The sequence below is a fragment of the Pistacia vera genome, unplaced genomic scaffold (assembly GCF_008641045.1).
Source record: "Pistacia vera cultivar Batoury unplaced genomic scaffold, PisVer_v2 Contig655, whole genome shotgun sequence".
Taxonomy (NCBI): Eukaryota; Viridiplantae; Streptophyta; class Magnoliopsida; order Sapindales; family Anacardiaceae; genus Pistacia; species Pistacia vera.
The window spans coordinates 246102-484396 of NW_022196507.1; the positions used below are offsets into that span (position 1 = coordinate 246102).

The 238295-nt window shown below is 35.9% G+C and overlaps 20 protein-coding genes, 1 long non-coding RNA gene, 6 other non-coding genes and 1 pseudogene across 32 annotated transcripts; 14 read left to right on the top strand and 14 right to left on the bottom strand.

Annotated features, from left to right (window-relative positions):
- Positions 1-4918: 4918 nt before the first annotated feature.
- On the top strand, positions 4919-5007 carry LOC116112003. Its single transcript, XR_004125155.1, has one exon. It is a non-coding gene; the product is annotated as a small nucleolar RNA Z159/U59 (small nucleolar RNA).
- A 154-nt stretch (positions 5008-5161) lies between these two features.
- LOC116112001 lies at positions 5162-5246 on the top strand. Its single transcript, XR_004125154.1, has one exon. It is a non-coding gene; the product is annotated as a small nucleolar RNA Z159/U59 (small nucleolar RNA).
- Positions 5247-6023: 777 nt separating this feature from the next.
- LOC116112005 lies at positions 6024-6106 on the bottom strand. The gene has a single exon (XR_004125157.1). It is a non-coding gene; the product is annotated as a small nucleolar RNA Z159/U59 (small nucleolar RNA).
- A 151-nt stretch (positions 6107-6257) lies between these two features.
- Positions 6258-6342, bottom strand: LOC116112000. Its single transcript, XR_004125153.1, has one exon. It is a non-coding gene; the product is annotated as a small nucleolar RNA Z159/U59 (small nucleolar RNA).
- Positions 6343-6496: 154 nt separating this feature from the next.
- LOC116112004 lies at positions 6497-6585 on the bottom strand. The gene has a single exon (XR_004125156.1). It is a non-coding gene; the product is annotated as a small nucleolar RNA Z159/U59 (small nucleolar RNA).
- A 12091-nt stretch (positions 6586-18676) lies between these two features.
- LOC116111951 (tropinone reductase homolog At2g29290-like) lies at positions 18677-20426 on the bottom strand. The gene is made up of 5 exons (XM_031398113.1): positions 20152-20426; positions 19569-19776; positions 19271-19487; positions 19089-19195; positions 18677-19000 (listed from the first exon to the last, which is right to left on the bottom strand). The coding sequence occupies exons 1-5, from the start codon at positions 20238-20240 to the stop codon at positions 18812-18814; spliced, it is 810 nt and encodes a 269-aa protein (XP_031253973.1). The 5' UTR covers positions 20241-20426; the 3' UTR covers positions 18677-18811.
- A 277-nt stretch (positions 20427-20703) lies between these two features.
- Positions 20704-22770, top strand: LOC116111954. Its single transcript, XR_004125152.1, has 3 exons — positions 20704-21031; positions 21110-21181; positions 22560-22770. It is a non-coding gene; the product is annotated as an uncharacterized LOC116111954 (long non-coding RNA).
- A 556-nt stretch (positions 22771-23326) lies between these two features.
- On the bottom strand, positions 23327-24876 carry LOC116111953 (annotated as a pseudogene).
- A 14267-nt stretch (positions 24877-39143) lies between these two features.
- LOC116111950 (senescence-associated protein 13-like) lies at positions 39144-40554 on the bottom strand. The gene is made up of 5 exons (XM_031398112.1): positions 40447-40554; positions 40017-40227; positions 39720-39936; positions 39531-39637; positions 39144-39443 (listed from the first exon to the last, which is right to left on the bottom strand). The coding sequence occupies exons 1-5, from the start codon at positions 40533-40535 to the stop codon at positions 39234-39236; spliced, it is 834 nt and encodes a 277-aa protein (XP_031253972.1). The 5' UTR covers positions 40536-40554; the 3' UTR covers positions 39144-39233.
- Positions 40555-42234: 1680 nt separating this feature from the next.
- On the bottom strand, positions 42235-42930 carry LOC116111994 (tropinone reductase homolog At2g29170-like). The gene is made up of 3 exons (XM_031398166.1): positions 42863-42930; positions 42549-42756; positions 42235-42459 (listed from the first exon to the last, which is right to left on the bottom strand). The coding sequence occupies exons 1-3, from the start codon at positions 42928-42930 to the stop codon at positions 42235-42237; spliced, it is 501 nt and encodes a 166-aa protein (XP_031254026.1).
- A 20483-nt stretch (positions 42931-63413) lies between these two features.
- Positions 63414-64666, top strand: LOC116111995 (zinc finger BED domain-containing protein RICESLEEPER 2-like). The gene is made up of 2 exons (XM_031398167.1): positions 63414-63996; positions 64074-64666. Exons 1-2 carry the CDS (start codon positions 63414-63416, stop codon positions 64664-64666), a joined length of 1176 nt encoding a protein of 391 aa, XP_031254027.1.
- Positions 64667-65801: 1135 nt separating this feature from the next.
- LOC116111996 lies at positions 65802-68456 on the top strand. The gene is made up of 6 exons (XM_031398169.1): positions 65802-66195; positions 66584-66988; positions 67180-67707; positions 67806-67851; positions 68091-68290; positions 68404-68456. Exons 1-6 carry the CDS (start codon positions 65802-65804, stop codon positions 68454-68456), a joined length of 1626 nt encoding a protein of 541 aa, XP_031254029.1.
- Positions 68457-69576: 1120 nt separating this feature from the next.
- On the top strand, positions 69577-70074 carry LOC116111997 (uncharacterized acetyltransferase At3g50280-like). The gene has a single exon (XM_031398170.1). The coding sequence runs from the start codon at positions 69577-69579 to the stop codon at positions 70072-70074; it is 498 nt and encodes a 165-aa protein (XP_031254030.1).
- Positions 70075-72686: 2612 nt separating this feature from the next.
- LOC116111998 lies at positions 72687-73999 on the bottom strand. Its single transcript, XM_031398171.1, has 3 exons — positions 73514-73999; positions 73223-73408; positions 72687-73146 (listed from the first exon to the last, which is right to left on the bottom strand). Exons 1-3 carry the CDS (start codon positions 73997-73999, stop codon positions 72856-72858), a joined length of 963 nt encoding a protein of 320 aa, XP_031254031.1. The 3' UTR covers positions 72687-72855.
- Positions 74000-76232: 2233 nt separating this feature from the next.
- LOC116111974 (uncharacterized WD repeat-containing protein alr3466-like) lies at positions 76233-80850 on the top strand. The gene is made up of 7 exons (XM_031398150.1): positions 76233-77797; positions 77877-77967; positions 78108-78265; positions 78360-78411; positions 78891-78976; positions 79085-79178; positions 79555-80850. Exons 1-7 carry the CDS (start codon positions 76631-76633, stop codon positions 80157-80159), a joined length of 2253 nt encoding a protein of 750 aa, XP_031254010.1. The 5' UTR covers positions 76233-76630; the 3' UTR covers positions 80160-80850.
- Positions 80851-91436: 10586 nt separating this feature from the next.
- On the top strand, positions 91437-92841 carry LOC116111959 (myb-related protein 308-like). Its single transcript, XM_031398130.1, has 2 exons — positions 91437-91803; positions 91940-92841. Exons 1-2 carry the CDS (start codon positions 91671-91673, stop codon positions 92656-92658), a joined length of 852 nt encoding a protein of 283 aa, XP_031253990.1. The 5' UTR covers positions 91437-91670; the 3' UTR covers positions 92659-92841.
- A 10952-nt stretch (positions 92842-103793) lies between these two features.
- LOC116111973 (pyridoxine/pyridoxamine 5'-phosphate oxidase 2-like) lies at positions 103794-105933 on the top strand. Of its 2 annotated transcripts, none has more exons than XM_031398148.1 (7): positions 103794-103951; positions 104026-104075; positions 104133-104208; positions 104299-104331; positions 104442-104537; positions 105465-105629; positions 105711-105933. In XM_031398148.1, the coding sequence occupies exons 1-7, from the start codon at positions 103862-103864 to the stop codon at positions 105810-105812; spliced, it is 612 nt and encodes a 203-aa protein (XP_031254008.1). In that variant the 5' UTR covers positions 103794-103861; the 3' UTR covers positions 105813-105933. The 2 variants fall into 2 exon arrangements, with proteins under 2 accessions (XP_031254008.1, XP_031254009.1); XM_031398149.1 differs by having other exon boundaries at positions 104151-104208.
- A 1878-nt stretch (positions 105934-107811) lies between these two features.
- LOC116111943 (laccase-6) lies at positions 107812-115973 on the bottom strand. 2 transcript variants are annotated; one of them, XM_031398104.1, is made up of 7 exons: positions 115812-115973; positions 114921-115071; positions 109775-109926; positions 109440-109684; positions 109230-109358; positions 108209-109150; positions 107812-108074 (listed from the first exon to the last, which is right to left on the bottom strand). In XM_031398104.1, exons 3-7 carry the CDS (start codon positions 109915-109917, stop codon positions 107944-107946), a joined length of 1590 nt encoding a protein of 529 aa, XP_031253964.1. In that variant the 5' UTR covers positions 109918-109926; positions 114921-115071; positions 115812-115973; the 3' UTR covers positions 107812-107943. The 2 variants fall into 2 exon arrangements, with proteins under 2 accessions (XP_031253964.1, XP_031253963.1); XM_031398103.1 differs by lacking the exons at positions 114921-115071; positions 115812-115973 and adding an exon at positions 110025-110170.
- Positions 115974-118276: 2303 nt separating this feature from the next.
- LOC116111999 (probable alkaline/neutral invertase F) lies at positions 118277-121462 on the bottom strand. The gene is made up of 4 exons (XM_031398172.1): positions 120803-121462; positions 119839-120276; positions 118811-119369; positions 118277-118569 (listed from the first exon to the last, which is right to left on the bottom strand). The coding sequence occupies exons 1-4, from the start codon at positions 121460-121462 to the stop codon at positions 118277-118279; spliced, it is 1950 nt and encodes a 649-aa protein (XP_031254032.1).
- Positions 121463-125248: 3786 nt separating this feature from the next.
- On the top strand, positions 125249-128825 carry LOC116111975 (protein KINESIN LIGHT CHAIN-RELATED 1-like). Its single transcript, XM_031398151.1, has 3 exons — positions 125249-125868; positions 126665-127573; positions 128231-128825. Exons 1-3 carry the CDS (start codon positions 125249-125251, stop codon positions 128463-128465), a joined length of 1764 nt encoding a protein of 587 aa, XP_031254011.1. The 3' UTR covers positions 128466-128825.
- Positions 128826-129635: 810 nt separating this feature from the next.
- On the top strand, positions 129636-130757 carry LOC116111976 (LOB domain-containing protein 1-like). Its single transcript, XM_031398152.1, has 2 exons — positions 129636-129922; positions 130185-130757. Exons 1-2 carry the CDS (start codon positions 129743-129745, stop codon positions 130521-130523), a joined length of 519 nt encoding a protein of 172 aa, XP_031254012.1. The 5' UTR covers positions 129636-129742; the 3' UTR covers positions 130524-130757.
- Positions 130758-139015: 8258 nt separating this feature from the next.
- LOC116111948 lies at positions 139016-155131 on the top strand. The gene is made up of 17 exons (XM_031398110.1): positions 139016-139423; positions 139994-142406; positions 142641-142714; positions 144077-144539; positions 145484-145712; positions 146932-147096; positions 147580-147852; positions 148007-148252; positions 148913-149299; positions 149410-150768; positions 150932-150988; positions 151259-151687; positions 152252-152475; positions 152947-153080; positions 153641-153904; positions 154004-154182; positions 154331-155131. Exons 1-17 carry the CDS (start codon positions 139030-139032, stop codon positions 154460-154462), a joined length of 7422 nt encoding a protein of 2473 aa, XP_031253970.1. The 5' UTR covers positions 139016-139029; the 3' UTR covers positions 154463-155131.
- A 1060-nt stretch (positions 155132-156191) lies between these two features.
- Positions 156192-160489, top strand: LOC116111957. 4 transcript variants are annotated; one of them, XM_031398125.1, is made up of 3 exons: positions 156192-156417; positions 158697-159660; positions 159753-160489. In XM_031398125.1, the coding sequence occupies exons 2-3, from the start codon at positions 158717-158719 to the stop codon at positions 160234-160236; spliced, it is 1428 nt and encodes a 475-aa protein (XP_031253985.1). In that variant the 5' UTR covers positions 156192-156417; positions 158697-158716; the 3' UTR covers positions 160237-160489. The 4 variants fall into 4 exon arrangements, with proteins under 4 accessions (XP_031253985.1, XP_031253984.1, XP_031253988.1 ...); XM_031398124.1 differs by lacking the exon at positions 156192-156417 and adding an exon at positions 157252-157477; XM_031398128.1 differs by lacking the exon at positions 156192-156417 and adding an exon at positions 157506-157679.
- Positions 160490-162210: 1721 nt separating this feature from the next.
- On the top strand, positions 162211-164605 carry LOC116111970. Its single transcript, XM_031398143.1, has 3 exons — positions 162211-162417; positions 163677-163759; positions 164340-164605. Exons 1-3 carry the CDS (start codon positions 162339-162341, stop codon positions 164373-164375), a joined length of 198 nt encoding a protein of 65 aa, XP_031254003.1. The 5' UTR covers positions 162211-162338; the 3' UTR covers positions 164376-164605.
- A 425-nt stretch (positions 164606-165030) lies between these two features.
- Positions 165031-166970, bottom strand: LOC116111969 (uncharacterized protein At4g00950-like). The gene is made up of 2 exons (XM_031398142.1): positions 166236-166970; positions 165031-165577 (listed from the first exon to the last, which is right to left on the bottom strand). Exons 1-2 carry the CDS (start codon positions 166854-166856, stop codon positions 165500-165502), a joined length of 699 nt encoding a protein of 232 aa, XP_031254002.1. The 5' UTR covers positions 166857-166970; the 3' UTR covers positions 165031-165499.
- A 5369-nt stretch (positions 166971-172339) lies between these two features.
- TRNAW-CCA lies at positions 172340-172411 on the bottom strand. Its single transcript has one exon. It is a non-coding gene; the product is annotated as a tRNA-Trp (tRNA).
- A 1078-nt stretch (positions 172412-173489) lies between these two features.
- On the bottom strand, positions 173490-178213 carry LOC116111958 (auxin response factor 9-like). Its single transcript, XM_031398129.1, has 14 exons — positions 177639-178213; positions 177184-177293; positions 176953-177048; positions 176787-176843; positions 176370-176522; positions 176194-176278; positions 175944-176034; positions 175682-175846; positions 175478-175591; positions 175321-175393; positions 175082-175229; positions 174383-174999; positions 174105-174292; positions 173490-174021 (listed from the first exon to the last, which is right to left on the bottom strand). The coding sequence occupies exons 1-14, from the start codon at positions 177691-177693 to the stop codon at positions 173871-173873; spliced, it is 2103 nt and encodes a 700-aa protein (XP_031253989.1). The 5' UTR covers positions 177694-178213; the 3' UTR covers positions 173490-173870.
- Positions 178214-195863: 17650 nt separating this feature from the next.
- LOC116111964 (exportin-2) lies at positions 195864-200646 on the bottom strand. Its single transcript, XM_031398135.1, has 2 exons — positions 197430-200646; positions 195864-196122 (listed from the first exon to the last, which is right to left on the bottom strand). Exon 1 carries the CDS (start codon positions 200343-200345, stop codon positions 197430-197432), a length of 2916 nt encoding a protein of 971 aa, XP_031253995.1. The 5' UTR covers positions 200346-200646; the 3' UTR covers positions 195864-196122.
- Between the last annotated feature and the right edge of the window lie 37649 nt (positions 200647-238295).

Here is a 238295-nt window from a genome sequence, read left to right on the forward strand (position 1 = left end):
TTGGCGTTTTACAATTGCATGTACAACGCAATGACTCACTGTTCGAAACTCATCCACTAAATATGTGGATTTTTCTGGTGACCACAATCATCCACTACGGTGTATTGGGTGCTGAGTGGAAGTTTAAACTTCAATATCAGAGTCACTCCCAAGCCTCCAACGCAATAGGCTTCATATCAGGTTCTCTTGCTTTCGCGGCATTAATCTCTGTCATCCCGCGCTCGAACGGATATATCATTTTCATTGCATGGGCTTTTGTTCTTGTAGTCTATAAAAATGCCAAAGCTATCAAGGATGCGTTTGATTGCGTTTACCAGAAGATTAATGGTATGGAGATGGAGCACCAAGAATTGCCTCGACTGCCAGTGTAAATGTAGCTGATTATTCACGAGGAGTTAAAGTTTTAAGAAATTCCATTGGTGGAGACTTGGAGCTTGTTTCTATTATTCATACACGGTGATAAAGATATAGTTACTTACATCACTATTACAAATTAAATGCTAGTCCTAGTTTAGTGTGGCTGCATGCTGTTAATTAAAAAAGAAAATTTATTGATTATATTATGACTTCATTATAACATGTTTTTTATGATATATATATTTTATAAGAAAGTTGAGAGCGATTGGTCGTTTTCAGAAGTCCCCTCCTTTTATCATTCACGTGATCTGAACCTAATGAGTGATTCCCAACTTTAGTCTTCTCATTCCCACGAAGGAAAAATAATTATAAAAGGATTATAACTAACCGTACCAATAGACTTTCGAGTCTTCTCGTCAAACCAAATTCATTACTCATTTATATCTTAAATTGCTTCCTGGATGGCCACTTTCTGTCTATATAACTATAAATCCACTGCACTCAGGCTTGTTCAGAGCATGACGGTGAACTCTATGGAAACAAACGATTCCAGGGATCATGAGCCTTTTTAATAGAAATTGTAATTAACCACTTTCCAACTTACTGTAAGATCGCTAGCCTGGCCTTCTTGTGCTGGTCCATTTATCCCGTCCACCACTAAAGCCCAGTTTAAACATCCATCCTTTTACTAAGCCCATAGAAGCAGGCCTAGTAAAGAAGAAAAGCACAGGGTGGTGAACATACTCCAGGCCTAATGCATATATATATATGGTTGAGATTAATGTATTAATGAGTATTTTAGATTTGGTAAGAATATACATCTCATAGATGTTGTTACCACATACTTGTACAGTATAATAAATACTAATATTTATATGAAACTCCTTGAAGGATTCATATTGCCTAAAGCAAAAATGGCAAATCCAAAAGGCATTGTATAGATTAAAACAATATAGAAGAACGTGGTACAATCACCTTAGTGAATACTTGAGGAGTGATATGTTAATAAATCCCACTATGCCTATGCAAGTTTATAAGGAAATTAATATCTAGTTTTGCCAATTGTGATAGTATGTGTAAGTGTCATGATTTTAATTGAACTCCTAAAGAACTCACAAAAGTAACTAGATGATTAAAAGAAGAATTAAAAATAAAAGATCTAAAGAAAGTAAAATATAGTCTCAGCCTGTAGATCGAACATTATTCAAATGGAATATTAACTCATTAGTCAGATTATATTAAAAAGATCCTGGAAAGTTTTAATATAGATGAGGTTGACCCCTTGAGTACCCCAATAATGGTTCGAACTATTAATCATGAAACAGATCTATCTCATCATAAGACGATGATGAAAGGATACTTGGTTTTGAAGTACAATATCTTCCTGCAATAGGTAATTTATTATCCTTAGCACAAATATATTAGACCAGACATAGTAATTGCAATCAATGTACTGATGTAGACAGAAAATATTTTTAAATGGCATAGCAAATATTGTGACACTCTAAAGAAAACTTTGGTTGCGACATTTTCTAATCACTTAGAAATCCTAGCACTTCGTGATGTTCGTCGAAAACCCATATAGTTATTGACATCAACATTTGAGAAGTTAGTACATATCATCAGTATGCGATGCCTCAAAAGCAATCAAGTTAANTAGCCCAATATCATTTTATTCAACTTTGGAAACTATCAATGTATGGCCCAACGCTTTGGCCCAACTCCATTGGCTGACCCAACTCCGATTGGCTTAATGTATTACACTCACGGCTCCGTGCCACGACCTAACTCCGGTTGGTCGCTTGACAGATCCTATCGCGTGGAAGATTTACTCCACGAGCTGGTCCAATCAATATGTTGGTTCACTCTATGAGTTTGAACACGCCACAAACTAGTTACTCTACGAGTCACATCACTTTGCGATATAGGCTGCTTTACGAGTTAGATCACTCTACACATTGGGCTCAACTATGATTTGAACTTCTCCACAAAGGTCAAGCTCGCTATTCAATGCTCATGTCCCACATGAATCCTAACATTCCATGGATTCGAAATCTTATGAGAGTTTAACACAGGAAAAGACTTCGAGTCTTATGTGAATTTTTCTAGACAACAACTTCCAAAGTCCAATACAGATTCTAACTCCTAAGGACTCCAAGTCCTACTAGAATTCTAATATCTTGGAATTACAAGTCCTGCATGGATTCTTCCTATTTTGAGCATTCCTAGTTCATGAAGCTATACTTTGAATTCTATAAGGACTAAGCATTCCTTGGCTCCCTATAAAAATAAAGCACAGTCCTATTGGAAATTCATTCAAAATCCACGATTCAGTTTCCACCGATTCAATCCGAAAAACTAGTATTCAATTGATACTCGATATACACATTATTTCCCCATCGTCCATGGTCCTAAAGCCAAGCTCTAACCACTCTATGACGATAGTCGTGCCTTAACTCCGCAAACACAATAAACCATCCCTTTTACCTTTTACGTTTTTTTTCCCTCACAACTTTGTTGACTTGAGCATTGGAGTGCCTATAGCCGACACCACACCAGTGTCCCCAGGTGCTTCACGTTCACTTTCTATGTCTTTCTGCAGGTCTAAGAAGTTGTCAGTAGCTCATTCCTCACACGATCAATTCCAAATGACTTATAGGGAGATTTTGCTGTCTACTCATGAGGTAACATTACAAATTTATACTACATAATTGTATTGTAATGTCAAATAATTGACTTCTCCTAAGCTTCAAGGAGAACATCTCCTTTCAGTGGTCATTTCAGTCTTTTTAATAGGATTAATATGTCCTATATCCTAAGAAATTTAGCTTCCAGAATTTAATTCAAGTAGTAGAAAGAAAATAGAACATTATCTTATCTTGTAAGGATAATTGATTTCCTTTCCAAAAGTCGCATATTTTGGATGCATGATATAATAATGCGTTTTGACATCTTATGTGTCTACTATATTGTGAATTTTAGGTTTACATTTTGTATTTAGAAACTTCTAGTTCTAAATCCATGTTTTAGAAATTTAAATTACGATATCTTATTGAAAAGCAAGTAAAGATATGGGGGATGAAAATAACATGTATAGAGAATGTAAGGAGTAAATAAAAATTGTCCTTTATTCCAATTCCATGCATTGCCCATTATTTCATTCTTCTATTCAATTGGTCAAAACTATATATAAAAATGTGCTTGTGCTAATCTCGCTTTCTACCCATCAACATATATGGCTATCATTAACATATTTTTGTTGTTCATCAATCCAATATTTATGTTAACAAAAACTCAAGTTCACTGTTGGTATTTAGAACTTCCAAGTTCTAAATCTTTATCTGGATTGATATTCAAAGCATTTAGAACTTCAAGTTCTAACGTAAGGTAAACTACAAATTTAATCTGAACTTTATATTCATGATATGAAACTTCAAGTCTATTTATATCTCTATTTTACAAACTTCAAGTTTGTAATTAGTATCTAAAACTTTAACTATGTGATATTTAAAACTTTAGTTCCAATATCATATTGATTTTTGGTCAAACTTTAGGTGTGTAATTAATATCCAGAACTTTGAGCTTTAAATATTTGTTATTTAAAACTTGTTCCAGTGACATTTAGGATTTCATGTTCATAAGTTTTTGCAATTTTGCCAACTTCAAGTTACAAATGAGATACAGTTAAAATTATAATTTAATGACAATACATGTATCAATTATTAAAATTAAACATATTTTCTGATGTGGAAAGTCCAATTAATATTGGAAACATACCCAACCTGTCGTATAGAAACATACCTAACCTATCGTGCTAATAATGTGTTGTAAATAAATTGCAAGTAATATAAAGGAATAGATCTAGAGTAAAGGGGCTAGAGCTTTATTTCTCTTGTTTCTCTAGTAACCCAAATCGAGTGAATTAGAGGGGCATGTGTTATAAGGCCTAAAAGATGGCAATTTGGTGGATGTCCACTATTTACAACAAATGAATGTAAGTCTCCTTCATTTATTTTTATGTCCTATAAATGAAATCATCAACAAGGGTATAGTTTAGGGTCATGATATAATATTAAAAATAAGAACATAATTATATTTTTATCAAAAATTTTGATATTATTTCCCCAATAATTTTCTAATTCCTAGTATTTATAACATGCTCAAACATTAAAATTTCCGAAAATGAAACTTCCCATAATTTTAAATTATATTTTTGTGTTTAAAAATTCTTTTCGATTTATCCAATTTGGGCTGATGAAGAGCCTTAATGGGCCAAAATTGTGAATGGAAGACAATTTCTTAATGAACTAGGTTGAGCCCAGCCCGAACATTCCTAAGCCCGATAATAAAACCCTAGGTAAAAAGATTCCTAGGGTTTTGTTCTGCATCTTATACTATAAAATCAATATAGTCTGCTTCAGATCTGAACCAACCCCATCAACTTTCAAACTCAGGTATGTTTCTTTCTTCTATTTGTTTCTTCGTCGTTTTGTTCCCAGATTTTGTTGTGTCTAGGGTTTCTTCCTTTATTGAATCTGTATTTGGTATTTCAGTTCGAAATGTCTCTGATGATGTTAGAATCATAAAAACTTTCGTTCTTCTGAGAATATATTCATGCGGAATAATTATGGAGACCTGAACTGAAGAGACATCTTCAATTCTTCTGGGTTTTGTTACCCTTTTTTTTTTTTTAATATAATTTCTAATAATAAAACAGTATACTTCATTTTTTAGGGTTCATGCTTTGTGATTTATTTAAGATTTTAAGTAATGTGTGTAAACAAGCATTGTAGATTTCTGAATTGTCTCTGAGGATGAATAAAATTATACTTTCATTCTTCCAAGATATTTCATGCGGAAAATTTATTGGAGACCTGAACTGAAGAGGCTTTTATTTTTATTTTTAGTTTGAAATTGTGAATGTAGTTTCTTTATACATTTTAAAGCTGATCTTTAAGACTATGTCCCCCGTTGTTTTCTTTGGCCAGAAAGGGGCAAATAAGTACTTCGTGTTGATAAAAGCAGAGATCTCTGATCTTCAAACAAATCCTAGATGTAGACCTAGCGAGAAAATAATACAGCAAAACTACAAATTGAAAGTTGAAATTTGCTAGTATTAGGATTAAATATAGTAAAGCAGTGGGAACACATTAACTACCATAGCAACATTCACAAATTAGATTAATAGTACATTCACCTCACTATTGGTTATCAAGATCAATTCTGAAATGGAAATGTGAAAAAAAGCCCATAATACTTATAATGTACTCATGCGTAAAGGTAACTTATTAAAGTTATCTTTCACACACAAAATTACAATGGAGTTAATATTAAACAACTCAACAGTTTCTTTTAACACCATGAAAACATGCAAAATAACTCATTGCAATCACAAGTGCAAATAGTTACCAGGGCAAAAAAATTGCAAAAAGCATTAAAAAAAAAAAGCCCCAACCAACATGAGCCAAATTCAAATTTCAACTATAAAAAAGAAAAATTGCAAATAACGGTCTACAAAATGGCTGCCAATTATTGTTATTTTTAATAATGGTCCCACTCATCCAACCAATTCAAGGAGGGAAAACACAACATAGAGAACAACAAGACATAAAACACCCAAAATCTACCAAAATGGTGACTAAAATGAGGACAAATCTACATAAAAATTCTCTTCAGCTTAGGTCTCCATAAATTTTTAGCATTTTATACTCAGGAGAACGAAAGTTTTCATTTAAACATCATAAGAGAAAAGATCTCCAATTTCTAATAACACATATGCACTTAACACAATTAAAAAAAAAAAAAAAAACGAAAACAATGGGTGACATAGTCTTAAAGATCAGCTTTAAAATGTACAAAGAAACTATAATCACAATTTCAAACTAAAAATAAAAATAAAAGCCTCTTCAGTTCAGGTCTCCAATAAATTTTCTGCATGAAATATCTTGGAAGAACGAAAGTATAATTTTATTCATCCTCAGAGACAATTCAGAAATCTACAATGCTTGTTTACACACATTACTTAAAATCTTAAATAAATCACAAAGCATGAACCCTAAAAAATGAAGTATACTGTTTTATTATTAGAAATTATTAAAAAAAAAAAAAAAGGGAAACAAAACCTAGAAGAATCGTAGATGTCTCTTCTGTTCAGGTCTCCATAATTATTCCGCATGAATATATTCTCAGAAGAGTGAAAGTTTTTATGATTCTAACATCATCAGAGACATTTCGAAATGAAATACCAAATACAGATTCAATAAAGGAAGAAACCCTAGACACAACAAAATCTGGGAACAAAACGACGAAGAAACAAATAGAAGAAAGAAGCATACCTGAGTTTGAAAGTTGATGGGGTTGGTTCAGATCTGAAGCAAACTATATCGATTTTATAGTATAAGATGCAGAACAAAACCCTAGGAATCTTTTTGCCTAGGGTTTTATTATTGGGCTTAGGAATGTTTCGGCTGGGCTCAACCTAGTTCATTAAGAAATTGTCTTTCATTCACAATTCTTGCCCATTAAGGCTCTTCATCATCTCAAATTGGATAAATCGAAAAGAATTTTTAAACACAAAAATATAATTTAAAATTATGGAAAGTTTCATTTTCTGAAATTTTAATGTTAGAGCATGTTATAAATACTAGGAATTAGAAAATTATTGGGGAAATAATATCAAAATTTTTTATAAAAATATAATTATGTTCTTATTTTTAATATTATATCATGACCCTAAACTATACTCTTGTTGATGATTTCATTTATAGGACATAAAAATAAATGAAGAAGACTTACATTCATTTGTTGTAAATAGTGGACATCCACCAAATTGCCATGTTTTAGGCCTCATAACACATGCCCCTCTAATTCACTCGATTTGGGTTACTAGAGAAACAAGAGAAATAAAGCTCTTGCCCCTTTACTCTAGATCTATTCCTTTATATTACTTGCAATTTAATTACAACATATTATTAGCGCGATAGGTTGGATATGTTTCCAATATTAATTGGATTTTCCACTTAGAAAATATGTTTAATTTCAATAATTGATGCATGTATTGTCATTAAATTATAATTTTAACTGTATCTCATTTGTAACTTGAAGTTGGCAAAATTACAAAAACTTATGAACATGAAATCCTGAATGTCACCGGAACAGGTTTTAAATATCAAATATTTAAAGCTCATAGTTCTGGATATGAATTACACACATGAAGTTTGACCAAAAATCAATACGATATTGGAACTAAGGTTTTAAATATCACATATTTAAAGTTTTAGATACTAATTACAAACTTGAAGTTTGTAAAATAGAGATATAAATAGACTTGAAGTTTCATATCANCTAGAAAAACCAAGTAAACCATAATTTTATTATAATAGGTGATCCTAAGGTTTGAACCTAAGAACTCAATGAATGAAACAAACCTCCTTGAACACCAATGGTGTTGGATGTACTTAATATTGCCTTGTTAAAAATCTTACTAGGGAAGTTGAATGGAACAAAACTTGGTCAAGGAAGAAAGAGAACAGTGCACATATGTTTAGTACAGTAGCTCTCTTTAATATTTTGCTTCCCCTAATCACTACTCCCCATAATAATAGCAAAATTAACTTGATTTCTTTTGAGGCATCGCATACTGATGTTATGTACTAACTTCTCAAAAGTTGATGTCGATAACCATATGGGTTTTCGACTAACATCATGAAGTGCTAGGATTTCTAAGTGATTAGAAAATGTCATAACCAAATTTCTTTGGAGTGTCACAATATTTGCTATGCCATTTAAAAATATTTTCTGTCTACATCAGTACATTGCTTGCAATTACTATGTCTGGTCTAATATATTTGTGCTAAGGATAATAAATCACATATTTAATGAAGATATTGCACTTCAAAACCAAGTATCCTTTCATCATCGTCTTATGATGAGATAGATCTGTTTCATGATTAATAGTCTGAACCATTATTGGGGTACTCAAGGGGTCAACCTCATCCATATTAAAACTTCCCAGGATCTTTTTAATATAATCTGACTGATGAGTCAATATTCCATTTGAACAATGTTCGATCTACAGGCTGAGACTATATTTTGCTTTCTTTAGATCTTTTATTTTTAATTCTTCTTTTAATCATCTAGTTACTTTTGTGATTTCTTTAGGAGTTCAATTAAAATCATGACACTGACACATACTACCACAATTGGCAAAACTAGATATTAATTTCCTTATGAACTTGCATAGGCACAGTGGGATTTATTAACACATCCCTCCTCAAGTATTCACTAAGGTGATTGTACCACATTCTTCTATATTGTTTTAATTTATACAAGGCCTTTTGGATTTGCCACTTTTGCTTTGGGCAATATGAATCCTTCAGAGAGTTTCATATAAATATTATTATTTATTATACTGTACAAGTATGTGGTAACAACATCTATGAGACATATATTCTTACCAAATCTAAAATACTCATTAATACATTAATCTCAACTATGTATATATATGCATTAGGCCTGGAGTATGTTCACCTCCCTGTGCTTTTCTTCTTTACTAGGCCTGCGTCTATGGGCTTAGTTAAGGGATGGATGTTTAAACTGGGCTTTATTGGTGGACGGGATAGATGGACCAGCACAAGAAGGCCAGGCTAGCGATCTTACAGTAAGTTGGAAAGTGGTTAATTACAATTTCTATTAAAAAGGCTCATGATCCCTGGAATCGTTTGTTTCCATAGAGTTCACCGTCATGCTCTGAACAACCCTAAGTGCAGTGGATTTATAGTTATATAGACAGAAAGTGGCCATCCAGGAAGCAATTTAAGATATAACTGAGTAATGAATTTGGTTTGACGAGAAGACTCGAAAGTATATTGGTAAGGTTAGTTATAATCCTTTTATAATTATTTTTCCTTCGTGGGAATGAGAAGACTAAAGTTGGGAATCACTCGTTAGGTTCAGATCATGTGAATGATAAAAGGAGGGGACTTCTGAAAACGACCAATCGCTCTCAACTTTCTTATAAAATATATATATCATAAAAAACATGTTATAATGAAGTCATAATATAATCAATAAATTTTCTTTTTTAATTAACAGCATGCAGCCACACTAAACTAGGACTGGCATTTAATTTGTAATAGTGATGTAAGTAACTATATCTTTATCACCGTGTATGAATAATAGAAACAAGCTCCAAGTCTCCACCAATGGAATTTCTTAAAACTTTAACTCCTCGTGAATAATCAGCTACATTTACACTGGCAGTCGAGGCAATTCTTGCTGCTTCATCTCCATACCATTAATCTTCTGGTTAACCCAATCAAACGCATCCTTGGTGGCTTTGGCCTTTTTATAGACTACAAGAACAAAAGCCCATGCAATGAAAATGATATATCCGTTCGAGCGCGGGTTGACAGAGATTAATGCCGCGAAAGCAAGAGAACCTGATATGAAGCCTATTGCGTTGGAGGCTTGAGAGTGACTCTGATATTGAAGTTTAAACTTCCACTCAGCAGCCAATACACCGTAGTGGATGATTGTGGTCACCAGAAAAATCCACATATTTAGTGGATGAGTTTCGAACAGTGAGTCATTGCGTTGTACATGCAGTTGTAAAACGCCAACTAGCAATGGAATGAGAGCAGCCAAGACACCATAGTTGGGCATTGAAGACAGGACATTTTGCACACTACAAAACCATAAAAATAAAAATAAAAAATAAAAATGATTAAATGAATTTGCTTCTTATAATATATTTAAGTATGATTATGCTCTTAGTGAAAAAAAAACCTTACTTGATAGTTCCTACATTGATCTGTGTGTAATTGCTGTGCCTGCAAAAGATAACAGATTTGCATCAAACATATGTATAAAATCTCGCAAAAACATCGAAAATAATCATTCTTGTAAATTTATTCAAAAGGTACGGTATATTATTTGCAGAAAACTCACTCCATCAAGTGATCGTAAAATTTTGTATCGTCGAAGTGTACTCGTTTTTCTGCTTAAAACCTTCTGCTCTTCTTTTTTTTTTTTTTTTCTCAGGAACAAAAAAGGGTCAGGCTGAATTAAGGATTCGTGAGAGGTGGAGTAAGGAAATATTGTAAATGTGTTGTTTTGATGAAAGAGTTGGGGTGCAAAAGAGAGATGAGGCGGAATAAATGTAAAGAATGCGCAAGATAATTAAACAGAATAGAAGGTTAAAGGATTTGAGGGTGTGGTAAGGAGATTGAAGGAGCTAGCTTGGAGGGGTTTTATACAGGTTTTACGAAAGGTTTTGTAAACCGACTTTGATTTCAACTTGTGTAGTGGTCCCATAAAGAAAGAAAGAGATACGGAGCTCCTATCAAAAAAATTCTTTCGGAAGGACTTGAGGGTGTAGTAAAGAGATTGAAGGAGCTACTTGTGGTGAAGGGGTTAAATAAAGCATAACGCCTATTTTGCCAGGGACCTTTTTGCAAAGATGGTTGACTATGGTTTGAAAAAATTTACAGGAAGCTTCATTCATATTTATAAATTATAAGGAAAAGGATACACCCAATTAGGGGCGAGCGTAGGTCCATTCACATTACCAGGATATACCCCAATCAGGGCTGAGTGTCCAAGTACCCAATACTGTTCACAGAAAATTATAAATATACCCTACTGTTCGCAAAAAAATAACAAATGTATCCTGTTAATATTACAGTGCACCCCCAAATGTCTACAAAAATTACATACACCCTATAGTCTTATTACAAAAACTGCAAATGTAACCTGTGCGGTACTAGAGGTTGAAAAGTGGCCCGACCCACCAAAAAAATTAATTTTTATTTTTATTTTCCCTTTGGTTACGAGCTTGATAGGTTTTTTTTTTTTTTAAAAATCAACCCGCCGAGCTATCAAGCCCAGCCAACTGGTTGGGGATACTTGAGCCCGACCCGCCATTAAGCCTAGCCGGGTTAGGGTTGACCTGTTTAATTAGACAGTTTTTTTTCACCTTTATGAGGTACACATAAATTACATAATATTAAGTTGTATACATAATATCAAGTGATCGTAAATTTTTTTTTTCTTCAATGATACTCCTTTTTTTGCTTAACAATTAAGGATTCGAGAGAGGTGGGTGGAGTAAAGAAGTATTTGAAATGTGTTGTTATGATGAAAGAGTTGAAGTGCAAAAGAGAGACGAAGCTGACTAAATGTGAAGAATGTGCAAGATAATTAAACAGAAGACAAGGTCAAAGGATTTGAGGGTGTGGTAAGTACATTGCAAGAGGTAGTTATGGAGGGTTATTTTGGAGACAAGTGACTAGCTAGGTCAAAAAAGAAACAAGTTACAAAATTTTGGATGCAAAGTTCAAAGCAAATTCCCAAGAAGCTGGCCCGCCCACCCCGGTACCATAAAAAACAGAAGAAGAAAATTCACAGGAAGCTTGACACAACACAATTCGGTTCCTACACTATTTCCTCATAGCATTTTACCAATCATGCAGGGGCTAGTGCTGTCCGAGTTACGTAAACCAGTTCACACAACACAATATGGAAACTTATTAAAATACCCTACTGTTCGCAATAAAATACAAATGAACCCTGTAAAACTTACGATGTGTAACCCCATTTGTTTATAAAACTTATTAGATACCCCAAATGTTTGCAAAACTTGCAAATACACCCTATAGTTTGTTTACAAAAATTACAAATGTAACATGTACGGTACATAGAAATTACATAATATTTTAAAGAGTTAACGACTTTCTCTTTTTCTCCCACCCAAGGTTTGGCCTAATGACATTTTTCCACCCAAAAAACTTCAAAATACAATTTTACTACCCACAATATATTTTCATTAGTAAATTTCATTGTTAAAAAGGGTATGATGGTCAAAAGTATGTTATAAGTCTCCGACAAGGTGACTAGGTCATGGGTCAACCAGTCTAATTGGTTGGAAAAATTAGTTGTTTTTCAATCTCCAATCTTAGTTACATTTCACTGTGGCCGGTAGTTTTTGTAAATTTTGTACTTTTAATATCAAAACATGCACATGCACGTTCACATTCTTCCATTGCCTTGTATAAGCCAGGGAGCTAATTTTGTCAAAAAATTTAATTTATGCTAATAACATATTTGACTAAAATAGTTTTTTGTTAATTATAAATAATTAATTAAGTATATGAAAATGGAAATTAATTTGATTAGATTGAAGAGCCGAATCAAGATATAAAATTAATTAAACGAGTAAATCACGTTTGAGATATATATTTTAGATCGAAGTTTTGAAGAGTAGGAAAGAGGTAGAAATTGTGAATTTATTTTATTTTATTACTTTATTTTTTTGGCAGCTATCATTAATGAAGTAATTGGAGTTGTCAACTTCATAAATCATACGAGCAAGTTTTTGTTTCATTAATGAATGAGTAAACGACATGTTCCCACCCAAGGTTTATTGAAATTCTAGAGTGGTACGCCTGGTTTCATAAATTCCAGATTCCGACCCTTAAATGGATACCGTTTCCTTTATTTTATCCGTTAAAGGCTAAAATTGTATTTTTCTCTCTTCCCTTCCCATTTCTTCTTCATCTCTGCCTCCACCTCCCATCTTCTTCTTTTTCCTTCATCTCAAAACGGTTGCCATTTCAGGCCCACCCGTCTGATTCTGGCGGAATCACCATCACCACCACCATCTAGCCATCACCATTCACTACCACCTTTCAACACCATTATGACCAAAATTCCCCGAAGTTCCCACCACCACCCACAACCTTTCCACTCATCCACCACCATCACAATCCCTCTAAACCCCAAAGCCCCACCGCCAAACAAGCACCGCCAAATCACTCACACATTCAGCGACAAAACCAACCCAAAAACCATCACTAGATCACTCATAAATCCAGCCACAAACCCATCCAAAAACCAACACCAAATCACTCGCAAATTCAGCCACAAACCCACACAAAAACCACCACCAAACAAATCACAAATTCAGCCGCAAACCCACCCAAAACCCACCACCAAATCACTCACAAATTCAGCCGCAAACCCACCCAAAATCCACCACCAAATCACTCACAAATTCAGCCTCAAAACCACCCAAAATCCAACATCAAATCACTCACAAACCCACCCAAAAACCACCACAAACTCAGCCACAAACCCACCTAAAAACCCAGATTGGAAACGCGGGAGTTCACTTGGGAGAGAGAAATGAAACTGAGGTTTTGTTGAGAGAGGAAGGAAAAAGCGGTAATCCAAATCTGGCCACAGTGTGATGGCCTTACGGCGGCCAAATCCAGCCGCCTCGGAGCTTATTCCGACAAGGGAGAAAAGGGAAGAACAAAGAGAGGAGGAGCAAGAAAAGAAGAAAAGAGAGGAGGAGAAGAAGAAGAAGAAGAAGAGGAAGAAAAAAAAGAATGGGTAGAAGAAAAAGAAGAGGCGGCTGTGGTGGTGGTTAGGGATGGGGTGGGTTTGGAATGGGCTGTGAAGAAGAGAAGGGGAGATGAAGAAGGAGAAGGTCCAAGGGTAATTTGGTAAAAGAATCATACGCCCCTATGTCGTCACTAACGACATCCATCTAATGGTGGGAATCTGGAATTTATAAAATCAGGGGTACCAACCGAGGATTTCACTGAACCTTGGGTGGGAACATGTTATTTACTCTTAATGAATTAATAATTATGGAGGCACTTGACTGACACGTGCTCAAATTTCAATTGAAACACAATGTTTATAAAGTCAAGTTTTTTGCCCGTTTATTGTTTGTTCTATATCGTGGTATTTCAATTTACAAAGTTTGTTAGGGCGAAATCATTTTTTAATTATATATAGTTTTACATTATGATTTTATTGTGCTGTGTCATTTTTTAGTCAAAATGTTTAACGTTTTAAAATGATGTTTTATAGATTGTTTTAAATAATTTGTCATTTCTTTTAAGTATAGTTCAACCATAATTGGAAGGGTTTATAGTTATCCAAATTTAGTATATAATTTATCAAATTAAAGTTCTATCTGTCTAGTTTCTAATGATTCAAATCATTCATCAATTGAATTTTGATTAAACAAGTTATAACTAATTTATTACTGTCTGTTCAGTGAAACCGAGAATCAGGAAAAATTGAATTATGTGTGATGATAAAATGAATGGTTCAATAATGGGTCTATAGTTATCCAAATTTATTGTATAATATATCAAATTAAAGCAATGTCTATCTTGTTTCCAAATATTCAAACTGGTCATCAATTATAATTTTATTGAGCAAGTTATGACAAATTTACTATTGATTGTTAAGTGAAAACAGAGAAACAGAAGAAACCGAAATGTATATGATAATAACATGAATGGTTCGACAGCAGGTCTACAGTTATCCAAATTTAGTGTATAATATATCAAATTAAAGACCATTCTATCTTGTTTCCACGTATTCAAACCTCTCATCAATTAGATTTTTTTTTTATTCAGCAAGTTATGACCACTTTACTACTGACTGTTTAGTGGAAACTGAGAAACAGGGAAAACTGAAATGCGTGTGATGATAAAATGAATGATTCGACAACGAGTCTACAGTTATCCAAATTTAGTGTATAATATGTCAAATTAAAGACTTGTTTGTCTAGTTTTCAAAGCTCTCGTCAATTCAGTTTTTTTTTTTTTTAGCAAATTATGACTAATTTACTATTGACTGTTCAGGAGAAATAAGAGAAACTGAAATGTGTGTCATGATAAAAATTAAACATTGTTGAGCATATTTTTTGAACAGGCGAAAGTAATTTAAATGGTGGATTTTTTTAAAGACAATAACAATGTTCAGAATATTACAATGGTTTTGAATAATACAAATCAATCGGCATATTACTATGGTTTGACAAATTTTTGAATAGGCAATAGTAATTTAAATAAGCATATTATTTCAATTAAACATTGTTAAGCATATTTTTTACATTGGCAAAAGTAATTTAAATGATGGATTTTTTAAAGATAATAACAATGATTCCAATTTTAAGATAATAATAATGCTTCGACATATTACAAATGGTTTACTAAACTTACATGATTCGGCATAAAACATTATCTAATATTTGTGAAACAAATAAAATTGGTATATTCAGCAACAACTTCTTTTCACGATATATGTATGTAACATAAAAAAATATCAACAAAAAGAGAGAACAAATACAATTAAAGGTACATATCAATATTTTATTTTCTTTTTTTATCACTAAAATTGAATTCATTTTCATGGCACAAATCCTCGCTTGTTCATCTTGAAATGGTCGAATGATACCAATCCTCGCAGGTTATAATCACTTAATTTTCTGAAACAGATGAAAATGAAGGTGGAGACAATAGTTAAAGGACAATTCCACTGAAAAATGAAAAAAAATTCTAAACTAAACAAAGAAATACAATTAAATATTATGCAACAACATCACAAAACTAAAAAAAAAAAAAAAAAAAAAAAAAAAAAAAAAAAAAAAAAAAAAAAAAAAAAACCAACTACAATTGAATATCAAACATCAATTGATATTTGTGAAACAAATGAAAATCACTCTCCCTCGTTGAAAGCATCAGATAAAACAAATATATCAATATTTGTTTTCTCTTTTATCACTGAAATTGAATTCGTTTTATAGCACAAATCCTCGTCTGTTCATCCTGAAATGATCCAATGATATCAATCCTTGCAGGTCATCATCAGTTAATAGATGAAAAAGAAAATGGAAAAGATGGAAAATTGATGATGTGGCTATGCCCTTCTTTGTATTTCTCTTATAAGTATATTATACTCAAAAGGCAGGGTAATGTTATTTGCAGAAAAATCACCTCATCAATTGGCCGTAAAAATTTTGTTTCTTGAGCCGTAATATGAAAAAGATTAATTAGTATACCAAAAAATTTCAAATGTATATAATGCTTGTTAGGGTAATTTTCAATCATATAAAGATTTTTAATTTTAAAAACATTAAATTTGGGATTTACGAAGAGTTTAGGTGGGACTTGAATAACACCACTGCCGCCTCAATCCAATATACTTCTAATTTAAATTACTTAAAAATAAAAACAAAAAGACAAACAATACAACAAATATTTATCTAAAATATTTACGCATCAGAGTTACATAATATTAAAATATCAACCCATCAACACCCAACTTTAGGTAGATAAAACAGTTCATATTTGTTGAAATGTACACACTTTTTGCTAATTGACGAAGAAAAGACAATCAAGAAGAAAGACAAGTAAGAAGAAAAGGCAAACAAGAAAATAAAAAAGAATTTAAGTTTTAAGCATATTTCTAGTTTAGGAATTTGTAATTGAGAATATTTTTTTTTTTCCTTTTCTATTGTAAGATAAATAAGGGAAATAGAATTGGTTTAGGAGAATGAAGTTAAATATGGGAGTTTTATTAGGAATATGAACATGAATCCTATTAGAAGTTGGATGTCTCATATACCACTTATAAATAGAAGGGTTAAAATCAATTCAAGGTTATGAGAGAGAATAAGAGAAAAAGAGAACGTGAGGATACAAACGGTTTTGATGTAAGGATACCATGGTATTGGGCAGGGGCGGATCCAGCCACTTTTTGGGTGGGCCATGAATTTTTTTTTTTAAATATTAATATGTATAACTTATATATTTTGGCCCACCCTAACAAAAATATTAATGGACAAAAATATTAATGTATAATTAATTTTTATTTTGGCAAACCTTAACAGAAATTTCTGGATCCGCTACTGGTATTAGGTAAATATCACAGGATATTAAACATCATAGGAACATGATGTTCGCTTATATAAATGTACGTGTGATGAACACTTGTATCGTACTCATAGAATTATAGTAGATTTCTCTCATTCATAGATGTAGGCAAGTTATGCCGAACCACGTAAAATATCGTGTGCTTTTGTGTGTTGTTATTGCTGTTCTTTATTTTATTTTTTTACTCCTCTGGTTTTTAACATGGTATCAGAGCAGACTCTAATTTTTAACGTGGTATCAAAGTTTATTTTCTTAAGGACCTACGGGAGAAGGGGCCTATATTAGATGAAGCGAAAATTGCAAGGTGATGGTCTGCAAGAATGTCGACGACAGGATCGACGAGAGAAAGCCATCGAGCCACTCCAACAAAGGGTGGACGCAGATGAGAACACTCCAACAAAGGGTGGAGGAAGAAGAGATGACTCCAACAAAAGGTAGAGGAAGAAAAATAGAAGTAAGGAGGAGTAAGAAGAACAAGCTTTGAAGTTCAATACCAAAAAAGTTCAAGCAAGAGTGTTGGAACGTCAACAGTTTTTGGTAATTGATGAAAAAAAGGCAAGCAAGAAGAAAATAAATTTAAGTTTTAGGCAAATTTCTAGTTTAGGAATTTGTAATTGAGAATAATTGTTTTTTTTTTTTTTTTTCCTATTATAAGATAAATAAAGGAAGTAGAATAGGTTTAGGAGAATAACGTTAAATATGAGAGTTCTATTAGGAATAGAAATATGAATCTCATTAAAAGTTGATGTCCTATATACCATCTATAAATAGGGGGGTTAGAGCTAATTCAATGTTATGAGAGAGGGAATAAGAGAAAGAGAGAATGTGAGGATATAAAGGGTTTTGATGTAAAGGTACCATGGGTATTGGGTGTTAAGTAAATACCATAAGGTATTAAACGCCATAGGAACAAGATGTCGACATAAAGGTACTAGGTTGATGGTGTGATAAACACTTATATTGTACTTATAGAATTATAGTGGATCTCTCTCATACGTGGATGTAGATAAATTATGTCGAATCATGTAAGATATCTTATGTCTTTGTGTGTTGTTGTTTATTTATTTTTTACTCTTCTAGTTTTTATCATGGTATCCGAGCCTATTTTGATTTTTAACAATATTCACAAGATCAGAACAAGCTAGGCAAAAAGATTGTTACTTATTTAATTGGGAAGAAGAAGTCATTGACCGTAGATCCTCCATCAGCACATATGACACCTTCTTCGGTTCCCCATTCCGTCCCATCAGAGTACTGCAATCCATTAAGGAACATCCAACAATATATTTCAAAACCTTCTACTTTTATAACCATATATATATATATATATATTATTAAATATAAAAGTAATTCTTTCTAGGGGAGTTCTTATAAACCAAGGTTTTAGGTGGGCTCCCTCCTCTCTTGAGCATAGTTTTTTTTAGAGTGAGTTCTACCAAACCACTTTATCAGTTACAAATTCATGAGTTGTCAAACAATTTAATCTCCTAAAATGCATTAGCTTCCATCTCTTGAGAATTAAAGAAATTTAGTTTCAAATTCTTTGTTTCACAGAATAACCCACCAAGTAGCCAATAACCCCATGCATAAAGAGTAATTTCAATTGTTATCTTCCCCGATATTACAAGGTTTTATTTAATCGAATATCATCAGAAGATGTACAATTCAGCACACCAAGCAACTTGGTGTGAATAGGCCTTTTAGGTGTTTCTTGTAAGTTATGCTCTGGGGAAGAAGAAGCCATTGACTGTAAATCCTCCATCCACACAAATAGTCTGTCCACTTATGTACGAGGCTGCAGGTAGGCTAAGGAACGCCACCAAAGATGACACCTCCTTTGGCTCCCCGATTCGTCCCATTGGAGTTCGCCATTTTACTTCCTCCAATAATTTCTCATCATTCAGAAGCTGCAAGAAGAATAAATTTCAAAACCATCTAGTCCTGTTCAAACAATTAACGATGATGTTCATAAGCATACAAAGTTCTTGCTCTTACAGGTTCAGCTAGGGGAGTTCTGATAAACCAAGGCGCCACAGAATTGGTCCTTATATTGTCTTTTGCCCATTCACAAGCCAAATTTTTGGCAAGCTGATTCATGGCTCCTGCAGATAATCAGTATAAATTATTATATCCATTTATAGAAGCTAGCAGTATGAATAACCAAATTATTGACATACCTTTTGTAGCAGCATATATGGATCCGACACTTACTGATACTACACCACAAACCGAAGACATGAAAATAATACTTGCTGATCCTGAAGCTTTCAGAAGAGGATGTGCAAGTTGAGACAAGTGGTAAGCGGACTCCAAATTGGTGGTCATGAGAAAAGAAAAGTCTTCAGCCTTGTACTCCTCAGTGGGTTTGGTCCTATTTGTCCCTGCATTGTTTATCTACAGAGGCACAATTAATTCAATAACTTTAAAATAATTTTGAGACTTTGAGTAAAACAAAATGGATGGTGATATACATACAAGGATGTTGAGTTTGCCGTAAAACAGAGAGGAGACTTGCTTCATTAACTTCTCCCGTTCAGGTCGAGATGATACATCACAGACTGAACCACTGACTTTGAAACCTTTCTTTTCCCATTCACTTAAGCATTCCTTAAGCTCTGCTTCATTCCTGGAGCATGTATGAACGATGGCACCTAGCTCTGCAAATTCCTCCACAACAGCATGCCTGATGACAATAGAAACAGAATGATCATTACCATGAATCAGATTATTTTCACTTGGAGTCTAAATTAACCCAAAACAGATTATGCTTTTGAGCATATAATTCTGTAAAGTTGGATGGTTGTGCACTCATCATGTTTTGATTAACATGATTACTCTATTTTTGCATGCATTAGCCTCGAGATCTGAAGTATAAATTAACGGCTAACTTTCTGCAGGGGCGCTATCGCATTTTTTAACTGTCATACCCATGTTCTTTTGAGAAACATGATGTCAACTGACTACCTATAATAACAAACCTTAATGAAAGTTCAACAACATAGAATAAGAGGCAAAGAGAAGAAAATTAAAAGAGACAAGGGAGTATATATATAAGGACCCGAGCCCTTTGGTTCCACCCGTGACGAGTGCAGTCATTCCCTGAAGACTCCATCTCTTGCACCCACCGCAATTATTTGCCTGAGTCATTCTCTTTAGCTTGCATTGCTATATTTCCGAATGAGGATTACTTATATACTATCTATAATCAATTCAGCAGTCAGCCAGAGCCACTGATTAGTGGCAGAATATGAAAATCCCAGTGAAAAAATTAAGCGTGGAAAATTACTGCAATTGAAGATAAATGAGAAAGCTAAAATGTGTGGCTATCTTTCAATAAAAGAAGATATGTCTGTTGTCACTCATCATGAAAACGATATCTCATATATACCACTTATGTGGCTGATAGAAATTCATAGCTTTTTAATACTCCCAAAACTAGGGCTGAAAAAAAAAAAAAAAAAAAGGGGAAACCAAACCAAACCGAGAAACTTCGGTTTCGGTTTCAAAAAATGGCTAAACCGGTTTATATCATTTTTTAAACCGGTTTTCCTATAATCCTATTAATATGATAATATTATTTTAATTTTTAAAAATCCTTATTATCTAAAATCCTAAATACCTAAATCTACTATTAGTTTGAAATCCTAACTTCACACTCGTGAGTCGACAATACTTCTCCTCTCCTCCTCTCAAACTCGCCGGCCGCCGCTGCCCTCTCCACTTTCCATTGTCTCCAAGACTCCAGTCACTTCCCTGTTGATTTCGCTCCCAAGTCCTTCTTCTTCTTCTTCTTCTTTTTCTTCTTCATTACTCGTCTCTCCTGCTCCCGTCCTCTCCTCTCAAACTCGTCGGCCGCCGCTGCCCTTTCCACTCTCCAAGACTCCAGTCACCGCCGCTTCCCTCTCGAGTCTCCAAAAACTGAAGATTTTGGTGGTCAGGTCAGTAGGAATAGGATTCTATATAGTCTCAATTATGTTTCTCAGGTTTTCTTACTTTTGACTTTCATTCTTAAATAGGGAAGGAGAAAGAGAAATGATGCTTCACCAAATGATGAATTGACAGACCTTGAGCACGGTGATGCAGTACTGGTAAAGAGTTTTTTGGCTATTTGTTACTTACGTGTCTACATCAATACTTGATGTAGGAGATAGGTAGCTCGGGCAATCCTTTAACAAATGTAATGATTAGTTGATTGCAGATAAGATAAATGTAAACTTGGATTGTAAATTGCGTTTGACAATTTATCATCATGTTCCTATGGGTTCTGCATGTTTGAAAAACTCTTGCAATCTTATTGATGGATATATCTATTGGTTAATGTCAGATAAAATGGAAGTAAATTTGAATGTTAGTATCTGCTATCTGGTCTTTGGTTATTTGTGTTCTGTCATGAATTTTTCCTTTAATGAGGCTCTTTATCATTCTGTTTTAGGTTATATATCTATCTAGTTGTTAGCTTTTTATGTGGCATAGGTGTAGGACATTTGAATAGCCAATTTTTTTGGGGGTAAACAACTTGATGAACGCCTAGAACTTCTAAGTATGGTATTCAAATAGATGGTGTTAGGAGTAGTTGGTATAAATATCAGCCCGATGTTGCTGATAAATTGTCTACGTTGCTCAAGAATTTGTGAAAACCATTTACAAGAAACAACTTGTTTCCTTTTTCTCTGGGAAATGATATATTTTTTTATCTTACTTGTAAGTGGCTGATTCCTGGTGTTTATTGTTGGAAGTAGAATTTAGTCATTGAGAATGTTGAAATTAGATAATCAAAAGCACACCACTAAAATGCTGTTACATCATAAATTTCCGCAGCTTAGCCCTTCTTGCTGATACTGTAATGCTTATAATGGTATAACCTACAACTAACCGCAAACTATAGCATTTTCCTTGAAAATACTGTGCAAAACAGATCACATTTATTTACTATGATTAATTGGGCCACTGCATTTTCTATTTATTGTCTTTATTGCTTTCTAAAAATGTAGCTTCTTCGCATCAAACTGCAACAAGAACGTTGGGAAAATGTATTAAGTGTTAGCCAAAAAACTCGATTCTGTCTCATAAGCTACACTAAAATAGCTAAGAAAGCCATTTTTCGCTTGAAGTTTCGTCTCATTTGCCTTTGTGTATTCATTTGTGTGTGTGAGAGAGCAAAAGTTAGGAGTGTCTGACTTGTGATTCTTAAAAAAATAATGTGCTACCGTCTGGAGCAGGTGCTTGGAACAGATGCTGGAGGCACAAAAGAAGGAATATAAACTAATTTCATATCTCCTCCCCATGCTTCACGATTATTTTTTCATTATAATGTTGCTAGGATATCATTTAATAATTGTTGCAATCAATCCTTTTGCATATTCTATTATGATATTTGGCCTTAATACATAATGCCAATCCATTTAAATTATTAGTTTTTGAAAGGTAATAGAGAGAGTAAATGTAAGTTTTGCATTTCTCTTGCAGGTGATTCCGTGATTGCACTTGGCCAATTAAAGAATGCTTAAGCCTTAAAGTGGAGGGGAGATGCCAGTTTACAACTTTCACTTGTTATTTCTTAATCACTTTTGTACTTGGCCATTAAAATTGAAAGGAACAGTTTATATTTTATGATAATGTAATTGGTTATTATTAGTTATTATGCTTGAATGAGAAGAATTCAGCAGCATTAATTGGTGATTAATTGGTCAAATTGTTGTGGATGTTTTGGTTTCTTGAAATTTTGTCATCCAAAAAAAGGAATTTTTTTTATCATTACATATCAAAAAAAGGCAAAAAAAAATTTATTAATAAAACTGGTTTGCAAACAGGTTAACCGGATTGCAATCTAAAAATCCGGATCGGTATGCAAACCGGTTTATGCCAAAATCCGGACCGGTTTCGATTTGCAATATGGCTTGAACCAAAAAATAGGTTCGGTTACAAAAAGCACATATCTGATTTGGTTAACCGGTTTTTTGCAGTCCTACCCAAAACTTGGTGCCAGAATTAAGAACTAGAGAAATTTAAATACATTATTCTTTGTTCACAGATTAACCACCAGGTGGCCAATTACCTCATACATATAGTAGTTCAATTATTGATTTGCCCGACAATTCAAGGCTATATTTAATATAACAACGTACAATAGAGATGTCAACACATCCAAGCAATTTCTTGGGAATTTGCCTTTTTATCTGTTTCTTATTCGTTATGTCGGGGGGAAGGAGAAGCCATTGACCGTCATTCCTCCATCAACACAAATAGTTTGGCCAGTTATGTATGAGGCCGCAGGTAGGCAGAGGAATGCAACTAAAGAAGACACCTCTTTTGGCTCCCCGGTGCGTCCCATTGGAGCTCTAGAATTTACTTCCTTCAAATATTCCTCATTACTCAGATACTGTCAGCAAACAAAGAGAATCAATATCAAAATAAATTATTCTATAACTAGTTTCTTGTCAGATAGAACAATATTGATGATGATGCCATCTCTAAATTGTTTGAGGAATTCTTACAGGTTCAGTTAGGGGAGTTCTAATAAACCAAGGCGCCACAGAATTAGTCCTTATGTTGTCTCTTGCCCATTCACACGCTAAATTTTTCGCAAGTTGATTCATGGCTCCTGTAAGTAATTTAACAATATGATACTGTGTCAATAAATCCACTTATTCTTGTATTACAGTATATTGAATGTTTTTGAGTAGTAAACTACATGCCTTTTGTAACTGCATAGATGGATCCAAAGTTTACTGATACCACACCAGCAACCGAAGACATTAAGATAATACTTCCTGAACCTGAAGCTTTCAGAAGAGGATGTGCTAGTTGGGATAAGTGATAAACAGACTCCAAATTGGTAGCCATGATGAATGAGAAATCTTCAGCATTGTACTCTTGAGTCGGCTTGTATATACTTGTCCCAACATTGTTTATCTACAGTCGCAGAATTAATATTATCAAACTGAATAAATCAAGTGAAAAGCACACAGCATACATTCTACATATTTTAGAAAGCAGAATGGATGGTGGCATACATACAAGGATGTCAAGTTTGCCATTAAACAGAGAAGAGACTTCTTTCATTAGAGTCTCTCGTTCTGAACGAGATGACACATCACAAACTGAACCACTGACTTTAAAACCTTTAGTTTCCCAACCACGTATGCATTCCTTAAGCTCATCTTCATTTCTAGCACATGTATACACAGTGGCACCTAGCTCTGCAAATTCCTCCACAATAGCTTGTCTGACAGCAATACAAAATGAAAAACAAATGAATCTCTAATCTGAGCTCTCTTAAGATTTTAAAGATTTTACAATACATGTATTTTAGTGAGTAGTATGAAGGTTAGTTAAAGAAACACAGTGATCATTGGCTCATAGAGAAGGTTCTCTTGATATATAATTTATTTCTACACATCAGTACTTAATTTCAATCTCAGAGTGTTAATCCTATCTACAAATTACAAATACAAAGAGTAAGTGAAGAGAAGAAAATTGAAAGAGAGAAAGAGTAAGAACCCGAGTCCTTTAGTTCCACCAGTGACAAGTGCAGTCATGCCCTGAAGAGTCCATCTATTGCGCATGCCCAAGCTCCCTCCCTCGGCCATATTTTTCTCTAAGTGTGAGCTCTTCTTAGGAATCGTTTGGAAAGCGAAGTTATCTATATTTATGCAACGAAAATATAAACTCTAACGCTAACTATTGAATATAATAATAACAAATAGTAAAGCATAAATAAATAGTCAAAATTAAACGCAAAATAAAAAATACCAGGAATTAACGAGGTTCGGTATTGAACAAAACTTGCAAACTAAAGAGTCCTTAAAGAAAGAACACTAAACAAAAGAAGTATAATAGAATTACAACTTCGGATGCCTAATAACAATGATTTGGGTCCTTATATATAAGCTTCAAAAGTTTCTCACTTTTCAATCCTAATCAATGTGGGACAAATTAACTTTTTTTTGACCTATTATATATAAGTCTCCAAACCTTTCTCTATTATTATTCTACCCCCAATTTTGCTAAAAGCCATTTTTCAACCATGTTTATATCATTGGTTCGTTTGGAAAGTGATGTGCTGCCGGCCTCAGCCATACTTTTCTCTAAGTGTGAGCTCTTCTTGGGAATCGATGTTATCTATATTGATGATTATGTCGTTGGTTAGTTAATTATTGGTTCGTTGGGAAAGTGACGTTATCTATATTGATGATTATATCATCGGTGAAACCGTGAAAACGAGACCGCAATTCCTTTAGTCTACCAACTCTACGATATTGAACAAATATAATTTTTAATATTCTCTTTAATGTTCGGTATTTAGGTCTAAGATCGACAAAAATATGACTTTGATATAATAATAAAGTGAGTTTGGATAAAAGTCATCGTAAAAAATTAGCTTAATGAAGGAAAGAGTCTAACTATATATATACATCATAATAATCCATTAATTTGATGATTTAAGACAAATATAACTCTTTATAAGCTAATCTGTTTGTTTACTATTTTTTGAGTTTATAAGCTGGACTTATAAGTCAAAAGAAATAAATTAGGGGAAAGATACTCTTTTTTTTTTTTTGCTTATAAGTAGAGTGTTTATAAACTAATTTGACTAAGTATATTACCATATTATCCCTTTATAATTTTAAAATTTTATCCTATATCCTTACTTTTAAATAATGTAATACCATTTTTAGTCATTTTAATAATAAATACAGCTTATAAACCATATTTTATTATACGCGTCAACTACTTATAAATATTTTAATCAAACACGTAACTGCTTCAATTTCAAATGCTTATAAACCATTATAAGCATTAACTTTATAAGTTAATTTTCATAAATTCAGACAAATATTAACAAGATTCATTCGCCCCACATATATTTAAGTTGTCATCAAAACCTAAGCTCACTTGACTCCAACAGCTGGGCTGCAAGCTGGGTTCACAACTACAGGCCACAGATAGACACCCTATTTTAACTTTGTTTCAAATATATTAATGGTTAGTTTTCGATTGTGATTTTGTGTTAAAAATCTTAATTTGAAATAAAAAATTTTATCTAAAAAAGAGTTGGAAAAAATAAAAATGAAAGAAAATGTATAACTTTTTATTAAACCAGTGGAGTCTATAGTATTTTCTTATCCCATCATTTTCACTTCCATTTTGGATTAAAATTCTTAAGAAAGGTAAGAACAGTTAATTTTTTTAACATGCCTGGGAGATTGTAGGGGATGATATTTTTGGAGCTGTCACGGATTTCTTTGTCCAAGGCCGAATGTTAAAAGATGTTAACGCCACTATTATTATTCTGGTGCCTAAAATGGAAGTGCCCATGACAGTAGGTGATTTTAGACCCATCTCTTGCTGTAATGTCCTTTATGAATGCATTTCAAAAATTCTGGCTAACAGGATTATGGATGCTTGGGAGATATCGTGGATGATACTCAATCAGCTTTTGTGCCCGGGAGAAAGATCAATGACAATGTGCAGGTGGTATAACAAGAGCTTTATGTAAGAGTGCCTCTGTTTGTGTTAACTGGTGGGATGAGATGGGATCTGGTGGTTTCCTCGTAGTAGTTTCTGCTATCTTTGTTGGAGGGTGGGAAATCATGCTGTTTGGTTTTTGGCAGTCGCTAGAGGGGGAGCTTGGTCTTGATAAGCAGTTTAGTTTGGTTTTGTGTATATGTATCCAGACCTTTACTGTTTTCTCTTATGGTGTGGGAGATTTGCACATTTATGTAGGTAGCTTTGGGTTTCTCTCCACTCTTGGTTGTCTGGGCAACAAGTTGGAAAAGCTGCTGGTCTGTGTTTCCTCTCCTGTGTGTATCATTGGATTGCATGTTCCAAGTGCAGATTTTGAAGAATCTTGTTTAACAGGAAGTGTTTGTTCTTTACTGTGAGTTTGGACTGTCTACAATTCTGTTTGGAATCACAAGTCGTGTGTTTCTTGGGCAGCAGGTTGGTTTTTAATTGGGATCTATCAATTTTCATCTTTTCACAATCTTTAACGGCTAGATTTCCCATTCAGTTTTGTTACTTCTTATAAGCAATATGCATGCGTCACCAGAGTACTGATTTTCTCTAATTATAAAATGCATCGGCTACCTTTGCCCACAAACTTAATGACTGCCAGGCTAGCGATCTTACAGTACGTAGGAAATTGCTTAGTTACAATTTCTATTGAAAAGGTTCATAATCCCTGAAATCATTTGTTTCCATAGAGTTCACCGTGGGACGAATCAACAACTTCATGCTCTGAACAACCCTAAGTGCAGTGGATTTATAGTTATATAGAAAGAAGGTGGCCATCCAGGAAGCAATTTAAGATATAAAAGAGTAATGAATTTGGTTTGAGGAGAAGACTCGAAAGTCTATTTGTCCTTTTATAATTATTTTTCCTTCGTGTGAATGAGAAGACTAAAGTTGGGAATCAGTCATCATCTTTCTTTCATTGTCATTTTTTTAAGTGGCAGGGATTGAAGATTAAGCAAACGAGAAGGCTAAAATTGGGAATCACTCATTAGATTCAGATCTTGTTAATGATAAAAGCAAAGGACTTCTGAAAACGATTGCTAATAGGTTCATGAATCAGACGTTAACCGGCTCATAACTTGATGACCAATCCCTCTCATCTTTATTCTCCATTGAAACAACACCAGCTACCCTTCTGTGAAACCCCTTTTTTTTAATCCTAATATATATTACATATTCTTTTTTATTTTATTTTATGGAAGGGGATTTCTATTAGTTTTTAAAAGTTTTATTGGGAGTTAAATTGCAAGAAAAGGAAGCTGCTGGGTTTGCATGTAACAAGGGACAAAATCTGGAGGTTTTTGAAGGAAAAGCTAATGTGGCAGAGGTTTAGCGGGATTATCTATAATCTCGGGGCAGAAGCATAATTCTAGAAAGATTAAAAATATATATAAAAACAAAAAAAGGCGGGGGCTGATTTTTGCCCGGATGAAGGGAGAAGGAGCCTGTGAGAGAAGAAAGAAGAAAGAAAAGAAGAGAGAGAAGAAAAAGAGAAGAGAAAAGAAAAAAAAAAGGGGGGTTTGGTCGAAGAGAAAGAAAGAAGAAGAAAGGTGAGAAGGAAAAAAAGTAAGATAGAGAGAGTGGGTATGTGCCGATTAAGAGAGTTGAAGAACATTAGTTCCAATTAAATTTTCATCCGTGGGTAACATGCATGTAGTCTTCTCTCTAATTTTAATTACATTTCTCCAAATTTGAGATTCGGAAGCTGTTATGCCTGGGAAGACAAGCGCTGACATGGAAAGACAAGCGCTGACATGGAAAGTCACGTGATAAAGAGTGACCTGCTCCCGTCAGAGCAATATGTGCACGTCAGGCCTGCCAAACGATATGGAGCTCTCACGTGTCCATTTCCCTGCAATAAATCGTGTGAAATCAGCTTGGAAAGAGGGCAATGGGACGTAAAGCCGGATTATGTCTTGACAATCACACCAACCCATGGATTTAATGATGATTACACGCCTTCAGTTTGATATAAAAAGAAGAAGACCCCTTCATTAAGGGGATTCAGCCATTTTTACACTAAAAAACTCTCTCTTTGTACACCTTGATTTTACTTTTCATAATCATTTGTAAGTCAGTCCGCTGTTGTGACCTGACCCACATTACTAATACAAATCAGTGGACGTAGGACTTGCTACCTTAGCATCCGAACCACTTTAAAAAGCTTTTATTGCATTCATTCCACATTTTTCGTTTCATAATCACGTGTCTCTTGACCAATCCACGTTACACACGTGACGATTAGTTGGTGTTGAAATCACACATCAACATAAGCTAATTTCCTTGATTTTGTTTCAATAGGGGGAAAAGAAGGTAACTTTGAGGAGATCACACTAATTTGAGTTGAGCTTGGACTTGTAAGTGGCAAAAACTAAAACTTTCTTCAAAATTCCAGCTTGCATGTGTTTGATTGAGATGATCATTTTAATGGGTTTGACAGCTTGTGTTGAATTAAGGTGTTAATTGTTGAGTTTGGCTTAAAAAAAAAAAAAAAGTGATGAAAGTTACATGCATGAAGTTATATTGCTTTTGAATGTGTTTTATCAAGAATTGCATGTTATATTTTAGTTTATTGGTTTGAAATTCATGGAAGTTGTCTTTAAATTCAATGCTCGGCATTGTTTTTATATGAGCGGAAAATGCATGAAAGAATTCTTTATAAAAAAAATTGAGTTTCAAAGCTTGCATGTCACCTTAAGCTTACTGTTTTTCAATTACTTGAAAAATCATGTTGAATTGAATAATTGGAAATGTTGTTCATTCAGTAAAGATGAGTTGTTTGTTATTGTTTGAAAAGATTTTTAGATGTCTTTACTGTGATATAAGTCCTTATGTGATGAACTGTTAAAATCTTATTTCAAGTATTTATGGAACCTGTATGTTGCTGTTGGAAGTGTCCTGATATTGATGAAGTTGATTCAAAGGTTTTATCAAAATGTCTTATTAGTTAAATGCAAGCCGTGTATTTTCAATTGGGTGTTAATTAATGATAAAAGGTTATAAACAATTTATTAATTGCTTTGTTTGATATTCGGTCAAATAGCTTAAAGAGAATGCATTGAATATTTCCATTAACATATTATTCTCTTTTCTAAAAGTTGTTTGAATGTTAATGTAAAATAGTGAGGTAATGTTTTTATTAGATTTTCTTCATATGAGACAAAGTTCTAAATTTCATTTGCTTTAAAGAAATTGCCTTACAATAATTAATTAGCAGGATGAACGTGTGAGAGTGGACTGGGAATCATGATCTAAAAATATTTGTAAAGTTGGGATGCTTTGAAAGTTTAAGAACATATGGGGTTCAATAGAAAGCTGAATAATCTGATAATTTTCTACAAGTTCAAGCAGTCAAGTATTACGGCTATAGAAAATTGATATTCTTTTTCTGTTTTGCATTGAGTCTGAAGCATTAAATGCAAGCCAGTACTTTTCATGCCTTGAGACTCACATGAGTGCAAACCCTAATTAATAATTACATGTTACAATTTTGTCAGGGTTTAAGTGTTAAGCTTAAGAGTATTGTGGGTGTATTTTAACTTTGATGCATCGAGTTTTGTGGAAATGCGTGTCACATGAATTGTAGATTTATTTAATAATTGCGTAAAGTTTCTTTTGACTCCCTCATGTTTATTTCATTACTTGTCTTTACTTACATTTTAGCCTAGAATACACTACCATAAATTATTTCATAATGTTTTAATAATTTTATAAAGGCCTATGTTTTGAAGAAATATAATGTATTAGGTTAAGAATAAGTATAGTAATGGCTTACAAACCACCCTGCAAAGTACCCGTTCCCCCGAGATACATATTTTTGGCTCTGCCCGAGCGATGCAGGATTCTGCTGGGTATGACAGTTTTAGATTTTGGCTCTGCGCATGCGTATGACAGATTTTATTGGCTCTGCCTGGGTGTTAAGTGGTCTGCCAGGTATGACAATTTTAGTGGCTCTACCCGCACGATGATAGATCTTGTCGGGTATGACAGGTACATCCCTTGCTCTGCCTATGTGCGGGATGCCCACCAGGTAAGACAGATTTCCCTGAGGTACTAGTTGTGGTGAGAGTTTTCTATTATTAATATCATAATCAGTTTTAGAATGTTCAAAATCACATTCAGTTTTTAGTATCAGCTATGAGCGATAGTCTTAATATGTGTTTTCAAAATATTAAGAGAGCTTTTAGTATTAGCCACAGTTTCAGAATAAGATATCAACTTATAGTTTTCAGTATCAGTAAAAGCTACAGTATTTAGTTTAAAGTTTAGTTATCAGCATAAAGTTTACAGTATTCCAAAATTAGTTAGCGGTGCATAGTTTTAGAAAAATCAATTTCAATTTTATATCATCACAATAGTTATAAATTTAGTTACCAGACTTGTTTTTGTGAATCATGAGCGTTCATTGAATGATGGTTTGGATGTTTGCAGCATGACTAGTAGAGTTATTATTTTTAGAATCATATGCATTCTTGAGTGATGACATAGATGGTTACAACATGACTTATAGGAAACATTGTTCCCAAAAGTATAAGCATTTATAGCTATGATTTAAGTTTCCAGAAAAAGAATTTTAAGCATTCAATGATGAACTATAATTCAGAATTTGTTTTCAGCTTAAATGATGAGATTACAGTACTTAGAACAATTAGAAATGAGTTATACATGCATAAATGAATGATTTAGTTACTTCCATAACACGTTCATATAATCATGTTGTTTTCAGGATTTCATAAGAACTATTGCGTGCCATGACTATTGTTTGAAGAATGTTTTGTAAACTCTCCCCAATCTCCCACTTACTAAGTATTTCAGCTCACCCATTTTTAGACCATTTTCCCTAGGTTCACAGGAAGGGTTGTGTTGAGGAGTGATTCTTCTCGAGGTTGGGTCCACACATTATCGACTCATCATGTGTGTAAAAATGTCATGCTTGTTCCCGTTACAGAATTATGTTTTATCCCTATGTTTATCTCCTGTGTTGATTATAAAGGATATGAAGGTCTAATACCATTCGTTTTTGGATTTTATGAACGTACGAGTTAGCTTTCAGATTTTTAAATGTATGTATATATATCTTATGTGTTTATGCTTTCTAAATGAATCCAAGCGAATGTTTTTTATGAAAAGCATATTTAAAATACAGGTTTTTAGATTCCCACACGACACGTCTCAGCTGCCCGAGTCTCATAGGTGCGCCTGGAGCTTATGGGATAGGGAGGGTCGTGTCACAATTAATTTGAGAATTTGAGTGCTTAATGGTGTTATGTATGGAGTAATTAAACTCATTCATAGTTCTAATCCCCCAGTGTTGCCAAAAAGGTTTTTATGATATATATATTTTATACGAAAGTTTCTTATTATAGAGTGTGTATATATATATATATATATATATAAGTTTGCTAAATTTTACAATATAATCAATAAATCTTCTTTTTTATGATCAGAACCAGACTCCACGAACCATTTGAATGGCGCCATCTCTCTTTTTTATCTCAAGAGTTTTCGTGGAGGTACTTCTGCCCTCATTTAAAGTACAATTGTTTTACTAGGACTAGCGTAGCATTTAATTTGTGATACCGTGTATGCATATTAGAAACAAGCTAGCTCCAAGTCTCCACCAATGGAATTTGTTCAAACTTTAACTCCTCGTGACATAATCAGCTACATTTACACTGGCGATTCTTTCTGCATACTCCATCTCCAAACCACTGCTCTTCTGGTAAACCCGATCAAACGCATCCTTGATAGCTATGGCATTTTTATACACTACAAATATTGGAACAAAGGCCCATGCAATGAAAACAATACATCCGTTCGAGTGTGGGATGACAGAGATTAATGCCGCTGAAGCAAGAGAACCTGATATGGAGCCTATTGCACTGCAGACATGAGAGAGAGTACTATGATATTGAAGTTTAAACTTCAAATCAGCAGAAAATACAAAGTAGTGGATGATTGCGGCCACCAGAAAAATCCACATATTTATTGGATGCGTTTCAAACACTGAGTTAGTGGTGCCAAGAACATGTAGTTGTAAAACGGTAACAAGCAACGGAATGAGAGCACCGAAGACACCATAGTTTGGGATTGACGACACGATATTTTGCACACTACAAAACCATAAAAATAATAAATAAAAATGATTAAATGAATTTGCTTCTTATAATATATTAACTTATTAAGTATGATTATGTTCTCAGTGAAAGTAACCTTACTGGATAGTTCTTGCATTGTTCTGTATATAATTGTTGTGCCTGCAAAAGATTAACAGATTTGCCTCAAACATATGTATAAAATCTCGCAAACATCATCATTCTTGTAAATTTACTGGAATGTTTTCGAAGCAATTCACAAAAAATTAAAAAATTAAAAAATAAATAAAATAAATAAAAGTTTTCCGCCAAGAAAGAGAAGATTGAAGATGATGTTGAGATATGTGGTTGTTCGTCAAAATTATATAAATTTAAAATTTTTAATGCCGCATACAAATAAGAGTGATGTTATTTAAACCACTTCAACAAGAATGATGATATTTTCCGCAAAGAAGGAGAAGATTGAAGAGTGATCTCCTGGAAAATCCAATCAAAAGCACCCTTAATACTTTTACATAAATTTCTAAATATATTCTGCTTTATTCTTAATACTCTTTTTAAAATCCTTTGTAAATATACTATACTCAAAAGGTACGGTATAATATTTGCGGAAAACTCACTCCATCAGTTGACCGTAAAATTTTTGTATCTTCAGCTGTACTCGTTTTTTTGCTTAAAACCCTAAATTCTGCTCTTTTTTCTCAGGAACAAAAAAGGGTCAGGCTAAATAAAGGATTGGAGAGAGGTGGAGTAAAGAAATATTTGAAATGTGTTGTTCTGATGAAAGAGTTGAGGTGCAAAAGAGAGATGAGGCGGAAGATAATTAAACAGAAGAGAAGGGTAAAGGATTTGAGGGAGTCGGTGTGGCAAGGAAATTGAAGGAGCCGTGGAGGGGTTCTTATAGCGGGTTTAGATGAGGCAAGGGTGAATTTAGAGGAAGCTTCTGATAGTAGTACTGTAGTAGGCTATGATAAAGAAGAAAAGTGCTTAAAACAGCGAGATGATGAAAGAAGTTAGAACAGATGCCTATGTATTTGGGAATTGAGAAGAGGCTACACGTGTGGGACGGAATGGGATCCAATTCCAATTGAATGAAAGCACACGAGAGGCAGGAGTAGGATGGAGTGAGGAGGGTGCACAGGTATCCGGTGGAACTCTAATCTGGGCTCCGTGCTGGCAGTCTTTGTTTCACTACTAATAATCAACTACCAATCACCCCTGAGCCTGCATAATCAAATGATCCTTCTATCACAAATTGAAAACGAATTCTAACATACTAAAATAGTATTTTGTTAATTAAATATATTTTTAATAAAAAAAGTATATTTCACGTGAGGTGACAAGAGGAGACCAACGACTTGTTAGAATATGATTGATGTCGTGCTCATTGACTAATTCTACTGTCAGTTTGTTTTGTTATTTTAAAGAAGATTTGGGAGATTGTATTGGATAATTGAATGGAGATAAAATTTAAAAATTAATAAAAAAATCTCTCTAGGTTTACTAATTTAAATAAACACCTCAATATATAAAATTTTTATAAAATGACAAAAACACTCCCATCCATCTATAGTATCAAATTCCAGCCACCACCGCCGGAATCTAGCGTTATGTTGTAGACCGATCAGATCTAGCCTGTCGTACGTTGATTTGACCTTTTTCGGTCAGATCCACCATAGATTTGGCAGGAAAATGTTAGTTTTACGGCCAGATCTAACCATCGACGGCCGCAAAAGGCCAGAACTGGCCGTCGCTGAGACCAAATCGACGAATTACCGGTTAGTTCTGATCGTTTGTACGTCATTATGACAGATTCCGGCTACACCGACGGTGGTTACCAGAATCTGGCAACTATGGATTGGTGGGGGTATTTTTGTTAATTTTTAAACTTTTTTCTAGGGGTATTTAATTAAATTAATAAACTTAAGAGGGCTAAAAGTAATTGAATAAAATATAATAGTATTTCCTAAATAATGAAACAAACAGTTATTTTGAGAATAGGATTGGGAATAAGGTATGAAATAATAAACCAAATGGACCCTATAATATGATTATTGATTGATATGTGCTCGCGTTGGTGTAGTTATGTTTTAGTCAATCAAGTAACCGCCTGGCCCATGGCGGGTTAGGCCAAATTACGGGTTGCGCCTAACCGGGCCCGCCTCTTTGTTTAAAAGGGTCAACCCAGCCTGACCTGCCAACCAATGTTCTGAAAATCAGACCAGGACTCGACTCGGCTAAAGACCCGGTTTTCGGTTTTCACGGTTGGATCGATCGATCGGACTGGTGACGTCAGCAAAAAAGAAAAAAACTCCAGAGTTTTTATGTAACTAAAAACCATCAAACAAATCTTGCAATAATAATAAACAATAATGCTAGATGTACAAAAAAATCTTACAAAGATTTATATACAAAGTGATGTGATAAGAAGTGAATGGAAGAGTAAATATGATGAGTTTGACTTTGTCTATTCATTTATTATCACATCACTTTGTATATAAATCTTTGTAAGATTTCTTTGTATATCTAGCATTACTCAATAATAAAACTATCAAAGTTTGATAGTTAATGTTTACAAATTCAATCCTTAAGTCTAAAGTTTTAAACATCGTCAAAAGTATTACAAAGTAGTATCAAATATGAATCCACCGACAAGAAACAAACAAAATTACAAAACATCAAAATACCAATCCACCAACCAACATCTCAAATTACACAATATCAATCTATTCCACCAACCAAAGCACCATCCATCAGCAGCAGCAGCAACAAGTGAAGGGTGAAAATTTAACCCAACCACAAACAAATTCAGCAGCAACAGCAAGTGAAAAGTGAAAACTCAACCCAACCATAACCAAATTCAGCAACAGCTCACGGTAATTAATGGACTCTTAATTTGATGAATATTTTATATTTTACATGTATCTTCTTGATCTAAAAATTCCCCCTTTCAGGTACTCTATTACTGTAATGACCATCAATTTTTAATTTCCCACGTGAAATTACTTTTTAGAGTTTAGAAATTTGTCAACCATCAATTTCTAATTTCCCACTTGAAATTACTTTTTAGAGTTTAGAAATTCAATTGATAAATGACAGATTCACGCTAAGATTCTGAATGTGAATGTGACTGTGACTGTGCATGCGTTCATATTAAAAGTACAAAATTAAAAAAAAAAAAAAATTAATTAAAAAGATTCTCCCTGGAAACGCTTTCTGTCTAATCATACCCGCCACAATACAACAAAGGATAAAAATGACGTGGGTCATACGAACGCAGCGGAAGGATGTGAATGTGCATGTGCCTCCCCCATGACTCAGTTATCCCTTGACCATTAGTCCAACGGGGGAACGACTTATACATACCCAATATTTATCGAAACGATAAGTTGATACCCAAAAAGTTTTGAAACAACAAATAGGTACCTTCTATCATGTTCTGTTAGTGTTTTTCGTTAGATAATAGTAAAAAGACTAAAATGCCCTTAAAAATCTTATTTTTAATTTTTATTTTTTTAAAAATCTCTAAAAAAACCCCCTAAGTTTGCTAATTTGACTAAATACCCCAATATATAAAAATTTTATAAAATAACAAATACACCCCCGCCACCACAGTGCCAGATTCCGGCCACCACTGCCGGAATCTGGCCAGAAAATTGTGTTACGACACAGACCCGTCGGATCTGTGTCGTAACACACCGATGTGGCCTTTTTCGGCCAGATCCGCCACAGATCTGGCCGGAAAAGGCCAGATCTATGTCTGGCCTTTTTCGGCCTCGACGGCCAGATCTGGCCTTTTCCGGCCAGATCATCCACGGATCTGGCCTTTTCCGGCCAGATCATCCACAGATCTGGCCGGAAAACGCCAGATCGACGTGTTACGACACAGATCCGATGGGTCTGTGTCGTAACACAATTTTCCGGCAAGCTTCCGGTCTCGACGGCCAGATCTGGCCGTAGATCTGATCTTTTCCGGCAAGATCAGCCACGGATCTTGCCAGAAAATGAAAGATCTACGCGCTACGACACAGATCCGATGGGTCTGTGTCGTAACGCAATTTTCCGGCCAGATTCCGGCAGTGGTGGCCGGAATCTGGCCCTGCAGGTGGCGGGGGTGTTTTTGTTATTTTATAAAAATTTTATATATTGGGGTGTTTAGTTAAATTAGCAAACCTAGGGGGTTTTTTAGAAATTTTTAAATTTATAAAAAACTAAAAATTAAACTTTCAAGGGCATTTTAGTCTTTTCACTATTATCTAACGAAAATCACTAACAGAACATGACGGAAGGTACCTATTTGTCGTTTCAAAACCTTTTGGGTACCAACTTATCGTTTCAATAAATCTTGGGTATGCATAAGTCGTTCGGCCCCAACGTCCAACACCTAATTGGCCCGAACCCACATTACTGTCTTGCAGACTCCCATCTGTCGAGGCCGCCACGCCTACTCCCCTCAGCCATTTCTATATATGTTTTCGATATGTTTAAGGGAGAGCGACTTACACGTACCCAAGGTTTGTCGTAACGACAAGTTAGTACCCAAAAGGTTTTGAAACGACAAATAGGTACTTTCCGTCATGATTTGTTAGTGGTTTCTATTTATTACTGTTTTTTAATAGTGAAAAGACTAAAATGCCCTTAAAAGTTTGAATTTTAGTTTTTTATAAATTTAAAAATTTCTAAAAAACCCCCTAAGTTTACAAATTTAACTAAATACCCCAATATATAAAAATTTTATAAAATAACAAAAACACCTCCGTCACCCGCAGTGCCAGATTCCGGCCAACGCCGCCGGAATCTGGCCGGAAAGTTGCGTTACGACACAGACCCGTTGGATCTGTGTCGTAACGCGTCGATCTGGCCTTTTCCGGCCAGATCCGTGGTTGATCTGGCCGGAAACGCCGCAAGCTGATCTGGCCGGAAAAGGCCAGATCTACGGCTAGATCTGGCCCTTTCCGGCCAGATCAGCCACGGATCTGGCTGGAAAAGGCCAGATTTGGCTGTTGCTTCGACGGCCAGATCTTGCCTTTTCCGACCAGATCCGTGGCGGATCTGGCCGGAAAAGGCCAGATCGGCACGTTACGACACAGACCCGTAGTGTAGTTTTCCGGACAGATTCCGACGATGGTGGCCGGAATCTGGCACTAGGGGTGTTTTTATTATTTAACAAACTTTTTATATATGGGGGTGTTTATTAAATTAGCAAACTTAGGGGGTTTTTTAGAAATTTTTAAATTTATAAAAAACTAAAATTGAAACTTTGAAGGGCATTTTAGTCTTTTCACTATTAATAAACAGAAATCAGTAACAGAATATGACGGAAGGTATCTATTTGTCGTTTCAAAACCTTTTGGGTACTAACTTGTCGTTACGATAAATCTTGGGTATGCACAAGTCGTTCGGCCTATGTTTAATTATATGAATCCTATTGCTTTTATTGCTTGCAGTACTTAGCTTTGGCCATTGTGGACTCATATTTATAAGCTAAAGGCTCGCTCAAGCTATCAAATAAATTAAACAAATGCAGATAAATTCCTTCACCAATTGATACGATACGATCTGATCAAGATGCGGTATTATTAATCTGTCCAATATTATTGGGTGCGTTTGGTTCAATATTTCTATCCATATTCTCAATTCTATTCTCCAAATATTATTTGACACATTATTCTAGAAATATTACTATATTTTTTAATTACTTTTAGACCCCTTAAGTTTATTAATTTCATTAAATACCTTTAAAAAAAGTTTAAAAATTAACAAAAACACCCCATCAACCCATACTTGCCAGATTCTGGTAGCCACTGTCAGTGGTAGCCGGAATCTGTACAACGGCCTACACCACGACGGCCACTGGCCGGTAGTTCACCGATCTGGTATTTTCCGACTAGATCCACAGTGGATTTGGCTGGAAAAGACCAGATCTGGTTGTCAACGACTGCCAAAGAAATGGCCGTTGTTGACGGTCAACGACGACCAAATCTTGGCCATCGTTGACCTAAAACGACAGCCATAGATGGACTTCTTTGGCCTTTTTCGGCCGTCGACGGCCACATCTGGCCGTAGATCTGACATTTTTCGACCAGATCCGTGGTGGATCTGGCCGGAAAAGGCCATATCGACGCGTTACGACATAGATCCGACCGATCTGTGTCGTAATGCAATTTTTCGGCTAGATTCCGATGGTGGTGACCGGAATCTGGCACTGCGGGTGATGGAGGTGTTTTTGTCATTTTATATGTTGGGGTGTTTAATTAAATTAGTAAACCTGAGGGTTTTTTTATAAATTTTTAAATCTTACCTCGTAATACTCTCTTATTCAACTATCTAATGTTATTCCCAAAATCCTATCCAAAATAATGAACCAAATGCACCCATTATTATTATCTGCAAGGCGGTCCTCGACATACAATCAGAGTACAGTTTCAGAAATTGCTCATAGTTTGGATTTGCGACATATTTATTCACTCACAACAAAAGATGATTTTATTTTTATTTTAATGTTATTAACTAAGAATCACAACTTGTATCACTCATCTGAACGCAAAAGGTTCTTCATTGGAAAGGAGAAGCCATTGACTGTAAATCCCCCATCAACACAAATGGTCTGGCCAGTTATGTACGAGGCTGCAGGCAAGCATAAGAATGCTACCAAGGAAGACACTTCTTTGGGTTCCCCAGTGCGTCCCATCGGAGTTCGGCACTTCAATTCCTCCAAGAATTTCTCATTGCTCAGATGCTGCAACCCCAACCAAAAGGGAATTCATTAATTTCATACAATCTCCAATAATCAGGAATTAATATGTGAAATATTAGTAGTTCTTACAGGTTCAGTAAGGGGAGTTCTGATGTACCAAGGTGCCACAGAATTGGTCCTTATTTTGTCATTTGCCCACTCGCATGCCAAATTCTTAGCAAGCTGATTCATGGCTCCTGCACCAATCAAACTTCATCGATCTTAAATCCATTACTCAATACTTAACCATTTATTATAATACTAATTAAAATTAATTACCTTTGGTACTTGCATATATGGATCCAACATTAACTGATACCACCCCACAAACCGAAGATATGAAAATAATACTACCAGCCCCGGAAGATTTCAAAAGAGGATGCGCAAGTTGGCACAAGTGATAAGCAGACTCAAAATTTGTAGCCATGATAAATGAGAATTCCTCGGCTTTGTACTCTTCAGTCGGTTTGCATATATTTGTCCCAACATTGTTTATCTGATATCACTAACATACTTGGATTATTAGATAACTACCAACTTTAAATTATTGAATTTAGAAATTGGAGGGTGACCTACAAGAATGTTAAGTTTGCCATTAAACAGAGATGAGACTTCATTCATTAGCTTCTCTCGTTCTGCTACGCTAGATGATACATCACACACTGTACCAGTGATTTTGAAACCTTTGATTTCCCATTCACTTATGCGTTCATTGAGCTCAGCTTCTTTCCTAGAGCATGTATGCACAGACGCCCCTAGCTCTGCCAGTTCCTCCACAACAGCATGCCTGATGAGTGATTCATGACACAATATTAAATGTTTAATAGTCAAATATTAACAAAAGAAACAGAATGTACATGTTCGTTCTTAATTATTTCAAAAAAATTTCTCTCCATTTTGTTGACTTATCACATAACTTCCTGGAAATGGACATATTCTTTAATAAATTACCACATTTAGAGCTTTCTGTGGGGGAAGGTAAAGCTAAAGGCATGTGAAAAGTTACCCGATTCCTTTGGTTCCACCGGTGACTAGAGCGGTCATGCCCTTAAGACTCCATCTGTTGTGCTCGCCACAGCTCACTGCGTCAGCCATTCTGTCTTTCTTTTCTAGTACTTGCACTAGTTTTGGCTGGTTATTTCATCAGAAACCAGTTCTGTTATATAAGAGTTGAGAATGGAAGTCGGCAAATTCATCAGTCCAAAATGGCAACAACAAGTGGTTAAAAAAAGTAGGCGAGGACCTTAAACAATTATAAAGTATTGATAGTGCTTGGAGTGGATGCATTAATTCATACTAAATATCTATTTTATTCACAAAGCTAAACTTAAAAAGTCTGAAAATGATAGTGGAACCAAAATGGCAAAAACAGAGATTTGACAATTCATGATTGGTCTCCAATAGCGGCGTCTTATTTTTTTTTAAATCCTGGATAAGATCTAGATAAACTGGTTGCAGTTGCAGTTGCACGTCACCCATCACATGGATGACTTCACTCTTCTGTAATGCTGGAGTCTACTACATGCATAGCAATATAGCATCATCATCTTCACCATATTTGATCTGAATCCTCTGAATATTTAAAGCTTTGTATCTATTTTTACTCAACTCCAGATCTTTCTTCTATTTAATTATTTTTGTTAGTAAGTAGTAACCCATTAAATCTTGATCTCACCTCTTGAAAGAAGAAACCCTTTCACTGTAAATTTTCAATCAACAAAAGCAACACCAGATTGATAATATTTGTCTCTGAACTCTTAATACCAAAAATCTGCTGGCTGTTATTGGGTATGGCAAAAATTTTGGGAAAGCAAAAACAGGGTAACCCAAAACTTCTTACCAACACATTCACTTGTTGAAACTTCATGGATACCCTTTAGACCAATTTAATACGCTGGATAATTTTATCTGGGTAAATTTACTTTGATTTCTGACAGATTACAAAAGGGAAATGAAGAGAAAGATGTCCCAAAAAAGATATATATCTGGTAAGCCTACATATGTTGTCAAATTGAATTATTGTACTTGTATTCTCATCAATACCATTGGAGAAGGGGCCTCTTAGTTGTTTTCTGGAGGTTCTTGGAAAGAAAATGCCGTGTACCACAAATTCTTGATCACGTAAATGCTCTGCCCAGTTATGTAAGAGGCTGCATGCCATTAAAATAGGAGCCAAGTTTTTCCAAGATTAGGGCTAATAATTCTTTGGAAATAATATAAAAAACAATTCGCTCTGTGAAATGAAACAGCACATGCACATCCAAGCAACTTCTTGGGCTTTTAGCTGTTTCTTATAGTTTTGTTGTGGGGAAGAAGAAGCCATAGACTGTAAATCCACCATCAACACAAATAGTTTGACCGGTTATGTATGAGGCTGCAGGCAGGCAAAGGAATGCTACCAAAGAAGACACCTCCTTCGGCTCCCCGATACGTCGCATCGGAGTTCGGCATTTCACTTCCTCCAAGAATTTCTCATTACTTAAGGGTCTACAAGCACACAAGGGAAATTGATATGCAAACAAAATTAACCTAGCTTCTTGTCTCAACAATGATGAGATGTTAGCTCTAATATAGATATAGAGTAAGCTTACGTATCTTACCATTTCGGCAAGGGGCGTTCTAACAAACCAAGGTGCCACAGAATTAATCCTTATGTTGTCTTTCGCCCATTCACATGCCAATTTTTTTGCAAGTTGATTCTTGGCTCCTGCAAATAATTGAATTATATAAATACTGTGTCAATAAATTCACTCATGCTTGCATTATAGTATATTGAATGTTATTAAATAGTAAACTACATACCTTTTGTAACTGCATATATAGATCCAACGTTTACTGATACTACTCCACAAACCGAAGACATTAAGATAATACTTGCTGACCCTGCAGCTTTCAAAAGAGGATGTGCAAGTTGGGACAAGTTATAAGCAGACTCCAAATTCGTAGTCATGATAAGTGAGAAATCCTCAGCCTTGTACTCTTCAGTCGGCTTGAACATATTAGTCCCAACATTGTTTATCTGAAGTCACATAGTTAAGCATAATATAATCAAGTAATATAGAATTACGTCAGAGACAAAATGTATTTTCAAAACAGAGAGGGACATACAAGGATGTTAAGTTTGCCACTAAATAGAGAAGAGACTTGTTTTATTAGCTTTTCTCGCTCTGATCGAAATGATAAATCACAGACTGAACCAGTGACTTTGAGACCTTTGATTTCCCATTTGCGTATGCATTCGTTAAGCTCTGACTCATTCCTAGAGCATGTATGCACAGACGCTCCTAACTCTGCTAATTCCTCCACAACAGCATGCCTGACAAGCGATGACAATTTATATATAGTATAAAACTTGGTGGTCACATCTCATCACCCCATAACTTCAAACAGAACAACGCAAAATTTAATGGATCAATGATCACATCTGTAAAGGCTTCTTGTACTTATAAAGGAATGTAGAGCATTGAGCGAGAGCATGATTGCATTGCATCTCATTTAAGAGCTATATATGATTTCAACCTAACGAGAAAGGACTAAAGTAAAGCATGCAAGAGATCTGACTAATAAGAACCAGCCATGATAGGAACTTACCCGATTCCTTTGGTTCCACCGGTGACAACAGTGTTGAAAAATGGCTTTTAGCAAAATCACATGGGGTAGAAATGATAATGGAGAAAGGTTTAGGGACTTATATGTGATTGGCCAAGAAAAGGTTGTTTGTCCCACATTGATTAGGATTGAAAAGTGGGAAACTTTTGGGGCCTATATATAAGGACCTAAATCAATGTTAATTGTATCCCAAGTTGTAATTCCATTATACTTCTTTTGTTTAGGGTTCTTTCTTTAAGGACCCTTTAGTTTGCAAGTTTTGTTGTATTTCCCCTTTGTTTTGGGTATTTGTTGTATTGCCCAAAGATTTTCAATGAGGTATTTTCTCTAGTTGTTAAGCATTCTTCCATTAGAATTTTGTTGGCCTTGGTTGCTCAGATGAATCTTGAACTTGTTCAACTTGATGTTAAAACCGCGTTTCTACAGTGATTTGAAAGGAAATCTATATGACTCAGCAAGAGGATTTAGGATTATTGGGAAGGAAGATTGGGTTTGTAAACTGAAAAGATGCTTTATGTTTGAAACAATCTCCGAGGCAGTGGTACAAGCGATTTGATAGGTTTATGATGGGTCGGAGTACACAAGAACAAATTTGACAACTGTGGTATTTCAAAGGCTACAAGGTATACTCTCATTTATCTACTCTTATATGTTGATGATATGTTGTTTGCTTAAAGAAGTAGAGAAATTGAGAAGTTAAAGGCTCAACTAAATCAAGAATTTGAGATGAAGATTTAGGGGAAGCAAAAGATTCTCGGTATGGAGATAATTAGAGATAAGGAAATGGCAAGTTGTTTGACACAAAAGCATATCTAAGAAGGTCTTACAACTTTTGGCATAACTGAAAGTAAAAACCTGTAAGTACTCCACTGCTCCTCATATAAAGCTTAGTGCGTCATTATCTCCAAGTACAATGAAGAACGAGAGTATATGTTCAAAAGTTCCGTATTAAATGCGGTTGGTAGCTTGATGTATTCATGTTTGTTACTAGCCCGACATTTCACATGCAGTTGGAATTGTGAGCAGGTATATGCATGATCCTGGTAAAGGACATTGGCAAGCTGTGAAGTGGATTTTACGGTTTTATAGAACTTGTAACATTGGTTTGGTTTTTGAGGGGATGAAAATCTTAGTCAATTTGTGTTGGCTATGTGATTCTGATTAGCTGGTGTTTGGACAAGCGTCGGTCAACTATTGGATATGTATTTACTCTTGCTAGAGCTCCAGTAAGTTGGAAATCTTCTTTGCAGTCTACAGTTCTTGTCTACTACAGAGGCAGAATACATGGCAGTTACAGAGGGTGTGAAGGAAGCTATTTGGTTACAAGGGCTATTGGATGAATGAAAATAGTCAGAAGAAGATCACTATCTATTCTGAAGTCAGGTGCTATTCACTTAGCAAAGAATCCAGTATTCCACTTTCGCACCAAGCATATAGATGTTCGTTACCACTTTGTGCGGAATATTTCTGAAGGAAGAATCTATTAGAGAAGATTGGGACTGCTGAGAATCCTAGATGTCTTAACAAATAGTACAATGATCAAGTTCAATCACTGTTTAACTTGTCAACATCCTGCAAGCTTGATTGTGCTTTTTGGCACATTTGAAGGTGTTGCAAAATTTGACAGAAGAATACAAAACTTTGAAGGTTTGCTAATTCGCCAAGGTGGAGATTTGTTGAAACTTGATAATTGAAGTAAATAACTAAATATATTATTACTCAATCAAATATACTATTTTATTCAAAAATAATTCTTTTAATAACATTAAAAATGTAAAACACTTTTAATTGGATCATAATTCCAATTATTCACTTAATTGATCAAAACTTTAATATTAATGTATTATAATATATTAAAGCTTTTAATATGGTGTAATTTATATGTAATAAGTATAATTGTATTCGTATATTTATTTAATTAGGTTATTCTAAAAATTTAACTTTTTTCTATTTTAAATTTTTTTATATGTAAAATAATAGAAACTCTCCCATTATTTACATTTCACAAATATTTCATTATAGTCCAGGTTCCAAAATAGGTTCTAAACATGTTCTAAAAAAAGGTTCCAAAACAGGTTCCAAACAGGTTCCAAACATGTTTCAAAACAGGTTCCAAACCGGGTACCCCCTATAGGTTCCAAACAGGGTACCCTTTTTATAGGTTCCGGTTCCGGTTCCTCCACATGCAAGAATCGGAACCAGAACCGCACAGTAGCGGTTCCAAAAAATTGGAACCGGAACCTACCCGTACAGTGCAGGTTCTGGGTAGGTTCTGGTTCCAGTTCCGGTTCTTACCCCCGGTTCCAGTTCTACCTGCTACCCGTGCTCACCCCTAAATTACGTTGTTGAGCGTGAAGAGGATGAGTCAGATTTCTGTCTAGTTATCCTACCATCCACCTCTAGAACAAATGAGTGGATTATGGATTCAGGTTGTACCTATCATATATGTCCCCACAAGGAGTGGTTCTTTAATTTTGAAGAACTTGATGGTGGAGTTGTTTATATGGGCAATGATGATGCTTGTAAAACAACTGGGATAGGTCTATTTCGGTTGAAGAATCATGATGGCTCAACTAGAACTCTGACAGATGTTCGGTATGTACCGAAGTTGAAAAAGAATCTCATCTCTTTGGGAGCCTTGGAATCTAAAGGCTTCACAGTGAATATGCGAGATGGAATTCTAAAAGTTTCTTCAGGCGCTCTTATGGTAATGAAAGGCACGAGGAGAAACAACTTGTATTACTATAATGGTAGTACAATTATTGAAACGACAGCTGCAGTCGTGCAGAAGGATGCAAATTCAGAAATGCTCAAGCTGTGGCATATGCGTTTGGGGCACGCAGGTGAAAAAGCCTTACTTAGTTTGGTGAATCAAGGCTTATTGAAAGGTGCAAAGACCTGTAAGCTAGATTTTTGTGAGCATTGTGTTCTGGGAAAACAAACAAGAGTGAAATTCGGCACCGCAATCCAAAATACTCTTAACACTAAGAGTATTTTGGATTATGTTCATTCTGATGTGTGGGGACCTACCAAAACAACATCTTTGGGAGGTATGCACTATTTTGTCACTTTTGTAGATGATTTTTGCATAAGAGTTTGGTGTATGTGATAAAAACTAAAGATAACGTACTTGGTATTTTCCTTAAATGGAAAAAGATGATTGAGACTCAGATTGGCAGAAAGATCAAGCAGCTACGTACAGATAATGGTGGGGAGTATCGTAGTGATCCGTTTTTGAAAGTTTGCCAAGATGAAGGAATAGTACGTCACTTTACAGTAAGAAATACACTATAGCAGAATGGGGTAGCAGAACGCATGAATCGAACTATACTGGAAAAAGTTTGGTGTATGTTGTCTAATTCTGGGTTAGGCAAAGGGTTTTGGGCTAAGGCAGTTATATATGCGTGTCATCTCATTAATCGTCTACCATCAACTGCAATTGAAGGCAAGACGCCGATTGAGGTATGGTCTGGAAAACTTGTTTCTGATTATGACTCTTTACATGTTTTTGGTTCCACTGCTTATTATCATGTAAAAGAGTCTAAGTTAGATCCCAGAGCAAAGAAAGCAGTATTTATGGGGATTACCTAAGGTGTGAAAGGATACCGTCTTTGGTGTCCAAGTTCGAAGAAAATACTGTTTAGTAGGGATGTGACATTTGATGAGTCTTCTATGTTAGAACAGAAAACAAGAAGCCAGATGAAGGTTTTCAGTACTCCGCAACAGGTGGAGCATACTCAGCAGCAGGTGGAGTTTGAAACAACATCAATTAGCCCAGCTGGAAATGAGACTTTTATCATAGAGGAGTTCATTGGAGATGAAAAAGAGGATTCTTCCCAAGAACATCAACAAGAATCAATAGGCCAAGACGAGAAATTCGCAAGCTTGCTCGTTTTGCTGATACGATGGCCGATGCACTCCCAATTGAAGATGGTGAAGTACCTTCCACTTATAATGAAGTAGCTAGCAGTTCCGAAAATGGTAAGTGGAGGAAAGCCTGAAAAAAGAAATGCAGTCTCTCCATAAGAATGAAACTTGGGAGGTTGTTCAATTACCAAAGAATAAGAAGGCAATTGGGTGCAAATGGGTATATGCAAAGAAAAAAGAATTTCCGAATTTGAAAGACATCCGATTCAAGGCAAGGTTGGTGGCAAAAGGCTATGCTCAAAAGGAAGGAATAGATTTCAATGAGGTATTTTCTCTAGTTGTTAAGCATTCTTCCATTAGAATTTTGTTGGCCTTGGTTGCTCAGATGAATCTTGAACTTGTTCAACTTGATGTTAAAACCGCGTTTCTACAAAGTGATTTGGAAGAGGAAATCTATATGACTCAGCCAAGAGGATTTAGGATTATTGGGAAGGAAGATTGGGTTTGTAAACTGAAAAGATCGCTTTATGATTTGAAACAATCTCCGAGGCAGTGGTACAAGCGATTTGATAGGTTTATGATGGGTCAGGAGTACACAAGAAGCAAATTTGACAACTGTGTGTATTTTCAAAGGCTACAAGGTGATACTCTCATTTATCTACTCTTATATGTTGATGATATGTTGATTGCTTTAAAGAACGTAGGAGAAATTGAGAAGTTAAAGGCTCAACTAAATCAAGAATTTGAGATGAAGGATTTAGGGGAAGCTAAGAAGATTCTCGGTATGGAGATAATTAGAGATATAGGAAATGGCAAGGTTTGTTTGACACAAAAGCAGTATCTAAAGAAGGTCTTACAACATTTTGGCATAACTGAAAGTATAAAACCTGTAAGTACTCCACTGCTCCTCATATAAAGCTTAGTGCGTCATTATCTCCAAGTACGCATGAAGAACGAGAGTATATGTCAAAAGTTCCGTATTTAAATGCGGTTGGTAGCTTGATGTATTCAATGTTGTGTACTAGGCCCGACATTTCACATGCAGTTGGAATTGTGAGCAGGTATATGCATGATCCTGGTAAAGGACATTGGCAAGCTGTGAAGTGGATTTTACGGTATATTATAGGTACTGTAAACATTGGTTTGGTTTTTGAGCGGGATGAAAATCTTAGTCAATTTGCTGTTGGCTATGTTGATTCTGATTATGCTGGTGATTTGGACAAGCGTCGGTCAACTACTGGATATGTATTTACTCTTGCTAGAGCTCCAGTAAGTTGGAAATCTTCTTTGCAGTCTACAGTTTCTTTGTCTACTACAGAGGCAGAATACATGGCAGTTACAGAGGGTGTGAAGGAAGCTATTTGGTTACAAGGGCTATTGGATGAATTGAAAATTAGTCAGAAGAAGATCACTATCTATTCTGATAGTCAGAGTGCTATTCACTTAGCAAAGAATCCAGTATTCTACTTTCGCACCAAGCATATAGATGTTCGTTACCACTTTGTGCGGGAAATTATTTCTGAAGGAAGAATCTTATTATAGAAGTTTGGGACTGTTGAGAATCCTTTAGATGTCTTAACGAAAGTAGTGACAATGATCAAGTTCAATCACTGTTTGAACTTGATCAACATCCTGCAAGCTTGATTGTGCTTTTTGGCACATTTGGAGGTGTTGCAAAATTTGACAGAAGAATACAAAACTTTGAAGGTTTGCTAATTCGCCAAGGTGGAGATTTGTTGAAAAATGGCTTTTAGCAAAATCACATGGGGTAGAAATGATAATGGAGAAAGGTTTAGGGACTTACATGTAATAGGCCAAAAAAGATTAGTTTGTCCCACATTGATTAGGAATGAGAAGTGGGAAACTTTTGGGGCCTATATATAAGGACCCAAATCATTGTTATTAGGCATCCCAAGTTGTAATTCCATTATACTTCTTTTGTTTAGGGTTCTTTCTTTAAGGACTCTTTAGTTTGCAAGTTTTGTTGTATCTCCCCTTTGTTTTGGGTATTTGTTGTATTGCCCAAAAGTTTGTAATGTTTTGGAGATAGTGGAGTTTTCTTTTATAGCGCCCGAAGACGTAGGTTTCAATACCGAACCTCGTTAATTCCTGGTATTCTTTATTTTTGCATTTAATTTTGGCTATTTATTTATGCTTTACTACTTATTATTATATTCAATAGCTAACGTTAGAGTTTATGTTCCCGTTGCATAACAGGATTGTAATAGGCACTTTCTACTCAAATACTCATAATGAAATACATATAAAATAATATAAAGAAATTGGGCCCAAAATTTTCTTTTTATTAAATATATATATTCTTTACAAACATATACATTTTTACACAAAATTATAATGTGTACAAAATCATCAAAAACATAATGGACAGTGTAACCGCTTCCCCTCGAGCGCCGACGTCCATCCGACCGTATCCTCACCTAGATTCTACAAAACATAGGAAAACAACGGGGTGAGCACTAAAATAATTCTCAGTAAGTAAATCCTCTACTCATCTATCCCCGTAATTCTCTCTCTCTAATTCTTTCCTTAAAACTTCTCATTCAATTTCTCTTTGGTACTTCTCTCTCTCTCTCTTTCTCTTTCTCTTAGAACTCTTTTCTATTAACTTTCTTTAGTAAGTCACGGCCCCATCTTACCGGGGGCACGGCCGGGACTCGCTCCCTCTCTACGTGACCTCTACTCATTCTAGCCGATCGGACTCGGTTATGCATGGATTCGGAACCCTTGGCCATGTGAGTGTATAATCTCTCTCTCGGGTACTCAGGTATAGCCCTCATCCGCATGCACTCTCACGGGCTACACCACTTCTCTATCTCATACTCATGCTGCTCTCTCAATGCGGCGTACATGCGGGAATACTCTACCCATTACTCACGGGTTCCCCATCACACAACCTACTTTATTCTCTTTCTCTTAACTCTTAAAGTAGCTTATACTCAAATTCTCTACTATGTCTCAAGCTACTTCTTAAGTGTATAAAAATGTTTATGGATAGCTCATGCTCACTAATGCACTTATGAAATGCCAAATACAAGATTTCCTCAAAACAGTCATTCTACACAGGTCACACTAAAAAGGCCATAACTTGCGTTATACACCTCGGATTGCTACGGTTTTGGTCTCTTTTTAAAGCTTAGAAACAGGGCTATAACTTCTATGTTTTGGTCTCAGCCCAGTTCAATCCGAAAGATGCCAAAAAATTACTTAGAAAGTCATGGCAGTGACAGGGCAGATTTCACTTAGGCATTTCATCAAGCAACTCATGTGCATATAAACACTCTACTACAATTACTACTATACTTCATTCTCTAGCCATCCAAAATGAGAGAAAACTCCCTCAAATAACCAAAATCCCTGTCAAGAAAAGCACTTTCAAATCTGTTTACACAATATCTCTCAAACTTCATCTCAAGTTCCATTTCTCAACACCTATTAAAACACTTCTCATATCCAATATATTCAACAATCATACATCACTACAAATCTCATATCATCTCATCTCAACAAATATAAAACATACATATACATACTCAAACTCTACTCAACTAAATTCTCAAATCTCAATTTAGTTAGGATCTACTTACCTTGTGAAAAAGTGACTTCTCTAGCACTTTTTATTTCCTTTGTTGTCTTGTCTCCTCTCTACAACTCAAAACAACAACAAGAACAATAACAACCAAATAAGACTTCACTATAACTATAAGAAAACTCACATCTAAAGCATGAATCCTTACCTTAGGATGCTTTAGATGAAATCTTTACTCAAAATTACTCAAAAGCTCTCTTAAACCCCTTAGAAATCTTGGAAGATTGGATGGAGAAATTGAGAGAAAGTAGGCAATGGAAGAGGCGGTAGAAATGAATGAATAAAGGGTTTCTATACACTTTAACTCTTTTTAGCTCATAGTATAAGCATCATTTCCCATTTTACCCTTGTCCTTCCTTGGAAATTCCATCTATATCCTTTGATTCTTTGCAAATACACCCCTATCCAAACACAATCTCTACTAAATTTCCTTACATTTTACTCCTCATTTTTTCCTGCTAATTAGGGGTAGAATGGTCATTGTGCCCCACAAGAAGAATTCTCTAGAAAACTCAAGAAACTTTTTATTAGGCTCGTCGCCGCGGCGAATAACTTTCCGTCGCTCCGGCGAAACAGGGCAGAACCTACCCGTGGGTGCAGCTCCTCCTCGCCGCGACGAAGCTTCTTCTTCGCCCCGGCGAAGATTGGATTTCCAAACTTCACCACAACTCAACCAATTTCAAGGCAACCATTCAACCAACTCAACATACCATTTCAATTAAAGACTCACCAACCAACCATGACAACAAACAAACTCAATTGAAGCTGAAACAGTAAACTTTTAACTAATACAGTAAATCTTAAGTACATACCTCAAGTGGGATATTACAAGGATCCCATTCATACATTTTTGAAATATTATTATAGCTCATAAACCAGCTTAGACATATCCACAATTAGGGCTGTGCAAATCCGGATATCCGATTCGAATAGGCCTTTTTCTGATCCGATCCGGATTTTCGGATCAGGCTATATCCTGATCCGAATCCGATCCAAATTATGTGGATATCCGATTTTTTGAATATCCGATTATTCGGATCGGATAATCGGATATCCGAAATTGATCCGAATTAAAAAAAAAAAAAACTCTTATTAAAATCAAATAATTCTAGCAATAAAATTGAAATTATATCATGCAGAATTACCAACAAATTAATCCACAAGTTGCTTAATGCTAATTTAACACAAACTCTATTACACAAATTACAAATTTAATAAAAAGACAAACAAAAGCAGCCAACTTAATATTAATACATCTTCTAATCTTCAATTCTTCATGCCAACTTCATCACACCAACTTCCCTCTATTTCCTTCACCGACTAAATTGCCATCATGGTTCTTCATTCTCAAGTTAAAGCTTGCCTTAATCTTTATGCTTCCAACCTGCAGTTTATAAACAATAAGTCTAGAATTTATGCTTCTTTTATTATTCATCCCTAAAATTTAATTCAACCTATTAATATATAAAGACAATATTATATTAGCAACCTCCAAAATGCCGAACCAATATTAATGGATCCAAAACAACAAGTATACAGCCAAAAAATTCATACTCATAAAGGAAAACACTTCTATTTTTCCAATCAAACAAACCAGCCTTGCCAATTGGCTGGATTTTCGCACTTCAACAATCAACTCATTACACCATACAACATCAAATAAAATGGTGGCAAACCAAACATCAATAACATTAACATAGCAACATTCATTATCCAACATATATAATTTAATTGCATTTGGGGAAAAAATCTTATTCTTGTTTGAACTAATTAAACAATAAAAATTCAATATTCTAGTAATATAAATAAATGAAGATAAGAAGGGAGGCTTGTGCAGGCACAGTCGTAGTTTACTATTAATTTAATTTCTTCTTCATTCTACAAACTACAAAGTAATTGTGTGATTAGAATTTAGAAGAGAGTTGGGAGTTGTTATTAATCATGTTAGGTATAATTATAGGTCAGACCATGATTGTTAACTCCCCACTAACTATAGCTTATTCTATAATGGGTTCTTTGACTTAGTAAGAGATTATTAGCCCTTGAATAATTAAGCACATCATAATAATACACTAAAATTAATACTCTTTTTTTATATCAACAATAATCTGTAGCTCTCTTGCTATGAGGCATAGAGGCAGAGGCCATAAGGGTGGTTGACAACTTGCCCAACAAGAACCTAGAAATAAGCTCAAACAAGCAATTTTTTTTTTTTAATTTTGCGGCTTCCTCCAATGTCGGACATGATACCAATTTACAATGCCTCTATCGACTCAATATAGCATCACAATTCTTTGATAGATTCATGTAAAAGAAGAAGAAAATATGCAAAATTTACCTTTCAAATTTGAGGGCTTTTGTGAATCAGGCCTTCTAGTACAAGGAATCACAAATAGAAGTGCTGGAGTGGTCTGATTTGTGGCTTCGATTTAGGGATTACCCTAAATTAATTTCGATTTGGGGCTTCAATTAGGGATTTAGGAAAGGAACTGACGATTTGGGGCTCCCTGATTCCAATGTTGATGACGATCTTGGCTTTGATGATGGAAGGAGTGAGTGAGAGAGATGGCGATGGTGAGTTGGTGACTATAAGTGAAGAATGAAGATGACGATGGTGAGTTTATGATTGTTGAGATAGTTAGAGTTAGATTTAGGTTCAGTTTGAGTTTGAGTTAAATTAAAATTTTAGTGTTATTTGAAATTTGAAAGGGGTGTGCATAAAAATCAAAATGGTGTAGTTTTAGTAAAATCCGGATCAAATACAGATATCCATTTTTTTAGCAACCCCGATCTGGTATCCGATCCAGATATTCGGATTTTCTAAAATTATGATCCGTATTCGATCCAAATTTTTCAGATCGGAGCGGATCGGGATTGGATATCAGAATTTTTTGCACAACCCTATCCACAATGAAACATTGCAAGGGAGAGTAATAAGATTGATAAAGGATCGTCAGAAAGAAGTAACAATCTTCCAAAGAGTATTTGTCTTAGAGCAACCTTCTTTATGAACTGTAAAGATTCAAACCAATTACCAAATTTAACTTAACAAACTAAAATTAAGAATAATCACAACACACACAAAGCAATCAACCAAGAAGAACACGATTTACTATGGTTCACTTATCCAAGATTTGGATAAGCTACATCCATGTTGAACTCCACAATTGAGGAGCTCTCTGCACTAATTAGAACTTTTGTTACAGATTATACACACCCACACTCTACTAACCTCACTCTCTTCCTACTCAACACTTTCTTCTTTATACCTATAAATCTTCCCCAAGGGAACTCTACTTGGAAACCCTTACACCCAAGAGTAAACTCAACCCTCACAAAGTGACTGAAAAACACTTACTGTAATGACATAATTTGCAGCAAAAACAAGAAAAAAAATGCAGGCTCTTGTGCGATACAATTGAGAGAGAGAAATTTTGAATAAGCTACAATTTCTGTTATACTTCAGAAGAGAGAGGGGAGACTTTTATACTATTTTCTAGGTGGCATCAGGACAACCATCAGATTAGTTCAAGCAATCCAAAGGTTAGAAAAGGCGCAAGTCAAAAATGGTAGTGTATAAGATAAATGGTGCGATGCCATTTCTGACTTCACTTTCAATAATCTCCACCTTGAAGTTAGACTTTCTAGCAGCAACACACCAACTCCCACTTATGCAGAGAACTCATCATCAATTGCTTCTTAGTTCTACTCCTTAATGCTTAGCTGATAGACAACAAATCCAAGCAATGCTTGAATTTGGTAGCAGTGACTATTTTTGTGCCCATATCCACAGGATTGTCTTCAGTTGGAATCTCTTACGTTAATCATTTCCTTGGCAATTAGATCTCTCACAAAACGGTACCTTACATCCACATGCTTGGTCCTCTCATGGTAAACTGGGTTTTTGCTTAGGTGTAGAGCACTTTGGCTGTCTGAATACACTGTCACTATACTGTCCACCAAATTGGCTTCTTTCAAAATTCCTTGAAGCCACAATGCTTCTTTGAAGGCATCAGCCATAGCAACGTATTCAGCCTCTATTGTAGACAATGCAACAAGAGGCTACAGTTGGGACTTCCAATTGATGCAATTCCGACGCAAGGTGAAACAATAGGATGTGGTTGATTTTCTTGTATCTCTGTCACCTGCAAAGTGAGAGTCTACAAATCCCACAACATCAAGTGATTTATCCCTTTTACAATAGTTTAAACCACTATGTAAAGAACTATTGACATACCCAAGCAACCACTTTAATGCAATCCAATGATCATAGCCAAGATTAGACATAAATCTACCAAGTAAGGAGATTGCAAAGGACAAATCTGGTCTAGTGCCAATCATGACATACATTACAGACCCTATTGCATTAGAGTAGGGGATATTCTCCATCTCATTTTAGCATTAGATTTAGGGTATTGTAGTTTACTCAAGATAAAATGACTTTCAAGTGGCAGATTGACAGGTTTGGATTCTGACATACCAAACTTAGTGACCAGTTTTTGTAAATATGACAGCTGATGGACTCTTAGCTCATGATTTTTTCTATTTCTTTCAATGAACATTCCAAGAATTTTCTTAGCATGTCCTAAGTTCTTCATATCAAATTCTGAGTTCAATTTCAATTTTAGATCATTTATCTTTGATTCAGACTTACTAATTAAGAGCATGTCATCAACATATAATAACAAGTAAATAAGCATATCATCATTGGAGGCAAAATAAAAACAGCAATCATATTTGCTCCTAGAGAACCCAATGCTCAATATAAAGGTATCAAACCTTTTATATCATTGCCTAGGTGATTGCTTAAGGTCGTAAAGGGATTTATGCAACATACAAACATGATTAGGCAGTGTTTTATCCAATGTTTTAAAAATCGACCCGGGACAAAACCCAGCAAGTGGCCGGGTCGACCAGTTTAACCGGTTGAACCAGTTGGTTCAACTGGTGACGTCATCATGCTGACGTCAGCATGATGACGTCACAAAACACTGTTCACAGAACCTGTATTTCCCAGATTTTGCTCCAAATCATAAATTCTAGTATAAAAACTCCTTAACAAAGCATTATCATACATCATTACATCAATAATACAACAAATTTCAAATCAAACTAACAAGATAAATGAAGAAAAATCAAAAATCACATAATCTATTAAGCCTCATCAGGAGTTTGGGCGACAAGACAAGCACTAGAACTGAGATTGCTAGAAAGTACGAATGGCACACCTCATTTAATCACTTATGGAAGATAACAAAAATATAACTACAAGAATCATCATCACAAATGAGTATAAGTGTTTTGAATCAAACAAGGGCAAGGAAATAATGTGGAACAACTGGCTAAAACTTGTCTCGGTACAACTCTTATTTGGGGTTCAAATTATTAACATGTGTTCAACACTTCAACTTCACTTTACATCAGCATCACAAATGAAGTCAATCAACGGCAATATAAACTGCAAACTTGCAAAGTTATAAACTATAAACTATAAAGTAAAGTATAAACATTGTAGTAAAAAACTAAAAATGAAAATACAAATCAATACCTGGTGTTGGTGAAGAGTAAAGACGAGCTGCCGTTGACCGTTGTAGAGGTGGAGCTCGACGGCGACGGATGAACAGTTGAACACTAAAGTATTGAACAGAGTAGAACTGTAGATTGCAGAAGAGAAGAAGAGATCGCGACTGCCCACAATTCGTCAGTTCCAGAGCAAGAAGAAGATGACAACAACGGTGTAGCTTCTTGATCGACGGTGACGGAAGAACAGAGCAGATCGACGGTGAAGAGAGGACTGAGAACAGATCGCGCGGTACCCCAACAGCCCAGCTGACGACGAGCTATACAGTTGACGGTGAAGGCTAATGCGACGAGATTCGAAGATGAACTGGTGAAGGGGAGACTCGTGGATGATGAAAAAAATTGAAAATGCAAATGGTTTTGAGAGGGAAGAAGTAGCGTGAAAATGTCAAAATGGGGGGAAATGTTGATACTGTATAAGTGAAGACAAGTCAAGTGTTTACTGTTTTATATTTATTAAATTTAATATTTTAAATTTTTAAATTTTGTATTAATGTGCATGACCCGGTTTTCATTAAAGTCACCGATTGGACCGGCGGGTGCTACAGAACCCTGGTCCAACCGCAGGTCAAACTGGGCAGAGGTATTCTATCGGTTATAAAGCTCACCCAGCCCGGCTGCCTGGCTGGGTCCCGGTTGAACCAGTTCAATTGGCCGGGCCGGGCCGGGCCGAGTTTTAAAACTTTGGTTTTATCTATGAATCCAGTAGACTGTGTCATAAAGATCTTTTCCTCTAACTCCCTATGTAAAAAAGCAGTTTTTACGTCTAGTTGTTCTAATTCAAGGTCATAATGTGCTACTAAGGAGAGCATTATCCTAATTGTTTTAAACTTAACAACAGGTGAGAAAATCTCATTAAAATCTATACCCTCCCTCTGTGTATACCCCTTGGCCACTAAACGAGCCTTATATTAAAGAGGTTTAGTAGGGGACATACCTTCTTTGAGCTTGTACAGCCATCTGCATTCCACAGGTTTATAGTCTTTGGGTTTAAGGACCAAAGACCATATCCCATTTACCTTTAGTGACTGCATTTCTTCCTCCATTGCAATCACCCATTTATCTTTGTCCTTGGATCTCATAACAGCCTCATAAGTATCTGGTTCAGACTTCTGAACTTCAGTCCTTGCCACCAGGGTAGTGTAGATCAGGTCTGCTGGCAAGGGCTCTGATCTCTCTCCTGGTTTTGTCCCTTGCCAACTGGTACTGTGCTAGGTCATCATGAAGTGATTCTTCAGCCTCTACAGTTTGGACAGGGTCATTAGAGGTTGCATCAACTTTTGGTTCAGTTTCTTGGTCATGCTGAGGAGTATCATACTGTTGTGGAGTTTGCTCCACCTCAATTGGTGTAACTCCAGTTTGACCAAGACTTATTACATTGTAATTAAGGATACCTGCATTTTGGTTAGTGAATTTACAAGGGAAAACAGTTTCATTAAACACAACATCCCTGGTAATTATGATTTTTACCCCTAGTGAATCCCTATTCCATAATCTATAGCCCTTAGTCTCCTGTTGGTATTCTAAGAATACACACTTTAAGGACCTAGGCTCTAATTTCCTTTCACTTGTGTGTGCATATGCAACACACCCAAAAACTTTCAGATGGTTTAGGCTACGCTTTCTTCCTGACCATTTTTCTTCTAGGGACATATACTTTATGGCAGTGGAAGGGCTTCTATTCACTAAGTATGCAACTGTGGTCAAAGATTCTCCCCAAAATGTTTTTGGTAAACTTGAAATAAACAGGAGGCATCTAACCTTTTCAAGCAAGGTTCTATTCATCCTCTCAGCAACACCATTTTGCTGAGGAGTTTTTCTAACTGTCTTATGTCTAAGGATTCCCTGTTCATTACAGAATTTTTCGAATTTTGCGTTACAGAATTCCAGGCCATTATCAGTCCTAAGGGCCTTAACCTTCCTATCAACTTGATTTTCCACTAATAGTTTTCAATTTTTTAACCTAAGTAGAGCCTCATCTTTAGACCTAAGTAGGTAAACCCAAACCTTCCTACTAAAGTCATCTATAATTGAAAGAAAATAACTATTCCCCGTATGAGACTTAACCTGTTTTGGACCCCACAAATCAGCATGCAGATAATCTAAACAATGAGTGGCAAGATGTATACATTTTGAGAAACTCATATGATATTGCTTACCCAACACACAGGTTTCACAGAAATCAAGTGGAGAGATAATGTCCTTACCAAACAGTCCCTGTTGTGAAAGGATGGTCATCCCCTTTTGGCTCATATGCCCCATTCTTAAATGCCATTTTTCTGTCACATTAGAGTTAGAAGAAACAAAAGCAGTATTGGATTTATCAGAGCAGTGGTTCCCACATAATAAATATAGCCCATTCTTTTTCAGACCCTTTAGCACTATGTTGTTATCTTTATACACATTAAGGCATCCATTTTCTGCTTTATAACAACATCCTGATTCATCTAGTGTTCCTAGAGAGATTAAGTTTCTTTTTAGCTTAGGGATGTATCTAACCTTAGTCAACATTATCAATTTCCCATTAATCAATCTTAAGGTTACACTCCCTGTTCCTCGAACTTTGCATACATTGTTATTGCCCATAAACACTATTTCATGTTCATCCTTTTCAAAGACTTGAAACCACTCTCTATTCGGACTCATGTGAAAAGAACACCCTAAGTCTAGAACCCATTCCTGAACCTGGTCTGATCTAGACACTGTGAGGACTTCAGATACATTGATACTGTCACTAGTGGAAGCTACATTACTTTCAGTGTTTGATTATTTCTGTTTTTTAATCCACTCAAAGCAATTCTTTTTTAAATGTCCAGTTTTATTGCAATAAAAACTCCCATTTATTCTTGACAAATCCTTTTCCTTTCTTCTTATTCTTTGAACCAGTGACACCTTGTGCATTTTTTCCTGACTAGCCAGATTCTACTCTACCCTTTACAAACAAGCTATTCCCACTCCTTTTCTGAACTTTTAATTCTAACTCCCTAGCCTTTAATCTAGCAATGATTAAATCAAGACTAGGTATAGTACTTGTATATTCTAAAGCATTTTTAACAACATGGTACTCTTCTGTTAAGGAATTAAGGAGTATCATAGCTAAACTTGTATCTCCTAATTCTTGATCTGTTCCCTTTAAAACTAAAGTCATTTTGAAGAATTCATCCAAATTATCTTCTATAGATTTAGAGCTATCCATTTTATAAGCAAATTGTAAAAAGTATAGTGAATCGAGTTTACCCCATAAAGTTAATGGAGTCTCCATGCCATCTACCTTCGTCAAGACTTTGTCTGAGAGATTTATGATGATGAGGTTGTACGCTTCTTCATCAACTTCAGCCGTTTTCTTTAATTTTTCTTTTGGCCACTTTGTTGTAGCAACCTTGTTGTGTGATAGTAACTCCTTCATCTTCTTCTTACAGCTGTTGAAATCAATCCTCCCATCATACTTGGTGATCTCCATGTGTGTTGTAGTCATACCAGGTTTCTTGATACTGATATAAAAAAGAATCCCAATTAAAGAAACCCTAGAACTCGAAACTAATTTAATTTGTCACAATTAAACCCTGATTATGGACTCTAATCTATCTAGGACCTCAAAGAACTGACTGATCCAGAAAACCCCCAAATTCGATAAACCCTAGATTTCAAGAAAAAAAATACCAAATCGCAAAATTGATAACTCGAATCTTAGATTTAAGAACCCTAGAACTCTAAGGGACTTACAGATCGTGAAAGCCCCCAAAAAATTCGACGAACTCTTAATTCAAGAACAGACTTAGAGATCAACAAACCCTAGATTTCTAGCTCTGATACCACTGTAGAGATTCAAACCAATTACCAAATTCAACTTAACAAACTAAAATTAAGAACAATCACGACACACACAAAGCAATCAACCAAGAAAAACACGATTTATCGTGGTTCACTTATCCAAGATTTGGATAAGCTACATCCATGTTGAACTCTACAATTGAGGAGCTCTCTACACTAATTAGAACTTTTGTTACATATTACACACACCCACACTCTACTAACCTTGCTCTCTTCCCACTAAACACTTTCTTCTTTATACCTACAAATCTGCCCCAAGGGAACTCTACCTGGAAACCCTTGCACCCAAGAGTAAACTCAACCTTCACAAAGTGACTGAAAAACACTTACTGTAATGACATAATTTGCAGCAAAAACAAGAAAAAAATGCAGGCTCTTGTGTGATACAATTGAGAGAGAGAGATGTTGAATGAGCTACAGTTTCTGTTATACTTCAGATGAGAGAGGGGAGGCTTTTATACTACTGCCCTGGTGGCATTAGGATAGCCATCAGATTAGTTCAAGCAATCCAACGGTTAGAAAAGGCATAAGTAAAAAACAACAGCGTATAAGATAAGTGGTGCGACGCCGTTTCTGACTTCAACTTCAACATGAACGTTAGGCCAATTCCAGGGATTCAAGTGACTGTCCAATACCAGTTCATATTAAGTGATTTATGTTATTTTTTTTCACAGGAAAAGCAAATATTAATTTATACAAATCTAAATTCATTTATTACAAGATGCCATAATTATCTAATTCATTGACAATGACAAAAGTGTATCAATCTGGTTTTTAATTAAACATTTCTCTTAGTAAAGCCGCGTGCTCTATGTAATCCCCAATGAGAGTTAAGACAACTAAAGAGGGAACCATTCTGAAGCAGAGCCAACAGGATTGATTATTCAGCCTCGAGTTCTTTTCTAAACAAACCACCAACTTTTTTCCCTATAATATTCTTTCTATACCATCAAACTCCACTATCTACTCTATGCACAATCAAGTCAAAACTCAAAACCCTCTTCGCCCCACTAGTACCTAGTATTAAGGTCAACTACAAATTTCTTATGCTAAATTTCAAACTCTTGTTACTGTCATGAAAGTATTTTATCAGAATAACAAACTGAGTTGTTTTAAATAATTTAAAGTGCAATGGCAGCTATTAGGGGTGTTCAAAAGAATAGTTCGGAACCGAAACCATTGGGTACTCAGGGTTAGGTTCTGGTTCTAGTTCTGATTCTGGTTCCTACCCAGAACCGATCGTCAACGGGTAGGTTCTGGTTTCAAAAATCTGGAACCAACACTATACGGTTCCAATTTCTACAGTCAAGAACCAGAACCGAAACCGAGAATCAGGATTGAAATGAAATATTATTAAAGAGTGGGGGGTTTTGTAATTTACCTGCCACATATAAAAACTTCAGATTAGGGCAAAAAAATTCATTTTCTTTCTTCCTTTCTCAGATCTCTTCGATCTTCGTCTACTCTTTCTCTCTATTCACTCACTTCAGATTAAGGCAAAAACTTCAAATTTTTTTTCTTTTAATTTGTCTAGTTTGGTGAAGCGTGATCCTTAGAATCTAGAAAAAGACACTAAAGCACTCCAATTTCTTAAGGTAATTTACATTTCTTTCTTTTAATTTTATTTGACCATAAATGAACTCTATATCACACAATACCTAACTTGTGATGTGTATGCTGAGTAATTATTGTGTAAAAAGTCGTTATCAAGTTAGCTATGGGTTTATTTGTGATGGATTTGATTTTATATATTTATTCATTTTTCTTATCATAGTGATGTTTGAAAATCCTTAGCATTGTTTCGGTTTGTGAATGTCTCTAATTTGACGTTACTGTTACTTTTGGTGATATCATAGATAAAATTGAAAACCCTACCTTCTTTTGCTCTGTGTGTCGACAAATGCATAGTTGATGTTGTGGCGCCTACATTTGTGCTGGTGTATATAGTGTTTTAACTTGATATAGAGTAACTTCATTTCTGCTTTAATTTGAATTCAAAACAGTTTTCAGTTGCACACATTTTACATAGAAATTCCCTCAATGATTCGTAAATCAAAATGTTTTTGGAATACATGTGGGGGCTTGAAATTTGGTCATTTCTTGAACATTATGACTTGTTAAGTGTTATCATGTGGTCCAAGATTATGGGATATTAGGTCTCCGACTAAGCTGGATGTCAATACTCTTGCCAAAGCTTTGAATGTAGTATAGGTATTCCATTTCCTGATTATTTTGATAATTGTTGGATCTGGCCAGGTTAGGCAACCTGTACATGTTGTTAGTCAAGTCCTTGTTAATTTTTTCTGTTGGCTCACACATCGTAGTGCCTTGTTTCACCATAAATAATGACAAACCGAACTGCAGCTGCTAGAGAATCCTTTGGAATGCAATACTTGATGTTTATGGAAGTCTGTTGTATGGATTTCTTAAATGTCTTTGTTAGGTGTACCTTATTGAATTGTAATCATCTCTTACTTATTTTTATCTATGTAACATGGACATTCAAAATGAAATTTTGTGTCAGATACTTGTCACAGGACATGCGTTGTAGTTGCTGTTACTAGTCACACCATACAAATAAATTTGATCAACTGATTTCATAATATTGATTTATCTTGTATAAAGTTGGATCTTAAAACCATAGAATATCATAATGATTAATTGAGCTATTTGTTGTTATATAAATGAACTCTTTAACAACTGTATGCCTCACTAAGACATGGATGTACCATAAGTTCAGCTTTTTGACTTCTTAAAGATAAAGTATTATCCAATTCTCTAAGAAACATACCATTATGTTGATATGTTAAGATAATATTTTTATTTATTGATGGCATAATATCACATAAACACTATGTTTATTAAACATTATATGTATTTTAAATTCTTTTGAAGTTGAACTTGGCAAATTTTTTGTAGGAACAACGTCAATAAATAGAGAGAACATTGACATTGGGGAGGATATGCCTAATATTGTTAGAGAGTCTATCTCAAATGTGTGTGCTCAACATAAGCCATCTGACATGTGGCAACACTTTGAGAAAATTTTCAATGAGACAACTGGCATGGCAGACTAAACGAAGTGTTCGTATTGTGGAAAGATGTTGGTGTATAATGCGATGAATGGAACTTCTTCTATGCGTAAGCATTTATCCAATTGTAAGAAATGCCCAAACAATGTAGATAGAAGTCAAACACTTATCTCATCTTTCAAGACCATAAACAAAGAAGGAGAGGAAAGTAGTACGATTAACACATGGAAATTCAATCAAGAGGTGTCTAGGCAGTTGCTTGCTGAAATGATTATTATTATGGAAGAACTTTTTCGAATGGTGGAGTAGCCACCGTTTAGGAGATTTCTAAATTCATTACAACCTTTGTGGTCAAATATTTCTTGCATCACATTGGCTAGGGATGTTGTGAAACGTTTTGATTATGAGAAGGTTTTACTGAAAAGTAAGTTGTTGTCTCTAAAGTCTATGATTGCTTTGACTACCGATATATTGACTTCAATTCAGAATATTAGCTACTTATGTCTCATTGGTCACTACATTGATGAAAATTGGGTTATACATAAAAGAATTCTCAGTTTTGTGCCTATTAGTAGTCACAAGGGAAGGGAGATAAGCAAAGTGGTTGAGAAATGCATTTTTTATTGGGGTATTGAAGATAAAGTGTCTACTATAACGGTGGATAATGCTAGCGCTAATGACATGGCAATCGCTTACTTGAGGGGCAAATTAGCACTACTTCTGGATGGTGAGTTCTTCCATATGAGATGTACTGCTCATATTATGAATTTGATCATGAAGGATGGTCTTAGTGAGACAAAAGATTGTATTAGCCAAATTCGTAATTCAGTTAAGTATGTGAAGAGTTCCCCTGCTAGAGCCGAAACGTTTCAGAGATGTGTGAAAGAAGAAAAGATTGCTTATAAAGGTGGTGTGTGTCTTGATGTTGCTACTAGATGGAATTCCACCTATTTGATGTTAGATGTTGCAGTAAAATTCAAGAAAGTTTTTCAAAGGTTGGAAGATGAGGATCCCAACTACATTGCGGATTGTCACATAATACACCTTCTAACAAAGATTGGGAAAAAGCAAATGTATTTGCTAAATTCCTCAAAAAAAATTATGAAGCTACAAAAAAAATGTCAAGGTCAAACTATGTGACTTCTAACACTTACTTTCAAGAGACAATTGGTATTGTGCTTTGTTTGAATGACTGGGAGAAAGAGACAAATCCAATACTTAACAACATGTCAAAGAAAATGAAAGAGAAGTTTGATAAGTATTATGGAAGTGTTGATAGATCGAACATGATGGTATTAATTACGGCGGTTTTAGATCCTTGGTTTAAAATGAAATATGTGGAATGGGGGTACAAAAAGATTTATGGCAATGATTTGCAAAAGGTTGGGTTGATGTCTAGAAAGTTGAGAGATTTGTTACAACGATTGTATGATTTTTATATGGAGGTTGTATCAAGTTTCCAAGAAAGTCAAACTTATTGTTCTTCCCAAATTATCGGAATTGGCCAGTCTTCAGTTACTAGTGTGAGTTGTGATGAGACTGCGTACAACCCCTCCTTAGACGAGTATGAGGAGGAGATGGAGGTAGAGGTTCATGATATGACCAAATCAGAGTTAGACATTTACCTCGAGGAGAAATGTCTACCCGTGAAGTCCAACTTGAACATACTAGATTGGTGGAAAGTAAATGCTGCAACGTAAAAGATTCTCTCGTATATGGCAAGAGATGTGTTTGCTATTCCAGTATCTACAGTTGCTTCTAAGTCAGCTTTCAGTACATCGGGTCGTGTACTTGATCACTTTCGGAGTTCTTTGTGGAAGCATTAGTTTGTGCACAAGATTGGTTGAGATATACATATACCCCAACTACTTTTGAGGATTACTTGATGGATGCAGAACTCAGGTAACAAAATAATATCAATCTTTTATATTCATATTTAGTTAATTTATTCCCAAATTATTTTATTCAATATTTTGAACTTACTAATTTATTTTCTTGTATTTGTTTTGTAGAAATTAATGCACATGAGGCAAGCAATTTAGAGCATGGAGCATGAGATATTTTTAGTTTTTCATATTTGGATGTTGTTAATTGTTATGTTACTTATTTTATATGTAATGTAATTTCATCGTTTTAGTTTTGGAGTTATGAATTTGTGATTTTCAACGGATTATTGTAGTATTTTAATTTTGAATTTGTGATATTCAATGGGTTATTTTAATTTTGGAGTTTGAAATTTATAATTTTAATTTTGTTAACAAGTGCCAAGTGGGGGGTATTTGTAAGTTTTTAAGAGTTTTTTGTCATTTTAAAAACTCTGGGGGGGGGGGGGGGGGATAATGAATTTTACAGGGTACCGAGAACCTAAACCGAAACCGTTGTTATAGGTTCTGGTTCTGGGTATCTAGGAACCAAAACCGTTGGTTCCGGTTCCGGTTCCAGTTCCTTCCAAAAGTGTAAGATACCCAGAACCGAACACCCCTAGCAGCTATATCTCAATGTTAGGGTCAAATTAAACTGCCCAAACCAAACCTTAAAGTTCTGGAAGCAATGGGTGACTCAATGATTATGTAGTAATAAGGGTTAATTATTAATGATGTATATTTACAATGCATGAGTATTTGGTTGATTGAGGTTAATTGCCACAATGCATGATTATGTAGTAACAAGGGTTAATTATTAATAATGCATATTTACAATGCATGAGTATTTGGTTGATTGAGGTTAATTGCCACAATGCATGATTATGTAGTAATAAGGGTTAATTATTAATTATTACTAACTTATTTGTTATTTGTATCACCAGGTTAGAGATCAACATTAAAGACAGAGAACATGTCATCATCTGGGTCTTGTCAACAATCTATTTCCATGGATGTTTCGCAAACTTTTCGAGGAAGAAATGATATAGCATGGGAACATGTTAATGAGAGCGTGGATGAAAATGGGAAGAAGATATTAACATGTATTTACTATGGCAAGATAATCAGAGGTGGAGGAATTTATCGAGTGAAACTGCATCTTGCGGGTATAAAGGGAGAAGTTGGAAAGTGCTCTAAAGTTCCTTTCGATGTTAAATTCAAGATTGAAGAAGCACTAAATGAAATTAGGGCCAAGAATAAACAAAAAGTTGAACTTCGTAAGAATGTCAATCCTTATGGAGCTAGTGTACAACAATTTGAAGGTGATATGTTAGATGAAGATCAAGAGTCTGAAGAGGTTTCTCCATGTCCAGCTCCAACTTCAACTTCAACTTCAAACAGTAAGAGAAAAAAATTTATTGGGATAGGTGACTATTTTGCTCCAAGGATTAAGCCTGGGTCTCTCAGCCCTTAGTTAAGAGTGTTAATTTAGCCGAAAAAGAAGCTAAGTGGAGAACGAACATGGCTGTTGTAAGGTTATTTTATGATTCTTGCATCCCAATTAATGTTATTAATTCAATTTACTTATGGTGGATGCTATAACTGCAATTGGTCCTGGGTATAAAATCCCAACATATCATAATTTGCGTGTAAATTTATTGAGAGATGTTAGGAAAGAAGTGCAGTTACTTGTTGATGGTTGCAAGAAAACTTGGGAGGATGTTGGATGTACTTTAATGGTTGATTGTTGGACAGATAATTCACATAGGTCGCTGATTAATTTTCTAGTGTACTGTCCTAAAGGAGTGTGTTTTGTGAAATCAGTGGATGCTTCAGATGTTGTAAAGGATGCGACAACATTGTTCAGATTGTTTGAGGAAATAGCTTTATGGGTCAGACCAAACAATATTGTCCATCTTGTCACTGACAATGGAGCAAATTATAAAGTTGCTAGAAGAATGTTGTCTGAAAAATATAGCAGTATTACTTGGTCTCCCTGTGCAGCACATTGCATTAATTTGATGTTGAAAGACATAGCTGAGATGAGTCACATAGTTAACCTTTCGAAACGTGCATCTGAGGTTACAAAGTTTGTGTATAATCATTCCTTTGTGCTAGCTTTGCTAAGGAAAAAACAGGTTATATACCTTTACCTCGTATGTTTGTAATTTACATTGTCAAATCATATTATATATGTACATTTTTTAATAATTTACTAAGTACTAACATCTATTGTCTATCACTTGAATAGGGTTGGAAAGAAATTATACGCCTAGTTGCAACCCGTTTTGCCACAACCTTCATTGCATTGAGCAACCTACATCAGCACAAACATGACTTGTAATCTACAGTGACAGATAGAACTTTTGTGGAGTCTCGATATGCAAAAACTAATGAAGGCAAAGCCTTTATTTCTATAGTTCTAGATAACCGATTCTGGGATGACATTGGTATAATTACCAAAGTTGTGAGTCCACTGATGCGTATGCTCAATATTGTAGACTCAGATGTGAGGCCTTCAATAGGATATGTGTATGATGGCATGTACAGAACGAGAATGGGGATCAAGAAGTTGTTTAAGAATAAGAAAGGTTTGTACAAGCCTTATACAATAATTATTAAGATGTGTTGGGATAGGATGTTGCGCCATGATATCCATGCAGTAGCATATTATTTGAATCCTGCTTTTAAATATGACGATGTTACTTTTTCCAAAAAACCTGAGGTCATGTATGGTTTCCTTGATACTATTGACAATAAAGCAAGTGCATTCAAAATGAGCAAGACAATGTTACTAGAGGAGAGTAGATTATATCGAGACCGTCTAGAAAGCATTTCTCGTGAGCTTGCTCTTCAAACTTGCAAAACTACACTGCCGGGTATGTAATAGTTATTAAATATTAACTTTTTAAGTCTAATTTTTAAGTTATAAAATTGTGTTTATTTCTTATGCAATTTATATTTTATTCTTAATTAGATGAATGGTGGAGGACATTTGGGTTTAGTGCTCCAAATCTACAAAAGTTTGCAATCAAAACTCTAAGTCAAACTTTGGCCTCTTATGGATGTGAGCGAAATTGGAGTGTTTTTTAACGCATACATACTAAAAAGAGGAACAGATTGGAGTATCCATGGTTGAATGATTTGGTTTTCACTCATTATAACTTACGTTTGCAAAATAGGTATAAAGCCTTCTTCATTTTGTTATTCTTATTGATGTCTTTATTGATCATGATTTGAACATTTAATTCCATTATTTCAGGAGTTGTTGCAAGAAAATTACTTATGATCCTGTTGATTATGAGAGTATTGATAAAACTGAATGGTGGATAGTTGATGAGAAAGATGAGGTTGGTGAGCTTAATTATGACGAATTGGAACAATCATTATATGAAGAAGGAGCTATTCCTGTAGATGGTGGTGATCACCCTTCTTATTATGACTCAACAGATGCTTCAGAAGGTTGTTTTCAAATTTTTAAGCAATTTCAATTTGGTAATAGCTATTTTATATTCAATTAGTTTTAATGAGAATATTTAACTTATGGTTTTCCTTTTTGGCTAAATTTTTTGTAGATGATGTTGCCAATGTTACTAATGATGATGATCATCTGTGGGATGATATGTGAACTGTGAATTTTAATTGAGGATGAAATGATGGATTGAAGACCATCGGGTGAAAATGATTTTTTGTTAGAATATTGAAGTGTTGAAAGAAGTCAAAAACTATTATATTATGTGATTTCTTCCTCTATTTTGTTATTTTGATTTATAATTTGTTGTATTATTGATGTAATGATGTTTGATGATGCTTTGCTAAGGTCTTTTTATTCAGGAGTTTATGATTTTGATTCAAATTCTGCAATTTTTCATTTTGTGAACAGTAACATGCTGACATCAGCATGATGTTCAACTGGTTAAACCGATCGACCCAAGACCCGGCCAACTTGCCAGGTTTTGTCCCGGGTCGGTTTTTAAAACATTGATAAAATCTTCTTAATTAGGAATATATTTCAGTAATCAAGTTGCATCAACGTCATTAACATATCATAGCTATGTTTTATGGAAACCTCGTACTCCCATCTTTTATGCTTGATAGAGTGATCTTGCTTTTCCATAACTCAATTTTTGTCACTCATGCGTATTTCACAAAAAAGGTAAAGCCGAAAAGAAAAGGATATGTTATGAGGATAGAAATTAGTGCTAAGCAATCAAACCTTATCCCCAATAGCAGTAGCAATAACTTATTTACTCAAATTACCAAGAAAGAAAGATAGACCTTACACTTGGTTAGTCCTGGCACCAACAATCACAGATATAAAACTAATATCTCTTCGCTGCATTTCTCACCATCGATACATATAGGATATCTAATTATTTTAGTTGTTTTATAACCATATTCAATCAATAGTCAGTACATCTATGAAGCTCCACTTTGATTTGAAGTTGCATATGCAGGAAAACTGTTTTAATTTAGAGGAAACCTGGCAGGTGGAGGCATTCGGATTATCTCAACTAGTACAGTTTGTGCGGCAAGTCATGAAGAATCAAACCTTAAGATTGATTTAACTATGTGGGATCTTCGTCTCCTCCTATTGGATCATATTTAAAAGGGAATTCTCTTCTACTAAACTACAACTTTACCAGAGAACAAACCCCAAAGACCTTCATCCACCACTTTAAGACTACCCTTTCACTTACTCTTAGACTTTTTTCCTCCACTCACTAGCTGCCTTGCCACCATTGAACATGACAGATTCCACAACCTCCTTTTTCATAAACTACAACAGTGCAGGAGCTGAGTTTGTTCATGCTTTTGTAGATGGAGTTCTTGTGGCCGAAGTCAGTGAACCTGTCTATGTTCCGGATCAGATTGTTTACTCTTTCTTCCCAGTTAACTGGATTAGCAACTATGAGGGTATCTCCAAGCCATTACTCACAGTGCAAATAACTGAGCTTGTCAATGGCATATTTATTGGTTTTACTGTAAACCATGTCATGGCTGATGGCACATCCTTTTGGCATTTCTTCAATTCTTGGTCTGAAATGTCTCAAGGTTTTGATTGTGTATCTAAGCCACCAGTTCTTCAACGTTGGTATCTTCGTGATACATACTGCCCTATTCACATGCCTATCTCGATCAGCAAACATCTTTCCAATACATTCAAGCCACCACCTTTGCAACAAAGAGTTTTTCAGTTTACAAAGAGAAGTATTTTTGAAACTCAAGACGAAAGCCAATGTTGAACTTGGTAATGCGGCATGGCAGATAAACAATATGGTTGCTATGTAGATAGAAGAAATCATAAAGAACTTCTTAAATACTTGGAGGGAAAATCCTCAGATACCATCACTGAGCAAGTCTTGTAAGCAATTCGTTTATAATAAGCAGCTCTCTAAGATTCAAAATTTATGGTAATGATTTTGGGTGGGGAAAGCCTATTGCGGTAAAGAATTGTTATGATTTCTTCAACTGCCTTGCCGACATGGCTTTCCCTTAACGAATAAAGCTTTGTTGGACCAGCAATCTTTTGCAATGTATCCCTTCTTGCTGCAGTTGTAACATTTGCCCTCAAATCTTTTCCTGTTGCCATGATTCTTTGAAGCTCCCCTGGATGAGAGCCTCCCTCTCCTTGATGACTTTTTGCCTTGTCACCATCCTTTTTAAATCTGCCTCCAGCGTGCTGTTTGAAGTTGCTTTTGCTTTTGCTTTTGCTTTTGCTTTTGTTGATATAGAGTGCTTCCTCCTTACCCTTCAACGAGACTCCTGCCATTTGCTTAGCCATAGCTTCTTGACCAGCAAGCAAGTTTTCAAACTCAACAAGTGATGGTTGAGTCGACCATCCTTGTACAGCAGCAACAAAACTTCAGTATTCAGGCCTTAGACCATGAACAATTATTCTCTTCGTTCAGGATTCCCCGATAACAGCATTTGGTTCTAATTTAGAAATTTCGCGGCATATCGATTTTACCTTGTGGAAATATTGAGCAATCATCATTTTGCGTTGCGCAACTAATAGTAACTCGTTTTCGAGAAGCTACAATCTTGTATCGTTCTTCCTTGGAAAAAGTTTGATGAATGTGTCCCATGCTTCTTTTGGTGTTTTTGCTTCCCGAATGTGCTCAACATTTCATCTTCAATTGTGGTCTTTAGGGCAAACATTGCTTTACCTACTTTGATTTTCCATTTCCGCAAAACGCCATTTGCATATTCTTCTGGCTGTGTAACTTCATTACCGCGACAACCTCCCAAAGGTCTTGACCTTGTAGGTAAGACTCCATACATGTCGCCCACTTGTCGTAGTTATCGTTGTTGAGCTTCTTGACTCCTTCAACTACTTGAAGGTCACCCATCGTGCCAGCAAGATTGCGACAATACCGAACAAGCTTGATCAACAAACTTGCAGAATACTAAATTCCTCATGACTCAAGATAGCTCCACCAAAAAGGGTCCCCAGTTGTCCCGCTCTGATACCAAATGTTAACTCAAACATGTATATTAAAACATTTCTACAGCACTCAAAAACACCATACATGAACAAAGAATCGAAAGGCTTACTGCATTCCTTGTTTTCCTTTTGTTTTTCTACAACTTAAAAGCCTCACACGAATGAAAAATGGAGATGATTACAGTTCTCAAAAATACAACCAACTAACCCAAAATAAAAAATGGAGAAATAATTAGTGTCACATATTTTTACTAGTCCCAACAACTCCTACAGTCTTAAAAAAAAACTTCTTTACACATTTAAGAAAAGTTCCCATTATCTTAGTTTAAGGTAAAATGAACCAAACTTTCACTTTCCTTGGGCTGATAATTTGGACTTTGTAATGGGCTGGGGTTGATCTTTAACATAGCTTTTCCTTAACGAAGAAAGCTTTGTTTTTCCGAACAATTTAAGATCAAAATTTCCGTTGTCTTCATTCTCTGCTTTTTATGTTCCAACTGATGTCACTTTCTGCTGTTTCATTCATCGATCTCCATCGTTCCATCATCTTCCATTGACTACATCCGTATATACTTGTCAATTTTACTGTTAACCATAAAGTTAATTTTAACTTATAGTTATTGTTGGGAATTCTACATTGTGTCAGAGCGTACACTAAATAAATGTTGGACTTTTGTTTAGTTCAATCCTTATATTTATGTTGGACTTTTGTTTAGTTCTCAATTTTATATTTAATTTCAAATAAATTTAACACAAGTAAATTTGTTAATGGTATGACATCTACCATAGATGTGAATAATGTGATCTAGATTTTCTCATATAACATATGATAAGGATGGATGTTGACTTTTATTCTCGCCTCTCAAAGTTAAAACCATATTCAGCCTTAGCCCTCAGATTCTAAAAGGTTACAATTTATATTAAACAATTAACACTTACCTCCCTAGTGTCAATAAAATCCGTTAACTGACAATCAAAGTAATTTCATTTATCCATTCTAACTCACCTTAAAGTCTAGAGCCACCTACTAATGTTTTGTCCAAAGCTAGTTTGAAAGAATCTACTTCTTAATTAGGAATGTACCAAGTTAATGAATAATTTTCTTTTTATTTAGTTATAACAATTAACATAATTAATGACTTTTAAAATGATAATTTTTTCTTCATTAAAATTAATAAAGATTCATTCTTAAACTTCCATAAATCTTATACATTCCATTCACTTTTATCATAATCTTAGCAAAGACATCTTTTAAAATACAAAAAGACACCATACACATACATAATTAATTATAAGTCTATAAAAAGACAAGTATTAACTTTTGATATGTAATATATATATAAACAAATATTATTGAGCTGTATACTAATGCTAATTCCAGTGTCACAACACGCACATCAAAACCAAATATTAAAGAATTACAATATTTATTTATTAAAACCACCGACGGCTGGCTCCTACATTTTAAACTCTCGAAGATCTTAACAAAATCCAGATCCCACTCTCCATAGTTGGGTCAATACCTGCCATTTACCACACAATTTTGCAATTGCCAACTAGCTACTATGCTCACTGTCTCTCATGTTGAGTGGTAAGTACACTTGTTCTTTAACGATATATTTACATTCATTTTCTTGGGGTCCATAACCACCCCGCATTCCACTCTATTATAGAACTTGGGTTTCACTAGTCTCCCCAAAACATAAGCTTTTGAACGAACCATCAAGTTCAGTGTCAATGGCACTGCTTCGATCGGTGCACCATTTACACTGCCCAAGCTAGCTCCTCCTCCATACAATGGAATGTTATTTCCCTTCATCATCACTGTAATTGATCTCTGACTCTTTCTTGATTGATAAAACTTACGTGTCTGCAATATCCCAATTACCTAAATTAACTCACATAAAACTAATTAAGTAACTACACAAATGAGGTTAGTTACGTACTGTTCCAATGGCCACAGTGAGTTGAGAGAATGATAGATCTAGAGGTGTTGATGTTACATGTACACCAAAAAATGTAGCAGTGTTCCGAAATGTGAGCTTCACTGTGCAATTCATTGACACCATTTCAGTTGCTACTCCGGAGAAATCTGCTCCAGCTTGAACCACGAACTGGTCAAATTCAATGCTCTGCAATCAAAATAACCAATAACCATTTCACCAAATTAATTAACAAAGGAGTAATAATAATTAATAAAAGACTTATATATTAATGTATAAATAATGAAATCTGACCTTCATTGTGACGGTAGGTTTTTGAGGTCTACTAGCACCCCACAAGATCAAAGAAAACAAAGAAAAAAGCACAAAGAATCCCACAACAAAAGTAAGAAAATAGAAGCGACGAGAAAGACCACTGTGCATGTTTTCTCCATCAAGAAGTCCCTCTTCTTCAATGGCGTCAAACTCCTTCCATGGCTTGCGGGACTTCCGTTCATTATTCTTGCGATGGTGGTGGGGTTTTAGTGAGGCAGACAGGCGAGTGGAGGACGACTCACGAGAAGAATGAGGACCTAAAGAAGAGTTGGAATGAGAGTGAGGTGGTGAGCCCATGGGGCTGAGCACAGGCGTCGAGTGGAAGGAGTTTGTCGTCTTTTCACCATCGTGAGAATCTCTTGACGGGCTCTGCACGTAGTAAACTGCTCGGCGTGGAGATCGTGTGGGCGAGGACTGAGTCAGGCTACTTACCTCCGAGTCAGTTTTTGAGAGCTGAGCAGACATTGTTGTTTGATGTAGTTTTGTTTAATTCAACAGAGAGATGGAGAAGTAATACTGAGTGAGGGTGAGAATTTATATTTAATATATTTTCAGTGGTGGTTGTATGTGTAAGGAAGATCTATAACAATTTAAGGTACGTCCTGTTGGCGCACGTTATATTGAGCTTTGTTCAATGTCATCGAAGTCTTGAAGGTGATAGTAATAAATGGGAGATGGTGGATTTGTACGTAGACAGAGACTGGCAATTGTCTGGTTGTGGTTTTTGTATTATTTATTGTACCAAGTGCCAATTTTCATTAATGCCTTCACTAAGCACAATGTGAGTAATTACTAATTAATTGTTTAGGTGTATAGGGGTAATGAGTCTCTGTAAGGCTTATTATATACAACAAAAACTTCCTGGTGAGATCAATATTTGCCTCCTTCTTTAACTTTAATTTCTGATGAAGAGCATTATACGGGCTATTATATGAATGAGTCAATTATGTTCTCTTATCAGATCTCAGCCACTAGGTTCAATTAATAGCAAATAAATCAAGACGCCGTCGGTTGGACAACTAATTAGAAGATTATGGGAAAGGCCTTCAAGTCAAGACAACAAGACAAGTCTTTCTTCCATATCTACAGGCATGGCCCAACTGGCCAACTGCTCTTACGAGTTGAGCGCCTTAAAGAGCGCACAATTTGGTTTCAATTTTACTGGTCTTTATATTACCGATCGAAATTTGATATCCAACTTAAAATTATAAGTTTGTATTATGGATTATGCATATATTCTTATAATTTTTTATTTTATAACCGAGATGTCCGGATCAGTTTGTGCGTACCTCAACTAATTCGTAGAGTCTATTGAATACCTTACAAGGCTAAAAAATCAGGTAAACCATAATATTATTGTGATAGGTGATCCTAAAATTTGAATCCAAGAATGTAAGGAAGAGAACAAACTTACTTACTGGTATTGGCATATGGTAATTTTTAGCCAAATCTGATCTCCTGGGAAAATGCTAGAACTTAGTAAGTAGTACATGATTTAGATTTGAGAGAGAAGCCCATACTCCCCTGATTGGATCTTTTACAAGATCCTGTCACATGTCAATGCATCATATAATTATAAAAGAAAAAGGAAATTAATTTTATGATCTCACTACATGTCTACATCCCTACTAGGTCAAAGATCCACCATAATTTTTGCATGGCTGGATGACTTTAATTGTACGAGAGTGGACCTGGCGTATGGGCTTTGCGGGTCTTAGGCCATAATAAGGGCTTACCATTTTACCAGCTCAGTTGTGATCCTCTCGTTTAGTCATTTTCATATCTCACCAAATTTTAATGATGAGAGCTACAATATCTGGAACTTGTAAAACCATATCCTTTTTTTTTTTTTTTTATATCGAATATCTTATCATGCAGGTGGGTTTCGGATTTTGCTGTCAACCAAATATCAATGTTAGAGTATGTGCTGAAACTCATGACGAATCTAACATATGTTCTGTTTTTAGTTTCAAGGTCACACAAATTCTGAAGCAATTTAACATAATAGGGAGGAGCACCATTTTATTAATATACTTTTATTCGTGCTTTTCTTTATTTTTCACAAAACTTGTGGCTTATGGTTTAACTCTGGTTACTACAACTGGACTCCTCACCACATGCCTGCCTTCAGCATTTACCCAACTAAGAGAACCATGAACTACTAATTCTTTCATTACTTTTGGCCCCTCTATACTGAGTTTGTAGCTTCTCTTCTCATACTTGTGTTCAAAAATCAACCTGTTTGGCACAACATTCACCTTGAAACCTAGGGGTGTTCAAAAGAACCGATTGGAACCTGGCACGTGAGTATAAGGAGTTGACAAAGGATAACCGCGTGCTTCTTCAGAGCATCACTCACCAACACAATACAATACTGAATACACATCCATTGTTTAAGATTCTCCATGACCCTAATTTCAAATTACAAATGGTTCCTAATAAAATAAATCCTTTTTGATAAACTAACCGTACAAAGTACAAAAACACAGGCCTTAGCCGCCCTATCACTAGCCGTCCATATTGATTATTCAACTCCCTGGCCTTCCAATTTCCAACTACGTCTAGACTGTAGAGCTACAGGAGCCAACAAGTCCAAGATATGGAAGAAATATAAAATGAAAAAATAAGACCGAGGTGTGAATCCAATAATCCCCATGAATAGATGACGAAGGATTGTTTTGTTTGACGGAGTTCTTATCAAAAACCTTAGGTGCCCAAACTCTACACTACACACTTCAAAATCACTTTCTTGTTTGTTTCGCTTCTATTTTATATTTTCTCTATTGAGGGGGAATTATTACTTATTACTTGTTTATTATTGTCTTATAAAATTTTCTCCGCCAATGCTCTGTTTAATATGCACTCATCTGTCTGGATGGAGTATTGTTAGTTTTTAGATTTGGGTTTTACTTTAACACTGCTATTTCTTTCTTATTATCATGTTTTGGTGCGTTTGTTTGGGGTCTGTGTTTTTGGTTCGTTTTTTACGGTGGAGTGACCATGAGCATTTGTAGGCATTAATATTTATCTGTTTCATATTTTTAGGAAATAGGCTTAATGAGATATGAAATGTTTTGGAATCGGTGAGTGTCAATAATGGGGAGCTTGAGTGAAGAAGATGATCAATACTTTGACACCCGTGAGGACATGTCCTCTGTATCTGATTCGGGCTCCGATAGTCCGGAACATATGGATTCTGATTTCGGGGTCGTTAATACCTTGCCCAGTAGTTTTGGATATGAAATTTGGATTAAGAATCCGAATAGCATTCATGAACGGCGTGATAAATTTCTAAAATGGATGGCATTATGTGTAGATCAAACTGTGAGTGACACTCCTGGAAATGGTATAACTTCTTGTGACGAAGTTGAAGTGGAGATTGATAGACTCACTAAGAATAGTGAGGCAGTACTAGGATCATCCAGTTTTGATGATGGATTGTCGTGTAGTCAGTCTTCATTGTCTCACTGGTTGAGTGATGCGAGGGAATTGTATGATGGGACAACAGAAGAGAATTGTGTACGTCGAATTAGGAATTTGGATGATGGGACTGAGTTCATTGTGGATGAACTTGGGCAGGATGGTATGCTGGGGAGACTTCGTGAAGTGGGTTCAAACCGTTTACTTACTTTGGAGGAGTTTGAGAGGAGTATTGGTTTATCCCCCTTGGTTCAGCAAGTGATGCAGAGAGATGCTGGAGATGGGGGCATTTTGGGAGCAGCAAGAAAGCAGGTGAAGAAGGGGTGGTTGAGGAGACTAGGTTCTGTAGCCTGCATTGTGGATGGTGGAATGATAGCCAATGATTCCTACTCAATTACCAGGGCAAGGACTCAAAAAGTTAGGGTTCGATCTCACAGAAAGGGAACAAAGGAATTATCAGCTCTCTATATGGGACAAGATGTACAGGCCCATGAGGGTTCGATCTTAACAATGAAATTTAGTCCCAATGGTCAATACCTAGCGAGTGCTGGTGAAGATGGAATAGTACGTGTGTGGCAAGTGGTGGAGTCAGAGAGATCAGAGGATTTTGAAGCTGCTGATTGCGATCCTTCATGTGTGTACTTCACCACGAATAACCCTTCTGAACTTGTTCCTGTTTGCATGGATAAAGAGAATAAGGGTAAATTGAAGGGTGTACGGAAAACATCAGACTCAGCTTGTGTCATTTTTCCTCAGAAAGTTTTTCAAATATTGGAAAGACCGATCCATGAGTTCTTTGGACATTGTGGTGAGGTCTTAGATCTCTCATGGTCAAGGAATAAGGTTAGTGAAGGCTCAAAAGTAATTCACTTCTTTTTCTCTGAAATATATTTGGGTATCTAATTACCTGTACTCTGTGCAGTATCTCTTGTCATCCTCTGTTGATAAAACTGTTCTTTTGTGGCAATTGGGATGCGACCAATGCCTCAAAGTCTTTTCCCACAATAATTATGGTATGTCCTTCGCTGCTTGTTGGAGTTTCTTTGTAATGTATATCTGGTGTAAAAACATCAGTTATTGTTGACTGATAGCTCGGGCCATTTTTTATTTTTATCCCTTTTTTGATTTAATTTTGTGCTACTGTGTGATACAGTCACATGTGTTCAGTTTAATCCTGTGGATGATAATTACTTCATTAGCAGTTCCATAGATGGGAAGGTACGTATCTGGGCAATTCCTGTTTGCCAGGTTGTTGACTGGATTGACATCACTGAAATAGTCACGGCTCTTTGTTTTCGTCCTGATGGAAAGGTATGGTGAACTTTTTCCTTCATTATATTCTTAGAATGATAGCTTAATGTTTTCGATTATAATGGTTTTCAGTACACAATCTCCTTTCATGCAGGGTGTAGTTGTTGGCTCCATGACTGGGAATTGTCGATTTTATGATGCGTCAGGTAAATGTTTATTAATTATTACCAGACCTGTTCTCCTAAAACTATTTTGTGCTTAATTTTGAGTAATTTAATTGTGTTTGTGAAGTGAAAATATATTTAAACCTGATTATGGAACCTCCAGCCTTTGCCAAAGTTGTTTGTCGGTTATATGGGCCTTTTCGAAGAAGAGGATAAAGGCTTCATAATCCATGTGATTCCTATATCTAACTTGTGCTGAATAGACTTTGGAACTGCTTCTGCTGTATGGAACCTTTTGATTCATTTTTGAATTTCAATCTTAGTGGATCGGCTGGATTTTTATTGTTTTATACCTGGAGCTGTGATTTTGTAACCTGGTTGTAATATAGTTGGAAGTTATTTTCATCCAAACTTTATTCCATTGTCACTCATGATGGATGCATATTTGAAAGTTGATACGTTATATCATATCATGATGTAGGGGGTTGCTTTGGTGAACACTAACTGGTCTGTTTTGCAAGGATCGGATAATCGCCTACAATTGTATGCTCAAGTATGCTTACAAAGTAAGAAGAAATCTCCATTAAAGAGGATAACTGGCTTGCAGGTGATCTTTCTTATATGTTTCGTCTTATGGCATATGTGATGTGCATGTTCTCAAGCTTTTCATATTATGTGTTGAATATTTTACAAATTGATGATATCCTCGCTGCAGTTTTCTCCTGGTGACTCAACTAAAATGATGGTCACTTTTGCTGATTCACAAGTCCGAATTCTTCAAGGTGTAGATACAATCTACAAATTTCGAGGTTGGTGATTGTTTGCTTATTTTAATGTCACTTGTCAGGTATTGTTCACTAAGTAGCTATTGTGTAAATATAGTAAGTTGTCTGTTTGTTAGCTTACAGGCTCTGCTTAAAATGTTCATAGCCTTGGGTGGCAATGCTTCGATGATTTTTTTTGGGGGGTAAACCTTGGTTGTATGAGGGTTTTTTTTCTTTCTTCTTTTGCTGCAATGATTTGATACAATGTGCATTCGTATTGCAAAATAGGCGACCTTGTTACCTATGTATTTTTCTGGTTTTTGGACCATTATTGTGTTATTCAACTTCTTATCCCTAGGTAGCTCTTGCATCTCCTCTTAGAGTTCTTTCCTCCCATTTTTTTTTTTTTTTTTTTTTTCAGGCCTGCATAACTCCTGGAGTCAGATATCAGCATCATTCACCTCAGATGGGAGGCATGTTGTCTCAGCAAGTGATGACTCTAATGTCTACATGTGGAATTATGTTAGTCATGATGGGCCTGTGCCCCAAACTAGGAAAAATTGGTCATGTGAACGTTTTTTCTCAAATAATGTGTCTGTTGCCATTCCCTGGTGTGGGATGACATGTGGGAACTCTATCTTTTCAAGCATATCAGGAGCAGCCACATCCTTTGGGGTTCCAGATAACTTCTGGGGATGCAGTGAGAGAAGGTCACAGCAATCTGAGTTGGGTGAGAGTTCTCAATGCAAATTACCATTCTCTTCTCCTGAACATTTTCCACTGAACCATGGAATATTTTCAAAGTCTTTGCCCAAGGGGTCTGCGACATGGCCTGAGGAGAAGCTTCTCCCTCCAAGCTCAATGGTTTTATCGTCTGCAATGCTTAAATCCCAGTACAAGTTTCTCAATACATCTTTACAAAGCACACATGGTTCTCCCCATGCGTGGGGCCTGGTTATTGTAACTGCTGGTTGGGATGGACGGATCAGATTCTTCCAGAATTATGGATTACCAATTCGCCTGTAGACTTATCTAGGTTGACATTTTTTTTGGTGAAATGTGGGATCAGCTCATACAATATGCAGTCTTGTGAATCCAGAAATGGTGCCCAAAGGACTTAACTTCGACTACTTGTTTCACTCATCAACTGGATTTCAGCTGCAATCCCCAGCCAGAGTAAGTCCTGGATGGAATAGGTAAACATATGAATGAGCTTTATGTATACCATGTTAAAGGCAATCCTGGTTCTTCGGCAAGAGTTTAATGGACACTTATAGGAGTGTTACAATAGAATAAAATGTTGTTCATTTGCGGTGTAGTTAGGCTCGTGTTAAGAAGTGGATATAATATGGGTGGTTTACATGTAATTATACCATTCTTTGATTTGTTTATGTAGAAATAGTCCCATCTACCTGTCTCAACGGAAGTAAAGGATCATGTCCCATCTGACTTTTGATGGGGATTGATTCAAAAATGGAGATGCTTTGGGGGATGATACATTAGAAAATGAAAATGAAAATGAAAATGCACGAGGAGAGAGAAGTAAAGGAAGTAGTAGTGGGGTTGTTTTCCTCGTTATATGTTAGTTGGGTGGTTGAATAATCGATGTCTAGTGGTGCACAGGCTAGTTTTGGGCCATTTGTTGGGGCTCTTATATTATTGGAGTCATTTGTGTCAACGGTTCAGGTGTAGTCAGAAAGTATTGTAATTAGTTAATTTGGAAGTTAGAATTATAATTTAATCATTCTATGTGTAATATACAATATATTTACTTTTTCAATTAAATTAAATATGTTCTATATCATAAATGCAGGCATACGTTAAAGTTTCTGAAATGCTAGAGGGCCTCATCATGCGATGATCAAATTACAATAAAATCTTTTTATAGCCATAATGGTGGGATCAATTAATTTTATTATTATGAGAATATTATAACTTAATAATGATGTAGTTACAAAAACTATTGTTTCTATTTCTTATTTTATAAGTTATATTTTAGTAATACAGTATTAGGATTTCAATTCATATTTTAGTATTATTAGGATTTCAATTTAGCATTTCAATTGTCTACTTTAAAATAGATAGAAGATTATGTCTTAGAACTAATAAAGATATGTGTCATTGATGGAACTTTAAATACAGTTGATGTATGATCAATTGATGTGAAGTCACTGACAATTATCAATGGTTTTAAGCATTGCAAAATTAAGAACCCCGAAGCTGATGTCGATGAATTGCAAGTTACAAATAAAGTTGATGAAAAGAATAAAATAGTCATTGCAGAATTGAGTGATCAGATTCGACAACTTCACAACACAAATCAAATGGATATTAATTTCTTCTTCGATTATCGAAATGAGCAACAAATCGTGTATGTTTTAACTGAAGAATAAATTATTGCTGCAATTAGACAAGAAGAAAAAAGAAATAAACCTGAGGATGATAGTACGGAAATTCAAAAAGTTTCGTGCCATGAGACTTTAAACATGCCTGAGAAGCTAAAAATATTTTGGTTTCAACAAGAATGTATCCATGCTATCGAATTATTACTTACTCGCAAGTTAAAATATGTGATAACAACTCTAAAGCATAAATTATTATCCCAAACAACTTTAGATAAATATTTTATTTCATCTTAAACATTTACTGTGATATAATTTTTTTTTTTTTTTTGTAATATATATATATAATTATTAGTTTATTACTATAAAGGCGACTTTCCTTAAAGTCTGAATTAGAAAAATTATAACTTATTACAATGTGAAGTTTATTCTTATTTATAACTATCATAAATTGGGATTATAATTTTTTATAATTATATAAAGTTTTTTTTTATATAGCGTATCACTGTAGAGAGATTTTAATATATTTGACAAGAGAATTAGGAATGGTTGTAATCATATAAAGACAGATTGCAAGAATCAAGGTCAAGATTGAGCAGAGCACATCTAGCCTACAATCAAGCAAGATCATTCACAATCAAGTTTGTATATTTTTGTAACTGCTGCATATCTGTAACTGCTGCATAATTTTAGCTAAATTGATGTACATTGCCATAAATAGTTTTTCCTAACTGTGTATATAAGTCAGCACAAATTACATCAATAAAGCGTGGGAAAATTGTTCATTGAAACCATTGTAATATTCATTCTTTTATATGGTATCAGAAGTGTCGATCTCTAACGAGTCAACGATCCAAATCTCCACTATGTCTTCCTCCTCTGATCAAAATCCAACCTTTACCCTCAACACCCAACCTCCTTCCGCAACAGACAAACAACTCATTGCTCTCAATATCACTACCTAAATCAATGAAAAATTAACTCCCTCCACCTTCCCTCAATGACGTGCTCAATTTAAAGCACTCCTCATCGGTTATGATTTACTCGACTATGTCGAGGGCACCTCTTTGTGCCCCTCTTCCACTGCAACTGCCGCTGAAAAGCTATGCAAGACCCACTGGATCCGACAGGATAAACTTCTTTTGAGTGCCCTTCTAGCCTCCACCTCTCTGTCAATCACACCACTCATTGCTACGGCAAAGACCTCTCATATATGAAGCCTGGAAAAAACTAAAAACCTTATATGCTAACCAATCACGCACTCGTGCCATGCAGTTAAAGGAGGAGCTCACCTTAATCCAGCGCGACAATCGATCGATCACAAACTATCTTCATGTTGTGAAGGCCTTGGCTGATGAAATCGCCATTATTGATCATCCTATTTCCAATGACAATTTAACTCTCTATGTCTTGAACGGGTTAGGATCGGATTTCTGGGAGATTGCTGCACCAATCCGAGCACGAGAGAAGTCCCTGGTGTTTGAAGAGCTGTGTTTGAAGAGCTGCACGATCTCTTGGTTGGTCATGAATCTTATCTTCGGCGTTTGGAGATAGCTACTCAGCAAATGGTGATGACGGCTAATTACACAACTAAGGGCAAGTCTTCTTCTGGAGGTGACTTTTCAAAGACTTCTTATGCACCAAATGGGTATCAACGTAACCAAGGCCAAATCCCAACCCGTCCATTTAATAGTCACCAACGTGATGGCCGACGTCCTAATAATGGATCTAGTAAGCATAACAACACTCAGAAACGTTACACGCCCTGCTGTCAGTTGTGTGAGAAAATGGGTCATACTGCAAAATATTGTCCTCAGCTACAGTCCAATGAATTTACAGCCAACTGCATCACTTCTTCTAATGGAAAAGACAAATCATGGCTCATGGACTCAGCAGCCTCTCACAATATAACAGGTGATCTTGCAAATTTATCCATTCACTCTGAATATGATGGTACTGATGAAGTAATTCTTGGTGATGGTTCAGGTTTGACTGTCTCTCACATTGGTTCTTTGAAATTACACTCACCCAAACGCACCTTTATCTTAAGTGATACTCTTTGCGTTCCAAATCTTTCTAAAAATTTAATTTCCGTTCATCATCTCACCAAACAAAATAATGTTTTTGTTGAATTTCACCCATTTCATTTCTTTGTGGAGGACAAGATCACGGGGGCGATTCTACTTCGAGGAGAATGTGAAAACGGTGTTTACACCTTCCCGAAATCAATGATGTCTTCCCCCTCCAAAATGGTTGCTAATGTGCATGAACGGACCTCCATTGATGGGTGGCACAAGCGTCTTGGGCATCCATCTCTTCGAATAGTCCAACATCTTGTTAAAACAATTTCTCTTCCTGTTGCCAAAACAAATAAAATTTCTCAATTGTGTAATTCTTGTTCCATCAATAAAGCACATCAACAACCTTTTCATTCAAATAGTCTTCAAAGTCATGAACCACTTGAACTTATTTACACTGATGTTTGGGGACCCGCACATTATATTGGAGTCGACGGATCTCATTATTATCTCATATTGGTTGACCATTTCACAAAATATATGTGGTTCTATCCAATGGCTACCAAATCCGGGGTATCTACTATTTTTCCTCACTTTAAAAAATTTGTCAAAACACGCTTCCAAACCAAAATAAAAAATTTGTACTCTGATAATGGTGGCGAATTCATTGCTTTAAAACCATTTTTATTGACCAATGGTATTGGTCATTATACCACCGCCCCACACACCCCACAACAAAATGGTGTTTTCGAGCATCGTCACTGTCATTTAGTTGAAACGGGTCTCACTCTTCTCCATGATGCATTGTTACCTCTTTCCTATTGGCCTCATGCTTTTCAAACAGCATCCTATCTAATCAATAGGCAACCCACTCCTCTTCTTCAAAATATTTCCCCTTTTAAAGCTCTTTTTGGTCAAAAACCAAATTATCTCAAATTGAGAAAATTTGGATGTCTTTGTTACCCACTTACCTGGCCCTATAACACCCACAAAATACAGCCAAAATCATCACCTTGTGTGTTCCTTGGATACTCTAAAGTCCAAAGTGCTTACAAATGCCTTGACCTCAAAACTCAAAAGATCTACACTTCTAGGCATGTTCTGTTTGATGAACCAAACACTCCCACTGTGTCTTCTTCAAACCCGAAAACCCACACACCACCAACCCCAAATACTTCTTTGTTCTTTGATGCCCAAGTCACGCCCGTGTCCTTGTCGATGCCATCTGCTCTACTGCCCTCATCCACAACTTCGGAAGGTGTAAATGCCGTTGACGTAGTCTCCTCAGGTAATCTGCTCAACTCTTCTTCTTCTTTGCTTCAGATTTCATCTGAAAATCTAAATCATAATTCCTTGAATTTGAATTCATCATCTCCTAGTTCTAGTTCGCATCCTTGTGTGAATGATTCCAACTCACTGGTTCCTCATCCCTCATCTGTTTCACAACCACTAGGACAAGCTGAAACTTTCCAAAATCTGACTGCTCAAAACCCATATCCACCACCAGTTCAACGCCTTCACCAAATGACCACTTGGTCTATGAACAAAATTTTTAAACCCAAACAACTTAATTCAGTGTCTAAACATCCACTCCCTGAGTCCATTGAACCAACCTGTGTGAGTCAGGCTTTGTCTCAACCACAGTGGCGTGATGCTATGTCAAATGAGCTTACAGCTCTCATGAAACATGACATTTGGGATTTAGTGCCACCTCCTCTGAATTGTAATCCAGTGGGCTGCAAGTGGGTGTTCCGGGTAAAAAGGAAATCTGATGGGTCAGTGGATCGATTCAAAGCCCGTTTAGTTGCAAAGGGCTATAATCAACGTCCTGAGCTTGATTACAAAGAAACCTTCAGTCAAGTGGTTAAACCAGCCACAATTAGAACAGTTTTGTCTATTGCTGTTTTGAATGGTTGGGAGTTAAGGCAAATGGATGTTAATAATGCCTTTTTACATGGTGCATTGTCTGAAACGGTATTTATGATGCAACCCCCGGGGTTCAAAGATCCATCTAAACCCAATCATGTTTGCAGACTCCAAAAAGCAATATATGGGCTTAAACAAGCCCCTCGGGCTTGGTACAATACACTGAAAAATGCACTACTTGAGCTTGGGTTTGAAAATTCTATAGCTGATTCGTCCTTATTTATTTATAGAAAGGATTCTGTAATTTGTTATTTCTTGGTATATGTCGATGATCTTGTGATTACAGGAAATAACAAAATTTTTGTGGCTTCAATTATCAAGCAATTGGGAGATCGTTTTTCTCTTAAGGATATGGGTCTACTTCATTACTTCCTAGGTGTGGAAGTTGTACCTATTCAGGCAGGCCTTTTTTCTCTCACAACACAAGTACATTCGAGAGCTATTGTCCAATACCAACATGAGCAGCGCCAAAGATGTTTCCACTCGTCTTTCCACAACTCAGTCACTCAAGTTACTTGATGGCACAGCCAATGTGGACAGCACGGAATATAGAAGAATTATTGGCAGCCTGCAGTATCTTTCTTTGACCCGTCCAGATATTTCATTCGCAGTCAATAAATTGTCTCAATTCATGCACAAGCCTACCTCCACTCACTTCGCAGCAACAAAAAGGCTTCTACGCTACTTAAAGCAAACTCTTTTCCATGGTATACAGCTCACCAAATATGGACCTCCAGCTTTAGTTACCTATTCCGATGCCGATTGGGCTGGAAATGTTGATGATCGTACCTCCACATCTGCCTATATCAGCTTCTTAGGCTCAAATCCCATTTCATGGAGCTTATAGAAACAAAGAGCAGTTGCAAGATCTACCACCGAAGCTGAATATCGAGCTTTTGCAAATGCGGCATCTGAAACAATATGGCTTCTTGCTCTTCTTCATGAGTTGGGTTTTCCACTAAAAGCTGCCCCCTCGCTACTGTGTGATAATCTTGGTGCTACGCACCTAAACTTTAATCCGGTTCAACATTCACGCATGAAACATATATAAATCGATCTTCATTTTGTGCGTGATCTTGTTCAACGTGGCTCTCTCCAAGTTAGACATGTTCATACCCAAGATCAATTGGCTGACTTGTTGACAAAACCATTGTCCAGACAGAGAACAGAAATTTTGAGAAACAAAATTGGGCTTGTTGATGGAACTCAATCTTGCGGGGGCGTATAAAGACAGATTGCAAGAATCAAGGTCAAGATTGAGCAGAGCACATCTAGCCTACAATCAAGCAAGATCATTCACAATCAAGTCTGTATATTTTTGTAACTGGTGCATATCTGTAACTGTTGCATAATTTTAGCTAAATTGATGTACATTGCCGTAAATAGTTTTTCCTAGCTGTGTATATAAGTAAGCACAAATTACATCAATAAAGCGTGGGAAAATTGTTCATTGGAACCATTGTAATCTTCATTCTTTTATAAATCAGAACAATGAGAACACATGTTGTGGGTCATTTTGAATAGTGCTCACCTTCATACCCTTTGTCTGTACCACTTTTCCACCTTCTGTTCACTCTATCTATATAGTTCCTAAGTTTGGATTTAATTAGGCCTTTTAAAACAAAACAAATGATAATTTTATGATTTAACATTCAGATATTTAAAAAGTGATTAGAAGAAGTATATACATCATCCCAAACTTCAAATCTAAACAAATAATTGATTTTGGCCATCCATCTTTATTCTTCTTCTTCTACTTTTGTGTGGGGATAATCGAAAGGGACTTTGCAAAGAGGCTAAGCCGTTGAAAGTTTAATTAGTTGGAATGTCAATATCAAGGCATTTGTTTTCTTAATGAATAATGACCCTCGCTAAATGTCCATATCTGTAATGGAATCAAATATTCCAAGTTTTTAAATCTTCACCTATCAGTAATTATTTAATTTTGGGATTCTTGCTTGATTATTTAATTAACTTCCATTTGATCAATCACTACGCATGTGGAAAGAAAATGGGGGTATGGTTTTTAAATTTGAAATGAGTTCATACATTAATTTATTTGCATTTCGATTTCGATGCAGAGATATTGCTAAGGTCAAAGATTAGGTCTATTAATTGACATGATGGGATGTTGGTTAGTAGACTATGAGTTTCTTTTGATTTTGAAGAATTAGATATAGAAATTTTATGTAGAGATATTTCCGTAAAATAATGTTGGGTGCGTTTGGTTCCCTATTTCTATCTATATTCCTAATCCTATTCTCCAAATAATGTTTGGCACATTATTCCAGAAATATTACCCTATTTTTTTAATTAATTTTAGACCCCATAAGGTTATTAATTTCATTAAATACCCCTGAAAAAAAGTTTAAAAATTAACAAAAACACCTCCATCATCCTATACTTGCCAGATTCCGACAACCACGGTCGGTGATAGCCGGAATCTGTACAACGGCCTACCTGTCTACCATAAATGGCTGGAAGTTCACCGATCTGGCCTTTTTCCACCAGATCCACCACGGATCTAGCCGAAAAAGGCCAGATCTTTGGCCATCGTTGACCAAAAATGACGGCCACATCTTTGGCCGTCGCTGACGGCCAAAGATGGACTTCTTTTGACGTCTTCTGATCGTCGATGGCAACATTTGGCAGCGATGGCCAAAGATGGACTTCTTTTGACGTTTTTCAGTCGTCGACGACAACATTTGGCCGTAAATCTGGTCTTTGCCAGCCAGATCCATGGTTGATCTGACCTATTGTGGATCTGACCGGAAAAGGCCATAACGATGTGTTACGGCACAGATCTAACCGGTCTGTGTTGTAACAAATTTTTTTGGCCAGATTCCAACTGTGGTGGCCGGAATCTGACACTGTAGGTGGTGAGGGTGTTTTTGTCATTTTATATATTAGGGTCTTTAATTAAATTAGTAAACCTAAGGGTTTTTTCATAAATTTTTAAAGTTTACCTCGTAATACTCCCCTATCCAACAACCCAATATTATTCCTAAAATCTTATCCAGAATAATGAACCAAACGCACTCGTTGTGTTTAATAATTGAGTTATAAAGGGTTTAACGAGTTACAATAACATTACTTTGTTATTACTATTTTAGATAATACTATACTTATAATTCAATATCACAAATTTTCTCTTACAATATTGAAATGACAGTTCATAATTGGTCACCTCATAAGTATGTCTCATCTGTTCATTACGGGTTTTATCTGTCTAATTACGAATTGATCAATTATGAATTATTACGGTAGAAATGTGAGAAAAAATTTATAAGATTGAATTATGAACCTATCTTTATTGTATTCTTTTTTTGTAAGTCTTATTAAAATTTGACCACGTAAGTGAATACTTTCTCCTTCTAAGTGGGCATTAGATGTTGACAAAGGCTGCGGTGGCAGGTCTCCGTCTCTCTCTCTCAAGTGCAGGTTGGCTTTGAAAGTCCAAGACTCAATAATTAAGTTCAAGTGGCTGAAAATTTAAATGGATAATACTACACATTCATTATTTTTATATAATATTATGTGATAAAATATGATTGGTTAATTTAAAGTTAAAAAGTTAAAATTTAACTTTAAATTAGCCAATCATATCTTGTCATATAATGTTGTATGTGAAATGATGTATGTGTAGTATTATTCAAATTCAAATTACAGTAAAGGAGAGTGGACCATCTACTAGCTATTATCGTTTTTTATCAAATGATGCAACACATAAATGCTTGCCCATTAGTTCACTCTTATAAATGAGATCATATTCACACAACATTAACTTTTTACCTTAAGTTGCGGAAAGGATTGATGAAAAAAGGAAGGCATACGTACGAGCATAATTAAGAACATTAATATTGTGAGTTGTATACATGTTTCAGTCACTTCCCAAATACTAGATGCCTTTTGTTTTTCTTTTTTATACCAAATGGCAACCATACTTTACAAATTTGCAGGAGAGTGAGGTTATTACGAAGCGTCTAAGTTATAACATTTAAGATCCTATACTCACTGTCGAGTCCAAACCACCTTGCCTTGATGCTAAGCTCGGCATCCTCACTATCACCTTTCCCTCAGTGACTTCTGCCTTAATAGACAGGTAGAAGGTAGGTGTACGAACATGAGACATGTGTATAAATTATAATGTCAGTGGAAGTGTTCCAGGCACTCATAAATCACAAATCACATCAAGTGAAAAGGGCCCAATATCGAGGTACAATATAATATTGAGGGCAGTTTGGATGGCGTAAATAAGATAACGGGTAATATTAGTTTATTTGGTAAGATTTTTGTATTTTGTTTATAAGTAATAAAATATTATTATAATCTTTTTTCGTAATCTTTTATTGTAAATAGCGGTTATTATTGGTAATGTGGGGGGTAATCTTATTACCTTACTAAAGACTGTTATTAAAACATTATCGGAATGATATGATTTTTCTTCTTATTTTGCCTTTAATTAAAAACTATTTCGGATATAATTGTCTTTAAATGTCTACTAAATAACAATTTCTCAACCCCCGACATTTGAGAAATTAGCTAAAACACCCCAACCACAAAAAAAGTTTAAAAGTTAACAAAATACCCCCAACCACCCAAGACCACCGTTGGCCGTGACTCACTGCCGTCAGCAGCTGGCGTTAATCGTTGTAATGGTGCACGACCGACGGGATCTGGCCGGTCGTGCGTCGGAAACGGCCAGATCTGGTGTTTCCATGGCCGTTTCATAGCCAAAGATGTGGTCATGCTGCAACATTTCACGGCCAAAGATCTGGCCTTTTCATTGCCAGATCGGTGGCCGTTTCACAGCTACACCTTTGGCCATGAAATGGCTATAGATCTGACCGTGAAAAGGTCATGGGTTTGTGATCCATGACCATTTCTAGCTTTGTCGACGCACGGTCGGCCATATACGGTCAATCGTGCACCATTCTGTCGACTTCCGGCAACGGTCGGTGATGGTGGCTAGCTGTCAGTAATGACTTCGGATGGGTGGGGGTAATTTTGCTACAAATTAAAGTTTTATATGGCTGTGATGTTTTAGCAAAATTTCAAATGTTGAGAGTTAAAGGAAATGATTCAAAAAATAATAATAAAAATACTATTATATTAATATTTAAAAAAAAAGAGCAATTTAATAATCTATATAACATACCCATCCATTTATCCTTCCAATTAAACATATTATTCATCAATTTATTCAAACCAACTAAATATATTTTTTAAACATTCTTAATAATTTTCAAGATAATCTTTTTTTTTTGTTAATATAATATACTCTTATAATAAAATATTATATAATCTAAACTAAGCGTTGAATGTTGGCAGAGTTTAGGGGAAAAATATTTAGGAAATGTTCGCTGTTACCACACAGACAAAGAAGCCATATTGCCGTGTTTACTAATGATTGGAACTTAATTTTGTAACCAACCGCAGCATTTTTTTCTGGTCCAATATTGTTCAATGTATCATGTTTTACATTTCCCAAAATTGAAAGGGGAAACTGTATTTCAATTTTGGGAAAAGTAAAACACAATTTAGAAGTACAATACAATTGATTTACCTGAATGTAATCATAGGCTGCAGAGACTTGTGGAGTAGACTCTGGATAGAGATGTAGAATTATGTCAGATCTCACACGTGTTAATTACCACTCCAGAACTATATGCACCAAGCACAAGGTTGAGTGTAGGAGAAATTATTTACTTTTCATTAACTCTACCATTACCATTCTTGTTTGTGGTGTGTTGTGGGCTATCATTTTGGAATTGATTAATGAAGAGATATGTTTCTATTATTAGATATATTTTTTAGATTTAAAACTATTCAATTTATTAAAGACTAACTGTTCACTATATATTAAGGTATCTGCATGCAGTGGAATGGCAGATAGCAAGAAGAGTCGTTGAGATAAGTGTGCAGTTCATGAAAGTAAAGTAAAATGGTGAGAAGAACTGTACAATTTGATAGTATAAATAGCTTATGTTTTATGAATACGTAACATATCCCACTTTCCTTTAGAGATTTGCAGGCAGACTTGCCCTTCTTAATTATGAAGTCACCATGGCGGTTATTTAGAAACTCTCCCTAAGTATTGCAAGGAAGAGAATCTTATAAGTCCGATTATATGGTGACGGCCGCCATTGTCATTTCTTGTACTTGATAGAAGCATCAGTCACTGGATCCTATTCTTTGCTCGTCTAATCAATTCTTTCATTTTCTCTCTCCTGGGATATTCTATCAGAAAAATGGGAAGGGCTCCCTGTTGTTCTAAGGTTGGCTTGCATAGAGGTCCGTGGACTCCAAGAGAAGACACTTTGCTTACCAAATACATCCAAGCACATGGTGAAGGCCACTGGAGATCCTTGCCTAAAAAAGCTGGTAATCTCATCACTACTACTCATTTTCTATTCCTTCTTGATTATTTGAGTCACATTTGGGTGGGAGATTCCTTTCTCTCGCTGATTTTTTCATTATTGGGGCTTATATTAATATATGGATCTTCTCGGTTGTGCAGGGCTTCTTAGATGTGGAAAGAGTTGCAGATTAAGATGGATGAACTATCTAAGACCAGATATCAAGAGAGGGAACATAACTCCTGATGAGGAAGATCTTATTATCAGATTGCATGCGTTACTTGGAAATCGGTGGTCTCTCATTGCAGGAAGGCTTCCCGGTCGAACCGATAACGAGATAAAGAATTATTGGAACACTCATCTCAGCAAAAGACTTAGAAACCAAGGAACCGACCCAAACACCCATAGGAAATTATCAGATGACCGAGTTACTCAAGATGCAAGGAAGAGAAGAAATAGCAAGAACAATAACCACAAAAAGAACCAGAATTATAAAAATAAGACCAAACCAACTGTGGAGCCACAAAAGCACAAGGTCCATCTCCCAAAGCCCATCAGAGTTACTTCTTTCGTATTACCAATAAATGAAAGTTTTAAGTTCAATAATTTATTCAGTACTGTTTCAAATGGCCATGGAGAATTCAGTACAGAAGTTCCTTGTTGCAGTTTCAAAGATAGTGATAATGGTCATGGAGCTGGATTTCTCGTGGGCGATCACGATGACGACATAGTCAACGGAAGTGATTTTGAGTACCAAATATCTCAGGTATTCACCGGTGAAAACACGTTAGAGAAGCTTTACGAAGAATATCTACAGATATTGAAGGATGAAGATGACCAAGTGCAGCTAGATTCCTTTGCGGAGTCATTATTAATTTGAAAAAAAATAGAAAAAAACATTTAGTGGGCTTGTGCATGCTGATGTATCGGTTGGTGGAAGGAATTCAATTCTTCCATAGAAGTTTTAATCCTGTTAGCTTTTCACGTGCTTACCTTCTAGTTCCAGCCAACGTTTATGTATTTAATAAATAAATAAATAAAATCATGATTGTTAATAGTGATAGTGATAGTGATTATGATATGTCGTTGGTAATTTATATGGTTATGTTTTGCTTTCATGGTAAACTTTTTTTTTTTTAATGAAACAAAATCCAATAGTGTTTAATTGCTTGGCATAGAAACTGAGCAATATATGAAATATAATAATACTTTAGATTGACAAATTATTGTCTTTAGAACAATTTGTCTCATTCTAAAATAGTTTATAATCTGAATTTATACATATAATCACTGGGGACCTGCTTATTCTTTTATCCCAGTATCTTTGAAACAAGATCTAGAGAGTATACTTTTAAAAAATTTAAATTAACACCACTATTTATATACAAATTTTTTGGTGAGTTTTCTAATACAATATTCAAATAAAAAAATTAAGTAATTTTTATTAATTTCTTCAATTTAAATTACTTTGAAAGCTTTATCTATACCCTTAAATTTAAAAACATGGCAACCCTATGTTATTTTCGAGGACTATTTATGTTTTTCTTATGATAGAGAATAAGGTCGATTAATAAAGAAATTTTGATATAATAATTAAGAAATATTCAAAATTCTCCTTGAGAAAATCCTATGAATAAAATTCTCCCAGACACAAATAGAGGTGATCATTGGGCCTCTTACCCGACTGGCAGTTCCAGTGTTCCAATGAATTAATTGAGATACGCATAAGTTGGCCTGGACACTCCAGATAATTAAAAAAAAAATCTTATAAATAAAATAATATATATAAATAAGGCTTCACTTAATCGTTTAAAACACAGTTTTGACTTTTAAGTAATGATTGTAAGCTCATCAAGAAATGAGTTTGGTGATCAATCAATTAAATCACACATTAGAATTAGGATTTAGGACCACTGATTGAATTGGTTACGGTGATGTATAAGTCTATTCAATTTCCCATTTTGCCACTAATAAGGAATACATTCGGATCTTGAGCCAAATTGAATCGTGTCTTTGAATTGGAAAAACCCAAATCATTTCCTAATTCACTTCTTCATTATTGAAACTTTTGCTTAGATCGCACTTGGAAATTGGTAAAGCTATACTTCAAGTAAGATAAAGACATGTTAATCTATGAATATTATCATTATTATTCGTATTATTATTTTCCAGCTATTGTTGACAAGGGCTTGTTATTTTGGTTGTGTGTAGTTAGATGAGCTCGTGACCAACGTCTGCTTGTTAACTGGTAGATGAATGATAGTGATGCGTTTGACAACTCCTGACTTCTGGAAACCCAATTTTTACATTATTATATTTTTATTAAACTTTTAATGGCATCTGAATTAATCGCCTTACAACTAAAGTGTCAATTGAATTTTGAAAGAGTTCAATGGCAAAATTATAAAATATTTTTTTTACAATTTAAATATAAATATAAATACATATTATCAATCTTTTTTATACTAGAAAATATCATTAATTAAGAAAAAAGTATATTAAAAAATAGAAGATGAGAGGTATAAAAACAAGGGAAATTAAAAGAGTGTAGAATGGATTTCAGATTTTTTTTTTTTAGAAAATTACATAATTAAAACTATTATTCACGATTAAGAGATATTTTATTATGTAGTTAAATAAAAAATATATGATAAATTATAAAATTTACATATAATCAAACATTTGAAAAATGCCATTCTTTTCCTCAAAAATGCCACACTTGACTAGATGACTTCATCTTTTCCAAAATAATATCAGTACCAATTTATGTATATATTATACACAGATAGGGAAAGAGAGAGAGAGACAGAGACAGAGACAGAGTGGGAGTTGAATGAAAACGTGCATGGTGCATGTCGCTGTCGGAAAGCAGTATGGAAGATTTGGAGTGAGATTGATTCCGCCACCATGAATCACAGCTCAAACCCAACCATCGTGTCCACAAATTTTTTTTTCTGATGTCACCTGCATATGGTATATGATATTAAATTGATTTTTGTGCGGAGGATTAATACCGTGTTAAATAACAATAATGCTAGGGACACCGAAAAATCTGCATCGAAATTTTGTACCGATCTACGTATAACACACTTCTAATTTTTTTAACAATTTTTTCTAGTGAACGGCCGTCCATCAAATTTGGACGGCCGTTCACTCACATGGACGCCCGTCCATATTATATGGACAGACGTCCATATACAAGGGACGGGCGTCCCCATGTAAAGGACGCCCGTCCATAAATAAAATACAATAAAATTTTTTATAAACATTTGGGACGCCCGTCCCTTATGTTTGGACGGGTGTCCATAAAATAATAATAAAAAAAAAAAACTGCTCAACTTCTACACTTTCGCTTCTCTTCTTCTTCTTCTTGTTCTTCTTCTCTGATCATCTATTAACTGCCCACGACTTTTAACTAATCAGAGTTTTAAGTAAATGCATGTAGATATGCATATGGACCTATACATCTCCATACTCAATACTGATTAAGATAAGAATACATTATTATTATTATTATTATTATTATTATTATTATTATTATTATTATTATTAGCTCGACTTTGCCGCAGTTGCTGGATCTTTTCTGCATCCTTGGACATGAAAGTACAAGTTTTTCGTGGAGTGGGAGTTCTTGTATCAATGGAAGGTGGCTCGTCCTCATCTGGGATCACAAAGCTGTCTTGTACAGGCCAAGCAGTTGAGTACTTTTGCTGTTGAGGGTGCTGGTATAGGCTTTGATATTGATGGTTCAGTGGCTTCTTCCTAAAATCTGGAAATATTCCTCTCAAAATTTCCATAGCAGATGATTCAGTGTTGACAAAAAGCTTTGCAAAGGATCCAAAGAAGCCTTCTTCTTGCTTCTTCTGTTCATCCTCCGTAGGGATTAAAGGCGGCCTGACTGATTTCAGAGCCACTTAGGAGAAAGCTAGTTTTTAGAAAAAAAAAAAGAAAAAAAGAAAAAAAAAAAAAAGGAAGAGTATGGACGGGCGTCCATTCATAATGAACGCCCGTCCAAATGTAATAGACGGCCGTCCAAAATTTATTGACGGCAGTCTTAATGTTTATAAATTATTTTTTTATTGTATTTTAATGAAGGACGGGCGTCCTTTACATGGGGACGCCCGTCCCTTGTATATAGACATCCATCCATATAATATGGACGGGCGTCCATGTGAGTGAACGGTCGTCCAAATTTGATGGACGGCCGTTCACTAGAAAAAAATTGTTAAAAAAATCAGAAACGTGTTACACGTAGGCCGGTACAAAATTTCGGTGCAGGTTTTTCGGTGTCCCTAGCATTATTGGTTAAATAATAGTACGACATTCACAAATAATTACAACTTTTCGTACTATATTTGATGTAAAGAGAGGAATGAAAATGATAAATGAGAGATAAACTTCCACTGTTAATAACAATTTGCTTACAACTTAATCATACAATTAAACAAAAATTATATAAAATTTATGTAAAATAATTACGGATGCGTTTGACACATAATTTCTACCCATATTCTCAATCATATTCCCCAAATATTATTTGTTTTATTATTTGAAAAATATTAGTATATTTTTTTATTACTTTTAGACCCCTTAAGTTTATTAATTTCATAAATAACCCTAGAAAAAAGTTTAAAAATTAATAAAAAAAACTCTCACCTACCCATACTTGCCACATTCTGACAACTACCATCGGTGGTAGCCGAAATCTATCACAACAGCCTACAAACGATTGGAACTGACCTGTAATTCACCGATCTGACCGTCAGAAATGGCCATCATTGACCGACAACGATGGCAATATCAACGCCCTACCCACCGATCCAACCAGTCTGCGTTGTAACGACATTTGCCGGCCAGATTCTGGCGGTGGTGGCCGGAATCTGGCACTGTGGGTGGTGGAGGTATTTTTGTCATTTTACAAAAATTTTATATATTGGGGTGTTTAGTTAAATTAGCAAACCTAGGGGCTTTTTCTTTTTGTAAATTTTTAAATTTTACCTCGTAATACTCCCCTATTCAGCAACCCAATATTATTCCCAAAATCCTATCTAAAATAATAAAACAAACGGACCCTACTATATTCTTTGTTTTTTGTCTAATTGTATAACTCAATTATATAATTTGGTTGTAACTTACAACCAACTTATATAACTCAGTTATAACCAATGCTATGCTTACAACTTGTAAGCATAGCATTGCTCCTTTCACCATACATAGATCGATCCTTTTGTTGTGTAGTTGTATTGAATGGACCCTCATCGTAATCACCTATCTCTATCTTCATTGGCTGCCTCGTTTGATGTTGATTTGAAATATGATATTAACTATTCTGAATAGGATATGATAAGATTATGAGAATGTATTTGGTACACTTTTTTAAAACATTTTCTAAAAAATTTATGTTATTTTTAACCCCATATATTTGTTAATTTAGCTGAACACCTCCCCACAATCAAAGTTTATAAATTAACAAAAAACATCGCTATCCACCCAACTGACTGTTGGCAATCGGCCACCACCGTCGGACTGTGGCCGACATTCGTTAGAATGGTGCACGATCAACTAGACCTAGCCGATCGTGCACATGGATCTAGTCAAAAAAGGCCAGATCAGTGCACGATCGGCTAGATCTAGTCGGAAAAGGCAGATCTACAACTAGAATCTAGCCGTCATTAATGGCCAAAATCTATCTGTCAGCGATGGCTATATCTCTTTTTCAGCCAAATCAGCACATGATTGGCCAGATCTGGTCGATCATGCGACATTTCGACGCCGACTGGCGATCGACGGTGATTGTTGGTGATCGACAGTGGCTTGGATGGATGAGGTTGTTTTTGTTAATTTATAAACTTTTATTGTGAACTGTAATTGAATATTTTAAATTGAATAGAATAAGATTGAATTTTGAATTGAATTATGTGAATAGAGAAACAAACACGTTTTTACTTTTTACAATATAATAGAATAAGATTTGAAAAGTGTACCAAACAGGGATTAATATTCTCAAATTTTTGTTATAAATGAAACTATATTAATAAATTGATATGGTCACATGGATTAAAAAAAAAAAATGATAACAATATGTTAATATGTTAATATTATAATTTTCTAAATAAAAAATTTTGATTCAAATTTGAAATGTGCAATATCACTCACTGTAAACATATTATGTATATATTACATGTTACTACATTAGTTAAATTTAATAATTCTTATAACAAAGCACAAACTCGTGTTTATAAACTATAGGGTAATTATTTTGTGTTAACTATTACATATATTTGACGAGAAAATACTCCTCATAATAGATGTATGTACTCAGTTATGAACAAATACATGTTACTCACGTTGTTGATACATCACCTCTTAATTGGTTGTATATATCACTTTAATTGAATCGATAATTTCAAGCGACATCAATTATAAACTTATGAAAACTTAAGTTCATAATTAATCTAAATGTCAAAGTAGCACATGAATAATGTGTGACATTTAGCATCTAAACAGGAATATGCTAACTTATGTCTATCTGCATCTAACGGTCCATCCACATTTAAATTGGGGATAGAAAAAAAAAAATGAATACATATCTTCTACTAATTTTATAAATATGATATTAATATAAATATTTTTCTTACTGAAACTATAAGAAATTACATATCTAAGATTTATTTATTTATTTATTTTGTTTTAAGGGATTATACTAAACCCTCCCTGAGGTTACCCCAAGGAATTACCCTAAACCCCCCGCCGTTACCCAAACGTTATGAATTGGCTGTTTAATTAAATGGATGATGGGCAAAAGAGTCGTTGTAATAAAAAAATTCCTGTTGTACAGATAAATAAAGAAAGAAGAATACATCTAAGCCCAATAAATAAGGATTCTATTTTTATTTTTTAAACAAGAAAATAATAAAAGTAAAAACCTAAAAAGCCCATGACACCACCATGTACCAACAGCCAATTCCTGTTCAAATCGGCGGCCCCTATTATTTTTCGTCTTTTCTCTTAATCATATTCGAAAAAGAAACCCCAAATTTCTCTTCTTTTCTCATAATCAATCCTGAAAAGAAACCCTATATTCTACTATTGAATTCAAGTCTTTCCACTCAACATCATGAACACCTAATATGTAACCCACAAAATGTTTTCTCTAATGAATAAAGCAAATCCAAATATGGAAAACAACTATCTACCGTTGGAGGTGAGTTGAAGTTTTGTCGGAATAGCCAAGGAGAAAAGTCGAAGTTTTGCTGGAATAGTCATGGCAGAAAGAGTCGCCGCATGGCTTGGTTGTTGTGCGACCTATGCTAGGACCGACAGTGGGCGTGACGTGGCCGCTGTTGCACAACCAATCCACACACCAGTAGCAATTCTTTCATTGGGTTCCAGCTTCGGATTTGCTTTGTTATAATTTGTTTTTTTTTTTTCCCCTTTATTATGAGATTGATGATGGTGTAACATGTTAGGGTGGGGTTTTTTCTTTTGTGAGATAGATGATGGTTGGATAGTTTCAGTTTTGAGAGATGGTTGTGACTCTGTATTTGTAATGGTTGGTTTTTATGGAGTGATTTGAATTTGATGGTCGTGTAGATTATAATTTGATTTGTGAAATAAAGGAAGCTATTTTCAGCCTGAATAATAAAAAATAGAAGAGAAAAGAAGATGCCTCGCGAAGCAGGAGTTTTGCTCCCTTTTCAAGTTTTTGGGCTGAAATCTGGGTTCCTTACCAGCTATCACAGTAACACTGTCACTTATCCTGAGTTTGTAGGGTCTGTAATAAACTTTGAGATCACAATAACATTATGATTTATTTCATTTTTTGGGTTTATAGGATGTTCAATTATTAGATAAGGTGCATAATACAAGTTGGTTTGAACAGCTCGGTTTAAAAAAAAAATGTATAATATATATTAATTTTATAAAGTTAAAGGACAGGGGCAAGGTGGTTTCACTTATTTGCTACCCTTGTCACAGATTTTATAACGTTTGGGTAACGGCGGGGGGTTTAAGGTTATTACTGATATCCTGGGGGTTAGTAATACTCCCGTATTTTAATGACAAAACGGAACATGGCTTTTGGACTAAATTGATATTGCCCATGCGGGTCGCAGGAGCTACATGACATGAGCTCACTAATCCATATAGAGCTAAAATTAGAAAGCTAAGACGGGCTTCCAAATCCATAACAACCAAAAATTAGAAAAATGTAATGTTATATTGTTATTCTATCTTCCATTTAAACAGAGATAAAAAAAATTAACTTTATATTTCTATTGTTCTCTTTTACTTTTCAATTTGATTATATTATGGGTAAGAATATCTCGTATAGTTTAATTAATAGTAACTTGAAGAGTAAATGACTTTTTCACACCCAAGTTTACCTTAATGACACTTTTTCACCAAAAAAGTTTCAAAACACCACTTTTTTAGCCAAAGTTTATATCCCATTAATACTTAAAACACATTTCACTTTCTCAGCCGACATTTAGCGAGTTACCAAGAGTCAGGGTAAAATGAGTTTTATAGAGTAGAGATTGGTAGATCTAATAGTGCTAAGTCTAGTGACCGATTGAATATTCATCGTCAGAATTAGTTAAAAATCAATTAAGAATAGGAAACCCTAGCGTTGTGGTGTTTGACAATCCACAAGAAATCAAATGTCATAGTGAGAAGAGTTTTGTAGAGAGGAGACCAGAGGTTCAAATGGTGGTGATGAAGAGAATTTTCGTCAACGAAATCGGTCGGAATCGACTTTAAATAATAACTGAATATTAACTTTGAGTGAAAAAATAGTATTTTAAAACTGTTTGGGTGGGAAGGTCACTAAGTAAACGCTGCGTGGGAAAAAGTTGTTTACTCCAAAAATAAATAATAAACATGTTAAAGAAAAAATGCATTGTAAAACAGCCCCATAACTTATGGTAAAGCCAAAGCTAGAGATGGAAAAATGGCCCGACCCACGTTGGGCTTGGGAAATTTGCAAGTTGGGTCGAGCTCGCCAGCAAGTGCCGACTGGGTTACGCCTGCCTCTTTTTCAAAAGGGCCAACCTAGCTCGACCCAATAACCCTAGCCAAACAGGTTTTTGTGCTGGCCAGGCTTGACGGCCCACAAAAAAAGTAATTTTAATTTTTTAATGTTTTTGTCTTTTGTGTAATTTTTTTAGTTAACTGTTCAAATATCAATTAAATTAAATTAAATTTTTTTAGTTAACATTTCAAATATTAATTCAATTTTAATATAATTAAATTGTAATATAAGAAAAATTAGATTTATTCATTTATCAAAAAATAAAATAACAAATAACAAATTACAACAATTATTGCATCATTAAACACCTTACCAAGAAAAACCCAGTTGGGACAAAAACTTGGTAAGGAAAAACGAATGCAATAATTAACAGTTAATTTATAAATTACAAAGTTACAATTTACAAACAACTAATTTGAAGGTTGATTATGACCTCCCTCAGCTGTATCATCTAAATTACAAAATTGAAATGATTCTATTAAAATATCGTCAACAACCTTGTATTAATCCTGATGGCGCGATCGTTCCCAATTTCGAAGACGTGTGAGAACTTTAATCAATTTTGGTGAAAGTTTAGTCATCCTTTCATTTAAAATTCTTCCACTTGCACTAAATGTTTGTTTGGATGAGACAGTAGAGACAAGAACAGAGAAAACATCTAGGGTAAGTCTTGATAGTGTCGGAAAAATATATTTTATGGTTTTCCAATTATTTAAAACATTAAAGTTGGCTCTTTCTTGTGAATCTGCTGGTAGCAAGTCAAGGGTTCCTAAATATTGGTGAAGCTCATTACTCTACAGTTGCATGGAGAGGATTATATTCGTTGTTAATGCTTCTAAAGAGGAGGCTATGCTTTGGGTTCGGGTCTTCTTCCGCCTATCAATTGCACTCCAAAAGTCGAAGAGTGCATTTGTGTCTTTTGGTAGTTCTTCCTTGGGTATTGCGCCTCTTCGCAAGTTTTCATACCTACTTTCATATTGCAAATATACCTCTCCAAGACACTTACTTATCTATCCTAGTTGATTGGCATAGTCTTCTTCTTGTAAATTTTCATTTAACATGTCTAAAACTTGTTCTAAACTCGCTAATTTAAGTCTAGGATCAAATATAGCATTTAAACAATAAATAAAAGGAATGAGTTTCCAATATTTTTTTAATTTAAATTTCATTGCTTCTATTGGTTCCACTAAAATTTAATTGTTTCTGTTTCGAGCAAATAAATTTGAAATTTCTAAAATTGTATGTATTATCAATGGACTAGTAGGATAATACACATCAAAAAGTTTTAAGGTGGTAACATAAAAAGTTTTAAGAAACGAATAAAAATTGTGAGCTATATGTCAATCACACTCTACTAAAAAATAAGGACCCCTCTTATTTACTACAAAATAACTAATTAAATTTGTAAAAGGTAAACATTGATCAAACATTAAATAAATATTATTCCATTTAATTGACATGTCTAATGCAAAAGTTTTAGGAGACAAATTTGAAGTTTTACAAGCATCTTTAAATTCATAATTTCTTCTATTACTACTAGTAATCTAAGCTAAACAATCCATAATTCTATCAATAATGTGACATGCACAACGTTGGTAAAAAAACTTCAGATTGTTATAAAAAAGAAAATTTAGTTTAAAAAAATATACAACTCTACTGTTAGCACTTGTATTATCTAAAGTTAGACTTATTACTTTGTTAACCAAATCATATTCTTCTAAAACTTCAATAATTTTAAAATAAATTTATTGACCAATATGATCTACATCCATTGATTTAAATCACAATAAAGATTTGTTTAATTTACATTCGTTATCAAATATAATCTTGTGTAGCTCTACCACTCCAAATATCGGTTGTTAGAGCTACACTAACATGACAACTATGTATTTTATTTCTTAATTTTAATTTTATTTTGTTAAATAACTTTATTAAATCATTTATAGTTGCAGTTTTAGAATAAGTTTTAAATTCTGGTAAAAATGAATTTTTAATAAATCTTTCAGAATATTTATCTTCAGCCTTATTAATAGGGATCAGTTGCAGCAATATATAAAGCTAATTATTTTCTATATACATCAGAATTATAACGCCAAGTATTACCTGTACTAGTTATTTGAGTTTGATTGATTTGTCTATATCAATGATGATTTATATGTTTATTTGCATGCTTTTTTAAAGTATTAGTACCATTACTTGCATCAGCTTTATAAATATTTCCACAATAATTACATCTTGTTTTCTTCACTTGAACTCCATTTTATATCCTGTAAAACTTTATGAAATGCATCTAAACATCTGATGTGTGCCTATTGTTGGTTTCAGTAGCTGCAATTGATGAACCCACTTTTACTACATATGGAGTTGGACGAGGACAACGATTACGAGAATGACCTTTAGAACCAATGGGAGCTGAAGCAGCATGAGGAGGGAGGAGGAAAATATTATGAGATGTATCAAATTCTGAGAATGAGAAAGCGGGACTATTTGACTCTATTACGTTTGTGTTATTCAATTCAATGAAACTAGGATAATTTTCTTCATCATCGAAATTGATGGTGGGATTATGGAAATATCTACCAATTCTAGTTATATAAAAAAAAAAATGGATATAAAAGAATTAAATGAGGAAAATTGAAATTTGGAAATATGAATTGAAAATTGTAAAAAATGATAAAAATTAAAATGAAAGCAAATTTACAACTGAGATTTGAAATTTTTTCAGAGTAAGAGCAATTGAAGAAAATGAAAGAATTTTAGATGTGAGAAAATACGAGAAGTTTAAACCCTATTTATAGAGAAAAATGGAAGAAAAGAAAATGATCGAAAACACCCTCCCATGACTATTTGAAAGGTAAATTTGGTTTTCGATTTTTTTTTTTGGGCCAATTGTTGGCCCGCCGGGTTGTCCGTAGGCAGCTGCGGGCCAACCGGCCGGATGGCTTTTAAAAAAAAAAAATCAACTCGCCCTGCTGGGATACCCGGGCCCGGCTCAGCCAAAGCAAAATCTGTAGAAAGAACTAGTACGGGCAAAATTTGTAGAAAGAAGCAAATGGGAACAGCAACAGCGCCATGGAAGCTGCTTCTGTTACACGCGATGGAGTCCAACTCCCACCTCAAGCACTCGTCTTTCTTTCAGCTTGTACGTTTATCATTAGTTATTATTTTTTTTTTTTTTGGGTTCATAGTTGATTTTATGCTAAGTTTGGGTTTCAGGCAACGATTGGATTAAATGGGAGACCTTCGAATCGCACCGTCGTTTTCAGGTATTCTCTCAATTGAACCAAATTCGTTTGAAACAGAAATGGAATTAACGCCGTCAGTGGTTGTTGGGTTTTCAGAGGATTTCAAGAAAACAGTGACAAGATTCAAATCAACACTGACACACGTACTCGCAAGGTTCTGTAATTTTGGTTTCGTTTTTATTTAATTTATCCTATTTTTATTGCAGTCTCTTGTGTGTGTTGAGTTTTGGCTTAAAATTTGCAGATTGAAGAGCTTAAGCATTGTCCATTTGCCGAGGTAATTAGTGTTTGAGGTATACATATCGGATTGTTTGATATAATGAATTCAAAACTTTAAAAGTGCTCAAGTATGTTTGGTTATTTTCAGATGAAATTTTGATGTTTCAGATATGTTGGTACTTTACCGACTCTTGGGAGCAATTTCGGATCAATGGAAGAATTGATATTATTGATGGGTTGGATCCTGATCCTGTCAAACTACAGGTGATACTGGGTGTTGTCCCCTAATTTAAAGTGCATACGAGTACCCATTTTATTTTTGTTTATAGCATAGTGTTGCTCAGTTTTGCAACTTGATGCTGTATTTTGAGATTGACTTGGATGAATTGGTTGGTGTTTGACGTATAAAATTCCATTAGAAATCTGATAGTTTTCCTTTGAAATTCATAATTGATTACATGCGAAGAACATTTAAAAAAAAAAAAAAAGAAACCCCCAAGATTCCATGATTGAATTACCCTTCTATATCTGAACTCAAGTTGTGTTGAAGTTTAAAACATTCATGGCATGAAGTTCATTCCAAGCGGATGGTTGAAACTTTTGGTTTAAGCAAGTGGAGGGCATTGACATCCAAGTTCAACTATTAGGGTTGTGGCAAACCTAACTTTATGAGTAATAGGCTATTTGTGATTTTCCATAACCTGCAGCAATTGGGGTTCTTCTGCTGCTTCTTCTTGAGATGCTAAATCTCAATTTGAAATATTCAAAACCTTTGTGCTTAGGGTGGGGTGCTTAGTTTCTTTTTCCTGTTAATTACCTGTAATTGTGGATCATAGTTGCACCTGAAGCTGCTAGCGTGGTGGCTGATATGTGGAAACTATGATAACTTAGTCCTTCTGTGTGTTTGTGTGTGTATGTTTGCTCTGCTTGAATATATTTACATTATCAAATGCCAAATAGCTTGACAAGAAACCTGCAATGAGATCATTATTTCTAGCTGGTGTTTTCGTTAAGTGGAGAGTCCTACACCCTGCTGTATATTAATGAAAATTAAGTTCCATAATAGATTACTTTGTTATATGCATTACCTAATAGATTTTGCTATCATGCTTTAATAACAATCTATCTCTCTCTTATTAAAGGCAATCTACATATTTTGTTTCATTTTTTTTTCTAAATTTCATGATGCAGATAAGAGAGAAATCTTGGTCTGCGAGTTCTGTGAAATCAAGATTGCAGTACTTGGGCCCTAATCCAGATCTTCCCTGTCTAGAGCAACAACCCCTGGAGTTTTCTCTAGATTCTTCTACTGGCCCAGTTGATGCATTTTGCCTGCTGGTTCTAGATCCAGATCAGGTTAAAAAAATCTTCCTTAAAAAAGTCTTGACATTTTTGTATCTCTCTTTAACTTTTAACAGTTTGCATCTTATATCACAGGTTGATTACTTGAATCTGAAGAGAAATCAGAGGCTAATGTTTACATCTAGACTAAGTGATGATGGAGAGAAATGCTGGACTTCAGAGAGTGTCAACCCATAATCTCGATTTTGTATTGGTAAGAATAATAATGAGAAAATCTGTTGCCACCTTGAACTTGAAACTTTTATAGAATTATTAGGGATTTGATTTGATATTTTTTAATAAAAAATCCATTCATGCACCCTAACTACTACAGATTCTTTTCTTTTACCTGCTGGAATATAAGAGTGATAAGATTTATAAAATTTTCTTAAATAAATTAATACTACAAACAGGCAAAAGTCCTACTTACCTGATTGATGTGAAGTCCTGAAAATCAATGTTGTGAATGTATGTAAACCTTCCATGTAAAGCATCTTGCTTAAATGAGTATCCATTACAATGTGTTGCGGGAAAGTGGAGAATGAAGGAAATGTATTGGGGGAAGTAAGTTTCTTTCAAAACTGAGGTTATGGAATACTCATTTGAGCAAGAGGCCTTTCTATGGAAAGAATAAGAAAATTCAGCCATGCCTTTCAGGAAATAAAAAGACTAATCTTATATTCTTTTCATATGTATCTCATCTACCACTACTCACAATTCTCTCTGAGAGGTGGTTGTACCAGCCTGGCCAATTTTAATTATTAGTTGTTGAAAATTTTCCTTCAGTGGAATACGGATATTTGGGCTGTTAGCTGGGCATGAAACAGCATTGCCTAGTCTTATTTGCCCAAACTTTTGAAGAAAGATTCCTTGTGGAATATTTGATTATCGAGACATTCTTAGGTAATTTATAATCATATTTTTAATAATATGTAGATTTATTTTAACAATATGTTAGTATTTGTTTTAAAAACACTATCTTATTACAATCTAAAGTTTTTATCCGGCTAAAAGATTTGAGTATAACAGTGTTTAGAATATGATTAAATCGCTAAGTGAAGAGGTATTGTGCTTCTCAAGTTAATTGTACTACACTATTAAGTACTACACTACTAAGTACTACATAATGATATTAGGAGTAGATTTAAATATTTTAATTAAGGTCATTGTGAGTATATAATTTCAACTCTAATTCGTGTAAGCACTCAGAAACATGCGATTATGGGGGTTGGTGCTTGTTTAAAATTCTATTCGTTTCACTGGTCTAATGGATCTTAAAATCCAGATGGATGATATGTCTGATTTTCAACATGTACCCCATGTTTTTGATAAAGTGTCTCACAGTCTCTTCCATCAACCTTTTTTTTTTTTTTTTTTTTTTTTTTTTATTGGGTGTACCACGTCCATGTGATGCTCAACGTGTGGCTAAGAAGGAGGCCTATCCGCCTTTCAAAGGCTGGGTGACCTCAGAGTCAGTTCTATTATTGACTTTCTGATTTGCTGGCTGCTGCAGATAAGGTATGTTGTAAATTTGTGCGTAAAATTTACACTTGCTGCATTAACTGAATTATTATCATCAATATTAATACTAACTAGACATTAACTTGTCTGTGATTAATGGGTAAATGTGGATTTCTAATGGAATACAGTATTTGGGGTTTAGGGTGATGCCAAGTCCTGGCAACATAGAAAGCCAAGCATTTTTATTCGTTTATATTGTTTAGCTGCATACATCAGTATGCTTCTCACAATTTTTGTGCGTTGGTGTAAGTTAAGATTGGATATGGTTGCTGCTTTGTTTATCATCAATAACGCATAGGGCTTCAAATTTTGTTTTGTTTCTCACTTTCACTGCCATTCACATTACTTAAAACTATCGCTATTTGCTGTAAAATACAACCTTTTCACTGTTCGCAACTGCTACTACCTACTACTCCAATAATATTTTCAAATTTGGTCTGCCCAAAAATAGCATCTAAAAGTAAATGGCCCTTAAGCTGCATGTGGGATTGTATTTTGTGATTGGGTTGTTTGTTTTCTGGATTTTGGAATTGTTATAGGCAATAATGACCATTTTGGTTCTCTCACTGTGTTTTATACATAAATTTATCAGTTTCCCAATTCGTTATTTATAGTAGAAATCACATTACGTAAAACATTATATAATTTAAAATGAGTAAATTGGAAAGATGGTTTATCAGTTTTATTAATTTCCCAACCATTACTTCTTTACACCCACAATTTCACGGTGTCAGAGAAATGAACCATAGATTTTACACACTTGCACTAAATTCATCCCATTTTGTGCGATTTAATTTATTAAAAATTTCTAACACTTGGGCAAGTCTGCAGGCGGATGAGGTAGTGTCTCCAGCTCTCCTTTCCCATTCTTCACTATCAATACTGTACCTAATCCCCACGACTGGTGTATATCGAAGTGACAATGCATAAACCAAACCCCTGCATTTAAATAAACTTTATCATCACGTAGTAATATTTACATTCTAACAAGTCAATACATACATAATTATCCAGAAACAATGCTTGTTTAACAATTAAAGGAAAAAAAAAAAAAAAAAAAAAAAAGACATTACCTGGATTGTCTGCAGTGAACCGAATTGCAGCCCATCCGCCTACAGGAACTCCAATTGTGTTCATGTAAGGGGGATCCACCAGATTGAAATTTACAGTTTGTGGATTATAGTTGCCGGTACCATAACCCACAACATAGAAGCTGTAGCCATGAAGATGAATTGGATGGTTTTCGGTGGTGAGGGTCCCAGTATCTTGCAAGATAATTTGCACTCTAGTTCCATATTCAAGGATCTTGGTCCGAGTCCCATTCATTGACTGTGTGTCATTAGGGATGTTATTAGGAGCCCCATTGACAAAGTCATAGAATTTAAGGGGCGCACCAGGGAAGTCCTCTGTGAAATGGCCATCAATTTTCTTATAATAAGCTTCCAAAACTGAAACACTAGGCTTAATAAAACTAATGTTGTTCATTGAAGCTGCCATAACCCCATTATTAACTCCTTGGCAATTTTGTTGGGGTGTTTTGGACTGGCACTTTTGGACATTCAATCCAATCGTGACAAAAAGGTTACTGTCTATTTCTTTTGGAACTTGAACAGGATTTAAGCTTCTTAATCCATCCATGACAGTCTTAACAGCAAGATTATCGTTAAAGTTTGGTAATTTAGCTGGAAATGATAAACTATTCGGTATGGCTCCTAAGTATTGGAAGTAAGAAATTGCTGATATGTTTTGAAATGAGACGTTCTGTGCAGACATGTATGGTCCCATAGCCATGGAATATTTTGCTGTTGGTTGATCAGCAGTGACGAGGACGTTCATGGTCTGTCCTGGTCCAAGCATCACACGGTCTGTAACGAATGGCTTTGTGTACTCAGCATCAGCTTCCACAATTGTTAATTTGTGATTAGCAATAGCGAAAAAGTTCTCCATGTTTAAGCCTGCGTTTATTAGCCTTAATAGATACGTCTTCCCAGGGACAACGTCAATCTTATACACATCTGAAATTATGATTGCATTAATTAAATAATCTAAAAGTTAAAGCGATAAATTATATTAAAAAATTGCTTAATTATTTACCATTGACAGAGCAATTGTAGTTGGGACCAGGGTGGCCGTTGATGGTATATGCATTAGCCGGTGGAGGAACTCCTCCGCTAGCTAGAACTTGCCGCTCAAGTTGTACTACGTCCTGCAGCCAATACTCACCTGACACATTTCAAAATATAAGAATTCGGAACAAATTCAATTTACATGCATTAGTTTTAATTAATCATTACACAGCTTTACCAAGGATTATAATATGCTCTTCATGGGGGTACTTGAAAGGGTAAGGGACCCCAGTCTTGGGATACACAATAAGAGCACCATAAACGGTGCCCCGAAGCCATGAAACATGAGCATGCCAAAAAAACGTGCCCTTCTGTTGAACCAAAGTGAACTCATATGTGAAAGTCTGTCCTGGTTGAATGGGGCACTGGGTAATGTAAGACGGTCCATCAAACCAGCACGAGAGTCTTTGCCTCACTCCATGCCTGCAAATATATAAATGGCCAATAACAAATTTAAGATCATTAATTAATTAATTAATGATTTATCTAATGGACGAAATATTGATAGCTTACCAATGAATTGTAGCATTGTAAGGTGATTGATTAGTAACTTTGACAATCACTCTATCATCTTCTTGTGCATAAACTACGGGGCCTGGGAACATGTTATTGACTGTGACGATTTCATTGGAGTTACACAGTTTAGTGACTCTCATAGTTTGTATCTGATTGACATGATCAAAACTGTAAGTCATTAGAAAAAGAAGTTGAAACATATTCAGTTAATATACAAATATTAAATGATAAGAGTAGTAAAAGAGACCTTGAAATCATAAAATCTAGTTGATCTCCCTCCAGGCCAAATCGCCATAACATGTACTGTGCAGGCACAGGACAACAAGCTTAACCATAGAATGAATAAAGTATTGGTTAAGCTGGACATTTTGAGAGAGAGAGAGAGAGAGAGAGAGAGAGAGAGAGAGAGTGATTAATTACAAGAGTTGAAGTGGAGAGTAGAGTGGGAAGAAGGTGGTTTTAATAGAGAGTGAGGGATGTATTTTTTTAAGGTCGGGAGGGGGAAAGGGGGTTTGTCTAGTTGTATTATGTTTGTCAGCTTTCATGATTCCTCTAACATGGTTTCGTGATAATAAGATGTTGGAAGCGTGATTGTATATTGTGACCCAATGTGGGGAAAGTTTAGCCTAATTCTCTTTATATCTTTTAAAGGAATAAAAAGATGGTTTATTTTCTTTATGGTTCATAATTTGTCAGCAATTTTGCTGTGGAAATCATGTCTTTTTGACTGAGAAAATAGCCCTATCTATCTATATATATATACTTACCTCTAATAAATCCTCTAAACCCCACTAGCACACCAACCATAGCACAGCCAGCCACTCTGCTAGGTCTGAGTCGATCGATGCCTTACAAATAATGATACCACAAATAGAAGGAATGTTTTTACATGACAGACATCCGCCAATGAAATGCTAGAAAAAGAAGTAAAAAAAGACATTTAGCTTTGCAGCACTCAAACAAAAATGTGGGCTTGTTTGTTATGCTTTTCTTAGACATCTTCTTAACTTCTTTTACTCAATCATAAGCAAACTTCCTGCACGCCATCCTAATACTTGTGCCTCTGTAACTGTGGCCCTCTCCTGTTCACACCAATTTCTTTATTATCTTTGTAAGATTATTTGTCAAATGTTTGTTCATCATTAATGTCAACAATTTTTACCCATTTCACTCTTGAAGCTCTATGATTAGGGTGATGAAATTATGATTGATGATTGAGACTCCCATGTGATTGATTAACCACTTATCTTGAGAGATTATTGCATATATATATTTACTGTCCTTAAATAAACAACTTAAATAGCAGTAGAAGCTTCTATTATATAAGTAAGAAACTCTGCAAGTTAGTGTTTCAATTCGCAGAATACCCATCTTAATCTAAATTGAAATTAAGAGCATGAACTGAAGGTTTCTCAAGTTTCAAAACCTTGGAAAAAAAAAATCAAAGTAAATTAAGAGTGATTGATTTGCATAGAGGGTGCTCCTCAAAGCAGGCACAAAAACAACTGTAAGACAATAAATAGTTATAAAGGAATGTGTAGAATTGCATGCACAATATTCCACCCAATTGACAAAAAGGGAAACTGAAAAACTTGAAGAAAATATACATAATGTCGACCAAAATTCAGTGAATAGATGATTGTGTCCAACTGAAAACTTATGTATCATGCTGCAGGCCTGCGTGTGAAAGTATCTTCTTTGCTGATTAAAAACATGATTATTTCTCTATTAATCAATTAAATCCTACACTACGTACTCCTTATCAAGATTTATTTACATAAATTGAAGCAGTTGGCCTAAAAACTCCACGTAAACGGAAGACATTAATCAACCCATTTATATATCTTCCAATTCAAAGAAAACTAATTAAATAAATACAACATTCTAACCGAAACATAGACCTTTTTGCTCTTATTTAATAAATATAAGTTGAGTATATGTAATGTTTGGTTAAATAGTAATAAGTTTATGTATCAACATCAAGATCTTTGATAAAAGAGTGCATAGGATAGGAGTTGAAAATTAGGATCGTCAGCTTTCACTTATAGGGACAAAATGTTTAGGTCTAAAAGAGTTGACTCTCCACTTCTTAAACATATAATGTAACTTAAGCTTTTTCTGCTACAGCATAATTACACTTGAAAAAGAATAAATAAAATTTAAGAGTGAACTGCACTCCACCAAATATCTCTTTTAATTCTAATTCTTTAATGGTCTCTTTTCATAAATAAATAATTATCTCTTTTAATTCTTTAATGGTTCTAGATCCAGATGGTGCCTTAAGAGTATCAATAATACTATACTTACAAAGAAAGATCTTTGTAAAATTTCTTTGTAAGTGTAGTATTACTCTAAGAGTATTTATGCATCGACATTGCAATTAAGACAGCTTTTTAATCCGGTGTGCAAGATGTCAACTAATTCGGTGATAAAAAAAAAATATGTAGAAATATATATAATTAAAAATTAAATGTTTATTTACCAAACACTATTTCAACTTTAAAGCAGTACACGTAGGATGCTTAATTAGCTCAGTAATTACTATTAAAAAGACATCAAGAATTCAGTAAGGTTAGAGAAAATGCCAACGGTTATCGATAACAATCAAATATAGTCTTACCTTAAGGGATTGGTTTGATAGTTAATAAAGTTTGTTCAATTTCTTGAGTTTTTGAGTTTAAATTTTGAGGTCACTTATCACAATAATATTGTGATTTATCTGATTATTTAGACTATAAAGTATTTAATAGACTTTCAAGATTAATTGAAATGTACGCAAACTGGTTTGAATATCCTAATTACTAACCAAAAAATAAAAAATAAAAATATGGTCTTACAAGGATCGAGGAAATGTGTTTAGTGGTTCTGCCTTCTGCGAGTTTCGTAAACAATGGTTGTGAAAGAATGATTACTGTTACGCTGTCTATAAACTTTCTTTGTAACAAACCTATTATAATATTAAGGAGGTGATGTGTTTGTATTTAATTGTTAATTGAGTTAGTAATTTTGAAGAATAAAACTGTTCTAATTCATAAATATTATCCTTCCAAGGTCCATCTTGTCCTTTTCTGGCCAAATTCCGGAAGGTAAAGCCAAAACCTTGTAGCATGCAGCCAATAAAATAGTAGAATGTGTAGCCACAGAATCCAGGAGTTACTCAAGTTAGCAGATGAGAAAATTAGCAAAAAGAACAGAAGAGGCATTAAATACTACCAGTCTCATTTCCTGGACTCTGCATAACCATTTGGCATGTAAATGCAACACAGCTAAATAGAAACTCCTTACAAATTGACAGTCCATTGTAGCAAAGCAGAACCCAGCATTTGAATGCAGGTATCTGAATTCCATTACTTTTTCGGACCTCCCAATGAAGCCAAAAAAGTTAAAGAAACTCTATACAGTATACACACCAAGACAAAATTTTGTAACAAACCATTGTAACCTCCTCGCACTAAAAGTTTATCTTATAATCAAAAGAATCATGTTTTTATTTGTTAGGCTAGTAGCTCAAGCAGAAAAAAGGTGTTTGAACTCCATATTTCTCTCTCTTTTATCTTCTTCAATATCAGTTACACACAGAAACTCATATCATGGCCATGAGATGTTTGAGTTTTTCAACCCAGAGAACTGACAAAGTACAGGTTTCAAGAAGTAGGATTCTGGAGGAGAAACGAGCTAGGCTCTACATTATCAGGCGTTGTGTTTTGATGCTGCTTTGCTGGAGAGATCATGAAGATAAGTGATCAATTTTTATGGATATGCAGTATGGTATATAATTACCTTAGTCTGGAACCATATAAATTAGGCTTTATGAAGAAAATAGGGTAACAATAAACATAGTGTTGCAAGTAATCCAAACTCTGACCATCTATGTACTGCCCATCTATGCATTTTCTGTTTTACTTCATCTTTCTCTCTTTCTGGGGTGTTATTTATATTTACTTTGAACAATCATCTTTCTTGACTCACTTGAACAAGCCTGCACGCTCAACCTCAAACAAAACTAACCCACCTACTACTTTTCCTTTCTTTTGTTTCTCATCAGAAGTTGCAATTTAATGGCATGTATATGATAAGGTAAAAATCTTATACTAGCAGAGAAATTTAAAACTACTTGTGGCAGGGTGTCATGTTAGGATTTCGACAAAAAGAATTGCAATGAATTTCATAGGCAACATGGACTAATAATTAGAGAAGCAAAAATATATTTTTTTGGATGCTACAGCAAAGGTTTTAATTCGGCAGCATAGAAAGTCACCCACACATTTTAGCATCCAGATTTGCCAAACAACTCCAGAAGTGGAGAACATCATCTGAACTGCCTCACAAACTATTAGAATGATCACTGTCTTCAACAAATTAAGTCACATTAATAGATTTTGTTGTATGCTGCAGCAAGGATGTTGTTCTCGCAGCAATTAGAAAACTATGTTGCATCTCATTAAACCAGACAAAGAAACGACATTGGCATAAATTCACTCCATACTCTTTACAAACAAGATTTTCCGACAACTCCCAGTTGGGAAACATTCCTTAGATTAAGTCACTCCTTAACGGTTAAAGAAGTAATGATAGATTTTGTCGTGTGCAGCCGCAAAATCCTCATTTTGTCGCCAACTGAAAATGTCAAATCTAGCTATCCAACAAAATTAATATGATAGCATCCAATATCGGAACCACACTCTTACTCTTTTTCACCAAGATCTCGCAACCTACTCCACATTACAAATGTTCCCTGAATTAACTCACTAAATGCTATAATAAATGAGAATACCAAAAATTTCTCAGTAGACTGCTGTACGCTGGAGCAGATATATCGCTTTGGTGGCAATCAAGCACGTCATTTTGCATCAAATAGGAGAAAGAACAATATCAATGCATGAAACCTTAATCGATAGCCTTTAGCACTAACATTTCCCAACCAACTCAACAACAAAGAAACAATCCCAAATTCAAATTTCTAAACACAACCTTTGTATCACCAACTATTAACAGTCATTGCAGAGAAAACAAAACAGGTAAGGAATCAAATGATGTGCATGAAGGGTAACAATCATTCATTTCTCTTATATAGTTGTACAGCAAAGAAATATTAGAATTTGATTATCTGGTTAAAAAAAATTTGTGAAGAATGAACAAGTACCTTAAAATTCCACCAAGACAGCCAGTAATTGGCTCCGCAAGTTCAATCTATGTAAACTGCTGTTTCCTTTTAACCTCTGAAGTCTGAAGTCACTGATATAAAATCCTTAAACTTTAAGAAGGGATGCTCTGTATTCAGTTCTCTCTCACTGCTGATGGAGGTGAATGAAAAGCCCTATCAACTCTCCAATTAACTTAAATGCTCATCAAGCAGCTAAATACTTTGTCAAGCAATATTTAAGTATTTCAGAAAACAATATATGATGTTGTGACCAAAGGGAAAAGCACCCTTCAAACACAAATTGTTTTAAAACTCCAATTAGAACTACTACTCTACCTTAAACTGGTCTTAGTTTGCCTCACATAAAAACTATCACAACAGCAAGGCTCACTACAGGTAAATCAGAACATCTAATCATTGTGTTGGAAGGAGATCAAAACAAACAAAAATCAATCTCCATGAATTTTCCTGACATAGACCAAACTAAATATTCAGTCCACATCTCATTGTACTCTGCTGACTCAATATTCTAGCTATTACTGACTGTTCATAAGCATCCAATTCCTTAAGTAAAACAACACGACGTGATAGTAAATTTTAGATGAAATGCTATTCAAATTCAGACCAAAACAATGTACAAAACTATTTCATTTTTAATCTAAAAATCTAAGTCAGCAAATTGTAAATGTGACCAGAGAAGAACTTAAATACAATTCAAACTTGCAGATGGACGAAATTTTCCCCATCATAGAGAATTTTAGAAAAGCTCAATTGAATTAGAGAAAATAAATGAAGATGGAAATTCAGACTTAACCCATTTAGTTTTTAAATAGATAACCTCACAATGACATAAGTAAGTTAGAATTTTCATGTATAACCATATTTATTTACCATTCGATTAGTAAATAGAAGCAAGTTGATGAGGCGCAAGTTTCTACAAGAAGCTACATGCGTTGATACACAGATTCTTCCCAAAACAAGAAAAGAAAAAACACAAATATTTATATAAAAAGAAACCATACATAACGAACCCTAGAAGAGTAAAATATGATCAAACTTGAAGCTTATTGACATCGGAGGCGACGGTGGGCTCCAGGCCGTCTTGGCCGGTGGGTCTGGCCAACATAAGTGGTCGATCCTTGGCCTCTTCCTCGTCTTCGAGATCGGTGGTGCTGAGGTTGATGCAGGAGCAGCGTTCCAGCGAGGCAAAGAAAGCGATGGCGACGTTGGTGCCCACCCAGTTGGCCATGCGATCCAATTTATCACATGACATGAAGCTGCAATTATTGTCCATTGATTGATTGATTGATATATTGTTGGGTGAGATTTGACTCATATTGATGATGATGATGAGTATCACAGGGAGAGGACAAACGGAACCTTGTTCTTTTTGTTTGTTACTACTACTATGTAACGGACCGTTGTTGTTTTTGTATGCCTCCGTTTGGCAGAAGAGCTATTAAAAAGAGTATAACTATGCCGTATTTTATATTGGAAAATGTTAACACGTGTCATTTATATTACAAAAGGTTTATCTTATTAACATTTTTTATCCAAATGTCTATTTTTAAGAATCAAATTTAAAACAAATCCTTTCAAATTGAATCACTAAGCAAAACGATCTTACCCCTTTACTTTCACTTCTCTCTCTTCTTTTCTCTTCTCTTCCTCCCTTTTCACTGAAACAGCACTACACTTATAACGTTTTCATACAATCCTGATATGATAATTCGTGATTGGTTAATTGGGTCTCATTTATCTAAATGCAAGTTAATCAATCATAAACTGTCACATCAATATTGTATAAAAAAGTTATATAAAAAAGTTATAAGTGTATGTTTTATTGTTTTCACAATTACTTCGTATCACACATAAAACTTATCTTCATAATCTTAACCCAAAATAAACTAAATACGTCAAATTTAAATCTTCATAACCTATTTTTTTTACAAGAAAAAAAACCTATATACCCATCTTTAAACCAAAATATACTTATTTCTTCTCTAACCTAATTTAATTTACAAAATCAAAACACAATTTCTCAAGTATGTTTCAAATAACACCAATAAAATGTTAATTAAGTGAATATTGTATTTAACTCGTATGATTGTTTCTAGTTAAAAAAATTATTTAAAATATTAAAATTACTAGAAAATAATGAACAAACTTCTTACGTTAATGTATTATGGTAACATTACATGTCTCATCTGTGGCTATCTAATAATCTACTACTAGGGGTGTAAACGAGCCGAGTCAAGCCAAGTATCATCCTAAACGAGCCTGACTCGGTTAAGCATTAGATGAGTTCGAGTCGAGTCACGAGTCGACCGAGTCAGGAAAATTCGGCTCGTGTCGGCTCGTTTAACGCGAGCTCAAATTGGCTCGATTACGGCTCGTTTGACCCCTTTTTAATATAACTTACAGATCTTGTTTTACACAAATCAGATCCAATTTTTGATAAATTTGCATCTAAATCAACATAAATCACATCCAAATCAACATAAACAACGTATTACACAACAAATTATACAATCCAAGACAAAAAAAAAAAAAAACAAAACAAAAATGTCCATCAAAATACATCAAAATTATCATCAAAACGGCATAGAACTCAAACTTCCGGAAGTTGAATCTCCAATGGTTTCTGTGTTTGTGGGTGGCTTGGTGTGATAATCGGGAAATTGTTTTTGGGGTTTCTTGTTTTAGGGTTCTTGATTTGGGGGAGAATGAATTTACGCGATTTGATTTTGGGTTAATTGGGGTTATTTGGTTAAGGGTTAATTTGTGATTTTTTAAACCTTTTAGTCTTTTACATGTCAAATTACAAGGAAACCCAAAAACTTGTGTTATGCGCAAAAAAACCCTAAACGAGCCACTATTGGCTCGCGAGCCGAATCGAGCCGAGTCGGGGTAGACTCGAACTCGGCTCGATAACTTACTCAAGTCGAATTCGAGCCGAGTTCGAGTATTTAACGAATCAAGCCGAGCCGACTTGCGAGCGGCTCGGCTTGACTGACAGCCCTATCTACTACAGCTATTTTCTCATACAAAATGGTTCCTAACACACAAGGCGACATGCCCATTCATAAATTGGGTAGAACAACTAATTTCCATGTATAAACCAAAATAAGGATATAAAAAAGTATTGTTCAGATCATATATCATTGAATTATAGCTCAATTGTCACCAAGACGGAGTCTTTGTAAGTAATTATCAAATAGGAAGAAAAAACTTCTGATAACTAATTAAAGTCCGATCTATCATTGATTAATATGTCACAGTAAGCACATTCCAGCTACTGCAAATGTATTCACCTAGCTGTTTGTAATCTCTGGCTTTGCTGTGCATTCATGTTCTTAAAATGAGGCTGAGCGGGTGAGCTTTGGCTTGGCTATCTTCTTGTCCTCCTCAAGAGAAATCATGAGAAGATTGGAAGGGTTCTCAACCATCATTTTTGCAACCAAATACCCAGCAATGCTCCATGTCTGATATTTTCTTGCCTGCTTCCCAACATAACGTCCAGTCTTACCATCATAGTACTCAGGCCAACCATCTTTAGAGAGCCGCTGTTCCACCAGCTCTATTGCTCGTTTTGCAATTTGAGGCCTTCCGGTCTTAATGGATGCTGCAGCAAGTAGCCACAAGAGAACTACAAAAAGAAACCATACGGTCACACGTTAAGCGGTTAACATGATTGACAACATAGACTGAGTTTTAATCGGGAAACTGACTGAATGAATACAAAATACAAAGCATTAAACATAAGCACAAAAAAGAAAAAGGCGCTAAATTTCAGAAACACAGGTAAAAGCGTCATATATTCATTAGTAGCTAATAAAATAAACAAAGTAGGAATATCACAATATGAGTTGTGTGTTCATGACACTTACCTGGCCAAGATCCACCATTATGGTAACTCCAGCGTGTGTTCTTTGGATCATATCCAGTGCCAATCCTCCATTCATGTCCCTCCAAGGCTGGGTAAGAGATCTTCAAAGGCATCTCTCCTATCAAGTCCTCCCAGCGCTCCTCAATCAAATCCATAATGGCTGTTGCCTGCGCAGGCGTGGCAAGAGAACTCAAAATGGCAATGCAGTTCCCTCCTAAGAACCACCGGAAGTCCATGCGAGCTGGGCTAACATTGCCAATCAAATATCCTCCTCTCAAGGGCATGAAATCAAAAACCCAGTCGGGGATAGAATCCGGGATGACATTAAACTTGTTAACAGCTGTGTGGGAGTACTCCTCAGTCTTATAACGGTATATGTTATTTAACTGAGTAAAATCAAGCCAATAGTATTTCTGGATGTGATAGCTGAGAGCTGTGATCCTCTTATCAATTCGTTCTATCAATTCCTTGCCGTCACGCTCTGGTTTTAACATTTGTCTGGCACACCTCAGTGCAAAATAGAAGAGAGCCTGGATCTCAATTGGATACCCATATATTCCCTGTCATAAAAACAAGCCAAATTTTCAATCCAGTTGAACAAAAAGACTTAAGTATGCCAGCTATCAACTTCACAGAGGGTCCCCATTAGGCAATCAGCAGGCGTTCAGCTCGAACATAGTACTGTATATGGATGTCTTTCAATTAGCTGATAAATTTGAACCATATAAAAGCCAGCTGTCATTGTTTATCAGGAAAATATAACAAGCTGCACTCAACGTTCCAATCATATATATTAAAGGGACAGATAAACTGATAAAGATGGCTCCAAAAGAGAGGAGCTGCAACCCATGCTAACTCTCTTGTTCAACAACTTCAGGCAGCACCAAAGAAATAGGATTCGGCTGACATTGGCTCAAAACAGCAAACTCAAGGACTAAAAATATTTGAACAATTAGCAATTTTTTATTTTTTACACGCATCTTTTTTAACTCCATATTCTTGCGAGACAATATAACTAAAAAGACTCACCATTCTCCGGTCAATCATGCTACATCCATCTGCACACAAAAGTGTAGGGAACGTGTCAAAGCCATCTGAGAGACAAAGGTTGAGAATCAACTTCATTCCTCTCTGCACCTCAGGCCGTTCTGCTAGTGTATAATCACCAGTGCACTTGGTATATGACCTTAGCAGTATAATCCACCAAAAGCCAGAATCCACAGGCGCTACTCTTCCTATGGCACTGCCACCAAAATCCGCAATCAAGGTCTCCTTTTGCTGATGCGAGTTAGAGAGTACCTTAAAACTTGCGGGCATCACACCTTCTCCAAGGGTAAAGTTATCAATCCTTTTCTCCCAACCTTGGAGGTGAAGGGTCTTCAATAGGAAGTTCTTTACAATCTCAGGTTCTGCAGGATCCCTCATCAGGCAAGCTAAGCCAGTTGGAACAAAATCTCTCACAAAAACCTGAACATGTATAGGAATAGGAATAGATTATTACCATTGATTGGCAGAGTTTAATCAAAACGTTAAATAGATAAAAAAACAGTTGCTCAAACGGCCGTAATTAGACACATATCTAACCATCAAGTATGGGAAGAATTTTTTTAGAAGAGAAAAAGGCAATTTATAAGTGTTTCCTGATCATATTTAAATATTAAGATCTAACACAGATCTAGAATTACAAATCACAATGACATATATGATTTTTTTCATGAGAAAATCGACAATAATCAAAGGAAACTTATAAATAAAGTTGTACCAAATTAAATACAAATCAAAACCAACAATCATGTAATTTGTGTTTGTAGTTTGGTATATAGATAGAAGTCTGATTTAGAAAAGAAAAAAAAGGTAGAAAAACGTCTAATAATGAACTCGTAACATGCTTTTATAGGTTTAATTTGTACAATATTTTCTAAAAAATACTCTTAATCACACCTTCATATAGGATGAACGGAAAGAAATATATTGAAAACACAAGTAAATTAACCTGATTGTAGTTCAAAGCCTCGGCCATAGGATCCATTGCAGCGAATGTCCCCACAGGCTTTCCTTTGAAGTAGACGTAAGATTTCTTCAGTCTCTCCCATGCCTCTTCCATCATCGCGGCACCATTATTCTCTCCACCACCACCGTTCGATCTCATCACATAATCATATATTTCAAGGCTCGTGCCAACACTCGGACACGGCTTTAACGACATTGCCTTTGGCAGATTCACGTTATCGGACATGTTCTCGTTGCTCTGCAATCTCACCATCTTCTGCACCTTCTCTGGCTTCACTATCTCTCCGGATTCAGAGCTATCTTTCTTTATAGATTCCCCATCTTCCAAAGATTCTGAATCATTTTCTTTAGGTTCTACAGTGCATTTTGAAGTTTCAATGACTATAAAATCCGTCGAAGATTTCTCAGAAATCGTAAAGTCCACTGAAGTGACTTCCGATAGATCATCCGTTGTAGAGTCAAAAATCGATGAGTCCTCCGTGCTTCCAGGTGAAGACGCCACTAATTTAGGTTCGTTGTCAGACAAACTCTTTTTTTCTGGACAATCTCCGTCAACAGCTGAGAAAGAGTTCGTCAGTGCCGGTGGAGGAGCAGCCTCTGCTTCCTTTGCATCATTTAAGAAATCTCGTTGCATCTTCGACATTCTAAATTAGTAGTAGGAGATTACCTTCGAAGTTTTTATTGGTGTTTGGCTGTAGAGAGAGGGAGAGAGAGACAATTTCAGGTACCCGATAGAGGGAGTGACTGAGTCACTCACTCAACTTGAGAGAAATAGAAAGTACGAAGTGTGTGTTTTCTGTTTTGGCGGTTTGAAGGAGAATTCAAGAAGGCAGTCCAAATTTTAGGTCTCGTTTTTTTATTAATTACAATGTTACCATTAGGCCCATTAGATAGTTTTTTTGGGTTGGTCATTGGTGAAAAAGTTTGGTAAAGTCTTAAAGATCCTATGAGTGATATTATGGTAATTTACTAGGGATATTAACAGCTAGCGATCGTTTAGTTACCGAGGCGGGAAATGAAGGATGGATGCCAATGCCATTGTGCGCCAGCTGCCAGCTAAGCACACAATACAGCTGCAAGCGTTGTCTTAACACGTGTCCCCCGAGAGCTAATATTAGTTTATGGGGGTGAGACTGAAACATGAAAAATAGATATATCTTTTAAGTATGAAAGTCTGTGCTGAAATTAAAATCTGTTCAACTTATTTGTCAGGGAAGACGATCGTGATCTCCAGTCAACACAAGTACTCGGAAAATTATATTCATATAGTCTACGGCTAAGTTGAAAAAGAGCCAATATTACTGATGTTTGATAGCTAATTATATAATATTCTTTGTTCCAACAAAATGTAATAACAATGAAGCTAAACGGTTATAAGAGTTTGAACAGATTCTACAAAATGTTTGTAACGTAAATGCAAGTCTAAACCCATAGCATTCCACTTTTTTTGTTTTTCTTTTACAGCTCCACTTATGTAACCCTTGCGAAGAAAAAGCAACAGACGTAAACGAGTGCCACAATATGAATCTATGTTTTATTTATACAAGAAAAAGTGTATAATACCGTAATATTCATATTATTAACTAATAAATTTATACCATTTTCTTTTTCTTTTTCACTTATATTTATTTCAAATATAGTTAATAATTAGTATATAAAAATTCTGCTACATGAATGCATTGATCTGTAGTATTAAGTTTAACAATGTCAATATGGTATTAATATTATAGACTCAGTGGCGGATCCAATTAATGACTTGTGGGGGCCTAGAGTCCCCACTCAACTTTTGAAAAAAGTCCATATCTTATATTTATCTAAATTTTACACTTATAGAATTATGAGATTTTGGGAACAGCTCCCACAGTTAGTTTAGATTTTATTTTTGTAAAACCCTATTTTTAATCCAAGTATATATATTTCATATTTTTTGTGATTTTTATTTTTATGCAAGAGGATTTGTTAGTTTTTAAAAGTTTTATTAGGAGTGAAAATGAAAGGAATAAGAACTGTTGGGTTTGCATTTAACTGAGGGGAGAAATCTGAGCATTTTTACATCAGAAAGCTAATTGGCGAGAATAAGAGAATCTTGGAGCAGTTTCATAATTCAAAGAAGTTGTTTTATATATAAATTGGATTGTTTGTCAAAAATGAAGAAAAAAAGAGAAAAGCCCGTAAAGAAGAAAGAAAGAAGAAGCAAAGGAAAAGGAAATGAGTTTGGTCAGTTTTATCTATTTGATTTTTCTGCACTTGAGTTGATAGCATTTGAGAACCAGATTAAGATTTATGTTATTGACATACGTTCTTGTGATAAATTTGCTGAGTTACAAGGAATTGATGATTTGGTTAAGAATTTAGTTCGGTTTAAAAAAGAAATTTTGCATACGTTGGTGTATAAGCTTGTGAAAGTTGCATTAGTTTTATCAGTTGTGACTGCGACTGTTGAAAGAGTTTTTCTACAATGAATCTTGTGAAAAATCGATAATGCAATCGAATGGGAGATCAATGGATGAATGATTGCTTAGTCATCTATATTGAAAAAAAATGTATCTGATACAATTGACATGAGATGATTATCCAACGTTTTCATAGTAGGAAAACTAGTCAAATACAATTATCGAAAAATTGTTCTACTTTTACAAAAATTGTGTTTTTTGAAGATATTTTTTTATATTTTATAACTTTTTATTGAAACTCATTGTAATTAAAAAAAAAAAAGTGTAGTTATGATTGGTTTTAATTTTTTTTTTTGGTTTATATTTCACCCCATTGAGGGAAATTCCTAGATCCGTTACTGTATAAACTCTCTTTTTTGTTTGAGTAAGAGGTAATTTTATAAAAGAATAAAGAATGAAAACTAAGAAGGGCGAAGGCCCCGAGCACTACGGCTCGCGCACAAAAGCACACAAAGCGTAGAGTCTCAAAGAAAACAAGAAAAACTATAGGATGAAACTTCCTTTACAAAGCATTCAAGCAGCCCACGCCCAAAGCACAACCCAGAGGCAAGGGGTGCCTAACCAAAACAACCAGAAAGGGACAAAAGCAGGACCAGCAGCACTGATCTAGACTTTCTATTTACACAATGTCTATTTAAAGAAATGACTTGGCGTTCTTTATAACGTATATTTATGAACATTTTCCAGAGCTATAAGACAATCAAATGTTTAATTTTACTTTAATCTCCTTCCTTTGGATTGAAAATAATCTAGGAGGGCATGAAAATCTTGTTTAGAGTTAAATTTTACTTTTTATCCGAATTTTAAATAATAAATAATAAATTTTTATGATTTATCTTTCCTATTAAGTTTTTTTCTTGAAAAAACATATTTTCTTTTATAAAATTTTAAAGAGTCTATTAGATTTAAATAAAAATTTTGTTCTTTATATTTAAAAATCAATGAAGACGTATGCTCTTTAAGATAAAGAACATCATTAGAGATGCTCTTAATAGGAGAGATAATCAATAATAAAATATATAAAAATTTGTAATTTATTAAATAAAATTGAGATAGAAAGTAAGATTTGACTCTCTAAATATAGAGAATAAAACTTACTTTTTAATTTATATTTAAAAAATAAATAGTCTATTAAATTTTTATTTTTATTGACAAATGATCTATCATCTTTATAATAAAGAATCTTTTAAAGATGTTCTTGGTGTAATATAAAGATGGTGAATCATTTGAATCATAGTTAATTTATTTGTCTGTATCAGATAAGATGGTGGATCATTTGAGATTTTTTTTTTTTGGCTGGGAATATCTATTAGATGAAATAATATTATATTTTCTAAATTCACGTAGTTTTTTATTTACACGTGTCAGATTGATGAGTAGAAACGGAAATTCCTTTAAAAAGGTGTAACCAACGTCCAGCAGGACCAGCACCACTGCACCAGCCGAGATAAGGGGGTAATAGAGTTAGGAAAACATTTGTGGGCCACTCACAGTAGCAGAGGAACTGGAGTAACATTACTGAGGAAGCAAAGACGAAAGGCTAAAAGGAGCGTCAAGTTGGTGAAGGAAGTTGAGAATATTAAGAAAAGATGGGAACATAAATTGAAGAAAGTTGAGACTATTAAGAAAAGATGGGAACGTAAATTGAAGGAAGAAAGAAGATAAAAATCTTCTTCTCTCCTCAATAATATATACATACAGCTCACTCATTAAAGCCCATATATCATCAATGGATTTCGTATCTTTGTTCGTCCCCTTTTTCTTTTTAAAAATAGTTATCAAATTAAAGTACTCAAATTCTTTGATCATGAGACGTTTCTTCCAAGCAACTTTCCACCACCATCACCATCACCACAATCATCATCATCAAACTTAACCCACCTTCTCATCTTTATTTCTTCTAATTTTTCTTTTTTCGTGTGTGCGTCTGATTTAAATTCTGAAAAAATTAGTTTCTGGCTATCCATTTGGCAACAATGCCGGGTCTAGTCTCTGTGAAAACCCCACCCTTTATGCCGTCGCCAAAAATTCTCTTAGCCGAAACCCGAAGCGTAACAACTGACAGCCATCGAACACCATCTCCACTCATAAAGCAAGCTCCATCCCCTTCACCGTCCAACTCTCGCGCAAAATCCACAATAAAGACCCCGGAAAAAGTCACTATCGATGAAGCATCTCTAGACAACCCGGATCTGGGTCCCTTTTTACTCAAGTTGGCCCGAGACACAATTTCTTCCGGTGATAACCCGAACAAGGCCTTGGATTATGCAATTCGAGCGTCCAAATCATTTGAGAGGTTTTCGGGTCAGGGTCAGGGCCTGGAGCTGGTTATGAGCTTGCACGTATTAGCGGCAATTTATTGCAGTTTGGGAAGGTTTGAGGAGGCGGTTCCGGTTTTAGAGCGGTCGATTGAGGTTTCGGATGCTGGAAATGGGTCGGATCATGCTCTGGCCAAGTTTGCGGGATATATGCAGCTGGGGGACACGTATTCGTCAATGGGTTTGTTGGACAGATCCGTTTGGTGTTACGAGTCGGGTTTAAAGATCCAGATTGAGGCTCTCGGTGATTCGGATCCAAGAGTTGCTGAAACTTGTAGGTAAGCTTTGTATGTCAAAACTCAAGGGTTGATTGTCTTTCCCATTGGGTTAAGATTAACGACTCGTGGTGCATGTTAGTTTATTAGTTGGCGGGAGGCTAACTTGTACTGTTTTGAAATGGTCTTATTGTATGGTTGGACATTTATCAGCCCACTCTAGCCCGTTACGTTACGGGGCTTGTGGGCTCTCATGTTTCATGAACAATCAGCATACATAAACTTCTCTTATTCATGCCTCCCCTATTCATTGTACGTGCCCACATTTAACACTGCTTGAAGGTGTGTTAAAAAACTTATATATCTATTAACTAAATAATGTTAACGGATAATGAAGAGCGTATTTAAGTTTTTTCCATCGTATGATGATATAACTGTCAATGATTTCTATTGTGTTAAATCTAGTGTTTGATTTATTGGACGGGTATTCAAAAAATAATTGTTTTCTCATATGTGACTGTAATTATGTTTACCCATGGAGAAGGTAGCTTTTGATTACTTATAAATGTTTTCTCATCTAATTAGTATATTCAAATAATACTAATGGTGGAACTTGCTTATCACTTGTTTCTTCCCGGAGGAAGTATTTAAGATATATTAAGAGTGAAATTTCTTACTTTCCCTTTGGGAACCCACACCAAGTATTCTAATTTCTAATATTCTTACAATTTTTTTCATCCACATTTTCTTATTGTGTTTGAAACATTTCGTCATAGATCATTTATAATTGTTTGAGACCTATAGTTGTAGACCTTCAAGCATAGTTTAACTTTCTTATAATTTAATATGGAAACAACAGGTACTTAGCTGAGGCCCATGTACAAGCAATGCAATTTGATGAGGCACAAAACCTATGTAAGAAGATCCTTGAAATCCACAAGGAGCACAGTCCACCAGCCTCTCTTGAAGAAGCAGCTGATCGCCGGCTTATGGCTCTTGTCTGCGAGGCAAAGGGAGATTATGAATCTGCCCTCGAGCACCTTGTTCTGGCTAGCATGGTAATGATAGCTAAAGGTCAAGAGAATGAGGTTGCTTCCATCGATGTTAGCATTGGCAGTATTTATATTTCTCTTTGCCGCTTCGATGAGGCCATTTTTTCCTATCAGAAGGCACTTACAGTCTTCAAAGCTACTAGGGGTGAGAATCACCTTTCTGTAGCATCAGTTTTTATTCGCCTTGCAGATCTATACTACAAGATTGGCAAACTAAGGGAGTCCAAATCCTACTGTGAGAATGCCTTGAGAATATACGCAAAACCAGAGCCTGGAGCTGCTTCTGAGGATATTGCCAATGGTTTGACAGAAATCTCAGCAATCTATGAAGCCTTGAATGAGCATGAGGAGGCATTGAAGCTCTTGAAGAAGGCTATGAAATTATTGGGAGACGCCCCTGGGCATCGTAACACAATTGCAGGAATAGAAGCGCAGATGGGCGTGATGTTCTATATGCTTGGGAGGTATGGGGAGGCTCATTGCTCTTTTGAGAGTGCTGGAGTGAAGCTTCGAGCAAGTGGGGAGAGTAAATCAGCATTCTTTGGAATCGTTTTGAACCAGATGGGATTGGCTTGTCTGCAGTTGTACAGGATAAATGAGGCCACTGAGCTGTTTGAAGAGGCAAGGGGGGTATTAGAGCAGGAATGTGGTTCATATCACTTGGACACTCTTGGAGTATACAGCAACCTTGCAGCGACTTATGATGCCTTGGGAAGGTGAGCACACTTAGAATTTCTTTCCAAGTTTTTGTTTAGTTCTTTAACCAGTTTTTTTTTTTTTTTGCTAGTTATATTCTCTGCTCTTGCCACTTGTTTGGTTTGCCATTAAATATTAACAGATAGTTCATATAATAACTCATTGGGAACTCAAGTGAATTTAGATCAAGAATAAAATCCATTTCCGTCTTTCATAAGGTTTCACAGATGGAATTTGTATTTTTAAGCCCACAATAGATTTCAATTAAAACCTTTTTAATATACTAATAAACTATTCCTGTTTGTGTACGAAATATATATACATAAAGGTGATAATAATTCAACGACTTCTACTCTTGGTGTTATATATTGTTAATGAACCCTGTTTTTTAGGGAGAAAGATCAGGTTAGCCATTTGGGAACAGCGATTGTTTCCTGCCTTTCTGTTACGGCATGCAATTGGATGGAGTCCATATCTCCTTATCTTGACATGAAGACTATGGAACATATTAGGTGTCATTATTCAAGGCTTAATTGCCTGCATAGGTTTCTGTGGGTGCAGAGCTGTATATACTATATACACATGTGCTAATGTCTAGTGTTTTTGATTAATTTCCTAGGTAGGCATTAGTGTAGTTAATTGCTTTGCTGAACACAGAAGTGTGTTAATTATGACAGGGTAGAAGATGCAATTGAGATATTGGAGTACATCCTTAAGGTGAGAGAAGAAAAGCTTGGAACGGCAAACCCAGATGTAGAGGACGAAAAGAGAAGGCTTGCTGAACTCTTGAAAGAATCAGGAAGGTCTCGAAACAGGAAAGGAAAATCACTTGAAAATCTTCTTGATTCCAACTCACGTAGGAAGAAGAAGGACGTTACAAAGAGACGGTCTGGATTTAGTTTTAAAAGTTAAAACTCCCACTAAGACAATCTCTTACTTGTTCTTGCTTCTTAGCAGAATCCACTTTTCATAATACAGGGGATTGAGTAAAGATAAGGTTTTGAAATTGGTGGATCTTTCACGTGTCTCTGGATCCCAATCTCCTTTTTTTTTTTTTTCTTTTTTTTTTCCTGTGTTTCTCTCATCTCTTTTGCGTTTATAATATTTGCTTCTTTCTATGAATATTAGCGCTGTCATTTTGAAGCTGTTTATCAAAAAGGAAAGCTGAGATGCGCTGTCATTTATTCTTTCTGACTTAAAACAGTTAAACAGATAATATCCTAAGACCTATTACCTTTAGCCCCGTTCGACTCTTAGCTGCTTGAATTTTCGTGTAAAATCCACCTTTCTGTAAGAAGCAAAACAAGAAATGCACGTACAAGATTCAACGAGAAAAAAAAAAAAGGTTATTTAGACGGATTCAATTCCTCTGCTTATAAGTCCACTGGAACACAGATTTTATACGCAGTGTCGGCAGTGATACAAGGGTTGACTATCAAAGTTTTAACCCATGTGGATATGTTAATTTAGATGATCGATACATTATTGTCACTTGGAGAAAATGGCCTGTTAATATGTTATTCTGCTAGGCTCAAAACAAGTCAATTGGAAATTTCATCATAGCTTGTAGTCTTTTTTCAGTCCAAACCCTTGTAGGGGACAATGAGGAGCAAAAACCACGTGTGAGTTTAATATGATAACCACGTAATATTTTTCTACACCAAGGAACAATAAGTTGAAAATATTAACCATCACAGAAAACGTGGAAACAAAGAAAACAAGCAGGATTTTATGCAACTGCAAATTAATGGGTTCCAATCTCGAAGATTTTGTTAAGAAAATGATTTTTCCAACTTAGAAAATTTAGTGTTGTCATATCTGGATAAATTGGTAACAATATTTGTAATATAGAATAAAGACGAAGTTGGATTACACCTAAACCTAATGGGATTTTTCCTTGGTGGTGATAGTGACTAACTTCAGCATCAACGACTTGTTCGGGGAAAAAACCACAATAGTTTACTACTGTTAGGTCTACTGCCCTAACAGTAAGCTAGCTCAATTTTCAACACATCATCATCCTAAAACTGTCCACAAGTGCGTCTCCCCCACTTACTTGCACTTGAAGTTTTGAATTTAAGTCCCCCATAAACAAGCTATATACTTACCTGTTTCTTGGCAACTTCGCTTTTCTTTCTGTTATATATACTTGGATTATTTATTCCCCAAACCACCATAGTCCTTAAAAAATGGGTTCTGAAAAGGTGTCAAGAACCAGGACTCATCAACCTTGTGCTGCTTGTAAGATGCTACGTCGGAGATGTGACAACAATTGCATACTTGCACCATATTTTCCAATCGATGAGATAGAAAACTTTGCCTGTGTGCATAGAGTTTTTGGAGCTAGCAATGTCATTAAAATGATTCAGGTGGGGAAGATTCACAAATGGATCTAAACTTTTCATTAAGCTCATGTTGGGTTAGGAATAAGCGGTCTCACGGTAGTTCATATTCATTTAATTTTTACATATCCAGGATTAATTGTTGATGATATTACTGTTTCATTCATCTGCTTAGTATCAACAAGTAAAACCATGCCATCTTCTTAATTATACCATAATTGAAAACCCCCTACAGGTTTGTCCGGGTAAGAGTTCTAAGATCGATCTTGGTGTTTTGTTATGATAACAGATGGCTGAGGAGACGAAGAGGGAGGATGCTGTCAAAGCAATAGTTTATGAAGCAACAGCAAGGCTCAGAGACCCTGTTTATGGCAGTGCTGGGACTACTTTTCACTTGCATAAGATGGTTCAGGATCTGAAATTTGAGTTGGAATCAATACAAAGTCGAGTTATGGCGTTGCAAGAACAAAGAAATCAGTTATTGGGTATTGTCATGAATGCTCATCACCAGGATCCTGTCTACCCCATAAATGACTCCATGTTTGATTGTGGGGATTTCTCATTAGATGATGGATCTCTAGCCTATGATCCTGTTAACTTTTCTATGGAGTGTGACTGGATTTTGTAAGGAGATTCTGATTCTCCCCGTTCAGTTATTCCTCAGCATAACTGGTTAGAGATTTTCTTTTAAAAAGGTAAAAAATATTTATTAAGAACTTTGTGAGAACGTAGCCATGGAAATATACTCTGGTTAAATGTGAAAGGAAATGTTATATAGTAGAATAAAAATTTGTAAGTTATAATTTGTACTTTTAAATCTATTAACTATTGACTCCTTTGATCAGTCTACCATACTTACAGCTTTCCTTATAATTAAGATGACTTTTTTCCTTAAATTTTGTTATATGCCTAACGGAAGACTTAGCTAACAAGGTTTTCTAGAATCCAGTTAGCAGAGCAGCCAGAGGTGTTTCTTCTAGATTGAAGGCTCTCTAGTCATTAGTTTTCTCCTCTTTTAACAAGTGTCAACAAATTCCACTTGGATCGTCATAAGAAAATTTTCCAGAGAAGCTTCATGGCTTTTTCTTCCCATAAACAAACGATCTATTCTAAACAAATTGGGACTTAATTCAAGCCTCCTTGACTAAGCGCAGTAGCAAAGTCTGGGGGTATATATCTTGATATTGGCACATTGGAATGAAAAAGGAGAAGAAAACATGAACTTTTCTTCTCAATCAATCAGCTGAAGAGACTTGAAGCCGCCCTTGCCTAATTATGTTCGTTAGTTTAGTTTTCAGTTCTTTATTTTATTGGACTTATATAATCTGCACATAGTAGAGTTACAGGCTTAAGATAGACATGAAAGATTACACGACCTTAAAATCATGGGTGCTATCTACTGATTCCTGATCAATAATGTGATCCACATGCTCTCATAATTTAGAGTAACACTAGCCTTATAAAGAGGCATACAAAGAGACAATCTCTGCCCTTAAAAGAAGGGAAAAAGAGAGAGAGAGAAGGGCAATCATGAATTTTAAGGGTAGGGATTCTCTCTTTGTATGACTCTTTGTATGCCTCTTTGTAAGGCTAGTGTTACTCCATAATTTATTGGATTTATATCTTGTTAATGCATGATTTGACACTAACGATTACGCACGTGCAAAGTGCTAAAAGACTTAAAAGATGATTGTGAGAGTGTTTATAGTATTGTGGTTATATTGCTTGTTAGTTATTGCATAAATAACAAGTTGATTTTATTAATTTTTAGAGTGGTTCGAATTAGGGGTGGAAAAAAAAACACGGAAACCGAACCGGACCAAAAATCCGATTTTTTTCGATTTCGGTTCGATTATTAAAAAAAACTAAAAATCCGGTTTGGTTTCGATTTTTGGCAAAATTAATTCTGGCTACCTGGAATCGGTTTTTTGAACCGAATTAAAAAAAAAAATTAAGTGGTTTACGTTTTTGATTTTGCAATCCCTAACAGTCTAACTTGTCTAACACCCAAACATTACTCACTCAGTACTCAGTAATACTCATTCTCACTGCTTCACTACTCACGCACGCCGCACATCGCAGCCCTACGGTACTCAGTCTACTCAAGTCACTACTCAGATTAGACCTCACTCACCTTAGTAACTCTCGCATTCTCTTAGTCTCAGTGACTCAATCTTTGTCTCTAACTGTCACTCTCATTCTCTGTCTCTCACTCTCTCTCGAACTCTCACTATCTCTCAGTTCTCATATCTCTGTTCTCACGCGGTCATGCCTTAGCCAGTAGCCACCCAAATTTCTCACGTTGCTTACGCCACCGATCTTTACTCAAACCGCCGATCTTTAGCTCAACAATCGGCAGTCACCAGTCACAGTCAGCCAGTCACCATTCTTCTTCCTTCACCAAGTCGCTGGCTCACTACCGTCGCCATCTGGGTTTCCCAGGTCCCTCACGCGTGCCTACTACGTGACCTCAGCTGTAGTCATCGTTGTCACTCTAGTCTCCACGTCATCGTCTATTTCTGGTGGGTGACCTCATCTCTCTCTCTCTCTCTCTCTCTCTCTTCTTCGGAAGCTAACTGTTATGAGGCTGTGATGAAGGTTTCAAGCTTTGAGTAGGACTCTTTGAGATCCGTTTATTGGCGGGGCAACCCAGAGACAGCTCCTTGTTGCAGCCATTGAACTCCTCAAGGCTTCACTTTCAGAGCTGAATCTGAGCCCCCATATATCTACAACTCATTTTGTATTTATTATTTTGCCTTCTGGTTTACTAAATTGAAATTGAAGCATTTGGTACTTAAAAGGGATGGAATTTCTGAAGTTTATGGGAGGCACTCTCTTTGGCTTTCTGAATCAAAATCCAAATTTTGAACCCTTGAAGCATAGTCAAGAGGGTTTTCTTTGGATTCTCTAGTTGAGAGAGAGTGGCATTTTGGTTTTAACTCAGGCACTTGCCGCTGTAAAATGGGTTTGCTGGAAATTTATAAGTGAATCAACATGTACATTTTTGTTAGAAGGCTATGAATATGAATACTTTTGAATTCTAGGAGACTCAAAAGTTTCTTGCTAGTTTAGTTAAGCTGAATCCTAAAGCTTCATGACACCAAATGGTAAAATTTCTCTTTCTTTATAAGAATTATAAATAATGTCAAAATAAGGAAGAAAAATGGTTAGTTGTAGACCAAATTTACATGTTGATCAAATGCTCTATTTTATCTGACACTATTCTGTGTCAGTGGATATTTCTTTTTGTTTGCTTGAATGTTTGTTCCACTTCTTGCATGAGGTAGTTGTGCACCATTTTGCAGCCAGTCTGTAGGTTGTTAGGACTCCCTTGCAAGACTGCCTGAAGCATGATCTTTGCCATACAGAGAACTCACATTAGTTGTTAGGTACTAATGTAGCTTCTGTTTTCATTATGCTGTTAGCATTAAAATTCTAGTAATTTATAGCTCAAGATTGATTAAACAATTTGCTTATATTTATCTGTAAATTTGTAACAAATGCCCGACCATCCATTATATGTGTACACTTGAGTATAGATTATTTATGTGTTTATTTTTTGTGAATTCTAGTTTTCAAATTGAAACGGTGCAATCCTATTGAAGGACTGAAAGAGGTATACGAGAAGCTGTCCTCTCCTGGGTAATTTAATTACTTCATTTTTAGTGTAATTGTATTTTATTTTGTTCATTATTTGTATTGATTTTTGTGTATAATTAATCATTTCAGGAATTCAAGTGAGGAAGTCCCAAGTACTGTTGATTTAAAGAAGGTTAGTGAGCTTTATTACATTGGTAATTTTGTGTACATGTTGAAATGTTAGTTATTTCCAATTCCAATTTTCGATTATATCTCTTTGACTGTTACAAGATTTCGATTCTTAGAATAATATAAATGCATGGTGCCTTAGACTATTGGGCATAGACTAACCACAAATAGTTAATGCATATTCCTTTTTTATGCTATTGTAGATATCTTCGACTAGTGACAACAACACACCCACTTTTGACAGTTCACATGACACTCAAGCACCTACACCAAGACCACCCATACCTTCAGGTCCCAAATGTGCAAAATCTACTATTAGTAGGAAGAATACATCTGAATTGTGGGATCACTTCACCAAAAATGAGTGCGAGAATAAGGATGATTTGACGGCAACATGTAACTATTGTGGGAATGTTCTTGCTTGTCCAAGTAAAAGTGGTGCAAGTTGTCTACGTAACCACTTAAGCAAGTGTAAAAAATATCCTTTGAATGTGGTGGACAAGAGACAAAAGACGTTATTCTTTCAACAAGCATCACGTGACCTCTCAAGTGAGGTTGCCTCCTCTACACAATCTTCATTGTTGTCATGGAAATTTGATCAAGATTTTATTAGAGAAACTATTGCCCAAATGATTATTATCGATGAGCTATCGTTTAATTTTGTGGAGCGTGAGGGGTTTCGCCGTGTGATGACTGCGGCACAGCCTAGGTTTCAAATGCCCTCCCATAAGACTGTGGACACAGATTGTTTCAAGATTTATATTGAAGAGAGTGAAAAGCTAAAGAAGTTTTTTAGTAAGTTTAATCACACAGTTTGTCTCACTACTGAGATATGGACAAGTTATCAGAACCTCAACTATATGTGTCTTACGGCTCACTTCATCGATGACAATTGACAACTACACAAAAGGATTTTAAACTTTTGTCCTATAAGTAGTCATAAAGGTTTAATCATTGGGAAGGCAGTGCAGAGATGATTGCTTGATTGGGGTATTTCTAAAGTATTCACAGTAATGGTCAACAATGTAAGTTATAATTATATGGGTATAAGTTATCTTAAGACTCGGTTATCAAGTTGGCAGGGAAATGTCTTGGGTGGTCAATTTCTTCACATGAGATGTTGTGCACACATACTAAGTTTGATTGTAAAAGATGGGTTAAAAGATATGGATGACTCCATATTTAGAATTCATGTTGCAGTGAGATATGTGAAGTCTTCTCCAGCAAGATTAATGAGATTTATGGAGTGTGTGGAGAAAGAAAAAATTGAAAGTAAGAGTCATTTGGTGCTTGATGTAGAAACAAGGTGGAACTCTACTTATTTGATGTTGGATACCGCAGTTAAATTCCAGAGAATATTTGAATTATTGGAAATAGAAGATAGTAAGTACAGAGATGAGCTTTCTAATGGGGACAGGTCAAAGGGTTTGCCTACATATAGTGATTGGGAATATGCCCCGTACTTGTTACCGTTTCTGAAAATTTTCTATGATGCTACCATACATGTGTCCTGCTCTTTTTATGTAACTAGTAATGAGTACATGCGACATATATATAGCATTGGGATGAAGATTTCAGAATGGTGTTATAGTCATGATCTTAGCTTAAGTTCTATGGCGGTAAGGATGAAGGGAAAATTTGACAAATATTGATAATATCAATATAGTGTTATTCATTGCGGTTGTTTTAGACCTTAAGGACAAGTTAGAATATGTTGATTGGGTGATTGGTGAGTCCTATAATGCTTTTACTGCTGATAAGTTAAAGAAAAAAGTGATGAAAATTGACATTGAAGATGACAATGACAAGACATTTGATCTCTTGAAATGGTGGAAGATGAATTCAACAAAATATCCAGTTCTCTCTTTGATGGCATGAGATGTATTGGCTATGCCCGTTTCAACTGTTACATTTGAGTCGGCTTTTAGTATAGGGATTTGATCCATTTCGTAGCTCCCTTACTACGAAAATGGTGGAAGTTTTTCTCTGCACACAAGATTGGATTCGGAGTACGAGTGCACCATTAGCCATTGAGGACACCTTGGATGAGTTAACGAAAATTGAGTCGGGTAAAATTTTTGCTTTACTTTCAATTAATTAATTATGTATGTGTTGGATTTGTTAATCATACTTTCAATGATTTAATTATGTGTTTATCTAACTTTTTGCAAAATTTCCATCTTTCAGAGTAGAAAGTACTCGTCCTTAACTAAATGATTGAAAGACAATCCAAATTTCCAATAACGAGGTATAATGGTATATACTATGACTTTATTTAGTTTCATTTGTTCTTTTATTTACGAATTTCTAGATTTGATTGGACAAACTTACAAAAAGAAAGAAATTTAAAATGGAAGCTACCTAACAAGTTGTGGAACTTTTTTGTTTTGACATTTGACATTTGACAATGGATTGGAATGTGCTTGGAGTTTGACGATTATTGCTTGCTTGGAGGCCTCTTTTGAAATCTTTTTGTGGATTTGTTATGTTTATATTTGTCTTTGTGAACTTTGTTTGTGTATTGCATTTCATTGTTTGATTTGGAAATGTGCTTGTTATGTACTTAGGTTTGTTTTGTGGAAATGTGTTTGTTAGGTTTCTTTTGTGGAAATGTGTTTGTTAGGTTCGTTTTGTGGAAATGTGTTTGCTAGTTTTAATCATGTGTTTGATTTGGATTTTGTGGAAATATGTTTCTTATTTTATTCATGTGTTTGATTTGTAATTTTAAATTATTAATATTTGATGTATCTTAAAATTATATGAATTCAAATTATTCAATTACAATAAATATAATTTTAATTCAAGTAAAAAAAAAAAAAAAACCTGGAAAAAAAAAGGGCCAAAGTGGAGTGTGACCGAATTGGGCCGAAAAATGCAGTCAATCATAAATCCTAATTAACCGGTTTTAAAATCGGTTAACCAAACCGAATTTTCGGTTCGGTTCAAAAAAAATTTGAAACCGAAAACCGGTTTGGTTTAAGCTACCAGTTAACTGGTTTTTTTCACCCATAGTTCGAATGCTATGAGCAAGTCTTACGTCCACTGTGTTTGTATTATATTTTGTTTTGTGATCGCTAATGAAGATTACAAAGAGAACAACCTCTCACATGATCTCTCAAGGTTACAAGTGGTCGGGATATCTTAAAAGAATGATAAGTCAGTCTTTTTCAAATAGTGCCTTTGTTGTAAAATAAGTTTCTGAATTTGAGAATCAATCTCGTTGTGAGGAGTAGAGTTGGCTATTTGTTGTATTCCCAACTTAAAGTAATAAGTGCTTTTATAAATTTTCTTTATTTGTTGAAGATCTTCTTTCCTTCTAATTTGTTTAGAGTTTTCATCTATATTCTTAAATTAAATGAAATTTTGATTGATAGGTGCATAAAATATCATCAGAGTTGGTTTAAGGATTGTCTTGCTATTTCTTGTTTGTCTTCATGCACATGGCGAACTCTGATCAGTGGAGTTGAATTCTGATTAGTGATGATGACGTCAGCATACGTTTTAGCCATAACATATCTAAAAAATATTTTTGTTTTTCTTTAATACCTTTTGCTTTCTGTAGCAAGGAAAGGGCTCACCAATATTTCTCGTTTTAATAAAACTTTCAAAATATTAGCCTTCCTTCATCACCTAATTACGATAGCATAGCCAAACTTAATGAAACTCTGACTGTTATTAAATAAAATATTGTTAAAAAAATATTTATTATTTACAGTTACTAATATAATAGTTATAAAATAATCAATTATTATATTAGTAACTGTAAATAATAAATATTTTTAATATAAAATAATAGAATTAATTATCAATAAAATAAGAAGAATACAATAAAATTAACAATACTAACAATTTGATCACGTATAGAAAATCCTTTAGAATAATAGGATGAGATCCGAAGAATACAACATTAGAAGAATGTCGAAGCCTATGTAACACACAGTTTCTTTAAAACAAATTTGCCTCCTTCACTTAGGTGTATACGAATTTAAGCAGCATCTGTTTCACAGGATACAACGACAGATGAATAGCAATAGAAACATCACTCTTCTATTCTAACGAACTGAATAAAACCTTAACTCTAATAAAAGAAAACCTTAAAAATTAGAAAGAAAATAACATATGGAAAGAGCTTTCATTTTTTTTTTATTTTTTTTTTTGTGTGTGTTTGAAATGAGAGGAATAACTCCTTTTTATATTACTCAAGATAGGACAAAACATTAAATTCCATCATTATTTTCCACATTTTCACTTTTCAATTCTTAAAACTTCCTTTATTAATCTACTAACCTTTCACCTTTCAAATTCTCAACTAACACCACCATTTTCATCCAATTTAATAAAATATTCCAACACTTACCATGATTGTGTAAAATTTATTAGTAGTTTCGTGTGAAATTTTATGAATCCGATTTCCAGTTTGTTTTAATCAATGATAAAAGCAGTTGTGGTTAATATATACTTATTTTTAAGTAATCATCCTAAATAATTGGATTGTTTTTAATAAATTAACAAAATTTATATTTATAATTAGCCAACCCGTAGTTTATAATTTTTGCATTTTAAAATTTTTATCAGGGAAACTCCCGCGTTAACATTAATGAGATATAATTATCATATAACGGCCATATTATGTAATTAATAAATTATATTAACTAATGTATGCATATATAAAATTAATTATATAAATTATTTTCTTATAATTGATATAATAATTTATTCTTTTTTTTTTAAATGAGTAGACAACGTATTCCCATTCGAGATTAGTAAAATCCCAAATTGATACCTTGGTTGTATTTATTATAGATTCTTACTATTAAACTAATACCCTTAGTGACTATTGAAGGTGGGTGGAAATGGTAAATGAGATCGATAATTAAAAGTATGAGTTTTTTTAGAAGAGGTTGTTGGGAGTCCAACGGTGGTTTGAGAAGTGATTTTGGACTTCCGGAAAAGCCAAAAACCATATTACTAACGTGGGCTGCTTTTTTTCTAACATGCACCCTTCTTTGACCCAAAAAAGTGTCAGTGCAATCTAGCGCACTAACATGCGCCGCACTGTATTTTCTAAAACTCGCGTGTGGGAATATATCGTTTGCTCTTTTTATATTTATCTTTCATATAATTTCTTTTTATATTTGTCTCTAATATAATTTCTTTTTATATTTATCTTTAATATAAATTATTCGATCACATTGAACACATCAGTTCTTGTAGTATTTATAGTATGAGTTTGTAAATGAATTATTATTCTAAACGAATATAACAATCATATATAGATTTGTGAAGACAGTATATAAATAGAACAGCTCTTGATCAATCCCGCTCGATCTCACTCAGACGAGCTCAAAAAAATTCAAAAAGAAAAGATGCCAGAAGCAGAATCAAGCGCTAATTTTCGAAATGCGAATCATACAGTTGATCCCGTCGATCATCTTCCACTCTCTCTTCTCCGATCCGAGTACATCCCGGCCGCACCGACCCGATCCTTATCCACAATCGACTGGTTACCGGAGTTTGCCGGTTACTCATGGGTGGCGTACGGAGCATCTTCTCTTCTGGTGATCTCTCATTTTCCTTCTCCCCTCTCCCAAGATGAAACCCTAATTGGTCCCATTTTTCGCCAATTTTTCGAGCTCTCCGATGATACAACGCCCGTCAGTGCCGTTTCTTGGTCTCCCGTAGCTCCTTCAATTGGCGGCCTTGCTGCTGCCTCGGGGAATTGCATCTATGTCTTTACTCATGATTCGGGGACCTCCAAAGGTATTAAGAGTCTTTCTGCGTTTGCTTTTCTGTTTGTTTACCAAGAAAGTTGATGGAAAGAATATTAGAAACCTACTAGCATGAGTACACACTCTCTATTACTCATACTTAGCCTTGCAAGAAAACTATTTTCTTCACAATTTTTATGGTTTAGTTCATAAGAAATGTTAGCCGTAAAATTGGTTAATTATAAGTTACTTTTTGTTTAGTTATTTTTTTTCTTCTAAATTTTTCGCAATGTCGGTTGTTATAACACGTACATTGGAGTCTGAACTACGTTGCTGAGTTCATCAAATGCTGAAGTTAAAAAAAATTCGCGTTGCACTATACTGCTTTTTACCATATTCTTATTCTGATATTTATCTTTGTTACTTTTCATTTCGAGTTTATGGGTTCTTCTGTCAGCATATGTGTCTCAAAAGAGATAAAAAAAAAAACGGTGAAGAAGCATGAAATCAGATGCACAAGACCATATACCTAGCTGATTGTTAATCAGATAATCAGCTGTTTTAATTATTTCTTAAAATATTCTGTTTAGTTCGAATTCAAATTTCTTTTACTCATATTCAGGTTCTTTTTGTTGGAGCCAGAATGCAGTACTCATACAACGTACAAAGGTGGAGGCAATTCAATGGACGGGGTCTGGGGATGGGATCATTGCTGGTGGAATTGAGATCGTTTTATGGAAAAAGCAAAACACATCCTGGGAAATAGCTTGGAAGTTTAAAGAGAATCAGCCTCAAAATCTTGTTTCTGCAACTTGGTCTATTGAGGGACCTTCTGCAACTGCAGCTTATATGTATAAACCAGACCTTGGAGGATCTAATGAGGCAGGCAAGTGTGTTTTAGTTTGTTACAGTGATGGAAAATCTGAATATGCCAAAGTCAGGCTACGTCATCCTCAGCCCATTGCAATGATTCAATGGAGGCCATCAACGAGAAGGCAATTCCAGGGAGATGCAAAACATTCATCTAGGCATGTGCTGCTAACATGCTGCTTGGATGGAACTCTAAGATTATGGAGTGAGATGGATAGCAGAAGGGTTAAAAAAGTTGGCAGGGACATTAATGATCGTAAAACCATGGGACGATCTTTTTGTGTTGTTGCTGTGATTGAAGTAAATCAGGCCTTGAATGGAGATCTTGGAATGGATGTGTTTTTTACATGGGCAACGGAAAACACAAGCATGTTTAAAACCAGTCAAGGGGACAACCAATTTATTTCTGCTGGAGGATTTGAGCGTGGAAGGGCTGGCAAATGTGAGTGGTTAATTGGGTTTGGTCCTGGAATGCTGGTTACTTTCTGGGCTATCCATTGTCTTGATGACATCAATCCCTTAAGGTTCCCACGAGTTACATTATGGAAGAAACAAAGCCTGGAATCTGGAAATCTAAATAGAAGTGGTTTTCCAAATTTTAAGGAGCAACTAATTCTTAATAAAGTTGTTATTTTAAGAAACTGCGTTTCTGGTCCTCCAACTGTTTGCTCTTTGATTCATCTATCACCTTGTAACTCCTTGGTTTGGTCCTTTTTGCATACCCAAACATCAAAAAACATAGAGGATATATCTCCTAATGAATCCCAAACAGGAAACTTCTTGTCATTTTCAGCAAGTAGGGTTTTAAATATAGATGGTCACACGGGAAAAATCTTACAAGTTGCTGTGCATCCTTGTGTCTCCGAAGTTGAACTTGCTGTTTCTCTTGATTCTAATGGGTTGCTGTTATTCTGGTCTCTTTCTACCATTTCAAACAGCATCTCTGCCTTCCCAACGTTGATTCCTACATGGAAACTTTGTGGAAAACTTGGAACTCAAGGTTTGTGTTCGAAATATACGGCCTTGAGCTGGGCTCCTTCAATGCTGCATGAAGAAAGGGTTCTTCTTATGGGTCATGTTGCAGGAATAGATTGCTTTATAGTAAAGGTTTCTCAAACTGAAGAGAACGGAATATCATGTAATTACATATGCACTATACCTCTTAGTGGTCATAGGACTTATGAGGAAGGTCCTGCAAATATATTTTCTATACCTTTGCCTTCTTGTAACAGTAAAACGGTAAAGTATAATAAATTTTTGCTTTTGGGGGTGTGGATGAATGGGTTTGAGGCCCTATCATGGGAAATCACCTTACACCCTGTTGATTTACTGGAAAGATGCTGTGAATGTAATGTTGACGATAATGCTGTTAAATGCATTATGTGGAAGTTTGGAATTACTACTTCTGAAAAAAGATATTGCATTGCTGTCTATCCCCGATCATCCCAATTTCCTGAGGCTCACACAAATAATCAAATTACAAGTTTTGCTGTGGTCTGTCCAAGTAGTCTGATACATGTGGATCAAAAGTTAGCTGATGATGATGATCTGTGCAGCAAAATTCCTGCATATACTATGGCAACAGGCTCCTCTGATGGTATTTTGAAACTGTGGAGAAGTAACCTTGGTAGCCCATCAACCCCTGACATGCAATGGGAGCTTGTAGGTATGTTTGTCGCTCATCAAGGTCCTGTTTCTACTATGTGCTTGACTAATTGTGGTCTGAAGATTGCTACCGTTTCTTCTAAAAGTGATTCAAATGCTGGGAGCACACTTTCTGTATGGGAGTCTGTATACCTTACAGGGTTTGGTAGTTTCATATTGGAAGATACATTATCCTTTGACAGAAGTGTTGTTGCTGTAAATTGGTTAACTTTTGAAAATGGTCAATTCTTACTTGGCGTGTGCATGGAAAATGAGCTGTGGATATATGCACAGAGGCGTTGTGGTGGTCAGACTTTGCTGAACTCTAAAAAGTCTTTTAAAATGCAAATTTGGTTGTGCATTGCATTTGCTCATACTTCTCCTGCTATTCATGGCCTCTTTTCTGGTCGCAGGGCCACAGCTATTGTTGTGCACAATAGCTACTTTAGTCTATTTAGTAGGTGGTTGTTTCTCATTGATAAAAAACATCAGGCCAAATGCCGTTCAAATTTTGTTGTGGACAATTCTTCCTGTCTTGACTATGGAACAGATACAAACACTGTTTGTGCTATGTCCACTGGTTGTGATATTGGTGGTGGTTTCAAAGTATCATCAGTTGAAGATCTTAGAGGAGAATGCAAGTCTGCTCTTTCTGTGATGACTGATGTGAAAAGTGATCTATCAAGAGTTTTGTTTGTATCAAGTGATCAACTGCAATTTGGTTCAGGAATCATGCTTGGTTTCTGGAGCATGCTGGAAATTGCTGAGAAGTTAAGGGGATCTTTGCCTGCTTATCATCCTGAGGCACTCCTTATAAATATATATTCAGGTATTATGAAGACAGTTTTATCCATTTTAATAAATATGCAATTTATTTTCGTGCTTCAAACTTTAGTAGGCTGTCTAAGCTACTGCAATGCTAGTTATAGCATTCATCTTTGATTGTCAGACAAGTAGACAGTTACATCATAAAAAAATTGCTTTATTGCATTTTATTCATCGTTGGTATCACTGGCGTTCTTTTGCTTGAAGGATTGTTTTTAATTGAAAAAAAAAAAAAAAACACATTTTTCACCTTTCTGGAAGGGGATAATGAAGAAATTTCTGGAAGGGGATAATGAAGAAATTTCATTCAGTGACTAGATCCGGAATAGACTTTTCAACCATCTAACAACTAGGCCTATCATCTAGGAAAAAATTTTTTTTTTTTTTTTTTTATTACAGTTCAGATGTCTTGCATTCATTTGACCTATCTATTAAAAATAAGAAACAGGAAAAAAGTACTTGAATACTATTAATGAATTTCTCTTTACTTTTCGTATGGGATGAAGTCTCTTCTATTTTTTGCGAAGCTTGGTAAAATCTTGTTAATCATTGAATGCCACTGTAATCATCCATTTGAATTTTGTAAAACTGTGGCCTAAACTTTATGTTATATTTTATACACACAAACATCTACTTTCAGGTATGATGTTTGTTGTTAATTACTTGTTTTGGGTCTATTGGAGGCCCATGGAGCCTTTTCTCCTGTTGCGAAACCTGTTTTCCCTTATATATAGGATTTGATCCCATGTCTCTAGGCAACTGGTGCCTTCTAAGCTTGCTGACACCGACTATTTATTTATTGTAAGTAAAGTCATATTTATTTTCTTGTGAATATCTTGGACTTTGTTTGTCAATCTTGAAGGAAATTACTCTTCTTCCCCAACCTTTCTCTATTCCTTTCCCTTCTATTTTAGTCATCTGCATATTTTGTCTATGGTATGATATATGTGGACACTGGAAGTTCTTATTAATATTAGGCAGGCTGAAGGATACTTTGTTTATAAATTTTTGCTATTCTTTTGTGAAATATTATCAATTTACTTGGTGACTAAAAATACATACAAATATATTAAAGAAGTTGAATTGAGATGGTCTACCTTACATGGTCATGGGTGTTCGCATCCTCGAAAGGAATGGTACTCATGACCTTGCAGCAGAAATATTTGATTGTCAAATTATTTTCAGCTAACATTTGTCCTATTATCAAATTTGTTTTGTAATATGCTGACAATATATTGATTCTCTTCCTGTGAGGTCTCCATCTTTCATTTAATTTTGGGAAGCAGGTCATTTATAGCTTCATATTTAATTGTATGTTAAGGCTAATGATATATTACTGAAAGAATGTTATTTCTAATGTCTTTAGGCAATTGGAAACGTGCATATGTGTCTTTGAGGCATCTTGTTGAATACCTTACTTCAAATAATGTCTCAGAGACGATATATCCCTCCACAAAGTCTGGCCATATTGTCCCACAGATCCTTTTGTCAAATTATTTTGAAGGGTTTCTCTCCAAAGGTTCAGCCAATAGTGAATTTAAATGGAATGGGGTTGATACATCAATGACATCTTCTTCACAGTTTAATGGAGGCATTACCCAGTTTGCTTACAATTTTGCGTCCGTTGATGCTTCCACTTATATGGTTAATTCATCATCTCCAAAATCTGAACTTGGTGGCTTTGTTGAGTCTCTTGAGAATTTAAATGGGCTACCAGCTATAACCACCATAGAGAAGATGGAAATTCTTGCGGTTATTGATCTACTCAAAGAAGTTAGTAATATGCAATCTGCTTCAGCCTATGAAAATCTTGATGAATTTGGCCGAAGGTGCTTCCACAATTTGTTTATTGCATTATTTTGTTGCCCAATTACTGTTCTATGGCATTTACTGCATGGTGTACTAACCAATGATTTCAGATTTTGCTAAACGGACTTGGCTCAAATGTGGTTTGATCTTAGATCTTACTTAGTGCCAGCTCAGTATATAGTTCCGTGATGTAAATTTTTTCAATGATTTTTCCTTGCTGACAAGTAGACTGAGTTATTAGTGCTCAAGGGAGGTGGGCCCAGCACATAAATTTTATGCAAAAATTGCAACTCTTCAAGGCTCGGCAAGGGCAAGACAATAGTCTAATTTATAAAGGACAGAGTCTAAATGTTGTGCAGTGGATTCTCATTCCTCAAAACGGTTGTTTATTTATTGAAAACTGTTTTTCATTTAGTGAATCTGCACCACTTATAGGGTTTTTTGCAGTCCCATAGAGAGAATTTTTTGTCTGCATTAATACTACTAATCTCAAAGCTTGTACTTGATAGGAAAAGGCTCTACAATGCTATATAAATCTTAAAGATGCCCCACATGTGCGTCACCAGATTTAATTAGTAGGATTGTGGCTTGGATCCAAATACAGATCCAACCTAATGTGTGATTTTTACTTAATAGAATTAGGAGATTCTACGTAAGACCTTTTAAATCAAGCTGATTGTGATACCATGTTGAGACAGTACAATTCCTAGAAGCTTAGGTCGTTAAAAATGGTGCCTACACTGGTATTTAAACTTCCAAACAAATAGTTTCAACTTAAGTTGTAGCATACAATTATTTTATTTAGTCTTTGTGCCTACTCTGATTTAATGTTTTATTTGCGGTTGTAACTGTAAAGTAATAGTGGTATTATTTCAAACTTTAATTCTTCTTTCAATAGTTTTTTATTTATTTATTTTTAATTTTGATAGTGATTTGTGTATATTTTTTAATTGTTTTATCGAAGGTTTTGGGTGGCATTAAGGTTTCAGCAACTACACTTTTCTCGAAGGTTTGGTAGATCGGCATCTGTGGAAGAGTTGGTTGTTGACTCCAGGCTTATAGGATGGGCTTTCCACTCTGATTGTCAGGAAGCTTTGTTTGGTTCTGTTCTATCTAATGAACCATCTTGGCCAGAAATGCGGGCACTGGGTGTTGGATTTTGGTTCACTAACATGACACAATTGCGTATAAGGGTAACATTCGGAGCTTTTCATTGTTTATTAATTTATTTTACACTGTATTTCAATCGTTAGTTTTTTACTTTTTTTATATAATAATATATCAATCTTTAATTGCAACAGGACTCTGTCCTTTTTCGGGTCTCCTTCTTGGAGGTCTTGGTTAATCTTTTCTGTTATAAATTTGCATTATTAGTGTCAGTTGTACTTGATTTTCTGCACCATTCATATACCATCTTACAAGTAGATTTATCCTGGAAAACCTGCAAATAAAGATCATGTTGGTCTGACTACCGTGGAGTCTCACATTAATTCATTTCTGAGTAAGCTAGTAATATGATCACCTTTTTTCTAGTGGAATGCAATTTAGTAGGATTGACCAATAGAAATATGTTATGGAATATGATAATCTAGTTTTCTTTTTGTGCACCAATTTTGCTTTTAGTTGATATATGGATAAATAGTTTGTTTTGTCAGGCCCGGTAATATATATAGCATTGCAGGACAGGAGAGTTGACTTGTCCTACCTAGAGAACCCATTTGGAAGAGACATCTCATTCACTCTTTGATTTCAGATTTGGCTTTCTGCATCAGCAATAGGTTGATTATTTTGGAGTTAGGGTAGCTATGCCTTACACGTGATTATTGTTTAGTCGGTGTCAGATTGCAGTTTGCTTCATTGCAGTTTATCTATGGGGTTTGTTATCAGAAATAGGTTTGTTCAAGTGTCACTATGTCCAGAATTTAAATCTGACCGATAAGGTCATGACAATAGTATTTAAGCTCTATAAACCCCCTCATATGCGAGGCACATGGATAGATCATACTACAACCGCGAATGGAAAAGCTTATTATTGTTTTATTAAAACAATGAAAGGAGTTAAAGGCAAAACTAGTTGAACTTGGCAGGGATACCGTGTTAAGTAATCACTTGACCCAAAGTTAGCAGTGTTCTCTATTGGTTTGATCATGTTCGTGAATAGCAGTTGCTGCAAGAGAGAAATTGGTTCCTTAACTCTTGAAATTTCTCTGCTCCAATATTTTCTTACAAGGCAATTTGTTTTGTTCTTTCTTTTCTCTTTTTATTTTCTACTTTTTTGTTTGTTGCATTATGATGTATGTCATCTGGGGTATTCTGATGGACAACATATGTACTGTCACATCTCGACTCTGTAATAAAAACAGTTAAAAGATGTTTTACTTGGCGATTTCTGATGCTACTCTTTAATTGTAGATGGAGAAACTGGCAAGATCACAGTATCTGAAGGGCAAAAATCCTAAAGATTGTGCACTTTTGTATATAGCTTTGAATCGACTTCAAGTTTTGGCTGGCCTGTTTAAACTTAGTAAAGATGAGAAGGACAAACCCCTGGTGGCATTTCTTTCGCGCAATTTTCAGGTATGTGTAAAGTTAGATGATTTTAAGTTCTTGATGTGATGATTGTTGCATTTGTGGTAAACATAACGGAACTAATTTCCAGGAATCTTTCTTGGAAGAAGCTTTCACTAGTTTATTTTTCCTGGTTAAATTGTTGGTAATATTATTATAATATCGTTCTGAGTTTCTCGAATTCAAACATTTTTGTCAGTGTATTTTATGATGTTAACGTGCTGAAGGGAAGACACTAATCGATTTTGTCCAGCATGTTTAGATTCAATTTGTATTTTAATTACTTCTATGAGAGGAGAAAAATAAGGGAGCTGCTTTGAAAATTCTTATGTCTTGCTGGGTAGATTATTACCTGTACAGTTTCCTAGATTCTAGTCTTCATAAATGTTTGTTGACTGTTGCATTTGATGATGTTGGTTTGCTGAGCTAAATTTGGTTAATTATTCTTCCATATTTATTTCCATTCTCTATTTGCATCAATTGCTTTTGCAGGAGGAGAAAAATAAGGCAGCTGCTTTGAAAAATGCTTATGTCTTACTCGGTAGGCATCAACTAGAGCTGGCTATTGCTTTTTTTCTGCTTGGGGGTGACGCAGCCTCTGCGATTAATGTGTGTGCAAAAAATCTTGGGGATGAACAGCTGGCGCTAGTAATTTGCCGGCTCCTAGAGGCGCGTGGTGGACCATTGGAGCGTCATCTTATCGCAAAGTTTATACTTCCATCTGCCATTGAGAGGAAAGACTACTGGCTTGCAAGCCTTCTGGAGGTTCCTTATATATGATATTTATCTATTTCCAGATTCTCCCTCCACCCCCCCTCCCCCCTTTCTCCATTAAACATTCTTCTGTACTGCTTTATTTGTTACCCCTTTCCACTTTCTAACTAGTCTCAAATTATAAAAAATTCATTTGCTTTTGCAGTGGGAATTAGGGAATTACTCTGAGTCATTTCTGACCTTGACCGGTTTCCGAGAAACTACTGTTACCAACAAGTTTGCTGTATTGTCCAATAATGCTGCTTTTGTGGATCCCAGTATTGGTTTGTATTGCCTCACCCTAGCAAACCAAAATCATATGAAAAATGCTATCGGGGAAAAAAATGCTGCTATCCTTGGTAGATGGGCAACTTTGATGAGAGCTACTGCTTTAAACAGATGTGGGCTTCCTGTAAGTTAATTCATTGTCAATGTTCTTGTTTCTGGATAATTAATACTTGAATTAATATTTTGTTTGAGCCCTGTCATTTCAGAGTCAACATACATGCACACACATAATTTTCCAATTCTTAAAGTATTTAAAATATTTAAAGAACTGTTACTGATTAAAATTGTCTTCAACTTTGATAGTTTTGATTGGGTTACAGCTGCATTGAGACTATAAGCTTTATATACTTTATTGCTATCCTGATCTCAAAAAGTTACCCTACTGTGCGATATTGTTTCATGTGTTGTTCTCCTACATGTATCATATGGCACTATTTAAATGATTTATGTTTAATAAAACAAATACTGCGTGTAAGAATGGGATTGCATGGTTGGATTTTTATTTATTTTTTGATACACAGAAATCCCTTAAACAATTCTAGTATATTCAAAAGGACTCTTGGAGCTAGGAAACTGCTAAAGATTGCTAGAAGCTAAACCTTTTTTAATAAGTTTTTGCTTTGGCTAAAGTTTGAGCCTTTGCATCCTTTTTTTTATATATAATTTTCACTTAGCTTCTAGTGTGGCTGTATGCAGTTGAAATTGTCTTTATTTTTGGTCACTAGTGTGACATTATGTTTCAATCAGAAACTGCAATTATTAACTTTTCGTTGTCCATTTTAAGCTTGAAGCTTTGGAGTGCCTTTCATCTTCTCCCAGCACTATTGCGGTTACAGATCAAGGGAGTATACCAGATGTTGAACATTCTCAAATTATTCCTGCAATTCTAAAGCCTTCTGCGTGCGATGCTTCTAACTGGCTGTCAGGTGATGTGGCTTTGCATCTTGAGTCGCATGGTAAATTGGATTTAGCTCTTCAATATTTCTCAAAATTGATGTGGGAGCATCCTAGTTGGCCTAATCTAGGATCTGATAGAGCCAGTACATGCTCTATGGATCTTGAAACTCATCAACACGAGAAAATACTAGAAAATTTTCAATGCAAGTTATACACTGGACTTGCATATCTTAAGCAGAGATTTGCATTGGAATCTTCCTGTCTAATCAGCATGGTATATATTCTACAGACTATGATACTATGCTTTAATTTATCTGTCTGATGCTTTTCTCACATTAATTGTGTAAGAGGGACTGATTTGTTTTTGTGTTTCCCTTTGTACAGATTTTAGTCTTGTTGTGCAACAACGGGTTATTATTTATTGGATATGACATATTACGTGGATATACTTGTCAAGGACTCTCACAAGATGAGAGCAATGTAAAAGATAGCTTCCTCTTATATTATCTTCAGCATAAGCCACTTGTGAAAGCTACTGAAGATTTCTCCTTTTTTATTTCACGGTTTATTGCTGCCTCAAGCATTACTTGCTTCAATTTGAAACCACTTCATATTGAAAATGGCCTGTGTAGAGAAGTTGGATCAGCATGTTTAAATGCTTGGAAGCATTACTTTGAATGTGTTATATTGTCATTGTGGAGTTTAAGAGCTGCTATGAGGAATTTTTCTGGCTACTTAACTGAAGAACTCATTATGGAACCCCTTGTTCTTCTTGATTTATACGAGTATTATGTGCATTTTGCCTCTGCTTGGCGTCAGAGAAATTCAAAAAGTATTCTTCTGCTCGTGCAACCTCTCTTGATTACCTATACCAATGGGCATACTCCCTACGAAGTTAATATGGTGAATCTGAAGAAAATTTTCCACCAAACTGCAGAGTTGGTAGCCTGTACATCAATTGATAATGTGGAAGGGATGCTTCAGGTTCCTAAAATTATTGATGATAAAAAATGCGATCTTATGCATTCAATTCCAGAAGATGAAAGATGGCATATCATGGCGGCTTGCTTGTGGCAACACATGTCCAGATTCACTAAACATAAGCTTAATTCTATATCCGTGAAACTTGATGACAATCATTCTACTGGTGTAATGGAACACATCAGGCTGCTCTCCTTGATATTGAGCAAATCATTGAAGTCCACATTGTTACATGTTTCTTCTTATCATGTAAAACAGCTTGCAATATTCCTGCAGCAGAAAGTAGAGATTGGACATGACGTTCCAACTTGTCGATGGTTAGATGAGTCTAAACTGTCTCAACCTGGAGTCCTCTATCCACATCTACGTGAGGGTGCTGCAAGTATGTACATGATGAATAACAAGGATGAAGCTGTATCTGAATTACTCTGGGATGCTTGTGCTGATGCAAATATGATATTTGAAGGTTTTGTGCAAGAAAAAATAAATTGGCAACATCATATCCATAGTAAACGTTCTAAAGGATGGACTCACATAAATGAAGGTGTCATGATGGATCACGAAAATGAGGCAGCTCACAACCATGGAGGCAATTCTAGCAGTACTTCTGCTGGTGGTGAAGTTGGACTGCCTGGTAAGGGCCTTTTTCGAAATGGCCATGCTTTACTGAGCTCCTGGCAGAAAGATACAAGCATTGTAAATGAGGTTACACCTTTCCAATCCCCTCAAGAAATATACAGGAGAAATGGGGAGCTTTTTGAGGTAATTGTTCTTTCTTTTTTCCATTGCATCTTTTGTCCATATGATACATTGATTTCCTTCATTGAAGGCTCTGGCCTCAAATTGATTAAGGATGGTTTCAGTCCTTTCATCTCCAGATATTTTTCATTTATCTGATTCTCACTAAATATTTTACTTTGAGCAGACAATGTGCATCAACTCTGTTGATCAAAGGCAGGTAGTAGTTGCTAGCAATCGAAAGGTTTGTCTCTGCACACAAAATCCTTCTTTTTTTCTGGGAGTGTTAGCTCAGGGAGTGATAAATTCCCTTGTTTGTATATTTTTAGTAAAACTATATCTTTTATATGGAAAGGTTTTTATTTCATTCTTTGTTTTTTGCAGTTGATAATAATTTAGTCAATAGTATAATATTATGTGCACATTTTTGACATATTCAAATAATAGGATATATGCATTACTCACACAATCAATCACATGAAGAGTACTCAATTTCAAATTTTATGTGTTTCAGGGAATAGTTTTCTTTGATTGGGAAGATGGGCTGCCTTTCAGAGGTCAAGCTGAATATATTTGGTCAGATGCTGATTGGCCACATAATGGTTGGGCTGGTTCAGAATCAACCCCCATGGCAACATTTGTTTCTCCTGGCATTGGTCTTGGGAGCAAGAAAGGGGCACGCCTTGGGTTAGGTGGTGCTACCTTTGGCTTGGATTTGTCAGCAAGACCAGCGAGAGATTTGACTGGTGGTGGAGCATTTGGGATTCCAGGTTATGCTGGTATTGGAGCATCTGGCTTAGGTTGGGAGATTCAAGATGATTTTGAGGAGTGTGTTGATCCACCAGCTACATTGGAAAATATAAGTACAAGGGCTTTCTCAAGTCACCCCTCCAGGCCTTTTTTCTTGGTTGGTTCTAGCAATACACACATTTACTTATGGGAGGTATGCAACTTTGACAGCTAAAAGAATATCATTTTTAAGGCTTTATCTTTTTTTTTTGTGTGTGTGTGTGTGTGTTCTTTGTCATAGGTTTTCTCCTTGGGAGAAGAACTCTTGCACAAAAAGTGTAGAGACAAACTTTTTCAGATTTTCTTCATTAAGGATGAAATGTAGTAGTCTTTGTTACTCATTATCAGGTCAAGCTTGGGGTACAGTGAAATGGTCCTATTTTATCATAGTTCGGAGATTGCAGGCATGATGCCAGCTTATTTTATCCAATGTTTTGAAAGTTTGCAAGGGAAAGGGAAAAGAATACTCATCTTTAAATGAATGTCCAATATTTTAGCTTGTAATGTTTAATTTAATTTACAGTACTGGTTAGACATGTACATATTGGGAGCCTTACCTGTTTCTCTTGCTGACTAGCAAGCTGATCCATCCCAGTTACTGTAACTCTATGCATTTTTCAGAACCACCAGTCAACAGCTAATGTAAAAGCTGCTAAGTTTTTGTTAATATCTCAAACCTTTAGGAATATTTGGCTTACGTGGTTTATATCTATTGCAGTTTGGTAAGGATAAAGCAACTGCTACTTATGGCGTGCTTCCTGCTGCAAATGTTCCTCCCCCATATGCTCTTGCATCAATTTCCGCTTTGCAATTTGATCACTTTGGGCACAGATTTGCTAGTGCTGCACTGGATGGAACTGTATGCACATGGCAGCTCGAGGTGGGAGGAAGGAGCAATGTCCGTCCGACAGAATCATCACTCTGCTTTAATAGCCATGCAGTGTATGATTCCTTTTCTTTCATTACTTTACTAGTAGATCCATGAGCAGATTCTAAAGTTCTCACGTTAATTTCCTAAATAATAATAATACCTCCAATTCTTTGAAATGATGAAAAGTGGCTTCTGCAATCAACTTGTAGTTTCACCTGTGTAGGTTGGCTTTTTTCTGGCACTCATCTCATTATGCATTTAGCTTATGGTAGTTGTCAAAATATTGAAAAAATCTGTGGCAACATTGTAATGGCCTTGGTTTATGAATTTGGGGCATGTTTGATTAATCATATGGTGCATCTTTGTACTCTCTGATTTATTCTTTTCCTGTATCCATGTAATTATCTCAGCTTCCTTTTTCCACTTGATGCCGCTATCATGTTGAGATTTAACTGACACTTAAATTAGGGTCTTTTCTATTGTTAAGATGTTTCTTCATGTTACGAAATAGTCATTATTAACCAGCTGTTGTTTGATTGCAGGGATGTCACTTACATTACTTCAAGTGGGTCTGTTATTGCTGCAGCTGGACATAGCTCTAGTGGTATTAATGTGGTTATATGGGACACATTGGCTCCACCTACAAGCTCCAGGGCTTCCATCATTTGTCATGAAGGTTTTTTCCTCTATCCTGTTAAAGATTTTAAAACTTCAATAGGGTGGAAAAGTCATGTTTGAGTCTTCTTTTATTGACATTAACCTTTGGTACTTACATTTAAAACAAGAAATGTTACAACTTTTTTCATGATCACTCATAGGTAGCAGTTCTGTGTTTGCTTGTGGTTTCAGAAAAAATCTGTTTCTTGACATATGATATATGAGGGATTTTCTGGTTTTTGAAGTAATTATAGTGAAATATTGACCCAAAAAAGAAAAAATTACCCAACCTTTTAAGTCAATTTGAGATGTGGGAGTCTCATGGCCAGTTCTTGGGAGTGTGTGGTGAAATTGAAATTGAAATTGAAATTGACTTATTATCAACAATGAATGGGAAAATGTACATTACTAGTACATGATGTACATCAATGGTGTGATTTCATATGATGCATCACAGTTTGGTACATTTATTGTTCGTATGTTGACTTTTTAGATTTCGTTTGTTCAAAAACTTGTTCTTTAGTTTAGCAGTATCTCCCATTTATAATCCGTACTCACCCTTTTCCTTTTCATGTGGAGGTGGTGCGCGCTCCATTTCTGTGTTTGATAACAACATTGGAAGTGGATCTGTTTCTCCCCTTATTGTGACTGGTGGTAAAGGTGGTGATGTTGGAATTCATGACTTCCGGTACATAGCAACTGGAAGAGCTAAAAGGCACAGGCACTTGGATACTGGTGAACTAAGTATAAACTCTTCTGCAAATACTGATACGCGAACAGGCTTTGGGAATAATCCTGGAGACCAGAATGGGATGCTTTGGTATATACCAAAGGCTCACTTAGGTAGAGGCATTTTTCTCCCCTGATAATTTTAACTGTATATTAGAGATTTAATTTAATTTATTCATAATCTAATTTATTCATTTAATTATCTGCTTGAAGGGAGTGTCACAAGAATATCTACCATCCCAAATACCAGTTTGTTCTTAACAGGAAGCAAAGATGGAGATGTTAAACTTTGGGATGCCAAAGCGGCCAAGTTAGTTTATCATTGGTCAAAATTGCATGAAAGGCACACCTTTTTGCAGCCAAGCTCTCGGGGTTTTGGTGGAGTTGTTCGGGTAATCAATATATTTCCATTAATTCTGAACCTTCCTATTTTTCAAATCATATTTGGTTAGATGTATAGATAGCATTTGGTTTTGCTGAAAAAAAAGTACTTTTAGCTGCTTATCTGCACTGAAGCCTTGTCATGTATAAATGTCACAGGCTGCTGTCACAGACATAGAAGTTGTTTCTCATGGGTTTCTTACATGTGGTGGAGATGGTTCTGTGAAGCTGGTACAACTCAAAGATTTTACCAACTTCGGATGTGAATATGTTGAGCAACTTCTATTTTAATCTCACAGGGCGATCTTACAGAACTGTGAATTGGGGGTAACTTGGAATTCTGAGAAATTGGTTCATAGTGCAAGCTCTGTCCATTTTCACATCGGACCCTATCATGTATATATTTATCATGAGTGTCCTATACAGATGACCTCTCTGCCATTCGTTTTCAAAAAGATTTCCATAGGAGCCTGGAAAACACCTAAATTTTTGGTGTATTTACTTCAGGAAGGAGAAAGAAGGTAGAATCATGTGTCCTACCTCTGACCTAAAGGTTTTTGTCATAAACAAAGCCAATAAACACTATTGGAAATACAAATTTTCCCCCTTTTCCACATTTGTTATGTCTGGTACCATATAAATGGCAGCAACACAACGCTAGGCAGAGTCTTTTTGAGTAAAGGAAAAACAGTGTGTTGGTACTGAGGCGTTCATACAGTATTGAAATTTGAAACAGTTCTGTCTCGTCATGCTAATGCTGTGCACTATGTCCGGGTTTTGAAGTGCTTATGCGAATCAAGAGGAAGCACTACATTAAGTTCTGATCCAAGTTTTGTATAATTTTTTTTTTTTTTGAACAGAATTTGTTGTGCGGTCTAAATTAATTTATTTTGTAAATAGTGGAGTCGGTGTATTTGTAATTAGTGGAAAAGCAATGTCAAATACCGACATTTTTTATTATTACCCTCCAATATTCTCCGTTTGCAATTCGGTAGTAGCCACCCGAAGTTGAAAATAACTAAATTCAGATTTTGTGGGGATAACTGTGGGTCGCCAATGTTTTTACTTAAATCTTTGGTCTCGATCGTTCCACGGAGAGAACAAACTATTTTCAAACCGACTTCTTTACCATTCATCAATCACTATTCACTTCTATTCTAGGAGTGGGCGGGGCGGTTGCCAGTTGGACTTTAAGGCTTTGCATAAAGTGTTGATCATGTTTAGAGAGAAAAACAGAGCTATTTCTATGGGTAGTGCACGAAGCTGTAAGTCCCTGTGATAAACACGTGTCACATACTCTCCTTTGTGCCGTCGTTTCAGTGCATAAGTTGAGTGCTAACCGCAAACTACAATAAAGTCAACAAGATATAGTACTATCAACGAGCTTTCAATACAATAGCCTTTTAGGTTGTTTAACTTTTACCTAACTTAAATTTCCTTTATCTAAATCTTTAATCAACTGATACGTGGACTCAATGTCAATTGATTACCTGATTTTAGCAAAACTGCCATCTAAAGGTGATGGGATCATCCAACAAACCATGGGTACACACTGAATGCTTAATATAGAGCTGCCTTGATTATTACTCTACTTAAATTAACATTGTTTAATGATCATTCTCATATGGTCAAAACTCTGAAATCAAATCTCAAGCTTACGTGGGGTGGGGTCAATCACAAAATGCTGATTTTCGTACATATTTATTTGTAATTTTACTGATATTTCTTAGGAAATGCCGAAAAATTGGTTTGGATTAAATTAAATTCCAGATTTTTTTATTAAAAACGCCTCTTATTGAAGATAAAGGGTCTTATCTTGCAAACAAGTAGGACCCACATTCAACGTGTACCAATCAGATCACTCAAACGGCTAGTAACTTACAATCTTTCCAGTCACGGTTCTTTAACATGGACCCACTATCAAAATCTGAAAACGACCCGTTCATCTTCATACGTCGCCGTTTCTTACAGCACTTTTTTTTATTTTTTCCTTCTTCTTTTTTGGTTAATAAATGAAATGGAAAAGCCTGTATCGTGCAAAAAGACATAAGAGAATGATGATAACTGAACATCAAAAGAAATGCAACACCACCCCTTACTCTTCTCTCGTGTTCTTAGATTCTTTTATTAAATCTTATTCGGATCTGTAAATAAATTGTTTAAATTCCATTTATAGCTTTGCCTTAATTGGATCTACTTAAATACCTACTTCCCAAATTCAATTTCTTTTCATTTCAATTCTATTGGTTTGTACTTGCTCCCTTCTACTTTTCGTTCTTTCTTTTTCTTTTAATTTTGTGTACTTGTAATTCTGTTTTGTTGTATGCTTTTCTATTCGTTTCTTGGTTTTGTTAACATGTTTGCTGCTTGTCTCAACTGATCTTTCTCTTGTTGATGGCTTCTTCAATTTTGTTGGATTTTCATTTTCTTGTAAGGGAAATATATAAGGTAACATGTATTTCTGTTTGGATTTTTGAGTGATGATATTAGGATATTTCATATTTCTGAGTACTTCTTGGAGGAAATTAAAGCCCTGAATTATGAGGAAATAGCTGCATCATAGTTTTGTTTTAGCGTTATTGATAGTTTCTATTGTTAAGAAGGTATTATACTGGTTTCTGCAGAATTGAGAAAGAGTGCTTATCGGAATGAATGGAATTACATTAGATTATAATTTGAGGGATGGAGCTACATTAGATTATAATTTGAGGGTAATTAACTTTTAATTACTTAATGTGCTTTCAAACACTCTTCTATTTGCATTTAATGTTGTTTAGCAATCTTTTGCTTGCAATTCTGAAACACTTTATTGCTGTTGTAAGTATATTTTTCTTGAGTTTTTCCGGGAAAATCNATTGAAGATAAAGGGTCTTATCTTGTAAACAAGTAGGACCCACATTCAACGTGTACCAATCAGATCACTCAAACGGCTAGTAACTTACAATCTTTCCAGTCACGGTTCTTTAATTTGGACCCACTATCAAAATCCGAAAACGACACGTTCATCTTCAGACGTCGCCGTTTCTTACAGCACTTTTTTTTATTTTTTCCTTCTTCTTTTTTGGTTAACAAATGAAATGGAAAAGCCTGTATCGTGCAAAAAGACATAAGAGAATGATGATAACTGAACATCAAAAGAAATGCAACACCACCCCTTACTCTTCTCTCGTGTTCTTAGATTCTTTTATTAAATCTTATTCGGATCTGTAAATAAATTGTTTAAATTCCATTTATAGCTTTGCCTTAATTGGATCTACTTAAATACCTACTTCCCAAATTCAATTTCTTTTCATTTCAATTCTATTGGTTTGTACTTGCTCCCTTCTACTTTTCGTTCTTTCTTTTTCTTTTAATTTTGTGTACTTGTAATTCTGTTTTGTTGTATGCTTTTCTATTCGTTTCTTGGTTTTGTTAACATGTTTGCTGCTTGTCTCAACTGATCTTTCTCTTGTTGATGGCTTCTTCAATTTTGTTGGATTTTCATTTTCTTGTAAGGGAAATATATAAGGTAACATGTATTTCTGTTTGGATTTTTGAGTGATGATATTAGGATATTTCATATTTCTGAGTACTTCTTGGAGGAAATTAAAGCCCTGAATTATGAGGAAATAGCTGCATCATAGTTTTGTTTTAGCGTTATTGATAGTTTCTATTGTTAAGAAGGTATTATACTGGTTTCTGCAGAATTGAGAAAGAGTGCTTATCGGAATGAATGGAATTACATTAGATTATAATTTGAGGGATGGAGCTACATTAGATTATAATTTGAGGGTAATTAACTTTTAATTACTTAATGTGCTTTCAAACACTCTTCTATTTGCATTTAATGTTGTTTAGCAATCTTTTGCTTGCAATTCTGAAACACTTTATTGCTGTTGTAAGTATATTTTTCTTGAGTTTTTCCGGGAAAATCAGCAGGATTATATAAATTCTAAGTTAAAATTTATTAGATGTTAAAACTTGATGATTTCCTTTTTTTTTTTTGTTTTTTTTTTCCTTTTTTCTCAATATTTGTATGTATGCATAAGTGTCTTATGATAAGAAAGATTTATTATTCATCCTTGTTTAATGGGAAATCATTGTTTAATTCTCGAAAATGTTGATTGTCTCGATCACAGTATCTTGTTTCTCTGTACATGAAGTTATTCTCATGAGGACATTGTATGCTTAATCTTTTGATATGTTAAAAGACCATGAAAAGTTTTGCTTAATGCTTATAAACGGTTTTTTTATACAAGTTGTGTATTTGCCTGATCATGGGTATGACACATGTGAGTTTTTTGAGTTTTGTTATTTAATTGCTTTGCTTTTTTTTTTACTTTTTCCTTTCTTCTTTTTCCCCTTTTGTTGATGAGGAGAATTTTTAATGAATGTGGGAATATTTCTTCCTTGTATAGCCCATGAAAGTCCATTTTAACACATGTTGCAGTTCGATCATTTTTATCTGACTCAAGTAACAAGCTTGTCAGTGTATATTTAGGATACAATTTCGTCTGGTCCATAAACATGTAATAATTCTTTACAGATAAATGTCTCCTGAGTGTAATGGCGGCAGCTGAAGCAAGGGCTGTGTGGCAGAGGACTGCTAATCGTTGCTTTGTCCAAGAAGATGCCAAAAGAGCTCCCAAGTTAGCCTGCTGCCAATCATCATCTTCGTCATCAAAACAGATTGATGCAGGAGCTCCAGGTGTAGCAGATGCACCTGATAATCCTGCTCTAGGTTTCATGCCTCTGAACTGGAATCGGTCGTATTCCAATCTACCTGCTGATACAAGATGGTGGCTTCAACTGCAACCTAACTGTGGGTACCAAAAGGGTTTAACATGTGAGCAATTGAACTCCCTGGAGGCTGAGATGGAAGCCCTGAGAGCTGGCTTTGTAAAATCACCCTCCAAGGTTGGTGGGGAACACCCATCAGATGAAAGAGGTGTTACTCATGTTGATGGCAATAAAAACAGTGAGGTTCCTCATGATGTACATCATGGGGTCTCTGCTGTTTGTATGATGAAAGATCATGAAATTAGAAAACAAGATGTAGAGGCTGTAGATTGTAAGACCACCCAAGAATTTATTGAACTGATGGACACAAGAGAAAACTATGAATTTGTCGAAATAGATTCTGTAGGATGTCCAACTTCTAAAAAGCTCAATGAGAGCGATTTTGATCCAGAATCTCCCTGGATTGGGGATGGGAAGGGTGAACCATGGTGGCGCACAACAGATAAAGATGATTTGGCCTCCTTGGTTGCACAGAAGTCACTCGGCTATATGGAGAATTGTGACCTTCCTCCACCTCAGAAGATGCACCTTAGGAGAAACCCTTATGCCTGTTCTCCGGATATTAAAAAAGTTGAAGCATCATCTTTGGATTGGAAATTGGAAGCTGATCTTATCTCAAATCCAATTGTTCATGAACAGGGCTCCTCTGATCCTGGAGAAGCCTCAGTTGAAAAAGTGCAAACACCAGTTGTTTCTGATCAATCATTAAGGTAATATGTGTGTGTCAGTATTTACACATTTATTTACATGATAGCCAAATCCCTTAGCTTACTTTTAGCTGAACTTGCGACCCTATTATCAGGTATAGCACAACCCACAAGGACATCTCAGAAATACGACAAGTTTCTGAGAATGATCCTTGCAAAGCTCAGCTTATGGAAGCACTGCGCCATTCTCAAACACGTGCAAGGGAAGCTGAGACGGCAGCAAAGCAAGCCTATGCTGAGAAGGAGCACATCCTCAAACTCTTTTTCAGACAAGCCTCGCAACTTTTTGCATATAAGCAGTGGTTCCAACTGCTACAGCTAGAAGCCCTTTACTTCCAGATCAAGAACAGTGACCAGCCAATCTCCACTCTTTTTCCATTTCCTGTGGCACTTCCATGGACGCCTAACAGAGGTAAGAAACCGAGAAAGAGTTGGCAGAAGGCTGCTAAAGGCAGACGAGGCAAGCAAAGCCGCCGAAAACTTGACACATCAAAGTATGCCGTCGCTTTTGCTCTAGGGTTGGGTCTTGTTGGTGCTGGATTGCTATTGGGATGGACTGTGGGATGGATGTTATTCTAGGCCCTGTAGGTCATCATCGATCAAATCCCTACTTCTTGTGAAGATTCATTTACAAAGAGAGGCGTCAAAATCAAAATGTATCTGCTTATGTGTGTACTTTATTAGATTTCTTAGTCTTGTATGTACTTTCTCTTTTTCTGCCTCTCATCTACTCTTATGTAAAAATGATTTGATGAGCTGTTCATATGTATATATTGGTTGAACATGTAATCATACTGCGATTTCATTAAATTTGTCCTTGGTGATTTGTATATATTATGTATTTTAGTTTCTAATTTACTCTTTCTATGTGATATGCTTTCTTGTTTTAATATTTTTAAGGGACTTTGGTGCAGTTTCTTATTTGAGAATGAAACTATCACACTATTACTAGATTCACGATGTAGGATTTGGGCGAGGGTTGTGAATTTGGTGTCCCAATCGGATTAAGGACTATGCGTAGGGGTGGAAAAATCTGGTTAACCAGTTGCTTGAACCGAACTGGTTTTTGGTTTTAAAAATAAATTGAGCCGAAACTGGTCCGGTTTCGGTTATAAACCGGTTAATAAGATTAATGATGGGCTGCCTTTTCGGCCTAATTCGCACACTTCACTTATGGCCCATAAGTTATGGGCTGCGTTTTTTGCCCAATTCACACACTCCACTTTGGCTCTTTTTTTTTTTTTTTTACTTGAATTAAAGTTATATACTTATATTTATTGTAATTGAATTTGAATTCATATAATTTTAATGTCACATTACAAATCATACAAACAAAAGACCAAACTTCTCAACCCAGATGATTAAAACCAAAAAGGAGTCATATTCACATAGCTTTACTATTTTTTTTATTTCCTTCCTCTCTAACATCTTCACTTCAGCTCCGGACCCTTCAAATGAGAAGCTAGAACTTTACTAAAAGCTCCGCATCTTTCAGGTCATGCTTTCTAAACATTCCCTGAAAACTTTTAACATGTTAGAAAATGTTACAAGACATCAAATATCTGAGCCGTGGGCTCTCCTGTTCAGTGTTCATTGCAAAGAGATGAGGTCACCAAGAAATACAAAGCAAAGAGCCAAAGAGATGAGGTCACCCACCGGAAACAGACGACGACGTGGAGACTTGGTGAAGGAAGAAGAATGGTGACTGCCGACTGTTGAGCAACAGATCGGTGAGCAAAGATTGGTGGTGTGAGCAAAGATCGATGGCTACTGGCTGAGGTGTGACTGCATGACTCCGGCGTGAGAAGTGAAAACACAAATCTGAGAACTGAGAGTCCGAGAGAGAGTGAGAGACAGAGACTAAGTCACTGAGACTCTGAGAGTGTGAGAGACTGAGATTTACTGAGGTGAGCGTCTGAGTACCGGCGCGACTGAGTCTGAGTAGTGAGGTTTGAGATCTGAGTATTGGAGCAGTGGAGGCGTGGAGCTGCCGAGTGAAGACTGAAGTGAGTGTTAGAGTGTTACAGTTAGTGTAGTGACTTAGTGAGTGTTAGGGATTGCAAAGTAAAAAACTAAAATATATTTTTTTTTAAATTTCGATTCATAAAACCGGTTCCAGGTAACCGGAATTTATTGTGTCAAAAACCGAAACTGAACTGGATTTTCGGTTTTTTTAATATCCGAACCGACCGAATCGGATTTTTGGTTTTTTAATATCCGAACCGAAACCCAAAAAAACCGGATTTTCGGTCCGGTTTCTCGGTCTGGTTAGGTTTCTAGGTTTTTTTTTCCACCTCTATTAAGGAGGGTAAAGTTATGTCCAATATCTTAACATTTTTTTAAATTCGTTAAATCACGTACTCAATATATATTTATATATATTCACTGCAATTTGACATAGTATATTAAATTAAAAAAATCTATATCAAGTATCTGTAAACCTGTATGTAATTTCGAAAATATTACACGTTGATCGATAGTCTTTTAACTCTAAAAAAGGAGATCAACAGACAAGTGTAATTAGTTCACTTAAAAAAAGTAACAAACCCAGGGCCCGACCCGCTTTGACCCGTATTTACTCTTCTCCTTTATGCCCAACAAGTTATAGATCCATATTCTAGTTTGCCCAAGTACCCAAAAAGCTGTGTAGCAAAGGCTTAGTGAAACAGAGAAAAAACAAGATGCCGGTGATGGAGAAGCTGAAGATGTTCATCGTACAAGAGCCCGTTGTTGCAGCTTCTTGTCTCATTGCTGGTGTTGGTGCGCTCCATTTTTATTCCTCTCTCCCTAAACCCTAATTTATGTCTCTTTTTTAATCCATTGATTACTTTTATAAATTTATTCAACCTCCAGTCATTTTTCTTTATATCAGTTGAATGTGAATTACATTTGGACGAATCTTGTGTCGTTTGATTTTTTGTCTCTAACGTTTGCTATTGCGGTAGTATAATGTTTCGTGTTATACTAGTCTTGATCTTGCTACGAAAATCGATGTACAACTAGGGATTTTAGTTGATAATTTCAAAGATTTGAGATTTTTCAAATCAATTCTAGATGTGAAAGTTTTTGGAAATTTTTTTTTTTTTTTTTATTAGAAGGAACATCCACTCCAATTATCAATAATTTTGGTAATATTTGAACAGAGGATTTTTAATAGGTTTTTTATGCATACTTTTGGAGGTATTTATCCTTATTGTGAGCTGAAATTCTCTTAACTTTTAACTCTATTGGAGTTGAGAAAACACTTTCTATGCTTTTAGGAGCAATTTTTTTTTCGTAGTTTTGCTCAGAAAGGTCATCTTTTCAATGCTGAGCAATAAACAATCGCTGCTGAAGAGGACTTATATCAAAATACATATGTAGGTTGCTTTTGAAGGTTACAATATATTGCATTAGTATGAGAAAATGCATTATGTACCATTCCATTGAATAATGGAGGTCCAACTGGGAATGATGGAACATTGAAATATTGGCTGGCAATTTTATATGATCTCTGCCCACAAAAAGAAAACATAAATCCACTGGTGGATGTTGTTTGTTGCAAGTGAAAAAAGTTCTCTAGAGTTTGTCAGGAAGGAAATTCCCATGACATCTTATGGTGAAACACTGACAGTTTTGGGGTTCTTTTGGACGTAATCATTGTTATGCAGAAACCGGAGGAGTAAGCTTAATCATTTTAAGCTTCCTAAATGGTTCTATCTGGAGCCCAACTGGGAGATGATATAATCCATTAAGTGGACTCAACTCTCAGCATCTTCGGCTAGATAGCTTTGAATAAATTTATTTGTTTTCTTTAAAAAGTGTTGAATTGCTTAACCACTGCCAGAATATTCTGCATAAATTCATTGTTCAGATTGCTTTAATCTCTGTTGTATGCAATAGACCTCAACTGCTTTTTAAGTTCTTCCAGTTGCATTTGCATTAAGAGTTTTTTACAATCATATTGCTGGGATACACTGTTTTGTTTTGGTGGGGAAATGAAACTTCAACTTCTTGGTATCATGTTGTGAAATTTTCAGGCCTCTTCCTTCCCGCTGTTGTAAGGCCCATGTTAGACTCCTTTGAATCTTCTAAACAAGTCCCTCAACCTGCTTTAAGTGATGTGAGTATTGAACTTGGTTTTATGATTTCTATGTTTCCTTGTGCACAGAAAATTATGGATGCTTCTGTGTTTTGCTATATGAATTTAGCCAAATTCCTCAACCCGCTTCTATTTATTATTTAATTTATTGCCATTCAGTGGCAACATTCCCAACTTAGAACACTACATGTTGTGCATCTATGCTCTAAATTGCAATTGAGATCTGCTGCCTCCAGTGCTATACAGCGTCTGTAATCATTAATTGTTTAATTTTGCACTTGTCCCCTCCACTGAAGTAGCTCTATAAATACTATGAATTTTTACAGTCGTATTTATAATCTCATTTTAGGAAGAAAAAGAAAATTGACTGAAATGGCTTGGCTAAAACAGTAATGTATTAATGGGCTTCCTGCTTGCCTCCTCCAAGAGTCGATGAGGGATATTTAGAAAGTTAAAAGTGGTAGTTAATTGGGCCTACATTGGTAGAGAGGGCAAGTATACCAGCTTATGGGTGTTTTACACAGTTGCAATTGGAATTTTTATACCTGCACATGTTGATCTGCAATTTTCTTCGTTAAGTACTTATCTTGTATCTTTGCAGGTGGTCGCAGGTGTGACTGGGAAAAAACAGGGATGATGTGGTTTGCCAATTGAAAGCTTAGCATTCTGCCCCCACCACTGCCTCTGTTACCCATTTTTGTTTTATTCTCATCACAAATGAAATAAGGCAGACTTTAAACTTGTGAAACCCAAAAGAAGAATTGCATATTGAACCTTATCCTGTTTCATGGAAGCATGTGAATGTTTCATGCTGTGTTAATCTTTAGCATTTAATGGAAAACCATGATTTGAGAATTTACTTCCTTATATAATACCCTTTTCATTTCTGCCATCAGATAGGAGTGAATCATTATCGCAATTCTAATGATTCTTTCAAGAAGTAATATCCTGGGTATTAATAATTCAGTAACATCTGATAAGGTGTCAATTGGTTGTGGTTGTGATTGATTAATTGCAACTTAGATAGCAATCAGAAGGCGCTACTGTTTGGATGCTTGAAGAAGGGAGACTGAAGTGGCCATGAACATTGGAGCGTGTCTGGTCGAAGGACAACTTTGCATTGTCAATTGATCAATTGCTATAACCGACACTAATTACGGTATCTAATATTGCATGCTAAGTGGCCTATATGAGCTTGTCCTTTGAATGAGATTGTTTAGTTTCCCCCTTCAATATTCCTCAGTAACTACTGAGTTGTGGACATGCAAGATTCATTTGTAAAATACTCGGAATGGCAAAATCAATAATAACCCATAAAAAAAAAAAGAAGAAAAGAGAGTATACAATAACAAGGACCACTATTTTCCGTAAGCATTGATAGCAACTTGACTACTTGAGGTTGAGACAAAAGCAAATGATCATAAGACCGCCAACTGACCTCGTTACAATTGGAGATGTAGCTCTACTGGAGCGAGTAGAGCCATATGTTCCATTATCATGCTGTAATGACCTGCAGGTACATATTTATTACACCTAACCAGCTGACTAAACGATTCATAATTTACTAATTTTACACGCCAGAGAGACAGTCGCCTTCTTATGCTAGACCCATCCATAAAGGTAGCGGAATCCAGCTAGAGAAGCAGCAAGCAGTGATGTGCTATATTATCTTTGATAAGTCATTTTCTTTCAACAAGATAACTATCATACAGCCACACAATTGTGGTACAGGTACTTAATTAATTGGCAAGCCCAGAAAAGTCAACCCAGAAGCCCATCTTTCTTCGTTTTTCTAGTCTTCCATGGAACCACTTGCTTCAAACCACCATATACAGTTGCCTGCATTGTCATTTGTCAAAATACCATTAACTTTTTACTCGAAAATTTAATTGAAGGCCAAAAGATCCTTCATTTTTCCCATAATTAACGTTTACCATTCTGATTCCATCAAAACAAAGCACCGTCAAAACAAGTTTAGCTATGATGGAATGAGAACTTAAATTGAAGAAAGTAGAGGTGAATAATAAAGTAGACCCCCACTAATTTAGAACTTTATAAATGGTCACTAGTGGTGACTAGTCCTAGCTAACCCCATTAATTACCCGCATATGCCCAGTCCCTGCCATTCTCTAAACCCCTACTGTACGCTGTTTATTCCACCCCGCCAACACCCCCCCACCCCAATGCCTCGCTGCAACTGGGGTCCTCTAGCATAAAAGTTTATCCAACTTCGTAGCCAGATATAAAAGCATTTCTGTGGCTATTTATTAAGACTGTTGATATTTATTAATATTCTTCATGGCATGAACAAGTTGATTCAGATAAAGTGATGAAAAATTCTACATGAGGCAAGTAAAAATTGACCAATTATACAAGCAAAATTACTAATTTAAATAATGCGTAGCAGTAGTATCACTCAAACTTGATATATGTAAAATTGAGTTAATGAAACAGATATTAAAAGAGAAAAAAGATTTAGGTAGAGTCAAAAACTTACCCAGAAGTTAGACCTTGGAGCTCGAGTAGAAAAGCTGCCTGTCCTCCTGAAACTGGTAACCTTACTCATTTCATCTTCTCTACTGGATTCACTCTCTCTATCTACAGAAGAGGGAAAGACGTAACTACCCCCACCAACGTCTCTTTTACCTTTCTTCCTCCAAGAACCAAATAATCCTTTCTCCTTGTGCCCTTTCTTACTAAGAGCAATAGCACCAAGCTGATCTCTCTCAGGACCGAAACTATTCCTACGAAAGGAACCATAACACTGACTAGTACTCAACCTAAACGAAGAAGCCTGGATCTTAGACCTGCCCATGTAAGGACCATGAAGGACACTGGTGGGTGAGGGTTCCATTAACAAAAGTCTAGGTGGCAGTTCTAAACACTTGTGAGCAAGATCATTGTTTGGGTTTGAGTAAGTGGTGACAGTGGTGCATGTTTTAGGCTTACCAGGCTCTTCTTCCCATCGGAATGGGACAGAGGCTGAGGAGTAAAGTGGTGGGGTTAACATTCCAGGTCTCTCAGGTGACTCCATGCTAACTGGTATTGAAAATAAAAGCGATAACTTTGGTGTGGAGGTTAGTTCTACATGATGATCTAGTAGCTGATCAGATCCCATGATTTGAACAAAGTGGGTTTGAGTGGACTGGAGAGAAAGTCTTTGCACTATATAGAGAAGAGAAAAGAGAACAAAGACAAAATGGGGAAGGTGAAGGAAAGTGGAGAAAAGCAAGGCCCCTTAGTACCAGCCTTACTCATTACTCTCGTCACTGTCTTAAGTCTTAGTCTTAAGTCTTAACCACAAGTGAAAGGTTACTAAAAGATCGTTACTATATGAGCCCTAAAATAAAACCCAGATAAAGTTGCCACGTCAGCCCGATGCCTGAAATTTATATGTGGTTGATTTTAGTTTAATAATTGGGGATCTTAGTTGTAAATAAACCGTCCATAATGATTAATGACCCACCCAAATTAGCCCAACAGCAACGTGCTTGCATGTCCTTGATTATAGAGTGGACTGTAAGTTTCCCATAAGAAATATATCATACTAATGCAAATTTATCAACGTCTTAAAGAAAGATTAAAAAATGTCAATGGGACTTATGTTCCTCTTTAATGTATAGTACCCGCTTACAAGATACTATCGTATTCATATGATTTGGGGATTCACAAAAATAATTGCAATTCATGAATAAATTGATGATTGCAGTAATGAGTGTGGCAAAAGCAACCACCCTTGACTAGCCTTAAGTTGAATATGGACTTTTGGGATATTATTTAAGAAGTTTTGAGTTCGATTTACCTTAATTACTATTAAGGATAATAAACTAGAAGTTTATTTAATCGTTAACTTTAGAACTTCAAAAATTAGTTTAGATGTGCACATCCAAACACTCTTAATAATAAATGTGTGGCAAAAGCACTAAATACCAACTCAACCTACCCTCCATTTTTTTAAATTGAAAATAAAGAATATAAGAGGGCAAAAGCATCAGTATCATTTCACCCCTTTTTATGGGTAAAGGTTCGAAGAGTCAGAATCAGAGAACCCGGTCTAGTTTGTCCATAACTTTACCAAAGTGTTATTGGTTTTACCTTTTATTCAAATAATAAACGTGGCAAGAGGGTTTTGACTTCAATATATTTCAACCAATATTGGAGGCTTCAGTGTCGGCAACTACGGTGCTCGTCAACACACCTGATCTTTTTTTTTTTTTTTTTTTTAATTGCATTGGATGCCAACGTGTGATGGTGAAACCTTCCTGTATCAAGAATGGACTTCTTGGACTTCACTAAAAGTCTAAAATATAACTATTGCCGTTCCAAAGAAAGTCTTTCCTCTTTGCCACCAAATAAGCTTTGTCTAAGCACAAAATGGCATGGCTCTGTGAAATGTGTGCTATAGGTTTACATTTGAAAAGGGTATGTCAGAATTTTCTTCTCCAGAGTACATCCTGAAAGACGAAAGTAATAAACAAAAGGCATGTTAATGATGACTGATGATAAGGTCCTTTCATCCGGCGGTGCTTAAGCACTTCTTTTCATGTTTTAATTTCAAGGGTAATGCCAATAGGCCAATTAGCCAACTTTATTCTGTGAAAAGCAAATGTAAACTGTGATCAACGAGCTAGAGAACTGGAGCCAGGCCAGCTAGCTCCCAAAGCAAAAGTCAAGGGAAAAAAAAAAAATTCTGTCATTTTCAGGCATGCGAAAAATAGCCCGCCGGATGCAGTACAGAATATCTATGCACCTAATTTCTCCTTTCCCTTTGAAAACTATTTTTGCAGCCTCTATTTCCCTTTTAATCACTACTTCTCTCTTATAAAAACTATGTATTACGTGTAAATAATGTGCCTTTTTTTTCAAATTACTTAATGAATGGGAGAAAATAACAGCGAATTCTCTTCAGTTCTGAATAGTTTAATTAGATTACTTGTCTATTGCCTACTTTGGAGTCGAGTCACGAACTTCACTTGGAAGTGTTTGGATTAATAGCTCCCACAACACGGAACGGAACCGAAATGGTCAGTAAAGTTAGATTGATTCGGTTGGTCTTGTGTTGGCAATGTGGCACACAACGCTTAAATGTAGCAGTTACCTGTGTCTATTATGATTGCATGCTGCAGTTAATGGAATGATACTAATTAAAGCATCAGGGGAGCAATTGAAATCTGACTGATGGATTAAAGAAGTATTGTTTTTTTAATAAATTTTTTAATAATAATTTATCTTTATATTAATTATTAAAAATAATTTTCATATCATTTCATTTCATTTACTTATACCCTATTATTATCTCATAACGTTAGCTTTTTTTTCTTTTTCTTTTTTCTTTTCTATTCAAATCATTTAGAATAAAAAGAGGTTAGTGGAGGAAGAAGAAATTGTAACAAATATATCAGATTATAAGCAATACAAAATGTGAGTTTTTAATTGCTTCACATAAATTTATTGTAACTATGGTAGGATCATTTGGATTAATTCCCGAAACCTACCCCCAACTATCCATGAAGGATTCAATGTTTCAAACTCAAGTTCAAGTTTCCGAGCAGATTCAAACTTCCCTCCATCACTTCATTTTTCAGCAGTTCCACCTCTCGTGGATTTTACAATGGGAATATGAAATCGTCTAAAATATTAGCAATCTCCCTAATTTGATCCGAAAATTTAAAGTCAAGTGGTGGGTAAATTTGATGCATCCCAGTTCAAAGAAAAATTCAACTTTGTCTCTCAAGTCCCACCTCAAACTCAGACAATTACCCCTGAAATTGCCAATTTTTTACAGAAAAGACTGCTCTTAAAAAAAAAGAAAAAAATATTAAATATTCACTCAATAGTATTATGTGATGCTATAGTGAGATAAGGTTTTCTATAAATTAGAAGGATTTGTGTAATGTGAACCAAGCTTTACCAAGTCAATTCTAAAACTTACTTTCATTCCTTTTTGATGTAAACTTCCAAAAGCTCTCCAAAAGAGCTTTCATTGTAAGTTCAATATCTTTCAGTTCTTTGATTATTCTCTTTTAATCTTTCAAGTTCTATTTCTTTTGTTATCTCTTCATCATCATCATATTTGGTTTTATTGTTCATTTAAGTTTCATTTGTAATGTTTATTTAAGTTTTTATTTGTGCTCTTGTTTCTTTAGATTTTGTTCATCCCTTAATCTAGTTCCAGTGCGCACTGCTGCCGTTACCTAGTTAAGTGTAATCTCACTTATTAATATGATTTAAACAAACATAAATAAAACTTAAAATTTAAATAAACATAATTAAATAATCTTACAACTTAATAAGAATAAAACTTAAAATTTAATAAACATTAATAAATAATCTTACAACTTAATAAGAGAACGGCGGCAGAGTCGCACTAAAATCTATTAAGAAGTGAGTAACACTTAACTAGTAACGGCGCAGTGCCGCATAGAACTAGATTAAGTGATGAACAAAAATCTAAAGAAACAAAGAACATAAATAAACATTACAAATAAAAACTTAAATGAACAAAAACCAAACATGAGAATGATGAAGAGATTAACAAAAGAACTAGAACTTGAAAGATTAAGAGAATAATCTAAGAACTTAAAGATATTGAACTTACAATGAAAGCTTTCTTTTTAGAATTTTTTGGAAGTTTACATCAAAAAATGAAAGATAAAGTTTAGAATTGGCTTGGTAAAACTTGGTTCACATTACACAATCCTTCTAATTTATAGAAAATCTTATCTCCCTATAGCATCACATGAATACTATTGAGTATATATATATATATATATATATATATATATATATATATATATATATATATATATATATATATATATATATATATATATATATTAGAAATTTTTATTTGAAAATAACGATGGTGGAGATATATAACATAAGTGAAGACAGTGATTATTAACTCTTTTAAAAAATTAAAATATATATATATTTAAGAAATTTATGAATTGTCGTAAGAAAATAATATATTTAAACTTTAAAATAAGATGTCCTTAACAAATAGAGTTTTTTTATTGCATTAGTGGAGTGTTAATAACTCACTCTCACCAATGATTTATCTCCAGGCCTTAAGCTTCAAAACAACTATACCTGGCGGGGTCGGTGCTGCTCGGGCAGGCCCATCAATTGGTTTGGCCCAGCATTCATTTGTTTAATTGTTTTCCAAATATTCCTTTAGGGGCGTTTGGTTGGGGGTTAAGTGAGATTACTAAGGTTTTGTCATCTTATATTACTTGATTACCATGTTTGGTTGTCAAGTTATATAAAATACCGGTAATCTTTAAATACCAATAGTGATTACTATTGGTAATATCAGAGGTAATCTGATTACCTCTATTTTCTTAGGTATTTTGAGATTACCAGGATTATCTTTTTTTATTACAATTTTATCCCTTATTAATAAAAAATTTAGACAATAATACCCATACTTTAAAACAAATTTACATTAATATTCTATTTCAATTTTACCATTGTTAATTAAAATTTTGGACAATAATACCCTTATATTTAAAATAATTTACAGACCACCACTCACCCAGCCACCACCACCACTGCCACCCAGCCACCACCGTCGGCAGCGGCCAACCACCACGGACCGCCGCCAGCAAAATCATCGGAGTCCCTAAAAAGGAACGAAATTCCGTGGGAGGCTTCGATATGGCCGTTTTCGGCCATCAATATGGTCGAAAACGCCATATCAGGCCAAATCTATTCTGGCCATTTCCAGCTAGGTTTGGGCCAGATCTGGCGGTTAACGGCCATGTCCGTGGCCGTTAACGGCCAAATCTGGCCTGATATGGTCGTTTTCGGCCATCAATATGGCCGAAAACGGCCATAGCGGAGCCTCTTGGTCAGGGTGAGGTACTCATGCGGACTTTCGGAGACATCCGATGGTGGTTCGCGGCGGCGGCAGGAGGTGGGGTTGATTTCGTCATAAATTAAAATTTTATATAAGCGGGGGTGTTTTAGCTAAATCTGAAACATTTGGGGTTAAAAGAATTATTCAAAAATTAATAATAAAAATAATATTATATTAATATTTAAAACGGGGACAATTTAGTAATTTAAATAACACACCCACCAATTTATTCCCCAAAACCAAACATATTAATATAATATACCCACCAATTAACCAAACACATTTTCTTAAAGATTCTCAGTAATCTTCCAAGGTAATCTATCTTTCCAGTAATTAATATTGTCAATAATCTAACATTCCTGAACCAAACACCCCCTTTAAGCCAATATCAAACACCGAGACGCTGACATAAATATGGCGAATTAAGCTCTATTCTCAATGCAAAGACATCGCCGGAAGATAAACAGCATCATGAACTCAATTTCATATATAAATTAAAACCAAGCTCTTTTAACATATATAGAAAAAAAAACTACCCACAAATTTTGAGTGGGTCAGCTTCCATATATAAATTTGTCCTTTTAAATAATTGATCCTCAATGTCAAATATCATAACCATTGTCATAAATTTTTTAACGAAACTGAAGCCCATCAATGTGCCATAGGTTGAATTTGATTTCCCTTTTATTGTAGCAAAACTTAAGCCCATCGAGGGTTGGGACTAAAAATTAAAACAGGATTGAACCCGACGTGAATCGAACACGCAACCTTCTGATCTGGAGTCAGACGCGCTACCATTGCGCCACGGATCCCTTTTTGAAATGTCTATGTAACTTTTTTTGATGATGTAGTTGACAACGTTTGATTTGTGCAGTTCGTTGCTGAAGTATAAAAAACCTTGTATAACCTTTAAAACCATGCTGAATTTGAAATTTTAATCACATTTGAAGTGAATAAGCTTATAAGCAACATCATTAGTTAAAATTTGGTAGCAACATGCGCGGTTTGTAACTTTAGGAAACACCCAAAACGTAATACAAAGACTCGTTGTCTTAACTGGTCTGATGTGAAGCAATTTTACGAGCATCTTTGTGGGCCTAAAATGTCCTTCAAATAGTACTGCTAATAAGGCCAATTTCAAAGCCAGTATCATACATTTCCCTTGTAGTTTATGAATCAAATTCATTTCTCAATCAACCTGGAGAAGAAGACCCATCCTTTATGCCTTTTTAAGAGTCCCACTAAACCACCCATATACTAAAAGCATTCAAAATGCTCTTGACAACGCCTTTAACACTGTAAAAACCATTTTCAGTATATTCTTTAAACAAAATATTTTATAAAAAATGGGAGATATTACTTTAATGACCCATCAAGAATCAGAATAGATGCTTTTGTTTTACAAAATACAAAGAAATCAGTGAACAAACAAACATTCAGGACTTGGCAGTTAGCATTTGACCACCGCCTAGATATTGAAGTGGACTTTATTCAACTTTAAAATGGAAGAATTAATTAAGAGCTGAAACTTTTGACCCAAAAAAGGAAAAAAAAAAACCTGTAACTTGAAATTACCAGACAATATTGCTCCCAGATCTTGTATGTCACTGTCAAATAGATTTTACAATCTTTTTTTAAAGTTGTTTCTTTTCAGTCCAACCACTTCTTTTAGTAGAAATCTGGTTGAAAACAACATTGCCTCCATATTTTAGACAAACCTGAAAAGCAAGTCCAGTATCTATACCATTTTCTTATTCTCTCCATGTCAGCATCCCCACCGGTTTTGTTTTTTTCTTTCCAAAATATTCGAAATAATTGCACCAAAAATGTTGCCCTCTCCTTAAGCAAAGATTGAGGACCATATATATAATATATAATCCGTCTTCAAATGGAAAACCACAAACCAGGAATTTTCAAGGCAAGAAAATAAGGGCATGCTATTCGTCAGGCATAAATAATGAAACTAGTTACAGGCCAAATGGTCACAACTTTCTACTTGCAGAAAAATCAAATGCCAAGAAGGTATCATGTATATATTTTTACAAACTGCACTACATTAAAACCACACCATCCCACAAAACCAGGTATAAACATGCTATTACTAAAACCTTCATAAGTTCCTCTAAATTTTAACAGTAAGAGTCTGTTAACTCTTCCGTCAAAACCTAGCCCAACTTCTTCATTCAAAGCTCCAAAAAACCTGAGCAAATTAAATTGGCACCACCCTTACTTTAAAAGAAAAAATGTAAAATAAATACGGTGTTTGTACTTTCAAATTTCAGACTTATGATCTGAGTCGTCCCGGCTTATAACAGTCCCTTCACCCTTTACAGATGATACATTAAGCTTGCATCTTGGGCTCATCTTCTTCACTTCTTCACATGAATATATGAAGATCTTCTTCACCAACTTACAGAATTCCCTGCCATTAAAAAGACCTAAGCAACCATGCTAATAGAATGGAAATATTATAATGTGGTACTGAACAGATTCTAAATCACTTACTGCCATGGATCATCGCCGGCAAGCATCATATCACCCTCATCATCAGTAAAAACCACTTTCCATTTGTCACATGGACGAAGTTGTCCTTTAATTTCAAACATCTTCTCTAGTTCATCAATAAGATCATCATACCCTTTCAACATAGTTAAATCAACAGCACGCCCAACAGCAATTCCTTGCATTTGAACCTTCTCAAAATCCAATTATTTTAATCAGAAATTAAGGCTTAGAAGATTAGAACAATCCAAACATGAGGCAGAAAGAACTCCAAATTTTACCTTCGTGCGAGTTCTTGCGGAAGTAGCTGAACCCCGCTTGTTCTGTGTCTCTTTTAGTAATGCCTCCGATGTCACTTGCTTTAGTTCCTTCTTTAAAAAATCCGAATTTTGGGCCTTATCAGAATCAGATGCTGCTGGAATAGACCCTTTAATGCAATATGAATCAAAAGTTGAATCTATAACTTCCTTGGCTAAAGGAGTAGCAATGTTAGAGTTATGTTTCAGGTCAATTCCAAACAACCGACAACCCATGGAAGTCTCAGACTTCTTCCCTTTTTCTGCCTGATCATTAAGTAAGCCATCACTTGGCCTAGAGGAAAAACTAGACAGAATAGACCGTGCCGCACTGTTTTTGTTGTTATCTGTTGTATCCCGGAACAGGTTTAAAGAAACACTCAGATGAGGAGAAGTAGGCCAAATGCCTTCAGGTGCAACCCTTGAGCTACAGACATTACTGCCATTCAAATGATTGCTATCAAGTTCTTTCTGCCTCAAAGGCCAGAGAACTTGGCTTTCAGAGCTTTGGTCTTCAGTGGCACCAGCTAATTGAGTTAATTCATGGGAATGGGTTGATCCTTGATACCAAAAGGCTGAGGATGCCGAATTTGTAGAAATTTCTACATTCAAATGGATGATCCAAGTTTTAAAAGATTAGTTGGAAAAATTCGTTGGAAAAATTTTTGGAAAAAATTTTCATACCAGAAGCTGGAACATCAATGGATCGGGGTCTCTTGCTCTTAACAGCTGGTTGAGCAACACTTAATGGTGCAGAAGCTACACAAGGCTCTATCTCCCATGGAGACACCCTCTCTGGCCTTTGAATTGTAGCTGGCTCATCCCATTGAATCTAAAAAGACAAGTAGTTGGATAAATAAGAATAAAAAATAACACAACAATTATGTCTGGATTTGAAACTGTAATTCAAAACTATATTCAACCTTCAACGACCGCCATTTAGAGCCTGGCCACTCCAAAGAATTATCTCCAACCCCAATTATGGTGCCCATGAATCTGACAATGTAGCCAGGAGAATTAAGAATCTAACTCTAACCAAATTTAGTTCTCAACAGCTAGAGAAACATATTGTTAAGATACCTTCTCTCAGGAGAGTCTTCTCCCTCAAATCTCATCTTAAAACGCATGCCAACAGAAAACCTATTATTAACAGCTTCTAGGTACTTGTTTAAGCTGATAATGAACTGGCTTGTCCTGGTTAAGAGAACAAAGCAAACGAAAGTCCAAGATATAATAAATAGGGCTATGAAATAATAAAAATCCAACACAGATTACAACAGGAACCTTGGCTTGTAGTATACAACAAAGAGAGTTTGGGTTGTAACAGCATGAGAAGCTGTAGCAAGCACTCCTAAATGCATACTCTGGCTGGATATCACAGATGAAGGCATGGAGCTCTGCTGACGAGCAAGACGCCGAACCCCCACTCGTAATTCCCCATTCTCACCTCTAAACAGTAAACACCATCATTGAAAATCAAGCCCAAGCTACAAGTAGTCCATGCACCTGAGTCTAATAAAGAATAACAAAATTGAAATCCAACTACCTCAAAAACACAAAAGCGTCTCCTGCAACCAGCCTTTTGGAGGTAACAAAGGTACTCCACCCGGTAGTAAGCAAATGTCTCCGTGGTTGACCTGATCACATTAACAGAGCAAAACAGAATCAAAACAACACATATACTTATTACCAACAGATCTAACTCCAATTGCTAAAGTACGCACTTATGTTAGCAAAGAACAAACAAATAACAAAACTATGGAAAGCATACCCTGAATTGAAAGTAAAATTTGTACCTCTAAATATATGTTTGAATCGCCACTCATACCCATGCAGATCTTTGGCTACCAATTCCTGGGTTGGGGTTGTTTGGGTCATGTCCTAATGAAAGAAAAAAAACAACGCAGAAGAAAAATCAAGTAAACTGATAATATGTCCCAGAAAATAGTTGCAGTACAGTGACAGTAACTACCAACGGAGGAAGGCATTCAGTGGCGTGCTTGCGAAGAACAGAGAACCCCCCATGGGTGCTTGTATCTGAAGCCGTTAAAATCTTACAAAACGAATGAACCGTTTGCTTTGGAGGCTCTGATGGGCAGGGATCAGGACTTGTAGGTTCACTTTGCTGTGATATTGCCATAACCAGAAACATATATCAATGCTTGGGTTCATTTGATAATATTACTACGGCCTGTTTGGTGGCAAATAAAACTGAGAATAGAAAAAACAATTAATGGTTGTTCTAAGCTAAATAGTTGGACAAGGCTGAAGCTAGTTAATTTTTTTGATTTCTGAATCTAAAATAATAATAAAAAATTTGGGCTCAAGTTTCAATTTTCAGCAACCAAACGAGGCAAAGATGGGACAAAAAGGAAACATATTTACTCACATCTTCATTTGGTAGCAAAGTGATCTGAGCATAAACCTCGTCCGTCTCTTGCTCAGCCTATAAATTTAAGGAAAAGGAGTGCAGATTGAAGAATCGACACAAGTGGAAAAGAAAAAGAAAGAGAAAGCAGAAATAAGTAGATATTAAGATCAGAAACATGAAATACCAGTAAATGAATGTTAACAACTCGACAAAGGATCTTATAAGGAAGATCAAACAAAGGTTTTTGATGGTCCAGTTCCTGATTTGTCGATGCTTCTAACTGCAGAACTCAAAGAGTAAGATATAAATAACCCAAAATATATAGATAAATTGCAAACAAGAGCAAGAAATAGATCTATCTAAAACACATGAGAAGAAAAATTTAGCAAATTTATTCAAAACAAAATTTGCATACTTGTTCCACGTGACCCTGAGGGAAGTAGAAAACTCTTTCTCCGGGTCGAGGAACTTCAACCAGTGGCCCCGCACATGCCTTCCAAAGCTCCTTGTACAGATCATTGCTTCCTGTACCCAAAGAACTCAAAGTAAAACTTAAAAATCCCAGAAGACGAAGAATATAACAACGGGTTTTTGGCTCCCCGCTCCCTCGCAGATTTATTATAATTTAAGACCCAAAAGGCAAAGCTTCACTCTAATCGAGCCAAGAACCAAGTGCTCAACTTCTGCAGGCAAAATACGTACGATTTCACATTCTCATTTTTTTCTGAGTTTCGTATCATTTGGCGACACCCAAACAAAGGCATCAACTTTCCCATTTTCTCACAACCAAAAAAATCCCATTTTTATTTTTCTAACTTTCTCGGGGATCAAACAAAGAAATTTTAACTTAAGATTACTTCATATTGTTACCTGCTTCCACTTGAGAAATCGATGAGCCCCCAAGATTAGTTTCAACATGAGCCATCAAATAAACAACCACAGGAACGATGTCGTTTTCAAACCAGTAAACCACTTAACAAAATTTCAAAGGAAGGAAAGAAAGAAACGAAAATCCCTTCAAGCAGAAGAGGGTAAACTACCCCATTAATGAAGAAGAAAAGGCAGTAAGAAAGAAAGAAAAACGAGCTGAGAAAGAGATGGAAATATAGATGGCAAAGCAGAGAAGAGACGTCGGTTCAGTTATGTATTGTAAGTAATCATAATTACAAGTAGACTAGTGTAACTGACTGTGATTATATGTAGCTGCTATGTTGGTGGGTTTCAGTTACAAAACCACTGTGCCTTTGTCTTCTCACTGCGCTCATTTCCAGGCTCAAACTCAATAAACACTTGTAAGAAGCAGTGTTGTGCTTTGTTTGTTGTTTCTTCGCCCGCTAAAGACCTGAATCAGACGTTACCAAATCCCCAAAACCGCTTTCTCCGACTCATGTTCTACTCTTCTCTCTCTTCTTTGAGTTTCTCTATAGTCTCTTTTTATGATTTTTTTTTTTTCTCCTCAATTAATATAATTTCCTCTAGTGCATGTTTCCTGTATATTAATAAAATGATACCTTTAAAATTAAACAGTAACGAGAAGCCACTGTTTATTAATCCTGTGTAAATCTGTATAAAAATAGAAAGTGGTGATGAATTTAATCTTATCCAATAATGAATTAACTGTTTGAATTTAATATGAGAAAGTGTATTCATTTAATGGTAAATCTGATTTTTTTTAGTTTAATGTTAATTTTTAACTGTTTAAAAAAAAATATTTTTGAACTAATTTTTGCGGAATGTGAGCTACTCAGTATCAATATACAAACCTACAGGATGACAAATATAATAAATGAGTAAAAAAGTTTAATATAAGTTTTGAGTTCGAGTTTTTTAAACACTGATAAATATAATCATTGAAAAGATTTATTCGATTATTCATTTAACGTCAGAAAATTAACATAGATATGCATAAACTAATCTGAACATTCTGATATCGTAGAAACAAACAATGTAGCATGAGATGTTGTACCCTCTATATTAAGTTATTAACGTGAAAAACAATTTACATAACTGGGGTGACGAATGCATTTTATTTGTTCATCACAACTATCACATGACTCTTGCCAGACTATTTCATAATTCATTTCTAGGAATTTTACCTTTTACCTTTCTTCACTCACTCTACTCTCAACTACCTAACCATGGTTATACCTAACCATGGTTACTTTTGCATCAGGATCACGGAATTACCGTACATAACTCTGTAGAAAGTGAATAGCAGCCGTCTGATAAAGGCGGCGAGGTCAGTAGTTGACTACCCATCGCATCAATACTACATAGGGAAACGTGATGGCTCAATGATTCACGGAGTCGGGCTCCGTTTACTTCCGTTATAATTTTTACAACGCCGTCGTCACGTTTTCCTTTTGCTAGTATCCTTGTTTGTCTGCATCGTGGCAGGCAATCTTGTTGGCTCGTGTAAACCCGGCAGAGAATTTTTGGTCTTATTTCGTTTTTTTTAATTTGCTCTATTTATTGTGGTTAGTTTTTCGTATTGTGAAAGTTTGTAATTTACACGTGTTCGGCCTTACTCTTTGGGACCCAGCCCAGCAAACATGGTGTTTGAGTTTGAGCTATCGAAATGGAGTGGAAAGCACGCGCCTCGATTTGAAAGCTGTGGGTTGTGTTGCGTACAGGTTATGGTCCATTGGTCCTTGTAGAGAGCTCCTGAATAATGTCAGCGACATTATTTTGTTGTTTATTCGTATAGAAAGTGACAATGAGGTGGATATTTAATTACCAAACACAAATGTTGCATGAGTTAACTACAGACCCCGGGTTTTGGTTTACTATATCTATTTGTGCAATTTAAAAATATTGGCATTAGTCTCCTTAGTCCTGACCAACGATTAATTGAGTCGGGTTGGCCGGGCAAATTTTTCCAATCACCCCCTTCTACTTCTTCCTTTTAAGAATTGCATCTTTATTATTCCCCTCAAAACAATATATCCATTTGCATATTCCATAAAAACCCAGGTCTAAACGGGTTTTTGATTTCATATTGTAACTCTCTCTTATATGATATAATGATAGTATTAACTATTATGTAAATCACTGGTAGGTGGTCTGATGATAAAAGAATAAAATGAAGTTTCATGAATTCTTGAGTTTTAGTCTCTCTAGTGTATCTAATCCTGCATCAAAAGCATATTGGTGAGATCCTAGGCTTATAAATGGGAGAAGTCACTACACCTAATAAGTTAGCCTTTTAGGTGTGAAATTCTCAACCTATGACATATGGTATTAAAGCAAACCTGGTTTGTCTTTTGATGTCCTACCAAACGTCCATGCAAAGGCGTTCATGTGTGATTGTGGGTCCAGGAGAAAGTCACTTTACGGAATAGATTAGCCTTTTTGGTGTGAAACTCCTAACCCGTGATATTAAGCACTAATACAGCTGGCCAACAGAGTTCTTATCTGGTTGATAGTTTCAAGGTTAGTTGATGTGTTCCGGTTATTCTTGGTAACAAAAACAAAAAAAAAAAAAACTATTATGTAATAAAATTTATAATTATTACTATTATTTTGATAAGGCTTTTTATGTTATTTTGATATAATGTTATCTAAGATAGATATATCAATTATATGATAAAAATTAATTTTGTTATCTCTTTTCTTTTAAATATATTTACACTTTTAAGAAATATAAGACCTAACTGATTTAATATATTATTGGATCTTGCATTTTGATTATATTGAAACTTAAAAAATGTAAAATGTTTTTATAGTAACCAAATAAAATATGGTTTAGAATGGTAGAAGTGAAAATAAATGAGAGCATATTTCATTTCCTCTGTAGGCGTTAGTTAAGGAGGTAGAAAAGCAGCATAAATATGAAATGGAAAGTGTAGGGCACTGTATTTGCTCCTCGTGGGGTTTTTAAGAAACTTATGTTTCAGAGTTCTGACCATGCTGATTAGTTAGGTGGTCCACCGTACACGTCATAATCCCAACCTCATTAAGCATGCCCACGTGGTCTGGTCGTTTTCGTACCAACGTGTCATCAGTCCACTTGCTTCGCCTTCTTTAATTCTTTATCAAAATTTCTCCAATCATATAAATTGTAAATAATTTGAGGGATTAAATATCGTATTCAAATAAAACAGCGTAATTTAATTTTACATTATTTTTAATAAAACCAAAAGTTTCATTAGAGATTAATTACATTGAATTACCTTTTTGTTTATTCATAAAAGATCCAGAAATTTTTGTTAGGATAAGCTAAAATAAAAACTAATTAAAATTAACTCTTCTATATATTAATATTTTTATTACGATGGGTTAAAATAAAAAAAATTATACATATTAGTATTTTAAAAAAAAATTTGATAGCCCACCCTATCCGCCCCTGATAAAAGCAACAATTAAGATGAGGTAATGTGTGGGAATGGGACCACAAAATCATTTAATCAGTTTATTGTGACAAAATAATAGAGCACTAATTAAGATAAAAACAAATAATATGTGGAGAGAAATGAAAGCATTATGTTTTGCAGAGAATAGAATATGTTATAAAAAGAAAACACCACTAAAATTAGTAAATTGTTTGAAAATGCCAAAAGGAGAATCACCAAAAACTTAATTAGTATGATACCCCTATCCTTATACCAATTTGTAACCACATTTTATCTCATGGAATATATAATATAATTCACCAACCAAATTTTGTTACTTTACATATACAAATTATTTTATACTTACATGATAAGTTTAAAATTAAATATGCCTAAATCAACCTAAAACCAAAGATGTCAAATTATCAAATTTGAAACCCAATAAATATACAACAAGGCATTAAAAAAATGGTCACTGTTGTGTGTGATTTTTCCATCAAGTTCGGGCCTTGGCGAGGATATAGCTCGACTCAGAACTAACTCGACAATGATGATTGATCGACCCAGCATAAGCTCGTCGAGCTATAGCTTGACCCAGCATAAGCTAGTCATGAGCAATCCGAACAATCATTCAATCAATCCCCAGATTACTTTAGATCCCATATATTATGGGAATGACTAGATCAAAAGCGATCACTGCGCAATCACAGCGCCCAATCATGAGAATATCGGAATTGCGATTCAAATCAATTGTAATCACCTTAATTTCACTATTTTCTTTGTACAAATCTTATATATAAACCCCCTCAAATGATGAGGAAGGGGTTACAAATTTCACATAGGAATTATATTGTAAGCTCTCACAACAAATACAAAAACAGTGGACGTAGGCTTCAAAGTTAACCTCGTCGAACCACTTTAAAACTCTCATTGTCTTTACTTTATTGCATTTTTAAATACATTGCTGATTATACCTAATCACGTACACATCAGTTTCAATCCTGGCAAGGTTGATTGAATCTCACTGGTTGGTGCAGATTTCTATATCAACATTTTGGCATTAGAAAGAGGGCCTTCGCCAACATCTCAAGGATTCCGGCAAACATCCATAACAACCTACCTATCCCAGGCCCAAAATGGTGTACACTTGATCAAAAACCACCACCGAAAACCTCAAAAATGTGGAAGCCACCCATCAGGAAGTGCAACAAGAGATTATTGGATGCCGACCACCTGTGCTGCCAGCCCAGTACACCGCAAACAATCAGGGGGCAGGGATATCAAACCCCGAAAATGGCCGGCTGATGGAGATGATCAGAACGATGGTTGCACAGGCGGTGCAATAAAACGTGGCCGAGTTACGGAACTAGCAACCAGGTGCTGTGAACCTTGACTAGCCGCACTTCACCAATATAACCCCAATAGGTATGAATTTTGTAGGTGGACGGTCCGTTTCGTCGGCACTGGAGGGCAATCAACACCCCCAACCTCGCAGATAACACTTCGTCCACGAGTGCGAGTTCCGCGGGCAAACAAACCTTGTGAGGCAGCTAGGGAAGCAACCACAAAGAGAAAGCGAAGGCGATGGGCACCACCGAGAAGCTCGGAAGTACCCCAAACGTCAGCATGTCGGTATTAACCCACGCCCAAGATAAGATCGATCATCGCAGGCTCGCGAAACAAGTCACGTGCGTCAGTCTGGCAATGACTCACGTCGTGAGCAACGCATTGACGAGCATGATAGCACCTATCAGCCTAGCTATCATGACTCGACCTCATGCATCAATGCGCACACCGGAGGTGCTTCGCAAGCAATAGACTTGCGAACTTATATGTTCGAGTTAATGCTTAACTGAGCCAGCCAAGGTAACCACAATGATGAATTAGATCACGTGCAGAAAATACTCGACGATCTAAAAGCTTGCCAGAACAACCTGGCGAAAGAAGTAGTGAGTTCCCTTTTCACGAAGGAAGTTCACCAGACCCCACTTCTGCAAGGATTCAGGGTGGCAGAAAGCAAGTTCAATAGGAGATGGGACCCTAGAGACCACCTCGACAACTTCAATGACCTAATTGAGCTACACCAGGTCAATGACTTAGCGAAATACCGATGCTTCACAATCACATTAGTCGGAGATGCTAGGAGGTGGTACAAGAGGCTCAAGGCAAACTCTTGACAATAATTCTCCTCACTGTACTTAAAGCAATTTCAGGTGAAGAGGTAGTTCGCAATGTCGCTTAACTACTTGAGCAACATCCGCCAAGAGAGAGATGAAACATTGACCTCGTACCTAACGAGGTTCCAGAATGAGTAGACAAAGGTCGTTAATGCCCCCGAAGAATCCATCCGAACTTTGCTGATCGTAGGGATCAGGCTGAACACAGAGCTATGGAAAGAGTTCCAAAGCGAAGTTCATGTAAGCCTGCCATATTCTACCAAATGGCTATAAAATACCAGTAAGTAAAAAGTTCGTTGGTAGCATTGGCTAGAAGCTCGACACGGGGTGCCCCGGACAGGCGACAAGATCACCTGTCGGATAAGCGTGGGGACCAAGACCGCAATGATAGAGATTACAACAGCTTCCAAAAGAAACAGAGAATAGATAACCGTGGGACAGGCAACTTTTCCCGTAGTATGCAGAATATACCCCCCTCACTCAAGATGTCACCCACATCTACGAAGTATCTCGAGAGGCGAAGAGACTACCAACTCCAGAAAGGATGAAGGGGGCTTTAGGCAAAAGAGATCGGAAAAAGTACTGTTGATACCACCCGGACATCGGGTACAACACAAACGATTGTCGAGCTTTGAAGGACGCCATCGAAGACCTGATAAGAAAAGGTCATCTAAAATAATTCATTAAGGCGGAACCAACTCGTAACAATCCTAGCGAGCAAAGTAACCAGGCCCCATGTTAGGCTTAGAACCCAGCACAACAAGCTCTGCCAAACCCCAACGAGGTCTTCGTGGGAATAATCTACAGGAGACTCGACATAGTAGGGAGCTCGAGATGCACTTATCAACAATATGCTCGGGAAGTGAAAACAGACTTGGTTCCCCAGATAATGAGCTACGAACAGCAGTCACCCCAGCGGACCAAACAAAAAAGCGAGGTAATAAGATTCACAGTAGACGAGTGCGAAGCATCCCCTTGCCACAATCATGACGCGATCGTAATCGTGGCTAGAATCGGCAATGCAAGAGTATTAAGGGTGATGGTCGACAATGGGAGCGCGGCGAACATTATTTTCTTAGGAGCCTTTCGAGGAATGAGGTTCACAGAAAGGGACCTGCGAGCATGCCCTTCGCAGCTCTATGGGTTTACCGGAGACAGCCTGGTTCCCAAGGGCACAATCGACCTTCCTGTAACCCTGAGGGAAAAGCCAAAGGTTAGAACAATGATGGCCGAATTTTTAGTGGTAGACTGCCCGACCATATACAACGTCATCCTCGGAAGGCAAATCTTGGATAATTTAAGCATGGTCACGTTAATGCGCTGCCAAGAAATGAGATTTTCGACTACCGGAGGAGTCGCAACGATCAAGAGTTGCACCAAGGAATCTCGGGAATGTAATCGAGCTATAAATGCCACATAGAAATGGCCACACCCAAGGACAATGATCATCGCAGAATCTAAGTCGAACCCTAGACCACTCGAGGATACCATAAATCCTCACGTCCATAGAAAAGAGCCTGCAGTAAGGCCGACAGATGAATTGCGAGAGATAAAGATCAATGAGGAAGACCCAACTCGTGTACTGAAAGTCGACAGCGACGAGGTGGCCGATAATCTAGAGAGCTTCCTAAAGAAAAACCTTGACGTGTTCACGTGGGTGCATGCAGACAAGGTAGGGATTAGCCCTAAGGTAATGTGCCATAGGTTGAACCTCAATCCTAAAGCACGACCGATAAGACAGAAAAGAAGATCCATAAATCGCGACCTAAGCAATGATATCCTAAAAAGAAAACTCAGAGTCAAGAGTTCAGGAAAGACAGCTTATCTCGAAAAAGCCACGCTAAAATCCAACTTTTTAAGAATGAAACATTTTCAATCAATGAAGTTAAACTTGAACAAATTCAAGAAAAAATATGTCAAGGAAAATCAGCCTCAAGCCAACGACCAAAAAACTCGAAAAGGACGATAAGTCTAAAATCGAAGTTGACCGGCGCATAAGATTTCCCTGCATAAATCCGAAAAAGTAGAAATATGATAATTATTGCTCGATGAGGAAATGATAAAAAAATTCTTATATTGATTGAGTTTGATTACATTCTTAAAAAAGATTTTTTTGGGGGGGAGGGGGGGATAACCAAAAATAAAAAAGGTCGTCGCCGAGGGGGGGAGATGGCTCGTCGACAGGAGGAACAATGACTTCCTCTCCAAGGTTGGGAGCCTCAGTTGGGGGAAGCGTGGTCAAGGGAGTCGAATCCTCAACTTCGATCCGGGGCTCGGCCTCCTTCTTGCCTTCCTCGATTTCCTTTTGACCCTCGCCCTCGCCCTCTTCCTCGGAGTCGTCAAAGTAAACATAGGTCTCTCCTTGGGCTTCAACCTTCATCGTCTCATCTTCCTTCTGGTAAGCTCGTGAAAGAAAAGAGAATTCGATTAAAGGATAGGATTCCCATAACTTCTGAACAAGGAAGACAAGTGTCTCCCAAGCCCGAGCAGTAATGACATCGTTTAGCTCCTCAATTCGAAGCTCGACCTGCCTGACATCAGCTTCGGCCTCCTGGTGACCTACCGCCTCCTAGGCAAGGTCGAGCGAGGACTGCTTGAACTTAGCCTCCCAGCTCACAGTAGCCTTTTGAGCCGAGGATAGCTCAGAACTTAGCCTCCTCGCTGTTGTGCCAAAGTCTTTTCGACCTTTGTTGCCTTAGCTTCAGCTTTGGCCTGAACAATCTCGCTCACATTAAGTTTGTCAATGAACTCCCTTTCCTTGACCTGGAAGGTCGCAACTTCCCCTCTGAGCCGTTCGAGCTCGGCTTGCTTTGCCTCTCTCTCTTTCTCTGCAAGCTTGGCCCTGGCTAGAGCGTCCTCCTTCACTGTCTCAGCCACCTGCCATCCTTGATGAGTGCCCTCCAAATTGTCGTAACATTCATCATAGAGGAGTCTACTCGCCAAGGTAGCCTAAAGAGAGAATAAAAGAGAATCAACAAAAAGCATGGGTAGCATACGAGTAAAAAAGAAGATAAGCGAGCTATCAGTACCTTTGCCATGAAGCTGCATAGCAAGCCCAACATCTCGGTGGGCGCAGTGTATCTAACGGCTGCGTAAGTTCGCAAGGTGACAGCATCACTGGCTGTTGCGGCCCTGAGGCCAATGTGATCAGGGAGTTGGTTGATCATCTCATCGACCGCAGCATGGGCCGCCTTGTCCATCTTCTTATTTTTCAACCGGGGTAATCCAGACTTACTCCCCTCGGCAGTGCCTGTTTCGCCCGTAGGAACAGACTTCTTCTTGGCCAAATTCTTGGTCGCTTCTCTCTGAAGGCCGCCAACATGCATGGTGACCTCTTTGCCCGAGCCAACCTTCTGGTCGGCTATTTTCTGCTTGCCCGAGCCTCAGGGAGGCTCGGTTGCTTTCTTCTTTCCCGAGCCATCATGTTGCTCGAATGCTTTATGTTTTCCTGAGCCTCCAGTTAGCTCAGGCGTCTTCTTCGCTGGCCTCTTTTGGGGTCAATAACACTATTCCTGCCAACTGCCTTAGAGGCAATCACGAGTTTCTTCGCTTGGGCCTCCCCCAAGCTCGCTACTGGCGTGCTTTAAGCTGGTAGTGTCCGCGAGTTGTTTCATCGTTGAAGCAACTGATGCCTTCTTGGGAGCCGTCGTTTTCTTCTTAAGGCCCTTTGGTTTTTCGGCCCACATCTCTGCAAGGAAAGAGGCAAATAAATTAGCGACCTATTTGCTCAAGAAAGTAAACGTGAGCAAGTGACAACTTAATCTTTTTCTAGGACCGTAAGAAATTTGGCCTCATCCTGACAAAAGTCGTATGCCTTCGAATGAGGAAGCGTGAGAAGGTCGTTGACATTGCGTTGGTCGTTAGGAAGATCGCTAAAACGTTGGAGCCTCTGTAAGCTCGCAGCCAAAAGGAAATTTTGTTCGACGTTAATTGCACAAACAAAACAGCTCGGTTAGATGGAGCACAAAGCTCAAAAGCAATCGATGCGCACACGGGAAGTCAAAACCTTACTCGCTTCTGCGGCGAGGACACCAGTCTCCTGGGCTTTGTAAAAGAAGTACTACGAGTCCCAATAAGAGACCTTCTTCGGGACATCAACCAGCCCGTTAAGACGTACCTTCCTCACCTTGGAAATGTAGTACGAATGGTCTTACCTTTTCTTGAGCCTATATAGATGGACGAGTTCCTTGATGGACGGCTCGCCCATATCAGCGATTATGTAAGCTATGTATATCGCGACGATGATCATGTATGAATTAGCAAACAGCTGGAGAGGAACGATGTCAAATTGCCTCAACACGCTGTCAATGAAATAGTACAAGGGAATGGACGCCTCACACCTGAGAAGGGTCTCAGAGATCGCCACCCCTCAGGATGAGGGGTTTTTCTGAGAGTGCTCCCCCGGACCATCAGGTTAAGTTGCGGTGATAGACCACTTTTATGCACTCCAAATCCCCGATAGTAATCGAGGATCGAGGTTCCTTTCGCAACCTATGAGCTGGGGACGGCTGGGAGTGAGCCAACTGGATCGAAGCGCGGTCGGACAAGCTCATAGCGTCGGGGTCCAAGCTTCAGGCGAGGAATTCTTTGGACATCTCGGGGATCACATCCCCAAGAGCTGCCGAGCCCACCGGCGAATCAAACATGCAATCTATAGTACGACTGTTGGAGAAAGATATGATTGTAGTTCGCTTACAGGTACCTGAAAAAGAAACGAATATGTGTTAGAGCTCGAACAAATCGGCAACCATTCCACACTCACTTCCATTTCAGGCACCCGAGGTAGCTTGCGTAACACCAATGTTCTGAAAACCGGACTAGAAAATGACCCGTTCAAGGGTCCGGTTTCCAGTTTGACCGATTTGACCAGTTGGATCGGTCGATTGGACCGTAATTTAGAAAATTACATTTTAGTCCCTGAAGGTTTTTAATTCATCACAGAACACCCCTATAATACTCCCTTAAGGTTTGAAATCCATCTAAAACACCTCTGTCGCGTGAAGATTCTAGTGAGTGGTGGCAGCAGTGACGATCGATGGCCAATCAAAGCTGGAATCTTGGGGCTTTTGATGTGTAGGTGCCGGCAACTCTGATGGTGGTGCTAGGGAGTTCCATCGAAGTCAGAACTCACCGGAATCAACAAAAGAAATCCGACGTCACGTAAACTTTAGGTCGACGGTGATTGACGAAGGCTGGACAACGGCGATTGAAAATGGATGGGTTTGGTCATGGAGATGTCGCCCGTCGAATAGGGGTGTTTTCTCCGTCGAAAGATGTCGGAATCTGGCAGGGTTTAGCTACGATTGGACCATGATTCGGCACTATTCCGACGGTCCAACCACAGTCCAATCCGGTTTAAATCAAAATAGTGATTTTTTTATATATACCGGACCAGATTTGCCGCCGGTTGCCAGTCGAACCAGTCTGACTAGGCGGTTCGATTCGGTTTTTCAGAACATTGCGTAACATGATGAATGCACGTGACCTACCTAGGGTACCCGCAACCACGATGTTAAACCCTTGTAAAACCCGAGACCACCGGAGATGTACCCAAAAACCCTACTAAAACCGTAAAAAACACAATGTGGCCATTACAATGGCCACCATTTGATGCAAAAAATCACAAAGAACGGAAAAGGAAAGGGAAACGAACCTCACTGGAATGAGGAATGTAGAGAAACTCACTGGAAAGACCACCGTGACGATGTAGAAACAATGACGAAAAGAGCAAGAGCGTCAGAGAACTTTCCGAGTAACTATTCTGATAGTATTCGCCACCTTTTATAGCGGTTTGCATGGGAGACGAAAGAGCGGAGTTCAATCGTGGCTATCGACCTATAATTGATCCTAGCCCTTCATTGGTCGAGTAATCTCAGCCCTCAGACATGGCCATGTGTCGACTATCTGTGAGGAGCGACGAATAGTTAGACTTCTGTAATTATAACCGTCATCGCATGTTACCTCAACTTCGCGCGTGAACAGTTGTAGTCGCCCACGCGCAACGAAATGTGACAACCAAAGGTTGCTGCATTAGATGTGACACGACCACGCGAAAATTAAATGTTTGCCCTAACTTTTCATATTCTGAGTTTTGACAGGTAACATGGAGAGTAAATATCCAAGTGTGAAGTATGTCGGCCAGACATAAGGTCGACCTTGGAAGCTTGATCGAACTTACACTCGGAGACCTGCTGATAAGGCCGAGCTTAACGTCAAATCGAGTAATATTCTTTGAAGCCCGAAACGAGCATCGAACACTGGGGGTAGATGCTGTGTGTGATTTTTCCATCAAGCTCGAGCCTTCATGAGGATATAGCTCGACCCAAAACTAGCTTGGCAACGATGATTGATCAACCTAGCATAAGCTCGTCAAGCTATAGTTGAACCCAGCATAAGCTACTCGTGAGCAATCCGAGCAATCATTCAATCAATCCCTATATTACTTCAGATCCTAGATATTACAAGAATGACTAGATCAACGATGATCACATCACCCAATCGCGAGAATATCGAAATTGCGATTCAGATCAATTGTAATCCCCTTAATTTTGCTCTTTTCTTTATACATATCTTATATATAAACCCTCTCAAACGATGAGGAAGGGGGTTACGAATTTTACATAGAAATTATATTGTAAGCTCTCACAGCAAATACAAAAATAGTAGACGTAGGCTTTAGAGTTAACCTCGTCGAACCACTTTAAAACTCCTATTGTCTTTACTTTATTACATTTTTACATACATTGATGATTATTCTTAATCACGCACATATCAGTTCCGATTCCGATAAGGTCGATCGAATCTCGTTGGTTGGTGCAGATTTCTGTATCAACAATCACGTATACACTTGTATAGTTGTGCGCAGTTACATGTGATTGTAAATGGCTCTTATTGAATTAAAAAAAAAAAAAAAAAAAAAGCAAAAGAAAATAAATCACACCATTATTAAGGTTTGATTTGATGTTAAAATAATTTAATTAAAGTGTAACATGGACCGCTCATTTGAAGCACCCTATGTGTATAAACAAATTAATTTTATATTACATGTAAGCGCACGGATGAGAATATTTATGATTAACATGTATTAAATAAAAGGTGAGTGGTGGAGTGGAATCCAAATCATAGCCAAAGCTATAGTAAATTAAAGCACCAAATGATCTTTTATTTAAGCTAATATGTTTGTGTAATCTTAGGCAAGAAACAACTTAAACATCGGGATTTGATTTGATCAACGTTTACTAACACACAAAAAGCATATTAGGATTGATGTATGAAATGAATCAAATGCATATTATTAATGATTTTGGAGAACATAATATAAAGTAAAGGTATGGTGTAAGAGGCAATCAACTTTAACTAAGTTAACAGAATAAATATTTGATTCCTACTTTGCATCTTTTCAACATTAAGCAACTCTTTTGACTAATTAACCTAGGCATAAAAATACCCACTTTTGACCGTATGAATTATACCCAGACAATAGGAAGAACAGACCAATCACATTGAGTTGCGTGTATTTTAATCCCCCATAAACTATGATTTCATATAGCTAAACAATGCTCGTTTATATTAAAATTATAATTGATGTAATTTAACATTAAACATGACTGTTGCCTCCTCTCAAGGGTTAAGATCTCCCATTTTCAACAATCAGTAAATAAATAAAATGATCATATCTTATAATGTGTAGATTCCATTAAGATTAGAGATTTGATCCCTTAAATTGTAATATAGATATATATATATCAAACGCAAAGCAAAATGGGTGAGTCTGACCAGATTTAATTAAGTGGTTATCTGATTCTGTTGATTAATTAGCAAATAATTTGTATCTAGACAGAATCTTGCGAAATGTTCCCATTACTCGGGCTTATTAAAAATTTATAAAGAAAAAGAAAAAGAAAGAAGAGCATCTTTTCACAAAGAGAAATGGGTGGCGTGGTGTTAAAAATGAGAGAGAGAGAGAGAGAGGTTGACCTGAGTACGGGAAATAGAGAATGTATTGTGGGCTACTTTTTAGTGAAATTAAAAAAACAAAAAAAAAACAAAAAAAGAGAGAGATGATTGGTGGTGGAAGAAGTGAGGTTTGAATGCAATAGCAATACCCCATGTGGAGACCAATTCAGTTTGTGTTTCTTGCTCGCCTGTCCTAATGAATTCATGTGCCTACCCTTTTATTATTTCTTTATTTTTATTTTTATTTTATCTCTCCCTCGGGAACCTTAAACATTGATGGTGGAGTTCATGTGAAAACAATCATGGGTGATTCTTACTTTTAGTTACTGTTTATATCCTAAATTTTGTAGGATTTGGTATAATCCTATGTCCTAACCTAACCCTACTGAACAATCAGAAAAGTAAATGAATTCCGTTTGATTTTTAAGAAACCAAATAAACCTTAAAGACATGAATTTAATTGGGACAGCAGCTGAAACAGAACCCGAAAACGTGACCCCACAATAATTAATTGTTTTGGATATTTAAAACTTAGAGTGGGATTCTGGTCCATTTGTTCGTACAAATCATGACACACTTTTGACCTAATTTGACACTTTGTGAACCGTTAGATCCATTGGAATCTTGAGATCCATTCCATTTAGTCACCTTTTTTCAACCCACTTTTCATTGTTGTAGAAAGAAAAGTAGTTAAAAACACCAATGGAAGGAAATTATTATTTACTATTGATTTTCTTTATTATGTATTTAAACAGAGTGAAATTTCAGAAATAGAACAAAGTGATATGGATGGGTCAAAAATGGGTAATGTCAATTGTAAGTTTTAATTGGGCAAAAAAAAGGTTTAGTGTTAAAGATTAGGTAATTAGATTTGGTGGGTGAGGGGACCAGATATCAACCGTGAGAATGAGATGGTGGGATCAGATCAGACATAATTTTATGATCATCATTATCTGTGTACCAATTATTTAAGATTTTTTCTCTACAAAAAAAAAAAAAAAAAAAAATATCAAACCTATACAATTAAGTCAACACAAATATGTTAACAAAAGTATAATAGTGGAAGTCAGTTAGGCTGTCTTTGCACCACCACGTAATTGTGTGGATGTTACTCGGGAAATTTAGTCTTTTCACTTATAAATGCGTGTTGTTGTTGCGGTTTAGTGAGTGGTCTTGCATGAAATTGATTAGCGGATTAAAATTTTATTATAAGTTAACAACTTCATATTAAAATGATAAATATTTCAACCTTAACCATCTGAGGAAGGAAAGGATAGGTCCACACAAATGATGGGGGTATTGGAGCTCAAGAAATTATATCTGACTTGGGCCCGATTAATTCAGGGTCCACTTATGTTCTAGCATATAATTCCAAGTGTTAGTAATGGCATGTGGGGTATGTGTTCTGATCTTGGATTTAATGGAAAAAGATTAGCTAGTTACAGTTTTTCCTAGCAAGACATAAGTATGATGTTAGCATGTCATAGGAACGCTGTAGTGCTTCTGAGTTTAAAATTGAGGCGAGGATAATTTTTTTTTCCTGTTACTTAACTTAAGTAAACGAAGTTAACCGCACCGCCTTTTTTTTTTTTTTTTTTTTTTAATTCAAATTTTTTATCTAAACAAAAAATTTCCCAAAAAACACAAACTGTAGTCCTAACGTAATAAATTATTCCTTTTATTAAAAGGATATTCTAATTGAGAAAGCAACTATTGTTAATGTTATTCATTTAATCAGGCAAATGGGTTAGTAGTTTGTGTTTAGTCCACTGTTTTAAAACTTAGACCGGAAGGTAACCCGCTCTGTTGCACGGGTCACAATCCAACCGGTCAACCAAAGATGTCATCAAAGATAATGTATTCCTCAAATTATGAGTCAAATGCCTATTCTCACCCACATAATTAATTCAAGAAAGATATGATTGGTGAAACAATCTAGATAAGCTATAAATTATTTCCTAAGTCATCATCATATAACAAGAACTTAGATACATCATCTTGATAAAAGCAAATTAACTTTTACATCTTGCCTCAAAAGGGACCTAAGTGCAAAATATTCTAGTATTAATCAAAGATTAAATGAGTAAAACAGAAGCGAAATAATACTTGATCAGACACAAGCAAGCGAAATAATACGGTGGATCTGGCCGGAAAAGGCTATATCGGCGAATGACCGGCAAGATCCAGCCGACAAAGGCCAGATCTACGGCCAGATCTGGCCGTTAACCGCCAGATCTGGCCGTATTTGCTCTCAACGACGGCCAACAAACGGTCGTCGTTGATGGTCAACGACGACCGTTTGTTGGCCGTCGTGACCGACTGTTACGGCCAAAGATCTGGCCGTCAACGGCCAGATCTTTGGACTTAGATCTGGCCGGAAAAGGCTAGATCAGCGCACTACCGGCCAGATTCAGCCGGTAGTGCGCCATCCTACCAGATTCCGACCATTTTCCAGTGGTGGTAGCCGGAATCTGGTAAATGTGGATTATTGGGGTGTTTCTGTAATTTTAAAAAAATATTTAGGGGTATTTAATTAAATTATCAAATTTAAGAGGTTTAAAAAAAGTTGAATAATATTGGGAGTAGTATTCCCAAAAATATGAGTTTTTGGGTATTTTACTGTTTAACTTTTTTGGGAATACTAAAAGTAGTATTCCCAAAACTGAAACAAACGCAGCCCTAGATTTCAACAATCAATTTCATAACAAATTTGTAAATTAATTTGGGTTATTCGCTACTGACTATTGAGCCACTCCTACCACTCTTAAAGAACAACTCTATATATGTTTCTCAATCTATAGTTTCCCCATTGACAACAGGAAACTAGATCTGCAAAAATGTAAGGGGTCGTGACTCATGAAAAACTTACACTTTCTGAAATGGAGTTGTCTTGTTGCCGATTTCCAGCGAGGAATAGAGTTGTCGTCGTCATCGTCGTCATCGAGGAATGGAGTTGTCGTCGTCATCGTCGTTGATTTCCAGCGAGAAATGGAGCTGACGTCGTCGTAGTCGATTTCCAACAAGGAATGGAGATGTCGTCGTCGATTTTCGGCGAGGGAGGAAGGCGTTGTCATCGATTTCAAAGAGTAGAGTTGCGATTGACACAATGGTTGCGATTTTAGACTTCAGAGAGTGGAGTTCATTGAGATTGAGTGGCGATTTGAGTGGGTAGCTTAGATTTCATATTTTCAGAGGATCTTTGCGTAGAGAAAGTAGAGAAACTAGAAAGAGAATCGTGTTACCGTGTTAGGGATTTTTTCCCCTTTTGAAATATTGGACCAGTTTATCAAGTGGTCCGATTGGACTGGCGGTTCGCACTATTTTCCTGCTTCAATGGCGGTTCATAGCAAGTTATTGAATATAACCAGGTTTTATATTGACTCGGACCGAACATATGACCGGGTCTCGGTCCAACCAGTTGGATCAACCGGTCCAGTTTTTAAAACCATGGTTTAGTCACAATAGTGTATTCATCCAAACAGATTACATGCGAGAGCCTGTCAACTCCAACCTAAAAGATATCATGCAAGTGCTAATATAATGGTAAATACATTCAAGATTTTAACTATTGAGTGACTTCGATGCTTCTTGATAAAATACAGTTACCTCACTTAAATAGAATGATCCTTGTGATGTCGCACCATTCTAATTATGAATTCTTGCAAAAGCTTCAAGCAAAATTCTTATTCTTAAATCAACTGTTTTAAAACCCAACCCAGCCCCGTCCGACTGGTTTAACTAAGACTTGGGAGCTTCACCAAGTCGGATTAACATTTTTCCTATTCACCCAAAACCTTAGAATTTAGGATGATGATCGATGAATAACTGAAGGTCAAGATGTTGAGGCTTTTGAGGAGAAAGTACCGATGAGTGCAATGGTGTTGATGAAGTTGATTTCCGATGAATGAATCAATCGAAAATCGAAAAAAACTTACAACAACAACAACCGACTTTTGCCAGTGATTGGTGAGGTTAACGAGAGTAAAGTGAGATAGGTTTTGATCCGGAGGAAGAGGGTAGTATTTTTGGGGTGATGGGGAAGGTCGTCGATGCTAACTTCAATGAGATCTAGCCTAGAATGCAGATGTCGACGTCAGTGAGATCTGACCTAAATCAAACCAACTTCGACTAGGCCTCGATTAGATTTTCGAGGGATTGAGCTCAAGGGATGATTGGGGTTGCATTTGAAGTGTCGTCGCCACCAACCAATCGCCGACTGATTTGTATTTGACGTGTGTTTGATAAATTTCAAACCTACAAGGCCTTAACACAATTTTCAAGGGTGTATCTGCTGAATTTTTAAAAGTTTTGTCACTTGATTTGACCGGCTGATCAAACCGATTAACCTGAGACCCGACAACTTTGCTGGGTTTCACCCCGAGTTGGGTTTTAAAATATTACTTAAATCTACCAAATAAAAGAAACATGAAACTTGTTTCTTAGAATAAAACCACAAGTTCAGTCCAAATTAACTGAACTGTTTTGCACAATGACAAAATAATGCATTGCATGATTGTAAGAACAAAAATAAAAAGGGCCAGTTTAACCTACAACTCTTTTCACTGCATCATAGATCTACATTTCATGAAACATGCACGCCGAACAAGACTCACAAACTGTGACAATAGTGCATAGAATGGGGCTTATCTACCCCAGAACTTAATTAACCACACTGGAATGACCATTTGCTAACCATGCACGGATAACTTGGAGAGCAAATGTAATAACAAAACTCCCATCATTCGGATCCCCAGAAATTGCAAAAATGGAAGATTAATTCTTGACAATGTTCAGTCACATAGTATAAAGTACCGTCAGGTTACATAGGCAAGCTGATCAAAACTTAGACGAGACTAACGCCCAAAAGGAGATTTCATGCAGAATCATATCCTGCAAAGAGGTAGAAACACATGACTAAACGATATATTTTGTATTGCAAACTAACACCTACAGTAAAAAAAAGAAAAAAGAAATTTAGATAAACAATTGAGAATCAAAGGACCTTGTCTACTCAGCTATAACACTAATATTTGATGGGCTAGAGAGCAAAATATTACATATACATTGACTTGCCTCAAACTATGCATGAATTTCGCAAAACATATGGGATAACTAAGAAGCAAATAGACACGTTACTATACATCATAGGTGTCTCAGCCCACTGGAAACTTAATTCTCTAGGGGAGTGGAAACCACTGATATAAGTTGTACTGCTTGTAGAAATAAACCAGACAATACAAAGTCACAATTAATAATGTAGCCACAGAAAAGTATCGCAAGTAACTTTTAAACTGATATAATAAAGTGGAAAAACCTAACTCTACTTTTCAGCATTAGGAACAAAGTATTGATTGATCAAAAGAAAAAGCAGACACAGAGGTCTTAGTCTTACTAAGAACTGAAATCAGAAAGAGAAACAGGAAAAGAAATATAAAAGTAAGCCAATAATCAGGCAAGTGCGGTCAAAGGTGAACCTAACAATTAGAGTTCCGTTTTCAAATTGAGATATAGATAATTAAAATAGCTGTGAAACAAACTCAATTCACAGAAAATGAAACCCAGCTACACAATAACATACTGTTCTATTTGGGCAAGCATCATCAAAATTAGAACTAAACATTAGAACCTAAATGCCAATTTATGGACATGGTAAGTTTTCAATACAGTTTGTAAACTGTCCACAAATACACAAAGGAGGTGCAACAGGTTGTCTATAAAACATTACTCAAATATATTATACAAGGATTCAGCTAAAGAAAGAATGAGATAAATCTATTCAACAATGAAGAAAAGGGTTTGATCCATTCCAGGTGGACAATGTATAAAACCGTTAAGAGGTTTTCCAAAAAATTTCTGCAACCCTATAATCTTTTCTAGGAGAAAGTAGGATAATCCAGTGAACTAAAATATGGGTCATTATATCAAAACAATTAGAGGTAAACATTCAATAAAAAAATTATTTGCAGTCAACTATTTTGTCATAAGTCTAAAAACTGATGGAATTTGAAAAAACTGTCTCAAATTGTGCCAGATTGCAATTATAAAACAGTTTCATATTCCACAAAGTGTAATACAGCACTCAAAGTTTTATTTAAATATATTATAAACGCATGGTAATAATTAGACAGTTTTCAATCTGAGTGTAACAATACTGACAACAAAGAAGAGAAACAATGACAAAGAGGAAAAAAACATACTCAAACTATAGGTGAATTGTAATTGTTGCAAAGCTGAAGCAATGTTGTCTGATTTGCTGCCTCAAGATTTGCACTGATGATCTGGGGGTACCTCCCAGGGGATGTGGCAGAAATCCTTGCCAATGATGCTACCAGGAATTCCTTTGGATCCCTTATATCCTTTAAAGGATCCTCTTCTTTCTTCCCAGCATTGTAAAGGCTAACAAATGCAGCGGTATAACCCACATTTTCAGCAATATCTGGCATTTCAGGTTCCTCTTCAACTCTTTCCTCCTCTGGCCGTGAAAGAAGGGTAACAATGCTGTCCAGCATCTTCCCCCAGAGACTTAGAGCACCACCATCCAAAAACACTGGAGATTCACAGATAAGCCTGGTTGAAGCAACAGCAGTCAGCTTAACTTCAATAGAACCTGTGATCAACTTAAGATTTGGTATCCAAAACTGCTCTACAATTACTAAAAATACGCCAGACTGAACAGCATTCATTGTATTGACAAGGTTTACAGAACCATGCTTGATCAGAAACAGTGACATAAAAATCAGAAAGGACTTGATAAACTTGATTGTCCGATTCTTCTGGAGGCGTGTAAAAAGGGCATTCCAGATGTGAACAATGTATGAAGAAATGGCATTATATTCAAGACACTCAATAACAGTGTTGAGCACATAGAAGCCTTGCTCATCAGTGCTAGGGGATGCAACAAGCATGTTGAATATCCCAAGCACCTGGCTCAGCCTGCCTTCTTGGGTGATTTCATGAGGTACCTTCTGAAGGAAGGCCTGAAGCAAACGCACAAGAGCTGGAACATTCGAAGATCTCTTCCATGATTCAGGCAGAAGGAGAAGCTTAAAAATCTCCATATAGTTCGGGGCAACAGGTGGCCTATTCAACTCAACAAGCTGAGCCAACAGCTGGAATGCATACGGCAAGAACTCAATCACATCATTTTGCAAGATCATCTGGAGGCTGGGCAGAATGCTTGCTTCAAAAGCTGATATGAGAGAGGGATCCCTCTGGCATGCTCGTCTGACAAGAACAGCTACTGACTCAAAGAGGTAGTGATTAAAAATTGGATTTTTTGGATTTTTGCAAATTTCATTCAGAATAGTTGTCAAACCAGTAATGCAAGGTCCAGCAACCTCGCTGGAAATATCTGCAACCCCAAGAGTCCGCATTATACACTTCATTATGTATTGATTCTCCTCAGATTCTGGAAACTTCAGGGCATTAAAAAGGTTGGTCATCAGCAATGGCAGATATGGGGTTATATCCGCCGAATTGTACCTTGCTCTTCCATCCTCATCCTTGACCAGCAAGAGTTTTTCTATACAACTAGCAGCATAAGAATGAACCACATTTGACTCTGCACCAAGGAACCGAACCAAGTCTGGAAACAATTGAAATGCATGGAGCTTTGGTATCTGACTTCGAAACATTGTAAAGAACTTAAGAGCACCTGCTTTAAGCATCGGAAATGCATTCACATCCTGACTTTGCAACTCTGGAACAATAACTGATGTAAAGAAGCCCTGAACATCAACAAGATCAGTTGTAACAGAAGTGCCCCCAGCCTTCTTCGTGGCAAGTGCAACAACTAAATATATGGCACAATCCTTGTCTTTCCAATTTACAACAGGGTTAGCTACAAATGAGCTTAATAGATTCTGTACTTGAACTGAAACTATTTCCATTACCTTTTGCTTATAATGTGTTGCAATACCTTTAAGTAGTTCACATGCAATCCTCCTCCTAGTATCAACATCACTACCCTCCATATCCCTCCTAATAAACTCAACATAATTCATCTCAAAAAGCTCTTCATCCTCGTCTCTCAACCTCACATTTGGAATCACAATACTCTGACAAATCTGAGGTATCACTCCTTCACCCGAAAACAACGTGTGGTGCACACTTGTACTCACAGCAGTCAAAAACTTAATTGCAGTAACAGCTAACGTATCACGACTAGAAGACTGCGACACATTCCCTAGTAAAGTCCAGACAGCAAGAGCAAAATCATTTAAGTACCCCTGAAACTCTTCCTCATTAATTTTCATATAAAGACTGATATTCTCACATACTGCAGCCCTAAGCTCATCAACCTGCCCGAGTCCATCATTACTACTCTCAAGTGTGGGATAATTTGTTGTTAGATATTTCTTGAACTCACTCATCCACTCACTCATATGATCCTCAAAAAATTCAGGCAATTCTTGGTAATTCAGCGAATAAAATATCCTACAACACAATCTTTGAGACTCCAACAGCAACTTAAGAGTTGCAGCCGACGCACCGGAACTCGCAGTTGAATCAATTAATGCAGCAGTTTTGAGAAAAATTTCTAATAACGGAGCGGCAAAATTATCGAGACAGTATTTCAAATCTAGCAAAAGCTCATTTGTTTTGTACTGGTATCGAAATTTCTTAAAAATAGAGTTGGCAGTTCCGAGAATACCGTTGACGGAAACGTAATCATTGGATTCAGACGCTTTTTTGAGATTGGCGACGAGTTCGGGAAGTAAAGTAGGCCAAGATTTGGGGAAATCGTGCTTGCCAATGACGGCTAGGGCTTCGCTGAGCTGACTCTGGATTCGCGGCGTCGAAGTGAGCATAAGAGTCACGATTAGGGCTTTGATTTGCTCCTTCTCGGGATCCAGTATTGCAGTGGAACCAGTGTCAGGGGAAGGGGCCCAGCGAGAGCGTAGGTGGTTCTTGAAGTTGACAGCGGCGGCTTGGCGAATCTGGTCATCCACTGTTGGCTCGGCTACCAAGCGGAGAACTGCGAGACCGTAGTTGGGCCTCTCCGCGGCTTCGGCTAAAGATTTTTCGGCTGCGCGGCGCGGCTCGGGGGACGGAGATAGCGTGTGGAGAAAGCACTGAGAAAGGTTCTGGAGAGTTTCTGGATTCCACTCCATTCTGATGATGAATGATTCTAGGGTTTACGAATGTCTGATTTGAGGGGTTTGGAGAAAATAAGTTTAAAAAATATTCAAATCAGAAATGCTGAGCTGGCGAGGGAGCCAAGAGCCAAAAAAAGCTACCTGAGACTCACTCTGACTGTGACTAAGTTCAAGAGCGATAGATTGAAATTTTAGGTTAGAGGGAAAATGGAGAGGCTTTAAAGAGAGTTTTTAGAAGGTGGTCTGCTTTTTATGGACAATATACGAACGCTGAGTACGCCTGGCTTTTGTTAATAGTTTGGAAATGTTTTGCAGTTGGTATATCATGTACGGTTGTTTGTTAATTTGAGTGGGTGGGCTTCACTGAAATGAAATGGGCGGAGTCCAGTATAACGGTGAGGAATAGACACAGTCACACAGACACAGTTGGGGTATTTAGAAGATAACATTGAAAATTAACAAAACACTCTCACCCACCTATTAAATGCCAACAGTCGGCCATCACCACCGAAAGATAGTTGGCAGTCACCGTAATAGCATATGATTGATTGGATCTAGCCGATCGTGCATCGATATGACATTTTTTGGCCAGATCCACCGTAGATATGGTTGGAAAATGCCAGATCTGGCCATGTTTATAGTCGTCGTTGACGACCAGCTACGGCCAAAGATATGGTCATCAACGGCCAAATCTATGGCCATGGTTTTGGCAGGAAAAATGTTAGATTGGCACACTACAGGCCAGATCCAGTCGGTAGTGCGCCATTACGCCAGATTCCGACCATCTTCCGGTGGTGGTGGCTGGAATCTGGTAAATGTGGATGGGTGGGGATATTTTTGTTCATTTCTAAACTTTTTTTTGTATGGTGTTTAGCTAAATTAATAAAATAACAAACTTAGGAGGTTTAAAAATAGTTAAATAAAATAGAATTGGATTTTATGCATGTGGGAAACTATGATAGCTGACCTATATAGAAATCGATCAACACAACGATTGATCAAATTTATGGTCAAGGCTCTCCTCTTATCCCACACACACTTACACCTACACACCTTCTAACATCATCTAAAATGGTTAGTGGAAATAAAAGCGCGTTAGAAATACAAATAAAGATAATATATGCGATCTTTTTACTATTTTTACCATTATTAGAATATTACTACACCCTTGAGGTTGAAGGAATGGTTAAAAGTATAAAACAAACATGAAAGAAGTGTGAAAGAGAGAAATGTAAGAGATTTTACACCAGAGAACAATGTAAATATACAAGAGAGATTACACAATGCCTCCTCCCCGCGCGAAGATAACTCTCTTTATTTATAGAGAAAATCAAGAGATAGCATTTAATATTTAAGAGACATTTAATACATGACTTGACATTTTTGACTTTTTGGATTTTTTTTTTTTTTTTAACATTTATTAACCTTGTCTACAATATTTGACTCATATCTCTTACACGAGAGATATTGCACTTAAGTTGGCAAACTGTCATATAGCTCATGTCTATTTTACAGATAAACATAAAGAACATAAACATTTATTTTAAGACACGTAGAGCTTTAATCATCTGACAAGTTTGTAACGTGTCACCAGTCTTCATCTTGGAAATCGAGATAGCCCATTACTTGAATCCAATCAGTAGGAATTTGTCGAGAAAATGAATCTGCATGAGTATCCAAAGAAATATATGAAGACTGAGATGGTTGTCATGCAGAGATACTTGGTGCATGCATGTACTACTGTCGTATCGATTTATGAAGATAGTAATCACGAGACTGCTAAAACTCTTATTCTTGCACAGTATCTGGCTGAGAATCTGGGTATCACCATTCTGGATAGTCTGAAGTGACATTTAATTGAGTAGTGATGGAACTTATGCATGTTTGTTTGGCCTGAAGTAATTTCTCAGTGTAGGCTGGGGGAAAGAGTTCCCATAAGGCATCATCGTGAAAAGATGGCCATATCTCATCTGGAATCGTTTGATTTTTCTCAAAAATGATTTTCTGAATTGACCTAATCTCAAAAGGATGATCAAACATATTATGGACTAGATCATATGAATAGGACCGATGAAAAGTGACTTGATGCTATGAAAAATATAAGCCATCAGATCTGATAGAGTGGTGTCAATGAAAAAACATGATGGACCATGTCATTTTGGAGGACATAGGACCCTTGTATCGAGCAAGTTGATGAACAAACACAGACTTCCATTTTTCCAAGGTTTTGAACCATTTAAGAAAAATCATCAAATGATGTAATTCAGAGGTTGAGGATGACTGGTACTGGGAAATTTTTTTCAATATATAATAGACCGGGAGTTGAACTGCAATGTGGTGCTGCTGTAACATATACCAAAAGAACCATAATAATTCTTCTGGAAATATGATATATTGACCAGGAGGTAAACACAAGATTTTTTAAAAGGGGTAATCTAGATGAACACCTAACATATCATACATGGATTGTCCACACTTTTCAATGCATTGAATTTGATAAGAAAATATGAGGGTGGTGGCAATTTCATCTATGGTACGAGTTCGAATAAGGTCATCGAATTCAGGAGGTGTGTCTGGTATAAGATTTGGTGAAGAAGATGATGAACAAGAACTAGATTGGGTTAGTAGTTGATACATGAAACAAGGAAGTGGTTTTGACCTAAGGTTCATGAAACAAACTTGTTTAGCTTTAGGCCTGGATAAATAGTTTGCAATGGTATTGGTATGACCTTTGATGTGCTGGACGGTGAAAGAACACTTGTTAAACCATTCTACCCATCGGAGTAATTGCTGATGTGAAACATTTTTCCTGTTGAATCAGAGCATTTGATCAAAAGATTTCATCTCTGTTTCAACAAAGAAATGATGTCCAACCAGATGAAATTCAAACCTCTCAATAATTTTTTTTACTTCCAATATTTCTTTGAAAGTAGAATGATAATGTTGTTGATGCGGTTTGAACTGTCCGCTCTGATATCCACACAAATGTCATACTTTATCATCATCTTGTTCAAAAAACACTGCATCCCAATGGGTGTCACTAGCATTTGTCTGAAGGATTTGTTTCTCAAAAGAGGGAATCTGCGATGGTTGTGCAAGGAAGGATTTGCACTTAAGACTCTTAACTACATTGGTTTGCTTGTCAGACCATCAAGGAGGATTCTTCTTAAGCATTTGGGAAAATGGAGAGGTGAGTTGAGAAATGTTGGGAATGAAACTGCACATGTAATTGGCAATTTCCAAGAATTGTTCTATTTCTTTCTGAGTCATGAGAACATCTAGGAACTTCTGTAACTCATTAGCAATATGAGGTGGAGGTCATACTTGCCATCAGTAATGACCATACCAAGAAAATCAATTTTTGTCTGACCCAGCCATATTTTCTTCTCAAAGAGCATAATATCATAAGAGTGTATGATATCAGCAAATTTGCGAAGAAGATGAACATGATATTCTTCGTCTTTTGAGAAAAGGAGGATATCATCAATATAGATAAGACATGTATGAAGAAGAAGAGCAAATATTTTCGTCATGGCTTTCTAAAACAGAGAAGGGGCTACCTTAAGACCAAAAAGCATGGCTGTCCATTGGTAATGTTGGTTAGGAATGTAGAAAACAGTCTTATGACGATCATCAGGATGAATCCGGAGTTGCCAAAATCTAGCTTTCATATCAAATTTGAAAAAATCTTTGCATTATGTAGATTGGCAAAGGGGATTTGTCTGAAAGGTTGAGGAAATTTGTCATTACAAAGAAAGAAATTCAAAGGCTCATAATTGATAACAAGTCTGAACTTTTCTCTGGCTTGTTCAGCACGTTTATTGACATAAAATGCTTCACATGCCCATTGAGAATCTGTGGATTCAATCAATCCTTGAGATAAAAGCTGAGTACATTCTTATTGGGCTAGGCAGAGATGTTCTGGTGACATACTAGAATGACTAGCTTTAGTGGGATTGATATCTTCACTTTTGATGAATGGAAAATAGATAAAGAAATCAGAATTCTCCCATAATGGATGGGAACAGTTAGTGAGAAATCTGTATGAGAATCTGCACAAGAGCGGGAAATAAGCTAGGCTTTGATTTGCTCAATGGGATTGCTTTCAATTTGAAACAAATTAGGTTGAGTGATCCAAGATTGGAAAAACATCTTGTAACAAATACCATCATGGAGGATTCTAAGTTTATTGAGTTTGGAATAAACATCAAAACCAATAACCATATCTTTGCCAGGTAAATCGGAACCAAGAACTTTGTGAAAAGTAAAACATTCTAGAAAAAATTGGATTTTAATGGGTTTATTAATCAAATAAGCAATAAAAGTTTCACTATTAGCAGTGTAGAAAAATTCTTGATGCGGTTTCCACTAGGAGAATAGGGGGATCTTAGGATTGATAATAATGCAAGTAGCACCAATATCGAAAAATGCTATAACAGAAATGGGATTGGAATATTTACTGGGGAAGATTTGGACTTTGCTGTAGGTATGTGACATGAGAAAGCTAATGATGGAAAGGATTGGGCTACTTGTTGAATATGATAGAAATAGTAACAATCATCTTAATCAAAGAACTCATTATCAGTGGCTGCAAACTGAAAACAATGTCTGAAGTGGGTTCTTCATCCATGGAAAACTAGCTTTCAACATCATCATCTGAAAAGTCTATCAATAAGCTAAGAAAGTTGTATCATTTTGGCTGATTATTTTAACTTGTTTGGACAATTCTTGGCAAAATGGTCAGGACGATTACACAAGTAACATCGATTAAATCGTTTGCCTTGATGTTTCTTTTTCCGAAGAAACCTGTGAAACTTGAAGTGTTGAGATTTGCGTTTGGCAGGAGCATTAGGTTGGGAATACTTAATGCGTCTGGAATGAAACTTCTTCTTGGTAGGAAAAGAACATGAGGGATCTGATTTGCACTTGATCTGCAAATCTGGTCTATGACAAACCTTTGTTAGCTGTTTAGAGCACTTCAGATAATCATCAAAAAATTGTTTCCAAGAACAAAGCTTTTCCAAAGCAAGGATGACAAACTGATAAATTTCTCCAAGAGAAGTGGAACCAAATTGTTTGCTTTGAGATTGCATAAGCTTGGTTGCTTCATGACTTAGGGATTATGGAATAGAAGTTAAAAAGGCTTGCTTGATGTTATGATCATCCATTCTTCTAAGTATATGATATCGTTTTACCATTTCTTTATAATGTTTGTCAAGATCTTTCTTTTTGAGAGAATAACATCGCATCTTAAAATATTCTTCTCTGACCTGCTCCTCATAAAGGTAAGGTAATCCGCAAAATTCATCATAGAGAAGATACAGAGCTTGATTAATGTATGACATTTGGATAAACAAAGTTTGTATGTATTCCTGAAGACTAATCCACCAATCACAGAGAATTTCCCCAAATCTAGCTATAAACTGTGTAAGAACAATAGAGACTTGGGCATTAGGTTTAAGCATCTCAGCTTGTAACCAGGCTTGAAATTCATACATTCAATTTCTCCATTTATATAGAGGAAGATCATCAACAGTAAAATTGTGGAGCTTGACTGAAGCTGTATGAGAGTCATGATCAACCGTATATGACGAGATTGTCGATACCTAGGCGGAGAGTCTGGAATGGAATCATCACCTTTAGGCATTTCATCTTCATCAACTTAAGAGACAACAAGTTGTCTCGAGGATACGGTTTGATGGGTCATTAATTGGCGATAAACATTGAAATATTGATCAGAAGTATCACTAGCAGAATCAAAACTACTATTAAATTATTCATTAGTAGAAAGCATATCAGCTTCTGATTCTATTTGGAAGGAAGATGGAAAATCCTAAGAAATACCAAAGGCCGCAAGACATTGTCTTTCTGCATGTCTCTCGGAAAAAGAACTCATATAATTGGAAGAAATAGGATTTCTGAAGAAATTTGGTGATCTTCCATCATCATCATTTGCATTGGAACCTTATCCTTAGATAAAGAACGATGAGGCTTTGGAGATGGAGGATCTAAATGACTGGAAGAGAAAGAGTCATGTATATTATCATATGGTTTCTAGGCAACCTCATGTGTTTTAGCGTAATATTTTTCTCTTCTCTTTTGTTCACGTTCCAACTTAAACTTTTCATCACATTCTTTGTGGAGTCTGGCATATAACTGTTCAGTGTTTCCAAAAAGCCTGAACTACACCAGAAGACATCTGAGGAAAGACCAAAGGTTGACTGATTTTAGGGAAAGGTGAAAAAATAAAAAAAGGTTGTGGCCAGGTTGATGGAGAATCAAAAGGATTTGACACCAAAGATGTTCTTGAAAAAGTTTATGGTTGTTTGAGTTTTTGTTTAAGATATTCTTGTTTAAGTGATGCCATTTGAGTTTTAAGCGACTTCATTTATGCTTCCTTCTAGAGAAATTGAGTTGAATGGCTATGAGAGTGCCTAACGATGTGCATGAATTCTTGATGAAGTTGATCAATCTGTTTTTTTAAACGAGAAATCAGCATAGTGAGGTTTTAGGACTGAGAGTCCACCTGATGAGTTACCAGATTCAATTTTTTGTTCTATTTTGGTAATGGTTTTATTCTGGACTAAAGCATTTGCAGTTTACCAGTTAAGAATTGCTTCAACTTGAGAGAGTTTTGGTGTGGGGCCATCAGGCTGTATGGTTGTGGAAGGAGCCACCTTCGGTTGTTGAGTCACAATTTCCTTAAGATAAGGAAAATATGTGTCATAATTGAAATTTTGTCCTATTTTTTGAGGATCAGGTGATTGAATCATCATAATAGATTGGACAGAAGGAGTATGAACAAGAGGTGAGTGGATCATTTTGTTTTCCTTTGCAATCTACCGGGGGGCCTACTGATAACAAGGTAAAGGATTTTGAAAGTAGGCGATTTAACAGGTTTGGGTGGTTTTAAAGGAGATATGGGTTTAGGTTCTGGAGGAGTGTTCGGTTTAATGGATGGTGATTCTTTTCAGGCTGGTGGAGAATATTTGACATAATAGTTTGCCGGATGGCTGACCAAAAAGGTCAACTTCGGGATCATGCTCTTCAAATCTGGAATGAAGATCTTTCTGATTGCATCAAGCTGTTTGTCTTTTCCGTTTATAATGGTTTCATCTAGAAAGATATGCTCGTAAATTTCCCAAATTGGATCATCAAGGCAGTCAGAGCATTGACAGTCAAGATCAAATGGAGTATGACCAGTGACTGGATCAAATTGATGATAGACAGGAGCATCAGATTGTTGAAATTAATGAATGGAAAGTCCAAGTTCTGTAATGCTTTCTTTCTAGCTAGTATACTCATAAAATAATTAATAAAACTCATTAAAAACATATATAAGAAAATACACATTTATACGAGTAATAAAGTATGGACCCATATTTAATTTTCTTTATATATAAATATTTACAAAATATACTCAAAATGGAATTTTGACAGTGTAGCCCAATCCTTTCCACTGCGTGACATTCCAAGTGACCGCAACTCACCTATTACCTGCAAAAACAATAAAAACAACGGAGTGAGCACTAATGGCTCAATAAGTAAACCCACTATGCTACCCTTCTCTCTGCGTTGCTTAAATTCCGAATTTTCTTTCCTTACATCACATTTCCCGATTATTCTCTATTTTTCTCTCTGTTTTCTAATTTCTCACTACTCATAACAATGAGCATGGTATAATGCATATACATGATGCAAATGCACAAATGCATAGATTATGCATTTTCTTTTCTATTTTTCTTATTCTGTTTTTCTGTTTCTTTTTCCTTCTTTCTTTCTTACTTTTCTAGTCTTTCTTTCTATTCTTTCTTTTCTTGCCGATTGGACTCGGTTGAGGTATAGATTTGGAGCCTTGGCTGTGTGAGTAAATTCTCTAATTCTGGGTACAGTCCTCATCCACACGCACTTCTAACGGACTTTAAAATTCTTCTTTCTGAATTCTGGGGCCGCTCATTAAAGGCGACGTGCATGTGGGACTATGTCACTCACGGCTCTCCATCGCAACAACCTTCTCTTCTTTTTATCTTTTTACACTACTTTAGGTAAAAAAAATCAGATTTGAATATCTTGAATATTCTCATTTCTTTCTATTTTCTCTTTAACATATTTTAGGGATTTTTCATGCTCTTATGAATGTATATGCATGTAGATGGTTTCATGGATATAATTCTTTCTAAATGCAAATGTTTAAATGCAAGGATGCCATGTAGCATAAAAGTAAGTTTCTCTCTACCATCTACAAACTCATATCAATTCATAAATGAATAAAACTCATGCATACACTTCTCTTGGACATTTCATCAAACATGTTGCATGCATAATCAAACTCTAATTTGACTACAATTATATTTCTTTCTCAAGCCACCAATATTTGGAGTAAAACTCTCTTAAACAATTACCAAACCTGTCCAAAACAATATACTCCCAAAAATTCTACTCAATTCTTTCTAACTTCAACCAAACTTCAATTAATCATTATACAACCAAAACCACTTCTCATGGCTAAATTCTATTAATCAATAATCATCAAACTCATCAATTTCATCAACAATTCTCAAAATCATAAACATATACATATATGTAAAATCTCTACACACTTGATTTCTCAAATCATAACTTGGGTGGGATTTACTTACCTTTGATATGAGCAATCCAACCCTTTAAGACTCTTCTTTGATCAAACTCTCTTCTTCTTAAATCCTATGAGCACAAACCATCAAAATTCAACACTTTAAAAATAAAAAATCACTTCTTGGTGCAAGGGTCTTACCTAAAGTTGCTTGGGATTGAAAATCCACTAAAAAATACCCAAAACCTAAGAATTTTCTTTGAACAATAATTGAAGAATTTAAGAGGATATGGAGGTGAAAGTGGCGTGAAAATGGGTAAGAGTGGCTAGGGTTTTACTCTTCAATTTGATATATATATATATATATAGTTTCCCATTTTGTCCTTGCACTTTCTTTAAAATTCCATCTATGTCCCTTAGTCAATTACCATAATGCCCTCATTTTATTGCATTCTACATAAAATTCTATCTCTTTTCACTCCCCACTTTTTTAACTAATTTTGAGTAAAAAGACCATTTTACCCTTAATGCAAGTTTAAGGCATTTTCTTCACATTTTCCTTAAAATAACATTACCAAAAATCAACTAAAGGTATAAGAGCATAAATTAAATTACGTACCTCCATATGGGCGTTACAAGTTCCCATACCACTGTAGCTGGTGAGACTGGAGTGATCATGAATTGAGTCTGTTAGAGACTCAAAGGTGGAGCATTGGGAGTAGCTGGAGACTTAACTCTGATCGCTGTTGTACCGTCATTGTTATCATGCATGGTAGAGTCTGTAGAAACTACTGGAGTTTCTTTTTTATTAAAAGACTTGTAACTTGTCACCTAAGAGTCTAGTAACAGTTTAATCAAGTCATCCCTGGAGATCTGCCTGGGAATATTGATACAGTGAAGAGTATTTTGAGAGTCAATAGTAAGAATCAACGCATCAGTAGTCGTAGGAATAGCAAGATCAAGAGCATGGTCTTGGATTCACAAAACCATTTGGTAATACAAAGTAGCTGCAATACTTCCTGAATTCAAATCTGCACCGACAATCTATAGTTGAACTTTAAGAGCTTTAGAGCAATGAACATTAAAGAGAGACACATTAAAATTAGGAAATAGTGTCATAATGACTGTTCTAGCATTCAAAACTGTATGTGTCGTTCCTATGCAAGCATGCTGATAATGGACAACTCTAGTGTCTAACTGAGTGATTCAGAAAGAGACTGGGAGTCTCTTTCTGCCATGGTAAGATAGAGCTAGCTTGATAGCACCAAAGTGCGCATGAGAGTATCCTTCACGGATCCATTGGGCAATGGAGTCTTTAGGGATTTCCAGAGTAACATATTGTTCTTGAGTTATGGTAGGAATTTGACACTTATCAAAAGTACTAGTTTGGACATACTCTTTTACTGGTTTCCTGGAAGGTCTAACCAGAGTTTTAAAGGTTTTAGACAAGGAAGAAGAAAACTTAGAAAAGGTTGTATAAGGATTTAAAATAGGAGTGATAGTATCTTGAATTTTATGATTTTTGGGAATATAAGATATTTCATAAAAACTATTTACTTTAGAAGCAGATCTAGATAAGTTAGTATTTATTGGAGCTGTAAAAGTAGATAAAGATGAAGATTCCATAAGTATGATTTCAACCTTTTGGATGTCTAATACTTCCTCAAATAGCAAGAATAGCTCAAGATCCATAACAAATTACTAACATAAGACATGAAACATAACTAGGACTTAAATGAGTCAATCTCCAAGGAGAGGTAGTCCTCCGCACACACAGAAATTGGAACCAATAAGTGACTTAAAGAAGTCAATAACTGAGGGGAGGTAGTCCTCTGCACACACAATAATTGGAATCAATAAGTGCATTGGCTCTGATACCTGTGCCAGAAGATTATGAAGTTTATACATGTAGGAAATTATGATAGTCGACCTATATTAAAATATAATTTAATTTTAGAATTAAATAAATGAACACTTTATATACAAATATTTTATTAAAAATTTATATGAATAGTTTTTAGATTCTTTATACAAAATAAGCTAATGAATAAATCTAAAAATAAGGGTATAGAGTAGAATTTTAAAATTAAAAATGGGTAATGTGATAATATATTTGGTCAAAGTAGCTTATAAGTTGAGTGTTTATAAGCTAAAAAAAAAAAAAAAAAATACCTTCCCTTCAACTTATTTCTTTAGGCTTATAAACACAACTTATAAGTCTAAAAAAGGTATAAACAAACATGTCAGCTTAATTTAGAATTTATAAGCTCGTTTGACTAACTTCTAAGCTTAGACAAACACTCTCTAAATATAAATTAAAGAGTGAGTTGACTCTCTACATCTAGAAAGTCAAATTTTACTTTTTATCATAATTTTAATTAATAAATTACGAGTTTCTATTCATTTTATTTATTAATTCTTTCTCTTATTAGTCTATTTCTTGAAAAAACAGTTTTCCTCCCTACAATTGAGAGAGTCCATTGGATTTAAATAAAAAAATTATTCTTTATATCTAAAAATTAAGAAAGATACTTTTTATTTATATAAAATATACTATTTAAAATAAACATGGTTTAAAGTGATTTAATAATATTTAAAATAAGGGTGTTCAAAATATAAGTGGGACGCGTATGATCCCACTCCTATCAACAATATGCTGTGGACTATCAAGACACGCCGATCTCGTTTTGGGCGTAAATTGTAGCATCATGATTGGGCATATTCTATCTATTCGCCCGCCAACGTGTGAAATGTCTGTAGGCTAGTATTAGCAGAACATATAACTGGGTTGGTTTCGGCCCAACCCAATTCGAAGGGCTACGGTACCTCATTTTAGGCTGGACACAAGCCAGCCTATCCTCAGTCCTTGACTCAGCTATAATTTAGTATGGAAGGTAAGTGCATCACAGTTTACTTGAATTGCAGATGCTTGACCTCCAAAGAAGTGGGGGCACTATGCCTAGCATCTATGATATTGATGCATATGAATCCATACACAAATTGCAAATGCCAATTCATGAAAGAATCCTATCATTTCCTCTCCACATCATCCAAACGTTTGTCACGTGTAATTTTNTTATCTTTTGATCAAGATAGAAGATCTAAAGTTAATTATTCCCTATTAAAGTACAGTAAAACCCCTCTATAGTGATATTCCATATAGGAATAAACTTAAACTCTACATAGTCATAAAAAAATTATTCCATATAGGAATAAACTCTACATAGTCATAAAAAATTATATTCCTAATTTATGATAGTTATAAATAAGAATAAACTCCACATTGTAATAAGTTATAATGTTTTTAATTCCTGTCTTAAGAAAACTTGCCTCCACATAGTAATAATTATATGTATATTGCAAAAAAAAAAAAAAAAAAATTATATATATTATCTTACATTAAAGGTTTAAGATGAAATAAAAATATTTATATAAAGTTGTTTAGGATAATGATTTATTTTTTAGAATTGTTACCACATCTTTTAACTTGCAGGTACATTACTTGTTGGCATTGACATTTTTTTGTTGAAGCCAAACCATTTCTAACTTTTCAAGCATGTTTAGAGCTTCTTGGCATAAAACTTTTTGTATTTCCATACTATCAACCTCATTATTATTTCATTTCTCTTCTTGTCTAATTGTAGCAATGATTTATTCTTCAATTAAAGCATACATGACTTGTTGTTTATATAGGTGATTGAGGATGACATTAATATCCATTCGATTAGTATAGTGAAGTTGCCGAATCTGATCACTCAATTCTACAATGACTCTTTGATTCTTCTCATTCATTTCATTTGTAATTTTCAATTCATCAACATCGGGGGTCCTAATTTTGCAATGTTTAAAACAATTGGCAATTGTCCGTGGCTTCACATCAATTGACCATGCAGTAACTATATTTACAATTCCATTAAAGACACTTATCTTTGTTGGTTCCAAGACACGATGTTCTATTCGTTTCAAAAGTCGAAAATTGAAGGGCTGAATTGAAACCCTAATACTATTAAAACATAAATTGAAATCCTAATATTGTATTCTTAAAACATGAATTATGAAATAAGAAATTTTTGTAACTATACCTCTATTAAGTTATAACCTCCTCATAGTAATAAAATTAATTAGTCCCACCATTATGATTATAGAGATGTTTTACTGTATCATTAAAAGAAAAGAATAAAGATAGGTTGACAAACACTTTTTACAATTTTCTCTCACAAATGTTGACGTGGTAGCTCGTAATTGGTCATTTCGCATTTGGTTAGGTAGGACACATTGCAAGCTCACCAATTACGAGCTGACACGTCGTGTTTGTAAGAGAAAGTTAGTGAGAATGGTTTGTGAGTGTAGTATTATTGAAAAGAAAAATACAATGAAGTTGCAAAAAAGTCAATAAACTTCATTCATTGGCAAACCAAATAGACAATTATTGGTGTTTTAGAGGAGGACGAATTTGAGCCTTTTAACTCCTATAATTTAAAAAGTTTAAAAATACTTTGATGTTCAAATCTATTAACTACCACAAATATCAGCCATGATCATGTATAATATTTCTAAATAGTCCAAAATACTGTGAATAAACCACCCTTGGGTGGTCAAGCGATTGAATATGAACTCTTAAAGTGTTACCCAAAAGGTCTAAAGTTCAATTCACCTTGGTTGCTAATAGGGGTGACCACTGAAGGTTTACCCAGCCATTAACTTCAGAGCTCCAGGGATTAGTTGAGGTGTGCACAAGCTAACCCGGACACTTCGGTCACAAAAAAAAAAAAAAAAAAAAAAAAAAAAAAAGAGCTTTAAATATATATGAAATTTAGAAAATCTTAAAAAGATGAGCTATTATAATTTTGTAACATCTCACGACACAATTGCTTCTTAAAACAAAGATTTAGTACAAGTCATGGTTTTCTACAACAGGTTAGAAGACATAAGATTTTCAGGAACTTGATTACCTTAAAATGGCTTTTTCATTTTCATTCTCACCATTCTAAGGTATGTTTAGCTGATAGATTTTGAACATATGTTTGTGAAATTTCAATAGAGTACAATTAGAAACCCAACTGTTAAGATTAAGTTACATTTTCCCACTAAAACTAACGGCTGTTACAAGAAGTTGAACATAATAAGGTATTTTCGTCTTCTCGTGTCTATTCAAATTAGAAATCAACATAGTTTCAGAAAAAGAAAAAAGAAAAATTAATATAACACATCACTCTCGCTCCCCACATTCACTAGAAGTCAATTCAATTGGCTCTCTTTCTTCCCCTATCGGCCTCTCCATTCTCGTCCTATTTTCTTCATTTCATTTCGTCTTGTCTCTGACAGCTCTCTTTTTCTCTCTTTCTCCCCTCTTTCGCAATTTCTTCAACTTAAAAGTGAAAACATTACACCGAACAAGCTTGTTTATTCATCTCTTGGTAGCCGTTCTAAGACTATAGGTTTTGATGAATTTTCTTAGATCCAAATATATGTTGTTAGATTTGAAACTTTGTATAATGGATATAGTTGATTTTGTGTTGGTCGAAATATAGGTGATGGTGCAAAAATCAAAATTTGTTTTAATCCATTTTGGGATTATTTTTGTAATTATTAGTATTTGAAAGACAGAAAACATTCTAATAAAAGATTATTATACTGATTATTTATTCCCAGATTCTCAGCCAGATATTGTGCAGGAAGAAAAGCTTCAGCAGCCTCGTGATTACTATTTTCATAAATCCAAACGACAGCAATAAATGCATGCACCAAGTACCTCTGCAGAGCAGCCATTTCTGTCTCTAGACATTTCTCCGGACATTCATCTAGATTCATCTTCTCGACAAATTCATGCTGATTGGATTTAAGCAATGGGCTGTCTCGATTTCCAAGATGAAGACTCATGGCACGTTACAAACTTGTCAGATGATTAAAGTTCTGCATGTCTTAAAATATATATTTATGTCCTGGCATATATGACTTTTTGGATTTTTTTTTATTAACCTTGCCTACAATATTTGACTCTTATATCTTACACAGAAGATATTGCACTTGATTAGTCCATGTTTATTTTACAGATAAACATCAAGGACATAAATATTTATTTTAAGACACGCAGAGCTTTAATCAACGGACAAGTTTGTAACGTACCATGAGTCTTCATCTTGGAAATCGAGATAACCCATTGCTTGAATCTAATTAGCAATAATTTGTTGAGAGGATCAATCTGGATGAATATTCGGAGAAATGTCTAAAGACTGGGAGGGCTGCCCTGTAGAGGTACTTGGTGCATGCATGTATTACTGTCGTTTGGATTTATGAAGATAGTAATCACGAGACTGCTGAAGCTCTTCTTCCTGCACAGTATTTGGCTGAGAATCTAGGTACCACCATTCTGGATAGTCTGAAGTGTCATTCAATTGAGCAGTAATGGAACTCATGCATGTTTGTTTGGCCTGGAGTAATTTCTCAATGTACGCTAGAGGAAAGTGTTCCCACGGGGCACCATCACGAAAAGATGGTCATATCTCATTTGGAATCATCTGATTTTTCTCAAAAAGGATCTTCTAAATTGACCTAATCTCAATAGGATGGTCAAACATATTATGGACGAGATCATATGGATAAGACCGATAAAATGTGACTTGATGCGGTGAAAAATATAGGCCATCAGATCTAATGGAGTGATGCCTATGAAAAAACATGATAGACCATGCCATTTTGGTGGACATAGGACCTTTGTATCGAGCAAGTTGATGAGCAAACACAAACTTCCATTATTCCAAGGTTTTGAACTATTTCAGAAAAGTCATCAAAGGATGTAACTCAGAGGTCGAGGATGACTGATATTGGGAAATCATTTTCAACATATAATGAACCGGGAATTGAATTGCAATGTGGTACTGGTGTAACATATACCAAAAGAACCATAATAAATCTTCTGGAAATATGATATCTGGACCTAGAGGTAAACAAAATATTTTTGAAAATGGGTAATTTGGATGGACACCTAACATATCATACATGGACTGTCCACATTTTTCAATGCATTGAATCTGATAAGAAAATATGAGGGTGGTGGCATTTTCATCAATGGTACGAGTTTGAACAAGGTCATCGAATTCAGGAGGTGTGTCTGGCATATGGTTTGGTAAAAAAGAGGATGAACAAGAATTGGAATGCGTTAGTGGTTGATACATGAAAAAGAGAAGTGGTTTGGACCTAGGGTTCATGAAACAAACTTGTTTAGTTTTAGGCCTGGATAAATAACCTACAATGGTATAGGTGTGACCTTTGATATGCTGGACGGTGAAAGAATACTTGCTAAACCATTCTACCTATCGAAGTAATTGTTGATGTGAGACCTTTTTCTTGTTGAATCGGAGCATTTGATTAAAGGATTTCATATGTGTTTCAACAAAGAAATGATGTCCAACAAGATGGAATTCAAACCTTTCAATAACATTTAATACTTCCTCGAAAGTAGAATGATAATGCTATTGATGTGGTTTGAATTGTCCACTCTGGTATTCACACAAATATCGTACTTTGTCATCATCTTGTTCAAAAAGCACTTCATGCAATGAGTGTCACTAGCGTCTGTTTGAAGAATTCATTTCCCACAAGAGGGAATCTTCAATGGCTGTGTATGGAAGGATTTGTGTTTAAGACTCTTAACTACATTGGTTTGCTTATCAGACCATGAATGATGGTTCTTTTTAAGCATTTGGGAAAGTGGAGAAGTGAGTTGAGAAATGTTGGGAATGAAACTACGCATGTAATTGGCAATTCCCAAGAATTGTTGTATTTCTTTTTAGGTTGTGAGAACATCTGAGAATTTCTGCAACTCATTAGCAATATGAGGCTAGAGGTCATACTTGCCATCAGCAATAATCATACCAAGAAAATCAATCTTTGTCTGTCCTAGATGTATTTTCTTCACAGAGAGAATAATACCATAAAAGTGTATGATATCAGCAAATTTGTGAAGAAGATGAACATGAGATTCTTCATCTTTTAAGAAGAGCAGAATATCATCGATATAAATGAGACATGTATGAAGAGCAGGAGCAAAGATTTTGTCATGGCTTTCTGAAACAGGGAAGGAGCTATCTTAAGACCACAAGGCATGACTGTCCATTGGTAATATTGGTTAGGAATGCAAAAAGCAGTTTTATGACAATCATCAGGACGGATTCCAAGTTGCCAAAATCCAGCTTTGAGATCAAATTTGGAAAACATCTTTGCATTATGTAGATTTGTAAAGAGGATTTGTCTAGAAGGTAGAGGAAATTTGTCGTCACGAAGAAAGAAATTCAAAAGCTGATAATTGATAACAAGTCTGAGTTTTCCTCTGGCTTGTTCAACACGTTTGTTGGCATAAAAAGCTTCACATACTCATTGGGAATCTGTGGGTTTAATCAATCCTTGTGATAAAAGCTGAGTACATTCTTGTTAGGCTAGGTTGAGATGTTCTAGTGACATGCCAGAATGACTAGCTTTAGTGGGATTGATATCCTTGCTCTTGATGAATGGAAGATGGATAAAGAAATCAGAATTCTTCCATAATGGATAGGAACATTTAGTGAGAAAATCTGCATGAGAATCTGCACAAGAGCGGGAAATAAGCTAGGCTTTGATCTGCTCAATTAGATTGCTTTCAATCTGGAATAAGTTAGGCTGAGTGGTCCAAGATTGGAAAAACATCTTGTACCAAATACCATCAGGGAGGATTCTAAGTTTATTGAGTTTGGAATAAACATCAAAACCTAGAACCATATCTTTGCCAAGTAAATCGGAACCAAGAACTTTGTGAAAAGTAAAACATCCTAGAAAAATTTGGATTTTAATGGGTTTGCTGATCAAATGAGTAGTGAAAGTGTCACTATTAGTAGTATTGAAAACTTCTTGATGAGATTACCATTGGGAGGAATGGAGGCTCTTAGGATTGATAATAGTGCGAGTAGCACCAGTATCAAAAAATGCTATGACATAAATGGGATTGGAATATTTAGTAGGGAAGTTATAAACTTTTGCTATAGGTACGTGATATGAGAAGGCTAATGATGGAAGTGATTGTGGTATTTGTTGGATATGGTAGAAATAGTGACAATCATCTTAATCAAAGAATTTAGTATTAGTGGCTGCAAACTAAAGAACTGTATCTGAAGCGGGTTCTTCATCTATGGAAAACCAGCTTTTGACATCATCATCAGAAAAGTCTATATCAAAGCTATTGCATCATTTTAGCTGACTGTTGGGGCTTGTTTGGACAATTCTTGGCAAAATGGCCAGGACGGTTGCACAAGTAACACTGATTAGATCGTTTGTCTCGACGTTTTTTTTTCCGAAGAAATTTGTGGTGCTTGAAACGTCAAAATTTGCATTTGACAAGAGCATTAGGTTGTGAATACTTGATGCGTTTGGAATGAAACTTCTTCTTGGTACGACAAAAACATGAGCGATCTGATTTGCACTTGATATGCAAGTCTGGTCTTTAACAAACCTTTGTCAGTTGCTTAGAACACTTAAGATAATCATTACAAAATTGTTTTTGAGAACAGAGCTTTTCCAGAGCAAGAATGACAAACTGATAAATTTCTCCAAGAGAAATGGAACAAAGTTGTTTACTTTGAGACTGCATGAGCTTGGTTGCTTCATGAGTTTGGGATTCTAGAATAGAAGCTAAAAAAGCTTGCTTCATGTTACGATCATCCATACCCCTAAGTATATGATATCGTTTTACCATTTCTTTATAATGTCTGTCAAGATCTTTCTTTTTGAGAGAACAACATTGCATCTTAAAATATTCTTCTCTGACCTAATCCTCATAAAGGTAAGATAATCTAGAAAACTCATCATAGATGAGATACAGAGCTTGATTAATAACTGACAATTGGATGAACAAAGTTTGTATGTATCTTGAAGACTAATCCACTAATTACGAAGAATTACTCCAAATCTAGCTGTAAATTACGTAAGAACAGTAGAGACTTGGGCATTAGGTTTAAGCATCTCAGCTTGTAACCAGGCTTGAAATTCATACATTCGATTTCTCCATTTGTGTGGAGGAAGATCATCAATAGTAAAAGTGTAGAGCTTGGCTGAAGTTGTATAAGAGTCACGCTTAGTTCTAGTATGACGAGATTGTCGTTATATAGGCAGAGAGTTTGGAATGGAATCATCACCTTCAGACATTTCATCATCAACTTCAGAGACAACAGGTGATCTTGAAGATTCGGGTTGATGGGTCATTAATTGGGGATAAACATTGAGATGTTGATCAGAAGTATCACTTTCAGAATCAAAGCTACTATCAAATGATTCATCAGTAGAAGGCGTATCAGCTTCTGATTCTGTTTGGAAGGAAGATGAAGAATCCTAAGAAATACTAGAGGCTGCAAGACGTTGTCTTTCTGCCATGTCTCTAAAAAAAAAAATTCATATAATTGGAAGAAAGAGGACTTTCTGAAGAGACAGAATTAGTAGAAGTTTGGCGATCTTCCATCATCATCATTTGCATTGGAGCCTTATCCTTAGATAAAGGACGATGAGGCTTTGGAGATGGAGGATTTGAATGACTGGAAGAGAAAGAGTCAGGTATATTATCATATGGTTTCCATGTTGACCCATGTGTTTTAGCAGAATATTTTTCTTGCTTCTTTTGTTCATGTTCCAGCTTAATCTTTTCATCACGTTCCTTATGGAGTCTAGCATATAACTGTTCAGTGTTCCCAAAAGCCTGAATAGCACTATAAGTCATCTAAGGAGAGACCAAAGGTTGACTAATCTTTGGAAAAGGTGAAAATGAGGGTTGTGGCCATGCTAATGAAGAATCAAAAGCATTTGGCACCAAAGACATTTTAGGAAAAGCATGTGGTTGTCTAGGTTTTTGCTTAAGGTATTCATGTTGAAATGATGCCATTTGAGTTTTAAGCGACTTCATTTCTGCTTCCTTTTGGAGAAATTGAGTTGAATAGTTGTGAGAGGTGCTAGCGATATGAATCAATTCCTGATGGAGCTGATCAATCTGTTTTATAAACTAGAAATCAGCATAGTGAGGTTCTGAGATTGAGAGTCCACCTGATGAGTTACCAGATCCAATTTTTGTTCTATTCTGGTAATGGTTTTATTCTGAGATAAAACATTTTTAGTCTGCCAATTAAGAATTGCTTCAGCTTGGGAGAGTTTTGGTGTGGAGCCATTAGGTTGTATAACTTTGGAAGGAACCACTTTTGATTGTTGAGTCACAGTTTCCTTAAGAGAAGGAAAATATGTGTCATAATTGAAATTTTGTCCTGTCTTTTGGGGGTCAGGTGATTGAATCATTATGATGGATTGGACAGGAGAAGTATGGATAATGAGTGAATGGGTCGTTCTGTTTTCTTTTGCAATCCACCGGAGAGCCTGCTGATAACAAGGTAAAAGTTTTTTAAAGTAAGGTGATTTAGCAGGTTTGGATAGTTTTAAAGGTGATCTGGGTTTAGGTTCTAGAGGAATGTCCCATAAAGGTTTAATGGATGGTGATTCTTTCTAGGTTGGTGGAGAATATTTGACAAAATAGTCAAATTTTTTCGGATGACTGACCAAGAAGGCCAACTTCGGGATCATGGTCTTCAAATCTGAAGTGAAGATCTTTTTTACTGCATCGAGTTGTCTGTATTTTCCTTTTGGAATGGTTTCATCTGGAAAGATAACGCTCGTCTATTTCCCAAATAGGATCATTAAGGCAGTCCGAGCATTGACAGTTAAGATCAAATGGAGAATGACCAGTGATTGGATCAAATTAATGATAAACAAGAGCACCAAATTGTTGAAATGAATTAATGGAAAGTCCAGGTTCCCGCACTGCTATAGCTAGTGAGACTGGAGTGATCATGAATTAAGTTTGTTGAAAACTCAAAGGTGGAGCACTAGGAGTTGCTGGAGACTTGAATCTGATAGTTGTTGTTCCATCATTGTTATCATGCATAGTAGATTCTGTAGAAAGCACTGGAATTTCTTTTTTATTAAGAGACTTATAACTTGTCACCAAGAGTCTGGTAACAGTTTAATCAAATCATATTTGGAAATCTGTTTGGAAATATTGATGCAATGAGGAGTATTTTAGGAGTCCATAGTAAGAAGCAGCGCGTCAGTAGTCATAGGAATAGCGAGATCAAGAGCATGGTCTTGGAATCGCCAAACCATCTGGTATGCAAAGTAGCTGCAATACTTCCTGGATTCAAATCTGCATCGACAATCTATAGTTGAACCTTAAGAGCTTTGGAGCAATGATCAGAGAGAGACATATTGAAATTAGGAAACAGTGTCATAATGACTGTTCCAGCATTCAAAATTTTCTATGCCATTCCTATGCAAGCATGCTGATATTGGACAAATCTGGTGTCCAATAGAGCGATTCGAACAGTGACTAAGAGTCTTTTTTCTGCCATGGTATGATAGAGCAAGCTTGATAACACCAAAGTGTACATGAGAGTAACCTTCACGGATCCATTGGACAATGGATTCTTGAGGAATTTCCAAAGTAACATATTGTTCTTGAGTTGTGGTTGGAATTTGACACTTATCAAAAGTACTAGTCTAAACAGACTCTTTTACTGGCTTTCTAGAAGTCTAACAAGAGTTTTATAGGTTTTAGACAAAGAAGAAGACTTAGAGAAGGTTGTATAAGGATTTACAATGGGAGGGATAGTATCTTGGATTTTTTTATTTTCTAGGATATAAGATATTTCATATAAAGTATCTACTTTACAGGAAGATCTAGTTATTGATTCCAATTACTGTGTGTGCAGACGACTACCTCCCCTTGGTTATTGGCTTCTTTAAGTCACTTAGTGGTTTCAATTTCTGTGTGTGCGAAGGATTACCTCCCCTCGGATATTGGCTCCTTTAAGTCCTGGTTATGTTTTATGTTCTTAATTTGTTACGAGTTTTAAGCTATTCTTGCTATTTGAGGTTGTATTACACATCTAAGAGGTTAGACTCACGCTTATGGAATCCTTTTCAGCTTTATCTACATTTACTGCTCCAATAAATACTAGTTTATCTAGATCTTCTTCTAAAGTATATCTCCCGCAATTTTGACCGCTCCTCTCCCGTCAAGATTTAGGATGCTCGATATGCGAGCATTCGATGAAAATTTTGATCCATAGGATCATCTCTATGAGTTTAACGACCTCATAGAGTTTCATCAAGTTTCTAACTTAACAAAATGTCGTTGCTTAGCAATGACTCTGACTACTCATGCTAAGCGTTGGTTTAGATCACTTCCACCAAGATCTATCAACTCGTGGCAAATGAGTTCATTATTTTGTAGACACTTCCAAGCTAATAGGAAGTTCTCAATGCCGTTGAGCTATCTCAGCAACATACGGCAGGAGAGGAATGAATCCCTCTAGTTCTATATTGACAAGTTCCATAGGGAGCTAAATAAGGTGGCTAATACACCTGAAAATTCAATTTGAACTCTTATTATTGCAAGAGTTCGCCCGCAAATCGACCTGTGAAAGAAACTGCAATCTGAGGACGATATTTCCCTCACTCACTTCTACAACCTCACTGAGAAATATCTCAGAATTGAAAATTCAATGGATGCTTTGAATCGCCACGACCCCGGTCTTTTGACCAATGCTCCCAATCGAAAGGAGGAAAACCGGGGAGAGAGTAGTAGAAGACATGATCACAAATGGGCTAATGACGATCAGAGAAAGGAAAAGAAACAATAGTTTGAGCCCAAGAAATCTTATGCCCAAGTCTCTCGTCGTAATCGCGATAAGAATTTGTTCACTCCATTGAACGTATCGGTATCAGCTATTCTAGATAAATTAGAAGAAGCTAATATGGTCAGAGAGCCAGAGCCCATGAAAAATCCTCCCTCAATAAGAAACAGCAAGAAATATTGTCGTTATCATCAAGATAATGGGCACCATACCGATGAATGCCGAGCTCTTAAGTAGGCTATTGAAGACCTCGTCAAAAATGGGCACTTCGAGGAGTACATTAATGCGCCAACTCCCACTTGGGAGAAGGATTAAGGGGAAGATGGGAAGAATCATCGTAGTCGCAAGGTCACTATTTCGTTGGAATTATATTTGGAGGATCGCACCTCACGAGGAATTCTCAAGGTGCTTAGGAGAAGTAAGCTTGAGAAGCTCGTCATGACCCCGTGAGTGTATTAAACATGACGCCGTGACCTGCTAAGGTGCATAGAGAAGAGGAGATTGCCTTCTCAGAGAAAGACACGGTACGATTGCATCATCCTCATGAGGATGCACTCGTCATCGCGACTGAAATAAGACAGTGCGAAGTCGCAAGAATGTTGGTGGATAATAGGAGTGCAGTACATATCTTGTTTCAACGAGCATTTGAGGAAATGCAATTGGAAGAGGCAGATCTGAAACCTGCCTTTATCCCCCTCTATAGCTTTATTGGGGATCATCTGATTCCCAAGGGAATGATTACACTTCTTGTCACTTTGGGTGAGACCCACGAAGTGACTAAGATGATCGAGTTTCTAGTGGTAGATTGTCTGCCGCTTTTAATGGCATATTAGGACGACTTCTACTTCAAAACTTCAAAGCTGTCACCTCCATCTATCATCTAAAGATGAAATTTCCCACTCCAACAGGGTGTGTGGAAGTCAAGGGGTCTTAGCATGAATTTTGCGATCACTGTGTAAGAGCAGTGCAGATGGCATACAAAGGGAAAGGAAAGCCAGTGGGCGTTCCATAGCAGGCTATGGTGATCAACAAGATCAAACATGGCCAAGTCCGGTAAAAGACAGCATAGATCCTCATGTTCATGAGGAGTATTCCCACAGTGGGCCTATTGAGACTCTATCTAAAGTATCCGTCGATCAGAATAAGTCGACTTGTGTGTTGAGAATCGGAAGCAATCTTAGTCCTCAGCTTACTATCGATCTAACGAGCTTCCTCAGGCAAAATACAGATGTTTTTGCATAGACTCGTGCTGACATGGTTGGGATCAACACAAATTTAATATCTCATGCACTCACCATCGATAGTGAGGTCAGGCTAGTTCGCCAGAAAAGAAGAGTCATAGACCCAAAGCGTTATGTTGCTCTTAAGGTTGAGGTGGATAAACTCCTCCAAATCAGATTCATTCGGGAGGCTCATTACCCGAGTTGGATTGCTAATCATGTTTTGGTGAAGAAACCCAACAGCAAGTGGCGAACTTGTGTTGATTTCACGGATCTCTACAAAGTTTGTCCAAATGACAGTTTCTCTTTGTCCAGAATCGATCAGCTTATTGTTGCCACTTCTAGGCATGAGCTATTAAGCTTAATGGATGCCTACTTAGGATATAATCAGATCCCAATATACACACACGACAAGGAGCATACCTCATTTATCACAGATCGAGGACTATACTGCTATAAAGTCATACCCTTTGATCTGAAAAATGCTAGGACGACCTACCAGCGTTTGGTTAACCTTATGTTTTCTGAGCAGATCGGAAAATCAATGGAGGTCTATGTCGATGACATGATGGTCAAGTCGCATATCGTTTCAGATCACATAGCTAACCTTGCGGAAATATTTGATATACTCCGAAGATATAAAATGAAACTTAATCCTCTTAAGTGTTCATTTGGAGTATGCTCGAGGAAATTCCTAGGGTACATGGTTAACTATCGGGGAATTGAAGTCAACCCCAAGAATATTCAAGCTCTCTTAAATATGAAAAGTCTCGCCAATCGAAAGCAAGTTTAGAGCTTGAATGGGAGAATAGCGGCTCTCAGTTGCTTCATATCGAGAGCAACAGATCGTTGTTTGCTACTCTTCAATATCCTCAAGGCCAACAAGAGGTTTCAATGGACTATAAAGTGTGAGTGAGCCTTCCAGAGCATAAAAGAGCATCTCGGGAAATCACATCTTATGTCCAAGCCTCTTCCCAAGGAAATCTTATTTCTCTACCTATCCGTCTCTCAGTATGCGGTTAGTACAGGTCTCATTTGAGAAGAGGGCAGAATTCAGTAGCCAGTGTATTACACGAGCAAACGATTACTGGACGCCGAAACACAGTATCTAGAGATGGAATGATTAATTTATGCCTTACTAATCGCTTCTAACAAGCTGCGACTTTACTTTCGTGCCCACACCATTCATGTATTAACCAACTACCCCTTCAGGTAGGTTCTTTATAAGCCAGAGACTTCGAGTAAGTTACTCAAGTGGGCTATGGAACTAAGCCAGTTCGATCTACATTACAAACTAAAAGCAACAATTAAAGGGTAGGTTGTTGCTGACTTTATTTTGGAATTCTCTCATCAACCAAATCAGGAATCTGAATAGCCAGCTAGCGAAGTTGTCTAGGAAACTGTTCGGAACTTATCAACCTGGAGTCTCTATGTTGATGGGTCTTCGAACAAGAGAAGAGCCGAAGCTGGTCTTCTGCTCATCAGTCTTGAGAGGACTCGCATTTATAGAGCCTTTAGGTTTGGATTCAAAGCTACGAATAATGAGGCCGAGTATGAAGCGCTATTTGTTGGTCTGGGACTAGCAAGAGAAATGGGGTCATATATGAATAGACCTAGCAAAACGGGTCTAGACCCAACGGTCAACCCATACCCAGATCAAAAATATAGGGTATGGGTCTAGTGCATTGGACCCTTTTTTTCTAGACTCATACCTAGCCTAACCTGTATTATCAACGGGTTAGATGGGTAAACCTGCGAGTACCCGTTTATTATTAAAAAAAAATGAAAATTTGAAATCCCTAATCCTAAAAGTCTATTAGTTCGACTCTCCTCCCTTCCGACTCTCATCCCACACAGACGCAACGCAACTCTTCTCTCATCGTCACCATCTCCTCTCTCACATCATCACACCGTCGTCGACTATCCTCCCTCCCACACAAATGCAACTCTCCTTTCTTACATCGTCACCATCGCCATCAACATGTCCTCTCTCACACTGTCACTGTCGCCATCAACATCTCCTCTCTCACACTGTCACTGTCACTGTCGCCATCCCCTCTCTTCATTACTTTTCATTTTGAGTCCATCACACCTCCACCATTGCAGATCGGTGTGTTTTTACGAAAGATTGTATTTTTATTCATTTTTTACATCTGGGTTTTGCTTATTCCGTCAATTGCTATCTGGGTTTTGCTTGCTTTGTTCATTTAATGTGTTTTGGCTTTCTGGGTTTGGTCTCTTTGGACTGTTTTTTAGTTCCCATTTCATGTTTTAGGCTTCTTATTATTTTGAAGCACATTTCTTTTATTGTTTCACTTCTTTAGAGAAACAAATTGCTTCACTTCTTTAGAGAAACAAATTGCTTCTTCGCTATTCGAGTTATGCCAATAGTTAGGCTTTTTGAATTAGATGGTATTTGTTTTACTTGTGTTTTATGGACATGTATATTGTTCTCTCAATCTCCATATTTTCTCTCCTAAAATCATGGTCTGACCTCTTCATTTGTGCTCAACACACGGCTTCATACTTGAAACAAGATGGTGCTGCATTTTCTAATATATGCTAGTCATGTAGAACTATATTAAGTGAAAAACAATGTTGAACTTGGCTGTCAAGTTTCGGTTGCAAACAAGTAGTATATTTTCTATGCAATATCATTTGTATGGCAAACGAAGATATAGTCATCAGACTTTGATTGATTCATATTCTTAAAAAATTATCATAAAAATAAAGTCTAATGATTAACTCTTGGTGCTTTGTCTTGTTGTAGTTTGTGTTGTGCTAACTTGGGGTTGAAGATTTGGCTATTGGTTATCTGTAGCTCACTTGTTGTTTTGGTTTTTTGTGGCAGTTTTGTTTTTCTGCTTGCTAGTGACCTAGTGTTTATGGGTTTGTGTATAGGTTTTTGACATTTGTGCACTTATTGTAGGCTGTGTTGTAAAGGTGTTTATTGTGGTTGGTATTTGTTTATGTGTATTAGTGATTACTAATTATGTATTTGTTTATGGTGTTTGGTATTTGTTTAAGTGAATTGAATTTAGAGTAATTGATTATGGGGGTGTAATTGTAAAAAAATAAAAACTGTAGGAATTTTGGGGGTATAACTCTAAAAATTGAAAACTGGAGAGAGAAAAAATGGGTACCCGTAGGTCCACTTATACCCATGTAAGGTAGGGTCCGGGTCTAATATTTTGGACCTGTTTAGATCGACCCATTTTGGGCCGTACTCGTGGGACCCATACTTGTTTGGACCTGACCCTAACCCGGCCCACCCGCCCGTTTTGCTAGGTCTAGATATGATCAACATCAATAGCGACTCTCAGCTAGTTGTCAACCAGATTCTGGGAGAGTATCAAGCCAAAGAAAAGAATATGATCAGCTACTTGAAGAAAGCCAAGGCCGCACTCGAGCCCTTCAAACATTATACGATCAAGTAGATCTCGAGAGATAGTAATTCTATCGCGGATGCTTTGGCAAAGATAACCTCTTCGTTGGACTCCGACGTGCTGAACAATATTCCAGTTAAGTACATCGAAGTTTCCAACACCAGCTCACCTGAGTAGGTCGTAGCTACAATTGAATCCATTTCCTAGATGACTCTGATTATTCAGTATCTCAAAGATGGGGTTCTTCCTAACAGCATGATTAAGGCAAGACTCCTACGAACTAGAGTTGCTCGTTACACTCTCATCAAAGATCAGTTGTATAAACAAAGGTTTAGGACTATCTTCCTCCGATGTGTAACAGATGATGAAGCAGACTATATCATGAGAGAGATACATGAAGGGATCTGTGGTAATCACACAGCCGCACGATCTCTCGCCAATAAAATTATCCTTTAGGGATATTATTGGCCCCTACTTCATGAAGATGCCTTCAACTTTGTGAAGAAGTGTGATAAGTGCCACAGATTCGCGAACATCCCATGAGCTCCTTCTTACTAATTAACAGCGATGACCAGTCCTTGGCCATTCTCTATATGGGGAATTGATCTCATCGGACCCATGCTAACAAGTAAAGGCAGCATCAAACATGCAGTGGTCATAGTGGATTATTTCACTAAGTGGGTTAAAGTAGAGCCTTTGGTCGTGATCACTACGAAAAAGCTCAAAGACTTCGTCTTCAAGAATATAGTGTGTCGCTATGGCATTCCTCATACACTCATCTCTGATAACGGGAAACAATTTGATTATGAGGAATTCAAGCAGTTTTGTAAAGAGTTGGGAATTCATAAGAAATTCGCCATAATAGCAAGACTGCAAGCTGATGCTCAAGCTGAAGCTGTCAACAAGACTATCAAACACACATTGAAGGCCAAGCTTGGTGCAACCAAGGGCAATTGGGCCGATGATCTCCCAAAAGTGCTATGGGCATATAGAATGACTCCGAGAACCTCTACTTCAAAAACACCCTTCTCGCTGGTATATAGTTGCGAGGCAATGGTTCTAGTGGAAATAGGAACTGGTTCACTTCAGAGAGAATTTTACAATGAAATAGACAATGAAGCACTCTTGCATACAAGTTTGGACTAGTTGAAGAACACCACGACAAGGCTCGGTTAAGGATAGCTTCCTACCAGCAATAGGCAAAAAGAATCTTCGACTCTAAAGTCAAGAGCAGAGACTTGCAGGTTGGCGACCTGGTGTTAAAAGAAGTTCTTCTCGGTACATGAGAACCAAGTGCGGGGATATTGAGACCTAACTGGGAAGGCCTATATCGCGTCGCAAAGGTGGTACGACCTGGAATGTATCACCTCAAAAGACTTAATGGTTCTGAAGTATCACGAGCTTGGAATGCTAAACATTTTCGCCCTTCTTATTAGTAATTTCGAACTCATTTATAGCTTAATTATTTTTTTACTTGTAAATTTTTCATTGTTGTAAATGCTGTGAATAAGATCATCCCAATTCTTCTCAAAGAATCATTTGTGTCTTAATCTGAAGTTTTAAATAATCTTGTTGTTTATAACATTTTACAAGTTTTATGATCAGATATGCTATATTTGTTTTGTGAAGTACTTAAGCTATAAAAGTGTTATCAAAATAGGTCAAAAAGTTCTTTTATATATTCCAAAATATTTACAAAGGACAACCTAAAGCTACATAAAAAAGATAGTACAAAAGACTCTATTCCAGTAAAGGAGAGAACGATCATTGGTCTTGATTACCAGGATCCCTAACTTCAGTCACCACGACCTTTGGGTCATTCGGTTGATCACCGACCTTTAGGTCGTTCACTTGATTCTCATGGACTTCTATTTCCTGTTGATCGTCCTCTAGGGTAGGCTCTTATTCTTCTTACTCTTCGACAGAAATCATGGAAGCAAGAGCAACTTGATACTCTTCAAGGAGGTCAGAGATATCCATGTTAGGATTGTTCGATCGTAAGCTTTAAATAGCTTGCAGTGCCCAATGGGCAACATTCCTCTCCAATTCGAGGTTTCACTGCTTCACCTGCTCAGTCAGCGAAATGATTCGCCCGTGAACCAGTTCGAGATCTGTCTGCCTTGCCCTTTTCTCTTTTTCTGAGTTTTCCTATAACTCAACTCTAGTCTTTTCTGCTACCTTTTCGCGCTCTAAGCTTTCTTGCAACTCCTTTTCTCTTTGGCCCAACTCCTTAGTGAGCCTCACTATTTAGTTGGAGCCCTTTTATTATCGTTATCCTTTTTTTGGAGCTTAGTCTTTGTTAGTGTATGCCCTAGGAACCAATCGCGTCGTCAGTTTTAAGGCATTATGTTTTGTATATATATGTTAATGTATATATTTTGTATATACATTTTTATCTTATCAATAGAAGAAAGTGTTCTTATTTCACATGTGGTTTATTGCTTCATTTATATATATGTATTATATGTGAAATGTCCAGATGATACAAATCTTTAGAAGATCAAAATTATCAAAGTATTCCCTACATAGGTAATATTAATTGGGCAATAATATTACATAGTAGGCATGTTGAATGCCTCCATAGAATATCATGTGATGGTATTAGTGTGGGTGATTATAAAAGTTATATCACTAGGGCATTAGCATGGATACGCGGTTAGTGAACTGTTTATCAACTATGGCCATTTATGATGAATCACATGGACATTTAAAATGTAGTCAATGATTTATCATAAGATCGTACTAGTGTATTATTAATCCTTAGACCTGAGATATCACGGTTGGATTCTACATAAATGCATATGGTTCATATGGTGTATAAACACGAGGCTAATCATGCCATGTGTTAATAAGCCTATTTGTCCATGTGTTTTTTATGTGTGAGGACAAGTGATAGTCAAGATGGGATCCGTTGACTTGGTATAGATTGATATCAAGTTCCTAGACAAATGTCAAGATACATTGGAAAAGGGAAATCTCCGGCCGGGGTATATAAAATGTTACATGAAAGGTTGTTTCATGGTGACACGTTCCATATGTATTGAATTAAAATTAAGATAAGGATTTTGACATACCATGAATCCATTCTTAATTAGGATTAGACAACGGAAGGATTTGATTATACAACATGTATGATTGTAAAAGGTTCGTTGGAGTATATCTTCATTGTGACTTAGGGGTTATGGAGCATTGCTAGATGCCTACCATAATCAGTGGGAGTTTTGTTCATAAAGAGTTATGACAAAACATATCGAAATAGACTGTGATATTGGGCCCACGGCTAGGCCACAGTGAACCTAAGAGGTCACACATAAAAACTAAGGAGAATGAAGAAATAGCCAAAGAGAGTTGATTATCCAAGGTTGGCTAGCACCTACCAAAGGTAATAAAGTTATTTATATTAATCATTTTCTTTATATTAAATTGGATTTTACAAGGGGTTGTAATTGTAAACAATTTAAGGGTTAAATTGTTATGTAAACAATTTAAGAGTTAAATTGTTAATTGTGATTAAATGTTAATCCAATGTTATAATTTAAAGAAGTTTAACAACTTCATAAAAATTATGGAATTGTTTAAGGAAGTCCAAAACAATTATTGAATTGTTTACAAGGATTCCTATATAAAGAAAATGATATATCAATTTTTGTGTAGAGATCAAAATCTCTAAGAACCCTAAATCTCTCTCTTGGCCAAATTTCTTCTTCCCTTGGTGTGGATAATTTTTTGCTTAATTTCTCTTGAAATTAAGAGTCTCCAAGGTTGCTAAGGGCTTAAGGTAACATGTTCTACCTTACTTATTTCAATTTGATGGAATTTTTTTTTTTTTTTTTAAACTATGACAATACTTGTATAGTATGATATGCTTGATTCTCCATGCATCCATCTTTCAGTCTTATGGAAGTCTGCTGCTCGTAGAGCAGAGTTCCTTTCTGTCAGATACACATTCATCTAAATGTGGGCAACCTTTGCCTCTTCGTCTGAAGTTGCAAGATCTTGCTTCAGCTTGATAATCTCCTTTTTCATCTCATGGAGCTTGTTGGAAGAGCTGATCTTCATCTTGTTGTGGGCGACATTCAAAGTGAGCAAAGACTACAAAGAAAGGAACAAAAGAGTTAGTTTTTTCTTCAAAAGCTAAAGGATCGACTTATATGAAAGAGTTCTCGAAGAGAACAAGTCATCTTACCTAACTTTGCATCTGAAGTGCAATGGCCACCGGGTTGGTAGGTCAAGAGGCCACGTATCTATCAAAGGTTATGGCAAATTGGCATGCTAAAAGGGTGTAAACCACCGACCGCAAATGGTTTGGTAGTTGCCTTAAAAGATCTATCACGGATGGGTTAAGCCTCGTTGCGATAGAGACCTCTTTGACATGTTCTTCACATGCTTCCCCTAAGCGGTCGTGGTCACTCCCTCTTTCCCTTGCGTACTCCCAAGGGCAGTCGAGGTCCTAGGAGCGTCCTTTGATGTCGGCCTCGTAAAGAAGAGTTGATAGGGCTTTTGCCTATCTGGCAATATCCCGAAGCCTTTTGATTCAGACTTAGTTTCTTCTTCGGTGGGCATTGTCTTTCTCTTCTTCTTCTTCAAGGTCGTGGTCTTCTTCCTCGGTGGACGAGCAGCGGCAGACTAGGGAGCTTCTCCAAATCGCTCAGCAGGTGGTTGCCTTTTGACACTAATTTGTATCCCCGTTACAAGGATATCACTGGAGGTCGCTCTAGCTGGTCTAGTTGGGTTGATTCTTGGGAATGCAAACCCCTCAGACTTCTTCGTCGTTTTTGTAACCTTTTGAGGCATGGCTACTGCATGGCATAATGGACACGTCAGCAAATAGGGTCTCCTTTTGTTAAAAGGACTTAAGTTTTTCTGTGTAAGAAATACTTACGAGCTGAACCATCCAAATATGTGTCGGGACTAAAAAACCCGTATTTCTAAAGCTTGGCAATAATCACGAGCAGTTTTGCGTCGTAACTCTAGTCGAGCAGTCAACCAAACGCTTCGATGTGGCTGCGATCAGCTAGCACCAACAATTTGGTCATTTTGCTTCCTGCAAGAAAGCAAAAGGTTCGTTAGCCTAATATGTTAAGAAAAAGTTAAAGTTAAAAGACGAACGATCTAGAAATTAAAAGAAAGCCTACTTGGTTCCTTAAATTTCAGACTCCATCATACTTGAAGAAAAAATACTTTGTTTCATAAGCCCCCATATTGTTGTGGTAACTAAATATCCCTCCTTCGATCGTTGATCATTTGGAGAGGTAGTACGAATCCTTGTCTTTACTCTTCTTTAAGTAATAGGTGCAACCAAGCTCCTCTGCTATTGGCTCGTAGAGGTTGTGTTCGTCAAATGCAATATACATAGCGACCGTTATCATATATGCATTTGGCGTCAACTGGAATGACGCTACCTGGAAGTGGTCGAGAATCGACCTGATGTAAAGGTAAAGGGGTATCCTCACTCCACATTTGAAGATCGTTTCCGAGATCACGGCTATTCCCTCGAGAGGATCCTGAGCAGTGTGCGACTTGTACCCATACACATCTACGTTGATCACAACTAGTCTATTGCTTTCTGAATTTCTTCCTTCACGACGGTTGATCGTATCACCTTTTTGGAACCCGCTGATTTTCTTGGTGGTTGCGAACTTCTGAGACCTGCCAAGGTGCTCGGTGGTTGCGAGCTTCCAAGACCCACTGAGGTGCTCGATGGTTGCAAGCTTCCCTCTTCAGCTGTTCTCACCTTAGGGATGTCCATTGCCCTTAGAGTCTGTAAAGGTGCGACATGTAGACGTGACTCAAACTCTGCATTATCTGCCTTGTACGACGACTCAAAAGAGTAAAAGAACCCTGGTTTCTCTTCCACAGATGCCAAAACCCTAAAAATTCTTAAGAATAATTTTTTAAAGATCTAAGCCCTAAGTTTCTACTCTTAAAATTGTTTCTTTCAAACACTACCCAAGAATGTTCATCATCTAAGCCTATCAAATGTCCATACCTGCCATTACTGTAAAAACTAAGCTTTTTGATAGAAATGAAAAAGAGAACAAGGGAAGAAATTTCTTTACCTCTTGATTGCTGGGGACAGATGCTCTGTCGTAGCATTGAGTGCGCATTAACCGAAAAGAGGATGAACTAATTTTTTGAGTGCAAAAATGTTGTTTTCTCTCTAAAAATTTGAGTTATGTGAAAAACTTAGAATGGGCTTTGGGTTTTATAAGGTGGAAGACGATGTTTGGTTTCTTTTATAAGCGATGTTTAGGCGGGAACACGTTTCCAACTGTTGATTGTGACCACATGTCACCAATATGCGCGAAGAATGACCTTCACGCTTCGTGAAGATCAACCGGCGCTTCTCTTTATCAAAATTGTCAAGTGCCAGTGTGATTATCTCCTCCACATTAAATGCACCCTCATCCACATTTAATGCTTAAAAATGGAATGTCGTTTCAGCATGGCTTGCATTTAATGCTCATGGTTGACACTTATTGCTCAAAGACAAGTCTGTCAAATAAAGGTTATTTTATTGATCAAGATTGTTGTCAAGTGTAACAAATAACATTTGAAGAAGTCATTCGAATAAGACATTTTTTCCACGTGTCAAACTCGAACACTAAACGAGATGATTCTCAGTTTTCGATAGCAAAAGGTTCTAAGTGTTTTCAGGTCGTGAATGACAGATAAAGTTCGAAACACATTTTCACAGCACTGAACAGGATCTGGCTTAGGTCGATAGACCTTTGTGAACGATTATGTCAGGTCGCTTGTGTAATTCTTCAAATCCATTTCATGATCTACACTTAGTTCATTGTTTATATCAAGCCATCAGCCTCATGTCGTTTGTAACAATGTGGTTGTTCTTAGCTGTTAGCCCGAGCAGGCATTCTTAAAGACAAATCAAATCGCGACATAATCATAAAGTTCTCGAGATTCAATTCTAAAACCTTAAGAACTGGGGAGCTTCTGTTATGCCTAAAAAATCAGGGTTGACGTAAGCTTACATCAGCAAGCACCAATTAGAATTTAGGAAGGCTTTATGCCGTCTGAGAGTTGCCACGTCCCCCCAAGACAGAAAGAATACGGCTGTCACCAACTTAGCAGATTCAGGTTTTGTCTATAAGTGATTGAGGACCGCACACATGTCCAAGCCCTAGATAATTTGAGGACATTTCCTAAGTTATCAGCCAATAGGAGGCAAGGAAGGACTTGTATGGCACCTACCCATTTGCATATTTGTAATCATTACCTTGAATTCAGCTACTATAAATAGAAGACTCCCCCTCTCATTTTCAGGATTCTGATTCTGATTGTAATCTTTATTTTCAGAGCAAAGATAACCTACGAGAAAGAGACTGATTTGATATTCTCTCTGAAAATTCAATTATTGTATCTCTGCTCGCTGTTCGCTATACGCAACCTCTTGTAAACTCCCATATATAAAAGGAACAGTGGACGTAGGAATCGCTTTAAGCATTCAAACCACTTTAAAAATCATTTCTTATTTATTATTCAGTATGTGCATTCAGTTATATTGATTAGCTCTCTCACAATCATTCACGTATAATTTCTAAGAATAGTTTAACACTTTTTATGTACGGATCGTTGGTGTCAAAATCACACATCAATACTATTCAACGTGTATGAATAGGGATATGACTGTTCTCTTCCCCCTTTATTACCGAATGCACGGGAACCAATATCCGAAAAATTCTTCAATGCCACGATCGGGCGTTGAAGAATTTTTTGGGTATTGGTTCCCGTGCATTTGGTAATAAAGAGAGAATTGTCGTATGCTTAATTGTTTCTAGTCCCAACAGCCCTTTTAATGTTAGAGGGGAAGAAGTTGATTAAACTGTTTCCAAATGTGAACTTACAATCAAGAGACCTGCATATGGGTGGAAGAAAATTTTTCATAGTGGTTGCGGGAATATCTGTTCTTCCTTCAATGTGGTTGGTGGCGTTTTCTCTTCTGTTATTATTATATTTTCAATATTAATGTTGCTCGTTTTCAAGTTACATCAGTGCAAGCCTGTTTCTTAACTTTCTCATTGTTTTTTTATTTCATATGTTGGTGAGCCACTTTTTCACGTTGTTAGTTACTACCTTCCTTTATTCAAGTTTCATAATAAAATCATTACAAACCCGTTTCTCAACTCCCTCATTTTTTCAACCTTATGTTAGTGAGCTACTCCTACTCCTGAAGTTGTTAGCTAATAAAAACCACCTCCCTCACCATCAAATTTCACAAACACAATGCAAACCTTCACTCGTTTTTTCTTAGGGCTTGTAGGAGTAAGGAAGAGAAGAAAGGCATGGCACAGCAAGTTAATAGGATTGAAGGAATTGGACTAAGCTTCAAATACCAAATGCCTTGCCAAGTATGAACTCTTTCCTTTTGAAATATACAGTTTGGTTTTCATGAATTTCAATTTTCACGAATATGATCGACAACAATGATGCATACAATTGCCCAAGCCGGACGGTCAAGTTTTACCCTTCTTCTCGTGGTGACAAATATAACATGCTACACGGGTGTCCTTTTAGGAAGATGAATGGAGTGTTGGAGTGCAATTTATCCTTGAAGACTTATTCTGATTTAATAATTACTCGTCCTCTTTTACTAAAATCTAAAAAGACAAGTTTTTAACGCAAAACCTCCTAGATGGGGCTTATTATTTAAACGCCGATGTTTAGTCAAAACTAAGAAAACCTGTCAGATACCAATCAATAACACGTTAATAATTAAAATTGATAACTGACACAGCTGTAGAATTTAAATACTGGTTTTACCCTTGACCTTTAATATACAATATAAAATCTGCTGTTAATTTCTTTTGGTTTGTAATTGTCATCACCTGAAATTGGAAGTTGGTTTGCGAGCTATGTATTGAACACAGGTGACTGTTTTGGAGATTCTGTTTCTAAAAATGGTGAAGAGTTTGTTATCCAAGAAAGCACCAAAGAAAAGAAAAGAATCGTGGTGAATTTACGAATTTACGAAAACTGGAAGCAATGATGAATTGGGTTTTGTTGTTAAAGAATCCAACTAAAATGTGGTACAATGCTAAGCAATTTGTTTCATTTAAGGAAACATAAGCTGAAGAGTTTCCTGTATATAACTAGTTTATTGGATACAAATGATAATGTTAAGAATTGGAGTTCTCAAGAAACTAACTGTGAGAAAGAGGGTCGTTTTTTTTATGGGAGAGAGCCAAGGAAAGCAAGAGAATATGGCTGCATTTATAGAAACCAGAAAGCATAATACTACACAAGAACCGAAGGCGTACTACATTATTTTTTAGGGATGATTGCTCAAGCAAACCAAATAAAATTGCAAACGGCCAGAGATGGATGAACAAGTTGCTGAAGATGATAACGGAGAGAATGATGAGAAATTGGTGACCACCAGAAAAGTTAAAAATATACATGAAGGTGAGTTTGGTTGGGACTTTAATCTCTTAATACTAACGTCATGTCATCTTATATTATTTAATTATCATATTTGGTTGTAAAATAATATAAGATTTTAATAATTTTTCAAAACTAATAATAATTACTATTGATAATAAAGGAGATAATCTGATTATTTCCATTTTCATAGGTATTTTAAGTTACTTGGTAATCTTATTTTTATTACAATTTTACCCTTAACTATTAAAATATTTTACAATAATATCTTTGTTTTGAAAAAAATTTATTCAAGGACTATTTTATCCTTGTATACAAAATTTTTAGGACATAAGTACCCCTGCACTTTCAAAAAATTACCCAAGGGTGGTGTCCAGATCTTACCACCACCACAAGCCACCGGTGGCCTTCTGCCGACACCAGAATGGGGCATGAACGGCCAGATCTGGTTAGTCGTGGAACCAATTTGGCAGTTTCCGGCTAGATATCTAGCCAGAAACTGCCAAATCGTTGTAGATTTGGTTGGAAAATACCAGATCTATGGCTTCTGGCCGTTAACGACGGCCAGACTGCCAGATAAATCTGGCCGTCAACTGCCAGAACTCTAACCGTTAACAACGGCCAAATGTTTGGACGCCAATGGCCAGAACTTTGGCCGTTAATGATAGCCAGTTTTGGCCGTAAATATAGCCATTTCTGACTGTAAATCTAGCCATTTTCGACCAAATTTATCATGGATCTGGCCAAAAATGGACATATCGGCACACGATTGACAAGCTTCGGCCAATCGTGTGCCGTTACAACCACTACTGCCATCACTGGCAGTGGTGGCAGGCAGCGGCAGTGACTTGGGGTGGGTGGGCATGTTCTTGTTAAGTTTTAAACTTTTTCAGTTTTTTGGTTGCTAGGGTATTTTAGCAATATCTCAAACGTATGGGGTTAAAAGAATTATTCAAAAAATAATAATAATAATAATATTATATTAAATTAAAAAAGGAGGGCAATTTAGTAAATTATATAACATATTCACCGATTTTTTCCTTCCAACCAAACATATTAATATAACATACTCATCAATTTATTCTAACCAATCAAATATATTTCCCTAAACATTCTATTAATTTTTAAGGTAACCTATATTTACATCAATATAACATTCCCAGTAATACAACATTCTATAAACCAAACACACCCTTATATTTTTGTTTTTTTGTGTTATCACCTTTAAGCAGATAGAAGGAGGTTTTCCTAGTTTTAACCAAACCTTAGGATTTAAATAATAAGTCATTTGAAATAACTTCACTAGCCTGTTTGGTTGGGTCTATTTACAGGCTAAAAGTATATTTAAAACTATAAGTACTTTTGAAATTTTTTTAGTTGCATTTTAAAAGTATTTATATGATTTAAAATAAGTTATTTTACTGCTTATTGGAGAAACTTAAGAACTTGTTTGATTAAACTGATCTACTAGCCAAAAGAACTTATAAACTATAAGTACTTTTGAATATTTTTTTTAGTTGTTTGATTGTATATCAAAAGCACTTATATGATTTAAAATAAGGTATTTTATGGCTTATGGAAAAAGCTCAAAATCCATAAGCTCTTTTTGAGCTTATTTAAAAGTGTTGAAATTTCAAAATTATCCCTATTTTATTGTATAAATTTGACTTGATTATTCATGTATATTAAAA

Coding starts and splice junctions, on each gene's coding strand:
- LOC116111964 (XM_031398135.1), bottom strand. CDS start 200,345: ATGGAGTGGAATCCAGAAACTCTCCAGAACCTTTCTCAGTGCTTTCTC.
- LOC116111970 (XM_031398143.1), top strand. CDS start 162,339: ATGCCGGTGATGGAGAAGCTGAAGATGTTCATCGTACAAGAGCCCGTT. Junction 162,418..163,676: donor TTGTCTCATTGCTGGTGTTG/GTGCGCTCCATT, acceptor TGAAATTTTCAG/GCCTCTTCCTTCCCGCTGTT. Junction 163,760..164,339: donor CTCAACCTGCTTTAAGTGAT/GTGAGTATTGAA, acceptor GTATCTTTGCAG/GTGGTCGCAGGTGTGACTGG.
- LOC116111994 (XM_031398166.1), bottom strand. CDS start 42,930: ATGCAATGCAATCATGCTCTCGCTCAATGCTCTACATTCCTTTATAAG. Junction 42,757..42,862: donor TACAAGAAGCCTTTACAGAT/GTGATCATTGAT, acceptor ATCGCTTGTCAG/GCATGCTGTTGTGGAGGAAT. Junction 42,460..42,548: donor GTGGCAAACTTAACATCCTT/GTATGTCCCTCT, acceptor ATGTGACTTCAG/ATAAACAATGTTGGGACTAA.
- LOC116111958 (XM_031398129.1), bottom strand. CDS start 177,693: ATGGCTCATGTTGAAACTAATCTTGGGGGCTCATCGATTTCTCAAGTG. Junction 174,293..174,382: donor CCGCAAGAACTCGCACGAAG/GTAAAATTTGGA, acceptor GATTTTGAGAAG/GTTCAAATGCAAGGAATTGC. Junction 174,022..174,104: donor GCCGGCGATGATCCATGGCA/GTAAGTGATTTA, acceptor TTTTAATGGCAG/GGAATTCTGTAAGTTGGTGA.
- LOC116111973 (XM_031398148.1), top strand. CDS start 103,862: ATGGGAACAGCAACAGCGCCATGGAAGCTGCTTCTGTTACACGCGATG. Junction 103,952..104,025: donor ACTCGTCTTTCTTTCAGCTT/GTACGTTTATCA, acceptor TTTGGGTTTCAG/GCAACGATTGGATTAAATGG. Junction 104,076..104,132: donor AATCGCACCGTCGTTTTCAG/GTATTCTCTCAA, acceptor TAACGCCGTCAG/TGGTTGTTGGGTTTTCAGAG.
- LOC116111950 (XM_031398112.1), bottom strand. CDS start 40,535: ATGGCTGACGCAGTGAGCTGTGGCGAGCACAACAGATGGAGTCTTAAG. Junction 40,228..40,446: donor GGTGGAACCAAAGGAATCGG/GTAACTTTTCAC, acceptor ATCACTCATCAG/GCATGCTGTTGTGGAGGAAC. Junction 39,937..40,016: donor ATGGCAAACTTAACATTCTT/GTAGGTCACCCT, acceptor TAGTGATATCAG/ATAAACAATGTTGGGACAAA.
- LOC116111959 (XM_031398130.1), top strand. CDS start 91,671: ATGGGAAGGGCTCCCTGTTGTTCTAAGGTTGGCTTGCATAGAGGTCCG. Junction 91,804..91,939: donor ATCCTTGCCTAAAAAAGCTG/GTAATCTCATCA, acceptor TCGGTTGTGCAG/GGCTTCTTAGATGTGGAAAG.
- LOC116111974 (XM_031398150.1), top strand. CDS start 76,631: ATGGGGAGCTTGAGTGAAGAAGATGATCAATACTTTGACACCCGTGAG. Junction 77,968..78,107: donor CTTTTCCCACAATAATTATG/GTATGTCCTTCG, acceptor TGTGTGATACAG/TCACATGTGTTCAGTTTAAT. Junction 78,412..78,890: donor TCGATTTTATGATGCGTCAG/GTAAATGTTTAT, acceptor CTGTTTTGCAAG/GATCGGATAATCGCCTACAA.
- LOC116111996 (XM_031398169.1), top strand. CDS start 65,802: ATGTCATCATCTGGGTCTTGTCAACAATCTATTTCCATGGATGTTTCG. Junction 66,989..67,179: donor TATATACCTTTACCTCGTAT/GTTTGTAATTTA, acceptor TGTAATCTACAG/TGACAGATAGAACTTTTGTG. Junction 68,291..68,403: donor CTCAACAGATGCTTCAGAAG/GTTGTTTTCAAA, acceptor AATTTTTTGTAG/ATGATGTTGCCAATGTTACT.
- LOC116111951 (XM_031398113.1), bottom strand. CDS start 20,240: ATGACTCAGGCAAATAATTGCGGTGGGTGCAAGAGATGGAGTCTTCAG. Junction 19,777..20,151: donor GGTGGAACCAAAGGGCTCGG/GTCCTTATATAT, acceptor TATTGTCATCAG/GCATGCTGTTGTGGAGGAAT. Junction 19,196..19,270: donor CATATATGCTGCTACAAAAG/GTATGTCAATAA, acceptor GATTATCTGCAG/GAGCCATGAATCAGCTTGCC.
- LOC116111969 (XM_031398142.1), bottom strand. CDS start 166,856: ATGGGATCTGATCAGCTACTAGATCATCATGTAGAACTAACCTCCACA. Junction 165,578..166,235: donor CTCCAAGGTCTAACTTCTGG/GTAAGTTTTTGA, acceptor ATGACAATGCAG/GCAACTGTATATGGTGGTTT.
- LOC116111997 (XM_031398170.1), top strand. CDS start 69,577: ATGACAGATTCCACAACCTCCTTTTTCATAAACTACAACAGTGCAGGA.
- LOC116111943 (XM_031398103.1), bottom strand. CDS start 110,144: ATGTCCAGCTTAACCAATACTTTATTCATTCTATGGTTAAGCTTGTTG. Junction 109,927..110,024: donor CTAGATTTTATGATTTCAAG/GTCTCTTTTACT, acceptor CATGTCAATCAG/ATACAAACTATGAGAGTCAC. Junction 108,075..108,208: donor GTTCACTGCAGACAATCCAG/GTAATGTCTTTT, acceptor ATTTAAATGCAG/GGGTTTGGTTTATGCATTGT.
- LOC116111957 (XM_031398125.1), top strand. CDS start 158,717: ATGGCGGCAGCTGAAGCAAGGGCTGTGTGGCAGAGGACTGCTAATCGT. Junction 159,661..159,752: donor GTTTCTGATCAATCATTAAG/GTAATATGTGTG, acceptor CCCTATTATCAG/GTATAGCACAACCCACAAGG.
- LOC116111998 (XM_031398171.1), bottom strand. CDS start 73,999: ATGTCTGCTCAGCTCTCAAAAACTGACTCGGAGGTAAGTAGCCTGACT. Junction 73,409..73,513: donor AACCTACCGTCACAATGAAG/GTCAGATTTCAT, acceptor TTTTGATTGCAG/AGCATTGAATTTGACCAGTT. Junction 73,147..73,222: donor TCACTGTGGCCATTGGAACA/GTACGTAACTAA, acceptor GGGATATTGCAG/ACACGTAAGTTTTATCAATC.
- LOC116111995 (XM_031398167.1), top strand. CDS start 63,414: ATGATTGCTTTGACTACCGATATATTGACTTCAATTCAGAATATTAGC. Junction 63,997..64,073: donor TCCCAACTACATTGCGGATT/GTCACATAATAC, acceptor AAAATTATGAAG/CTACAAAAAAAATGTCAAGG.
- LOC116111948 (XM_031398110.1), top strand. CDS start 139,030: ATGCCAGAAGCAGAATCAAGCGCTAATTTTCGAAATGCGAATCATACA. Junction 149,300..149,409: donor CTTCCTGTCTAATCAGCATG/GTATATATTCTA, acceptor CCCTTTGTACAG/ATTTTAGTCTTGTTGTGCAA. Junction 151,688..152,251: donor CACACATTTACTTATGGGAG/GTATGCAACTTT, acceptor TATCTATTGCAG/TTTGGTAAGGATAAAGCAAC.
- LOC116111976 (XM_031398152.1), top strand. CDS start 129,743: ATGGGTTCTGAAAAGGTGTCAAGAACCAGGACTCATCAACCTTGTGCT. Junction 129,923..130,184: donor ATGTCATTAAAATGATTCAG/GTGGGGAAGATT, acceptor TTATGATAACAG/ATGGCTGAGGAGACGAAGAG.
- LOC116111975 (XM_031398151.1), top strand. CDS start 125,249: ATGCCGGGTCTAGTCTCTGTGAAAACCCCACCCTTTATGCCGTCGCCA. Junction 125,869..126,664: donor AGAGTTGCTGAAACTTGTAG/GTAAGCTTTGTA, acceptor TGGAAACAACAG/GTACTTAGCTGAGGCCCATG. Junction 127,574..128,230: donor ACTTATGATGCCTTGGGAAG/GTGAGCACACTT, acceptor TAATTATGACAG/GGTAGAAGATGCAATTGAGA.
- LOC116111999 (XM_031398172.1), bottom strand. CDS start 121,462: ATGTCGAAGATGCAACGAGATTTCTTAAATGATGCAAAGGAAGCAGAG. Junction 120,277..120,802: donor AGGCTTTGAACTACAATCAG/GTTAATTTACTT, acceptor ATACATGTTCAG/GTTTTTGTGAGAGATTTTGT. Junction 118,570..118,810: donor TAATGGTGGATCTTGGCCAG/GTAAGTGTCATG, acceptor TTCTTTTTGTAG/TTCTCTTGTGGCTACTTGCT.